The sequence below is a fragment of the Pecten maximus genome, chromosome 18, assembly GCF_902652985.1.
Source record: "Pecten maximus chromosome 18, xPecMax1.1, whole genome shotgun sequence".
Lineage (NCBI taxonomy): Eukaryota > Metazoa > Mollusca > Bivalvia > Pectinida > Pectinidae > Pecten > Pecten maximus.
In genome coordinates this window covers 2,931,546-3,219,903 of record NC_047032.1, presented here as the reverse complement: position 1 = coordinate 3,219,903, position 288,358 = coordinate 2,931,546, and the positions used below count along the sequence as shown (strand labels likewise).

At 39.6% G+C, this 288,358-nt stretch overlaps 11 protein-coding genes across 15 annotated transcripts in view; 5 read left to right on the top strand and 6 right to left on the bottom strand.

Moving 5' to 3' along the window:
* Positions 1 to 2,433, bottom strand: part of LOC117316823 — a 5,281-nt gene extending 2,848 nt beyond the window's left edge. The window contains exon 1 of one of the 3 annotated variants that reach the window (XM_033871599.1): positions 2,282 to 2,433. The gene's annotated coding sequence lies outside the window, so the exon portion shown is untranslated. Of the gene's footprint in view, positions 1 to 716; positions 1,944 to 1,985; positions 2,262 to 2,281 lie in introns of those variants that run through there. The other 2 variants (XM_033871601.1, XM_033871600.1) reach the window with 2 other exon arrangements.
* A 4,688-nt stretch (positions 2,434 to 7,121) lies between these two features.
* On the top strand, positions 7,122 to 51,545 carry LOC117316388 (vacuolar protein sorting-associated protein 11 homolog). 2 transcript variants are annotated; one of them, XM_033870929.1, is made up of 29 exons: positions 7,122 to 7,156; positions 7,761 to 7,835; positions 8,479 to 8,652; positions 9,804 to 9,854; positions 11,487 to 11,552; positions 12,296 to 12,393; positions 13,602 to 13,749; positions 16,057 to 16,146; positions 18,001 to 18,137; positions 23,451 to 23,592; positions 24,938 to 25,017; positions 33,539 to 33,692; positions 34,376 to 34,522; positions 35,159 to 35,350; positions 35,779 to 35,884; positions 36,686 to 36,715; positions 37,037 to 37,137; positions 37,936 to 38,019; positions 39,205 to 39,255; positions 39,709 to 39,797; positions 40,336 to 40,410; positions 42,983 to 43,074; positions 43,570 to 43,655; positions 45,007 to 45,128; positions 45,597 to 45,695; positions 46,643 to 46,702; positions 46,818 to 46,884; positions 47,616 to 47,681; positions 49,225 to 51,545. In XM_033870929.1, exons 1-29 carry the CDS (start codon positions 7,142 to 7,144, stop codon positions 49,297 to 49,299), a joined length of 2,772 nt encoding a protein of 923 aa, XP_033726820.1. In that variant the 5' UTR covers positions 7,122 to 7,141; the 3' UTR covers positions 49,300 to 51,545. The 2 variants fall into 2 exon arrangements, with proteins under 2 accessions (XP_033726820.1, XP_033726821.1); XM_033870930.1 differs by lacking the exons at positions 7,122 to 7,156; positions 7,761 to 7,835; positions 8,479 to 8,652; positions 9,804 to 9,854; positions 11,487 to 11,552 and adding an exon at positions 11,791 to 11,839.
* Positions 51,546 to 54,824: 3,279 nt separating this feature from the next.
* LOC117316794 lies at positions 54,825 to 62,975 on the bottom strand. Its single transcript, XM_033871567.1, has 4 exons — positions 62,756 to 62,975; positions 62,401 to 62,470; positions 59,350 to 59,425; positions 54,825 to 55,862 (listed from the first exon to the last, which is right to left on the bottom strand). The coding sequence occupies exons 2-4, from the start codon at positions 62,468 to 62,470 to the stop codon at positions 54,941 to 54,943; spliced, it is 1,068 nt and encodes a 355-aa protein (XP_033727458.1). The 5' UTR covers positions 62,756 to 62,975; the 3' UTR covers positions 54,825 to 54,940.
* A 25,273-nt stretch (positions 62,976 to 88,248) lies between these two features.
* On the top strand, positions 88,249 to 113,473 carry LOC117316424. Its single transcript, XM_033870987.1, has 3 exons — positions 88,249 to 88,758; positions 110,223 to 110,366; positions 112,563 to 113,473. The coding sequence occupies exons 1-3, from the start codon at positions 88,545 to 88,547 to the stop codon at positions 112,760 to 112,762; spliced, it is 558 nt and encodes a 185-aa protein (XP_033726878.1). The 5' UTR covers positions 88,249 to 88,544; the 3' UTR covers positions 112,763 to 113,473.
* Positions 113,474 to 126,207: 12,734 nt separating this feature from the next.
* On the top strand, positions 126,208 to 132,571 carry LOC117317025. Its single transcript, XM_033871808.1, has 3 exons — positions 126,208 to 126,602; positions 127,631 to 127,686; positions 130,587 to 132,571. Exons 1-3 carry the CDS (start codon positions 126,595 to 126,597, stop codon positions 131,177 to 131,179), a joined length of 657 nt encoding a protein of 218 aa, XP_033727699.1. The 5' UTR covers positions 126,208 to 126,594; the 3' UTR covers positions 131,180 to 132,571.
* A 238-nt stretch (positions 132,572 to 132,809) lies between these two features.
* Positions 132,810 to 174,748, bottom strand: LOC117316773 (NADPH oxidoreductase A-like). 2 transcript variants are annotated; one of them, XM_033871544.1, is made up of 13 exons: positions 174,578 to 174,748; positions 173,006 to 173,193; positions 170,825 to 170,912; positions 168,978 to 169,122; positions 162,525 to 162,729; positions 161,830 to 161,929; positions 158,278 to 158,400; positions 157,826 to 157,962; positions 144,135 to 144,296; positions 142,240 to 142,474; positions 139,102 to 139,185; positions 137,920 to 138,044; positions 132,810 to 136,392 (listed from the first exon to the last, which is right to left on the bottom strand). In XM_033871544.1, the coding sequence occupies exons 1-13, from the start codon at positions 174,729 to 174,731 to the stop codon at positions 136,219 to 136,221; spliced, it is 1,920 nt and encodes a 639-aa protein (XP_033727435.1). In that variant the 5' UTR covers positions 174,732 to 174,748; the 3' UTR covers positions 132,810 to 136,218. The 2 variants fall into 2 exon arrangements, with proteins under 2 accessions (XP_033727435.1, XP_033727434.1); XM_033871543.1 differs by having other exon boundaries at positions 170,825 to 170,956; positions 173,049 to 173,193.
* Positions 174,749 to 176,620: 1,872 nt separating this feature from the next.
* Positions 176,621 to 190,483, top strand: LOC117316708 (dnaJ homolog subfamily C member 27-like). The gene is made up of 7 exons (XM_033871459.1): positions 176,621 to 177,102; positions 181,931 to 182,013; positions 185,805 to 185,874; positions 186,338 to 186,502; positions 188,048 to 188,164; positions 188,785 to 188,945; positions 189,494 to 190,483. Exons 1-7 carry the CDS (start codon positions 177,022 to 177,024, stop codon positions 189,621 to 189,623), a joined length of 807 nt encoding a protein of 268 aa, XP_033727350.1. The 5' UTR covers positions 176,621 to 177,021; the 3' UTR covers positions 189,624 to 190,483.
* A 5,928-nt stretch (positions 190,484 to 196,411) lies between these two features.
* Positions 196,412 to 203,284, top strand: LOC117317048 (CD209 antigen-like). The gene is made up of 4 exons (XM_033871833.1): positions 196,412 to 196,875; positions 198,513 to 198,613; positions 199,490 to 199,580; positions 202,188 to 203,284. Exons 1-4 carry the CDS (start codon positions 196,476 to 196,478, stop codon positions 202,421 to 202,423), a joined length of 828 nt encoding a protein of 275 aa, XP_033727724.1. The 5' UTR covers positions 196,412 to 196,475; the 3' UTR covers positions 202,424 to 203,284.
* An 11,997-nt stretch (positions 203,285 to 215,281) lies between these two features.
* On the bottom strand, positions 215,282 to 241,863 carry LOC117316954 (sodium-dependent phosphate transporter 1-like). The gene is made up of 12 exons (XM_033871732.1): positions 241,653 to 241,863; positions 237,620 to 237,828; positions 236,246 to 236,350; positions 230,647 to 230,797; positions 230,209 to 230,224; positions 227,942 to 228,038; positions 226,814 to 226,933; positions 222,864 to 222,944; positions 221,513 to 221,541; positions 220,469 to 220,590; positions 219,952 to 220,137; positions 215,282 to 217,810 (listed from the first exon to the last, which is right to left on the bottom strand). Exons 2-12 carry the CDS (start codon positions 237,807 to 237,809, stop codon positions 217,573 to 217,575), a joined length of 1,335 nt encoding a protein of 444 aa, XP_033727623.1. The 5' UTR covers positions 237,810 to 237,828; positions 241,653 to 241,863; the 3' UTR covers positions 215,282 to 217,572.
* On the bottom strand, positions 237,942 to 259,084 carry LOC117316953. The gene is made up of 2 exons (XM_033871731.1): positions 257,812 to 259,084; positions 237,942 to 238,000 (listed from the first exon to the last, which is right to left on the bottom strand). The coding sequence occupies exons 1-2, from the start codon at positions 259,082 to 259,084 to the stop codon at positions 237,942 to 237,944; spliced, it is 1,332 nt and encodes a 443-aa protein (XP_033727622.1).
* A 28,967-nt stretch (positions 259,085 to 288,051) lies between these two features.
* LOC117316952 (collagen alpha-1(I) chain-like) overlaps positions 288,052 to 288,358 on the bottom strand; it is a 2,475-nt gene continuing 2,168 nt past the window's right edge. The window contains exon 2 of the mRNA XM_033871730.1: positions 288,052 to 288,358. This exon is cut by the window's right edge and continues 1,109 nt beyond it. Within this exon, the coding sequence (XP_033727621.1) occupies positions 288,052 to 288,358 (307 nt within the window).

Below are 288,358 nucleotides of genomic sequence, written 5' to 3'. Positions count from 1 at the left end.
AGCATATCAACACAGGGACCTGATAATTCGTTACAGTCTATATGTATTTGGACCTTCCCTAGTGTGTATCACAGGGACCTGAGAATTTGTTACAGTCTACGTGTACCTTCCCTAGTGTGTATCACAGGGACCTGAGAATTTGTTACAGTCTATGTGTATTTGGACCTTCCCTAGTGTGTAGCACAGGGACCTGGAAAATTGTTACAGTCTACGTGTATATGAACCTTCCCTAGTGTGTATCACAGGGACCTGGACAATATTGTTATAGTCAACGTGTATTTGGACCTTCCCTTGCATGTATCACAGGGACCTGGACAATTTATTAGTCAGCGTGTATTTAGACCTTCCCTTGTGTGTATCACAGGGACTTGAGCATTGTTTTACAGTCTTCTTGTATTTGGACCTTCTCTAGTGTGTTTAACACAGTTTTATAATGAACACCGGGAATGTCATTTCTACCGAATTTTAATAACCCCACCCAACCCCCACCTCCACCCCCACCTCCCAAACGTCTGAAAGTGCGCCAAATACACTGAGGAAGATCCAAATACACGTAGACTGTAACAAATTCTCAGGTCCCTGTGCTTATCAAATGATCATCTACCTAGCCATATATGTTCTTATTTCCCGGGACGTATGTAATTCTAAATACCTATTGAATGGGTCTTTACAATGAAAGTTGTAACCTGACTAAGGATAATTAGAAAATGTCTTACCTGTTCACGTACGTTGTTCAAAATAGGTACGAGATCAAACAAAAATCTACGGTGAGGCCATGTAAAGACAAACTTTACCTGTCTGTAGACGTGGATACTGCCCTTACCAGAGGTATATACGTGTACGGGTGACATTATCAGATTTTCAATAAAAAGAACGTCATATATAGGTACATATATTGCTATACAGGTGGTGTATGTATAGTACATTTCAGTAACTCTATTAGTCAGAGATCTGGTTATTATTATTACGTGATAATCAAGCCATTTATTACTGTCAGCACATTATGTCGGAATTAGTACAAACACACAATGGAATACATTATCGGAATAAATAATACACAACATAACTCACCAGGTCAATGGATCACGTGACCGAATTATTTACACAGTAGGTACCACTTATAACAGGTGCTAATTAAACCACGTCGCGGGATTCAAACTAATTACATGTAGATCGAAATATCACAATGGTAATCATACCTACATTATCCCGGATTTCATCAATTTTCCTTCACCCCAGAAAATTTCTTAATTTAAAATTTCCCACTGGTAAGCATAATTGGTGTTAAGAAAAATCTTAGTTAAGAAAAATCTTAGTTAAGAAAATATCTCTATATTCTTTAACAAGCAAGTAAAAGCGAAAAAAATGATGAATCCGGAACAGAGTGTACGGGAAGTTCGAGATAAAATGAGCGTTCTACCAGATATGCTGTATGTTGTTCGAGATATCATGGTGGCCATATATGTTTTATACGTAGTTGTTGTGTATGTAGTTCGAGATATCATGGTGGCCATATATGTTGTATACGTAGTTGTAGTGTATGTAGTTCGAGATATCAGGGTGGCCATATATGTCGTATACATAGTTGTTGTGTATGTTGTTCGATATATCAATGTCATCGACTAGTTTTGTATGTTGTTCGTGACATCCTAGTTATCCTACATGTTGTGCATGTAATTCGAGATTTGAAGTTCGAGATCAAAGTATCATGGCCACCCTACTTGTTGTATATGTAGTTCGAGATATCGATGTCTTCGACAAGTTGTGTATGTAGTTCGAGATATCAAGGCCATCTATCTGTTGTGTATTTCGTTCGAGATATGGTCAACTATCTGTTGCGTTTGTAGTTCAAGATATCATGGTCAACTACCTGATGCGTATTTCGTTCGAGATTTGTAAAGTTTGTATATCTTGGTAACACCACAGTGTGTAAATGTATATATTATAATGTAGTTCGATATATCAGTACCGGTTTGTCACCCTACCTGACATTAAATGTGTCGTTCGATATGTCGATTCCTCTCCTCGTAGTCCATATAAGTTACGTTTTCTCTCAAATAAATCTCCAAATGAACGACAGAGAATTATACAGAGTGATCTAGCTGGCTTTCTGATACCTATATCAGATCGGATCTTCCCGTCGTCAATACCGCCAGTCTCTATACAGATAGTTATACCTGGCTGGTATTGGCATATCGTGTCTTTGATCAGCTAACATCATAACACATGTCTACACTAGAGGAATGGTTTTAAAACGATATTTGGTCTGTGTCTATCTTACCTGGACATTTTCCATGGAGGGTGACTTCGCATTCCTACATCCCTTCAGACAAACGTAAATACTGATTTTATCCCAGCACACAATGTACAATACCGTCAATATAGGTGTATCGCCGACCACAAGTCAAGACTTTAAATCGCCCACGGTTAAATTACTTAGATCCTTTCAGGCCACGGCTTGTTGTTAAGGAAGCTTTTACGTATTTAAATATCAGCAAGGTCAAAGTTCATTCCCTTGTCAATTTTCGTCATGAACCAGAATCGATACACTGAGTAAATATAGCACATATGTACATTACATACACTGCATCACGGTAAAGGGAAGATCTGACTATCCATGAACTTTTTTCTTTTTGTAGTTTAGTTGACAAGTTTACCGATAATACAAAAATACCATTCGTAATGTGAGAGATCTATGATAGATACATGTAATATATTGTATATAGTGTATGTAGTTCTAGATAAATGCATCATGGTAGTTCGAGATATCAAGGTCCCCTATCTGTTGTGTATTTCGTTCGAGATATCATGGTCCCCAATCTGTTGTGTATGTAGTTCGAGATATCAAGGCCACCTACCTGTTGTGTATGTAGTTCGAGATATCAAGGTCCCCTATCTTGTGTATGTAGTTCGAGATATCATGGTCCCCTACCTGTTGTGTATGTAGTTCGAGATATCAAGGCCACCTACCTGTTGTGTATGTAGTTCGAGATATCAAGGTCCCCTATCTTGTGTATGTAGTTCGAGATATCATGGTCCCCTACCTGTTGTGTATGTAGTTCGAGATATCAAGGCCACCTACCTGTTGTGTATGTAGTTCGAGATATCAAGGTCCCCTATCTTGTGTATGGAGTTCGAGATATCAAGGCCACCTACCTGTTGTGTATGTAGTTCGAGATATCAAGGCCACCTACCTGTTGTGTATGTAGTTCGAGATATCATGGTCCCCTACCTGTTGTGTATGTAGTTCGAGATATCAAGGCCACCTACCTGTTGTGTATGTAGTTCGAGATATCATGGTCCCCTATCTGTTGTGTATGTAGTTCGAGATATCATGGTGACCTACCTGTTGTGTATGTAGTTCGAGATATCATGGTCCCCTACCTGTTGTGTATGTAGTTCGAGATATCATGGTCCCCTATCTGTTGTGTATGGAGTTCGAGATATCAAGGCCACCTACCTGTTGTGTATGTAGTTCGAGATATCAAGGCCACCTACCTGTTGTGTATGTAGTTCGAGATATCATGGTCCCCTACCTGTTGTGTATGTAGTTCGAGATATCAAGGTCCCCTATCTGTTGTGTATTTCGTTCGAGATATCATGGTCCCCTACCTGTTGTGTATGTAGTTCGAGATATCAAGGCCACCTACCTGTTGTGTATGTAGTTCGAGATATCAAGGTCCCCTATCTTGTGTATGTAGTTCGAGATATCATGGTCCCCTACCTGTTGTGTATGTAGTTCGAGATATCAAGGCCACCTACCTGTTGTGTATGTAGTTCGAGATATCAAGGTCCCCTATCTTGTGTATGTAGTTCGAGATATCATGGTCCCCTACCTGTTGTGTATGTAGTTCGAGATATCAAGGCCACCTACCTGTTGTGTATGTAGTTCGAGATATCAAGGTCCCCTATCTTGTGTATGGAGTTCGAGATATCAAGGCCACCTACCTGTTGTGTATGTAGTTCGAGATATCAAGGCCACCTACCTGTTGTGTATGTAGTTCGAGATATCATGGTCCCCTACCTGTTGTGTATGTAGTTCGAGATATCAAGGCCACCTACCTGTTGTGTATGTAGTTCGAGATATCATGGTCCCCTATCTGTTGTGTATGTAGTTCGAGATATCATGGTGACCTACCTGTTGTGTATGTAGTTCGAGATATCATGGTCCCCTACCTGTTGTGTATGTAGTTCGAGATATCATGGTCCCCTATCTGTTGTGTATGGAGTTCGAGATATCAAGGCCACCTACCTGTTGTGTATGTAGTTCGAGATATCAAGGCCACCTACCTGTTGTGTATGTAGTTCGAGATATCATGGTCCCCTACCTGTTGTGTATGTAGTTCGAGATATCAAGGCCACCTACCTGTTGTGTATGTAGTTCGAGATATCATGGTCCCCTATCTGTTGTGTATGTAGTTCGAGATATCATGGTCCCTTATCTGTTGTGTATGTAGTTCGAGATATCATGGTCCCCTACCTGTTGTGTATGTAGTTCGAGATATCAAGGCCACCTACCTGTTGTGTATGTAGTTCGAGATATCATGGTCCCCTATCTGTTGTGTATGTAGTTCGAGATATCATGGTCCCCTACCTGTTGTGTATGTAGTTCGAGATATCAAGGCCACCTACCTGTTGTGTATGTAGTTCGAGATATCAAGGTCCCCTACCTGTTGTGTATGTAGTTCGAGATATCAAGATCCCCTATCTGTTGTGTATGTAGTTCGAGATATCATGGTGACCTACCTGTTGTGTATGTAGTTCGAGATATCATGGTGACCTACCTGTTGTGTATGTAGTTCGAGATATCATGGTCCCCTACCTGTTGTGTATGTAGTTCGAGATATCAAGGGCACCTACCTGTTGTGTATGTAGTTCGAGATATCACGGTCCCCTACCTGTTGTGTATGTAGTTCGAGATATCAAGGCCACCTACCTGTTGTGTATGTAGTTCGAGATATCATGGTGACCTACCTGTTGTGTATGTAGTTCGAGATATCATGGTCCCCTATCTGTTGTGTATGTAGTTCGAGATATCATGGTCCCTTATCTGTTGTGTATGTAGTTCGAGATATCAAGGGCACCTACCTGTTGTGTATGTAGTTCGAGATATCACGGTCCCCTACCTGTTGTGTATGTAGTTCGAGATATCAAGGGCACCTACCTGTTGTGTATGTAGTTCGAGATATCATGGTCAACTATCTGTTGTGTATTTCGTTCGAGATATCATGGTCCCCAATCTGTTGTGTATGTAGTTCGAGATATCGTGGTCACCCATCTGTTGTGTATGTAGTTCGAGATATCAAGGTCCCCTATCTTGTGTATGGAGTTCGAGATATCATGGTCAACTATCTGTTGTGTATGGAGTTCGAGATATCATGGTGACCTACCTGTTGTGTATGTAGTTCGAGATATCACGGTCCCCTACCTGTTGTGTATGTAGTTCGAGATATCAAGGCCACCTACCTGTTGTGTATGTAGTTCGAGATATCATGGCCACCTACCTGTTGTGTATGTAGTTCGAGATATCATGGTCAACTATCTGTTGTGTATTTTGTTCGAGATATCATGGTGACCTACCTGTTATGTATGTAGTTCGAGATATCATGGTGACCTACCTGTTGTGTATGTAGTTCGAGATATCAAGGCCACCTACCTGTTGTGTATGTAGTTCGAGATATCAAGGCCACCTACCTGTTGTGTATGTAGTTCGAGATATCATGGTCCCCTATCTGTTGTGTATGTAGTTCGAGATATCATGGTCAACTACCTGTTGTGTATTTCGTTCGAGATATCAAGGCCACCTATCTATTGTGTATTTCGTTCGAGATATCAAGGCCACCTACCTGTTGTGTATGTAGTTCGAGATATCATGGTCCCCTATCTGTTGTGTATGTAGTTCGAGATATCAAGGCCATCTACCTGTTGTGTATGTAGTTCGAGATATCACGGTCCCCTATCTATTGTGTATGTAGTTCGAGATATCACGGTCCCCTATCTATTGTGTATGTAGTTCGAGATATCATGGTCCCCTATCTGTTGTGTATGTAGTTCGAGATATCATGGTCCCCTACCTGTTGTGTATGGAGTTCGAGATATCATGGCCACCTACCTGTTGTGTATGTAGTTCGAGATATCATGGTCAACTATCTGTTGTGTATGTAGTTCGAGATATCATGGCCACCTACCTGTTGTGTATGTAGTTCGAGATATCATGGTCAACTATCTGTTGTGTATGTAGTTCGAGATATCATGGTGACCTACCTGTTGTGTATGTAGTTCGAGATATCATGGTCAACTATCTGTTGTGTATGTAGTTCGAGATATCATGGTCCCCTACCTGTTGTGTATGTAGTTCGAGATATCATGGTGACCTACCTGTTGTGTATGTAGTTCGAGATATCAAGGCCACCTACCTGTTGTGTATGTAGTTCGAGATATCAAGGCCACCTACCTGTTGTGTATGTAGTTCGAGATATCATGGTCAACTATCTGTTGTGTATTTTGTTCGAGATATCTTGGTAATTAACCTACCTGTTATGAAGGAACTTATGTTGGCTCACAGATACAGCCTTCTAAGTAGACTGAAAAAAGTCAGTACATGAATAATCAGATGTGCATAAAAGTAATCAAATTATATTCAAATAGGATTTCACATTAAGTTTTGACCGCAATATACACTAACATTGTGACAAAGGATTTAGAACGTTTTCTGATGTGTGGCCCTGCGATATTCAAATAACTATAAAACTTAACGGTCACAACATCAATTAGTTTACTAGCCTAATCCTTTGTTTTATTGAGAATATTAGCGGTAACTGAGAATTTACATCAGGGCTAACCGGTTCGTCAGTTTTTAAATGTAACATTTCAAACATAGTTTCTCTATATCTTGGTGGACCTGCAAAATGTTATTGAATACAGGATGTGGGAGTCTTTGTCAAGGCTCGTCTGAAAACAATATAAAATCATCAGGTCCGTCTTAAACTGGTCCGTCCGTTTGGACTGCAAAATGAAACGGCCCAGCTAACCATTGACGCCGAAGTAAAGTTCGTTCGTTCCGTTTAAAACGATTTCGTTCCGTTCTTTTTAAATTGCGTATTTTATAAATACCAAAAAAGGTCAAGGCCAGTCGGCTGCAATGGCTCTTCTACAGGTAGGCGGTAGCAAAATATAAACATTTTGGTAATATGGCGGTATTTAAGATTGGTTGATTATCATTATCGATTGTTTAACGACCAAATTATATGTTACGAAAAGACAGGTAGATTGACACGTCAGTGATTTCGTTATGACAGTCCTAAATGATTATTTGCACTCTGTTCGATTTATTATCATCACGAGAGCTGCTGGAGAAAATGTCAATTTTGTCCGTACTGGGTATTTACCTCTAATGTGTACACCATTGTGTGACACGTCGTAGTTATTTATATCCTCGGTATTGAGAGGAAGGATTGGCGTTCCATTACATCCTCCAAAATCCAAGGATGTTATATTACCAACCTGGTTACCCAATCAGAAGTTTTTAACAGGTTGGGGAAAACCACCAACTCGCGTATATACTATATAATAAAACGCAAACATGCCTATTATACGGTAATTAAGGTATAGATTTGTTACTAAATAGAGCCCAAATCACTTAACACTGTTATGCTGCTTTTGCAGCTGCAGACTGACAGGCATTAAAGAAAACAGTATTATTACATTTCATTTACAGTATTATGATACATATATACTAAAGTACAGATTTCTGTTTTCAGTGGAGAAGATTTAATTTTTTTGATAAGGAAACTGTGAAGGACCCGGATACAGGTCAAGTGTTTGATAAACTCAAGGTAAGATGGACCGAGATATCCAGGTACAGACAAACTTAAGGTAAGATGGACAGAGATATCCAGGTACAAATGAACTTAAGGTAAGATGGACCTAGATATCCAGGTACAAATAAACTTAAGGTAAGATGGACCGAGATATCCAGGTACAAATAAACTTAAGGTAAGATGGACAGAGATATCCAGGTACAAATAAACTTAAGGTAAGATGGACCGAGATATCCAGGTAAAGATGAACGTTATATCTCGGGACACCTATAGGTGTAACTGTGCCAACATTAATATTGGAATATTCTTAATTCTGTAGAAAACTAAACTTACCATTGTCTCTTTGTACATTATATGATACGATGCAGTTTTCCCCTGACACAAACCTAGGGAAACAGATTCCTGTATAGTGTTGGCTCCTTAATTAAGCTATGGGAAACCAGGTGAAAATCTAAATATGATATGAATGTGATTCATGCCATTAACAATATACCAGATGAGTAAAATAAAAGTATGTCGAACAAAACACTACTATTATGATGTTAACTTGGAAAGAAAAATATCTCTGGATGTCCACATGAGAAATTTGACTTTGTATTTTGCTTTTAACTTAAAAGTTATTTTCAATCTTTGAAGTTTTATGCATTGTTTTTGTCAGGATGTGAATGTGTCAGCCTGTGTGAGCGGTCATGGCCAGTTGATTATCGGTGACCATGAGGGATTTCTGTACCTGGTCAGCAGGCAGCTCAAACTCAGTGTATTCAAGGCATACGAGATCAGAGTGTCGCACCTCTTCCAGCTCCGCCAACACAATCTTCTGGTGTCAGTCGGGGTAAGTATACATTACTGACAACCTTCTGGTGTCAGTCGGGGTACGTATACATTACTGACAACCTTCTGGTGTCAGTCGGGGTAAGTACGCATTGCTCTGTGGAGATATGATGATTAACTGATGTTTCCGTGAGTCGTAGGTTCAATGGCAGAATGCATTATTTGTTAGCCATTGTTGTCTTAGACTGTTTTCATTTTTGCGGTCCAAACGGTTAGACCACTTGGACCGGTGTTGTTCGTTTATGAAATAAAGACAGACCTGGTGATTTTAAATTGTTTTCAGACGAGCCTTGATAAAGACTTCCAAGGCCTGTTTTAACATTTGCAGGTCCGTCAAGATGTATATTTGAAATATTAAATTTAAAAACTGAAAAACTGGTTTGACCGCATAAAACGAACAGGCCCCTGATTCTGAGGAATCGAAGAAATATTTTGATTACCTCCCTTACTGATAAAACACATGGTCAGTAGCCAGCAGGGCCCAGCACACATGTTATGGTTCACCAAACAGGAAGTCGAGCTCATCAAAAGGTGCAGCACAACTTCTGTAGATTGTATTGAACAAATTATACACCGGTCCTGTCATAGAGTCATGTGTTGCTACATATACATGTAATTTAATATAATTGGAAATTTTTCTTGTGACCCTTGGGATAAATGATTAAGAAATTTTACCTTCAAAGTTCAAGTGGCTAAAGAAAAACTGCTTGTGCTTGGTATTCTGATGGTTTCACAATAATCCACTTTTTGACAAACTCCAGACTTCAATATGTCACAGCCTATACATAACCTAGGATGAAGATCCTAAGTGCGTGGTTTGACACTACATACCCGTGGCGGTTTGTGTCTCTTATGAAGTTCAGAAATGGGCCAGTCTGTGCTGTCGTGGCTGTGTCCTTGGGCAAGACACTTTACCCTTATTGCTCGGGATGGCATGTGACAGGCCTCCCGTATGTTGTTCAGTGAGGTAGTCACCAGCACCTACAAGACGACTTCGCCTCAAAATTACCCTGGCTGTTCACAGGGCAGTAAGCCCGACAAGTAAATTAATATCTCACAAGATTTTTATACCGCTGATACCATGATCTGTTTATTCTCTAGTGTTTTATTCCGATTCAGCTGCATATTTCTCACATTCGTCGTCTTTTCCAGGAAGATGAGCAAGGCGTCAACCCACTTATCAAGGTGTGGAATTTGGACAAGGTAAGATTTAATGAACACAAGCTTTTTAATCTGAAGAAGGAATCTGTCATTTACCAAATACATGTACTGGGTTTGAAAAATTTGAGGAATGATTGGGCCAGGTTTTCTCTAATTAATTGCGAGAGTCAGAAAGCCTGGACGTAATAGAAACCTACAACCTGTTTAACTTCCTTTATTTGATGTCGATTTTCATTATAAATGAACACAAAGCATATCACTCTGAGTCTCTCATAGACAAACAAAAACTTTTAGATATATCTCTACTCTACCTGTAATTAGCGAAAATAAATGCCAAAGACAATTCAAGGTCCAAAGATGAGGTTATATTAATACATCAGGTAAAAAGGGGTTAACACCAGAATTGACACGAGTCCCTCGGATTGAGAAGTGAAATTTGCCCCTTCTGTTTTTAGCCCACCATGTGATGATGATGGGGTATTCAAATCATCCCCTGTATGTGGTCCATTGTCTGCCCAATAACAACTCTTGTTGTTGCTTTTTCTTGATAAGTAATGGAGAAATACTTCCTAGTTGTGTCCATTTGATTTTGACCCTGCAGTGGATATTTTTACCAGGTGACCTTTTTGGCTACCAAGTCATAAAATCTAGACGCCAATTAGAAAAGTTAGTCACCAAAGAACCCAAGTTGTCTGAGCTTTAAAAAAATCTTTTTATTATTTTGTTCAGCATAATATCTCTCCGTAACTTTTTCAATTGTGAACATCATTTTAGCATTGACTGCAACTTTTGAAAGATTAACCAAATCGCAAATTTACACAATTTTTTAGTGGCCATGCAGGCGTCTTATAGGTCAATAACTGGTCGTCAGTGGTGAATTTAAGGCGCCATGGCCACTGAAATAGACACTACTTTGAACCTTGTCCTGATTCAGCAAAACAAAATGGCAGACAGTTGAAGTTTGGTATCGCTAATTTCTGATTCACAATTCTTCATGTCGGATATCTCTTAGTTTTCATATCTATATAGGGTCCCTTTGTTTTCATGGGGCCACAGCAGCCAAGTGGTTAAGGTGTCCAGACACTTTATCACTTGTCCTCCACCTCTGGGTTGCGAGTTCAAAAGTTAAACCCACGTGAGGCAGTTGCCTCCACCTCCAAAACCTGGCACGTCCTTAAATGTCCCTGGCTGTTATAATGGGACGTTAAACAGAAACAACCCACCCCTTTGTTTTCAAGTCGTTAAAGTAGTGAAAAGATATAGACCCAACCAAGAATTTTCAATGGTGGGTGGCAAGAATCCTCTGGTGTTTGGTTTGGTTTGGTTTATTTTGTTTAACGTCCTATTAACAGCTAAGGTCATTTAAGGACGGCCTCCCGTGCGTGCGACATGCATGCGTGTGGTGAGTGCGTATGTGTGTTTTGGGAGGCTGCGGTATGTTCGTGTTAAGTCTCCTTGTGATAGGCCGGAACTTTTGTCGATTTATAGTGCTACCTCACTGAAGCATACTGCCGAAGACACCCAGCAGCACACCCCTGCACACTCCTCTGGTGTCTCTTTGTAACATTTACTTACAGTTGTGGGAAATCATCATTGCTTTAATCTCTTACGATTTTCCCTATTATCTTTCGGAGTATTATTAGATGTTAAATTAACAATGTTGTTGACTTTCAGATTGAGAAAGGAACACCAGTTTGTACCAGGATAACAAGGGCTATTCCAGGAAATAAACCCACCCCTGTAAGTATATTTATTTATAAATTTACCAGGATAACAAGGGCTATTCCAGGAAATAAACCTACCCCAGTAAGTATATTTATTCATGTACATGTAAGTTTACCAGGATAACAAGGGCTATTACAGGAAATAAACCCACCCCTGTAAGTATATTTATTTATAAATTTACCAGGATAACGAGGGCTATTCCAGGAAATAAACCCACCCCTGTAAGACAGTAAGTATAGTTATTTATGTGCAGGTAAATTTACCAGGAAACAAGGGCTATTCCAGGAAATAAACCCACCCCTGTAAATATATTATATGACATTATTAGGTACAGAAGACAGATTAGCAAGTAATTTATAATATTTTCATACACAGGAAATTTACAATATATATTGATATGCATTGATATACAGGAAATTTATGTCAATCATGATAATTTACAATATTTTAATATTAAACAAACGATATTCAATGTAGTTATAATAGCAGGTTTTGAAATGTACAATATTTCAATATACATGAATTTTACAATATTTCAATATGCATGCAATTTTACAATATTTCAATATATATGAAATGTACAATTTTATTTTAATAAACATGAAATTTACAATATTTTTATACCCAGGGGATTTACTATCATTTTAAAGGAACTTACTACTACTACTATTACTTTAAAGGAACTTACAGTATGTTATATAAATATACTGAAAACTAACAGACTGGGGATCTGATGTTTATGTGTTCTGACTCTGTAGGTGACTTGTCTGGCTGTCCACGAGAACCTGGCCTGGATGGCAGTCGGATTTGAAAACGGTAGCGTGGTGCTTTTCAAGGGGGACGTCACTAAAGACAGGTATTTAACTGTTTATGTGACAGTTATCTGACAATGTCTATTTGGTTATTTTATGTGATGTTATTAAGCTCTGAAGCTGCTACAGGCAAACCTGCCAATTTTTCCGATTTAGTTGGGATTTTCCCGATTTCAGCCTCCCTGCCCCTTCTCCCGATCATATTGATCAGATATTAAATAATCTCCTGATTTTGGAAGCCTGTCTTAATAACCTGGTATGGAACCCTGTTCATCTTGTTAAGTTTCATTTAGGACTACACAACCAAATCAGCCAATCAGCTGGTGTTTTCACCTGAACCAAGTCCCCAAGGAAAATGTGTTTTCTTAGGTTTGTAGCTGTTTTCCTGAGTAAATAACATATGAAATGGGTACTTTCTATATACGAGAATAAAGTGTAGGGTCTTGAGGTTTGGAAAATCAAAAATATACACTCCTACTGAAAATAGAATGGCGTAGGATGATTCGAAGTGTAAAAAGGCGGGAATTCCCCAGGTGGGGGTTCCCCAATGTACTGTTAATGTCAGGGTTACTGTCTTTCGAGTACCCGTGTGCACTAATATGCCGTTAAACCTATACAATAACAACATTTATCAGATAGAAAAAACTTCAAACTTAATTTGATATAAATTTCACATCATTTGAACTTAAAACGAGCGAATAAAGGGATGGGGTCACTAGTAATAACATATAGTAAATTATTTAGTTGTGTGAGTCCTTTAGGCCTATGACAGGTAGCGCTTACCAGCTAGCTATAGGAATATGTGTGGGAGACGCATCATTTATGACCTACTCACAAACTGGAACGAAATTTGACGCTTCACTGACAGTATGTCAGTACCTCATGGTCAAAGGGAAGCAACTCCCGCAGGTTGATCGCTGAGACTGGTCATTATACATCGATTCTGGGGACCAAAATGTCCATTTTTGGTCACATTCCACAGGTGGTTGTTATACACAGTGTCATTATAAAGTGAGAATGCTTTGGACCATAACAAAATGGTCATTATAGACAGGTGGTCATTAGAGCAGGTTTGACTGTAATTGTCCTCAACCTGTCAATAGATTTGAATCACAATGTAGATGTAAGTTTGTTGATCAAACTCCAAAGGTAGAAGTAAAATTCTGACTTGAATACTGCGCCTTTACTACAGGAAGTGTAGTAATGTTACATAGGTGAGACTTTTAATGTCATTCGTTTTTACATTTCACAGACACACCAAAACCAGAATTGTCTATGAGAATCCGAAGCCTGTCACTGGATTAGCATTCAAGACATCGGGATCTAAAACAATATTCTTGTTCGTGGTTACAGAATCTCAGGTTGTTTCCATATCAATCTCCGGCAAACAAGACCAGAAGGTGAGTTTTATCAGACAAACGAGACCAGGTCCACAAGTCTGGTGTTTTACCCAAGAGGGGTTATAGTATTGTAAACATGGAAATTTACGCGAGGGGGAAATTTATGCTAATTATGCGGATCCCTTTTGATGGTGAAATTTCCACCACATGTATTATTTTGATATTAATTTGAGTATATCCGAACTACAAACGAAGGTGGGTCGATCGCGAAAATTACCCCCACAGGTATAGTGTACATATCGAAATCGCGAAATTAACCATCCGCGAAAATAACCACGTTTACAGTACATGTGTGGTACAAGTAAATCATGTTCCGTTTGACTGTATTTACAGTGTATACAATGTGAAACTGAAGATCTGACACAATCTATTAATAGAAGCATACGACATAAAAATGAAGAGTTGACACAATCCATTAATAGAAGTATACAAAATAAAAATGAAGATCTGATACAATCTATTAATAGAAGCATACGACATAAAAATGAAGATCTGATACAATCTATTAATAGAAGCATACGACATAAAAATGAAGATCTGATACAATCTATTAATAGAAGCATACGACATAAAAATGAAGATCTGATACAATCTATTAATAGAAGCATACGACATAAAAATGAAGATCTGACACAATCTATTAATGTAGCATAAAACATGAAAATGAAGAGTTGACACAATCTATTAAGTGTAGCATAAATCATAAAAATGAAGATCTGACACAATCGATGAACGTTTATCGGATCAAAGGTTTTAGGCCAAAAAACACCTAACTCAATGATACTCTGTATGGTAAAGTGGTTATAGGTGTCCCGATACGTTAACACTAGCCCTCCACCTCTGGGTTGCGAGTTTGAAACCTATGTGGGGCAGTTGCCAGGTACTGACCGTAGGCCGGTGGTTTTTCTCCGGGTACTACGGCTTTCCTCCACCTCCAAACCTGGCACGTCCTTAAATGACCCTGGCTGTTAATAGGACGTTAAACAAAAACAAACCAAACCAAAACTGTATGGTAATGACAATTGACCAAGGTATTATTTTGATGCTTACAGTGTAAAACTTGTGTTTAGAGAGAAGTAGTTCAGCTATGGTATGACTTTTGGTTACAGAACGGTGAGCCCAACACAGAGATTCATTCAATGGTCCGATTTATTGGTGAGCGTTGTTGACATGTTTCGGCTATAGGGTAGCCATCGTCAGAATATTTGTAGGCAGACCTCGTGTATTCATATGTATCTACGACAGATTCATCTAGATTGTTACAACTCTCTACCTTCTGGGCTGTTGTGTTTCCATCCCCTGTAATGTTTTGGTTACAGAGTATGGTTGAGCACTTCCAGCAACCGTAAACCACAGCTATTTATGACAAATATGACTTTTGGTCACAGAGTATGGTTGAGCACTTCGAGCGACCTTAAACCACAGCTATTTATGACAAATATGACTTTTGGTCACAGAGTATGGTTGAGCACTTCGAGCGACCGTAAACCACAGCTATTTATGACAAATATGACTTTTGGTTACAGAGTATGGTTGAGCACTTCGAGCGACCGTAAACCACAGCTATTTATGACAAATATGACTTTTGGTTACAGAGTATGGTTGAGCACTTCGAGCGACCGTAAACCACAGCTATTTATGACAAATATGACTTTTGGTTACAGAGTATGGTTGAGCACTTCGAGCGACCGTAAACCACAGCTATTTATGACAAATATGACTTTTGGTTACAGAGTATGGTTGAGCACTTCGAGCGTTGAGTAACTGTAAACCAGGGCTATTTATTACAAATATGACTTTTGGTTACAGAGTACAGTTGAACACTTCGAGCGACCGTAAACCACAGCTATTTATGACAAATATGACTTTTGGTTACAGAGTACAGTTGAGCATTTCGGGGCAACCGTAAACCACAGCTATTTATGACAAATATGACTTTTGGTTACAGAGTACGGTTGAGCACTTCGAGTGACCGTAAACCACAGCTATTTATTACAAATATGACTTTTGGTTACAGAGTACAGTTGAACACTTCCAGCGACCGTAAACCACAGCTATTTATGACAAATATGACTTTTGGTTACAGAGTACGGTTGAGCACTTCGAGCGACCGTAAACCACAGCTATTTATGACAAATATGACTTTTGGTTACAGAGTACAGTTGAGCACTTCGAGCGATGAGCGACCGTAAATCACTGTTATTTATGACAAATATGACTTTCGGTTACAGAGTACGGTTGAGCACTTCGAGCGATGAGCGACCATAAATCACAGTTATTTATGATAAATATGACTTTTGGTTACAGAGTACGGTTGAACATTTCGGGGCATCCCTTCATTGTACCGTGATGAGCGACCACACCCAGGATCACCAGCTAGTGATGGGCAGACAGGATGTGAGTATCGTAAATTCAACAAAAAAAATCCTATATTCATGATAAATAACATAAATCCTATATCTTGCTAAATTCTCGCATATTTTTTAAGCTGAAATATTGTACCTCGGCAAATCACCATTTTCTATGATATTTTGGGATTTTCTCGACTGTTTATTCAACACCAAGTTTGTTTACAAATTTTATTGAAGCTACTTTCTACATAAAATTTCTTGGCTATATTCAGGGATCACATGATTAAGCTCCCAGAATCAGAAATCTGAACCCTTAATCGGCATGGTCTTTAATTGTCACTAGAATATAGAAATGTATCAAACATATTACAGTAAACCTCCGGTTAGTTCGGACAAAATTAAATAAATATTGACGAACCTCAGAAAATAAGCTTGAGTTCGAACTATTTGAGTCAATATCGGCGAAAATCTCGGCAGAGTAAAATCATTAGACACAAACACATCGATCGTAAATCTGATACGTAACAATGGCGGCCTGAACAATGGCACATTTATAAGAAAGTAAAATGATTGTATTTTATTTAATTCAATGTTAATTGATTGTTAAACGTTCTTCATTTCGCGATAATTATGATGGTTATTGGGGGAAGCCGCTCGGGCTATGCGTAGAGCTCTACAGTAGGCCCCAAAACAGTACAGTACACGTTTCATTTGTGACACAAAAGTTAAACAGTATAATCTTTGCATGGTTATATTTTTTATCTGAATCAGAAACTATCGCTATATTATTGTAATAAATGGTCTCTTTAATACATCAAAAGCAGTCTACATAACCTGTTGCGTTTACGAAAGCACTACTGTAAAAATAGGCGATATATGTTGATAAAATTAGGTCAGAACATCAACATGTCTGCTTTTAAATATGCCCAGTCGTATTATCTACCAAACATAATTGATACCTGCAAAATTATCCATCACTAATTGGGACACCTGTGGATTGTTTTGACTGGATATGAATGCTTTTCACGTCACTCGGCACGATCGGGCAGCCGATCCTTTCAACTTTACTGCAAGCGACACCTCACGTGGCCTGCTTACCTAGCGTGAGGTCGCAGGTTTTCAGGTAATACCTTGATTGGCAATACTTAAGAGATGTCCAGTCGCAATTAAATAATCATAATGCTAAGTTAACACTAGTTATATATGTGAAAATGCACGGACGATTTCTTAGTTTGCTATACAGCGCCAATACAAATATCGCATGTTATTTATACATTGTCGGGGCCTAAAATTGCAATCAGCTGTCTCGTGCGTGGTGTATTTTCCAATGAAAAAACTGAATTAATGCTAAAATATGTCCAGCATATATTAAATCACAGACGCATTCTAATGATCACGCATACAATCTAATAACCTAAACGTGCCTGTTGATCAAATTTAGATCTTGGCATTTTTCTGGACCGGTCATCAGGGCCGGGCCGTCGCGAGCTTCCAATGGAGATTGCCGGGGAAAAAAAACTTACTTTACGTTCTTCATTTGCCAAGTTTGAACTATCCGAAATAGTGTCAGTTATAAATAGCCAGAGTTCGAACTATTACTAGCTAAAAAATTATTGTTTTTCGTGAAAAAAATGTGTGTTCGATACTATCCGCGTGTTCGAACTAATCAGAGGTTTACCATAACATGAATCAAAGTCAAGCTTCAAACTTACATGACTTTCTTATGAATTAAACTGTCCAGATATTCCATCTGAAGGCACCTAGGGGATTGGAATTTGATAGCATTTGTTACTGATTTATTGAATGCTGCCTGTGTTGACATGTGACAAGGTGAAACCTATAAATAGCAGTACAGTAGCTGGGTTCCACACAATCTGACACCTATATCTCTGTTTTGTAGGCAGTTTATTTTTACCAGCCAGACGGACGGGGGCCCTGCCTGGCTTTTGAGGGTGAAAAGCTACATCTCCAATGGTTTAGGGGCTACCTTATAGTAGTAGGCAAGGAAAACAAGGCACTCCTTCGTACTACTGTACTGTAAGTATTTAACTGTCTGTACTGTAAGTATTTAACTGTCGGTACTGTAAGTATTTAACTGTCTGTACTGTAAGTATTTAACTGTCGGTACTGTAAGTATTTAACTGTCTGTACTGCTGTACTGTAAGTATTTAACTGTCGGTACTGTAAGTATTTAACTGTCTGTACTGTAAGTATTTAACTGTCGGTACTGCTGTACTGTAAGTATTCAACTGTCGGTACTGTAAGTATTTAACTGTCAGTACTGTAAGTATTTAACTGTTGGTACTGTAAGTATTTAACTGTCTGTACTGCTGTACTGTAAGTATTTAACTGTCTGTACTGCTGTACTGTAAGTATTTAACTGTCGGTACTGTAAGTATTTAACTGTCGGTACTGTAGGTATTTAACTGTCGGTACTGTAAGTATTTAACTGTCTGTACTGTAAGTATTTAACTGTCTGTACTGTAAGTATTTAACTGTCTGTACTGTAAGTATTTAACTGTCGGTACTGTAAGTATTTAACTGTCGGTACTGTAAGTATTTAACTGTCGGTACTGTAAGTATTTAACTGTCGGTACTGTAAATATTTAACTGTCGGTACTGTAAGTATTTAACTGTCTGTACTGTAAGTATTTAACTGTCGGTACTGTAAGTATTTAACTGTCTGTACTGTAAATATTTAACTGTCGGTACTGTAAGTATTTAACTGTCTGTACTGTAAATATTTAACTGTAGGTACTGTAAGTATTTAACTGTCTGTACTGCTGTACTGTAAGTATTTAACTGTCGGTACTGTAAGTATTTAACTGTCGGTACTGTAAGTATTTAACTGTCGGTACTGTAAGTATTTAAATGTCGGTACTGTAAATATTTAACTGTCGGTACTGCTGTACTGTAAGTATTTAACTGTCGGTACTGTAAGTATTTAACTGTCGGTACTGTAAGTATTTAACTGTCGGTACTGTAAGTATTTAACTGTCTGTACTGTAAGTATTTAACTGTCGGTACTGTAAGTATTTAACTGTCGGTACTGTAAGTATTTAACTGTCTGTACTGTAAGTATTTAACTGTCTGTACTGTAAGTATTTAACTGTCGGTACTGTATGTATTTAACTGTCTGTACTGTAAGTATTTAACTGTCGGTACTGTAAGTATTTAACTGTCGGTACTGCTGTACTGTAAGTATTTAACTGTCGGTACTGTAAGTATTTAACTGTCAGTACTGTAAGTATTTAACTGTCGGTACTGTAGGTATTTAACTGTCGGTACTGCTGTACTGTAAGTATTTAACTGTCTGTACTGTAAGTATTTAACTGTCTGTACTGTAAGTATTTAACTGTCGGTACTGTAAGTATTTAACTGTCGGTACTGCTGTACTGTAAGTATTTAACTGTCTGTACTGTAAGTATTTAACTGTCGGTACTGTAAGTATTTAACTGTCGGTACTGCTGTACTGTAAGTATTTAACTGTCTGTACTGTAAGTATTTAACTGTCGGTACTGTAAGTATTTAACTGTCGGTACTGTAAGTATTTAACTGTCGGTACTGCTGTACTGTAAGTATTTAACTGTCGGTACTGTAAGTATTTAACTGTCAGTACTGTAAGTATTTAACTGTCGGTACTGTAGGTATTTAACAGTCTGTACTGTAAGTATTTAACTGTCAGTACTGTAAGTATTTAACTGTCGGTACTGTAAGTATTTAACTGTCGGTACTGTAAGTATTTAACTGTCGGTACTGTAAGTATTTAACTGTGTGTACTGTAAGTATTTAACTGTCAGTACTGTAAGTATTTAACTGTCAGTACTGTAAGTATTTAACTGTCTGTACTGTAAGTATTTAACTGTCGGTACTGTAAGTATTTAACTGTCTGTACTGTAAGTATTTAACTGTCGGTACTGTAAGTATTTAACGGTCGGTACTGTAAGTATTTATTAATAACTGTCTGTACTGTAAGTATTTAACTGTCTGTACTGTAAGTATTTAACTGTCTGTACTGTAAGTATTTAACTGTCGGTACTGTAAGTATTTATTAATAACTGTCTGTACTGTAAGTATTTAACTGTCTGTACTGTAAGTATTTAACTGTCGGTACTGTAAGTATTTAACTGTCTGTACTGTAAGTATTTAACTGTCAGTACTGTAAGTATTTAACTGTCGGTACTGTAAGTATTTAACTGTCAGTACTGTAAGTATTTAACTGTCTGTACTGTAAGTATTTATTAATAACTGTCTGTACTGTAAGTATTTAACTGTCAGTACTGTAAGTATTTAACTGTCTGTACTGTAAGTATTTAACTGTCAGTACTGTAAGTATTTAACGGTCGGTACTGTAAGTATTTATTAATAACTGTCTGTACTGTAAGTATTTAACTGTCAGTACTGTAAGTATTTAACTGTCTGTACTGTAAGTATTTAACTGTCAGTACTGTAAGTATTTAACGGTCGGTACTGTAAGTATTTATTAATAACTGTCTGTACTGTAAGTATTTAACGGTCGGTACTGTAAGTATTTATTAATAACTGTCTGTACTGTAAGTATTTAACTGTCAGTACTGTAAGTATTTAACTGTCTGTACTGTAAGTATTTAACTGTCAGTACTGTAAGTATTTAACGGTCGGTACTGTAAGTATTTATTAATAACTGTCTGTACTGTAAGTATTTAACTGTCTGTACTGTAAGTATTTAACTGTCTGTACTGTAAGTAATTAACTGTCGGTACTGTAAATATTTAACTGTCTGTACTGTAAGTATTTAACTGTCTGTACTGTAAGTATTTAACTGTCGGTACTGTAAGTATTTAACTGTCTGTACTGTAAGTATTTAACTGTCGGTACTGTAGGTATTTAACTGTCTGTACTGTAAGTATTTAACTGTCGGTACTGTAAGTATTTAACTGTCGGTACTGTAAGTATTTAACTGTCGGTACTTTAAGTATTTATTAATAACTGTCTGTACTGTAAGTATTTAACTGTCTGTACTGTAAGTATTTAACTGTCTGTACTGTAAGTATTTAACTGTCGGTACTGTAAGTATTTAACTGTCGGTACTGTAAGTATTTAACTGTCGGTACTTTAAGTATTTATTAATAACTGTCTGTACTGTAAGTATTTAACTGTCTGTACTGTAAGTATTTAACTGTCTGTACTGTAAGTATTTAACTGTCGGTACTGTAAGTATTTAACTGTCTGTACTGTAAGTATTTAACTGTCGGTACTGTAAGTATTTAACTGTCGGTACTGTAAGTATTTAACTGTCGGTACTGTAAGTATTTAACTGTCGGTACTGTAAGTATTTAACTGTCTGTACTGTAAGTATTTAACTGTCTGTACTGTAAGTATTTAACTGTCGGTACTGTAAGTATTTAACTGTCTGTACTGTAAGTATTTAACTGTCTGTACTGTAAGTATTTAACTGTCGGTACTGTAAATATTTAACTGTCTGTACTGTAAGTATTTAACTGTCTGTACTGTAAGTATTTAACTGTCGGTACTGCTGTACTGTAAGTATTTAACTGTCGGTACTGTAAGTATTTAACTGTCTGTACTGTAAGTATTTAACTGTCTGTACTGTAAGTATTTAACTGGCGGTACTTCTGTACTGTAAGTATTTAACTGTCGGTACTGTAAGTATTTATTAATAACTGTCTGTACTGTAAGTATTTAACTGTCTGTACTGTAAGTATTTAACTGTCGGTACTGTAAGTATTTAACTGTCTGTACTGTAAGTATTTAACTGTCTGTACTGTAAGTATTTAACTGTCGGTACTGTAAATATTTAACTGTCTGTACTGTAAGTATTTAACTGTCTGTACTGTAAGTATTTAACTGTCGGTACTGCTGTACTGTAAGTATTTAACTGTCTGTACTGTAAGTATTTAACTGTCGGTACTGTAAGTATTTAACTGTCGGTACTGTAGGTATTTAACTGTCGGTACTGTAAGTATTTAACTGTCTGTACTGTAAGTATTTAACTGTCTGTACTGTAAGTATTTAACTGTCTGTACTGTAAGTATTTAACTGTCTGTACTGTAAGTATTTAACTGTCTGTACTGTAAGTATTTAACTGTAAGTATTTAACTGTCTGTACTGTAAGTATTTAACTGTCTGTACTGTAAGTATTTAACTGTCTGTACTGTAAGTATTTAACTGTCGGTACTGTAAGTATTTAACTGTCGGTACTGTAAGTATTTAACTGTCTGTACTGTAAGTATTTAACTGTCTGTACTGTAAGTATTTAACTGTCGGTACTGTAAGTATTTAACTGTCTGTACTGTAAGTATTTAACTGTCTGTACTGTAAGTATTTAACTGTCGGTACTGTAAGTATTTAACTGTCGGTACTGCTGTACTGTAAGTATTTAACTGTCGGTACTGTAAGTATTTAACTGTCGGTACTGTAAGTATTTAACTGTCGGTACTGTAAGTATTTAACTGTCGGTACTGTAAGTATTTAACTGTCGGTACTGTAAGTATTTAACTGTCGGTACTGTAAGTATTTAACTCTCGGTACTGTAAGTATTTAACTGTCGGTACTGTAAGTATTTAACTCTCGGTACTGTAAGTATTTAACTGTCGGTACTGCTGTACTGTAAGTATTTAACTGTCTGTACTGTAAGTATTTAACTGTCGGTACTGTAAGTATTTAACTGTCGGTACTGTAAGTATTTAACTGTTGGTACTGCTGTACTGTAAGTATTTTTCCATCTGGCTTTCTATTTTCCATTTAAATGGCAATTTCTTTTCAGAAACCAAAAAGCCTAGAATAATATTTTGCTTGAACAGAATGCCTTTGGTCCATATTAAAGGTCACAGGGGTCAAATTTGTTAAAACAGTCAAAAAGACTTATTTAGATGAATGAAAAGCACTGTCTAGAATAATGATATGTGACTGAAAAAAACCCAGAATCTTGTACATGACTGATAGTTTGCTTGGATGACTTGCAACAAAGTTTGCGAAAGTAAATGACCTTGACTCATATTCAAGGCCACAGGAGTTAACTTTGTCAAAACCAGCAAATGACTTCTTCTGATTAGCTAAAAGGCCTATATTCAAGATGTTTGGCAGATCATGTTCGTATGATGAGGCCCGCCAAAGTTTGCAAACAGAAATGACCTTGAACCATCATATTCAAGGTCACATATGATAGGACTTGTGATTAACTGGGAGGCATAAAATCATCAAAAAAGTGAATACCAGTTAAGCTATGCAGGCCCATTAGGCCTCTTGTTATGTCTCTCACGAAAAAAACCACCCTCAAGTTTATAACATTGTTAATATCAGTGTTATTACAATCTATCACACAGGAAATGTTTGATTCTGTATTCACAGGGGAGGACAAAGCCTGGAGATGAACATTGTCACTGTGTATGATATCCAGAATAAATTTATAGCGTATTCCGCGCCGTATCCCGACGTGATAGGAGTCATGTGTGAATGGGGAAGTGTATACCTGCTGGGCGGGGATAGAAAGGTAAATATAGCCGTCTGAATCCTCCGGTATCCCATAGCAACATCAGTACCTGCTGGTCGGGGATAGGATGTTTAATATAGCCGTCTGAATCCTCCGGTATCCCATAACAACATTAGTACCTGCTGGGCGGGGATAGGATGTTTAATATAGCCGTCTGAATCCTCCGGTATCCCATAACAACATTAGTACCTGCTGGGCGGGGATAGGATGTTTAATATAGCCGTCTGAATCCTCCGGTATCCCATAACAACATTATTACCTGCTGGGCGGGGATAGGATGTTTAATATAGCCGTCTGAATCCTTCGGTATCCCATAACAACATTATTACCTGCTGAGCGGGGATAGGATGTTAAATATAGCCGTCTGAATCCTTCGGTATCCCATAACAACATTATTACCTGCTGGGCGGGGAAAGGATGTTTAATATAGCTGTCTGAATCCTTCGGTATCCCATAACAACATTAGTACCTGCTGGGCGGGGATAGGATGTTTAATATAGCCGTCTGAATCCTCCGGTATCCCATAACAACATTATTACCTGCTGGGCGGGGATAGGATGTTTAATATAGCCGTCTGAATCCTTCGGTATCCCATAACAACATTAGTACCTGCTGGGCGGGGATAGGATGTTTAATATAGCCGTCTGAATCCTTCGGTATCCCATAGCAACATTAATACCTGCTGGGCGGGGATAGGATGTTTAATATAGCCGTCTGAATCCTTCAGTATCCCATAACAACATTATTACCTGCCGGGCGGGGATAGTATGTTAAATATAGCCGTCTGAATCCTCCGGTATAACCATAGCAACATTATTATCGAGTAAGGACATTCATTGAGAGCTATCATATGGCTGATAAACTGTAAATCTTGTTTTCAATTACAGTTGTACATTAATATGATCATCAGAGCGACTCGCATGTCCAATTAAAATATACTTATTATAATAAATGACTACATAATTACATAGTTTTTGGTCAGTAGACTTCAACAAGATATACAGAGCATTATTGTCAAGAAGAAGTTGGAAACTTAAGAGGACTCGGGTGATAAAACTACAAATTAAAGAATGGTAAAATTATTTCATTTAGAGCTTAGACGCAGCAGGATATAAAATAAATATTAATGCATAAATTATGGAAGGTAGAAGTTAAAGAGAATAGTGCGGAAAATAAAGTTTTACGGTTGTCTGGAAACGTATTCCTTATAATACTATGATGAATAATATGCTGACAATTTGATGACCATAATTTAATCCCCTGTGAAACACCAGTCTTAGGTCTTTCTGCTAAATATATGTACAATATACATGTAATAGTGCTACGACATCTTTTTTACTTACAGCTCTACCAACTCCAGGAAAAAGACACACAGACCAAACTAGAAATGTTGTTTAAGAAAAACAATTATCAGTTGGCTATCAGGTGAGTGGGTCTATCAGGTGAGTGGGGGTGTCAGGTGAGTGGGTCTATCAGGTGAGTGGGGCTGTCAGGTGAGTGGGTCTGTCAGGTCAGTGGGGCTGTCAGGTGAGTGGGTCTATCAGGTAAGTGGGGGTGTCAGGTGAGTGGGTCTGTCAGGTGAGTGAGTCTATCAGGTGAGTGGGTTGATCAGGTGAGTGGGGGTGTCAGGTGAGTGGGGGCTGTCAGGTGAGTGGGTCTGTCAGGTGAGTGGGTCTGTCAGGTGAGTGGGTCTGTCAGGTGAGTGGGGCTGTCAGGTGAGTGGGTCTATCAGGTGAGTGGGTCTGTCAGGTGAGTGGGGCTGTCAGGTGAGTGGGTCTGTCAGGTGAGTGGGGCTGTCAGGTGAGTGGGTCTGTCAGGTGAGTGGGGCTGTCAGGTGAGTGGGGCTGTCAGGTGAGTGGGTCTGTCAGGTGAGTGGGGCTGTCAGGTGAGTGGGTCTATCAGGTAAGTGGGGGTGTCAGGTGAGTGGGTCTGTCAGGTGAGTGGGTCTATCAGGTGAGTGGGGGGTGTCAGGTGAGTGGGGGTGTCAGGTGAGTGGGGGTGTCAGGTGAGTGGGGGTGTCAGGTGAGTGGGTCTATCAGGTAAGTGGGGCTATCAGGTAAGTGGGGGTGTCAGGTGAGTGGGGCTGTCAGGTGAGTGGGGGTGTCAGGTGAGTGGGGGTGTCAGGTGAGTGGGGCTGTCAGGTGAGTGGGTTTATCAGGTGAGTGGGGGCTATCAGGTGAGTGGGTCTGTCAGGTGAGTGGGTCTGTCAGGTGAGTGGGTTGATCAGGTGAGTGGGTCTATTAGGTGAGTGGGGCTGTCAGGTGAGTGGGGGTGTCAGGTGAGTGGGGGTGTCAGGTGGGTGGGTCTATCAGGTGAGTGGGGCTGTCAGGTGAGTGGGGCTGTCAGGTGAGTGGGGGTGTCAGGTGAGTGGGGGGTGTCAGGTGAGTGGGGCTGTCAGGTGAGTGGGGGTGTCAGGTGAGTGGGGCTGTCAGGTGAGTGGGGGCTATCAGGTGAGTGGGTCTGTCAGGTGAGTGGGGCTGTCAGGTGAGTGGGTTGATCAGGTGAGTGGGTCTATTAGGTGAGTGGGGCTGTCAGGTGAGTGGGGGTGTCAGGTGAGTGGGGGTGTCAGGTGAGTGGGTCTATCAGGTGAGTGGGGCTGTCAGGTGAGTGGGGCTGTCAGGTGAGTGGGTCTATCAGGTGAGTGGGTCTATCAGGTGAGTGGGGCTGTCAGGTGAGTGGGTCTATCAGGTGAGGGGGTCTATCAGGTGAGTGGGGCTGTCAGGTGAGTGGGGCTGTCAGGTAAGTGGGGCTGTCAGGTGAGTGGGGCTGTCAGGTGGGTGGGTCTATCAGGTGAGTGGGGCTGTCAGGTGAGTGGGTCTATCAGGTGAGTGGGTCTATCAGGTGAGTGGGGGTGTCAGGTGAGTGGGGGTGTCAGGTGAGTGGGTCTATCAGGTAAGTGGGGCTATCAGGTAAGTGGGGGTGTCAGGTGAGTGGGGCTGTCAGGTGAGTGGGGGTGTCAGGTGAGTGGGGGTGTCAGGTGAGTGGGGCTGTCAGGTGAGTGGGTTTATCAGGTGAGTGGGGGCTATCAGGTGAGTGGGTCTGTCAGGTGAGTGGGGCTGTCAGGTGAGTGGGTTGATCAGGTGAGTGGGTCTATTAGGTGAGTGGGGGCTGTCAGGTGAGTGGGGGTGTCAGGTGGGTGGGTCTATCAGGTGAGTGGGGCTGTCAGGTGAGTGGGGGCTGTCAGGTGAGTGGGGGTGTCAGGTGAGTGGGGCTGTCAGGTGAGTGGGGGTGTCAGGTGAGTGGGGGTGTCAGGTGAGTGGGGCTGTCAGGTGAGTGGGTCTATCAGGTGAGTGGGGGCTATCAGGTGAGTGGGTCTGTCAGGTGAGTGGGTCTGTCAGGTGAGTGGGGCTGTCAGGTGAGTGGGTTGATCAGGTGAGTGGGTCTATTAGGTGAGTGGGGGTGTCAGGTGAGTGGGGGTGTCAGGTGAGTGGGGGGTGTCAGGTGAGTGGGTCTATCAGGTGAGTGGGGCTGTCAGGTGAGTGGGTCTATAAGGTGAGTGGGTCTATCAGGTGAGTGGGGCTGTCAGGTGAGTGGGTCTATCAGGTGAGGGGGTCTATCAGGTGAGTGGGGCTGTCAGGTGAGTGGGTCTGTCAGGTGAGTGGGGCTGTCAGGTGAGTGGGTTGATCAGGTGAGTGGGTCTATTAGGTGAGTGGGGCTGTCAGGTGAGTGGGGGTGTCAGGTGAGTGGGGGTGTCAGGTGGGTGGGTCTATCAGGTGAGTGGGGCTGTCAGGTGAGTGGGGCTGTCAGGTGAGTGGGGGTGTCAGGTGAGTGGGGGTGTCAGGTGAGTGGGGCTGTCAGGTGAGTGGGGGTGTCAGGTGAGTGGGGCTGTCAGGTGAGTGGGTCTATCAGGTGAGTGGGGGCTATCAGGTGAGTGGGTCTGTCAGGTGAGTGGGGCTGTCAGGTGAGTGGGTTGATCAGGTGAGTGGGTCTATTAGGTGAGTGGGGCTGTCAGGTGAGTGGGGGTGTCAGGTGAGTGGGTCTATCAGGTGAGTGGGGCTGTCAGGTCAGTGGGGCTGTCGGGTGATGGGTCTATCAGGGTGAGTGGGTCTATCAGGTGAGTGGGGCTGTCAGGTGAGTGGGTCTATCAGGTGAGTGGGGCTGTCAGGTGAGTGGGTCTATCAGGTGAGTGGGGGTGTCAGGTGAGTGGGTCTATCAGGTGAGTGGGGGCTGTCAGGTGAGTGGGTCTATCAGGTGAGTGGGGCTGTCAGGTGAGTGGGTCTATCAGGTGAGTGGGTCTATCAGGTGAGTGGGGGTGTCAGGTGAGTGGGGGTGTCAGGTGAGTGGGTCTATCAGGTAAGTGGGGGCTATCAGGTAAGTGGGGGTGTCAGGTGAGTGGGGCTGTCAGGTGAGTGGGGGTGTCAGGTGAGTGGGGGTGTCAGGTGAGTGGGGCTGGTCAGGTGAGTGGGTTTATCAGGTGAGTGGGGGCTATCAGGTGAGTGGGTCTGTCAGGTGAGTGGGGCTGTCAGGTGAGTGGGTTGATCAGGTGAGTGGGTCTATTAGGTGAGTGGGGCTGTCAGGTGAGTGGGGGGTGTCAGGTGAGTGGGGGTGTCAGGTGGGTGGGTCTATCAGGTGAGTGGGGGCTGTCAGGTGAGTGGGGCTGTCAGGTGAGTGGGGGTGTCAGGTGAGTGGGGGCTGTCAGGTGAGTGGGGGTGTCAGGTGAGTGGGGGTGTCAGGTGAGTGGGGCTGTCAGGTGAGTGGGTCTATCAGGTGAGTGGGGGCTATCAGGTGAGTGGGTCTGTCAGGTGAGTGGGTCTGTCAGGTGAGTGGGGCTGTCAGGTGAGTGGGTTGATCAGGTGAGTGGGTCTATTAGGTGAGTGGGGGTGTCAGGTGAGTGGGGGTGTCAGGTGAGTGGGGGTGTCAGGTGAGTGGGTCTATCAGGTGAGTGGGGCTGTCAGGTGAGTGGGTCTATAAGGTGAGTGGGGTCTATCAGGTGAGTGGGGCTGTCAGGTGAGTGGGGTCTATCAGGTGAGGGGGTCTATCAGGTGAGTGGGGCTGTCAGGTGAGTGGGTCTGTCAGGTGAGTGGGGCTGTCAGGTGAGTGGGTTGATCAGGTGAGTGGGTCTATTAGGTGAGTGGGGCTGTCAGGTGAGTGGGGGGTGTCAGTGAGTGGGGGGTGTCAGGTGGGTGGGTCTATCAGGTGAGGGGGGGCTGTCAGGTGAGTGGGACTGTCAGGTGAGTGGGGGGTGTCAGGTGAGTGGGGGTGTCAGGTGAGTGGGAGCTGTCAGGTGAGTGGGGGTGTCATGTGAGTGGGGGCTGTCAGGTGAGTGGGTCTATCAGGTGAGTGGGGGCTATCAGGTGAGTGGGTCTTTCAGGTGAGTGGGGCTGTCAGGTGAGTGGGTTGATCAGGTGAGTGGGTCTATTAGGTGAGTGGGGCTGTCAGGTGAGTGGGGGGTGGTCAGGTGAGTGGGTCTATCAGGTGAGTGGGGCTGTCAGGTCAGTGGGGCTGTCGGGTGATGGGTCTATCAGGTGAGTGGGTCTATCAGGTGAGTGGGGCTGTCAGGTGAGTGGGTCTATCAGGTGAGTGGGGCTGTCAGGTGAGTGGGTCTATCAGGTGAGTGGGGGTGTCAGGTGAGTGGGGGCTATCAGGTGAGTGGGGGCTGTCAGGTGAGTGGGTCTATCAGGTGAGTGGGGCTGTCAGGTGAGTGGGGGTGTCAGGTGAGTGGGGGTGTCAGGTGAGTGGGGCTGTCAGGTGAGTGGGTCTATCAGGTCAGTGGGGCTGTCAGGTCAGGTGGGGCTGTCGGGTGATGGGTCCTATCAGTGAGTTGGGCTGTCAGGTGAGTGGGGTCTATCAGGTGAGTGAGGCTATCAGGTGAGTGGGTCTATCCAGGTGAAGTGGGTCTATCAGGTGAGTGGGGGCTGTCAGGTGAGTGGGACTGTCAGGTGAGTGGGGCTATCAGGTGAGTGGGGCTATCAGGTGAGTGGGTCTGTCAGGTGAGTGGGTCTATCAGGTGAGTGGGGCTGTCAGGTGATGGGTCTATCAGGTGAGTGGGGGTGTCAGGTAAGTGGGTCTATCAGGTGAGTGGGGCTGTCAGGTGAGTGGGGGTGTCGGGTAAGTGGGTCTATCAGGTGAGTGGGGGTGTCAGGTGAGTGGGTCTGTCAGGTGAGTGGGTCTGTCAGGTGAGTGGGTTGATCAGGTGAGTGGGTCTATTAGGGAGGGGGCGTCAGGTGAGTGGGGGTTTTAGGTAGTGGGGGTGGGGGTGGGTGGGTTTTCATTTGATGGGGGGGGTCAGGTGATGGGGCTGTCGGGGTGGTGGGGGGTGTCAGGTGAGGGGGGGTTTGGGTCAATGAGGGGGCTGTGGTGAGGGGGGGGTGTCGGGTAGGGGGGGTTGTCAGGTGAGGGGGGGCTATAGGTGAGTGGGTTGTCAGGTGAGGGGGCTTTCAGGTGAGGGGTTGATAGGTGGGGGGGTTTTAGGTGAGTGGGCGTAGTGATGGGGGTGTCAGGTGAGTGGGGGTGTCAGGTGAGTGGGTCTATCAGGTGAGTGGGGCTGTCAGGTGAGTGGGTCTATAAGGTGAGTGGGTCTATCAGGTGAGTGGGGCTGTCAGGTGAGTGGGTCTATCAGGTGAGGGGGTCTATCAGGTGAGTTGGGGGCTGTCAGGTGAGTGGGTCTGTCAGGTGAGTGGGGCTGTCAGGTGAGTGGGTTGATCAGGTGAGTGGGTCTATTAGGGTGAGTGGGGCTGTCAGGTGAGTGGGGGTGTCAGGTGAGTGGGGGTGTCAGGTGGGTGGGTCTATCAGGTGAGTGGGGCTGTCAGGTGAGTGGGGCTGTCAGGTGAGTGGGGGTGTCAGGTGAGTGGGGGTGTCAGGTGAGTGGGGCTGTCAGGTGAGTGGGGGTGTCAGGTGAGTGGGGGTGTCAGGTGAGTGGGTCTATCAGGTGAGTGGGGGCTATCAGGTGAGTGGGTCTGTCAGGTGAGTGGGGCTGTCAGGTGAGTGGGTTGATCAGGTGAGTGGGTCTATTAGGTGAGTGGGGCTGTCAGGTGAGTGGGGGTGTCAGGTGAGTGGGGGTGTCAGGTGAGTGGGTCTATCAGGTGAGTGGGGCTGTCAGGTGAGTGGGGCTGTCAGGTGAGTGGGTCTATCAGGTGAGTGGGTCTATCAGGTGAGTGGGGGCTGTCAGGTGAGTGGGTCTATCAGGTGAGGGGGTCTATCAGGTGAGTGGGTCTGTCAGGTGAGTGGGGCTATCAGGTGAGTGGGTCTATCAGGTGAGTGGGGCTGTCAGGTGAGTGGGGCTGTCAGGTGAGTGGGTCTGTCAGGTGAGTGGGTCTATCAGGTGATTGGGTCTATCAGGTGAGTGGGGCTGTCAGGTGAGTGGGTCTATCAGGTGAGTGGGGGTGTCAGGTGAGTGGGTCTATCAGGTGAGTGGGGCTGTCAGGTGAGTGGGTCTATCAGGTGAGTGGGGCTGTCAGGTGAGTGGGTCTATCAGGTGAGTGGGGGTGTCAGGTGAGTGGGTCTATCAGGTGAGTGGGGCTGTCAGGTCAGTGGGGCTGTCGGGTGATGGGTCTATCAGGTGAGTGGGTCTATCAGGTGAGTGGGTCTATCAGGTGAGTGGGGCTGTCAGGTGAGTGGGTCTATCAGGTGAGTGGGGCTGTCAGGTGAGTGGGTCTATCAGGTGAGTGGGGGTGTCAGGTGAGTGGGTCTATCAGGTGAGTGGGGGCTGTCAGGTGAGTGGGTCTATCAGGTGAGTGGGGCTGTCAGGTGAGTGGGTCTATCAGGTGAGTGGGGGTGTCAGGTGAGTGGGGGTGTCAGGTGAGTGGGGCTGTCAGGTGAGTGGGGCTGTCAGGTGAGTGGGTCTATCAGGTCAGTGGGGCTGTCAGGTCAGTGGGGCTGTCGGGTGATGGGTCTATCAGGTGAGTTGGGCTGTCAGGTGAGTGGGTCTATCAGGTGAGTGGGGCTATCAGGTGAGTGGGTCTATCAGGTGAGTGGGTCTATCAGGTGAGTGGGTCTGTCAGGTGAGTGGGACTGTCAGGTGAGTGGGGCTATCAGGTGAGTGGGTCTATCAGGTGAGTGGGTCTATCAGGTGAGTGGGTCTATCAGGTGAGTGGGGCTGTCAGGTGATGGGTCTATCAGGTGAGTGGGGGTGTCAGGTAAGTGGGGTCTATCAGGTGAGTGGGGCTGTCAGGTGAGTGGGGGTGTCAGGTGTGTGGGTCTATCAGGTGAGTGGGGCTGTCAGGTGAGTGGGGGTGTCAGGTGAGTGGGTCTATCAGGTAAGTGGGGCTGTCAGGTGAGTGGGGGTGTCGGGTAAGTGGGTCTATCAGGTGAGTGGGGCTGTCAGGTGAGTGGGGGTGTCAGGTGAGTGGGTCTATCAGGTGAGTGGGGGTGTCAGGTGAGTGGGTCTATCAGGTGAGTGGGGCTGTCAGGTGAGTGGGGCTGTCAGGTGAGTGGGGCTGTCAGGTGAGTGGGGCTATCAGGTGAGTGGGTCTGTCAGGTGAGTGGGGCTGTCAGGTGAGTGGGTCTATCAGGTGAGTGGGTCTATCAGGTGAGTGGGTCTATCAGGTGAGTGGGTCTATCAGGTGAGTGGGTCTATCAGGTGAGTGGGTCTGTCAGGTGAGTGGTTCTATCAGGTGAGTGGGGCTGTCAGGTGAGTGGGTCTATCAGGTGAGGGAGGGAGTGTGAAATGTTTTTAGGTATACAAAGAAATGGTGTTCCAATATTACCAGCTTAAACAACAGAGAATACTGTCATTAAATCAAAATGGTAATTCTCACTCAGTATTGACAAAACAAGGGCAAAATACTAGCAAATCATATAGATTGGTATACCATTGGGGGCTGTTAAAAAAAGTACAAAAGAAAAAAGATCAGGTGTTTTGGAAGAGTGATCGCCTTTCGCTGGATTGACGACACCTGTCACACAAATCTGGGTCTAAAATTGAAATCTAGGATGATGAAACTGCACCACCAGGCATGAAAGTAGACTGCTGACCAGGTACTGAATATGTATACCTGATATCTATTGTGATACAGGGGAACTCAGTCCTAGTGTAGTATACCTGATATCTATTGTGATACAGGGGAACTCAGTCCTAGTGTAGTATACCTGATATCTATTGTGATACAGGGGAACTCAATCCTAGTGTAGTATACCTGATATCTATTGTGATACAGGGGAACTCAGTCCTAGTGTAGTATACCTGATATCTATTGTGATACAGGGGAACTCAATCCTAGTGTAGTATACCTGATATCTATTGTGATACAGGGGAACTCAATCCTAGTGTAGTATACCTGATATCTATTGTGATACAGGGGAACTCAAGTCCTAGTGTAGTATACCTGATATCTATTGTGATACAGGGGAACTCAATCCTAGTGTAGTATACCTGATATCTATTGTGATACAGGGGAACTCAATCCTAGTGTAGTATACCTGATATCTATTGTGATACAGGGGAACTCAATCCTAGTGTAGTATACCTGATATCTATTGTGATACAGGGGAACTCAATCCTAGTGTAGTATACCTGATATCTATTGTGATACAGGGTAACTCAGTCCTAGTGTAGTATACCTGATATCTATTGTGATACAGGGGAACTCAATCCTAGTGTAGTATACCTGATATCTATTGTGATACAGGGGAACTCAATCCTAGTGTAGTATACCTGATATCTATTGTGATACAGGGGAACTCAATCCTAGTGTAGTATACCTGATATCTATTGTGATACAGGGGAACTCAATCCTAGTGTAGTATACCTGATATCTATTGTGATACAGGGGAACTCAATCCTAGTGTAGTATTATATAATTAAATGATTGCCCCTTTGCCTTCAAACAGCTTCTCAACAACTTAGAGGCCCAGAGCCCTGATATTGGACCATGTTGGGGTGAAGGGCTTCCTGATATAAATCTAAACGAAACACCAAGATTGAAGCAATATCACTTTGAAGTAAAAATGCAGGTTTTTTTTTCTATTGACATTATAAAAGATAGCTTTTCATATAATTTGTTTTTAGCCTTGCTAAGAGCCAACAGTACGATGATGATGGTTTGATCGACATCTTTACTCAATATGGCGACCACTTATACAGCAAAGGCGACCATGACGGAGCAATCGACCAGTACATCCGGACAATCGGCAAGCTGGAGGCTTCCTATGTCATAAGAAAGGTAATAAAGACCTGAGGTCGTGTTACTGTTGTGGTGTTCCAGGTAGGAAGGATACCAGTTAGAATTCCCCTGTCTAACTATTGACACAGGGAGGTCGGACTTGTCTGTGATCAGATCTGTATTTATAGTAGTGTTAACGATGTGACTCGTGCAAGGGTTGACATTCTTTATATGTCACAATGGTTTTACTGAACTTGGGGCTTTTTACAGTTTACCAGTGGGGACTGGAGGTTCTCTCTCTGTGTTTTATTGTACGTATACATATGTAACTCTAAAGTTTGTAAGTGGGGACTAGAGGTTCTCTCTCCGTTTTCTTGTACGTATACATATGTAACCCTAAAGTTTGTTAGTGGGGACCCTCTGCTTTTATTGTACGTATACATATGTAACTCTAAAGTTTGTCAGTGGGGACCCTCTCCGTTTTCTTGTCCAAAGTTTATCAGCACTCCAGCAGCTTCAATCCATGAGGAATTCAATCAAACTTGACACAATGAGAAAGGACAATAATATCTCCGGTAAGTTTAAGTTTCAGGCTCAAAATCAAGGTCAAGGTCACTGTTACTATTTTTAGCGGGGGCTGGTAGGGGATATGTATTGCTTTAACAATACCCAGCATGCTTGTTGTATTGTGCTCGTTTTGTAGTAAACTGCCGCAGTAATAGATGTTATACTATTTTGTGCAGTTTCTAGACGCCCAGAGAATCCACAATCTGACCAAGTACCTTCAGGCATTACACAAGGCCCAGCGGGCTACTGAGGAACACACAACACTTCTCCTCAACTGTTACACCAAACTAAAGGATGTCAGTAAACTCGACGAGTTCATCATGGTACGTCAAACCAAGTCTGATAAAGATTTAGAGTTGTTAGTAAACTCGACGAGTTCATCATGGTACGTCAAACCAAGTCTGATAAAGATTTAGAGTTGTTAGTAAACTCGACGAGTTCATCATGGTACGTCAAACCAAGTCTGATAAAGATTTAGAGTTGTTAGTAAACTGTTACACCAAACTGAAGGATGTCAGTAAACTCGACGAGTTCATCATGGTAGGTCAAACCAAGTCTGATAAAGATGTAGAGTTGTTAGTAAACCTGACAAGTTTATCTTGGTAGGTCAAACCGAGTCTGAAGTTGTTAGTAAATTGACAAGTTTATCTTGGTAGGTCAAACCAAGTCTGATAAAGATTTAGACACTTGTTAGTAAATTTAACTTTATAAGTTTATCATCATTGAAGGTCAAACCAAGTCTGATTAAGATTTAGACACTTGTTAGTAAACTTGACAAGTTTATCTTGGTAGTTCAAACCAAGTCTGATAAAGATTTAGACACTTGTTAGTAAACTTGACAAGTTTATCATCATTGAAGGTCAAGCCAAGTCTAATAAAGATTTATATCATTTCCTGTTATCATCCTAGAGAGTTATTCTCTATAGTGTAATCTATCTCTTGTATAATGTTATACGAAGACGAAGGACAGGGAAGTGGACTTTGATGTAGAGACGGCCATTCGTGTGTGTAGACAGGCCAGCTACTACACCCATGCTCTGTTCCTGGCCGAGAAACACGCCAAACACCACTGGTACCTCCGAATACAGTTAGAGGACAGCAAAAACTACCAACAGGCCCTCGAGTACATCGGCAAACTCGAATTTGAGGAGGTAAGTCCCTCAACCATTTAATAACTTGATGATGTATATATCTGTTGAGAGTTTTAACATTGTGATACTGTAATATTTAGGATAATTTTAGTAAAATGTCATTATTTCCTATTACAATGGTGTGATATCATTGGTTAGTGGTAATCTACTGATGATATAACTGTACAAGTTCTATGTACGGTCTTGAGTAAAATAGACTGTAGACCTTGCCATGGCACGTAATGTCACATACTCACTTGATAGTTTACACATGGACAGGTTATATACAAGTTTGATCAGAAGTTTCTACTTGAAGTAATTCACTGTTGACATGACTGCCAATCAGATCTATCTAGAACTAACGCTGGTTAAATGTTTGTGCCCAGGTAGAATATGTAAGTTAAAATCCCATTGTTATATGTCCTCTCATTTCATCTGGAAACTTACAGGCTGAAGAAAACCTGAAGAAGTACGGAAAGGTGCTGATGTCAGAGGTTCCCCGCCAGACAACCGAACTCCTCAAACGTCTATGTACAGACTACAGACCAGCAGATAGTGAGTACCACTACACATGTAATCACAGAAGAAGGTACGCTGGCTGATTTGTGCCATTTCGTCCTGAAGTCTTTTCGCCCCAAAAAGACGAAAATCAAATATCTTAATTTTGTTTTGGGCAAAAAGACAAAAAATTAGCAAAACTTTGATTCCGTCTTTTCGCCCAGAATGTTGTTTTGTCTTTTCGGGGTGAAAAGACGAAATTTAAGTTTTATTAGTTTTCGTCTTTTCCGGGCGAAAGGACGAGAATTTAGATATTTGATTTGAACGAAATGACACGAATCGGCCACCATAAGAAGGTGCTTAGAATTGGCACAAAGACAAATTATGACAACAAATTCTACCCCAGTGTCCAGACTTTAGGCGGATGTTCTTCAATGTCTACATTATCACAAAACATTTTAAATTATAAGCACTGTCTAACTGAAGTTTAGCAGAAGATTATCTGATATAATCATGTATATTTTACATACCAAGAGATATTCCAGAATTATCTGTGAGGGTGAGGTGAGATCGAGGCACTTGCAATTTGATGGATGTTGACGGTAAAGTCCAATTTTTCTAGCCTATTGTTTATACTGAACACATTTTGATATATGGTGGTGTCTCCTCCCACCCTCCCACACCCATATTTTTGGATTCAGTACTTTATTCATCAAATGTAATGTTATCCTTTGTAATTAAATCTCATTAACACAAAATATATGAATTTTCCATTGATGCTGTATAGTATTGGTGATTATAAAGATAATTTGACTTAAACATCATGTATGTACAGGTTTGTGTTGTTGATTTCCACAGAGCCTCTGGTGGATCAGATGAATATAGATGGTAAGATCTTGTTATATTATTTTACATCTGATTTCGAAGTCATTCTGATATGCTGTACGGTTTAACGTTTCGGTCCTACAGTGAGTACTCCTGCTGTTTGTTAGTATAAATTATATGTATAGATAAAATGGTGCATAGTGTGGAGAACAGGGTTTTCTTTCTTGTTCTCTGTCAGGTGACATAAAGAAGGTGTGATATTTCAGTGTGATAACACTTTAAAACTTCCATCAGTCACTGTGGATACAATCATAATTAAAACCTGAAGGTCCTCATCATTGTAGGTACATTATGGATTTTAAATCAATGTGTTGTCGGTTGTAGGAGGGGTTGCTAGAATACAGAAAGCAAGCGCGGAGGAGTTTATCCATATTTTCGTCAATAACTCACCAAAGCTAACTGAATTCCTGGAGCACATGATTAAGGTAAAGATTCCCTCAGTAGTTCGGACTGGTAAGTACAGGAGATACACAGGCAAAAACAGGACATGTCTGTCATCACATTGCTCCGATATGTGATACAATTAGTAATTCATCATATTCATGATTAACACAATAGTAATGTAGCAGATATGTCTCTATAATACAGGCAATGTCCATTGTCTCATTGCTCTGACACGTAGAACACAATTCATCATATACATGCTTAACATGGAAATTAGATTCAATGTTCGGAATGGTATAAATCCTTTTCTACCACAATACGCTGTGTTATTCCACTCTCAAGCCATTGTATAAATGTGCTGACTGTTGGATAAATATATGTTATATACCACTAGTGGAATATGACCTTCCGGTCTTTTGATTGGTCAAGAATTCGAAATTTGACCCAAGCTGCAATTGTTATTGACGTCATCAATAATCAAATGACGTCACATCACCGGGTTCCGGATGTCACCAGTACACTTTATTTGCATATGAGAAATTATACTTGGCCACGTTTCCCTTTGATTCAAGCCGATATTATTGTGGTAGAAACAGGTCACACGACTCATGATTGTTGGATATGGAATCTATTTCACACTTGTAAGTTATTTTTTAAAAGTTGCAAAAGACACTGGCTAAAGCTCGTGTCTTTTGTAACTTTTAAAAAATAACTTACTCGTGTGAAATAAATTCCATATCCAACAATCATGAGTTGTGTGACCTTTATTGATTAAATAGGATACAACATTCAAAGCTAAATTTGTAAACCTCTGATGTTGATGACATTTTCTACTTCAGGTGAAGCCGAATTCTCCCAGTCTACTGTACAACACTTTACTGGAGCTGTACCTCCACGAATATGTGCACGAGAGGGATAGCTCTGTAAGTATAGATTTAGTAAACAACGGTTACGTAGACTCCCCAGCTTACACTTTACTGGAGCCGTACGTCCACGAATACGTATACGAGGGATAGCTCTGTAAGTACAGATTTAGTAAACAATGGTTACGTAGACTCCCCAGCTTACACTTTACTGGAGCCGTACGTCCACGAATACGTATACGAGGGATAGCTCTGTAAGTACAGATTTAGTAAACAATGGTTACGTAGACTCCCCAGCTTACACTTTACTGGAGCCGTACGTCCACGAATACGTATATGAGGGATAGCTCTGTAAGTAAAGAATATGATATAGTCTGATAAAGAACAGTCATTGTGTATGTCTTTTAAAGACATTGATGCTCTGCTCTGAGGATACAAGAAAATTTATTGAACCAAAGGAAGACTTACGTACATGTACCAGGCCTGGGGTTATTTCCAAGTACAAATAATTTGAAACTTTCATATAGAAAAGACAGGTGTCATTGCAAGTGCTCTTTACAAAAAAAAAATTGTTTCTTTATTTCACATTCTACATACTGTATTACATTGTAAACTACTGTATTTGTCTTACAGTTGTCTTTATTACACCTTAAATATTTTAAGTGTCACAATTTGTTGATCACTGCTCTGGGCTGTTTAAATACTTTCGGTATTAGTGACTTGTAAAGATACGAGAAAAGTAGGAAACAATTACCTGAGTTCCATTTCATCATGACAAATGTGGCTATTTGGGCACCGACTTAAATATGTATATAAGGCTTGTCCAGTAAAACATCTACCCAACACCAGGACTCCAGGTTTGGTTAAGGGGTACCACCTATAGAATTTGTTTTAATAAATTACATAGAAGTAATATGAAGGCAATCCAACCATCGATAGAAGTGGTTTTTCACAAGCATCCAGTTACTTCCTCAAACAATACACATTGTCTTAATAGTTATTCTTATTATATTCCTTATTGCGCCTTAAACATTTTAAAGTTTCATGTTTTGTTGATCACTACTCTGAGCTGTTGAAATTCTTATTAGAAGCTAGTGAAGGTACGAGAGAAGTAGAAAACATTTGCCTTATTTCCATTTCATCATGATAAATGCGGCCATTTGGACCTGACTTAAGTGTGTGTTGTCAAAGGCATGCTATAAAATTTGAGCACAATTAGAATGCACATTGTCCTCAATTTTCTAGGTGAAAACAGAGAAGGTGAGAAGGACTGAGGACCTCCTAAAGAATCCAGACGTAAGATATAAAATTTTATCATCGTCCGTCAACTTTTCCTTTAATAATCGCTACTAGTCATGAACGACTGAAATGACTTTGACCAAAGGTCAGAAGCATCCTTTGGGGAAGGGGAACAAATGTAGCATATATGGTGACTGAGAAAGAGTCCAATAGGGGAAATAGAAATAATTTCTTTTAATGGCTAATAATGTTTTCTTATGATCATTGAAATATCCAGGTTTAATGATGCAGGCCCCTTGGGACTCTTGTTTTGTATAATTGATCTTTATTTTGTGATTTTAACTATCAGGTACATTAAATTTTGTACTTGATTATCAGAAGTCCTGTGCTATCAAATCATTCAAGTTATATCCAATTCTGTTTCCTTACCGTAATGTTAAAGCCTTGGCTATTGTTTATTATTCCTTCTTGCAGTATTCTTCATTTTATTCATGACTTTGACCTTTGTAGGCCCGTTACGACCTTGACCAGGCTCTGGTTCTATGTCAGATGAACAATTTCAAGGCTGGCATACTTTACCTGTATGAGAAGGCCCATCTGTAAGTTTATATGAACTATTTTTAGTACATTTTATTCGCTGTTAGATCCTATTATATAAAAGTCAATCAGTTTTTACCCTTCTATGAATTGAAACACCAGCTTTTTAAATAGAATTTGTCTGATAAATGCTGTTATGAATACAGAAAATGGGTTACACTTTTTTTATTATTTATTTTTAATTAGAACAAAGAAAATGTAGTAGTAAGTGTAGCACTTTTAACACAGTAAAACAATTTGAAAACCTGTGATTAATTTTCTCTAATGTTATAATCTAACAACCATAAACTTCAAAAACATTTTAATATTTGATGTTAAGGTTCTTAGTACAAATGTACAAACTGAAGAGAACAATAGATAGGGATTGAACAGTGTTTTTATTGCATTTACGGTAGTATGAATGCAATAGGATACAGAGATATTCTATGTAATGTGTTATGCTAAATGTTAATGCAGTTTACTAAGCTAAAGTAGAGAGAGGTGTAAATATAAGGTTTTGATGTGATGTAGTGTTTTATATTTCTATTATATTTTACACAGCTATCAGCAGATTCTACAGTACCATATGGAGCATGATGATTATGTACATGTAATAGATACATGTAAGAAGTTTGGGTAAGTAGCAGTGTGTTGGGGGGGGGGGGGGGGGGGGGGCTGTTGTTTATTAGTACCGTCACATCAGGATAACATTACCCTAATATTGGAGCCGCGGTGGCCGAGTGGTTAAGGTGTCCCAACACTCTATCACTAGCCCTCCACCTCTGGGTTGCGAGTTCGAAACCTACGTGGGGCAGTTGCCAGGTACTGACCGTAGGCCGGTGGTTTTTCTCCGGGTACTCCGGCTTTCCTCCACCTCCAAAACCTGGCATGTCCTTAAATGACCCTGGCTGTTAATAGGACGTTAAACAAAAACAAACCAAAAAAACCCTAATATTGGACATACAAGGTAAAAAGAAATTTGAATTTTCCTCTGATAATGTACATGTTCTGGAAATTCATTATGCTGCAGATATCCAGTGGGAGATTTACTGTCGTTGATGAAGTAGAACTCCCGGAGATTTACTGTCGTTGATGAAGTAGAACTCCTGGAGATTTACTGTCGTTGATGGAGTAGATCTCCCGGAGATTTACTGTCGTTGATGGAGTAGATCCCCCGGAGATTTACTGTCGTTGATGAAGTAGAACTCCCGGAGATTTACTGTCGTTGATGGAGTAGAACTCCTGTAGATTTACTGTCGTTGATGAAGTAGAACTCCAGGAGATTTACTGTCGTTGATGAAGTAGAACTCCTGGAGATTTACTGTCGTTGATGAAGTAGAACTCCTGGAGATTTACTCTCGTTGATGGAGTAGAACTCGCGGAGATTTACTGTCGTTGATGGAGTAGAACTCGCGGAGATTTACTGTCGTTGATGGAGTAGAACTCCTGGAGATTTACTGTCGTTGATGGAGTAGAACTCCGGGAGATTTACTGTCGTTGATGAAGTAGAACTCCTGGAGATTTACTGTCGTTGATGGAGTAGAACTCGCGGAGATTTACTGTCGTTGATGGAGTAGAACTCCTAGAGATTTACTGTCGTTGATGGAGTAGAACTCCTGGAGATTTACTGTCGTTGATGGAGTAGAACTCCGGGAGATTTACTGTCGTTGATGAAGTAGAACTCCGGGAGATTTACTGTCGTTGATGAAGTAGAACTCCTGGAGATTTACTGTCGTTGATGGAGTAGAACTCCTAGAGATTTACTGTCGTTGATGGAGTAGAACTCCGGGAGATTTACTGTCGTTTATGAAGTAGAACTCCTGGACATTTACTCTCAGTGATATATAAACTCTATAAGATCATTTGTTGTATTACTGTAACTCTATAAGATCATTTGATGTATTACTGTAACTCTATAAGATCATTTGATGTATTACTGTAACTCTATATTTTGTCTCAGTGATATATAAACTCTATAAGATCATTTGTTGTATAACTGTAACTCTATAAGATCATTTAATGTATTACTGTAACTCTATAAGATCATTTGATGTATTACTGTAACTCTATATTTTGGGTTGTATTACTGTAACTCTATATTTTGGGTTGTATTACTGTAACTCTATATTTTGGGTTGTATTACTGTAACTCTATAAGATCATTTGATGTATTACTGTAACTCTATATTTTGGGTTGTATTACTGTAACTCTATATTTTGGGTTGTATTACTGTAACTCTATATTTTGGGTTGTATTACTGTAACTCTATATTTTGGGTTGTATTACTGTAACTCTATAAGATCATTTGATGTATTACTGTAACTCTATAAGATCATTTGATGTATTACTGTAACTCTATAAGATCATTTGATGTATTACTGTAACTCTATATTTTGGGTTGTATTACTGTAACTCTATATTTTGGGTTGTATTACTGTAACTCTATATTTTGGGTTGTATTACTGTAACTCTATATTTTGGGTTGTATTACTGTAACTCTATATTTTGGGATGTATTACTGTAACTCTATATTTTGGGTTGTATTACTGTAACTCTATATTTTGGGATGTATTACTGTAACTTTATATTTTGGGTTGTATTACTGTAACTCTATATTTTGGATTACAGGGGACAGGATTCTAACTCTATATTTTGGGTTGTATTACTGTAACTCTAAGATCATTTAATGTATTACTGTAACTCTATAAGATCATTTGATGTATTACTGTAACTCTATAAGATCATTTGATGTATTACTGTAACTCTATATTTTGGGTTGTATTACTGTAACTCTATATTTTGGGTTGTATTACTGTAACTCTATATTTTGGGTTGTATTACTGTAACTCTATAAGATCATTTGATGTATTACTGTAACTCTATAAGATCATTTGATGTATTACTGTAACTCTATATTTTGGGTTGTATTACTGTAACTCTATATTTTGGGTTGTATTACTGTAACTCTATATTTTGGGATGTATTACTGTAACTCTATATTTTGGGATGTATTACTGTAACTCTATATTTTGGGTTGTATTACTGTAACTCTATATTTTGGGTTGTATTACTGTAACTCTATATTTTGGGATGTATTACTGTAACTCTCTATTTTGGGTTGTATTACTGTAACTCTATATTTTGGGATGTATTACTGTAACTTTATATTTTGGGTTGTATTACTGTAACTCTATATTTTGGATTACAGGGGACAGGATTCTAACTTGTGGGTACAGGCGCTGTCGTATTTTGCCAGGAAAGAAGACAACTGTAAATCCCAGCTGATGGAGGTTCTCTCACGTATCCTTGTCAAATATTTATACATGGCAGCTGTTATACAACACTTAAACAAGCTACCTCACAGACAAAAGATTAATACAAGAAACAGCTGTGGTATACTTTAATACAATACCACAAATTACCTTCTTTAAGAGCCATGTATTTGCAAAGGTTTGAGGATCTATTTGTTTGCCTTAAATTTTAAAGGGATAAAGAATGCATTGACAGTATCGCTTTGAAAAAAAAATGTGTTCCCTGTCCCTATATGTCTTATGTATGTAACCTTTGGTCTGATAAACAGTTGTGGCCAAGTTATACATTTTTGTGACAAGCAGTACATATGCTGTCAATGCTGTAGCATCTTTTATTAACTTTCTGTATTTTGTGTGAGTTTAGTGGTGTTTGTTATAAACTTTCTTTGTATTTTGTGTGACTTTGATGATGACCATGATGACCATTGATGACAATGATGACCATTATGACCATTACAACACTGTATCCTTAACCAGGGACCAGATATTGACAAAAAGAATCTATTACCTCCCTTGTTGGTAATTCAAAGTCTGGCACATAACTCTACAGCAACCCTGTCTGTGGTCAAGGTAAGACACAACCCTGTCTGTGGTCAAGGTAAGACACACCCCTGTCTGTGGTCAAGGTAAGACACGACCCTGTCTGTGGTCAAGGTAAGACACAACCCTGTCAGTGGTCAAGGTATGCCACAATCCTGTCAGTGGTCAAGGTAAGACACAACATTGTCTGAGATCAAGGTAAGACAACCCTGTCTGAGGTCAATGTAAGACACAGCCCTGTCTGTGGTCAAGGTAAGACACAACCCTGAATGTGGTCAAGGTAGTACACAATACTGTCTGAGGTCAATGTAAGACACAACCCTGTCTGTGGTCAAGGTAAGACACAACCCTGACTGTGGTCAAGGTAAGACACAACCCTGTCAGTGGTCAAGGTAAGACACAATCCTGTCAGTGGTCAAGGTATGACACAATCATGTCAGTGGTCAAGGTAAGACACAACATTGTCTGAGGTCAAGGTAAGACAACCCTGTCTGAGGTCAAGGTAAGACACAACCCTGTCAGTGGTCAAGGTAAGACACAACATTGTCTGAGGTCAAGGTAAGACAACCCTGTCTGAGGTCAAGGTAAGACACAACTCTGTCAGTGGTCAAGGTAAGACACAACCCTGTCAGTGGTCAAGGTAAGACACAACATTGTCTGAGGTCAAGGTAAGACAACCCTGTCTGAGGTCAAGGTAAGACACAACTCTGTCAGTGGTCAAGGTAAGACACAATCCTGTCAGTGGTCAAGGTAAGACACAATCCTGTCAGTGGTCAAGGTATGACACAATCCTGTCAGTGGTCAAGGTAAGACACAACATTGTCTGAGGTCAAGGTAAGACACAACCCTGTCAGTGGTCAAGGTAAGACACAACATTGTCTGAGGTCAAGGTAAGACAACCCTGTCTGAGGTCAAGGTAAGACACAACTCTGTCAGTGGTCAAGGTAAGACACAACCCTGTCAGTGGTCAAGGTAAGACACAACATTGTCTGAGGTCAAGGTAAGACAACCCTGTCTGAGGTCAAGGTAAGACACAACCCTGTCAGTGGTCAAGGTAAGACACAACATTGTCTGAGGTCAAGGTAAGACAACCCTGTCTGAGGTCAAGGTAAGACACAACTCTGTCAGTGGTCAAGGTAAGACACAACCCTGTCAGTGGTCAAGGTAAGACAAAACATTGTCTGAGGTCAAGGTAAGACAACCCTGTCTGAGGTCAAGGTAAGACACAACTCTGTCAGTGGTCAAGGTAAGACATTTACAAGTTAAATCATATTTACATGTTGTCTGTTTTATGATTATATATAGGATATAGATATAGTAAGTAGGTGTTGTATATCTGTGGGGGAGGAAACAGTAGTTATTTACATCTTGTCTGTTACAGGATTACATTATCAGACGACTGCAGTTGGAAAATGATCAAATCGCCGAGGATGAACGTCTTATTAAACAGTACAGGGAGGACACAGAGAAAAAACGTGCACAGATCGAGGAAATGAAAACTACGTAAGTTTGGAATATGATGTATTTAAGATTCGTTCTAATTAACATTAAATAATGGTAAGATATTTTCACCTGGTCCTTCCAAGCTCGAATAAGGTCAGTGATAGCTGATTATGGTTCTTGATCGACAGACACATACAAGGAAGTCTAGTCCAGCAGTAAATGTTGTATGACAGTGTGCAATAAAGTTGTAACAAGTCATGTTTAGTAAACGCTTCAATAATATAATGACATCAGGCCTGATTTATCATTAATTGATGTAAGTGTCTGCATGCCAGAGTTAACAGAGGTTTGAACAAGGCAGGTGTCTATTAAATACATGATGTACATATTAATGAAACTCTTTGCAGAAATTACATGGTCATTCTGTTTGTTTGACTTGAAGGAATATTTAAATTATTATATTATAAGATTATATTCCAAGAAATCTAATTTAAATGTATAATTTTGTGTTGAATTGGAATTTTTCAGAGCAAAAATATTCCAGGCCTCCAAATGTAATATATGTAATCATCCACTGGAACTGCCGTCTGTACATTTCCTGTGTGAACCTCACTCCTACCATCAACAGTGAGTAGACATGGTCTTATTAGGTAAAGGGGAAGTAACCCAGTGTAAGTGGCGTTAGATAAAGAGGTAACCCAGCGTTTGTCTTGTTAAGTAAAGGGGAGATAACCCAGTGTTTGCCTCGTTAGGTAAAGGGGAGGTAACCCAGTGTTGGTGTCATTAGATCAAGGGGAGATAACCCAGTGTTGGTGTCGTTAGGTAAAGGGGAGATAACAAAGTGTTTGTCTCGTTAGGTCAAGGGGAGGTAACCCAGCGTTTGTCTTGTTAGGTCAAGGGGAGATAACCCAGTGTTGGTGTCGTTAGGTAAAGGGGAGATAACCCAGTGTTGGTGTCGTTAGGTAAAGGGGAGATAACCCAGTGTTGGTGTCGTTAGGTCAAGGGGAGATAACCCAGTGTTGGTGTCGTTAGGTAAAGGGGAGATAACCCAGTGTTGGTGTCGTTAGGTAAAGGGGAGATAACCCAGTGTTGGTGTCGTTAGGTAAAGGGGAGATAACCCAGTGTTGGTGTCGTTAGGTAAAGGGGAGATAACCAAATGTTTGTCTCGTTAGGTGAAAAGGAGATAACCCAGTGTTGGATAACTGGACTTGAATTATGAAATTTTAAGGAAAAGAGAGAGGGAGAGAGAAAGGAGAATTTTTTCTTAAATCATAGACTGTCTGTCACCAAGTGTTCCTGAAGCAGAGTTAAAGATTTGAATTTCTTGCCATAATACTGAGTATAAGATGTACTTATGTCTGATTTTAAGATGAATAATGAGTTTATTAGTTAATCCTCTAAATTGTGGGATGTCACAAATAATTTCCCAAGTCTGCAAATATCAAATTGAGAATAAGTTGTTACAGAATTGGTAAAAAAAAAAGTTGTTTGAAATAGCTATATTTAGATTGGATATTCTTTAATATGAAATGTGTGTACAAAAAATGTATTAATGATAAAATTTCAAATTTCAGCTGTTTTGAGAATTATGCGGAGAATGACTCTGAATGCCCAGTTTGTGCACCAGAAAACAGGTAACTGTCCTCTTTCTTATGTGAATATAAACATAATTATAATTGCTAATTAAATAGTCAGAAAATATAAAAATTTGTAGAAATAAAGATGTGATGATTTTTCATTGCATTCCAGAAAGATCATGGATATCATAAGAGCACAAGAACAGAGCAAAGACCTACACGAGTTCTTTCATAATCAGGTAAGTCCCCATAACACTAATCACTTACGTCCCCATAACACTAATCAGGTACGTCCCCATAACACTAATCACTTACGTCCCCATAACACTAATCACTTACGTCCCCATAACACTAATCACTTACGTCCCCATAACACTAATCACTTACGTCCCCATAACACTAATCAGGTACGTCCCCATAACACTAATCACTTACGTCCCCATAACACTAATCACTTACGTCCCCATAACACTAATCAGGTACGTCCCCATAACACTAATCAGGTACGTCCCCATAACACTAATCAGGTACGTCCCCATAACACTAATCAGGTACGTCCCCATAACACTAATCACTTACGTCCCCATAACACTAATCACTTACGTCCCCATAACGCTAATCAGGTACGTCCCCATAAGGTACGTCCGCATAACGTAATTTTGGTGATTTTCTTAAAACCACATTAGGTTGAAACTGAATTATGATATCATATTGTTGTGAACATTTTTGTCCAAATCCATGTCAGTAATATAATGAATCTAGCAAGATGCAATATTTTTTTGTACTGCTGTTTTTATGTCACCTTTCAAAACATTAAGACTGATTTTAACAGATTGTTCATGATGTAATTGTTGAAATTTAAATTTTACATGGTTGACATTGATTTGGCAATCTTTACAATCTTAAAAATTTAATGTGCAATAAATAATCTTTTGTTTGAAATGTTTTTGTTTTAATTACGTTATTACAGTTGGAAAGATCCCAAGATGGCTTTTCTGTAGTGGCGGATTACTTTGGACGAGGAGTTTTCAACAAGGTAAATAAGAATGTCAAATAAGTGTAATATTAGTTTGAAATTAAAATATCTTACAATATAGTTATTCCATGATAGGAAACAAGGCTTTTAGTAAGATTAATAAAAAGGAACTTGATAAACTTTATTATTATATTTCTTATTTTGCTTGTAGATTCAATATTAAATTTTTCATCATTATTCTGCTTTCAAAGATTGAATTTTGCTAACCAGAGATTTACATCAGTGTATTAAGGAGATCGTCATTAGATGGTAGCCTATTTAAATCACCCTTGTATACGTCTGTGGTCCGTCAATCATGAGTAGGCAATTCCTGCTATCACTACTTCTTTAGAAGTACTGGAAGAATATTTCTCAAACTTCACAAGTAGGTTTCTCTTGGACCCTTAGTTGTGTCCATTAAATTTCACATGAGTCTGATCACACAAACAAAATGGCAGACAGGCAACCATTTTGAATTTTAATGGTTTAAGTTAGTTTCTTGAGAAGAACGGGAAGAATATTTCTCATACTTCACATGTAAGTTCTCCTTGGCCCCTAGCTGTGCCCATTTAATTTTGAGTCCGATAGGTAAAATAAAATGGATAAGCTGCCAACTTGGAATTTGACTGTGCCAAATCTTGAAAAATACTAGGAGGATTTTTCTCAGACTTCACATGTACATATCCCTTGGACCCTTATTGTGTCCATTAAATTTTATATGAGTCTGATCACACAATCAAAATGGCCGACAGGCATCCATTTTGAATTTTGATGGTTTAAGTTTGTTATTGTTGTCGAAGAACGGGAAGAATCTTCTCAAACTTCAGCAGTAGGTTCCCCTTGGTCCCTTATTGTGCCCATTTAGTTTTCAGTATGATCGGAAAACAAAAACAGCCGATAGGCAGCCATCTTATGTTTTGACAGTTGAAGTTTGACATCACTATTTCTTAAATTCTTCTTAGATATTTCTAAGATTTCATATGAACGTTTTCCTTGTTATTAAACTCAAAAGAGGAAAGAATGAAAAGTAGAGAAAAGATCAGTCCTACATAGAACAAATAAAGACCATTGAATGATGGGTAACGAGATCACTATGGGAGAACAAATAAAGACCATTGAATGATGGGTAACAAAATCACTATGGGAGAACAAATAAAGACCATTGAATGATGGGTAACGAGATCACTATGGGAGAACAAATAAAGACCATTGAATGATGGGTAACAAAATCACTATGGGAGAACAAATAAAGACCATTGAATGATGGGTAACAAGATCACTATGGGAGAACAAATAAAGACCATTGAATGATGGGTAACGAGATCACTATGGGAGAACAAATAAAGACCATTGAATGATGGGTAACGAGATCACTCTGGGAGAACAAATAAAGACCATTGAATGATGGGTAACGAGATCACTATGGGAGAACAAATAAAGACCATTGAATGATGGGTAACGAGATCACTATGGGATCTCTTGTTATTATTACTCTATACCCGTCACCTTTAATTTGAAATGTGGATCCATATTTGATTGTGTTTATGTTTGATTTTTTTGACAGGTGACAATTATTACAGACTCCCCTACCAGGCAAAGAGGAGCAGCAACAGCTAACTATCCCTCGAAACACTTGTAAGGACAGGTTCTGTGGTACCAGCTAACTATCCCTCGAAACACTTGTAAGGACAGGTTCTGTGGTACCAGCTAACTATCCCTCGAAACACTTGTAAGGACAGGTTCTGTGGTACCAGCTAACTATCCCTCGAAACACTTGTAAGGACAGGTTCTGTCGTACCAGCTAACTATCCCTCGAAACACTTGTAAGGACAGGTTCTGTGGTACCAGCTAACTATCCCTCGAAACACTTGTAAGGACAGGTTCTGTGGTACCAGCTAACTATCCCTCGAAACACTTGTAAGGACAGGTTCTGTGGTACCAGCTAACTATCCCTCGAAACACTTGTAAGGACAGGTTCTGTGGTACCAGCTAACTATCCCTCGAAACACTTGTAAGGACAGGTTCTGTGGTACCAGCTAACTATCCCTCGAAACACTTGTAAGGACAGGTTCTGTGGTACCAGCTAACTATCCCTCGAAACACTTGTAAGGACAGGTTCTTTGGTACCAGCTAACTATCCCTCGAAACATTTGTACGGACAGATTCTGTGTTACCAACAAGACTCGATACATCATTATGTCATTAGGGCTTGTAATTACAGATTCTGTGTTACCAACTAGACTCGATACATGATGTCATCATTATGTCATCAGGGCTGTGATCCAGTACTCCATGTGGTCTGTTCCCATAGAATGTATCATTACATTGAGAATAAATCTTTGCTGCTTTCTATTTCCTGTAAGTTCGTCGTGGCTACAGTGTGATGCAGACAAGATAATTCATTATGATGGCTACATCATTAACAGGGTATTATGTTGGGAAACATTCTACCACCAGCCATCAATGTTTCCGAGAAAAACATCATTGTACAGGAGATTAGTGAAAGGCCTTGGAGACACAAGTCACAAAAAAAATCTTGTACCTTCATTTTGAAGTGAGTCTGAGAATAATGACCATTGAATAATTATAGCTCTTTTATAGATAATGGTGAATATTATAATGGTGAATATGATGATGGTGAATATGATAATGTGAATATGATAATGGTGAATATTATAATGGTGAATATGATAATGGTGAATATGATTATGGTGAATATGATTATGGTGAACAAATTCTTGCCATGTTTTCATGTGTTTCCACAATGTACAAGTGAGTCAATATTGTGATTGAAAATGTGTGATTCTGATTAAAAATCAGGTGCTAAGGTAGGAAGTTATTTTCAAAGATTAGTGCCGATAGTTAAGTGCAATATGTGTGTTCAGATGCGCTCTAATAGTGATATCCCACCTGTGTCAGACCATTGTTTGTGGGAAAAGTCCTGTTAGACAGGTAGTTGATTATGTAAAAAACAAGTGTTTAAATCAGATTAAAGGAGAGTCAAACTTCATGGAGTGAGAGTTGCATAGTTAATAATATATAATGTGAAAACCGCTTCAGAATGGTTTTTTAAGATGTGTATGTTTTGTTTACAGTAAAAGGGAGATACTTCTAATAGTGGAAGATTTTGTTTTCAGTAATGTTTGAGAGAATTTATGTGAGATATCAAATAGATTGTATCCCTCTAATTACAAAGTGAGAAGTCCTGCTACTCTGATTTACCCTCCGCAACGAATCTAAGAGTATTAATGGAATCCGTTTGTTGGTCTCTGTCTGTTGTGTCTCTGTCTTTCTGTCTGTCTGTCTGTCATTAGAAAAAAATTGTCGTGGCAACTCCTTACCTTGTGAACCAATTTCAATAAAACTGTACGAGAATGTTGGGGTCCACGAGTAGAATTACTGATGTACATGAAATTTTGTTTTGGTTATTTTTATGAAATTTTGGTTGCCATGGTAACCAGGTCACTATACACAGGTGTTGTGTAGCTCATCAGTCTCTTACATCAATTTTACTCAAACTAGATCATGTGTTGTAACTTACGAATGCCTGTAATATGACCCATCAGGTGTTTCCAGATCCGTTACTTGGGAACCATAAAGAAGCCTTTTCATTGGTCAAAATTGAGATATTGTCCTATTAAAGTGAAAATTGGTTTTGGTATTGAGTAATGACAATGATACAATAGTATATGTACAATTTTTCAAGCTATTGGTTGTCAATTGGTTGCTTTAGTATCAAAAAGAAGTTTGGGTTCCAGTGTTACAAGATTCTGTTGTTAGTGTCAATGTCCTTATTTATACAATATATAAATATTTCTTCTGTGATATGCTGTAATATGTCAACTTGTTTGATCAAGATTGTCTGAATAAAAATTCAAGATCAAACTGGACTTTTTTTTACATTATATAGTTACTAATATAAGAATTGCAGTTATTTTTTGTAGTTTTTGCTGAGGTACTGGTCAAAGACCAATCTAGTTTATGTCATGATCATCCGTCCGTCCCTTCGTCCGTCCGTCCGTCCATAAACAATTCTTGTTATTGCTATTTCTCAGATGTTACTGAAGGTATCGTTCTCAAATTTCATACTTCATATGCAAGTTCCCCTAGTTGTGCATATTGCATTTTGGGACCAATCGAAAAACAACATGGCAGACAGGCAGCCATCTTGGATTTTGACAATTTAAGTTTGTTATCACTATTTATCAGAGAGCACTGACGGAATCTTTCTCCATATGCAGGTTCCCCTTGGTCTCTAGTTGTGTATATTGCATTTTGAGACCGATCGAAAAACAACATGGCCGACAGGCGGCCATCTTGGATTTTGACAATTGAAGTTTGTTATCCATTTGTCAGAAAGCACTACAGGGATTTTCCTCAAATTTCATATGTAGGTTTCCCTTGGTCTCTAGTCGCACATAATGCATTTTGGGACTTATCGGAAAACAACATGGCTGACAGGCGGCCATCTTGGATTTTGACAATTGAAGTTTGTTACATCTAGTTCTCAAAGTCCATGTGTAGGTTGATCCCTAGTTATACATATTCCTGTCTAGGACCGACCTGACAACAGTGGACACCATGGCCAACTGAGGTCAAACCTTGGCTATGCAGTACTTGTACAAAAAGATGTTCTTCACGAACCCTGTCCTGTATAAATTGGTCGGCTATGTTTTGTCGATTTGTGAACTGTCCGTTTGTCTTTCTTTCACTTTATTAGTCCGTTACTTGTCTCTGCCCGGAGCCCCACTCGATTTGCACTCTTCTCAGAAGAGAATCGCACTCCGTTATATGTAAATCGAGTAAACCGGTAAAATATAACCCAAAATAAAGAAGTTTTTAAGTTTTCTCAAACACTATGACACAAACATGTGCATGTATGTGGCATAAATCACTCATCACTCGTACACTTAAAACATGGTTGCCGCCATCTTGGAAAATAAATCTTCCAGCTTCGAGACGGAAGAAGTAGAAGATCTTCCAGAAGCAGAAGAGCTACAAATCGAGTGACCGGAAGTTATATTATAGACGGAGAAGAGTGCAAATCGAGTGGGGCTCCGACTTACTTCATCCCGTCGTCCTATCTAAGATTCAGTTTTCTGTTGACGTCGAGCGTTAACACGAAGACTCATAGTACCCCCATATTTCGCGATTGAGAAATTTACGTACCGACCGACTGGGCAAACCCACTTTGAAAATGGTATTGGCAACAGAAGCAGTAGACGAATCCTTCATCCACATTTGAGGAAACGACATCGAGTCACTCTCCTGTCGAAGAAGTATTGCAGAGACTTAATGCGGTTCCCGGATATTACGTATTCAGGAGACTTCCACCCAGGTCTTTATATATATATATGGAGACCATGGAAGCTGCACCCAGAGATGAGGAAATATCGTCAGCATTCCGCCCATGTCTCACTTGTATATTTAAAAATAGCCAGAAATCTTTATATATAGGTATTTCTGGCTATTGTTTGATATAAAACTAGACATGCCCCTGTGATCTAAGTGACGGTCAAGCTTAGGCAAAACAAATGTAACCAAGCACATGGTAGATTAAATTTGAAATTTAAAAGTCCTGTTTAAAAAATTAAAAATCACTGTCTCCGCCAAGGATCGAGCTCATGACGTCTGGCTTACTAGTCTTGCACGGAACCGATCGAACTAAAGAAATCTCTCTAGCCCGGCGATATCTTGCGAATGCTTCACAAATGTACCTCGATTTACAGACATGCAACGTAAGTTTGGTATACTTATGTTAAAAGCAAAAATTATCAAAAATAACGATACATTTTTTTTCTCGAAAATTCTCGTTTTTTACGCAAATTTTCACGTTTTTCGCTATTTTTCGTGATTTAGAGGAGTTTGCGTCGGTTACAACTATTGCTAAACCTGTCGGAAGCATTATAAAACCGAAAAATACAAAAAAACAAAAAAAAAACAAAAAAAAAACGGAAGCTTGGTATACTTGTAAGTAGAGCATCCGTTCCATAAAAACACAGGGGCGAGAGATTCCATTAATAACTTCTTAAGTGAAAACGGAAGTATTAACATGGTATATATATTGTTAGCTCGATTGATACAACGTTCTACACGAAACCTTCCTTCTTGACAGAGAAATAGTTCTATTGGACCACACGATATATGTTACCGTCTCCCCGGACGATACCGGAAGTACGGTCTGTCAACTAGACACCATGTATGGAGCCCAACAGAACCATTTATATACAATCATAACTGGTGCCTTTTACACCTAACTCTCAAAGAACCAAATTATAACTGAGTCTACATGAAGCAGCTGAAAAATTAGGTATGGCCATCAACGTATACTTGCCTCTTATCTCTGAACTTGGAAGGTAACAATTCAAAGAGAAAGCCGTATTACCAACTTTCCAAATTCAGGGCTTTTCAGATAATTTTGTTTTTACTAATTATTGCAATCAGATGGCAAATACAACCAACTTACAAGATACTTTTTTCATATTTGCAAGATATCCAGGTGAGCGATGCAGGCCCCATGGGTCTCTTGTATACAATCATAGTCTTTTGATAAGGTCGGTACATGGTTTTACTAACCGGGAAAAAATATCAACCGAGGACGAAGTTTGGACTTGTACATTCTAGGCTAATAAAACCACGTATTAACAACAGGGGCATGTCTAGTCTTATTAAAAAAAATAGTCAGAAATACCTATATATTAAGACTTAATATATAGGTATTATGGCTATTTTTCGGCATAGCCGTATAATTTTCTTTTTGCCCAGGATATGACGCGACAGGTGGCGTTTCTAGTCAAGATGAAGTATGTGATTGGTCAATGTAGCGGTCAATGCAAAATGCAGATATGCAGTTAAAAACGAAACAAAGTGAAGATTGAATGCAAGCTGAATAAGCGGATGAATCTTTTCAAATGACATATTGATAAAATTACATTCCTGATTCAAAAATGATTCAAACTGATACAGTTTTGTTATCCGTGCTGAAACGCATTAGATCGTTAATTTATTTCACCAGCAGTTTTACATTATAACCACCAGCATTAAAACTATGCCGTTTATCTTTTTTAAAGATATTTTTTGTTTAATACAAGACTAGACATGTCCCTATATATTAACCGAAATCAAAAGGCTATAATATTTTTATCATAAAATGACTGTTTTGATTTTTAATAATCATAGAGACTGATTTGTGAAGCATTTGTAAATATTTCATTATATCTTTTAAACACTACACAATTAAACGTGAACTAATACATTAATAAGGTACACCGGTACCGAAGTCACAGCTGGCCACTACCGTCCTCCTCAAGGCTGTCCTGTACGGAATCGTCTGAAGACGTCCTGGCCACAGGTATATCATTTTGAAGTAGTTCATCCGAGTTTCCAGGCTCGCCCGTCTCTCCTTCGCCGGGTTGGCTGTCCGCTCTGCTATCGTCAAACGTACCTGTTGAGTTAAATTCGCCGTCCTCTCCGGAGAAATTTGTCATATTGCTTGTCTGGTTTGTACTATTGTAAGTTTCGTCTTTGTTTTCTTTTGTTTCTGAAGAACTGCTGTGTTGGTTTGTTATGCGGTTTGCTTTGTCTGACAAGTTTCTCTCATGTTGATTCAACTCACTGGTTTTGTTAATGGCGTCTTGTGTGACATTTTCGGTTTGACTATCTTCTCCCGTCTCGACGTTTTTAACAAAAGAAGAATAGTTCAATTCATCACTTGAAACATTTAAAAAGTTAAATTCCTGCGTGATATTTTGAATGTTTTCACCTTCGTTTCTCGCTAATTCTCCAACAGTCTCCGATAAATTTTCTCCGTTAGTACCACTTTCACTTTCATTCGACGTTCGCTCCTTGTAAAGTTTATTAGTTACGTTTCCGTTTGGAATCCTGTTACTTTGCCAAGTGTTATTTCGTCCTGCCTGCTCAACCCCGTTCGTATTTCTGAAATATTCCTTCTGTGGAATTTGGTTCACAAAACTAGGATCCAGACCTCCATATCGGTTTGGGATTTTCCGGCCGGGACGAAAACACTCCGGTTCCCGTCTGCAGTCCGGCCCACACCACCATCCATAGTCACAACATTGACATATGACGTCATGCGCGTAACAGATGACGGACGCCCACGTGCAGCAGCCGTCATAGTTACCACAACAGCCCCAGTCTGATCCGTACAGATGCCAGCCGTCTATATTTGAGCAGGCGATGTTGCTACAACATAAATTACATTTCCTATGAGTTAAAAATCTGATCTGAGTGACTGCAGAACATCAACAATTTTTTGTACGAGTCAAAATACCTACTCTGATATTAAAATAGTCTACCGCTATCAATCGCACATTCTGTTAAATGTCAAATACTTGGCACAGTATATTTCGCTCAATATTTTGCAATTAAATAATTTTCAGTAAATATGTATTATGAAAGGCCGTAGATGTCAAAAACGAGATAGATTAAACAGCGTTAGCATTTAACGCGTAAAATTTTACTTAGCATTAGTAACACGAAATATCTTTAAAAAAGATAAACGGCATAGTTTTACTGTTGGTGGTTATAATATAAAACTGCGGGTGAAATAAATGAACGAACTAATGTGTTTCAGCACAGATAACAAAATTATATCAGTTTGAATCATTTTTGGTGATAATAGGACTGCATTTGAATCAGGAATATAATTTTATTAATGTGTCATTTGAAAAGATACATCCACTTATTCAGCTTGCATTCAATCTTAACTTTGTTTCGTTTTTAACTGCATATTTGCATTTTGCATTGACCGCTACATTGACCAATCACATACTTCATCTTGACCAGTAACGCCACCTGTCGCGTCATATCCGGGCCAACAGAATATTATACGGCTATGCCGAAACATTTACTTTCCCTACTGGCAGAGTTTACGACTTAGTAGTTAATTCTAGAGCATGTTGTGAGCCCGATATGGATACGCCCTTCCCTTGATGAATAATTAGATACATCAGTTTCCGGTGGGTGGAGTGGTTGAGACATAACTAGACTTGTATTCCAAGGAATAATAACTACTTGGCCTGGCTGGTCTTCTGTTTCTATAGTTACCTAGGTTTGGACTTATACATTTAAAATGTTGCTGCGAGTTCTCTCATCATCTTTGTGTACAGATGAAATTTCAATGAAAATTTGTTGAAAACTTCTATTGCCAAATAAAATAGAATCAAATACTCTTCGTGGACGGAAGGAAGGTGATTTATACCAAATTTTTAAATTTCAAGACCCTGGGGTCTCACATTTGCCCCTCGGTATCGGGTAAAATTTACTATTAAAAAAAAAAGAAAAAGAAAAAACAGGTAGTTTATGTTGGGAAATCGCATTTTTGGGAATCATTTGTTGATTTGTCATTAGAAATATTTCAAACTTGGTTAAAACTGTCGGTATGGATGCCAGTTTGGTGGTTTGCACATATTGGCCCTGACTGACCCCAATAGGCTGATAGGCGGGGCCAAAATGGGTCAAATAGACTGTAATATATTAGAACTCGGATGACTGTAAAGACCCGCGGGCCTTTTGTGTATAGACGGTAAAATCTATTTTGTATTCTGGCTTACTTAACTTGGTGACCGAAGGTTGCTAGGGGGATGTATTGACAACATGATTATTTTGTTCCCGTGTACTGACGATATGGTTATTTTGTCCCTGTGTATTGACGATATGGTTATTTTGTCCCTGTGTAATGACGATATAGTTATTTTGTCCCTGTGTAATGACGATATGGTTATTTTGTCCCCGTGTAATGACAATATGGTTATTTTGTCCCTGTGTAATGACGATATGGTTATTTTGTCCCCGTGTAATGACGATATGGTTATTTTGTCCCCGTGTATTGACGATATGGTTATTTTGTCCCTGTGTATTGACGATATGGTTATTTTGTCCCCGTGTATTGACGATATGGTTATTTTGTCCCTGTGTGTTGACGATATGGTTATTTTGTCCCCGTGTGTTGACGATATGGTTATTTTGTCCCCGTGTAATGACGATATGGTTATTTTGTCCCTGTGTAATGACGATATGGTTATTTTGTCCCTGTGTACTGACGACATGGTTGTTTTGTCCCTGTGTAATGACGATATAGTTATTTTGTCCCCGTGTAATGACGATATGGTTATTTTGTCCCCGTGTAATGACGATATGGTTATTTTGTCCCCGTGTATTGACGATATGGTTATTTTGTCCCTGTGTATTGACGATATGGTTATTTTGTCCCCGTGTATTGACGATATGGTTATTTTGTCCCTGTGTATTGACGATATGGTTATTTTGTCCCCGTGTATTGACGATATGGTTATTTTGTCCCTGTGTGTTGACGATATGGTTATTTTGTCCCCGTGTGTTGACGATATGGTTATTTTGTCCCCTTGTAATGACGATATGGTTATTTTGTCCCTGTGTAATGACGATATGGTTATTTTGTCCCTGTGTACTGACGACATGGTTGTTTTGTCCCTGTGTAATGACGATATAGTTATTTTGTCCCCGTGTAATGACGATATGGTTATTTTGTCCCCGTGTAATGACGATATGGTTATTTTGTCCCTGTGTATTGACGATATGGTTATTTTGTCCCTGTGTATTGACGATATGGTTATTTTGTACCCGTGTAATGACGATATGGTTATTTTGTCCCTGTGTACTGACGATATGGTTATTTTGTCCCAGTGTAATGACGATATAGTTATTTTGTCCCCGTGTAATGACGACATGGTTATTTTGTCCCTGTGTTATGACGATATGGGTTTTTTTTGTCCCTGTGTAATGACGACATGGTTATTTTGTCCCTGTGTATTGACGATATGGTTATTTTGTCCCCGTGTATTGACGATATGGTTATTTTGTCCCTGTGTAATGACGATGTGGTTATTTTGTCCCCGTGTAATGACGATATGGTTATTTTGTCCCTGTGTAATGACGATATGGTTATTTTGTCCCCGTGTAATGACGATATGGTTATTTTGTCCCTGTGTAATGACGATATGGTTATTTTGTCCCTGTGTACTGACGACATGGTTATTTTGTCCCCGTGTAATGGCGATATGGTTATTTTGTCCCTGTGTAATGACGATATGGTTATTTTGTCCCTGTGTATTGACGATATGGTTATTTTGTCCCCGTGTATTGACGATATGGTTATTTTGTCCCCGTGTAATGACGATATGGTTATTTTGTCCCTGTGTACTGACGATATGGTTATTTTGTCCCTGTGTAATGACGATATAGTTATTTTGTCCCTGTGTATTGACGATATGGTTATTTTGTCCCAGTGTAATGACGATATAGTTATTTTGTCCCCGTGTAATGACGACATGGTTATTTTGTCCCTGTGTAATGACGATATAGTTATTTTGTCCCTGTGTTATGACGATATGGTTTTTTTTTGTCCCTGTGTAATGACGACATGGTTATTTTGTCCCTGTGTATTGACGATATGGTTATTTTGTCCCGGTGTGTTGACGATATGGTTATTTTGTCCCCGTGTAATGACGATATGTTTTTTTTTGTCCCTGTGTAATGACGATATGGTTATTTTGTCCCGGTGTGTTGACGATATGGTTATTTTGTCCACGTGTAATAACGATATGGTTATTTTGTCCCCTTGTAATGACGATATGGTTATTTTGTCCCTTTGTTGGGTATCAGAGTTTGTCTTTGGAAGCTTGGGTCTTACCTACAGTTGTGTCGCGCGCATGATCGGAGCTCAGCACGGCTCTTAACGTTCCTCTTGTTTCTTGATAAAACTAGCCCTGAAAAAGATCGATATATTGACACGAATAGATAATAAATTGTTAACATAACGTGGACAACATATTCCTGCCAAGGCCCAGACCGGAATCGAACCCGGGTCTACAGCGTGATAATCCATGACTCTCTCCTTAGCCAAAGAAGCATGCTCCATAAGCTGAGTGACAGAGACCGTATTTAACACTATGTACAAGTCACACCGACACGGTCCCTCAGCTGAGTGACAGAGACCGTATTTAACACTATGTACAAGTCACACCGACCCGGTCCCTCAGCTGAGTGACATAGACCGTATTTAACACTATGTACAAGTCACACCGACCCGGTCCCTCAGCTGAGTGACAGAGGCCGTATTTAACACTATGTACAAGTCACACCGACCCGGTCCCTCACCTGAGTGACATAGACCGTATTTAACACTATGTACAAGTCACACCGACCCGGTCCCTCAGCTGAGTGACAGAGACCGTATTTAACACTATGTACAAGTCACACCGATCCGGTCCCTCAGCTGAGTGACAGAGACCGTTTTTAACACTATGTACAAGTCACACCGACACGGTCCCTCAGCTGAGTGACAGAGACCGTATTTAACACTATGTACAAGTCACACCGACCCGGTCCCTCAGCTGAGAGACAGAGACCGTATTTAACATTATGTATAAGCCACACCGACCCGGTCCCTCAGCTGAGTGACATAGACCGTATTTAACACTATGTTCATGTCACACCGACACGGTCCCTCAGCTGAGTGACAGAGACCGTATTTAACACTATGTACAAGTCACACCGACCCGGTCCCTCAGCTGAGTGACAGAGACCGTATTTAACACTATGTACAAGTCACACCGACCCGGTCCCTCAGCTGAGTGACAGAGACCGTATTTAACACTATGTACAAGTCACACCGACCCGGTCCCTCAGCTGAGTGACAGAGACCGTATTTAACACTATGTACAAGTCACACCGACCCGGTCCCTCAGCTGAGTGACAGAGACCATATTTAACACTATATACAAGTCACACCGACCCGGTCCCTCAGCTGAGTGACAGACACCATATTTAACACTATGTACAAGTCACACCAACGCGGTCCCTCAGCTGAGTGACACATACCGTATTTAACACTATGTACAAGTCACACCGACCCGGTCCCTCAGCTGAGTGACACATACCGTATTTAACACTATGTACAAGTCACACCGACCAGGTCCCTCAGCTGAGTGACACATACCGTATTTAACACTATGTACAAGTCACACCGACCCGGTCCCTCAGCTGAGAGACAGAGACTGTATTTAACACTATGTACAAGTCACACCGACCCGGTCCCTCAGCTGAGTGACAGAGACCGTATTTAACACTATGTACAAGTCACACCGACTCGGGTCCCTCAGCTGAGTGACACATACCGTATTTAACACTATGTACAAGTCACACCGACCCGGTCCCTCAGCTGAGAGACAGAGACCGTATTTAACACTATGTACAAGTCACACCGACTCGGGTCCCTCAGCTGAGTGACAGAGACAGTATTTAACACTATGCACAAGTCACACCGACCCGGTCCCTATATATACCGTATCAGGACTTTTATAACGAAAATGATTATTTTGTAACTGGATTTTTGATAATGTGTAACGAAGAGGGAGAGGACATTACCAATTAACATTAAATCCTTATAATTTGATGAAATAGTTGGCCCATCACAATATGTACGATATAAGGGACATGTTTTAACAATAAAAATTACACGCTTCGACATATAAATCCTAGGATTAAAGAAGAATAGTCGAAACATCAGTTAATGTTGGGTTGAAAGTCCAACCAACTCTCGGCGAGGTGTATGACAAACCAAGTTATTATTTAACTAGGAGCAATGTTGATCCAGCAATTAACCAATAAATAAACGACATCTAATATAATAAATAAGATATCTTATATAATAAATGAGATATCTTATATAATAAATAAGATATCTTATATAATAAATAAGATATCTTTTATATATAGTCAAACCCCGTTAACTCGAAATCGTCGAGATCGTGAAAAAAAACTTCGAGTTATCCGAGTCTTCGAGTTAACCGAGTTTCAGTGAGGACGTTTTGGTATACATGTATATACTGTACATGTATGTTTAAAAACATACACCTGTATCAAAGACAACTTGGCTTGTCATAACAGTCGTACAACTCTTGTTTGACCATACTTTTAAAATAGGCAAAACAGACACAAGCAGGAATTTGTATATACATGTAGCTGTGTATATCCAGTTACACACAAGAGCCATAGCCGGGAGAACGGAAACTTCGCTAAACTGGACAATCGAGTTTTCATAACGGGATAGACAATGGGCGTCTTCTTCCTGTGTGACGTCAGTTTTCTTAATTCAAACAATACTCACAGGTTTAGTAAATAAATTATTCTTGTGAATAACCAAATAATATTATCTTACCAACTTTATGTTGAAAGATTATTATGAAATTTTTCAAATTCGTTTAATTTTCAATAAACATTGACAACATGAAGAGGCGAATAAAGCTTACCCGATCCGATAGACGGCGCCTCTGAATAGAAGCGAATAAACATTTACCCGATCCGGTAGACGGCGCCTCTGTATAGAGGCGACTGAGCATACATGTACGTACCTATCCGGTAGACGGCGACCCTGTATAGAGGCGAGTAAATACTTTCCCGATCCGGTAGACGGCGTTTCTGTATAGAGGTAAGTCAGTACCAACCTATCCGGCAGAGGGCGCCTCTGTATAAAGGCGTGTAAATATTTATCCGATCCGGTAGACGGCGCTTCTGTATAGAGGTAAGTGAATATATACCTACCTATCCGGTAGACGGCGCCTCTGTATAGAGGTGAGTAAATACTTACCCGATCCGGTAGACGGCGCTTCTGTATAGAGGTAAGTGAGTACCTACCTATCCGGTAGAGGGCGCCTCTGTATAGAGGCGAGGTAGCACTTACCCGATCTGGTAGACGGCGCCCCTGCATAACACATTAACACTGACAGCAGGAAGATGTGAGCCGTCCCCATCTATAGGAAAATATAAAAAAATTATTCGTTATATTTTCTGTAAATAATGAAATAAGAAATCTAATAACTAAAGTATACATCCACGAAATCAAACAAAGATATAGATAAAGATGTACATACATTTTGGCACTTATCTATACATTTTTTTGGTAAATATTTGATATTTGATGTATTTGGATACCCCACCCCCATACACACATACATGTACACGTGCATATGTCGATATTTGATGAAAGTGATTAGCTACGAAGATGTTATTACTCTGCTGAGAATCTTTACACTTACCTAATTCACTCCATCGCTGATACAGAAACTCAGTTACAAATTCTTCTTTAAAATCATTGATTTCCAACCAGGAGAAGGATTCAGTGAATCACAAATAGAACACGATATATTTCTGTGTTTCGGCGCCATCAAATTTAGTAGAAAAATAAAAGTTTCCCTATGTAAACTCTTTAGTCCACGTGCACCAATCTTCGATGTGCCCTTCTATCTGTATGTCAACAATTTCAGGCCATACCGTTTGAATGATCCAGTCACGAGTTACGTATAAAACAGTTACCAGTCGTGTTATGATGTCTGGCTGAGCATCTGCTTGTTGTGCGCGTGAAGTAATCCATATGGCGTTGTTCTTTACATTTTGATTAATTTCATTATTTTTCCAAACGGAAGCTTTATTTATAAAGGTTATACAGGTCATGTGGGCTGACCTCTGACCCAGAATGAGGTGATAATGTTTCGCTATAACAAGTTTTAGGCATTTTCTTTGAATAGGAGATTTGAAGCATTTCTAAAACGCATTATTGGACCAGCATATTCAGGCCACATCGCAAAGATTTTGACGTTTGTTTTCGAGTATATCATCTAGCAATGATTGGACAACTCAAACAACAACACAACCGATTTATTCTATCTCTTGAGGAATTTAATAGGAAATTAATTCTTTAAAATGTATAACATACACAAGTCATTCCCCCCCTCTCGCCCCCTTAATCTAACGTTCGAAATTTAGCTTAAAGTGACCCGGGGTTTTAGATTAGATAGTTTTATGAATGTCCAGTACAAATAAACTTAAATGTAATAAAAGAACATCTCTGTCTCGTTAAACGAACGATAAAAAAATGAAAAATCGTGCCACGGAGAAAAAATCACACAACACTCACACAGCTACAGTTATATAGTACATGTTCCCCGACAGTGAGGTCGATCACACAACACTCACACAACTACAGTTATATAGTACATGTTCCCCGACAGTGAGACAGATCACACAACACTAACACAACTACAGTTATATAGTACATGTTCCCCGACAGTGAGACAGATCACACAACACTCACACAACTACAGTTATATAGTACATGTTCCCCGACAGTGAGGCCGATCACACAACTACAGTTATATAGTACATGTTCCCCAGCAGTGAGGTCGATCACACAACACTCACACAACTACAGTTATATAGTACATGTTCCCCGACAGTGAGGTCGATCACACAACACTCACACAACTACAGTTATATAGTACATGTTCCCCGACAGTGAGGCCGATCACACAACACTCACACAACTACAGTTATATAGTACATGTTCCCCGGCAGTGAGGCCGATCACACAACACTAACACAACAACAGTTATATAGTACATGTTCCCCGGCAGTGAGGCCGATCACACAACACTAACACAACAACAGTTATATAGTACATGTTCCCCGACAGTGAGGCCGATCACACAACACTCACACAACAACAGTTATATAGTACATGTTCCCCGGCAGTGAGGTCGATCACACAACACTAACACAGCTACAGTTATATAGTACATGATCCCCGGCAGTGAGGCCGATCACATAACACTCACACAGCTACAGTTATATAGTACATGTTCCCCGACAGTGAGACAGATCACATAACACTCACACAACTACAGTTATATAGTACATGTTCCCCGACAGTGAGACAGATCACATAACACTCACACAACTACAGTTATATAGTACATGTTCCCCGACAGTGAGGCCGATCACACAACACTCACACAACTACAGTTATATAGTACATGTTCCCCGACAGTGAGGTCGATCACACAACTACAGTTATATAGTACATGTTTCCCGGCAGTGAGGCCGATCACATAACACTCACACAACTACAGTTATATAGTACATGTTCCCCGACAGTGAGACAGATCACATAACACTCACACAACTACAGTTATATAGTACATGTTCCCCGACAGTGAGGCCGATCACATAACACTCACACAACTACAGTTATATAGTACATGTTCCCCGACAGTGAGGCCGATCACATAACACTCACACAACTACAGTTATATAGTACATGTTTCCCGGCAGTGAGGCCGATCACATAACACTCACACAACTACAGTTATATAGTACATGTTCCCCGACAGTGAGGTCGATCACACAACACTCACACAACTACAGTTATATAGTACATGTTCCCCGACAGTGAGGTCGATCACACAACACTCACACAACTACAGTTATATAGTACATGTTCCCCGACAGTGAGGTCGATCACACAACACTCACACAACTACAGTTATATAGTACATGTTCCCCGACAGTGAGACAGATCACACAACACTCACACAACTACAGTTATATAGTACATGTTCCCCGACAGTGAGACAGATCACACAACACTAACACAACAACAGTTATATAGTACATGTTCCCCGACAGTGAGGTCGATCACACTCACACAACTACAGTTATATAGTACATGTTCCCCGAAAGTGAGGCCGATCACACAACACTCACACAACTACAGTTATATAGTACATGTTCCCCGACAGTGAGACAGATCACACAACACTAACACAACAACAGTTATATAGTACATGTTCCCCGACAGTGAGGTCGATCACACTCACACAACTACAGTTATATAGTACATGTTCCCCGACAGTGAGGTCGATCACACAACTACAGTTATATAGTACATGTTCCCCGACAGTGAGACAGATCACACAACACTCACACAGCTACAGTTATATAGTACATGTTCCCCGACAGTGAGACAGATCACACAACACTCACACAACTATAGTTATATAGTACATGTTCCCCGACAGTGAGACAGATCACACAACACTCACACAGCTACAGTTATATAGTACATGTTCCCCGGCAGTGAGGCCGATCACACAACACAGGTAATTAACCGGTAAACAGAGGATGATGGTTATTTATGCAAATCAGCGACACAAATAGCTGCCAAAACTCTGAGTTAGATGTTAAAAGAAGCTGTTTTACTTATCTATGTAACATGCTGAGTGCGCTGAGGAGTGGAGCACGTGTTTGTAACGAAACGCCTGTTTCTCTATCTCATAGACGGTTACTTGTAGTGGTTGATTACCGTAAAATCTCTATGCCACAAGTGTTAAGTTCTCTAGTAGAGAACACCAGCATACTAAAGTCTTCATACAGTTAACATACATCTACGATAAATCACTACTTTGATAAACCAATCCATTGTAGTGATTTTACCAATTCGTTATAGTGATTTCACCAATTCGTTATAGTGATTTCACCAATTCGTTATAGTAATTTCACCAGTTCTTTATAGTGATTTCACCAATTCGCTATAGTGATTTCACCAATTCGTTATAGTGATTTCACCAATTCGTTATAGTGATTTCACCAATTCGTTATAGTGATTTCACCAAACCTTTATAGTGATATCACCAATCCATTATAGTGATACACGGTGTATAGGATATTAAAGGCTTGCAAAATTAATAAAATCTGAGAAAACTTCATAAAATCTCAAATGAAATGAAAACAAATTCAAGATCATTTTCATCATGTAACTCAGAAAACTAACATTTTGACAGATTTTAAAGTCAAAATGTATAGAACAGCAGCCATTGTGTTATATCATTTTAAATTCATGACGTAACGTCATTGTCCATATCATGACGTCATTATTGATTTCTGATCGGCGCTAAAAAAACTAAAAAAAACTACACTATGCAAAAATATGACATGGGTGAATTTTCTGTATAAAGGCCGGTTATGTAATAAACATATTTCCTGAATCATATATAATTTAAAATTAATATAGCTAGCCAATTGACACCTGTCACATAAGTCACGAAGTTTTAACAATGGAGTTAGTGTAATTACCGGTAACAAGTGTTATATTGTAAAATCATAACTATACACATGTATCTCGGTCTGTGTATCATGTACTCGCCATGTTTGTATATTACTGATTAGCAAAAAAGTAATGATTGAATTTAATTCAAAACAAAATAACCAGTTTCTGTAGGAATATTGATGTCATGTCGAGAAAGGTTTGCTGTATCGATCGACAAAATAGTGTCCATTATATTTCCATGGTTTATTGGTAAACTACAAGAATATTCTACCATAGGTAAACAAATAACTGGAAACTACATTTCCTTTCTCAGTCAATCTGTGACAACATCGGTGTACTAAAAACATACGTATATATCTTTTAACTTGTTTTTAGTTTTCAAGGAAGAGACATTCCTTCGTTTGAATAAAGCTTAGGTCGTCAAAATCAAACTTGCCGAACAAATAAGGCAATTTTACTCTCAAAATAAAGCAATGTTCCTCGAATATTAAGTCCTGAAAATTCTTAATTCGATCCGAAGTATCACTAATTACCGAAAAAACGTACGATATTTGTTTCCGATACGCCCCTGTACATTTCAGTGTTAATTTCAGTACGTGTAGGCACAAACACTCGTATAATCATCGTTCTGATATATATTCCATCAATAGAAAGTGTGCATGCTCCTTTAAAGTGACGGACGACGGATGACGGACGTCGCACCACGGCATAAGTTCGGACCACAGGGACAGGAAAATTTGTTACGGTTTATATGTATTTGGACATTCACTAGCGTATATAGTACAGGGACCTGGGATTTGGTTAGTCAGTGTATATTTGGACCTTCACTAGCGTGTATAGTACAGGGACCTGAAATTTGGTTAGTCAGTGTATATTTGGACCTTCACTAGCGTGTATAGTACAGGGACCGGAAATTTGGTTAGTCAGTGTATATTTGGACCTTCACTAGCGTGTATAGCACAGGGACCTGAGATTTGGTTAGTCAGTGTATATTTGGACCTTCCCTAGCGTGTATAGTACAGGGACCTGGGATTTGGTTAGTCAGTGTATATTTGGACCTTCACTAGCGTGTATAGTACAGGGACCTGAAATTTGGTTAGTCAGTGTATATTTGGACCTTCACTAGCGTGTATAGTACATGGACCTGGGATTTGGTTAGTCAGTGTATATTTGGACCTTCCCTAGCGTGTATAGTACAGGGACCTGAGATTCGGTTAGTCAGTGTATATTTGGACCTTCACTAGCGTGTATAGCACAGGGACCTGAGATTTGGTCAGTCAGTGTATATTTGGACCTTCACTAGCGTGTATAGTACAGGGACCTGAGATTCGGTTAGTCAGTGTATATTTGGACCTTCACTAGCGTGTATAGCACAGGGACCTGATATTTGGTTAGTCAGTGTGTATTTGGACCTTCCCTAGCGTGTATAGTACAGGGACCTGAGAATTTGTTAGTCAGTGTATATTTGGACCTTCACTAGCGTGTATAGCACAGGGACCTGAGATTTGGTTAGTCAGTGTATATTTGGACCTTCACTAGCGTGTATAGCACAGGGACCTGAGATTCGGTTAGTCAGTGTATATTTGGACCTTCCCTAGCGTGTATAGTACAGGGACCTGAGATTTGGTTAGTCAATGTATATTTGGATTCGGTTAGTCAGTGTATATTTGGACCTTCCCTAGCGTGTATAGTACAGGGACCTGAGATTCGGTTAGTCAGTGTATATTTGGACCTTCACTAGCGTGTATAGCACAGGGACCTGGGATTTGGTTAGTCAGTGTATATTTGGACCTTCCCTAGCGTGTATAGTACAGGGACCTGAGATTTGGTTAGTCAGTGTATATTTGGACCTTCCCTAGCGTGTATAGTACAGGGACCTGAGATTTGGTTAGTCAGTGTATATTTGGACCTTCACTAGCGTGTATAGCACAGGGACCTGATATTTGGTTAGTCAGTGTATTTTTGGACCTTCACTAGCGTGTATAGCACAGGGACCTGAGATATTTGTTAGTCAGTGTGTATTTGGACCTTCCCTTGTGTGTATCACAGGGACCTGAGATTCGGTTAGTCAGTGTATATTTAGACCTTCCCTAGCGTGTATAGTACAGGGACCTGAGATTTGGTTAGTCAGTGTATATTTAGATCTTCACTAGCGTGTATAGTACAGGGACCTGAGATTTGGTTAGTCAGTGTATATTTGGACCTTCACTAGTTTGTATAGTACAGGGACCTGGGATTTGGTTAGTCAGTGTATATTTGGACCTTCCCTAGCGTGTATAGCACAGGGACCTGAGATTTGGTTAGTCAGTGTGTATTTGGACCTTCACTAGCGTGTATAGTACAGGGACCTGAGATTTGGTTAGTCAGTGTATATTTGGACCTTCCCTAGGGTGTATAGTACAGGGACCTGATATTTGGTTAGTCAGTGTATATTTGGACCTTCCCTAGTTTGTATAGTACAGGGACCTGAGATTTGGTTAGTCAGTGTATATTTGGACCTTCACTAGTTTGTATAGTACAGGGACCTGAGATTTGGTTAGTCAGTGTATATTTGGACCTTCACTAGCGTGTATAGTACAGGGACCTGAGAATTTGTTACAGTCTACGTGTATTTGGACCTTCCCTAGTGTGTGACACAGGGGCCTGATATTTGGTTATCTCTGTACATTTGGATATTCCCTTGTGTGTATCACAGGGACCTGAGAAGTTGTTAGTCAGTGTATATTTGGACCTTCCCTAGCGTGTATAGTACAGGGACATGAGATTTGGCTAGTCAGTGTATTTTTGGACCTTCCCTAGCGTGTATAGCACAGAGACCTGATATTTGGTTAGTCAGTGTGTATTTGGACCTTCCCTATAGCGTGTATAGTACAGGGACCTGATATTTGGTTAGTCAGTGTATATTTGAACCTTCACTGGTTTGTATAGCACAGGGACCTGAGAATTTCTACGTGTATTTGGACCTTCCCTAGTGTGTGACACAGGGGCCTGATATTTGGTTATCTGTGTATATTTGGACATTCCCTTGTGTGTATCACAGGGACCTGAGAAGTTGTTACAGTCTATATGTATTTTGACATTTTCCTAGTGTGTTAAGCACATTTTCAGACGTTTTAGGGGCTACATCAAAATTAGGTAAAAATGACACCTCAACCCTCGGTGTCCAAAATAATAGATTTGGTAAAAATGATAGCCATCAGTGTCCAAAATAATAAATTTGGTAAAAATGACAGCCATCAGTGTCCAAAATAGTAAATTTGGTAAAAATGACAGCCATCAGTGTCCAAAATAGTAAATTTGGTAAAAATGATAGCCATCAGTGTCCAAAATAGTAAATTTGGTAAAAATGACAGCCATCAGTGTCCAAAATAATAAATTTGGTAAAAATGACAGCCCATAGTGTCCAAAATTGTAAATTTGGTAAAAATGACAGCTCCCAGTGTCCAAAATAGTAAATTTGGTAAAAATGACAGCCATAGTGTCCAAAATTATAAATTTGGTAAAAATGACAGCTCCCAGTGTCCAAAATAATAATTTTGGTAAAAATGACAATCCTCAGTGTTTAATATAAGGAAATGAGCCGGGAGGGGGTGGGGGTGTCCATCGTTGGAAATCCAGGGTGGATATTGTCATGCCTAGTAGCGATTTAAACACTATCCTGTATTTCCCAAATGTTGGACCCTGTCCCTCCTCCCAAGGGGGAACAGAGTCGCTATTTATGTAAATTTCGTTCCTCTTCTCCCAAATATTCTTCTAAACAAATTTGGTCAAAATCCGTCCAGTTGTTCTTGGCTGGCAGCGATTTATAGGAAAAGTTGACGGACGACGGATGAAGGACGGGCGAAGGACGAACGAAGGACGGACGAAGGACGGACTCCGCGCCACGGCATAAGCTCAACTATGGCAAGTCAAGTTGTCATTTATTCACGCAGCAACGTTGATCCAGGATTTTACCAAATTATATAAGACATCGTATATAATTTAATATTGGTAAAAATACATAATAATGTTGGTAAAATCCTGGACGTTTATTTACGGAGCAACGTTGATCGAGGATTTTACCAAATTAAAATCCTGGATCCACGTTGCTCCGTGAATAAATGTCAACCTTGCCATACTATAAGAGGTTGTTTGGCAGTGGTGAACTAAAACGCCATACCATCACGCTATGAACCGAGTTAGGGGTTTTAATACATCTGTACTAATGACCTCTTGTTACACACATAAAATGTTCTCAAGTCAAGAGAGAAACTTGATACTTCAAACTTTTATTATAAAAATAACTATATACAATTACGTTGATTGTGTGAGGCGTTCTACCACTACGTTATTAACTGTGAAAGTCGTGGGATTTTATCTGATATCGCAATCTAATTAAAATTAGACTTGTAATTTCCATTCCTCTACGATACTCTACAATACACTGCAAGTCTAATTTTAATTATATATATATATATCGTCTGTTATCGGTGATTATTACTCATAAAATCTGTCTCTCTCCCGGTTCAGGTACTTTAATTTTTGATAGAAGTTATACATTTTATTTTTTTTTTTTTTTTTTAAATATCAACATTCCAGTGAAACAAATCATGCATCTCGGGACGTAATAGACGTCCTGAAGTGGGTGATAATGTTAAACATATTTAATGGCGGAAATCGTTCTTTAGTAGCACTAACTTAATACTGTTGCCAAGTAAGAGTTGAAAACGTCGGTAATCCGTATGTAGGTCAGACATAAGTAATTGTTTGATATGTTTTGATGTATAAAGTAGTTTATAGGGTAACTACGGTAAAACAATTAGGATGCTAGTCTTAACTATCATTCAAATCTTCATCTACTGAGGGTCAAAGGTCACACGCAGCTTGATAGCTTCTCTCGGTCTGTATAGTAACTACATAGATGTTTGCTAAGGGTTCAAAGGTCAAATAGAACATTAGGTGTGTGTTTTTGATGTTTTCTGCTGATGCTGGTTTCAGTGTGTACGTTTGGGACTGTTACATAAGTGTTTACTTTTACAGAATTTAAGGTAAGTACTCTATTTGTCTGTGTTTACTGAATATATATACTTGTATGCATGATATGTTTTAACATCCATTTTTATTTAAAAGCCGTCGGCACATGTATACAATTGAGTGAGGAACGGTTGTGTATGAACAGTGTAGCTGTCGAAATGTTTCCGATAATGAGTTACCGCCTTCGTCTTATCTTGATCTGCTCGAGTCCGAGTTTCCTCTGGCCCTGACACCTTACAAGAGACATTTAATATTATATTTTCATAATTAGGCAAATACCATTTTAAGAAGTCTATAGAATATCGGAGTTTCGTACTTTAGGCCCGTGTCTTAATCGGGAGGTGTGCGTTTGAACGTACAGTGTCTGTATCGTACAGAAACCATGTAAAATGTCCCCGGATACTACAAACGATACACCTCAATGTTATAATGTACAGAAACCATGTAAACTGTCCCCGGATACTACAAACGATACACCTCAATGTTATAGTGTACAGAAACCATGTAAAATGTCCCCGGATACTACAAACGATACACCTCAATGTTATAGTGTACAGAAACCATGTAAAATGTCCCCGGATACTACAAACGATACACCTCAATGTTATAGTGTACAGAAACCATGTAAAATGTCCCCGGATACTACAAACGATACACCTCAATGTTATAGTGTACAGAAACCATGTAAAATGTCCCCGGATACTACAAACGATACACCTCAATGTTATAATGTACAGAAACCAGGTAAACTGTCCCCGGATACTACAAACGATACACCTCAATGTTATAGTGTACAGAAACCATGTAAAATGTCCCCGGATACTACAAACGATACACCTCAATGTTATAATGTACAGAAACCATGTAAAATGTCCCGGATACTACAAACGATACACCTCAATGTTATAGTGTACAGAAACCAGGTAAAATGTCCCCGGATACTACAAACGATACACCTCAATATTATAGTGTACAGAAACCATGTAAAATGTCCCCGGATACTACAAACGATACACCTCAATGTTATAGTGTACAGAAACCATGTAAAATGTCCCCGGATACTACAAACGATACACCTCAATGTTATAGTGTACAGAAACCATGTAAAATGTCCCCGGATACTACAAACGATACAACTCAATGATATAGTGTACAGAAACCATTTAAAATGTCCCCGGATACTACAAACGATACACCTCAATGTTATAGTGTACAGAAACCATGTAAAATGTCCCCGGATACTACAAACGATACACCTCAATGTTATAGTGTACAGAAACCATGTAAAATGTCCCGGATACTACAAACGATACACCTCAATGTTATAGTGTACAGAAACCATGTAAAATGTCCCCGGATACTACAAACGATACACCTCAATGTTATAATGTACAGAAACCATGTAAACTGTCCCGGATACTACAAACGATACACCTCAATGTTATAGTGTACAGAAACCATGTAAAATGTCCCCGGATACTACAAACGATACACCTCAATGTTATAGTGTACAGAAACCATGTAAAATGTCCCCGGATACTACAAACGATACACCTCAATGTTATAGTGTACAGAAATCATGTAAAATGTCCCCGGATACTACAAACGATACACCTCAATGTTATAGTGTACAGAAACCATGTAAAATGTCCCCGGATACTACAAACGATACACCTCAATGTTATAGTGTACAGAAACCATGTAAAATGTCCCCGGATACTACAAACGATACACCTCAATGTTATAGTGTACAGAAACCATGTAAAATGTCCCCGGATACTACAAACGATACACCTCAATGTTATAGTAACAGAAACCATGTAAAATGTCCCCGGATACTACAAACGATACACCTCAATGTTATAGTGTACAGAAACCATGTAAAATGTCCCCGGATACTACAAACGATACACCTCAATGTTATAGTGTACAGAAACCATGTAAAATGTCCCCGGATACTACAAACGATACACCTCAATGTTATAGTGTACAGAAACCATGTAAAATGTCCCCGGATACTACAAACGATACACCTCAATGTTATAGTGTACAGAAACCATGTAAAATGTCCCCGGATACTACAAACGATACACCTCAATGTTATAGTGTACAGAAACCATGTAAAATGTCCCCGGATACTACAAACGATACACCTCAATGTTATAGTGTACAGAAACCATGTAAACTGTCCCCGGATACTACAAACGATACACCTCAATGTTATAGTGTACAGAAACCATGTAAAATGTCCCGGATACTACAAACGATACACCTCAATGTTATAGTGTACAGAAACCATGTAAACTGTCCCCGGATACTACAAACGATACACCTCAATGTTATAGTGTACAGAAACCATGTAAACTGTCCCCGGATACTACAAACGATACACCTCAATGTTATAGTGTACACACGCAATGCAACTGATAGTAATTGACGGCTGCAGCACCATAAAAAAGCAACAACAACAAAAAAAAACCCCCAAAAACCCCAAAAATAACGGAATGTATCTAGAAAACAGTCCACCATGCATATAATATGTAAGTGCTGCACTCTCGTAATCCGACACGACACTAGTATTTATTATGTCACGTGATCCGCCAATTTAACATGAATGTTTGAGTGGTGCATACCAGGCTTGGAAAAAAACATGATATTTCCACTTAATAAACAAACGGCTGCTGGAATGTATGAATACAAATGTGCTGTTTGATAACGAGGTTAATTCTGTACGGAATCCATCCTAGTCACATTGTAGTGTACAGTACGTGGTGTGACTGGAGTGTGATATGTACGAGGTTAATTCTGTACGGAATCCATCCTAGTCACATTGTAGTGTACAGTACGTGGTGTGACTGGAGTGTGATATGTACGAGGTTAATTCTGTACGGAATCCATCCTAGTCACATTGTATTGTACAGTACGTGGTGTGACTGGTGTGTGATATGTACGAGGTTAACTCTGTACGGAATCCATCCTAGTCACATTGTAGTGTACAGTACGTGGTGTGACTGGTGTGTGATATGTACGAGGTTAATTCTGTACGGAATCCATCCTAGTCACATTGTAGTGTACAGTACGTGGTGTGACTGGAGTGTGATATGTACGAGGTTAATTCTGTACGGAATCCATCCTAGTCACAGTGTAGTGTACAGTACGTGGTGTGACTGGAGTGTGATATGTACGAGGTTAATTCTGTACGGAATCCATCCTAGTCACATTGTAGTGTACAGTACGTGGTGTGACTGGAGTGTGATATGTACGAGGTTAATTCTGTACGGAATCCATCCTAGTCACATTGTAGTGTACAGTACGTGGTGTGACTGGAGTGTGATATGTACGAGGTTAATTCTGTACGGAATCCATCCTAGTCACATTGTAGTGTACAGTACGTGGTGTAACTGGTGTGTGATATGTACGAGGTTAATTCTGTACGGAATCCATCCTAGTCACATTGTAGTGTACAGTACGTGGTGTGACTGGAGTGTGATATGTACGAGGTTAATTCTGTACGGAATCCATCCTAGTCACATTGTAGTGTACAGTACGTGGTGTGACTGGAGTGTGATATGTACGAGGTTAATTCTGTACAGAATCCATCCTAGTCACATTGTAGTGTACAGTACGTGGTGTGACTGGTGTGTGATATGTACGAGGTTAATTCTGTACGGAATCCATCCTAGTCACATTGTAGTGTACAGTACGTGGTGTGACTGGAGTGTGATATGTACGAGGTTAATTCTGTACGGAATCCATCCTAGTCACATTGTAGTGTACAGTACGTGGTGTGACTGGAGTGTGATATGTACGAGGTTAATTCTGTACGGAATCCATCCTAGTCACATTGTAGTGTACAGTACGTGGTGTGACTGGTGTGTGATATGTACGAGGTTAATTCTGTACGGAATCCATCCTAGTCACATTGTAGTGTACAGTACGTGGTGTGACTGGTGTGTGATATGTACGAGGTTAATTCTGTACGGAATCCATCCTAGTCACATTGTAGTGTACAGTACGTGGTGTGACTGGAGTGTGATATGTACGATAACGAGGTTAACTCTGTACAGAATCCATCCTAGTCACATTGTAGTGTACAGTACGTGGTGTGACTGGAGTGTGATATGTACGAGGTTAATTCTGTACGGAATCCATCCTAGTCACATTGTAGTGTACAGTACGTGGTGTAACTGGTGTGTGATATGTACGAGGTTAACTTTGTACGGAATCCATCCTAGTCACATTGTAGTGTACAGTACGTGGTGTGACTGGAGTGTGATATGTACGAGGTTAATTCTGTACGGAATCCATCCTAGTCACAGTGTAGTGTACAGTACGTGGTGTGACTGGAGTGTGATATGTACGAGGTTAATTCTGTACGGAATCCATCCTAGTCACAGTGTAGTGTACAGTACGTGGTGTGACTGGAGTGTGATATGTACGAGGTTAATTCTGTACGGAATCCATCCTAGTCACATTGTAGTGTACAGTACGTGGTGTGACTGGAGTGTGATATGTACGAGGTTAATTTTGTACGGAATCCATCCTAGTCACATTGTAGCGTACAGTACGTGGTGTGACTGGTGTGTGATATGTACGAGGTTAATTCTGTACGGAATCCATCCTAGTCACATTGTAGCGTACAGTACGTGGTGTGACTGGTGTGTGATATGTACGAGGTTAATTCTGTACGGAATCCATCCTAGTCACAGTGTAGTGTACAGTACGTGGTGTGACTGGTGTGTGATATGTACGAGGTTAATTCTGTACGGAATCCATCCTAGTCACATTGTAGTGTACAGTACGTGGTGTGACTGGTGTGTGATATGTACGATAACGAGGTTAATTCTGTACGGAATCCATCCTAGTCACATTGTAGTGTACAGTACGTGGTGTGACTGGAGTGTGATATGTACGAGGTTAATTCTGTACGGAATCCATCCTAGTCACATTGTAGTGTACAGTACGTGGTGTGACTGGAGTGTGATATGTACGAGGTTAATTTTGTACGGAATCCATCCTAGTCACATTGTAGTGTACAGTACGTGGTGTGACTGGTGTGTGATATGTACGAGGTTAATTCTGTACGGAATCCATCCTAGTCACATTGCAGTGTACCGTACGTGAGAATTATATACGTTATACTTTAGTATTGTTTATCCGAACTTGACGTACGTATTTGATCAAAGAAACACATTTACCTGCCAGGTAATTTTCATGACGTGTCCATTTTTGTCAAACTGAAGCTACCATAGTTTTGTAATGTTGTACCATGATGAAGATGCTGTATATATATATATATATATAAGAAGTTTCATTGTTACTATGTCCGAATTAATCTACATTTCGGTAAAATCCTCCTCTATGGTTTCTAGAGCTATCATTCGGGCAATTACAAGAAGCCGTTGTGGAGGTCCCACCCCGCTTTCCAACACACTACCAGAAGCCGCACTTAACATTCCAACAACTGAATTCTCAGCCGCTCCAACACAATCTTCATATTGAAAGTTCCATTGTATATAATCAATATATCATAGTGCTTTTGCTACATATAACATTTTCTGTTGTCAAGCTAAAGAACATCTGTACTAAAATATAACATTTTCTGTTGTCAAGTCAAAGGACATCTGTACTACAATGTAACATTTTCTGTTGTCAAGTCAAAAGACAACTGTACTATAATGTAATATTTTCTGTTGTCAAGTCAAATGACATCTGAACTACAATGTAACATTTTCTGTTGTCAAGTCAAAGGACATCTGTACTACAATGTAACATTTTCTGTTGTCAAGTCCAAAGGACAACTGTACTATAATGTAATATTTTCTGTTGTCAAGTCAAATGACATCTGAACTACAATGTAACATTTTCTGTTGTCAAGTCAAAGGACATCTGTACTACAATGTAACATTTTCTGTTGTCAAGTCAAAGGACATCTGTACTACAATGTAACATTTTCTGTTGTCAAGTCAAAAGACAACTGTACTATAATGTAATATTTTCTGTTGTCAAGTCAAATGACATCTGAACTACAATGTAACATTTTCTGTTGTCAAGCCAAAGGACAACTGTACTACAATGTAATATTTTATGTTGTCAAGTCAAATGACATCTGAACTACAATGTAACATTTTCTGTTGTCAAGTCAAAGGGCATCTGTACTAAGTACATGTATAATAACTACATAGTTTGTTTATGATACTTTCTTCCGGGAAATATAATTTGGTCGCTTTAAGGTTTGATCGTGGTTCGAATCTGTCAAGTTTATTTGTATAATACTTTTTTTTATTTTCAGACATTTTGCCTGTGACTAAGCCGTGACGGACCAATCGTCTACGGTACCTACTACTCCCATGTAGTCACGTGGTCAGGGAGCAGGGCTACATCTGGACCCTTTGGTAGTCGGAACACGTGTGGTAGATCCTAAGATCCTTTGGTAATCGGAACCCGTGTGGTAGATACAAGGACCCTTTGGTAGTCGGAACACGTGTGGTAGATACTAGGACCCTTTGGTAGTCGGAACACGTGTGGTAGATACTAGGACCCTTTGAGAGTCGGAACACGTGTGGTAGATACTAGGACCCTTTGAGAGTCGGAACACGTGTGGTAGATACTAGGACCCTTTGAGAGTCGGAACACGTGTGGTAGATACTAGGACCCTTTGGTAGTCGGAACACATCCGGTAGATGTTGCTGAGGCTGTGCAGTCTTATCTTACTATTGGTGCCGGTTTTTGACATTTTTGTCTCAAGAGTTGATGCGTAAACACATCCGGGGAATGTTTACAATACACAAGCCAGTGCAGCTGTAGACTGTTGGATACCTAACATGACCGACCTGTGAGGATTCCGCGACTTTAAATATTACACAATAGTGACGTCATAGGTGTGGAGATTACGTCATATTGGCTAATCATAATTATAAATTGCAATTAGAATTCATTAAATAAGTTGTTGTTTTACGTTACAACAACAATTATTACTTTATCATCAGTTCTACTGAATCAAAAATAGTTCAGTATTAATATAAACTAAAGTTCCTGGATTGTTACGTCATCAATACGTTATCATGAGGAGAAGCACATTTAACGTAATTGGAATATCGTGTACGTCACTGAACGTGCTACTGACGATCCTAGCGTTCGCGCCACCCTACTGGCTGGTAAGCGCGTACGGCCAGACGGCCAGGCTGGGATTGTGGGCACGCTGTAATGATGTCTTCAACCATGGAGAATGTGTCTGGTCAATGGACAGTCGGTTCGGATACCAAGAAATTCTCCCACGTAAGTACCATTTTTACACATAAACAAATCAAAGAGAGAAATTAAAGAGACAAATTATAGAGACAAATTATAGAGACAAATTAAAGACAAATTAAAGAGATAAATTAAAGACACAAATTAAAGAGAAATAATACAGAGAGACAATCAATCAGAGACAAATAACACAAATTCTCCCACGTAAGTACCATTTTTACACATAAACAAATCAAAGAGAGAAATTAAAGAGACAAATTAAAGAGACAAATTATAGAGACAAATTATAGAGACGAATTATAGAGACAAATTAAAGACAAATTAAAGAGATCAATTAATGACACAAATTAAAGAGAAATAATACAGAGAGACAAACAATCAGAGACATATAACACAGAGACAAATAACACAGAGACAAATAACACCGAGACAAATAACACAGAGACAAGTAACACAGAGACAAGTAACACAGAGACAAGTAACACAGACAAGTAACACGGACAAATAACACAGAGACAAGTAACACAGAGACAAGTAACACATAGACAAATAACACAGAGACAAGTAACACAGAGACAAGTAACACAGAGACAAATAACACAAAGACAAGTAACACAGACAAATAACACAGAGACAAGTAACACAGACAAATAACACAGAGACAAATAACACAGAGACAAGTAACACAGACAAGTAACACAGAGACAAGTAACACAGAGACAAATAACACAGAGACAAGTAACACAGAGACAAGTAACACAGACAAGTAACACAGAGACAAGTAACACAGAGACAAATAACACAGAGACAAGTAACACAGAGACAAGTAACACAGAGACAAATAACACAAAGACAAGTAACACAGACAAGTAACACAGAGACAAGTAACACAGAGACAAATAACACAGAGACAAGTAACACAGAGACAAATAACACAGACAAGTAACACAGACAAATAACACACAGACAAGTAACACAGAGACAAATAACACAGAGACAAGTAACACAGAGACAAGTAACACAGAGACAAATAACACAGAGACAAATAACACAGAGACAAATAAAACAGTGACAAGTAACACAGAGACAAGTAACATAGAGACAAATAACACAGAGACAAGTAACACAGACAAGTAACACAGAGACAAGTAACATAGAGACAAATAACACAGAGACAAGTAACATAGAGACAAATAACACAGAGACAAATAACACAGAGACAAGTAACACAGAGACAAATAACACAGAGACAAGTAACACAGAGACAAGTAACACAGACAAATAACACAGAGACAAGTAACACAGAGACAAATAACACAGAGACAAGTAACACAGAGACAAATAACACAGAGACAAATAACACAGACAAGTAACACAGACAAGTAACACAGAGACAAATAATACAGAGACAAGTAACACAGAGACAAATAACACAGAGACAAGTAACACAGAGACAAATAACACAGTGACAAGTAACACACAGACAAATAACACAGAGACAAATAACACCGAGACAAATAACACAGAGACAAATAACACCGAGACAAATAACACAGAGACAAGTAACACAGACAAATAACACAGAGACAAGTAACACAGAGACAAATTACACAGAGACAAATAACACAGAGACAAGTAACACAGACAAGTAACACAGAGACAAGTAACACCGAGACAAATAACACAGTGACAAATAACACAGACAAGTAACACAGACAAATAACACAGAGACAAGTAGCACAGAGACAAGTAACACAGAGACAAGTAACACAGACAATTAACACAGAGACAAGTAACACAGACATATTACACAGAGACAAGTAACACAGAGACAAGTAACACAGAGACAAATAACACAGACAAGTAACACAGACAAATAACACAGAGACAAGTAACACAGACAAATAACACAGAGACAAGTAACACAGAGACAAATAACACAGAGACAAATAACACAGAGACAAATAACACAGAGACAAATAACACAGAGACAAATAACACAGACAAGTAACACAGAGACAAATAACACAGAGACAAGTAACACAGAGACAAGTAACACAGAGACAAATAACACAGAGACAAATAACACAGAGACAAGTAACACAGAGACAAATAACACAGAGACAAATAACACAGAGACAAGTAACACAGAGACAAATAACACAGAGACAAATAACACAGAGACAAGTAACACAGACAAGTAACACAGAGACAAGTAACACAGAGACAAATAACACAGAGACAAATAACACAGAGACAAGTAACACAGACAAGTAACACAGAGACAAATAATACAGACAAGTAACACAGAGACAAATAACACAGAGACAAGTAACACAGAGACAAATAACACAGTGACAAGTAACACACAGACAAGTAACACAGACAAATAACACAGAGACAAGTAACACAGAGACAAGTAACACAGAGACAAATAACACAGACAAGTAACACAGACAAATAACACAGAGACAAGTAACACAGAGACAAGTAACACCGAGACAAATAACACAGTGACAAATAACACAGACAAGTAACACAGACAAATAACACAGAGACAAGTAGCACAGAGACAAGTAACATAGAGACAAATAACACAGAGACAAGTAACACAGACAAATAACACAGAGACAAGTAACACAGAGACAAATAACACAGAGACAAGTAACACAGAGACAAATAACACAGAGACAAATAACACAGAGACAAGTAACACAGACAAGTAACACAGAGACAAGTAACACAGAGACAAGTAACACAGAGACAAGTAACACCGAGACAAATAACACCGACAAGTAACACAAAGACAAGTAACACAGAGACAAATAACACAGAGACAAATAACACAGAGACAAGTAACACAGACAAGTAACACAGAGACAAGTAACACAGAGACAAGTAACACAGAGACAAGTAACACAGAGACAAATAACACAGAGACAAGTAACACAGACAAGTAACACAGAGACAAATAACACAGAGACAAGTAACACAGACAAGTAACACAGAGACAAGTAACACAGAGACAAGTAACACAGAGACAAGTAACACACAGACAAGTAACACAGACAAATAACACAGAGACAAGTAACACAGAGACAAATAACACAGAGACAAATAACACAGAGACAAGTAACACCGAGACAAAAAACACCGACAAGTAACACAAAGACAAGTAACACAGAGACAAATAACACAGAGACAAATAACACAGAGACAAATAACACAGAGACAAGTAACACAGAGACAAGTAACACAGACAAGTAACACAGAGACAAGTAACACAGAGACAAATAACACAGAGACAAGTAACACAGACAAGTAACACAGAGACAAATAACACCGACAAGTAACACAGACAAGTAACACAGAGACAAGTAACACAGAGACAAATAACACAGAGACAAATAACACAGAGACAAATAACACAGAGACAAGTAACACAGAGACAAGTAACACACAGACAAATAACACAGACAAATAACACAGAGACAAATAACACAGAGACAAGTAACACAGAGACAAGTAACACAGAGACAAATAACACAGAGACAGATAACACAGACAAATAACACAGAGACAAATAACACAGAGACAAATAACACCGACAAGTAACACAGAGACAAGTAACACAGAGACAGGTAACACACAAATAACACAGAGACAAATAACACAGAGACAAATAACACAGAGACAAGTAACACAGAGACAAATAACACAGTGACAAATAACACAGACAAATAACACACAGACAAATAACACAGAGACAAATAACACAGTGACAAGTAACACACAAATAACATAGAGACAAATAACACAGAGACAAATAACACCGAGACAAATAACACAAAGACAAATAACACAGAGACAAATAACACAGAGACAAATAACACAGACAAGTAACACAGAGACAAATAACACAAAGACAAATAACACAAAGACAAATAACACAGAGACAAATAACACAGAGACAAATAACACAGAGACAAATAACACAGAGACAAATAACACAGAGACAAGTAACACAGACAAGTAACACAGAGACAAGTAACACAGAGACAAGTAACACAGACAAGTATCACAGAGACAAATAACACCGACAAGTAACACAGACAAGTAACACAGAGACAAGTAACACAGAGACAAATAACACAGAGACAAGTAACACAGAGACAAGTAACACAGACAAGTAACACAGAGACAAGTAACACAGAGACAAATAACACAGAGACAAGTAACACAGACAAGTAACACAGAGACAAATAACACCGACAAGTAACACAGACAAGTAACACAGAGACAAGTAACACAGAGACAAATAACACAGAGACAAATAACACAGAGACAAATAACACAGAGACAAGTAACACAGAGACAAGTAACACAGAGACAAATAACACAGACAAATAACACAGAGACAAATAACACAGAGACAAGTAACACAGAGACAAGTAACACAGAGACAAATAACACAGAGACAGATAACACAGACAAATAACACAGAGACAAATAACACAGAGACAAATAACACCGACAAGTAACACAGAGACAAGTAACACAGAGACAGGTAACACACAAATAACACAGAGACAAATAACACAGAGACAAATAACACAGAGACAAGTAACACAGAGACAAATAACACAGTGACAAATAACACAGACAAATAACACACAGACAAATAACACAGAGACAAATAACACAGTGACAAGTAACACACAAATAACATAGAGACAAATAACACAGAGACAAATAACACCGAGACAAATAACACAAAGACAAATAACACAGAGACAATAACACAGAGACAAGTAACACAGACAAGTAACACAGAGACAAATAACACAAAGACAAATAACACAGAGACAAATAACACAGAGACAAATAACACAGAGACAAATAACACAGACAAGTAACACAGACAAATAACACAGAGACAAGTAGCACAGAGACAAGTAACATAGAGACAAATAACACAGAGACAAGTAACACAGACAAATAACACAGAGACAAGTAACACAGAGACAAATAACACAGAGACAAGTAACACAGAGACAAATAACACAGAGACAAATAACACAGAGACAAGTAACACAGACAAGTAACACAGAGACAAGTAACACAGAGACAAGTAACACAGAGACAAGTAACACCGAGACAAATAACACAGAGACAAGTAACACAGAGACAAGTAACACACAGACAAGTAACACAGAGACAAGTAACACCGAGACAAAAAACACCGACAAGTAACACAAAGACAAGTAACACAGAGACAAATAACACAGAGACAAATAACACAGAGACAAGTAACACAGACAAGTAACACAGAGACAAGTAACACAGAGACAAGTAACACAGAGACAAGTAACACAGACAAGTAACACAGAGACAAATAACACAGAGACAAATAACACAGAGACAAATAACACCGACAAGTAACACAGACAAGTAACACAGAGACAAGTAACACAGAGACAAATAACACAGAGACAAGTAACACAGAGACAAGTAACACAGACAAGTAACACAGAGACAAGTAACACAGAGACAAATAACACAGAGACAAGTAACACAGACAAGTAACACAGAGACAAATAACACCGACAAGTAACACAGACAAGTAACACAGAGACAAGTAACACAGAGACAAATAACACAGAGACAAATAACACAGAGACAAATAACACAGAGACAAGTAACACAGAGACAAGTAACACAGAGACAAATAACACAGACAAATAACACAGAGACAAATAACACAGAGACAAGTAACACAGAGACAAGTAACACAGAGACAAATAACACAGAGACAGATAACACAGACAAATAACACAGAGACAAATAACACAGAGACAAATAACACCGACAAGTAACACAGAGACAAGTAACACAGAGACAGGTAACACACAAATAACACAGAGACAAATAACACAGAGACAAATAACACAGAGACAAGTAACACAGAGACAAATAACACAGTGACAAATAACACAGACAAATAACACACAGACAAATAACACAGAGACAAATAACACAGTGACAAGTAACACACAAATAACATAGAGACAAATAACACAGAGACAAATAACACCGAGACAAATAACACAAAGACAAATAACACAGAGACAAATAACACAGAGACAAATAACACAGACAAGTAACACAGAGACAAATAACACAAAGACAAATAACACAAAGACAAATAACACAGAGACAAATAACACAGAGACAAATAACACAGAGACAAATAACACAGAGACAAGTAACACAGAGACAAATAACACAAAGACAAATAACACAGAGACAAGTAACACAGACAAATAACACAGAGACAAGTAACATAGAGACAAGTAACACAGAGACAAGTAACACAGAGACAAATAACACAGAGACAAGTAACACAGAGACAAATAACACAGAGACAAGTAACACAGACAAGTAACACAGAGACAAGTAACACAGACAAATAACACAGAGACAAGTAACACAGACAAATAACACAGAGACAAGTAACACAGACAAATAACACAGAGACAAGTAACACAGACAAATAACACAGAGACAAGTAACACAGACAAGTAACACAGAGACAAGTAACACAGACAAATAACACAGAGACAGTTTCTGATATTGTATTACGATCATGCTCACATTTGATACTAACGTCATTTGTGAGGAAGAGCTGCAATGGATTGCTGTTCATGTTCAAAGGTCAAATTTCACAGGAAATGTTACTTACAATGTATAGCCACAATATCTTTACTTGGCCTTATACATTATGATAACCGTATCATCAAATTCTACCACAAATCTGTTTTATCATTTAACTAGACTACCGGCAAGTGTTTGTAATGAATAGGCAAGCTGGATGATAATACTACCTCCCCATCCCTCCCTGTGCAAAACGAAGAGAACTCCGACATATCAAAGAAATCCATTTTGTTTTTACAATTTTTTTAACCTGTAGACAGAGGTCGGTCAACCTTTCTTCGGAACTGATGTTCCAGTATTCCAGCAGCCATGTTTCTACAGTAGATTATTGTTAAGCTAAACTGTTTTCTTTGTTATGAATCGTAAAAAGATTATTATATTCGTCATTTGACGACCGAAGGGAGATAACACATTTTGACTGACATGTTGAGAAATGGACCTAAAGCCTTTTTGGAGGCCTATATTTATGAATATTGATTATGTTAACTTGATTAGATTAGTTGGATCGGATTTCGTCGGAGTTTTTTTTTATGTCAGGATTACCCATTGACAAATTATGTAACTATGATTATTTGTATTGATCCGAATGTAACTTCGCCGCAAATATTATTAGCGGTATTTTACTAAGAGCCACAACTGACATTTCATGTATTGCTCGCGTGATTTATCTAAGTAATCATCTCGATAATATGTCGAACACAGTCGAGAATAGGGGTTGTATACGGAGACGGAGAGGGGCTGTTATTGACAGAGGATATAGAGATGGGGGGGTGGGAGGAGGTGGGAGAGGGGGGAGAGGGGAGAGGGGGAGAGGGGGAGGGGGGGAAGAGAGGGGGAGGGGATGGCGGGGTAAGAGGAGGAGCAGGGATCTAGGGTAGGGGAGGATGAGTAGATCAAGGGGCGGGGATAATTGAGGGGGATTACAGGGGAATATGTTGAGTAAGGAAGGGCTATTTTGGCAGTGAACGTTTAAGGACATATATACTGTAATATTATGTATAGATATAAAAAATTCTTTTCTGATAGTAAAGCTAAAATCAAGAACGCAGAGAAAGCTAAAATCAGGATCGCAGAGAAAGCTAAAATCAGGATCGCAGAGAAAGCTAAAATCAGAAACGCAGAGAAAGCTAAAATCAGGATCACAGAGAAAGCTAAATTCAGGATCGCAGAGAAAGCTAAAATCAGGATCGCAGAGAAAGCTAAAATCAGGATCGCAGAGAAAGCTAAAATCAGGATCACAGAGAAAGCTAAAATCAGGATCGCAGAGAAAGCTAAAATCAGGATCGCAGAGAAAGCTAAAATCAGAAACGCAGAGAAAGCTAAAATCAGGATCACAGAGAAAGCTAAAATCAGGATCGCAGAGAAAGCTAAAATCAGGATCGCAGAGAAAGCTAAAATCAGGATCGCAGAGAAAGCTAAAATCAGGAACGGAGAGAAAGCTAAAATCAGGATCGCAGAGAAAGCTAAAATCAGGATCACAGAGAAAGCTAAATTCAGGATCGCAGAGAAAGCTAAAATCAGGATCGCAGAGAAAGCTAAAATCAGGAACGGAGAGAAAGATAAATTCAGGATCGCAGAGAAAGCTAAAATCAGGATCACAGAGAAAGCTAAATTCAGGATCGCAGAGAAAGCTAAAATCAGGATCACAGAGAAAGCTAAATTCAGGATCGCAGAGAAAGCTAAAATCAGGATCACAGAGAAAGCTAAAGTCAGAAACGCAGAGGCTTCCTCATCTAACAAAAAACTGATTTGGGGATTCACTCTAATTAAATCACCAAAAAATAATACCCCCCGCCCCCAACCCCCGCGATTGTGAAAATTAGGCTCTAGAGATGGAATTGTACATATCAGTACGATTTCCCTGTTCAAGATGAGAAGAGCTAGGTTTACACATATAAGTTAACATGACCGGTTTACACAGGGAAGTTCACATGACCAGTTTATACAGGGAAGTTTACATGACCGGTTTACACAGGGAAGTTAACATAACCGGTTTACACAGGGAATTTTACATGACAGGTTTACACAGGGAAGATTACATGACCGGTTTACACAGGGAAGATTACATGACCGGTTTATACAGGGAAGATTGCATGACCGGTTTACACAGGGAAGATTACATGACCGGTTTACACAGGGAAGTTTAAATGACCGGTTTACACAGGGAAGATTACATGACCGGTTTACACAGGGAAGATTACATGACCGGTTTATACAGGGAAGATTGCATGACTGGTTTACACAGGGAAGATTACATGACCGGTTTACACAGGGAAGTTTGAATGACCGGTTTACACAGTGAAGTTAAAATGACCGGTTTACACAGGGAAGACAAGTAGAGATGGGCCGTATACACAAGGAGAATGTAGATGACCTGTCTATACTGGGAAGTTTAGATGGTCGGTATACACAGGTAAATTAAATGACCGGTTTACACAGGGAAGACAAGTAGAGATGGGCGGTATACACAGGAAAGTGTTGCTATAATGATGAAAACGGGCAGCTCCATATCAGATTAACCACCGGGCGATGAATTGAGAGGGGAACAGGCGAATTGCTCAAATCACGTTCTGAAAATCGCGCGTTGCCATGGAAACTAAAATGAATTATGCACACTGGTTGGTTCTGTGTATGAAATACACCAGTACACAGTATAGGTCAGAGTTTTACTGTAAACGTGTTTTGATGCGGGCCTTTCTGAATCCCAGTTTAAGGCTGTAGTGCTGTATCACACACACGTACCAAATACCACAACCCATATCTATGTAAATATATAAGTTAACACTTGGTGATACGACAGTGTTTTTTTCCGAACGTATACTTAAGTGATTTCCTGCTGAATATTTCGTCTTAATCACGTGTACCCACATGCAGAATCCGCCTGTTGGAGGTTCACAATCAATAACAACACTGTGATATTAGTCTACATTCGGATTCTTCCCGGAGTTACCAGTGAGCCTACCATTATGAGGAGTTGTGCGGCGGTTTTCGGACTGACGTTCCTCGTTATTACGGATTTAGCTACTATTATAAGTTTCGCTACACCATACTGGCTCGAACTTAACATTGGATTGTTTGGTTTGTCCGGACAATGGAAATTTCATGGGCTTTGGGCCACTTGCGACCGGGACCAGTGTTCATGGGTGTTTGAGGATGGAGCTCGAGTTCTGTCCAGCGCAGGTATATCAAGTTTATGTACGGGGGATGGGGAGGAGAGGGGGAGGAGAGGGGGGAGGGGGTGTGTGGATAGGGATAACAACAGCCCGGGCCGGAGGGGAGAGGGGAGTAGGGGAGGGGGTGTGGACAGGGATAACAACAGCCCGGGCCGGAGGGGAGGGGAGGAGAGGGGGAGGGGTATGTGGATAGGGGATAACAACAGTCCGGGCCGGAGGGGAGAGGGAGTAGGGGAGGGTGTGTGGACAGGGATAACAGTAGTCCGGGCCGGAGGGGAGGGGGAGGGCGGGGGAGGGTGTGTGGACAGGGATAACAGTAGTCCGGGGCACCGGTAGGGGAGGGGAAGGGCGGGGGGAAGGGTGTGTGGACAGGGCTAACAGTAGTCCGGACGGAGGGATGGGGGAGAGGGGGAAGGCGGGGGGAGGGTGTGGTGGACAGGGGGACTAACAGTAGCCCGGTGCCGGAGGGGAGGAGGAGGCGGGGGGTAGGGAGTGTGGGACAGGGATAACAACAGCCCGGGCCGGGAGGGGAGGGGAGGGGGAGAAGAGGGGGAGGGGTGTGTGGATAGGGGATAACAACAGTCCGGGCCGGAGGGGAGAGGGAGTAGGGGAGGGGGTGTGGACAGGGATTACAACAGCCCGGGCCGGAGGGGAGGGGGAGTAGGGGAGGGGGGTGTGGACAGGGATAACAGTAGTCCGGGCCGGAGGGGAGGGGGGTAGGGGGGGGAGGGAGGGGGTGTGGACAGGGATAACAACAGCCCGGGCCGGAGGGGAGAGGGAGTAGGGGAGGGGGTGTGGACAGGGATAACAACAGCCCGGGCCGGAGGGGAGGGGGAGGGGTGTGTGGATAGGGGATAACAACAGTCCGGGCCGGAGGGGAGAGGAGTAGGGGAGGGGGTGTGGACAGGGATTACAACAGCCCGGGCCGGAGGGGAGGGGGAGTAGGGGAGGGGGTGTGGACAGGGATTACAACAGCCCGGGCCGGAGGGGGGGGGGGAGTAGGGGAGGGGGTGTGGACAGGGGATAACAGTAGTCCGGGCGGACGGGGAGGGCGGAGGGGGAGGGGGGGGGACGGGGAGTGGGGGGGGGGGGGGGGAGGGGGGTGTGGACAGGGATTACAACAGTCCGGGCCGGAGGGGAGGGGAGTAGGGGAGGGGGTGTGGACAGTGATAACAGTAGTCCGGGCTGGAGGGGAGGGGGAGGCGGGGGAGGGTGTGTGGACAGGGATAACGGTAGTCCGAGCCGGAGGGGAGGGGGAGTAGGGGAGGGTGTGTGGACAGGGATAACGGTAGTCCGAGCCGGAGGGGAGGGGGAGTAGGGGGGGGGGGGGGGGGCAGGGATAACGGTAGTCCGAGCCGGAGGGGAGAGGGAGTAGGGGAGGGGGTGTGGACAGGGATAACAACAGCCCGGGCCGGAGGGGAGGCGGGGGAGGATGTGTGGACAGGGATAACAGTAGTCCGGGCCGGAGGGGAGGGGGTCGGGGAGAGGTCGGGTGTGGACTGGGAGTACGTCAGCCTAAGGAACGAAGGAAGGGAGAGTGGGGAAGGGGGTTGGGTGTGATTAGGGACTAAGGCAGCCCTGGGACCGGAGGGGGGGGGGGGGGGGTATTGATAGGGAATATAGCAGCCCTTATACCGAAGGGAAGGGGAGTGGGGAAGGAGTCGGGTGTGGACAGGGATTACATCAGCCCTGACCGGAGGGGAGATGGGAAGGGGGTCGGCTGTGGACAAAGGACTACATCAACCCTGACCAACGGAAAGGAGAGTGGGGAAGGGGGTCGGGTATGAATAGGGACTAATGCAGCCCTGACGGAGGGGAGTGGGGGAGGGGTCAGTTGTGGACAGGGAGTACATCAGCCCTGACCAAAGGGAGGGAGAGTGGGGAAGGGGTCGGGTGTGATCAGGGACCAAGACAGCCCTGGGACCGGAGGGAAGATGAGTAGGGGAGCGGGTGTTGATAGGGAATACGTCAGCCCTGACCGGAGGGGAAGATGAAGATACAAATGTACTACATTAATCACGGAGTCGTACCTGATGTTATTGGTAAACTGAGGGTGGGTGGGGTGGGGGACGGGAGGGTTCACTGAAGTTGGAGGTTGAGACGAGTACCTGTAATAGTCGTCAACGAGTACATGATGTGTTCCTGAACAAAGTCCATTGTATATAGAAATAAGCCTGGATTAACTAGGTTACATTGTTAACCAGGTTACATGTATAATGTTAACCAAGTTATAATGCAGTTAGAGGTTAATACCCCCCCCCCCCCCCCCCCCCGGTATTGTCTCGGACAGTGAATGTTTTGTAAAGTTTTTTTCTCTCTGTACTAATGAGGGTTTACATTTATAAAGTACAAATATTTACACCATACGGTCCATGTACGGACTAACAGGTGACATACATTGATTACAGAATGTACGGACTAACAGGTGACATTGATCGTTATTACAGAATGTACGGACTAACAGGTGACGGACATTGATCGTTATTACAGAATGTACGGACTAACAGGTGAAATTGATCGTTATCACAGAATGTACGGACTAACAGGTGACGGACATTGATCGTTATTACAGAATGTACGGACTTACAGGTGCCATTGATCGTTATTACAGAATGTACGGACTAACAGGTGACAGACATTGATCGTTATTACAGAATGTACGGACTAACAGGTGACATTGATCGTTATTACAGAATGTACGGACTAACAGGTGACGGACATTGATCGTTATTACAGAATGTACGGACTAACAGGTGACGGACATTGATCGTTATTACAGAATGTACGGACTAACAGGTGACGGACATTGATCGTTATTACAGAATGTACGGACTAACAGGTGACGGACATTGATCGTTATTACAGAATGTACGGACTAACAGGTGACATTGATAGTTATTACAGAATGTACGGACTAACAGGTGACGGACATTGATCGTTATTACAGAATGTACGGACTAACAGGTGACAGACATTGATTACAGAATGTACGGACTAACAGGTGACAGACATTGATTACAGAATGTACGGACTAACAGGTGACATTGATCGTTATTACAGAATGTACGGACTAACAGGTGACAGACATTGATCGTTATTACAGAATGTACGGACTAACAGGTGACGGACATTGATCGTTATTACAGAATGTACGGACTAACAGGTGACAGACATTGATCGTTATTACAGAATGTACGGACTAACAGGTGACGGACATTGATTACATAATGTACGGACTAACAGGTGACAGACATTGATCGTTATTACAGAATGTACGGACTAACAGGTGACATTGATCGTTATTACAGAATGTACGGACTGACAGGTCACAGACATTGATTACAGAATGTACGGACTAACAGGTGACGGACATTGATCGTTATTACAGAATGTACGGACTAACAGGTGACAGACATTGATCGTTATTACAGAATGTACGGACTAACAGGTGACATTGATCGTTATTACAGAATGTACGGACTAACAGGTGACGGACATTGATCGTTATTACAGAATGTACGGACTAACAGGTGACGGACATTGATCGTTATTACAGAATGTACGGACTAACAGGTGACGGACATTGATCGTTATTACAGAATGTACGGACTAACAGGTGACGGACATTGATCGTTATTACAGAATGTACGGACTAACAGGTGACGGACATTGATCGTTATTACAGAATGTACGGACTAACAGGTGACAGACATTGATCGTTATTACAGAATGTACGGACTAACAGGTGACAGACATTGATCGTTATTACAGAATGTACGGACTAACAGGTGACATTGATCGTTATTACAGAATGTACGGACTAACAGGTGACAGACATTGATCGTTATTACAGAATGTACGGACTAACAGGTGACAGACATTGATCGTTATTACAGAATGTACGGACTAACAGGTGACGGACATTGATCGTTATTACAGAATGTACGGACTAACAGGTGACAGACATTGATCGTTATTACAGAATGTACGGACTAACAGGTGACGGACATTGATCGTTATTACAGAATGTACGGACTAACAGGTGCCATTGATCGTTATTACAGAATGTACGGACTAACAGGTGACATTGATCGTTATTACAGAATGTACGGACTAACAGGTGACAGACATTGATCGTTATTACAGAATGTACGGACTAACAGGTGACGGACATTGATCGTTATTACAGAATGTACGGACTTACAGGTGACATTGATCGTTATTACAGAATGTACGGACTAACAGGTGACATTGATCGTTATTACAGAATGTACGGACTAACAGGTGACATTGATCGTTATTACAGAATGTACGGACTAACAGGTGACGGACATTGATCGTTATTACAGAATGTACGGACTAACAGGTGACATTGATCGTTATTACAGAATGTACGGACTAACAGGTGACAGACATTGATCGTCATTACAGAATGTACGGACTAACAGGTGACAGACATTGATCGTTATTACAGAATGTACGGACTAACAGGTGACGGATATTGATCGTTATTACAGAATGTACGGACTAACAGGTGACAGACATTGATCGTTATTACAGAATGTACGGACTAACAGGTGACGGACATTGATCGTTATTACAGAATGTACGGACTGACAGATGACGGACATTGATCGTTATTACAGAATGTACGGACTAACAGGTGACGGACATTGATCGTTATTACAGAATGTACGGACTAACAGGTGACAGACATTGATTACAGAATGTACGGACTAACAGGTGACAGACATTGATCGTTATTACAGAATGTACGGACTGACAGGTCAAAGACATTGATTACAGAATGTACGGACTAACAGGTGACAGACATTGATCGTTATTACAGAATGTACGGACTAACAGGTGACAGACATTGATCGTTATTACAGAATGTACGGACTAACAGGTGACATTCATCGTTATTACAGAATGTTCGGACTAACAGGTGACAGACATTGATCGTTATTACAGAATGTACGGACTAACAGGTGACGGACATTGATCGTTATTACAGAATGTACGGACTAACAGGTGACAGACATTGATCGTTATTACAGAATGTACGGACTTACAGGTGACATTGATCGTTATAACAGAATGTACGGACTAACAGGTGACATTGATCGTTATTACAGAATGTACGGACTAACAGGTGACGGACATTGATCGTTATTACAGAATGTACGGACTAACAGGTGACATTGATAGTTATTACAGAATGTACGGACTAACTAGTGACAGACATTGATCGTTATTACAGAATGTACGGACTAACAGGTGACAGACATTGATCGTTATTACAGAATGTACGGACTAACTAGTGACAGACATTGATCGTTATTACAGAATGTACGGACTAACAGGTGACAGACATTGATCGTTATTACAGAATGTACGGACTAACAGGTGACGGACATTGATCGTTATTACAGAATATACGGACTAACAGGTCACAGACATTGATTACAGAATGTACGGACTAACAGGTGAAATTGATCGTTATTACAGAATGTACGGACTAACTAGTGACATTGATCGTTATTACAGAATGTACGGACTAACAGGTGACGGACATTGATCGTTATTACAGAATGTACGGACTAACAGGTGACAGACATTGATCGTTATTACAGAATGTACGGACTAACAGGTGACGGACATTGATCGTTATTACAGAATGTACGGACTAACAGGTGCCATTGATCGTTATTACAGAATGTACGGACTAACAGGTGACACACATTGATTACAGAATGTACGGACTAACAGGTGACAGACATTGATCGTTATTACAGAATGTACGGACTAACAGGTGAAATTGATCGTTATTACAGAATGTACGGACTAACAGGTGACGGACATTGATCGTTATTACAGAATGTACGGACTAACAGGTGACGGACATTGATCGTTATTACAGAATGTACGGACTAACAGGTGACAGACATTGATTACAGAATGTACGGACTAACAGGTGACAGACATTGATTACAGAATGTACGGACTAACAGGTGACATTGATCGTTATTACAGAATGTACGGACTAACAGGTGACAGACATTGATCGTTATTACAGAATGTACGGACTAACAGGTGACGGACATTGATCGTTATTACAGAATGTACGGACTAACAGGTGACAGACATTGATCGTTATTACAGAATGTACGGACTAACAGGTGACGGACATTGATTACATAATGTACGGACTAACAGGTGACAGACATTGATCGTTATACAGAATGTACGGACTAACAGGTGACATTGATCGTTATTACAGAATGTACGGACTGACAGGTCACAGACATTGATTACAGAATGTACGGACTAACAGGTGACGGACATTGATCGTTATTACAGAATGTACGGACTAACAGGTGACAGACATTGATCGTTATTACAGAATGTACGGACTAACAGGTGACATTGATCGTTATTACAGAATGTACGGACTAACAGGTGACGGACATTGATCGTTATTACAGAATGTACGGACTAACAGGTGACAGACATTGATCGTTATTACAGAATGTACGGACTAACAGGTGACGGACATTGATCGTTATTACAGAATGTACGGACTAACAGGTGACGGACATTGATCGTTATTACAGAATGTACGGACTAACAGGTGACGGACATTGATCGTTATTACAGAATGTACGGACTAACAGGTGACAGACATTGATCGTTATTACAGAATGTACGGACTAACAGGTGACAGACATTGATCGTTATTACAGAATGTACGGACTAACAGGTGACATTGATCGTTATTACAGAATGTACGGACTAACAGGTGACAGACATTGATCGTTATTACAGAATGTACGGACTAACAGGTGACAGACATTGATCGTTATTACAGAATGTACGGACTAACAGGTGACGGACATTGATCGTTATTACAGAATGTACGGACTAACAGGTGACAGACATTGATCGTTATTACAGAATGTACGGACTAACAGGTGACGGACATTGATCGTTATTACAGAATGTACGGACTAACAGGTGCCATTGATCGTTATTACAGAATGTACGGACTAACAGGTGACATTGATCGTTATTACAGAATGTACGGACTAACAGGTGACAGACATTGATCGTTATTACAGAATGTACGGACTAACAGGTGACGGACATTGATCGTTATTACAGAATGTACGGACTTACAGGTGACATTGATCGTTATTACAGAATGTACGGACTAACAGGTGACATTGATCGTTATTACAGAATGTACGGACTAACAGGTGACATTGATCGTTATTACAGAATGTACGGACTAACAGGTGACGGACATTGATCGTTATTACAGAATGTACGGACTAACAGGTGACATTGATCGTTATTACAGAATGTACGGACTAACAGGTGACAGACATTGATCGTCATTACAGAATGTACGGACTAACAGGTGACAGACATTGATCGTTATTACAGAATGTACGGACTAACAGGTGACGGACATTGATCGTTATTACAGAATGTACGGACTAACAGGTGACAGACATTGATCGTTATTACAGAATGTACGGACTAACAGGTGACGGACATTGATCGTTATTACAGAATGTACGGACTGACAGATGACGGACATTGATCGTTATTACAGAATGTACGGACTAACAGGTGACGGACATTGATCGTTATTACAGAATGTACGGACTAACAGGTGACAGACATTGATTACAGAATGTACGGACTAACAGGTGACAGACATTGATCGTTATTACAGAATGTACGGACTGACAGGTCAAAGACATTGATTACAGAATGTACGGACTAACAGGTGACAGACATTGATCGTTATTACAGAATGTACGGACTAACAGGTGACAGACATTGATCGTTATTACAGAATGTACGGACTAACAGGTGACATTCATCGTTATTACAGAATGTTCGGACTAACAGGTGACAGACATTGATCGTTATTACAGAATGTACGGACTAACAGGTGACGGACATTGATCGTTATTACAGAATGTACGGACTAACAGGTGACAGACATTGATCGTTATTACAGAATGTACGGACTTACAGGTGACATTGATCGTTATAACAGAATGTACGGACTAACAGGTGACATTGATCGTTATTACAGAATGTACGGACTAACAGGTGACGGACATTGATCGTTATTACAGAATGTACGGACTAACAGGTGACATTGATAGTTATTACAGAATGTACGGACTAACTAGTGACAGACATTGATCGTTATTACAGAATGTACGGACTAACAGGTGACAGACATTGATCGTTATTACAGAATGTACGGACTAACTAGTGACAGACATTGATCGTTATTACAGAATGTACGGACTAACAGGTGACAGACATTGATCGTTATTACAGAATGTACGGACTAACAGGTGACGGACATTGATCGTTATTACAGAATATACGGACTAACAGGTCACAGACATTGATTACAGAATGTACGGACTAACAGGTGAAATTGATCGTTATTACAGAATGTACGGACTAACTAGTGACATTGATCGTTATTACAGAATGTACGGACTAACAGATGACGGACATTGATCGTTATTACAGAATGTACGGACTAACAGGTGACAGACATTGATCGTTATTACAGAATGTATGGACTAACAGGTGACGGACATTGATCGTTATTACAGAATGTACGGACTAACAGGTGCCATTGATCGTTATTACAGAATGTACGGACTAACAGGTGACACACATTGATTACAGAATGTACGGACTAACAGGTGACAGACATTGATCGTTATTACAGAATGTACGGACTAACAGGTGAAATTGATCGTTATTACAGAATGTACGGACTAACAGGTGACGGACATTGATCGTTATTACAGAATGTACGGACTAACAGGTGACGGACATTGATCGTTATTACAGAATGTACGGACTAACAGGTGACAGACATTGATTACAGAATGTACGGACTAACAGGTGACAGACATTGATTACAGAATGTACGGACTAACAGGTGACATTGATCGTTATTACAGAATGTACGGACTAACAGGTGACAGACATTGATCGTTATTACAGAATGTACGGACTAACAGGTGACGGACATTGATCGTTATTACAGAATGTACGGACTAACAGGTGACAGACATTGATCGTTATTACAGAATGTACGGACTAACAGGTGACGGACATTGATTACATAATGTACGGACTAACAGGTGACAGACATTGATCGTTATTACAGAATGTACGGACTAACAGGTGACATTGATCGTTATTACAGAATGTACGGACTGACAGGTCACAGACATTGATTACAGAATGTACGGACTAACAGGTGACGGACATTGATCGTTATACAGAATGTACGGACTAACAGGTGACAGACATTGATCGTTATTACAGAATGTACGGACTAACAGGTGACATTGATCGTTATTACAGAATGTACGGACTAACAGGTGACGGACATTGATCGTTATTACAGAATGTACGGACTAACAGGTGACAGACATTGATCGTTATTACAGAATGTACGGACTAACAGGTGACGGACATTGATCGTTATTACAGAATGTACGGACTAACAGGTGACGGACATTGATCGTTATTACAGAATGTACGGACTAACAGGTGACGGACATTGATCGTTATTACAGAATGTACGGACTAACAGGTGACAGACATTGATCGTTATTACAGAATGTACGGACTAACAGGTGACAGGCATTGATCGTTATTACAGAATGTACGGACTAACAGGTGACATTGATCGTTATTACAGAATGTACGGACTAACAGGTGACAGACATTGATCGTTATTACAGAATGTACGGACTAACAGGTGACAGACATTGATCGTTATTACAGAATGTACGGACTAACAGGTGACGGACATTGATCGTTATTACAGATTGTACGGACTAACAGGTGACAGACATTGATCGTTATTACAGAATGTACGGACTAACAGGTGACGGACATTGATCGTTATTACAGAATGTACGGACTAACAGGTGCCATTGATCGTTATTACAGAATGTACGGACTAACAGGTGACATTGATCGTTATTACAGAATGTACGGACTAACAGGTGACAGACATTGATCGTTATTACAGAATGTACGGACTAACAGGTGACGGACATTGATCGTTATTACAGAATGTACGGACTTACAGGTGACATTGATCGTTATTACAGAATGTACGGACTAACAGGTGACATTGATCGTTATTACAGAATGTACGGACTAACAGGTGACATTGATCGTTATTACAGAATGTACGGACTAACAGGTGACGGACATTGATCGTTATTACAGAATGTACGGACTAACAGGTGACAGACATTGATCGTTATTACAGAATGTACGGACTAACAGGTGACATTCATCGTTATTACAGAATGTTCGGACTAACAGGTGACAGACATTGATCGTTATTACAGAATGTACGGACTAACAGGTGACGGACATTGATCGTTATTACAGAATGTACGGACTAACAGGTGACAGACATTGATCGTTATTACAGAATGTACGGACTTACAGGTGACATTGATCGTTATAACAGAATGTACGGACTAACAGGTGACATTGATCGTTATTACAGAATGTACGGACTAACAGGTGACGGACATTGATCGTTATTACAGAATGTACGGACTAACAGGTGACATTGATAGTTATTACAGAATGTACGGACTAACTAGTGACAGACATTGATCGTTATTACAGAATGTACGGACTAACAGGTGACAGACATTGATCGTTATTACAGAATGTACGGACTAACTAGTGACAGACATTGATCGTTATTACAGAATGTACGGACTAACAGGTGACAGACATTGATCGTTATTACAGAATGTACGGACTAACAGGTGACGGACATTGATCGTTATTACAGAATATACGGACTAACAGGTCACAGACATTGATTACAGAATGTACGGACTAACAGGTGAAATTGATCGTTATTACAGAATGTACGGACTAACTAGTGACATTGATCGTTATTACAGAATGTACGGACTAACAGGTGACGGACATTGATCGTTATTACAGAATGTACGGACTAACAGGTGACAGACATTGATCGTTATTACAGAATGTATGGACTAACAGGTGACGGACATTGATCGTTATTACAGAATGTACGGACTAACAGGTGCCATTGATCGTTATTACAGAATGTACGGACTAACAGGTGACACACATTGATTACAGAATGTACGGACTAACAGGTGACAGACATTGATCGTTATTACAGAATGTACGGACTAACAGGTGAAATTGATCGTTATTACAGAATGTACGGACTAACAGGTGACGGACATTGATCGTTATTACAGAATGTACGGACTAACAGGTGACGGACATTGATCGTTATTACAGAATGTACGGACTAACAGGTGACAGACATTGATTACAGAATGTACGGACTAACAGGTGACAGACATTGATTACAGAATGTACGGACTAACAGGTGACATTGATCGTTATTACAGAATGTACGGACTAACAGGTGACAGACATTGATCGTTATTACAGAATGTACGGACTAACAGGTGACGGACATTGATCGTTATTACAGAATGTACGGACTAACAGGTGACAGACATTGATCGTTATTACAGAATGTACGGACTAACAGGTGACGGACATTGATTACATAATGTACGGACTAACAGGTGACAGACATTGATCGTTATTACAGAATGTACGGACTAACAGGTGACATTGATCGTTATTACAGAATGTACGGACTGACAGGTCACAGACATTGATTACAGAATGTACGGACTAACAGGTGACGGACATTGATCGTTATTACAGAATGTACGGACTAACAGGTGACAGACATTGATCGTTATTACAGAATGTACGGACTAACAGGTGACATTGATCGTTATTACAGAATGTACGGACTAACAGGTGACGGACATTGATCGTTATTACAGAATGTACGGACTAACAGGTGACGGACATTGATCGTTATTACAGAATGTACGGACTAACAGGTGACGGACATTGATCGTTATTACAGAATGTACGGACTAACAGGTGACGGACATTGATCGTTATTACAGAATGTACGGACTAACAGGTGACGGACATTGATCGTTATTACAGAATGTACGGACTAACAGGTGACAGACATTGATCGTTATTACAGAATGTACGGACTAACAGGTGACAGACATTGATCGTTATTACAGAATGTACGGACTAACAGGTGACATTGATCGTTATTACAGAATGTACGGACTAACAGGTGACAGACATTGATCGTTATTACAGAATGTACGGACTAACAGGTGACAGACATTGATCGTTATTACAGAATGTACGGACTAACAGGTGACGGACATTGATCGTTATTACAGAATGTACGGACTAACAGGTGACAGACATTGATCGTTATTACAGAATGTACGGACTAACAGGTGACGGACATTGATCGTTATTACAGAATGTACGGACTAACAGGTGCCATTGATCGTTATTACAGAATGTACGGACTAACAGGTGACATTGATCGTTATTACAGAATGTACGGACTAACAGGTGACAGACATTGATCGTTATTACAGAATGTACGGACTAACAGGTGACGGACATTGATCGTTATTACAGAATGTACGGACTTACAGGTGACATTGATCGTTATTACAGAATGTACGGACTAACAGGTGACATTGATCGTTATTACAGAATGTACGGACTAACAGGTGACATTGATCGTTATTACAGAATGTACGGACTAACAGGTGACGGACATTGATCGTTATTACAGAATGTACGGACTAACAGGTGACATTGATCGTTATTACAGAATGTACGGACTAACAGGTGACAGACATTGATCGTCATTACAGAATGTACGGACTAACAGGTGACAGACATTGATCGTTATTACAGAATGTACGGACTAACAGGTGACGGATATTGATCGTTATTACAGAATGTACGGACTAACAGGTGACAGACATTGATCGTTATTACAGAATGTACGGACTAACAGGTGACGGACATTGATCGTTATTACAGAATGTACGGACTGACAGGTGACGGACATTGATCGTTATTACAGAATGTACGGACTAACAGGTGACGGACATTGATCGTTATTACAGAATGTACGGACTAACAGGTGACAGACATTGATTACAGAATGTACGGACTAACAGGTGACAGACATTGATCGTTATTACAGAATGTACGGACTGACAGGTCAGAGACATTGATTACAGAATGTACGGACTAACAGGTGACAGACATTGATCGTTATTACAGAATGTACGGACTAACAGGTGACAGACATTGATCGTTATTACAGAATGTACGGACTAACAGGTGACATTCATCGTTATTACAGAATGTTCGGACTAACAGGTGACAGACATTGATCGTTATTACAGAATGTACGGACTAACAGGTGACGGACATTGATCGTTATTACAGAATGTACGGACTAACAGGTGACAGACATTGATCGTTATTACAGAATGTACGGACTTACAGGTGACATTGATCGTTATAACAGAATGTACGGACTAACAGGTGACATTGATCGTTATTACAGAATGTACGGACTAACAGGTGACGGACATTGATCGTTATTACAGAATGTACGGACTAACAGGTGACATTGATAGTTATTACAGAATGTACGGACTAACTAGTGACAGACATTGATCGTTATTACAGAATGTACGGACTAACAGGTGACAGACATTGATCGTTATTACAGAATGTACGGACTAACTAGTGACAGACATTGATCGTTATTACAGAATGTACGGACTAACAGGTGACAGACATTGATCGTTATTACAGAATGTACGGACTAACAGGTGACGGACATTGATCGTTATTACAGAATATACGGACTAACAGGTCACAGACATTGATTACAGAATGTACGGACTAACAGGTGAAATTGATCGTTATTACAGAATGTACGGACTAACTAGTGACATTGATCGTTATTACAGAATGTACGGACTAACAGGTGACGGACATTGATCGTTATTACAGAATGTACGGACTAACAGGTGACAGACATTGATCGTTATTACAGAATGTATGGACTAACAGGTGACGGACATTGATCGTTATTACAGAATGTACGGACTAACAGGTGCCATTGATCGTTATTACAGAATGTACGGACTAACAGGTGACACACATTGATTACAGAATGTACGGACTAACAGGTGACAGACATTGATCGTTATTACAGAATGTACGGACTAACAGGTGAAATTGATCGTTATTACAGAATGTACGGACTAACAGGTGACGGACATTGATCGTTATTACAGAATGTACGGACTAACAGGTGACGGACATTGATCGTTATTACAGAATGTACGGACTAACAGGTGACAGACATTGATCGTTATTACAGAATGTACGGACATGTACGGTCTTTAACAGGAACCTGAAGTCTAGACTGACTATGACATGTGATATCCGGTAACTTGACCCTGGAGTCTAGACTGACCACGACAGGTGATATCCGGTAACTTGACCATGGAGTCTAGACTGACCACGACAGGTGATATCCGGTAACTGGACCCTGGAGTCTAGACTGGCCACAACAGGTATATCCGGTTACTTGACCCTGGAGTCTAGACTGACCACGACAGGTGATATCCGGTAACTGGACCCTGAAGTCCAGACTGACCATGGTAGGTGATATCCGGTTACTTGACCCTGGAGTCTAGACTGACCACGACAGGTGATATCCGGTAACTGGACCCAGGAGTCCAGACTGACCATGGTAGGCGATGACCGATAACCGGACCCTGAAGTCCAGACTGACCACGACAGGTGATATCCGGTAACTTGACCCTGGAGTCTAGACTGACCACGACATGTGATATCCGGTTAGTTGACCCTGGAGTCCAGACTGACTATGACATGTGATATCCGGTAACTTGACCCTGGAGTCTAGACTGACCACGACAGGTGATATCCGGTAACTTGACCCTGGAGTCTAGACTGACCACGACAGGTGATATCCGGTAACTGGACCCTGGAGTCTAGACTGGCCACAACAGGTATATCCGGTTACTTGACCCTGGAGTCTAGACTGACCACGACAGGTGATATCCGGTAACTGGACCCTGGAGTCTAGACTGGCCACAACAGGTATATCCGGTTACTTGACCCTGGAGTCTAGACTGACCACGACAGGTGATATCCGGTAACTGGACCCAGGAGTCCAGACTGACCATGGTAGGCGATGACCGATAACCGGACCCTGAAGTCCAGACTGACCACGACAGGTGATATCCGGTAACTTGACCCTGGAGTCCAGACTGACCAATACAGGTGATATCCGGTAACTGGACCCTGAAGTCCAGACTGACCATGGTAGGTGATATCCCGTAACTGGACCCTGAAGTCCAGACTGACCATGGTAGGTGATGACCGATAACCGGACCCTTAAGTCCAGAATGACCATGGTAGGTGATGACCGATAACCGGACCCTAAAGTCCAGACTGACTACGACAGGTGATATCCGGTAACTTGACCCTGGAGTCCAGACTGACCAGTACAGGTGATATCCAGTAACTGAACCCTGAAGTCCAGACTGACCATGGTAGGTGATATCCCGTAACTGGACCCTTAAGTCCAGAATGACCATGGTAGGTGATGACCGATAACCGGACCCTAAAGTCCAGACTGACCATGGTAGGTGATGTCCGATAACTAGATCCTAAAGTCCAGACTGACCACAAGACAACCCTTCATCGTCGCAATAGAAACCGATGTTGGCGTCTCGAAAACTTGACTTTACACTGTTTTTTGTCCCGTTTTAGTAAACGGCCGCCAAGTCTCCATTAAACAGACATTTTCTATAGCTCACAAACACAGAAAACACTTGGTGTGCGTGTTGGGATATACGATATAGGTTATAACATTGTTTCAAATGAAACTAAAAGTAAATCGTACATTAATTTTATTATTACATGAACTCTTGTGTCAAAGCCTTTAAATATTACTCTCTATAAATGTGTTTCACTTTCCTGGTAGGGACAAAGAAATTCACTTTCCTGGTAGGGACAAAGAAAGCCACAAGGCCCTCGCATCCTGTAGCCCTCTAAACACGACATTTTCGTATAACTGGATGATGTAGACTTATTCAACTGAAGAGGTTTACTTCAACGACTGCTGGCATTAGGCCGACCACTCCCCGAGTAACGACGGACAAAGTCAGTAGATCTGGTCCAGTGCCAAAACGAAACGATTCAAATCGCAGGGAAGCCGTCATGTTTTGAAGGACCCTTTAAGTAGATTACTCATTTGTTTTAAGATTTCGTTAGATTTTATCACATTCTTTTAAACGTGATCTACTGAGTTATAGAGACAGTATTATTCATTTGACAGGCCTTAGTCTGGCTTTATCATATTAGTAGGCGAACTAGGCATTCACTGGGAGTAAATCTATACGCCTGCATGGTCTATCATTCCCACTAAAACGTTCATTAATAGAGCTTGTCACGTTTTTATGACCCAGAATGAAAAACTGAACTGTATTATTACATACCATTGACCCCTGACGTCATCATCATAACGACATCAGAACTGTATTATTGAATACCATTGACCCCTGACGTCATCATCATAACGACATCAGAACTGTATTATTACACACCATTGACCCCTGACGTCATCATCATAACGTCATCAGAACTGTATTATTACATACCATTGACCCGTGACGTCATCATCATAACGACATCAGAACTGTATTATTACATACCATTGACCCCTGTCGTCATCATCATAACGTCATCAGAACTGTATTATTACATACCATTGACCCGTGACGTCATCATCATAACGTCATCAGAACTGTATCATTACATACCATTGACCCGTGACGTCATCATCATAACGACAACAGAACTGTATAATTACATACCATTGATCTATGACGTCATCATCATAACGACATCAGAACTGTATTATTACATACCATTGATCTATGACGTCATCATCATAACGACATCAGAACTGTATTATTACATACCATTGACCCCTGACGTCATCATCATAACGACATCAGAACTGTATTATTACATACCATTGATCTATGACGTCATCATCATAACGACATCAGAACTGTATAATTACACACCATTGACCCCTGACGTCATCATCATAACGACATCAGAACTGTATTATTACATACCATTGACCCCTGTCGTCATCAGCATAACGACATCAGAACTGTATTATTACATACCATTGACCCCTGACGTCATCATCATAACGTCATCAGAACTGTATTATTACATACCATTGACCCCTGTCGTCATCAGCATAACGACATCAGAACTGTATTATTACATACCATTGACCTATGACGCCATCATCATAACGACATCAGAACTGTATTATTACATTCCATTGACCCCTGACGTCATCATCATAACGACATCAGAACTGTATTATTACACACCATTGACCCCTGACGTCATCATCATTACGACATCAGAACTGTATTATTACATACCATTGACCCCCTGACGTCATCATCATAACGACATCAGAACTATATTATTACATACCATTGATCCCTGACGTCATCATCATAACGACATCAGAAATGTATTATTACATACCATTGACCCCTGACGTCATCATCATAACGACATCAGAACTGTATTATTACACACCATTGACCCCTGACGTCATCATCATAACGACATCAGAACTGTATTATTACATACCATTGACCCGTGACGTCATCATCATAACGACATCAGAACTGTATTATTACATACCATTGATCTATGACGTCATCATCATAACGACATCAGAACTGTATTATTACATACCATTGACCCCTGACGTCATCATCATAACGACATCAGAACTGTATTATTACATACCATTGATCTATGACGTCATCATCATAACGACATCAGAACTGTATTATTACATACCATTGATCTATGACGTCATCATCATAACGACATCAGAACTGTATTATTACATACCATTGACCCGTGACGTCATCATCATAACGACATCAGAACTGTATTATTACATACCATTGACCCCTGACGTCATCATCATAACGACATCAGAACTGTATTATTACATACCATTGATCTATGACGTCATCATCATAACGACATCAGAACTGTATTATTACAAACCATTGACCACTGACGTCATCATCATCATAACGACATCAGAACTGTATTATTACATACCATTGACCCGTGACGTCATCATCATAACGACATCAGAACTGTATTATTACATACCATTGACCCCTGACGTCATCATCATAACGACATCAGAACTGTATTATTGAATACCATTGACCCCTGACGTCATCATCATAACGACATCAGAACTGTATTATTACATACCATTGACCACTGACGTCATCATCATCATAACGACATCAGAACTGTATTATTACATATCATTGACCACTGACGTCATCATCATAACGACATCAGAAATGAGTTATTACATACCATTGACCACTGACGTCATCATCATAACGACATCAGAACTGTATTATTACATACCATTGATCTATGACGTCATCATCATAAAAACATCAGAACTGTATTATTACATACCATTGACCACTGACGTCATCATCATAACGACATCAGAACTGTATTATTACATACCATTGATATATGACGTCATCATCATAACGACATCAGAACTGTATTATTACATACCATTGATCTATGACGTCATCATCATAACGACATCAGAACTGTATTATTACATACCATTGACCACTGACGTCATCATCATAACGTCATCAGAACTGTATTATTACATACCATTGATATATGACGTCATCATCATAACGACATCAGAACTGTATTATTACATACCATTGACCACTGACGTCATCATCATAACGACATCAGAACTGTATTATTACATACCATTGATCTATGACGTCATCATCATAACGACATCAGAACTGTATTATTACATTGACCCCTGACGTCATCATCATAACGACATCAGAACTGTATTATTACATACCATTGATCTATGACGTCATCATCATAACGACATCAGAACTGTATAATTACACACCATTGACCCCTGACGTCATCATCATAACGACATCAGAACTGTATTATTACATACCATTGACCCCTGTCGTCATCAGCATAACGACATCAGAACTGTATTATTACATACCATTGACCCCTGACGTCATCATCATAACGACATCAGAACTGTATTATTACATACCATTGACCTATGACGCCATCATCATAACGACATCAGAACTGTATTATTACATACCATTGACCCGTGACGTCATCATCATAACGTCATCAGAACTGTATCATTACATACCATTGACCCCTGTCGTCATCAGCATAACGACATCAGAACTGTATTATTACATACCATTGACCTATGACGCCATCATCATAACGACATCAGAACTGTATTATTACATTCCATTGACCCCTGACGTCATCATCATAACGACATCAGAACTGTATTATTACATTCCATTGACCCCTGACGTCATCATCATAACGACATCAGAACTGTATTATTACATACCATTGACCTATGACGCCATCATCATAACGACATCAGAACTGTATTATTACATACCATTGACCCCTGACGTCATCATCATAACGTCATCAGAACTGTATCATTACATACCATTGACCCCTGTCGTCATCAGCATAACGACATCAGAACTGTATTATTACATACCATTGACCTATGACGCCATCATCATAACGACATCAGAACTGTATTATTACATACCATTGACCCCTGACGTCATCATCATAACGACATCAGAACTGTATTATTACACACCATTGACCCCTGACGTCATCATCATAACGACATCAGAACTGTATTATTACATACCATTGATCTATGACGTCATCATCATAACGACATCAGAACTGTATCATTACATACCATTGACCCCTGTCGTCATCATCATAACGACATCAGAACTGTATTATTACATACCATTGACCCCTGACGTCATCATCATAACGACATCAGAACTGTATTATTACATACCATTGACCACTGACGTCATCATCATAACGACATCAGAAATGAGTTATTACATACCATTGACCACTGACGTCATCATCATAACGACATCAGAACTGTATTATTACATACCATTGACCTATGACGTCATCATCATAACGACATCAGAACTGTATTATTACATACCACTGACCCCTGACGTCATCATCATAACGACATCAGAACTGTATTATTACATACCATTGATCTATGACGTCATCATCATAACGACATCAGAACTGTATCATTACATACCATTGACCCGTGACGTCATCATCATAACGACATCAGAACTGTATTATTACATACCATTGACCCCTGACGTCATCATCATAACGACATCAGAACTGTATTATTACATACCACTGACCCCTGACGTCATCATCATAACGACATCAGAACTGTATTATTACATACCATTGATCTATGACGTCATCATCATAACGACATCAGAACTGTATCATTACATACCATTGACCCGTGACGTCATCATCATAACGACATCAGAACTGTATTATTACATACCATTGACCCCTGACGTCATCATCATAACGACATCAGAACTGTATTATTACATACCATTGACCCGTGGCGTCATCATCATAACGACATCAGAACTGTATCATTACATACCATTGACCCTACCTGGACGATGCCTATATCTACATTACACATGTATCTTTTCGAACTAAATTGTTTTTTCTTGAGATTAAACAATTGGAAAGGTTTATTAGAAAGCTTAATATAATAAGTTTGTATTACAATTTAGTATGAATGGCAACATGACGTATACGAATTCAAAATTTTGTTCTTGAAACCCAGCTGAAAGCGACCAAATTCTTAAATTGCAGGCGATGACATATTTATTTCTCCGTTGGTTTAAGGTGATTACATCAATTTATATTTCAACTGCCTAAAATACAAATAGCCGTACTGATGTTGTGTATACTAATCAGAAGATGACATTTTTTGTTCTAGTCCCTTATTGCAATGCTCCAGAGGTACCTGCCCCGCTTCGTTTGTGATGGAAATGTGTCCGTTGTTGAACGAGTCTATATATTTTGATAGTTGTAGTGCGATGCACACGATCAGGATAAGACTGTCCTTCCAGCTTTAAGGCCACACAGGGCCTGATGTCAGTTGGACTGGGATTGACCTCTGACCTCTTAATTCTGTTACAGAGTGGTTTAAGGCCACATAGGGCCTGATGTCGGTCGGACTGGGATTGACCTCTGACCTCTTAATTCTGTTACAGAGTGGTTTAATGCCACGCAGGGCCTGATGTCAGTTGGACTAGGATTGACCTCTGACCTCTTAATTCTGTTACAGAGTGGTTTAAGGCCACTCAGGTCCTGATGTCGGTCGTACTGGGATTGACCTCTGACCTCTTAATTCTGTTACAGAGTGGTTTAAGGCCACACAGGGCCTGATGTCAGTTGGACTAGGATTGGCTCTCCTGGCTCTGATTGTGGCAACCCTTGCACTGTGTTGTCAGTGTCACGGCTGTAACTATGCAAGCACTGTGGCGGGTCTGCTTCTCATATGTTGTAAGTATTGCAAATATTAGGATGTGTTGTAAGTATCGCAAATATTAGGATGTGTTGTAAGTATCGCAAATATTAGGATGTGTTGTAAGTATCGCAAATATTAGGATGTGTTGTAAGTATCGCAAATATTAGGATGTGTTGTAAGTATCGCAAATATTAGGATGTGTTGTAAGTATCGCAAATATTAGGATTTGTTGTAAGTATATTATTAGGATGTTTTGTACAATGTAAGTATCGCAAATATAAGGTTTTATTGTTAGTATCGCAAATATAAGGTTTTATTGTTAGTATCGCAAATATTAGGATGTGTTGTAAGTATCGCAAATATTAGGTTTTGTTTTAAGTATCGCAAACATTTGGTTTTCTTGTAAGCATCGCAATTATAAGGTTTTGTTGAAAGTATCGTGAATATCAGAGTTTATTATAAGTATAGTACATATTAGGTTTTGTTGTAAGCTTAGAAAATATTTGGTTTTGTTTTAAGTATCGCAAGTATTTGGTTTTGTTGTAAGCTTAGAAAAAATTATACTTTGTTTTAAGTATAGCAAATATAGTGATCTTGTTTTATTTTGTAGTCCCGTGTATCGGTGTGGCCGTGGTGTTATATAGTGACCTTGTAGTCCCGTGTATCGGTGGTGTTATATAGTGACCTTGTAGTCCCGTGTATCGGTGTGGCCGTGGTGTTGTATAGTGACCTTGTAGTCCCGTGTATCGGTGTGGCCGTGGTATTATATAGTGACCTTGTAGTCCCGTGTATCGGTGTGGCCGTGGTGTTATATAGTGACCTTGTAGTCCCGTGTATCGGTGTGGCCGTGGTGTTATATAGTGACCTTGTAGTCCCGTGTATCGGTGTGGCCGTGGTGTTATATAGTGACCTTGTAGTCCCGTGTATCGGTGTGGCCGTGGTATTATATAGTGACCTTGTAGTCCCGTGTATCGGTGTGGCCGTGGTATTATATAGTGACCTTGTAGTCCCGTGTATCGGTGTGACCGTGGTATTATATAGTGACCTTGTAGTCCTGTGTATCGGTGTGGCCGTGGTATTATATAGTGACCTTGTAGTCCCGTGTATCGGTGTGGCCGTGGTGTTGTATAGTGACCTTGTTGTCCCGTGTATCGGTGTGGCCGTGGTGTTATATAGTGACCTTGTAGTCCCGTGTATCGGTGTGGCCGTGGTGTTGTATAGTGACCTTGTAGTCCCGTGTATCGGTGTGGCCGTGGTATTATATAGTGACCTTGTAGTCCCGTGTATCGGTGTGGCCGTGGTGTTATATAGTGACCTTGTAGTCCCGTGTATCGGTGTGGCCGTGGTATTATATAGTGACCTTGTAGTCCCGTGTATCGGTGTGGCCGTGTATTATATAGTGACCTTGTAGTCCCGTGTATCGGTGTGGCCGTGGTGTTATATAGTGACCTTGTAGTCCCGTGTATCGGTGTGGCCCTGGTATTATATAGTGACCTTGTAGTCCCGTGTATCGGTGTGGCCGTGGTATTATAGAGTGACCTTGTAGTCCCGTGTATCGTTGTCGCCGTGGTATTATATAGTGACCTTGTTGTCCCGTGTATCAGTGTGGCCGTGGTGTTATATAGTGACCTTGTAGTCCCGTGTATCGGTGTGGCCGTGGTATTATATAGTGACCTTGTAGTCCCGTGTATCGGTGTGGCCGTGGTGTTATATAGTGACCTTGTAGTCCCGTGTATCGGTGTGGCCGTGGTGTTATATAGTGACCTTGTAGTCCCGTGTATCGGTGTGGCCGTGGTATTATATAGTGACCTTGTAGTCCCGTGTATCGGTGTGGCCGTGGTATTATATAGTGACCTTGTAGTCCCGTGTATCGGTGTGGCCGTGGTATTATATAGTGACCTTGTAGTCCTGTGTATCGGTGTGGCCGTGGTATTATATAGTGACCTTGTAGTCCCGTGTATCGGTGTGGCCGTGGTGTTATATAGTGACCTTGTTGTCCCGTGTATCGGTGTGGCCGTGGTGTTATATAGTGACCTTGTAGTCCCGTGTATCGGTGTGGCCGTGGTATTATATAGTGACCTTGTAGTCCCGTGTATCGGTGTGGCCGTGGTGTTATATAGTGACCTTGTAGTCCCGTGTATCGGTGTGGCCGTGGTATTATATAGTGACCTTGTAGTCCCGTGTATCGGTGTGGCCGTGGTATTATATAGTGACCTTGTTTTATTTTGTAGTCCTGTGTATCGGTGTGGCCGTGGCGTTGTTTGGGATCAAAGCGAGCCAGGATTTCAACGCCGTGGTAGCGTCGGAGAATCTCGCCTTAGGGCAGGAATACAAATATGCCTGGTCGTTCTGGCTAGCGGCTGGGGCGGCCGGAATGGCCCTCATTACGTCTATAGTGTATGGATGTGCCGGCCTGAACACACAATATTGAACCATTAGAGGATATCACAGGACCTTAAAACGGTATTACCCGTTACGAAAAGTACTGACAGTTAGTGTATCGTCAGAAGAAAATGATCCACCATCTGTGTGGGCGTGGTCAATGTAACTGGGTACTCAGTATCCACCAATCAGGGTCTAAGTTATTGGGTCGGGTGGGTAGTAGGTGGGGTTCATCCTTATTTTGTGTGAACTCCGGAGTCTCGTGTCGGACTATAAACGTCAGCCTATATATGGTATCAAAACAAACGTGTGGAAGTCACGTGATGATTTTCAGAATCGTGCCTTTTTACTTGTTATTTTGGCCTTTACTGTACATTTAATCAATGCTCTGGTGAACAGCACCGCATCCCTGTCATTGGTTCCATTTGTTTATTTCATATCATGTTTATTCTGAATACTCATGAATGTTAAAACTCACTTAACAGATTTTTTTTTTTTATAACTTCGCGCCGGTCTTTTTGAAATGAAACTTTATAATTGTTCCGGGTCAGATAACATAAACAATCGTGTTTCGTCCTGTGTCGTGCGTCGTGCGTCGTGCGTAAACTTTTACTTTAAACCGTCTCCTCTCATATGCCTAAACAGATTTCAACCAACTACGGTCTGAAACATTATTGAGGGAGGGCAGTCATAACTTACATAAAAGAGGCTGGTTCGACGACTTGGAACAGAGGGGTGTGCCCCCCCCCCCCCCCCCCCCCCCCCCCCCCCCTAAAAACAGAGAAAATAGGCAAAATTCTCTCTTAAACGCTACTCCTCCTAAAGAATGTCCAAGAGGATTACAACCAAATTAAGTTTAAAATGTCAATGGGAAGGGCAATCAAAATTTAGATTTTATTCAAATGAGGCTGGTTCGACCACGAGGGACAGAGGGGCGGGGCCTCAAAAGAGGAGCTTAGCTGAAGTCTTCCTTTAAAACGCTCACCCTCCGTAATGCCTTTTGAGATGGGGCGGGGCCTCAAAAGAGGAGCTTAGCTGAAGTCTTCCTTTAAAACGCTCACCCTCCGTAATGCCTTTTGAGATATCTACCATAATGGAAAATATGTTCTTCGTGGGATTTTATTGAAAGTAGAAAAGTTATCACTCACCATGCTGTAAATAGTCTGATGACCGTTTAGGCCCCGTGGGCCTCTTGTTGTGTTTTTATATGTAAGGTTCTGATAAAGCAGTCTTCATTCGGTTTTTAATACTGATTTATAAAGTTGAAATACATGTTACACATATTTTGATATTTTCTACTAAAGCAAACAAGACAAGGGCAGTAACTCTTTGGTTGTGTAAAGAAGAGAAATGATTTTTAGCCAGTGTTTATTTTTTTAAATTGTTCTTAAAAATTTATTAATTGTTTCTTCATTTTGAAATATTCGTTTTATTATTTACCAAACTAACCGTCTACGTTGTTATACAAAAGTATTGTGCATTACATATAAGTATCAGTCTCAAATGATTCTCGTTAAAGGCCAATGGGTGACATTGATTAGCTCACGTGACACAGAGTGAGCTTATGGTATGGGGCAGGAATGAGCGGCCGGCCATCTGCAACTTTAAACTTCTTCCAGAAAATTATAAGCAACTGAGAACTGATATTTGGCCAGGCGGTACATGGGGAAGAGTTCATTTACGTCTCCTCGTATGAATGACCTTTACCTTTCACAAGGTCACAGGAGTAAAATATGTTAAATCTTGAAGAATCTTCCAGGAAGTACCAGGGGCCTGGTATTTTGTCAGCATGTACATAAGACAGGGTGGTATGAAATTTCCTCATATACATGGCATATTTACAAGGTCAGAGTGGTCAATTATCTTTTTGGATAATCTTCTGATCAAATTCTAAAAGACCCAGGGTTCTGATTGTTGGCAAGTAGATACCTGTTATGGAGAGCTATACAGTTTCCTCATACCAATGACCTTGACCTGTTTTCAAAGTCACTGGGGTCATATTTGTTTAAAACTTCAATGATATTACTTCCAAGTTCCAGAAGATTCATATACTTGATATTTTCCATCAGTTAACTTAAGGATTGAGTGCTATCAAGATTCAGCATACAGATAACCTTGGCGAAGGTCACTACAGTGAAATATGTAACCACGTACACTATGCATGCTAAGCAGGTTCACATTACTACAGGTATAGTCCGACCAGAATGACCTGTCGTGTTGAACTTTGATCAGCATATCGATTCTTGTCTATATATAGTCATTTAGAAGAAATAGGTGCTTTGTATATATACATGTATATCTGTTAATTGTTTATAATGAAACAAGCCTTATCATCAGCTGTCTCATTTGTATTTATACTGGTCTAGATTTAGCGAAAAAACTGTTAACACGTGATCAATTGATCACATAGTTACTTGAATATGTGTAAACCATGCATCAAAAATAAATGATACAATCCCATTGTCGTCAATATAAAATTGTAACAAAAACGAATGGTCCAAAACAGCACCCTGCTGGACACAGTAGTATTCCTAATCAATATGTTTTGTTAACACACCTGTGCACAAATGGAACTACCCACTTTGAATATTCTACGAGGTCTACTCGATTTACACTCTTCTCCTTCTAGAATATATGTTCCGGTCACTCGATTTGTAGCTCTTCTGATACTGGAAGATCTTCTACCTCTTCCGTCTCGAAGCTGGAAGATTAATCTTCCAAGATGGCGGCGACCATGATTTAAGTGTGCGAGTGATGAGTTTCATTAGAGAAGGATTTATGACACATACATACACATGTTTGTGTCATAGTGTTTGAGAAAACTTCAAAACTTTTTTGTTTTGGGTTATGTTCTTCCGGTTTACTCGATTTACATACTAGTATAACGGAATGCGATCTTCTGAGAAGGCTTCTCTTCCGAGAAGAGTGCAAATCGAGTTTGGCTACGAAAAGGTCAACGCGACAGGTCATTCTGGTTTGACTATTATGGGTTTTACATTGATTATATTTGGTCTAATACTGAACATCAAGAGACGTGATTGTTGGTATTTTACTACCATTAACAGACACGAACAATGCATCTATGCAAAACCCTTCCTTATAATTCACCGAGGCATCTGTGAATCATATCATCTCTGTGAGAAATTTTGCTGTTATTTCTTACTGGCAATGGAATCCATTCAGGCCCTATGGGTTAGATCTAGGCCTTTTGGGTTAGGGTCTATCCGATTTAGGCCCTCTGGGTTAGGGTTAGGGTCTATACGATCTAGGCCTTTTGGGTTAGGGTCTATCCGATTTAGGCCCTCTGGGTTAGGGTTAGGGTCTATACGATCTAGGCCTTTTGGGTTAGGGTCTATCCGATTTAGGCCCTCTGGGTTAGGGTTAGGGTCTATACGATCTAGGCCTTTTGGGTTAGGGTCTATCCGATTTAGGCCCTCTGGGTTAGGGTTAGGGTCTATACGATCTAGGCCTTTTGGGTTAGGGTCTATCCGATTTAGGCCCTCTGGGTTAGGGTTAGGGTCTATACGATCTAGGCCTTTTGGGTTAGGGTCTATCCGATTTAGGCCCTCTGGGTTAGGGTTAGGGTCTATACGATCTAGGCCTTTTGGGTTAGGGTCTATCCGATTTAGGCCCTATGGGTAAGGATTAGGGTCTAAACGATTTAGGCCCTCTGGGTTAGGTCTATACGATTTAGTCCTAGGTTAGGGTCTATCCGATTTAGGCCTTTTGGGTTAGGGTCTACACGATTTAGGCCATCTGGGTTTGGGTCTTTAGTCTATACGCAGCAAAATAGAAAATAGTTATCTTATACTGCTGTGTTTCCATACAATGGCCCACGATTAAGTTCAGATATGCATATAACATATATATATATATATGTATATATTTAATTTCTCATTAGGATCGACATCTTAAATTACATAGCGTTTACACCACATTACATTTGTTTTTTCTATGCAAGTTTCTATCGTCAGATCCCGGTTTCATCAACATTCTTTAAATTAAAGACATTCCTTAAAGGGATATTCTTTCGTTCGGACATCAGAAACTTTCGAAATTTCTATTGATAAAATCTATACCCGAATGAGGCTGATGAGTGCCTACCAGTAATGAAAGTAACGCCGAAATGTACAGAAAAATGACGCTTCGTACACAAATACCGACTGTCTTTGCGAGAATTAGTGATACTTAGGGTCGAATTGAGAATTTTGAGTACTTAATACTTGAAGCACTTTGGTTTTCCTTGAAAGTAAAACTGCCGTATTAATAGAAAGAATACAATTTTACTACTTAGGGAAAATATACATTTCCTATTAAGTTTCATTTCGGCGAAATACACTTGATTTAAACGAAGGCATGTCCCTTTACAATGTTTTCTACTTTAATCCGATAATGCTTTCCTGTGGTAAAAATGAAGTTAAGGTATTTAAGTTTAGGAACGTTGATGAAAACCGTCCCTATGTAACAGATGTCGGATTGGAGGGGAGTCTTAAATAATAGTACATGTATTTAGTTAATAAGGTTGTATCGCCGACAACATATATATAATGCTTCTCACAAAAACTCATAACATAACATCCAAGGTTTAGAGAAATATCTTATTAACACAAACAAATGAAAAAAAAAAAAATGATTACAACGTCCTAATACTGATAAATAAAGTTTATAAGTCACATTCTTACACCGAGACGGAGTATTAGCATTCATTATTTTTCCACTTCAATTTGAAATATTGATTAAGAAGCTCAAACATTTAGATGGTGATATGTAACTTTTGATATTTTTGTTTTGTTTTCAATCGATCATGAAATCCTTTCTGTCGGAGATGTAAACTGCATTTGATTGCGGTAGTGTTACTAGAGACTGGTTACCTCCCTTGGTTTTCTACTTTACGCTAGGGCGGCGCTCCGCTTCGCTCACAAAGGCTTTCTCATCCGGCTAACCTCGGCCGATTCCGGTACCCTTCGTCAGTTGTAGATACGGAATCGGCCGAGATGTGACGAGTGAGCATACTCAAGGGAGATAACTTAGAAGGCTACCAGTCTATTGTTACAGTGCACTAATTCTGAATATATGACGTCATAATTTGGCAATTGAGAATTGTTTCATTTTTATCAACATTATAACCACCGACGATTGTAGCACTTTTATAAGAATAATACTGTACAGTTTATGGTGTAATGGGCTCAACATTTAGTTACAAGTTTCATCATTTGTTCAATAGTTGTAGATTTGCAAAACATTACGAAATATAGAGTGGGTGTTTACAAAGGGAACATATTTAAACCTTGATACCAAAACCAGTGAGCATCCATGTCGTATCAAGTGTCCATGTGGTTGGTCCATACGGTCAATTTACAGGACTTTTCAGTATGATTACCATTCTGAGACGAAACCGCCTTTAACCACGACAGTATTATTATTGGTAAGATGTAGATTTGGTATATACACATGTTTTATAATGACAGTATTATTGTTTATAAGATGTAGATTTGATATATAACCATGTTTTATAATTAATATCATACATACTGCTGTATATATCTCTTTAATTAAAACAATATCTATATAACATGCTTTGGTCTTGTTTTTATTTACTGATGTTGGATATATACTTTGATTGTTAAGAGGAACAAGGACGTATCTCCAACATGGCGTGCTTAGAAGTAAAGGGCCGTATCTCAAATTTATCAATTTTTAGATTTTGATTAATTACAAATCCGACTGAGCTTTTCTTATAGAATATGCACTTGATATCAATGGAAATTGTCCAATTCTTTTAAATAACAATATTTTAACAGAATTAGACCATTTCAATGGATAAATGAGATACGGCCCTTTAATTCTAAGCACTCCAGTCAATGTTGGAGATACGTCCTTGTTCCTCTAAACAATCGACTTGTCTGTTTTAATCTTTTCTGCATTCCGTTTGTATGTCACACTTTACTACATTCCGTTTGTGTGTCACACTTTACTACATTCCGTTTGTGTGTCACACTTTACTACATTCCGTTTCAGTGTCGCACTTTACTACATTCCGTTTGTATGTCCACACTTTACTACATTCCGTTTGTATGTCCACACTTTACTACATTCCGTTTGTGTGTCCACACTTTACTACATTCCGTTTGTATGTCACACTTTACTACATTCCGTTTGTATGTCCACACTTTACTACATTCCGTTTGTATGTCACACTTTACTAAATTCTGTTTGTATGTCCACACTTTACTACATTCCGTTTGTATGTCACACTTTACTACATTTCGTTTGTATGTCACACTTTACTACATTCCGTTTGTATGTCAAACTTTACTACATTCCGTTTGTGTGTCACACTTTACTACATTCCGTTTGTATGTCACACTTTACTACATTCCGTTTGTATGTCCACACTTTACTACATTCCGTTTGTGTGTCCACACTTTACTACATTCCGTTTGTATGTCACACTTTACTACATTCCGTTTGTATGTCCACACTTTACTACATTCCGTTTGTATGTCACACTTTACTAAATTCTGTTTGTATGTCCACACTTTACTACATTCCGTTTGTATGTCACACTTTACTACATTTCGTTTGTATGTCACACTTTACTACATTCCGTTTGTATGTCAAACTTTACTACATTCCGTTTGTGTGTCACACTTTACTACATTCCGTTTGTATGTCACACTTTACTACATTCCGTTTGTATGTCCACACTTTACTACATTCCGTTTGTGTGTCACACTTTACTACATTCCGTTTGTATGTCACACTTTACTACATTCCGTTTGTATGTCACACTTTACTACATTCCGTTTGTATGTCCACACTTTACTACATTCCGTTTGTATGTCATACTTTACTACATTCCGTTTGTGTGTCACACTTTACTACATTCCGTTTGTGTGTCACACTTTACTACATTCTGTTTGTATGTCACACTTTACTACATTCCGTTTGTATGTCACACTTTACTACATTCCGTTTGTGTGTCCACACTTTACAACATTCCGTTTGTATGTCCACACTTTACTACATTCCGTTTGTATGTCCACACTTTACTACATTCCGTTTGTGTGTCCACACTTTACTACATTCCGTTTGTATGTCCACACTTTACTACATTCCGTTTGTATGTCCACACTTTACTACATTCCGTTTGTGTGTTAACACTTTACTACATTTCGTTTGTATGTCAAACTTTACTACATTCCGTTTGTGTGTCACACTTTACTACATTCCGTTTGTATGTCCACACTTTACTACATTCCGTTTGTGTGTTAACACTTTACTACATTTCGTTTGTATGTCAAACTTTACTACATTCCGTTTGTATGTCACACTTTACTACATTCCGTTTGTGTGTCACACTTTACTACATTCCGTTTGTATGTCACACTTTACTACATTCCGTTTGTATGTCCACACTTTACTACATTCCGTTTGTGTGTTAACACTTTACTACATTCCGTTCGTATGTCACACTTTACTACATTCCGTTTGTATGTCACACTTTACTACATTCCGTTTGTATGTCCACACTTTACTACATTCCGTTTGTATGTCATACTTTACTACATTCCGTTTGTGTGTCACACTTTACTACATTCCGTTTGTGTGTCACACTTTACTACATTCCGTTTGTATGTCCACACTTTACTACATTCCGTTTGTATGTCACACTTTACTACATTCCGTTTGTGTGTCACACTTTACTACATTCCGTTTGTATGTCACACTTTACTACATTCCGTTTGTGTGTCACACTTTACTACATTCCGTTTGTGTGTTAACACTTTACTACATTCCGTTTGTATGTCACACTTTACTACATTCCGTTTGTATGTCACACTTTACTACATTCCGTTTGTATGTCACACTTTACTACATTCCGTTTGTGTGTCACACTTTACTACATTCCGTTTGTGTGTCACACTTTACTACATTCCGTTTGTATGTCACACTTTACTACATTCCGTTTGTATGTCACACTTTACTACATTCCGTTTGTATGTCACACTTTACTACATTCCGTTTGTGTGTCACACTTTACTACATTCCGTTTTTGTGTCCACACTATTACATTCCGTTTGTATGTCACACTTTACTACATTCCGTTTGTATGTCACACTTTACTACATTCCGTTTGTGTGTCACACTTTACTACATTCCGTTTGTATGTCACACTTTACTACATTCCATTTGTATGTCACACTTTACTACATTCCGTTTGTATGTCACACTTTACTACATTCTATTTGTATGTCACACTTTACTACATTCCATTTGTATGTCACACTTTACTACATTCCGTTTGTATGTCACACTTTACTACATTCCGTTTGTATGTCACACTTTACTACATTCCGTTTGTATGTCACACTTTACTACATTCCGTTTGTATGTCACACTTTACTACATTCCGTTTGTATGTCACACTTTACTACATTCCGTTTGTATGTCACACTTTACTACATTCCGTTTGTATGTCACACTTTACTACATTTCGTTTGTATGTCCACACTTTACTACATTCCGTTTGTATGTCCACACTTTACTACATTCCGTTTGTGTGTCCACACTTTACTACATTCCGTTTGTATGTCACACTTTACTACATTCCGTTTGTATGTCACACTTTACTACATTCCATTTATATGTCACACTTAACTACATTCCGTTTGTATGTCACACTTTACTACATTCCGTTTGTATGTCACACTTTACTACATTCCGTTTGTATGTCACACTTTACTACATTCCGTTTGTATGTCACACTTTACTACATTCCGTTTGTATGTCCACACTTTACTACATTCCGTTTGTATGTCACACTTTACTACATTCCGTTTGTATGTCACACTTTACTACATTTCGTTTGTATGTCCACACTTTACTACATTCCGTTTGTATGTCCACACTTTACTACATTCCGTTTGTGTGTCCACACTTTACTACATTCCGTTTGTATGTCACACTTTACTACATTCCATTTGTATGTCACACTTTACTACATTCCGTTTGTATGTCACACTTTACTACATTCCGTTTGTATGTCACACTTTACTACATTCCGTTTGTATGTCACACTTTACTACATTCCGTTTGTATGTCACACTTTACTACATTCCGTTTGTATGTCACACTTTACTACATTCCGTTTGTATGTCACACTTTACTACATTCCGTTTGTATGTCACACTTTACTACATTCCGTTTGTATGTCACACTTTACTACATTTCGTTTGTATGTCCACACTTTACTACATTCCGTTTGTGTGTCCACACTTTACTACATTCCGTTTGTATGTCACACTTTACTACATTCCGTTTGTATGTCACACTTTACTACATTCCATTTATATGTCACACTTAACTACATTCCGTTTGTATGTCACACTTTACTACATTCCATTTGTATGTCACACTTTACTACATTCCGTTTGTATGTCACACTTTACTACATTCCGTTTGTATGTCACACTTTACTACATTCCGTTTGTATGTCACACTTTACTACATTCCGTTTGTATGTCACACTTTACTACATTCCGTTTGTATGTCACACTTTACTACATTCCGTTTGTATGTCCACACTTTACTACATTCCGTTTGTATGTCACACTTTACTACATTCCGTTTGTATGTCACACTTTACTACATTCCGTTTGTATGTCCACACTTTACTACATTCCGTTTGTATGTCCACACTTTACTACATTCCGTTTGTGTGTCCACACTTTACTACATTCCGTTTGTATGTCACACTTTACTACATTCCGTTTGTATGTCACACTTTACTACATTCCGTTTGTATGTCACACTTTACTACATTCCGTTTGTATGTCACACTTTACTACATTCCGTTTGTATGTCACACTTTACTACATTCCGTTTGTATGTCACACTTTACTACATTCCGTTTGTGTGTCCACACTTTACTACATTCCGTTTGTGTGTCACAGTTTACTACATTCTGTTTGTATGTCACACTTTACTACATTCCGTTTGTATGTCACACTTTACTACATTCCGTTTGTATGTCCACACTTTACTACATTCCGTTTGTGTGTCACACTTTACTACATTCCGTTTGTGTGTTAACACTTTACTACATTCCGTTTTTTCTGTCACACTTTACTACATTCCGTTTGTGTGTCACACTTTACTACATTCCGTTTTTGTGTCCACACTTTACTACATTCCGTTTGTATGTCACACTTTACTACATTCCGTTTGTATGTCACACTTTACTACATTCCGTTTGTATGTCCACACTTTACTACATTCCGTTTGTGTCACACTTTACTACATTCCGTTTGTGTCACACTTTACTACATTCCGTTTGTGTGTCACACTTTACTACATTCCGTTTGTATGTCACACTTTACTACATTCCGTTTGTGTGTCCACACTTTACTACATTCCGTTTGTGTGTCACACTTTACTACATTCCGTTTGTGTGTCACACTTTACTACATTCCGTTTGTGTGTCCACACTTTACTACATTCACTTTGTATGTCACACTTTACTACATTCCGTTTGTATGTCACACTTTACTACATTCCGTTTGTATGTCCACACTTTACTACATTCCGTTTGTATGTCACACTTTACTACATTCCGTTTGTATGTCACACTTTACTACATTTCGTTTGTATGTCCACACTTTACTACATTCCGTTTGTATGTCCACACTTTACTACATTCCGTTTGTGTGTCCACACTTTACTACATTCCGTTTGTATGTCACACTTTACTACATTCCATTTGTATGTCACACTTTACTACATTCCGTTTGTATGTCACACTTTACTACATTCCGTTTGTATGTCACACTTTACTACATTCCGTTTGTATGTCACACTTTACTACATTCCGTTTGTATGTCACACTTTACTACATTCCGTTTGTATGTCACACTTTACTACATTCCGTTTGTATGTCACACTTTACTACATTCCGTTTGTATGTCACACTTTACTACATTCCGTTTGTATGTCACACTTTACTACATTCCGTTTGTATGTCACACTTTACTACATTTCGTTTGTATGTCCACACTTTACTACATTCCGTTTGTATGTCCACACTTTACTACATTCCGTTTGTGTGTCCACACTTTACTACATTCCGTTTGTATGTCACACTTTACTACATTCCGTTTGTATGTCACACTTTACTACATTCCATTTATATGTCACACTTAACTACATTCCGTTTGTATGTCACACTTTACTACATTCCATTTGTATGTCACACTTTACTACATTCCGTTTGTATGTCACACTTTACTACATTCCGTTTGTATGTCACACTTTACTACATTCCGTTTGTATGTCACACTTTACTACATTCCGTTTGTATGTCACACTTTACTACATTCCGTTTGTATGTCCACACTTTACTACATTCCGTTTGTATGTCACACTTTACTACATTCCGTTTGTATGTCACACTTTACTACATTTCGTTTGTATGTCCACACTTTACTACATTCCGTTTGTATGTCCACACTTTACTACATTCCGTTTGTGTGTCCACACTTTACTACATTCCGTTTGTATGTCACACTTTACTACATTCCGTTTGTATGTCACACTTTACTACATTCCGTTTGTATGTCACACTTTACTACATTCCGTTTGTATGTCACACTTTACTACATTCCGTTTGTATGTCACACTTTACTACATTCCGTTTGTATGTCACACTTTACTACATTCCGTTTGTATGTCACACTTTACTACATTCCGTTTGTATGTCACACTTTACTACATTCCGTTTGTGTGTCCACACTTTACTACATTCCGTTTGTGTGTCACAGTTTACTACATTCTGTTTGTATGTCACACTTTACTACATTCCGTTTGTATGTCACACTTTACTACATTCCGTTTGTATGTCCACACTTTACTACATTCCGTTTGTGTGTCACACTTTACTACATTCCGTTTGTGTGTTAACACTTTACTACATTCCGTTTTTTCTGTCACACTTTACTACATTCCGTTTGTGTGTCACACTTTACTACATTCCGTTTTTGTGTCCACACTTTACTACATTCCGTTTGTATGTCACACTTTACTACATTCCGTTTGTATGTCACACTTTACTACATTCCGTTTGTATGTCCACACTTTACTACATTCCGTTTGTGTCACACTTTACTACATTCCGTTTGTGTCACACTTTACTACATTCCGTTTGTGTGTCACACTTTACTACATTCCGTTTGTATGTCACACTTTACTACATTCCGTTTGTGTGTCCACACTTTACTACATTCCGTTTGTGTGTCACACTTTACTACATTCCGTTTGTGTGTCACACTTTACTACATTCCGTTTGTGTGTCCACACTTTACTACATTCACTTTGTATGTCACACTTTACTACATTCCGTTTGTATGTCACACTTTACTACATTCCGTTTGTGTGTCCACACTTTACTACATTCCGTTTGTGTGTTCACACTTTACTACATTCCGTTTGTATGTCAAACTTTATTACATTCCGTTTGTATGTCACACTTTACTACATTCCGTTTGTGTGTCCACACTTTACTACATTCCGTTTGTGTGTCACACTTTACTACATTCCGTTTGTATGTCACACTTTACTACATTCCGTTTGTATGTCAAACTTTACTACATTCCGTTTGTGTGTCCACACTTTACTACATTCCGTTTGTGTGTCCACACTTTACTACATTCCGTTTGTATGTCAAACTTTACTACATTCCGTTTGTATGTCAAACTTTACTACATTCCGTTTGTATGTCACACTTTACTACATTCCGTTTGTGTGTCCACACTTTACTACATTCCGTTTGTGTCCACACTTTACTACATTCCGTTTGTATGTCACACTTTACTACATTCCGTTTGTATGTCACACTTTACTACATTCCGTTTGTATGTCACACTTTACTACATTCCGTTTGTATGTCACACTTTACTACATTCCGTTTGTATTTATTGGCCTGCAGGGTTCCGTTTGTTTGATTAACGACAAGAGATATAGTTTTGGACAGGCTTTTACTTTATTAAACAGATATTAGACAGACAACAAATAAGTTTAACAAAAACAACACACAAGGATGGAAACACGCTCAGAACTGCCACACATAACCCTACGTAGCTTCGCAATGATATCAGTAGACATGTTCTAGCGCACCTGACGTGCTTTCCCTATGAAACTATCATATTGAAACAACCTGAATATAGACGCTGCTCTCCCCACGAGGTTACCACGACAGGTATAATGACAACATAAAACTAAGTGCACTGTAAGCCTGTCGCATTTATGTGCAACGCGCACAGGTAAATACCTGAGCCCCGTTCGATTTGCATTCTTCTCATTCTAGAATATATCTTCCGGTCACTCGATTTGAAGCTCTTCTGCTTCTGGAAGATCTTCTACCTCTTCCGTCTCGAAGCTGGAAGATTTATCTTCCAAGATGGCGGCGACCATGTTTTAAGTGTGCGAGTGATGAGTTTCACTAGGGAAGGATTTAAAACACATACATGTGTAGTCGAGTCGAGTAATATATGTGTTTATACGTAGCTAGGTCGGGGGATTTATTACATCAGAATAGCGGCAATATGATGGTTTGATATAACTACCAGCTTTAGAAGCGTTGTATGCAGTTGGTACGACGGCGTTCGCTGTTACAGGATAGATATAGCGCCTCTGTTATTCCGTTAGGTCGTATTTTCGCTCTCAGGCAGCCATGTTGGAACGTGTGTCGGGATGTAAACATAGTGCAGATTTCTCATTGGCTGAGCTCAACACCAGTAGCCAATCAAAATGGACCGCGGCTTATATAAGCCGGTGTTCCCGTATAGACGAGGCAGACAGGGCTGGACAGCTCGTCAACAGTAACCTATGTCCAGGTAAGGATGGGTTAGCTGCCACTTTAGTATAGGGCCGGATGGCTCGAGAGACCCAGTATAGGCGTATGGATAGAGTTAGCACGTGCCGGCACGGGTTTATGGCTTGGTAGCCAACTTACAGTACCAAAGATATTTACAGCAGAACAGCTGATTGAGGGGTGTTTACATGTTATAAACAATAGGTCTATAGTTACCATAGTATTGAGAGAGCACAGGACTGGGTACAGTTCATATATTTCCCCTGTGTAGAAATGTAATAGACCGTTTAACACTAGAGACAGCAGTCTCACTGTGGCAAGGTGGTAGTTTTATGAGCTTATGGGAGAAATATATGAATATTGTCAGTGTTAGGTTGAAATATAATTGCTAAGGTGAATATAATGAAGATAGGGGAGTAATAGCTAGATAAATTTCTAGAGTAGAATTATGTATAGCTCTGGATGCAGCTATTCGGGGAAGTTATTATATAGGAACTATTTAGGTAGTATTTACTGGTTTACTATCACATTATGTCTATAATTACAAGTTAAACTTAAGGACACTAGTCTCTGTGATAAAGTTTTTGATACTACTGCTGTCCATATTTTACAATGGCAACAACCTTTACAATTGTTATGTTTTCAGATGATGATTTGTTATGTTATTAAATACTGGAACTGTTATTTCTGACTCAAGTTTTCATTTCTCTTATCTCCCGCCTGATATAAAAGAACATTGTGGACGAGGGATATTGAGGAATGGGTGTCCGACATATGAGATCACAAAATTAAACACAACGCGAAGTACAAAATCATACCCGCTATATCCGGGATTGACACCTATTCGCCAGAAATCCCTTTTCTACTACATTTGGTGCCGTGACCAGGATCAGGTTGTGCAGAGATAGAGAAATTGAAAATTCAAATTTGGGAATTTGATTTTATTTCATTTTGGAGAAATACAGTAATAAATAATTCTCAATTAAATATATGGCTGTATAGACATGAAAAGTACCAGAAATTATAATAATTCTTTTTTATCTCCTACAGAGTCTTAGATACTCATAACTTTGCTGGGAAAAGACAAGGCAGCCAAGGAGCAGAGGGTATGGATAGCTCTATCTATGTTCCTGATACAAGGGTGATGAGAGAGGGAAACCCCAGGGATAGTGGCAAGCATGTCACATTTTCTAGTGATGACTTATTTATCAATTTAGACAGGACCAGTGATAGAAATATCACATTTTCTCAAAGTGAGGGGTATATGGAGCCTCCTAGGTGTAATCAGTTAGGCGATACAACCAACTTGTCTAAGGGACGGGAAAGGTCCGGTGGGACCAATGACTTGGAGGAAAGGGGTAATTTGAATATCATTGAAGATGAACAGAATGATATGACCAGAGATACTAGGTTAGCAGGGATAGGTCGTTACCGGCTAGAGGCATGGGGGGGAGCAGCAGGTGACCCCACGGTAGTCGACTCTTTGGCCTTCGCCAGGGACAGTTTGGAGTCAGGGAGGGGGGGTGGATATGAGGTCCAATGGGATGGACGGGGATGGACACGACTCATGGACAGATAGTGGGTATACGACAGTAGGGCGAGACTCAAGGGGACATAACTCTGACTATAGGACCTCACATATAAGGGATACTGAGGACGACCCCAGAGCCATGCCCACGTTGGACAGAAGTAGTCTGGTTACCAGAGGGGAAATGAGGCCAGAGCCCCATGATGTATCTAGTCCGGGGGGTAAGATGACTTGCAAGTCTTATACAGGTGACTGGGATATATATAGGAAAAAAGAAACAGTACCTGAATTTGGCGCTCTTAGGGAAGCTTCGCCCTATAGAGAACCTAGTAGTAACGGTCGTGAAACTAGTTTCAGAGAACATACCTCAGGGTTTGACCAAGGGATGCATAGGAGGTTAAGGAAACCAAGTATACCAGAACCTTTATACAATAGTACACCCCGAGATTTCATGACAGAAAGAGAGACTATTACCAACAGGTGGAATAATTTCAGGGGAAATAGTCCTGTCAGGCATACGAGGGGAGTAGAATATGGTGTTAGGGAAGCTGTTCCTATGGGAGATGGTAGGCCTTTACCAATCCAAGCAACTCCAGTAGCCAGGAGAAAGGAGAAAAAACCCGAGCCTTATGATGGGAAAAGTATAGACTGGGTTAGTTACATAACTCACTTCGAACAAGTGTCTAGATGGAACGGGTGGGGAAATTCAGAAAAAGCAGCCCAGCTGGCCATGAGCTTGAGGGGTGCCGCACAGGAATTACTAGCCACATTGACCCTCCATCAGTTATCTGACTACTCAACACTTAAGGATGCACTTGAACAACGCTTTAACCCCAGGGAGTTAGAAGTAGCATACAGGTGTCAATATAGAAATAGAAGAAGGGGACCTGAAGAGAGTGTACTAGATTTTGGGTATGCCATACGTAAGTTAGCACAGCAAGCTTACCCTTCTTCACCATTTAGAACCTACGAAACACATGTTATAGATCAGTACATAGAGGGGCTTAACAATCACAAGTTAAAGAAGCATGTTCTGCTGAACAAACCTTCTACACTTGATAGAGCTATAGCACTTGCTACAGAGATAGAGGCTATAGAAAAAACTAGTACCAAGGTCACGAAACCTAAGAATGGAGATATTTGCGCGATAACAGGGAAACACAAAGGGGGAGTAACTCCAAAAGGGAGAGGGAAAGAACCGTGTAAAAACTTCTCTGAGTTTGCACAGAAAGACGATAGCCAAAGACAGTTATGGATACAGTGGTGTAGAGAGCAACAACTCTGTTTTACTTGTGGGTCAGCCGATCATAGGTCAGGGCAATGTCCAGATCGGACAAACCGGGACTCATTGAGACCATGGGCAGGGAATTTAATTGAGAATGACAGCCAGTTGCCGTTAAACTAGGAGAGACTGAGTCTAGGGCCATAGGTTCAGTCGTTGACACACCCTTAGGAGACAGAAAGGGGAAAGAAGGGCCAAAATATAAAACACTAGGGGAATCCCCAGGTGATGAAAGTCAAGCAGCACTTCATTCGGAGAGCTGTGAACCTTCTGAGGGGGCAAGAGTGTTACACAAACCGGAAATAGGTCAGAATGAAAGCGAGAATTGTCAGGAGGAAGTAGAGCAAACAGGGGATTTGGGTTTATTGAGGTTAGACAACAATAGCACCAAAGTGTACCTAGATGCTATAAACCTGTCCTGCTTATATGCCAAGACGCGAATAGACGGGGCCTATTATTACATGCTGATAGATTCAGGATCATCAGTATCCATCATGTCTATAGGGATGTACCACAGGTTAGGTATGCAACGGAGTGACATCTCCGATACACGGTTGTCCTTATTCACTGCGGGTGGTAAAAAACTAGACATCCTGGGAGAGGTAGCTGTAGCTATCAACATTGATAACAAACAGTTTATACAAACGTTTGTAGTAGCTGATATACATGGGTTGACTCCAGACGAAATTGAGTCTGGGGGAGGGGGAAATGGGGAAGAGTCGGACGACTCAATTCCAGATGACGCAGAACAAGACCCCCATGACTATGATATGATAGATCTAGAGGTAGATCAAACAGTACAGGGACAGGGATCCCCAAAAACGACACGTACGGGGAGAGTTGTTAAACCCAGGGATATATACTCCCCATAGTTGGAATGAGAAGGGAAATACATGGACATGTAATGAGGTAGACAGTAAAGGTTAAATAAATTAACCAATCTCATTTGTTGGGTTAGGGAATGAAAACCTCTCTCATCACACCTTGGTAACTGGGGGGAATGTGTAACATAGTGTACATAGTAATTTAAGGTTCCAGAATGTATATATTTTGTTAATTTTTGTATTAATAAGCAACGAGCCATAAAATTCTGCATAGTAATAACTTAGTTCCTCTATTATAATAATTTGATATCATTAGGGGAGATGCCCAGAAAGGGTGCAGGGTGAAATATAAAGTTGTAAATTTGGTTGTAGAAATGGACCTACAGATTGAGGTAGAGTCAGAGGAAATGAGGGACTTCCTTAAACAGGAGGAGTGGAAAAGCGGGGACCGCTGCATGGTTTCAGGGTGCCCTGTCTCCAAGTCCTTTGTACGGGGGATGGCATATGTGGACCACTGGGCCAAGGTACATCTGCCCCAGACATATTTATACCAGTGTGTCAGGTGCGGGCAGAAGTGGGCATTGCGGACCAGGGCCACCCGACACAGCCGGACAGTACATAGGACGGAGGATCTGCCCAGGAGGTTGACTGTGCCTAATCGACACTACGTCGACCCTGGCGCAGTGTCACCACCCCCAGGTCTACAACCACCAAACAACCAGGCACCACCAAGCCCCAGGACGCCGGAACCCGTGCAGGAGGCAGTGCAGAGACCTAATGTGGAGACCAGGCCATGGAGATTGGTGGAGATGGGACCGAGGCAACCATCAACCCTATGGGCGCTGGCCCTTAGATGCTCCAGGAGAATACTGAAGGCCAACAGGGAGAAGAGAGCCAAGGAGAGGGGACTTATGGTGGAAACCAGCCTGGTGGACTATCTCCACCTCATCCATGAGGAAAACTAAATTAATAGTGTAATTGTTTATTTATTCAATGCCAATATTGTAAGTGCTTATGGTAGGACGTGTCGCGGGATCGCGCCCGATATTACTTTATATTGTATAACAGGAAGTTATAGATATGTGGCATATTATTTATATAAATTGTTGAAGCCACTTATAATTTACATTATGGAAATACTCTGTAGAAGAAAGGAAATGTTGCCAAATTTATTTTTTGTTTGTTAAAAGGTTTTTTGATATATATATATATATACATTTATTATTTATACCATGACTCTAATGGCGTACCAGGTATATATGGAGTAGTGGTGAGTATGGGTAGTAGTCAATGCTGTACTTGATCGTAAGTATTGACTGGAGGGAGGTATGTAGTCGAGTCGAGTAATATATGTGTTTATACGTAGCTAGGTCGGGGGATTTATTACATCAGAATAGCGGCAATATGATGGTTTGATATAACTACCAGCTTTAGAAGCGTTGTATGCAGTTGGTACGACGGCGTTCGCTGTTACAGGATAGATATAGCGCCTCTGTTATTCCGTTAGGTCGTATTTTCGCTCTCAGGCAGCCATGTTGGAACGTGTGTCGGGATGTAAACATAGTGCAGATTTCTCATTGGCTGAGCTCAACACCAGTAGCCAATCAAAATGGACCGCGGCTTATATAAGCCGGTGTTCCCGTATAGACGAGGCAGACAGGGCTGGACAGCTCGTCAACAGTAACCTATGTCCAGGTAAGGATGGGTTAGCTGCCACTTTAGTATAGGGCCGGATGGCTCGAGAGACCCAGTATAGGCGTATGGATAGAGTTAGCACGTGCCGGCACGGGTTTATGGCTTGGTAGCCAACTTACAGTACCAAAGATATTTACAGCAGAACAGCTGATTGAGGGGTGTTTACATGTTATAAACAATAGGTCTATAGTTACCATAGTATTGAGAGAGCACAGGACTGGGTACAGTTCATATATTTCCCCTGTGTAGAAATGTAATAGACCGTTTAACACTAGAGACAGCAGTCTCACTGTGGCAAGGTGGTAGTTTTATGAGCTTATGGGAGAAATATATGAATATTGTCAGTGTTAGGTTGAAATATAATTGCTAAGGTGAATATAATGAAGATAGGGGAGTAATAGCTAGATAAATTTCTAGAGTAGAATTATGTATAGCTCTGGATGCAGCTATTCGGGGAAGTTATTATATAGGAACTATTTAGGTAGTATTTACTGGTTTACTATCACATTATGTCTATAATTACAAGTTAAACTTAAGGACACTAGTCTCTGTGATAAAGTTTTTGATACTACTGCTGTCCATATTTTACAATGGCAACAACCTTTACAATTGTTATGTTTTCAGATGATGATTTGTTATGTTATTAAATACTGGAACTGTTATTTCTGACTCAAGTTTTCATTTCTCTTATCTCCCGCCTGATATAAAAGAACATTGTGGACGAGGGATATTGAGGAATGGGTGTCTGACATATGAGATCACAAAATTAAACACAACGCGAAGTACAAAATCATACCCGCTATATCCGGGATTGACACCTATTCGCCAGAAATCCCTTTTCTACTACACATGCACATGTTTGTGTCATCGTGTTTGAGAAAACTTAAAAACTTGCTTATTTTTTGTTTTAGTCTCCCCGTTTACTCGATTTACATATAACGGAATACGATCTTCTTAGAAGGCTTCTCTTCTTAGAAGAGTGCAAATCGAACGGGGCTCTGCTTTGTAAAGCCTGCACGTGTAGATCAGTTTGATCATCAACCAATCGGCTGCCCTGACACAAAACGCTTTTAGAACGGGGTCGGGTGAAGCCCGCGCTAATTTAAACGGTACTTGATCCTACACAGCTGTCAATATATTAACTGTAATAGATTAATATAAAATTCAATAATAGTAATTCATACCACTTGCATTCATTTAGACAACATATCACTCATTCATGCAATCTCCCATTACTCGCACAATCTGACATTCTTTCAACCTCAGCCAGGCCAGGACACACTCAAATCCACATCTGCCACATATGTCCACACTATACTATATTCCGACTAAAAGACCCATACATCTCTCTGATAACGTCCTTCTGTCTCCCTCAGACTAAGTGACTCATACATCTCTCTGATAACGTCCTTCCGTCTCCCTCAGACTAAGTGACCCATACATCTCTCTGATAACGTCCCTCTGTCTCCCTCAGACTAAGTGACCCATACATCTCTCTGATAACGTCCTTCTGTCTCCCTCAGACTAAGTGACCCATACATCTCTCTGATAACGTCCCTCTGTCTCCCTCAGACTAAGTGACCCATACATCTCTCTGATAACGTCCCTCTGTCTCCCTCAGACTAAGTGACCAACACATCTCTCTGATAACGTCCTTCCGTCTCCCTCAGACTAAGTGACCCATACATCTCTCTGATAACGTCCTTCTGTCTCCCTCAGACTAAGTGACCCATACATCTCTCTGATAACGTCCTTCTGTCTCCCTCAGACTAAGTGACCCATACATCTCTCTGATAACGTCCTTCTGTCTCCCTCAGACTAAGTGACCCATACATCTCTCTGATAACGTCCTTCTGTCTCCCTCAGACTAAGTGACCCATACATCTCTCTGATAACGTCCCTCTGTCTCCCTCAGACTAAGTGACCCATACATCTCTCTGATAACGTCCTTCTGTCTCCCTCAGACTAAGTGACCCACACATCTCTCTGATAACGTCCTTCTGTCTCCCTCAGACTAAGTGACCCATACATCTCTCTGATAACGTCCCTCTGTCTCCCTCAGACTAAGTGACCCACACATCTCTCTGATAACGTCCTTCTGTCTCCCTCAGACTAAGTGACCCATACATCTCTCTGATAACGTCCTTCTGTCTCCCTCAGACTAAGTGACCCATACATCTCTCTGATAACGTCCCTCTGTCTCCCTCAGACTAAGTGACCCATACATCTCTCTGATAACGTCCTTCTGTCTCCCTCAGACTAAGTGACCCATACATCTCTCTGATAACGTCCTTCTGTCTCCCTCAGACTAAGTGACCCACACATCTCTCTGATAACGTCCTTCTGTCTCCCTCAGACTAAGTGACCCATACATCTCTCTGATAACGTCCCTCTGTCTCCCTCAGACTAAGTGACCCATACATCTCTCTGATAACGTCCTTCTGTCTCCCTCAGACTAAGTGACCCATACATCTCTCTGATAACGTCCTTCTGTCTCCCTCAGACTAAGTGACCCATACATCTCTCTGATAACGTCCTTCTGTCTCCCTCAGACTAAGTGACCCATACATCTCTCTGATAACGTCCTTCTGTCTCCCTCAGACTAAGTGACCCATACATCTCTCTGATAACGTCCTTCTGTCTCCCTCAGACTAAGTGACCCATACATCTCTCTGATAACGTCCTTCTGTCTCCCTCAGACTAAGTGACCCATACATCTCTCTGATAACGTCCTTCTGTCTCCCTCAGACTAAGTGACCCACACATCTCTCTGATAACGTCCTTCTGTCTCCCTCAGACTAAGTGACCCATACATCTCTCTGATAACGTCCCTCTGTCTCCCTCAGACTAAGTGACTCATACATCTCTGATAACGTCCTTCTGTCTCCCTCAGACTAAGTGACCCATACATCTCTCTGATAACGTCCTTCTGTCTCCCTCAGACTAAGTGACCCATACATCTCTCTGATAACGTCCTTCTGTCTCCCTGAGACTAAGTGACCCATACATCTCTCTGATAACGTCCTTCTGTCTCCCTCAGACTAAGTGACCCATACATCTCTCTGATAACGTCCTTCTGTCTCTCTCAGACTAAGTGACCCATACATCTCTGTGATAACGTCCTTCTGTCTCCCTTAGACTAAGTGACCCATACATCTCTCTGATAACGTCCTTCTGTCTCCCTCAGACTCAGTGACCCATACATCTCTGTGATAACGTCCTTCTGTCTCTCTCAGACTAAGTGACCCATACATCTCTCTGATAACGTCCTTCTGTCTCCCTCAGACTAAGTGACCCATACATCTCTCTGATAACGTCCCTCTGTCTCCCTCAGACTAAGTGACCCACACATCTCTCTGATAACGTCCTTCTGTCTCCCTCAGACTAAGTGACCCATACATCTCTCTGATAACGTCCTTCTGTCTCCCTCAGACTAAGTGACCCATACATCTCTCTGATAACGTCCTTCTGTCTCCCTCAGACTAAGTGACCCACACATCTCTGATAACGTCCTTCTGTCTCCCTCAGACTAAGTGACCCATACATCTCTCTGATAACGTCCTTCTGTCTCCCTCAGACTAAGTGACCCAAACATCTCTGATAACGTCCTTCTGTCTCTCTCAGACTAAGTGACCCACACATCTCTCTGATAACGTCCTTCTGTCTCCCTCAGACTAAGTGACCCATACATCTCTCTGATAACGTCCTTCTGTCTCCCTCAGACTAAGTGACCCATACATCTCTCTGATAACGTCCTTCTGTCTCCCTGAGACTAAGTGACCCATACATCTCTCTGATAACGTCCTTCTGTCTCCCTCAGACTAAGTGACCCATACATCTCTCTGATAACGTCCTTCTGTCTCCCTCAGACTAAGTGACCCATACATCTCTGATAACGTCCTTCTGTCTCTCTCAGACTAAGTGACCCACACATCTCTCTGATAACGTCCTTCTGTCTCCCTGAGACTAAGTGACCCATACATCTCTCTGATAACGTCCTTCCGTCTCCCTCAGACTAAGTGACCCATACATCTCTCTGATAACGTCCTTCTGTCTCCCTCAGACTAAGTGACCCATACATCTCTCTGATAACGTCCTTCTGTCTCCCTCAGACTAAGTGACCCACACATCTCTCTGATAACGTCCTTCTGTCTCCCTCAGACTAAGTGACCCATACATCTCTCTGATAACGTCCTTCTGTCTCCCTCAGACTAAGTGACCCATACATCTCTCTGATAACGTCCTTCTGTCTCCCTCAGACTAAGTGACCCATACATCTCTCTGATAATGTCCCTCTGTCTCCCTCAGACTAAGTGACCCACACATCTCTCTGATAACGTCCTTCCGTCTCTAGTTGCCTGAGAAAGTCTGTTGCATCACGTTTCTCCAACTGACCACATGACTGGACAATATCGGTCAAGGCTAGGTGGACATCTTTAGCCATATTTCTGGCATCCCCACATATATAAACGTGACCGTTTTCCTGTGTAAATGAGACAAAATTTTCACAGAATAACAGGATTTTTTTTTTTAAAAGGCACAAAATAACATGCAATATTTTACTTCAAATCAATCTTGAATAAAACAAGACGTCCATGAGACATGGTTATATATTAACAGCATTTTGCGATCATCATGCAGATATATTCACTTTGAAAGCTTTATAATAATACCATATAGCTGGTTATTTTTGCAGGGGTGATATTTTCGCTTATTCGAGGGTCATATAGACGTGATCGCAAAAATTTGATCCGTACGATAATACATATGTATGACAAGCGTAAATATTTTCCACGATATAAATGACAATATTAATTGGCATCGTCATAATCTACATTTGAATGTAAGGAAATTGATGCTGTCCATTTATAAATATAAACACATAAACTTCACAGCTAGCTCATTTTGGTTATAAAAAAGTAATTATCATTTATTTTAATGACAAATGTTTACCACAATAAAATTGATGATCATACAAAAAAAAAAAAAAAAAAAATTAGTGACATTAATCTACATATTAACAAAAAGATGGCGTTAAGAATCTAAAGGCAAGAAAACAGTATGTACAATGTACAAGAAGCATGCTGGGTATTGATAAACCCTACTGGCCCCCGCTTAAAATAGTAACAGTGACCTTGACCCAAAAACCCTGATACTCGAGCTTGATCTGTAGCTATTCATACTGAAGTTACATATCAACTTTCACAAACATACCTTGAAGTATGGCTAAAGAAAGTGAGGAAAACTGAGTGGGCCGAATGACAAACGGACATACAGACAAAGATTGACTTATGGGGTGTAGTTTTTTGTCTGTGAACTTGCGGGGTACAACACACAAGTTTTAATTAGCTATGGACATCACATTTAACTTCCGTTTATTCCGTCGCTTAAAAGCACATGCGCAATGAGGTTTAATGATGAATTATGGGGAAAAACACAAAATTACATTAAATTTCATCTCCTATAGGCGACTGAGATATTTGCGCAGAATGAATTGTTAATTCACCCCACAAGTATATCTGAGTGAGTATGGATAGACAGACGGACAGACGGACGGACGGACGGACGGAGAGGAAACCGATAGTCCCCCTAGTTTCTCTGGTAGGTGACTAACAAATAGCTAAACATGCCGGAGGTCAGGATTAGGGTTAAAGGAACGACCAAAATTAAATCAAATTTGAAGAAATTATATCTAATTAAAATCTAAATATTTATTCTCACTCTGTTACATGAACATCTAACGACATCGCATAAGGGGTCACGTTCTGGTGACCTTTGTTATCTCAACATTCACTTTCAGGTCGAATTGTCAATTTTTTTATGTCATCGCGATCTCACCCATCACATCATGCATCTGAAGCTTACCATTTCGGTACCGCATGTATATAGCTATATGCTTCGTGGGACGGAATGACTTGAAACAGATTAACAGATAATGCAAGCTAATGCACTCTAGTCATGCTTTTTCACACCAACAAAATTCTAGATTTTCAGGTGACTTCCGTAATACCTTGGTTAGCAGTTCCCAGATCAGGCCGCAATCCTCTCTTAGAAGATCTTGGACATAAACCTTCCTGTCTTGATCCCGGGAAAAAGCCACTCTCATGGAAAGGACCTGTTCTCTGCTGAATTTCTCTGTAACCATAAAATGTACCAGTATATAAATTATGTATTTCATTCTGATGAATTATTTTGATATGGCATTTATGTCAAAATGAATACCACAGGATTTTTGTCTGGCTAACAAAAAGAAATATAATTAGCAACCATTTGAACATAAAGAACAGCTGGCCCAGTGTTTATAATATTTTGTCTCTGGGTCTCTTTGTTACAGATAGGAAGTTGTTTATATATGTTTTAATATATTTGGTCATTGTGGCCTTGAAAGTAGCGTCATGCAGTTCGACCAATTTTGATAACACTCCATCAATCCATCAAGACCATCTTTTGCAGTTATCTTTGACTTCTGACTGACAAAAAAAAAAGACCACTTGGTCACGAAGATCTCAAAATCACTGCAGGCAAGTTAGAGCTGAATCCCACTGGTGAAACATGAAAAGAAGTTGTTCAAGAAGGCCAAGGCGGCCATCTTGGATTTCAGACATATCAGAAATATAACAACACTTGGCCAGGACCATTTAAGGTAATTCACCAAGAACTTAAAGTAAAGGGAGATAACTACCAATAAGTAGCGCACTTATCAAAGGTCTCACACAGCTAATTATTTCACTATATGTTATTACCAATGACACCATCCCCTCAATCGCTCATTTGAAGTTCAAATATTGGAAAATTTATATCAAATTAAAGTTTGAAAATTTCTCTACCAGAAAAATGATGTTATTGGATAAGTTTAATAGCATATAAGAGCTCACCAGTACTTGGAAGACAGTAACCCTGATATCTACAGTGGACAGGGGAACCCCCACCTGGGGAATTCCCGACTTTTTACACCTAGAATCCTACACGTTTCTATTTATACCAGGAGTGTATATTTTTGATTTTTAGAATCTCAAGACCCTACTCATTATTCTCGTATATAGAAAGTACCCATTGCGTGTGTTATATACTCAGAAAATAGCTACAAACCCAAGAAACACATTATCTTCAGGGACTTAGTTCAGGTGAAACACTAGCTGATTGGCTGAATTAGTCGTGTGAGACCTCAAAGCATGATTACAGAATGACTCACCCAACTCCTCTCTGTACAGGAAATCCCCAAGCTTGTGTCTGCAGCCATAATACACATGGATTTTCCCTTTTTCTTCACTGACCTCTGTAATAAAGAAATCTTCAGGATTAATTGTGCTCTATAATCTCTGATGTCAAATTTAACAGAGGAATACATCGAGGTAATGTTACAGTAAGACCTATGTTCTCTAGTTCTCCTAGTCACATTGGCTCCAAAATTATAATCCTCTCAGATTTGTTTAAAAAAATGTTGTGAAAGTGGAAAAGAATAGGTCGCCTAACTACTAGCTCGTGCAGGCTAAGGGAATTTCCCTTTAGCATAATGGTAGGATGCCAGAGCAAGGTAAAAGTGGCTAGTATAGGTCACATTACTAGCTCAGGCTTGGAGGAATTACCCTTTAGCCTTAGTGGTAGAATGCATAACTTGACAACCAATGGTAACTGGTTGAACTTGAGAGTCTATACTGTATAAAGTTTGATGACGTACCTCTATCCTGTATAAAGTTTAATGACGTACCTCTATCCTGTATAAAGTGTGATGACGTACTTCTATCCTATATAAAGTTTGATGACGTACCTCTATCCTATATAAAGTTTGATGACGTACCTCTATCCTGTATAAAGTTTGGTGACGTACCTCTATCCTATATAAAGTGTGATGACGTACCTCTATCCTATATAAAGTTTGATGACGTACCTCTATCCTATATAAAGTTTGATGACGTACCTCTATCCTGTATAAAGTTTGGTGACGTACCTCTATCCTATATAAAGTGTGATGACGTACCTCTATCCTATATAAAGTTTGATGACGTACCTCTATCCTATATAAAGTTTGATGATGTACCTCTATCCTGTATAAAGTTTGATGACGTACCTCTATCCTGTATAAAGTTTGACGACGTACCTCTATCTTTCCTGTAAAAAGTTTGATGACGTACCTCTATCCTATATAAAGTTTGATGACGTACCTCTATCCTATATAAAGTTTGATGACATACCTCTATCCTATATAAAGTTTGATGACGTACCTCTATCCTATATAAAGTGTGATGACGTACCTCTATCCTGTATAAAGTTTGATGAAGTACCTCTATCCTGTATAAAGTTTGATGACATACCTCTATCCTGTATAAAGTTTGATGACGTACCTCTATCCTATTTAAAGTTTGATGACGTACCTCTATCCTATATAAAGTTTGATGACGTACCTCTATCCTGTATAAAGTTTGATGACGTACCTCTATCCTATATAAAGTGTGATGACGTACCTCTATCCTGTATAAAGTTTGATGAAGTACCTCTATCCTGTATAAAGTTTGATGACATACCTCTATCCTATATAAAGTTTGATGACGTACCTCTATCCTGTATCAAGTTTGATGACGTACCTCTATCCTGTATAAAGTTTGATGACATACCTCTATCCTATATAAAGTTTGATGATGTACCTCTATCCTGTATAAAGTTTGATGATGTACCTCTATCCTATATAAAGTTTGATGACGTACCTCTATCCTGTATAAAGTTTGATGACGTACCTCTATCCTATATAAAGTGTGATGACGTACCTCTATCCTGTATAAAGTTTGATGAAGTACCTCTATCCTGTATAAAGTTTGATGACATACCTCTATCCTATATAAAGTTTGATGACGTACCTCTATCCTGTATCAAGTTTGATGACGTACCTCTATCCTGTATAAAGTTTGATGACATACCTCTATCCTATATAAAGTTTGATGATGTACCTCTATCCTGTATAAAGTTTGATGATGTACCTCTATCCTATATAAAGTTTGATGACGTACCTCTATCCTATATAAAGTTTGATGACGTACCTCTATCCTATATAAAGTTTGATGACGTACCTCTATCCTGTATAAAGTTTGATGACGTACCTCTATCCTGTATAAAGTTTGATGACGTACCTCTATCCTGTACACAGTTTGATGACGTACCTCTATCCTGTACACAGTTTGATGATGTACCTCTATCCTGTATAAAGTTTGATGGCGTACCTCTATCCTATATAAAGTTTGATGACGTACCTCTATCCTGTATAAAGTTTGATGACGTACCTCTATCCTGTACACAGTTTGATGACGTACCTCTATCCTGTACACAGTTTGATGATGTACCTCTATCCTGTATAAAGTTTGATGGCGTACCTCTATCCTATATAAAGTTTGATGACGTACCTCTATCCTGTATAAAGTTTGATGACGTACCTCTATCCTGTACACAGTTTGATGACGTACCTCTATCCTATATAAAGTTTGATGACGTACCTCTATCCTGTACACAGTTTGATGACGTACCTCTATCCTGTACACAGTTTGATGACGTACCTCTATCCTGTATAAAGTTTGATGGCGTACCTCTATCCTATATAAAGTTTGATGACGTACCTCTATCCTGTATAAAGTTTGATGACGTACCTCTATCCTGTATAAAGTTTGATGACGTACCTCTATCCTGTATAAAGTTTGAAGACGTACCTCTATCCTGTACACAGTTTGATGACGTACCTCTATCCTGTACACAGTTTGATGATGTACCTCTATCCTATATAAAGTTTGATGACGTACCTCTATCCTATATAAAGTTTGATGACGTACCTCTATCCTGTATAAAGTTTGATGACGTACCTCTATCCTGTACACAGTTTGATGACGTACCTCTATCCTGTACACAGTTTGATGATGTACCTCTATCCTGTATAAAGTTTGATGACGTACCTCTATCCTATATAAAGTTTGATGACGTACCTCTATCCTATATAAAGTTTGATGACGTACCTCTATCCTGTATAAAGTTTGATGACGTACCTCTATCCTGTATAAAGTTTGATGACATACCTCTATCCTGCATAAAGTTTGATGACGTACCTCTATCCTGTATAAAGTTTGATGACGTACCTCTATCCTGTATAAAGTTTGATGACGTACCTCTATCTATCCTATATAAAGCTTGATGACATACCTCTATCCTGTATAAAGTTTGATGACGTACCTCTATCCTGTATAAAGTGTGATGACGTACCTCTATCCTGTATAAAGTTTGATGACGTACCTCTATCCTGTATAAAGTTTGATGACGTACCTCTATCTTTCCTGTATAAAGTTTGATGACGTACCTCTTTCCTGTATAAAGGCCCTAAAGGGAGCGATTCCTGTTCCTGGCCCTATCAGAATCACTGGCTTGCTGTGGTTGTCAGGGAGACGGAAGTCTGGGTTACGACTTACAAACACGGGGCATGACTGACCGACCTTGACACGATCTTGTAGGTGTGTGGTGGTAACGCCCTCGCGACCTAAAGAGAGTGTCTTGTAACGTAGAACTGCCATACATACACAGACAGTCGCAGAATCCTGGAAAGACATACCGTGGAACTTCGTTAACTCGAAACTCGGAAAACTCGAATACTCCGCTTAACTCGAAGTAGTTCGTCAGTACTGGCCGAATTCTCTCTTTATCCTATTAAAAAAACTCGGAAAACTCGAATTCGGAAAACTGAAAAACTCGGATAATACGAATTGAAATTTGGTCCCAACAATAAAAATCCTACTTGAAATGGCAAAACTACACCAAACTACGAGTGGCAGAATGAAATATTACATATACATTTACATGAATTCACCAATCTTTACACTGAACTGATGAGCGACAGAGCGGAGTTATAATGATTATATAATGTTGACAAATATTGACCAAACTTTGTACCAAAAATAATGACAACTCGCTTAATTCGAACACTCTGATAACTTGAAGTTTTTTCATGGTCCCGTCGAGTTCGAGTTAACAAAGTTCCACTGTATTTGTAACAAGCAGATTTAAAACAAAACATTTTACAGGTACAATGTATGTTTGAAATTTTTAGTGTCTACTAAAGGGATATATCTTATCTAAGCTTTTCAAAGTTTTGTTTTGCATTCATCACACTGTGAACGGCCAGTGTAATTTGGAGTTTAGATTTCCTGGCGGTAGCAGGTGGCAACCTCAATTTTCCACATACGAGATACCCGTGTCATGCTTACTAGAACCATTTTGATGGTACAAGATCTATAAATAACACAAAATTTTATAAAATTCATAATATATCAAAATTTGGAAAAATAATCATACAGCAGTGAAGTTGTTAATCTGAAGGTTTCTACTACTTTCTCGGAAAGTCAGAGTTAGATTTTAAAATGATTGGCCTGCTCTGGTAACATCTTGTATGGTAAAAGAAATGATTGATATTTCGATATAATTTTTGTTATGTGTGTTTTCTTTCCACAACGTATTGAATAGTTGAATAGTAGAAAACACACTTGAGAGTGGGTTCTCCCCCCCCCCCCCCCCCCCCCCCCCCCCCCCCCCCCCCTTTCATTATGGCAGGAATTCTTATGTTAGTCGTCCCAAATCGGATCTTTTTTAAAGGCCCATAAAGCATCATAGAAACCTTTGGATTATGAAGTTAAATGCCAGAACTGTATCATGCAAATGACCAGAATCTCATGATCATCTCTATATCATTAGTAAATGAATGACAAGTTTGTTTGTTTGTTTTTGTTTAACGTCCTATTAACAGCCAGGGTCATTTAAGGACGTGCCAGGTTTAGAGGTGGAGGAAAGCCGGAGTACCCGGAGAAAAACCACCGACCTATGGTCAGTACCTGGCAACTGTCCCACGTAGGCTTCAAATTCGCAACCCAGAGGTGGAGGGCTAGTGTTAAAGTGTTGGGACACCTTTTACCACTCGGCCACCGCGGCCCCCACGAGTAACCCTGTGGATCAATCATTTTCTGGTAGGGTTCGCAGCTTGCTTTTACGTAAATTAATATTTCATGAAAAAAAATTTGAATAGAAAACTGAACACTTAATTAAACAAAATTAATATTACAGTATACCAAGTCACTCAAGGTTACAGCACACTAAAGGGAATGTTGATCAGTATCAATCAAACTGACAACAAATTTATAGAAATAAAATTTGTTGAAATTGAACATCAAACTGACACCAGGACATGGGTATTGAATTTAACCTAACCTTTACGGGAGAAGAGGATATAGAGTAATATCTTGGTTGAAGTGGTTTCAGACAGGGCAGTAGTTGATGAGGAGTCAAGGTCGCTGGCCAGAAATCCTGAAAGACATCTCTTACTTCTCTCACTGTCAGGTAGTGCTGGAGGGCATGATTAGACCTTCCTGTCTGAAAGGTCAAGGTCAGTGGTGTAAACAAGGGCAAAGATGTGTTACAATTATAGCTATCCACCAATATTCCAAAACTCGGAAAAATACATGGTCCTATATACCACCTACCCCTGTCTGTAGTAACCATACCACCTACCTCTGTCTGTAGTAACCATACCACCTACCCTGTCTGTAGTAACTCTACCACCTACCCCTGTCTGTAGTAACCATACCACCTACCCCTGTCTGTAGTAACCATACCACCTACCCTCTGTCTGTAGTAACCATACCACCTACCCCTGTCTGTAGTAACCATACCACCTACCTCTGTCTGTAGTAACCATACCACCTACCTCTGTCTGTAGTAACCATACCACCTACCTCTGTCTGTAGTAACCATACCACCTACCTCTGTCTGTAGTAACCATACCACCTACCCCTGTCTGTAGTAACCATACCACCTACCTCTGTCTGTAGTAACCATACCACCTACCTCTGTCTGTAGTAACAATGATACCACCTACCTCTGTCTGTAGTAACCATACCACCTACCACATTTCTGTAGTAACCATGATACCACCTACCTCATGGTCCTGTAGTAACCATGATCCAACCTATACCTCTGTCTGTAGTAACCATACCACCTACCCCTGTCTGTAGTAACCCATCCCACCTACCCCTGTCTGTAGTAACCATACCACCTACCCCTGTCTGTAGTAACTCTACCACCTACCCCTGTCTGTAGTAACCATACCACCTACTTCTGTCTGTAGTAACCATACCACCTACCCCTATCTGTAGTAACCATACCACTTACCCCTGTCTGTAGTAACCATACAACCTACCTTCTGTCTGTAGTAACCATACCACCTACCCCTATCTGTAGTAACCATACCACTTACCCCTATCTGTAGTAACCATACCACTTACCTCTGTCTGTAGTAACCATACCACCTACCCCTGTCTGTAGTAACCATGATACCACCTACCTCTGTCTGTAGTAACCATACCACCTACCCCTGTCTGTAGTAACCATACCACCTACCTCTGTCTGTAGTAACCATACCACCTACCCTCTGTCTGTAGTAACCATACCACCTACCCCTGTCTGTAGTAACAATGATACCACCTACCTCTGTCTGTAGTAACAATGTTACCACCTACCCCTGTCTGTAGTAACAATACCACCTACCTCTGTCTGTAGTAACCATACCACCTACCTCTGTCTGTAGTAACCATACCACCTACCCCTGTCTGTAGTAACCATACCACCTACCTCTGTCTGTAGTAACCATACCACCTATCTCTGTCTGTAGTAACCATACCACCTACCCTCTGTCTGTAGTAACCATACCACCTACCCCTGTCTGTAGTAACCATACCACCTACCTCTGTCGTAGTAACCATACCACCTACCTCTGTCTGTAGTAACAATGATACCACCCTACCTCTGTCTGTAGTAACCATACCACCTACCCGCTGTTCTGTTATTAACCATACCACCTCCCCCTTGTCTGTAGAACCATACCAACCTAACACCGGTGCTGTAGGTAACCTACCACCTACCTCGTCGTGTTAGTAACCATACCCACAACCTTAATACCACTACTCTGTTCTGTAGTAACCATACCACCTACCATCCTGTCTATAGTTAACCATACCAACTACCTCTGTCTCGTAGTAACCACTACCACCTACCACTGTCTGTAGTAACCGATACCACCTACCCTTCTGTCTGTAGTAACCATACCACCTACCCTCTGTCCGTAGTAACCCATGATACCCCTACCTCTGTCTGTAGTAACCATACCACCTACCTCTGTCTGTAGTAACCATACCACCTACCCCTGTCTGTAGTAACCATACCACCTACCCCTGTCTGTAGTAACCATACCACCTACCTCTGTCTGTAGTAACCATACCACCTACCCCTGTCTGTAGTAACCATACCACCTACCCCTGTCTGTAGTAACCATGATACCACCTACCTCTGTCTGTAGTAACAATACCACCTACCTCTGTCTGTAGTAACCATACCACCTACCTCTGTCTGTAGTAACCATACCACCTACCCTGTCTGTAGTAACCATACCACCTACCCCTGTCTGTAGTAACCAAACCACCTACCTCTGTCTGTAGTAACCATACCACCTACCTCTGTCTGTAGTAACCATATCACCTACCCTCTGTCTGTAGTAACCATACCACCTACCTCTGTCTGTAGTAACCATACCACCTACCCCTGTCTGTAGTAACCATACCACCTACCTCTGTCTGTAGTAATAATGATACCACCTACCTCTGTCTGTAGTAACCATACCACCTACCTCTGTCTGTAGTAACCATACCACCTACCCTGTCTGTAGTAACCATACCACCTACCCCTGTCTGTAGTAACCATACCACCTACCTCTGTCTGTAGTAACCATACCACCTACCCTGTCTGTAGTAACCATACCACCTACCCTCTGTCTGTAGTAACCATACCACCTACCCCTGTCTGTAGTAACCATACCACCTACCTCTGTCTGTAGTAACCATACCACCTACCCCTGTCTGTAGTAACCATACCACCTACCTCTGTCTGTAGTAACCATACCACCTACCTCTGTCTGTAGTAACCATACCACCTACCCCTGTCTGTAGTAACCATACCACCTACCCTCTGTCTGTAGTAACCATACCACCTACCTCTGTCTGTAGTAACCATACCACCTACCCGTCTGTAGTAACCATACCACCTACCTCTGTCTGTAGTAACCATACCACCTACCTCTGTCTGTAGTAACCATACCACCTACCTCTGTCTAGTAACCATACCACCTTACCCTCTGTCTGTAGTAACCATACCCCTACCCCTGTTGTCTGTAGTAACCATACACCTATACCCTCTGTCTGTAGTAACCATACCACCTACCTCTGTCCTGTAGTAACTATACCACCCTACCCCTCTTTGTCTGTAGTAACCTCTACCACCTCCCCTTTGTCTGTAGTAACCATCACCACCTACCCCTGTCTTAGTTGTAGCTAACAATACCACCTACCTCTGTTCTTGTAGTAACTCATACCACCTACTCATGTCTGTAGTAACCATACCAACTACCCTCTGTCTGTAGTAACCTATACCACCTATCCCTTGTCTGTTATGTAACCATAACACCTTACCTCAGTCTGTCGTAACCATACCACCTTACTTCTGTCTGTAGTAACCATACCACCTACCTCTGTCTTGTAGATAACAATACCACCTTACCTCTGTCTGTAGTAACACATACCACCCTACCCCTGTCTGTAGTAACCATACCACCTACCTCTGTCTGTAGTAACCATACCACCTACCTCTGTCTGTAGTAACCATACCACCTACCCTGTCTGTAGTAACCATACCACCTACCCCTGTCTGTAGTAACCATACCACCTACCCCTGTCTGTAGTAACCATACCACCTACCTCTGTCTGTAGTAACCATACCACCTACCCCTGTCTGTAGTAACCATACCACCTACCCCTGTCTGTAGTAACCATACCACCTACCCCTGTCTGTAGTAACCATACCACCTACCCCTGTCTGTAGTAACCATACCACCTACCCTCTGTCTGTAGTAACCATACCACCTACCCTCTGTCTGTAGTAACCATACCACCTACCTCTGTCTGTAGTAACCATACCACCTACCCCTGTCTGTAGTAACCCATACCACCTACTCCTGTCTGTAGTAACCATACCACCTACCTCTGTCTGTAGTAACCATACCACCTACCTCTGTCTGTAGTAAACCATACCACCTACCTCTGTCTGTAGTAACCATACCACCTACCCCTGTCTGTAGTAACCATACCACCTACCTCTGTCTGTAGTAACCATACCACCTACCCTGTCTGTAGTACCATACCACCTACCTCTGTCTGTAGTAACATACCACCTACCTCTGTCTGTAGTAACCATACCACCTACCCCTGTCTGTAGTAAACCATACCACCTACCTCTGTCCTGTAGTAACCATATACCACCTACCCTCTGTCTGTAGTAACCATACCACCTACCTCTGTCTGTAGTAACCATACCACCTACCTCTGTCTGTAGTAACCATACCACCTACCCCTGTCTGTAGTAACCATACCACCTACCCCTGTCTGTAGTAACCATACCACCTACCTCTGTCTGTAGTAACCATACCACCTACCCTGTCTGTAGTAACCATACCACCTACCCCTGTCTGTAGTAACCATACCACCTACCTCTGTCTGTAGTAACTCTACCACCTACCCTGTCTGTAGTAACCATACCACCTACCTCTGTCTGTAGTAACCATACCACCTACCCCTGTCTGTAGTAACCATACCACCTACCTCTGTCTGTAGTAACCATACCACCTACCCTAACCTACCCCTGTCTGTAGTAACAAACCACCTACCTCTGTCTGTAGTAACCATACCACCTACCCCTGTCTGTAGTAACCATACCACCTACCCTCTGTCTGTAGTAACCATACCACCTACCCTGTCTGTAGTAACCATACACATACCCTCTGTCTGTAGTAACCATACCACCTACCCCTGTCTGTAGTAACCATACCACCTACCCTCGTCTGTAGTTAACCATACCACCTACCCTCTGTCTGTAGTAACCATACCACCTACCTCTGTCTGTAGTAATCATACCACCTACCCTCTGTCTGTAGTAACCTATACCACCTACCCTGTCTGTAGTAACCATACCACCTACCTCTGTCTGTAGTAACCATACCACCTACCCTCGTCTGTAGTAACCATTACCACCTACCCTCTGTCTGTAGTAACCATATACCACCTACCTCTGTCTGTAGTAACCATACCACCTACCCTCTGTCTAGTAGTAACCATACCACCTACCCCTGTCTGTAGTAAACCATACCACCACCTACCTCTGTCTGTAGTAACCATACCACCTACCTCTGTCTGTAGTAAATGATACCACCTACCCCTGTCTGTAGTAACATACCACCTACCCCTGTCTGTAGTAACCATACCACCTACCCCTGTCTGTAGTAACCATACCACCTACCTCTGTCTGTAGTAACCATACCACCTACCCCTGTCTGTAGTAACCATACCACCTACCCTGTCTGTAGTAACCATACCACATACCTCTGTCTGTAGTAACTCTACCACCTACCCCTGTCTGTAGTAATCATACCACCTACCTCTGTCTGTAGTAACCATACCACCTACCTCTGTCTGTAGTAACCATACCACCTACCCCTGTCTGTAGTAACCATACCACCTACCCCTGTCTGTAGTAACCATACCATCTACCTCTGTCTGTAGTAACTCTACCACCTACCCCTGTCTGTAGTAACCATGATACCACCTACCCCTGTCTGTAGTAACCATACCACCTACCCCTGTCTGTAGTAACCATACCACCTACCTCTGTCTGTAGTAACCATACCACCTACCCCTGTCTGTAGTAACCATACCACCTACCCCTGTCTGTAGTAACCATACCACCTACCTCTGTCTGTAGTAACCATACCACCTACCCTCTGTCTGTAGTAACCATACCACCTACCTCTGTCTGTAGTAACCATACCACCTACCCGTCTGTAGTAACCATACCACCTACCCTCTGTCTGTAGTAACCATACCACCTACCCCTGTCTGTAGTAACCATACCACCTACCTCTGTCTGTAGTAACCATACCACCTACCCCTGTCTGTAGTAACCATACCACCTACCCCTGTCTGTAGTAACCATACCACCTACCTCTGTCTGTAGTAACCATACCACCTACCCCTGTCTGTAGTAACCATACCACCTACCTCTGTCTGTAGTAACCATACCACCTACCCTGTCTGTAGTAACCATACCACCTACCCCTGTCTGTAGTAACCATACCACCTACCCCTGTCTGTAGTAACCATACCACCTACCCCTGTCTGTAGTAACCATACCACCTACCCGTCTGTAGTAACCATACCACCTACCTCTGTCTGTAGTAACCATACCACCTACCCCTGTCTGTAGTAACCATACCACCTACCCCTGTCTGTAGTAACATACCACCTACCCCTGTCTGTAGTAACCATACCACCTACCCCTGTCTGTAGTAACATACCACCTACCCCTGTCTGTAGTAACCATACCACCTACCCTCTGTCTGTAGTAACAATGATACCACCTACCTCTGTCTGTAGTAATAATGATACCACCTACCTCTGTCTGTAGTAACCATACCACCTACCCCTGTCTGTAGTAACCATACCACCTACCCCTGTCTGTAGTAACCATACCACATACCTCTGTCTGTAGTAACTCTACCACCTACCCCCGTCTGTAGTAATCATACCACCTACCTCTGTCTGTAGTAACCATACCACCTACCTCTGTCTGTAGTAACCATACCACCTACCTCTGTCTGTAGTAACCATACCACCTACCCCTGTCTGTAGTAACCATACCACCTACCCCTGTCTGTAGTAACCATACCACCTACCCCTGTCTGTAGTAACCATACCACCTACCTCTGTCTGTAGTAACCATACCACCTACCTCTGTCTGTAGTAACCATACCACCTACCCCTGTCTGTAGTAACCATACCACCTACCTCTGTCTGTAGTAACCATACCACCTACCCTCTGTCTGTAGTAACCATACCACCTACCCCTGTCTGTAGTAACCAATACCACCTACCCCTGTCTGTAGTAACCATACCACCTACCCCTGTCTGTAGTAACCATACCACCTACCCCTGTCTGTAGTAACCATACCACCTACCTCTGTCTGTAGTAACCATACCACCTACCCCTGTCTGTAGTAACCAAACCACCTACCTCTGTCTGTAGTAACCATACCACCTACCCCTGTCTGTAGTAACCATACCACCTACCCCTGTCTGTAGTAACCATACCACCTACCTCTGTCTGTAGTAACCATACCACCTACCCCTGTCTGTAGTAACCCCCCATCTACCCGTCTTAGAAACAATCCACCTACTCGTCTGTGAAAACTAAAACCCCCCTTCTGAGACCATACCACCTACCCTGCTGTAGAAACCCAAAACCACCTACCTTGTCTGTAGAAACAACCCACCCCCCTTTTCTGTCTGTAAACCACCTTTTCCCCCTGTTGTAGTAACATACCATTCCCCCTCTGAGAACCAATTACCACCTCCCCTCGTCTTTTAGAAACTTACCCCCCTACCCCGTCTTTAGTACCAAACCTCTACCCCGTCTGTAGTAACCAACCACCACCCCGTCGGTAGTAAAATCCCCCTCCCCGTTTATAACCATACCATTCCCCCTGTCTGTATAAAAATACCACCTCCCTCTGTTGTGTAACTTACCCCTCCCTGTCTGTAGTAACCATACCACCCCCCCCGTCTGTAGTAACCTACCACCTACCCCTTTTGAGAACCTACCACTCCTGTCTGTGTCCATCCACCTCCTCTGCTGTAGTAACCATACCACCTACCCCTGTCTGTAGTAACCATACCACCTACCCCTGTCTGTAGTAACCATACCACCTACCCTGTCTGTAGTAACCATACCACCTACCCCTGTCTGTAGTAACCATACCACCTACCCCTGTCTGTAGTAACCATACCACCTACCCCTGTCTGTAGTAACCATACCACCTACCTCTGTCTGTAGTAACCATACCACTACCCCTGTCTGTAGTAACCATACCACCTACCCTGTCTGTAGTAACCATACCACCTACCTCTGTCTGTAGTAACCATACCACCTACCTCTGTCTGTAGTAACCATACCACCTACCTCTGTCTGTAGTAACCATACCACCTACCCCTGTCTGTAGTAACCATACCACCTACCCTCTGTCTGTAGTAACCATACCACCTACCCTCTGTCTGTAGTAACCACTACCACCTACCCCTGTCTGTAGTAAACCCATAACCAACCTACCTCTGTCTGTAGTAACCATACCACCTACCTCTGTCTGTAGTAACCATACCACCTACCCCTGTCTGTAGTAACCATACCACCTACCTCTGTCTGTAGTAACCATACCACCTACCTCTGTCTGTAGTAACCATACCACCTACCCCTGTCTGTAGTAACCATACCATCTACCTCTGTCTGTAGTAACTCTACCACCTACCCCTGTCTGTAGTAACCATGATACCACCTACCTCTGTCTGTAGTAACCATACCACCTACCTCTGTCTGTAGTAACCATACCACCTACCCCCGTCTGTAGTACCCATACCACCCTACCTCTGTCTGTAGTAACCATACCACCTACCCCTGTCTGTAGTAACCATACCACCTACCTCTGTCTGTAGTAACCATACCACCTACCTCTGTCTGTAGTAACCATACCACCTACCTCTGTCTGTAGTAACCATACCACCTACCTCTGTCTGTAGTAACCATACCACCTACCCCTGTCTGTAGTAACCATACCACCTACCTCTGTCTGTAGTAACCATACCACCTACCCCTGTCTGTAGTAACCATACCACCTACCCGTCTGTAGTAACCATACCACCTACCTCTGTCTGTAGTAACCATACCACCTACCCGTCTGTAGTAACCATACCACATACCTCTGTCTGTAGTAACGATACACCTACCTCCTGTCGTAGAACAATGAACCACCTACCTCTGTCTGTAGTAACCATACCACCTACCCTGTTCTGTAGTAACCATACCACACTACCTCCTGTCTGTAGTAACCATACCACCTACCTCTGTCTGTAGTAACCATACCACCCTACCTCTGTCTGTAGTAACCATACCAACCTACCCCTGTCTGTAGTAACCATACCACCTATCCCTGTCTGTAGTAACCATACCACCTACCCCTGTCTGTAGTAACCATACCACCTACCTCTGTCTGTAGTAACCATAACCACCTACCTCTGTCTGTAGTAACCATACCCACCTACCTCTGTCTGTAGTAACCATCCCACGCTACCCCTGTCTTTAGTAACCATACCACCTACCTCTGTCTGTAGTAACAATGATACCATCTACCTCTGTCTGTAGTAACCATACCACCTACCCCTGTCTGTAGTAACCATACCACCTACCTCTGTCTGTAGTAACCATACCACCTACCTCTGTCTGTATTAACCATACCACCTAACCCTGTCTGTAGTAACCATACCACCTACCTCTGTCTGTAGTACCGATACCACCTACCCCTGTCTGTAGAAACCATACCACCTACCTCTGTCTGTAGTAACCATACCACCTAACCCTGTCTATAGTAACCATACCACCTACCTCTGTCTGTAGTAACCATACCACCTACCTCTGTCTGTAGTAACCATACCACCTACCTCTGTCTGTAGTAACCATACCACCTACCCCTGTCTGTAGTAACCATACCACCTATTTCTGTCTGTAGTAACGATACCACCTACCCCTGTCTGTAGTAACCATACCACCTACCTCTGTCTGTAGTAACCATACCACCTACCTCTGTCTGTAGTAACCATACCACCTACCTCTGTCTGTAGTAACCATACCACCTACCCCTGTCTGTAGTAACCATACCACCTAACCCGGTCTGTAGTAACCATACCACTTACCTCTGTCTGTAGTAACCATACCACTTACCTCTGTCTGTAGTAACCATACCACTTACCTCTGTCTGTAGTAACCATACCACCTACCTCTGTCTGTAGTAACTCTACCACCTACCCCTGTCTGTAGTAACCATACCACCTACCCCTGTCTGTAGTAACCATACCACCTACCTCTGTCTGTAGTAACCATACCACTTACCTCTGTCTGTAGTAACAATGATACCACCTACCTCTGTCTGTAGTAACCATACCACATACCCCTGTCTGTAGTAACCATACCACCTACCTCTGTCTGTAGTAACAATGATAAAACCTACCCCTGTCTGTAGTAACAATGATACCACCTACGTCTGTCTGTAGTAATCATACCACCTACCCCTGTCTGTAGTAATCATACCACCTACCCCTGTCTGTAGTAACCATACCACCTAACCCTGTCTGTAGTAACCATACCACCTACCTCTGTCTGTAGTAACCATACCACCTACCTCTGTCTGTAGTAACCATACCACCTACCTCTGTCTGTAGTAACCATACCACCTACCTCTGTCTGCAGTAACCATACCACATACCCCTGTCTGTAGTAACCATACCACCTAACCCGGTCTGTAGTAACCATACCACCTACTTCTGTCTGTAGTAACAATGATACCACCTACCCCTGTCTGTAGTAACAATACCATCTACCTCTGTCTGTAGTAACCATACCACCTACCCCTGTCTGTAGTAACCATACCACCTACCCCAGTCTGTAGTAACAATACCACCTACCTCTGTCTGTAGTAACCATACCATCTACCCCTGTCTGTAGTAACCATACCACCTACCCCTGTCTGTAGTAACAATACCACCTACCTCTGTCTGTAGTAACTCTACCACCTACCCCTGTCTGTAGTAACCATACCATCTACCCCTGTCTGTAGTAACCATACCACCTACCCCTGTCTGTAGTAACCATACCACCTACCCCTGTCTGTAGTAACCATACCATCTACCCCTGTCTGTAGTAACAATACCACCTACCTCTGTCTGTAGTAACTCTACCACCTACCCCTGTCTGTAGTAACCATACCACCTACCCCTGTCTGTAGTAACCATACCACCTACCCCTGTCTGTAGTAACCATACCACCTTCCTCTGTCTGTAGTAACCATACCACCTACCTCTGTCTGTAGTAACCATACCACCTACCCCTGTCTGTAGTAACCATACCACCTACCTCTGTCTGTAGTAACCATACCACCTACCCCTGTCTGTAGTAATCATACCACCTACCCCTGTTTGTAGTAACCATACCACCTTCCCCTGTCTGTAGTAACCATACCACCTACCTCTGTCTGTAGTAACCATACCACCTACCCCTGTCTGTAGTAACCATACCACCTACCCCTGTCTGTAGTAACCATACCACCTATACCTCTGTCTGTAGTAACCATACCACCTACCCCTGTCTGTAGTAATCATACCACCTACCTCTGTCTGTAGTAACCATACCACCTACCTTTGTCTGTAGTAACCATACCACCTACCCCTGTCTGTAGTAACCATACCACCTACCCCTGTCTGTAGTAACCATACCACTTACCTCTGTCTGTAGTAACCATACCACCTACCTCTGTCTGTAGTAACCATACCACCTACCCCTGTCTGTAGTAACAATGATACCACCTACCCCTGTCTGTAGTAACCATACCACCTACCTCTGTCTGTAGTAACCATACCACCTACCTCTGTCTGTAGTAACCATACCACCTACCTCTGTCTGTAGTAACTATACCACCTACCCCTGTCTGTAGTAACCATACCACCTACCTCTGTCTGTAGTAACCATACCACCTACCCCTGTCTGTAGTAACAATGATACCACCTACCCCTGTCTGTAGTAACCATACCACCTACCTCTGTCTGTAGTAACCATACCACCTACCTCTGTCTGTAGTAACTATACCACCTACCCCTGTCTGTAGTAACCATACCACCTACCTCTGTCTGTAGTAACCATACCACCTACCCCTGTCTGTAGTAACCATACCACCTACCTCTGTCTGTAGTAACAATGATACCATCTACCCCTGTCTGTAGTAACCATACCACCTACCCCTGTCTGTAGTAACCATACCACCTACCCGTCTGTAGTAACCATACCACCTACCTCTGTCTGTAGTAACCATACCACCTACCTCTGTCTGTAGTAACCATACCACCTACCTCTGTCTGTAGTAACCATACCACCTACCTCTGTCTGTAGTAACCATACCACCTACCCCTGTCTGTAGTAACCATACCACCTACCCCTGTCTGTAGTAACCATACCACCTACCTGTCTGTAGTAACCATACCATCTACCCCTGTCTGTAGTAACAATACCACCTACCTCTGTCTGTAGTAACTCTACCACCTACCCCTGTCTGTAGTAACCATACCACCTACCCCTGTCTGTAGTAACCATACCACCTACCCCTGTCTGTAGTAACAATACCACCTACCTCTGTCTGTAGTAACCATACCATCTACCCCTGTCTGTAGTAACCATACCATCTACCCCTGTCTGTAGTAACAATACCACCTACCTCTGTCTGTAGTAACTCTACCACCTACACCTGTCTGTAGTAACCATACCATCTACCCCTGTCTGTAGTAACCATACCACCTACCCCTGTCTGTAGTAACAATACCACCTACCCCTGTCTGTAGTAACCATACCATCTACCCCTGTCTGTAGTAACAATACCACCTACCTCTGTCTGTAGTAACTCTACCACCTACCCCTGTCTGTAGTAACCATACCACCTACCCCTGTCTGTAGTAACCATACCACCTACCCCTGTCTGTAGTAACCATACCACCTTCCTCTGTCTGTAGTAACCATACCACCTACCTCTGTCTGTAGTAACCATACCACCTACCCCTGTCTGTAGTAACCATACCACCTACCTCTGTCTGTAGTAACTCTACCACCTACCCCTGTCTGTAGTAACTCTACCACCTACCCCTGTCTGTAGTAACCATACCACCTACCCCTGTCTGTAGTAACCATACCACCTACCTCTGTCTGTAGTAACTCTACCACCTACCTCTGTCTGTAGTAACCATACCACCTACCTCTGTCTGTAGTAACTATACCACCTACCCCTGTCTGTAGTAACCATACCACTTACCTCTGTCTGTAGTAACCATACCACCTACCTCTGTCTGTAGTAACCATACCACCTACCTCTGTCTGTAGTAACCATACCACTTACCTCTGTCTGTAGTAACCATACCACTTACCTCTGTCTGTAGTAACCATACCACTTACCTCTGTCTGTAGTAACCATACCACCTACCTCTGTCTGTAGTAACTCTACCACCTACCCCTGTCTGTAGTAACCATACCACCTACCCCTGTCTGTAGTAACCATACCACCTACCTCTGTCTGTAGTAACCATACCACTTACCTCTGTCTGTAGTAACAATGATACCACCTACCTCTGTCTGTAGTAACCATACCACATACCCCTGTCTGTAGTAACCATACCACCTACCTCTGTCTGTAGTAACAATGATAAAACCTACCCCTGTCTGTAGTAACAATGATACCACCTACCTGTCTGTAGTAACCATACCACCTACCCCTGTCTGTAGTAATCATACCACCTACCCCTGTCTGTAGTAACCATACCACCTAACCCTGTCTGTAGTAACCATACCACCTACCTCTGTCTGTAGTAACCATACCACCTACCTCTGTCTGTAGTAACCATACCACCTACCTCTGTCTGCAGTAACCATACCACCTACCCCTGTCTGTAGTAACCATACCACCTAACCCGGTCTGTAGTAACCATACCACCTACTTCTGTCTGTAGTAACAATGATACCACCTACCCCTGTCTGTAGTAACAATGATACCATCTACCTCTGTCTGTAGTAACCATACCACCTACCCCTGTCTGTAGTAACCATACCACCTACCTCTGTCTGTAGTAACCATACCACCTACCCCAGTCTGTAGTAACCATACCACCTACCCCTGTCTGTAGTAACCCTGCCAAGGTCTTCTTCTGGTTGTTGTTGACTGTCACTCTCAGAAACTCCTGCAGAATTTCTGGCTTAACAGTTTTGATGTCATAATATTTGAGTAGCAATGTTCTCAAATGAGCTGTGTCTGAAAAACAAAATTCATGCTTAGTAAAATACAACTGATAATTGGACTGTTTCTTTCCACAAATTCCCTATGATAAAAAACATCTTTTACAATATGCGTGATTAATTTTCTTGAATTTGTTTTTGCTCCATTTGAAGATTGCAAAATTTTGGAATAGCAGAAGTTTAACTAGGGGTAAAAGAATAAAGATCTTACAAGTTTTATCTTCGCTACAATACTTTGATAAAGAGGAATTTATAAATGAGAATATTATCAGAGGGATCTGTAAGTATATGACAGGGAGCACTAATTTAGAGGTGTACATATGTAGAGTACCTGGATGAGGATAATAAGCCCAGTGTGGTACTGGAAACATCTCCGTGTCTGTACAGGTCAGCATACCCAACACATCAGTAACGTGGTCGGGATTATTTTCTGGGTATATCCCTAAGGCATCACCTGGAAATATTATTGTTATTATATCATTCTTAATGGCCTGACCTGACAAGGCCCTTCAATACTATAAAGGTCATGGCCCGTCAACACTGTAAAGGTCATGGCCCGTCAACACTGTAAAGGTCACACCGCCCATCAACACTGTAAAGGTCACACCGCCCGTCAACACTGTAAAGGTCACACCGCCCGTCAACACTGTAAAGGTCATGGCCCGTCAACACTGTAAAGGTCACACCGCCAGTCAACACTGTAAAGGTCATGGCCCGTCAACACTGTAAAGGTCACACCGCCCGTCAACACTGTAAAGGTCATGGCCCGTCAACACTATAAAGGTCATGGCCCATCAACACTGTAAAGGTCACACCGCCCATCAACACTGTAAAGGTGATGGCCCATCAACACTATAAAGGTCATGGCCCATCAACACTATAAAGGTCATGGCCCATCAACACTATAAAGGTCATGGCCCATCAACACTGTAAAGGTCACACCGCCCATCAACACTATAAAGGTCATGGCCCGTCAACACTGTAAAGGTCATGGCCCGTCAACACTATAAAGGTCATGGCTCGTCAATACTATAAAGGTCATGGCCCATCAACACTATAAAGGTCATGGCCCGTCAACACTGTAAAGGTCATGGCCAGTCAATACTATAAAGGTCATGGCCAGTCAATACTATAAAGGTCATGGCCAGTCAATACTATAAAGGTCACGGCCCGTCAACACTTTAAAGGTCACACCGCCCGTCAACACTGTTAAGGTCACAGCCCGTCAACACTGTAAAGGTCATGGCCCGTCAACACTATAAAGGTCATGGCCCGTCAATACTATAAAGGTCATGGCCCGTCAATACTATAAAGGTCACACCGCCCATCAACACTGTAAAGGTCACACCGCCAGTCAACACTGTAAAGGTCATGGCCCGTCAACACTGTAAAGGTCACACCGCCCGTCAACACTGTAAAGGTCATGGCCCGTCAACACTATAAAGGTCATGGCCCATCAACACTGTAAAGGTCACACCGCCCATCAACACTGTAAAGGTGATGGCCCATCAACACTGTAAAGGTCACACCGCCCGTCAACACTATAAAGGTCATGGCCCATCAACACTATAAAGGTCATGGCCCATCAACACTATAAAGGTCATGGCCCATCAACACTGTAAAGGTCACACCGCCCATCAACACTATAAAGGTCATGGCCCGTCAACACTGTAAAGGTCATGGCCCATCAACACTATAAAGGTCATGGCTCGTCAATACTATAAAGGTCATGGCCCATCAACACTATAAAGGTCATGGCCCGTCAACACTGTAAAGGTCATGGCCAGTCAATACTATAAAGGTCATGGCCAGTCAATACTATAAAGGTCATGGCCAGTCAATACTATAAAGGTCACGGCCCGTCAACACTTTAAAGGTCACACCGCCCGTCAACACTGTTAAGGTCACAGCCCGTCAACACTGTAAAGGTCATGGCCCGTCAACACTATAAAGGTCATGGCCCGTCAATACTATAAAGGTCATGGCCCGTCAATACTATAAAGGTCACACCGCCCATCAACACTGTAAAGGTCACACCGCCTGTCAACACTGTAAAGGTCACACCGCCCGTCAACACTATAAAGGTCACACCGCCCATCAACACTGTAAATTAAAGGTCACACCACCTGCCACACTGTAAAGGTCACAGCCCATCAACAAGTTAATAAGTAAAAATGTATTCTAATCACCCATCCCTGATTCACTTACTTTTGCCACTGTGATATTAAGAATTTAGTTACAAATGGTTAAAAATTGGTAAAATGTTTCAAACCAGTGGGTGGAAAATGATAATGCAGAGGCAGGTACAATCTGCCTTTTCCTTACCAGTATTTCCATATTTCCAGGAACCCAACAAATTATTGATCACAATTACCATTCTACCCACAGTTATATCAAACTAGAACTGTCGCCAGGATGGCTGACTAATACCCCCGCAATCTGCTAATGGTGAATTGGAACTGTTAATTAGAGGCTAACTTAGATAACCCAGTAATATAGTGACCAGTTGCTATAACAACCATAATTTTGAGAAAAAGAAAGTAGCATGCACATCTACCCATGGTCCTCTATATTTGTGTGAAGTTTCATTGAAATCGGCCCTTCGGTTTAGGAGGAGTTGTCTGGACAAGCATAAAGTTTATGGTTCTTATCGGAAAACATGTTTATAGTGACCAGTTGCCATAGCAACCATAATTTTGAAAAAAAAGAAAGTGGCATGCACATCTACACATGGTCCTCTATATTTGTGTTAAGTTTCATTGAAATCGGCCCGTCGGTTTAGGAGGAATTGTCCGGACAATCTTAAAGTTATGGTTCTTATCAGAAAACCTGTTTATAGTGACCAGTTGCCATAGCAACCATAATTTTGAAAAAAAAGAAAGTGGCATGCACATCTACACATGGTCCTCTATATCTGTGTGAAGTTTCATTGAAATTGGCCATTTAGTTTAGGAGGAGTTGTCCGGACAAACTTAAAGTTATGGTTCTTATCTGAAAACCTATTTATAGTGACCAGTTGCCATAGCAACCATAATTTTGAGAAAAAGAAAGTGGCATGCACATCTACACATGATCATTAATATCTGTGTGAAGTTTCATCGGAATTGGCCCATCGGTTTAGGAGGAGTTGTCCGGACAAAATGCGTCTACAGACAGACGGTTGGACGGATGGACGGACAACCTGATTCCAGTATACCCCCCTAACTTCGTTGCGGGGGTATAATTAATCTAGAAATTAAATTACTGAGGAATATGATAATGAGGATCTTACAAGGCGTTTCTATGTTACATGGAAGTTATTAAACAAGTTCAATAATTTGATATGCCACAAGCCATCAGAAGACTGGCATGTCAAATGATCTGAAGATCAAGTTTAATAAATTCCATATTTTATACACTGTAGCTAGTACAAGTGTAAGATTACTTGCAGAGGCAATTGTATGACGTCATATATTCAAAGTGATGTCAAAGTATTTGTGACGTCATATTTTCACTGTGATTTCATAATGTATTTGTGACATCATATATTCATAGTGATGTCATAAAGTATTTGTGACATCATATATTCATTGTGATGTCAAAGTATTTGTGACGTCATATATTCATTGTGATGTCATAAAGTATTTGTGATGTCATATATGCACTGTGATGTCATAAAGTATTGTGATGTCATATATTCATTGTGATGTCATAAAGTATTTGTGACGTCATATATTCATAGTTATATCATAAAGTATTTGTGACGTCATATATTCATAGTGATGTCATAAAGTTTGTGATGTCATATATTCATAGTGATGTCATAAAGTATTTGTGATGTAATGTATATACACACGTACCAATGATTGTGTCCGTGTGTTGTTTACGGGGGGCGGGTACTCACCTGAAGTCCAGGTCATGTGACTTCCTGTGATGTCAAACTCACAGTGTACGACCTCCTTATCCTCCTCACATTGTGAGGCGTCTGTCAACAGATTCTTCACCTTGAAGTGGGAATTTAGTATTCAGAAGTGATGTAATTAACGGTTGCAGAATTAACATTCTAATTTGATTTATATTGACTTTTGACTCTTAAATGAAAATTCAAAAACATAAACAGACAACACAGATACAAGTATTTTATATCTTGTGACACTAAATCAATGGTGCAGTTTAAATAACTCAGATTTGATATAATTTTCCATTGTTTGTATGCAAAATGGGGATTTCTGATTGGTTGAGATTTTTTTTTTCATACCTCTAGCTATGAGAAAAAAAAATCCGAAAATGCAGGCGCAATAAATGTGATGTCACAATACGGTTATTGACGTTGGGTATGGATTTGTGAAAAAGAATCAGTTAAATTGTACAAAAATCAATTAAAAAAATAAATTATAACCGTTGATGTCAACTTTTTTTTTTATTTCATAGGGGTATGAAACAAAAAATATGTTTGCAAACTTTTATAAAAATTTGCTATGCGGATCGATTCATACAGTTTGCAAACAAAATTTATTTCATACCCCCAAGAAACTAAAAAAAAATCATTTTTAATCTGAGAATAATATCACAAGACCCAATAATGACAAACATCCAAACCTTCAAAGTAGCCATATATGGTCTGTTCCTATCATGGCTGTCATCTGATTGGTCAGCAATGATTTGTAAATAGTCCATACACACACCAAGATCACAAGACTTCAAGTATTCTTCAATGTCATCCATCCACTGTGTGATAACGGCCCAGTCCTCCATGTCTACATCCTCCGACTTTATGACTGGGGTCCCACAGCGTTGGGACAGTCTAGTGACAATAAAAATAGTGTAAGTTGTAAAAATGTGGAAAAAACACAGAAATGAAGCTGTTTGTTTTATGTCATCATAAAATACATTTTATTTCCATGCATATGTCCCTAGGTTGCAAATCTGACTATCTGGTAATCTATTTTACGATCGAACCCAACATTACTTTGGAAATCTAAGAAACCTGCATCAAATAAGATCCTCACAATTATGAATTAGTACTGTGAAAAATAAGGGAATCCACGCACAGCTGCCGGGAATTTCCCTATACACCTAATTAGGTCATGAATATGTATAACATGCGATCAGTACAAGATGCTGATGTTGCATGAAATGACATAAGGCCCCAACTATGTACAAGATGCGATCAGTACAAGATGCTGATGTTGATGTGGAATGACATAAGGCCCCAACTATGTATAACATGCGATCAGTACGAGATGCTGATGTTACGTGGAATTACATTAGGCCCCAACTATGTATAACATGCGATCAGTACAAGATGCTGATGTTGTGTGGAATGACATAAGGCCCCAACTATGTACAACATGCGATCAGTATGAGAAGCTGATGTTACGTGGAATGACATAAGGCCCCAACAATGTACAACATGCGATCAGTACAAGATGCTGATGTTGTGTGGAATGACATAAGGCCCCAACTATGTATAACATGCGATCAGTACGAGATGCTGATGTTACGTGGAATTACATTAGGCCCCAACTATGTATAACATGCGATCAGTACAAGATGCTGATGTTACGTGGAATGACATAAGGCCCCAACAATGTACAACATGCGATCAGTAGGAGATGCTGATGTTGCTTGGAATGACATAAGGCCCCAACTATGTACAACATGCAATCAGCACGAGATGCTGATGTTGATTGGAATGACATAAGGCCCCAACTATGTACAACATGCGATCAGAACGAGATGCTGATGTTGATTGGAATGACATAAAGCCCCAACTATGTACAACATGCGATCAGTACAAGATGCTGATGTCCCGTGGAATGACATTAGGCCCCGAAATTTGACAGACAGGGCAGGCCATTTTATGGCGGTAACTTGAAATGAACTCATCCAACAGAGGCCGTTGTGAGTGACATGCTTTATACAGGTCCAGTCAAAAACTATCAAAGCATGTCCAAATTAGCAATGACTGGGAGATATTTAATTACGAATTAAATAAATAATAACATAATCTAGGCCATATTACTGTTACAAGCGTTAAGGCAATGTACGTATTCTAATATTATAAGCCGACTGTCGTATTTTTTCAAATTATTAAATTCATTATGAAATTATATACCTGTATATGTTACAGGAGAGGGAAATACAAAGATCAAATTTGAACTTACGAACTTTTGAAGGCACTCTAACCATTTGAGCTACCTGACTACTAGCGTTCAGTGCAGCCAAGTTCCGCTACATTTCCCCCCTTCATGAAAGTCTTTGACCCTGCAAAGATACACACGAGACCCTATACTGCCTCCATGGGTATTAAATTGGCGCCATATGTACATGTACATCATACCACACCTACCGTGGTATACATCATACCACACCTACCGTGGTATACATCATACCCCACCTACCGTGGTATATCATACCACACCTACCATGGTATATATCATACCACACCTACCGTGGTATATATCATACCACACCTACCGTGGTATATATCATACCACACCTACCGTGGTATATGTCATACCAAACCTACCGTGGTGTATATCATACCACACCTACCGTGGTATATATCATACCACACCTACCGTGGTATATATATCATACCACACCTACCGTGGTATACATCATACCACACCTACCGTGGTATAAATCATACCACACCTACCGTGGTATATATCATACCACACCTACCGTGGTATATATCATACCACACCTACCGTGGTATATCATACCACACCTACCGTGGTATATATCATACCAAACCTACCGTGGTATATATCATACCACACCTACCGTGGTATATATCATACCAAACCTACCGTGGTGTATATCATACCAAACCTACCGTGGTATACATCATACCACACCTACCGTGGTATACATCATACCACACCTACCGTGGTATACATCATACCACACCTACCGTGGTATATATCATACCACACCTACCGTGGTATATATCATACCACACCTACCGTGGTATACATCATACCAAACCTACGGTGGTATACATCATACCAAACCTACCGTGGTATACATCATACCACACCTACCGTGGTATATATCATACCACACCTACCGTGGTATATATCATACCACACCTACCGTGGTATATATATCATACCACACCTACCGTGGTATACATCATACCACACCTACCGTGGTGTATATCATACCACACCTACCGTGGTATACATCATACCAAACCTACCGTGGTATACATCATACCACACCTACCGTGGTATACATCATACCACACCTACCGTGGTATATATCATACCAAACCTACCGTGGTGTATATCATACCAAACCTACCGTGGTGTATATCATACCACACCTACCGTGGTATACATCATACCAAACCTACCATGGTATACATCATACCAAACCTACCGTGGTATACATCATACCACACCTACCGTGGTATATCATTCATGTACCACACCTACCGTGGTATATATCATACCAAACATACCGTGGTATACATCATACCACACCTACCGTGGTGTATATCATACCAAACCTACCGTGGTATATCATACCACACCTACCATGGTATATATCATACCACACCTACCGTGGTATATATCATACCACACCTACCGTGGTATATGTCATACCAAACCTACCGTGGTGTATATCATACCACACCTACCGTGGTATATATCATACCACACCTACCGTGGTATATATATCATACCACACCTACCGTGGTATACATCATACCACACCTACCGTGGTATAAATCATACCACACCTACCGTGGTATATATCATACCACACCTACCGTGGTATATATCATACCACACCTACCCTGGTATATCATACCACACCTACCGTGGTATATATCATACCAAACCTACCGTGGTATATATCATACCACACCTACCGTGGTATATATCATACCAAACCTACCGTGGTGTATATCATACCAAACCTACCGTGGTGTATATCATACCAAACCTACCGTGGTATACATCATACCACACCTACCGTGGTATACATCATACCACACCTACCGTGGTATACATCATACCACACCTACCGTGGTATATATCATACCACACCTACCGTGGTATATATCATACCACACCTACCGTGGTATACATCATACCAAACCTACGGTGGTATACATCATACCAAACCTACCGTGGTATACATCATACCACACCTACCGTGGTATATATCATACCACACCTACCGTGGTATATATCATACCACACCTACCCTGGTATATATATCATACCACACCTACCGTGGTATACATCATACCAAACCTACCGTGGTGTATATCATACCACACCTACCGTGGTATACATCATACCAAACCTACCGTGGTATACATCATACCACACCTACCGTGGTATACATCATACCACACCTACCGTGGTATATATCATACCAAACCTACCGTGGTGTATATCATACCAAACCTACCGTGGTGTATATCATACCACACCTACCGTGGTATACATCATACCAAACCTACCGTGGTATACATCATACCAAACCTACCGTGGTATACATCATACCACACCTACCGTGGTATATCATTCATGTACCACACCTACCGTGGTATATATCATACCAAACCTACCGTGGTATACATCATACCACACCTACCGTGGTGTATATCATACCAAACCTACCGTGGTATATCATACCACACCTACCGTGGTATATATCATACCACACCTACCGTGGTATATATCATACCACACCTACCGTGGTATATATCATACCAAACCTACCGTGGTGTATATCATACCACACCTACCGTGGTATATATCATACCACACCTACCGTGGTATATATATCATACCACACCTACCGTGGTATACATCATACCACACCTACCGTGGTATAAATCATACCACACCTACCGTGGTATATATCATACCACACCTACCGTGGTATATATCATACCACACCTACCCTGGTATATCATACCACACCTACCGTGGTATATCATACCAAACCTACCGTGGTATATATCATACCACACCTACCGTGGTATATATCATACCAAACCTACCGTGGTGTATATCATACCAAACCTACCGTGGTATACATCATACCACACCTACCGTGGTATACATCATACCACACCTACCGTGGTATACATCATACCACACCTACCGTGGTATATATCATACCACACCTACCGTGGTATATATCATACCACACCTACCGTGGTATACATCATACCAAACCTACCGTGGTATACATCATACCACACCTACCGTGGTATACATCATACCACACCTACCGTGGTATATATCATACCAAACCTACCGTGGTGTATATCATACCAAACCTACCGTGGTGTATATCATACCACACCTACCGTGGTATACATCATACCAAACCTACCATGGTATACATCATACCAAACCTACCGTGGTATACATCATACCACACCTACCGTGGTATATCATTCATGTACCACACCTACCGTGGTATATATCATACCAAACATACCGTGGTATACATCATACCACACCTACCGTGGTGTATATCATACCAAACCTACCGTGGTATATCATACCACACCTACCGTGGTATATATCATACCAAACCTACCGTGGTATACATTATACCACACCTACCTTGGTATATATCATACCACACCTACCGTGGTATATATATCATACCACACCTACCGTGGTATATATCATACCAAACCTACCGTGGTATACATCATACCACACCTACCGTGGTATATATCATACTACACCTACCGTGGTATATATCATACCACACCTACAGTGGTATACATCATACCACACCTACCGTGGTATACATCATACCACACCTACGTATATATCATACCAAACCTACCGTGGTATACATCATACCACACCTACCGTGGTATACATCATACCACACCTACCGTGGTGTATATCATACCACACCTACCGTGGTATATATCATACTACACCTACCATGGTATATATCATACCAAACCTACCGTGGTATACATCATACCACACCTACCGTGGTATATATCATACCAAACCTACCGTGGTATACATCATACCAAACCTACCGTGGTATACATCATACCAAACCTACCGTGGTATATATCATACCAAACCTACCGTGGTATACATCATACCACACCTACCGTGGTGTATATCATACCACACCTACCGTGGTGTATATCATACCACACCTACCGTGGTATACATCATACCAAACCTACCGTGGTATACATCATACCAAACCTACCGTGGAATACATCATACCACACCTACCGTGGTATATCATACCACACCTACCGTGGTGTATATCATACCACACCTACCGTGGTATATATATCATACCATACCTATACCGTGGTGTATATCATACCATACCTACCGTGGTATATATCATACCACACCTACCGTGGTACATACCAAACCTACCGTGGTATATATCATACCACACCTACCGTGGTATACATCATACCACACCTACCGTGGTATATCATTCATGTACCACACCTACTGTGGTATATATCATACCACACCTACCATGGTATACATCATACCACACCTACCGTGGTACATACCAAACCTACCGTGGTATATATCATACCACACCTACCTTGGTATATATCATACCAAACCTACCGTGGTATATATCATACCACACCTACCTTGGTATATATCATACCACACCTACCGTGGTATATATCATACCAAACCTACCGTGGTATATATCATACCACACCTACCTTGGTATATATCATACCACACCTACCGTGGTATATATCATACCAAACCTACCTTGGTATATATCATACCACACCTACCGTGGTATATATCATACCACACCTACCTTGGTATATATCATACCACACCTATCGTGGTATATATCATACCACACGTACCGTGGTATATATCATACCACACGTACCGTGGTATATATCATACCACACCTACCGTGGTATATATCATACCAAACCTACCGTGGTATATACCACACCTACCGTGGTATACATCATACCACACCTACCGTGGTATACATCATACCACACCTACCGTGGTATATATTATAAACTGTTACCTTGTGTTAATATCATGTCCAGCCTTACAGAAATGCGGATAGTTGGAGTCGCCCAGGGCCAGAACAGAATATCTAAGGTGAGACAACTCCTGGTCACATGACATCAGGTTGTCGTAGAAACCACGTGAATCCGTGGGAGGGACACCTATAATAAATGACTTTTATTAAAAACCAGGTAAAGTACATTAAACAGTTAATGATAAATCGACTACTGTCATGTTGCAGCCTTCGTCAGGCGCGGTTTGAACAGGGGGGGGGGGGGGGGGGGGGGGGGTCCAGTAATCTAGTGGTAATGCGAGCGCCATAGGTTCGAGCTGAATTTTTTTTGGCGAGGGGTCGTGGGGCCAAAATTTCGAAAAATGAAATTATTATTGCAATCTTTCGGGGATAAGATTTTCGAGCTGGGGGGGGGGGGGGGGGGGGGGGGGGGGTTGGCATATGCGTCCTCATCCGAAAAGGGGGGGGGGTCCTGTTAATTATGTGTATATATATATAACAATGGCATAGCTAAGTATATATAAATATTAATAATGCTGGGGGAATAAAGTATTTGAAACTGAAAAAAAAAAAAAATCATTAAGGACTAAAAACGGGAACTTGATGAAAAAGTCAGATGTACACATGTTATAGTAAACTTATTTTTATCTAACCCAGGCAGGGGTCATCACAGCATTCCTTTATGATATACCTTAAAATCTCACAGTATATCAAAGATTTCCCATCAAATTTATCCGATAGCTTTAGGCAAAATTTGGCACAAAGTATGTGAATCATAATTAAAGTTATCAAATCTGATTGTCTTTCTGATGCAGATCGCTCTGAAATCCCAGATGGCCATCATGGTAAATACATTGCCATCTTCCAAATTCAAATATGATGCTAAGAGTACATTCATAACATGATTACACAATTAAAATTTGTAAAGAACACACATTTTTAACTTCTTTCATTAGTTCTATCAATTACGTACTTTAAATTGTTTTAACAGTCAGATGACCATTGGCCTTTTGTGAGGATAATGTGGTTTCTTTTAAATTTAATGTTGCTTTTAAGATTCATATCAAAATAAAATTTGCTTTTATATTAAATTCATTTAAGCATTGATATCGTTTTTTTCAGTTTCATTGGGGTATGAAAAAACAGTTGTTTGCAATCTGCATGAATTTTTTTTCATACCCCTATGAAACTAAAAAATAATTGACATCAATGCTTATAATTGATTTTTGTTTTATGTACAATTGAACTGATCTTATACAGGATTCTTTTTCACAAATCAATACACAATGTCAATGGCCGTATTGTGACGTCACATATTTTGCGCCATTTTCAGATTTTTTTTTTCATAGAGGTATAATTAATTTTTCTTTGTTTTCATGGTAAATACTCAAATGTGATTGGTCGAAAAATTCTTTTCATTCTTCTATGAAAGAAATTCCGAGAATGGCGCGAAAAATGTGACGTCACAATACGACAATTGACGTTGCGTGTTGATTTGAGAAAAAGAATCCCATTTAAAACCAGTAAAATTGTACATAAACATGTTTAAATTAGAAAATCATTTTCAAAATTAATTATAAGCGTTGATGTCATTTTTTTTAGTTTCATCGGGGTATGAAACATACCCCGATGAAACTAAAAAAAATGACATCAATGCTTAAATGAAAAAATTTCTCAACCAATCAGAAAGCCTCATTCTGTGTACAAACACTGGACAATTAATCATATAAAAATGATATGAACTTTGCTTCCAAATTTTTTGTTGGCCTCACCTGGAACAATACTTTGTTACAGAACACCCTAACTTGACCGAGATGAACAAATCTCGGACACAAAGAGAATACACGAACCATCACCGCTTGTAGAAATGACCACAAAACATATCTGTTCCCTGGATAGGTCAACAAACTTATGATGTTTCATGTTGACTAGTCTCGGCTGAAGAGGATCATCATCATCAGGCTGGACTAATGGAGACAATCCTGTTAATTACAAAATAAAAAAAAAATTAGATCACAGGGATCTGACACAGCTAGCTAGGGGACAAGAAATTTTCCCATCACATAGTACATATCACAGGGATTTGGTACAGGGGAAAAGAAATTTCCCATTTCTTATTACAAGTCACAGGGATTTGGTACAGGTGACAGGAAATTTCCCACGCCACTTAACACATTCTGTAATTGAATTCATTTCGGTATTTGATACAGAGGACAGACGATTTCCCACGCCACTTAACACATTCTGTAATTGAATTCATTTTGGTATTTGGTACAGGGGACAGACGATTTCCCACGCCACTTAACACATTCTGTAAATGAATTCATTTTGGTATTTGGTACAGGGAACAGACGATTTCCCACGCCACTAAATAACACATTCTGTAATTGAATTCATTTTGGTATTTGGTACAGGGAACAGACGATTTCCCACGCCACTTAACACATTCTGTAAATGAATTCATTTTGGTTAACTCATATTGAGCACACAAACTGAATTTATACAAATGCAGTGTCAGGATGAATTGCAATGGATGAGATTCCGGAGGAATCTGGCACCTGCCATCAAATGACCTTTATTGGATCTTGATCTGTAAGACCAATCTTTTCTCTACTTATTTTTCGTCCTCTTTAAGATTTAAAATCAAGAGGAACCTACAAGATAGATTTGAGAAAGATCCATAAAGATCTCTCTGAGAAATAGGTTTAACAAACTTCAACTAATTCAAGAGGAATCAAAATGTAGTTCATGAAATAATTTCCATGATGAAAAGCGCAACTAAGGACCATGGAGAACCTACAGGTGAAACTTGAGAAAAATTTATGAAGATCTTTCTGAGAAATAACAATAACAAACTTCAACTTTCAAAATTCAAAATGGCCTCCTGTCAGCTATTCGGTTTTCTTATAAGCCTCAAAATGGGTTATACTCAAATACAGATCAAGGGGAACCTACAAATGAAATGTGAACAAGATTCACCAAGAAATTTCTGAGAAATATTGAAAACAAGAAATGTTAAGAGATGGGCGGGCGTTTGACAAAGAGCGATTTGATTAGCCCACCATTTAATGACGATGTGAGCTAAACACATTATAATGTGGACAATTCAATAAGAGCAATCATAATTTAGAGGATGTTTTCAACACGAAAAGAAGACTACCACTAAAATGCGTCCATTTGAAGTACCGGTAATTAGCATTACAATGTCCAAATGTTGTTAGTAAGAGTCTTAATTACAACATGTATATTATATTATACTGTAAAATAAAAGATTTCTATGCTCAAAAATTAAAAAAAAAAAGTTGAGATTTTCCTCTACCTGCAGTATAAACAAGTTGAGTACCAAGAGATACCCGGACCAGCGGTAGATTTTCCATGGAAATATAAATAGTCAATTAATGTTCCATGGAATTCCATGGAAAATCTACAGCCGGGTATAATCTCTTGGGTACTCCACTTATTTATGCTACAGGTAGAGGAGAATCTAAACTTAATTTAAAAAAAATTTGTGCATGTATCTTTCATTTAAACTGCACGTTTCCTCAACATGCAATGAATATTCTACTAAATGACAACAAGCTATATCAGAAACAATGGAATTTTCCCATGGATTCCATGGACAGTAGTATCTCCTTGGAATTTTCCCATGGATTCCATGGAATATCTACATGGAATTTTGCCATGGAGCATTTAAACTATTTTCCATGGAACTTTTCCATGGATTCCATAGAATATCTCCATGGAATTTTCCATGGAGTATTGAAACCATTTTCCATGGATTCCCTGGAAAATATCCATGGACATTTTTATAACTTCTTTTCATATTTGTTGTTCTAATACTCCATGGATGTTTTCCATGGATTTCTATGGAAAAAATCCATGGAATTCCATGGATTCCATGGAGAATCTACAGCCAGGGACTCTAAGTTTGAATGATTCTGGCAAATATCGACAATACTATTATTGCTAATATAATAATAAATTCATATATTTTTCAAATTGTCCAAACTTCATTGCATATTATACCATGCACATCTTATCATTGAAGGAAAAATTAAAGTTTGGTTAGCATACCTGTCAAACAATTTGGTGGCAACTTCTTCACTGAAGCCATACTCTGTTCCATACAAAATCAGTACTTGTTTCCCTTCCGCATCATACGACCACTTCTGACGATTGTCTGTCAAGTCAACATTCTTCTGCTTCTTACTTACCGTCTCTGAAAACATCACTTTCATTATACACCAGTCCAGGTTTCCTCTGACCCTACCACCAGACTTAGACATTCTGACATTATATAGATGTGTGGTGTTGAAGGTTGTTTATATACACCACGCACGTCTTCCTGTCAAAATATCCGAGTCTGGTGACAGGGTCTATATGGATACAGAATATCGTAACTAATAATAATAAATTTTTCTTCCATTATTCCATTAATTAATCTCATGTTAAATTGAAATTAAACCTGAAATAAACATTCAAATTTAAACAAACCTTACATGCAGCCAACATTTCATCATTTGAAAATTAACAACATATAAGTTAAATGTCTTTACTGTTCCGAGTTTAAAAGTTCAAGTGTAGCAGTTCAAAATAAAAGGTCTGCACTTTAAATAATAATACAGTAGGTACAGTGAGTTTATATTGACAGGATTGTTCAAAATATAAATATTCAAATGCGATTTTCTTTCATTTGAAAATATGAAAAAGCAGATCTCTTCCTCCCCCCTCCCCCCTCCCACCCCAGGAAAGTTAAAAAAGGCTGGCAAATAAAAGAACCTGTCAAAAATGTTTATTAAAAAAAAGAGAATTCATGGGGATATAAATGTCGATCTCTTTCAACTCTAAATAGGAAGGAGTAACGAAAGACACCCTGCCCCACCAGTCCACTTGGTGCCGAGTCTCCATTTAGCGACCTCTTGCTCTCCAATTTTTAAGCAGACAAAAATGTCCTACCACTAGGCTATATAGGAAATTCATGCTAGCCTGGGGTAGTCAGGTGACTTACATGTACATGTACTTTAGACAACAAAGTTAAGCATAGGCAGCATAACTGAAATAGTGATTATGATAGAAGTTATATGACACAACCAATATGATATTTAAGATTGTGACATTTCGATGACTACATTGACGTCACCTTCATCAGACTAATGCCCAATGTGAAGCATACTAGCACTGTCTTATGTAGTGTCTGAGATGGTTAAAGACATCATAGGTAATTATCATATTGATTCTGTCATATACAACTTCTTCTATTACTATTTACTTTACCAACCCGAAGAAAATGTTCCAGAATATGAAATAGTGATATATCTTTTTCGAACCTTCAAATGTTATAGCTGTCAGGATAACAGGATGGTCATCCAAATGTTTGTATATAAAATCATAAGTCTTTGATGTAGATTTATCATTCAGTAGATAAAAAATATTTCAAAATATCAAAGTAGGTCACACATAGCAGTAGCATGCACAGGGGCTTGGCACGATTTTCCAAAAGATGGACATTATTATATAATAATACATATATATATGGACCATCATTTGGAAAATCGTGCCAAGCCCCTGTGGTAGCATGCACCCTCTTGTTGAACAGAAACTACCTTCTTGTATGATGAATGCCTCTATACTGTTGTCCTCAAACTCTGAGCCTGATCCTTTGAGAGTACAGAAGATGTATCCCATAATAATTCCCACCATAGATGTCAGAACCCCTGTCCATATTCCATCCAGTAACCATGGCAACATCATCCACATGCAACTCTCTGTTCGCCCTCATCCTGTTTTTAAAATGAAGATCTTTTTAGCCATAATTCTTCAAACTGGATTTTTTTGTATACAAATAAGACAATTTTGAGTTTACTCTGGCCCCAACACTAGATTGTAGATATTTTGACAGAGAGATGCCTGGTGTGTGATTTATCTTATTCCTTTAAATGTCATTCCCTTCAGGGCCAGAAAATTCAAGGTGGAACATGTTTTGAACCTTTATTAAACACCATTTATAGAAAAAAGAAACTTTGCAGCTAATTTCCTGCATGTTTGCCTCAAATTTGCTGCAAACTATTCTGTTTGCAAGAACTAGTCGCAAGAACTTTGCATGTTTGCCGCTAGCCGCAAACACTTGTAAAATTGCTGCAAACTTGCCGCGAACCATTTCTGTTTGCGACAACTTTGCAGCAATTTGCGGCAAATTTGCAAGAACATAATTTCACTTTGCCAAAATCTTCTAATTTATCAATTTACCAATTCATATATCACACTGAAGATAGATTACTTTATAACTCATACAATAGCAATAGCAATAGCAGTTATCAGTCTTCTTATAAGCGTGTCCGCTTCTTGACCACCTGTTTATATAATTTTACAGTGCGCATGTTTAATTATGTATCAAGTATAGTAGATTCCTCATTAAAAATAAAAAAAATAAAAAATATTGTACAATGTAGTTCTAATTTCCTCAATATGGTCATCAACTTTCATTCACAAAAGACGAATTGGTGTTCAGTTTCATATTTGGACTATTAACAGTTGACACACCATCTGTATCTAGGGTCACTATCTTTATATACATGTATAGACTGTATAGGTGGTAGGTGTTATACAGAATATTGGCGGGTCGTTGTTTAACTAGTACGTGTAGCAGGATGGGTGGAACTTGATCTCCTTGTTAGTCCAGTACTTGTTTTAACAAGAAGCAAAGAAGTGTGGCATTATAGAAAACACTAATATTTTATCAGATTATATTTATTAATTATATTATGTAACTCTATAAGTTCTGTATCTGTAGTAATAGAAGAATTTAAGTCACAGGAAATTGAAAAAAAAAATAAAGGGGGGGGGGGGGGGCGTGGTGGTACAAGTGGTTAATGTGTTAGGTGTCCCAACACTTTATCACTATATACAAATGTAACATGCACATGTAGCGTTCTATCTCTGGAGTTCAAAACCATGCACATCAAGCAGTTGTCTGGTACTGACCGTAGGCCGGTAGTTTTTCTCCAGGTTCTCCGGCTTTCCTCTACCTCCAAAACCTGGCACGTCCTTAAAATGACCCTGGCTGTTAATAAAACGTTAAACAAAATAAACCACAAACATTTCATTTGATAATTTCGTTTATTAAATGTGGATACAAATTCTATGAATGTTAATGAAATCATTTCATTATTGCTGTTTTTCATGACAAAATACATACTTCATGTAAATTCTATGACAATCTAGCATTAGGCTTAAGATATAATATTCATAATTACAATGTACAGCTCTGATGTACACTGTACGTGGTTCAGAGTCCAGTCACCTCTGCCCAGCGAGTCCTGTAATGTTACATGTACATAAATATCTGATATAGGTATTATCTGTAGTTTTCGTTTTAATCATATACATATGAATGTAATATGATATAAATATCGACATAATTATCAATGAATGCTTTAAGACATACCTTTTAGCGAGATTCTTACAAGGCAAACAATACGTAATTCAGAAGTGACACCGGCTACTTAGCCCTACTTTCATTTTACGAAATTCGAAACATATCTAGAGTTATCCATCTTTAGTGAAAAGTCTAGACGACTTCCGATAAGGATATTTTAAACCAATGAGAATGCAGTATTTTCTTCTGTGCCGTACAAAAATACCGTGATGGCGAGTTGCTACAGACGCGTTTTTATACACTGGCGATATGTTATGTTATTTTGAGTGTTTACGCAGGAAATTGAGGAGGATAAATATGGCGTGTATGTACAAAACTATTAATAGAAACGATACATGTTCACATCAGGATAAATAAGGAGTGTGTTCCAACGAATTAACGTTTTTTTTCTTCACTTTCAATGAATCATGAACTGCTTACAGTAGAACTCAACAAAACAGTAATTATCACATAGCCAGCTTAATATTCTACTTACAAACATATCTCATATCAATTTTACTCAGAGCCGTTCAATGTACATTGTATTGTTCAAGTATTTCATGTGAAGTTTAATGTGAGCATTGTGTTGCAAAACAACCCCAAACAACTTTGTCAGACACTGGAAAACGCCAAATGCCTACCGCAATGGATAAAAACAAAAAGCGGTCTCTACGCATCAAAATCATCAGCATGGGGAACGCAGAGGCCGGAAAGGTAAACAGACTGTGACAATGTTTAATATAAATTGTATATGTTGGTTGGGAATAATTTTAATTTGATATATGATTATATTATGATACATGTATGTTGATGAGCGTATGACTGAACCCAGCACCTCTGGATTACAAGTCTTACGCTCAACCGGTCGAGCTAAAAAGAAGAGCTCTCTAGCCAAGCGGTATTATAATTGCGGCAAGTATTTACAATGGTTACCCTCCAGGAAAAAACTTGTCCTCGAGTTTCCATCGGTTACAGTGATGCTTTCGCAGGCAGTATATTGTGCCTAGTGTTTACCAGGGTTTACCAGTGTTTACCGGGCTTACCAGTGTTTACCGGGGTTTACCAGAGTTTACTGGGGTTTACCAGTGTTTACCGGGGTTTACCAGTGGTTTACCAGTGTTTAACAGGGTTTACCAGGGTTTACCAGTGTTAACCAGTGTTTACCGGGGTTTACCAGGGTTTACCAGTGTTTACTAGGGTTTATCAGTGTTTACCAGTGCTTTACCAGTGTTTACCAGTGTTTTTACCAGTGTTTACCAGGGTTTACCAGGGTTTACCAGGGTTTACCAGTGTTTACTAGGGTTTATCAGTGTTTACCAGTGGTTTACCAGTGTTTACCAGTGTTTTTACCAGTGTTTACCAGTGGTTTACCAGTGTTTACCAGGGTTTACCAGTGTTTACCAGGGTTTACCAGTGTTTACCAGTGGTTTACCAGTGGTTTACCAGGGTTTACCAACACATATAGTCACTCCCTCAGACTCCCGAACGAGACTGGCATACCTTGATTCATACAAACACATAGCTGTTACAAAGGACACCTACAGATATTCGTTCCACACACAGTACACAATGGAATCTCCTTCTAACAGCAGCAGTACAATACACAACACTAGGACGTCAAGGCACCCATACCCTATACAGCCATTGAAGCCTTCATCACACACTAAAACATATGGCTGTTTTTACCTTTTATTTATACCCTGCACGAGAAAATTTAAAAAAAGTCATTGTAAATACACCTACCCCCTCCCCCTTCATGTCTGCGATAGGACCCACGAGGGCATAAGCATCAACGATGATGGAGCCCCATAAACTAAAGAAGGGCTACATTTATTATCCCTCTCCAGTAAAGAACTTGTCCTCAAGTTCCAAGGGGAGAAAAAAGCAAAGCTTTCACAAGTATAATTCCTGAGTCCCAACAAGGGCATCAATGTAACAAAGTGCTTGTTTAATTGAATTTGTTTCCGCTAGTGGTGGAGCCCGAGATCTCTAGATTACTTGTTTTATGCTGAACCGATTGAGCTAATAATTTAGATCCTTAGCTTCTAGCCGAGCGGTATATTGTGGCTAGTATTTACCAGGTACTAGTATATATACAAATGTATATACAATTGTATATAAGGGTCTAGTAAGTAATAACGACGTTATGGTCCAATAAAGGTACTGGATCCTAACATAGTGTTGTATAGGGTCTAGTAAGTAATAACGACAGTATAATCCAATATAGGTACTGGATCCTAACATAGTGTTGTATAGGGTCTAGTAAGTAATAACGACAATATACAGACAAGTAAATTGTCAAATTTTCGAGGCAATCTGCCCCTTAATTAGTGACCACTTTCCTAAAGACAATCAACTGCTAATTAAATATCTTCACATGTTGTCAGCAGGCTGAATACCATGTGTAGTTTGACCTATTAAATATCACTGGTATTTAAGGGTATGATAAAGTCTTACTCGGCTATTTGTATAGCTCTGGGAAGTTCTCCTATTCTGAAAATATTCCCTTTCTGAATGTATATGTATATTGATCTATTGATCAATATATAATGTCTTACCTTTAGTTTGGTGATTTTTTTTTGGTGTATATCGTGGTCCTAGTATTAGATCAATATACATGTACTGAGGCCTTTCCATGATATTTTTAACTTTGTGTAGCATTTACCAATGTATAGGTATTCTGATTATTAATTGATTGATATATATATCCATGGTGGGTTGATGGGTATTCCTGTATTAATTAATGGTGGGTAATAATCCCTGTATTAATTTATGATGGGTTGATGGGTATCCCTGTATTAATTAATGGTGGGTTGATGGGTATCCCTGTATTAATTGATGGTGGGTTGATGGGTATCCCTGTATTAATTAATGGTGGGTTGATGGGTATCTCTGTATTAATTGATGGTGGGTTGATGGGTATCCCTGTATTAATTAATGGTGGGTTGATGGGTATCCCTGTATTAATTGATGGTGGGTTGATGGGTATCCCTGTATTAATTGATGGTGGGTTGATGGGTATCCCTGTATTAATTTATGGTGGGTTGATGGGTATCCCTGTATTAATTAATGGTGGGTTAATGGGTATCCCTGAATTAATTAATGGTGGGTTGATGGGTATCCCTGAATTAATTAATGGTGGGTTGATGGGTATCCCTGTATTAATTTATGGTGGGTTGATGGGTATCCCTGTATTAATTGATGGTGGGTTGATGGGTATCCCTGTATTAATTTATGGGGGTTGATGGGTATCCCTGTATTAATTAATGGTGGGTTGATGAGTATCCCTGTATTAATTTATGGTGGGTTGATGGGTATCCCTGTATTAATTGATGGTGGGTTGATGGGTATCCCTGTATTAATTGATGGTGGGTTGATGGGTATCCCTGTATTAATTTATGATGGGTTATGGGTATCCCTGTATTAATTGATGGTGGGTTGATGGGTATCCCTGTATTATTTTATGGTGGGTTGATGGGTATCCCTGAATTAATTTATGGTGGGTTGATGGGTATCCCTGTATTAATTTATGGTGGGTTGATGGGTATCCCTGTATTAATTTATGATGGGTTGATGGGTATCACGGCCGGTATTAATTTATGATGGGTTGATGGGTATCCCTGTATTATTTTATGGTGGGTTGATGGGTATCCCTGTATTAATTAATGGTGGGTTGATGGGTATCCCTGTATTAATTTATGGTGGGTTGATGGGTATCCCTGTATTAATTAATGGTGGGTTGATGGGTATCCCTGTATTAATTTATGGTGGGTTGATGGGTATTCCTGTATTAATTTATGGTGGGTTGATGGGTATCCCTGTATTAATTTATAGTGGGTTGATGGGTATCCCTGTATTAATTTATGATGGGTTGATGGGTATTCCTGTATTAATTAATGGTGGGTTGATGGGTATCCCTGTATTAATTAATGGTGGGTAATAATCCCTGAATTGATTGATGGTGGGTTGATGGATATTCCCGAATTAATTTATGGTGGGTTGATGGGTATCCCTGTATTAATTTATGGTGGGTTGATGGGTATCCCTGTATTAATTTATGGTGGGTTGATGGGTATCCCTGTATTAATTTATGGTGGGTTGATGGGTATCCCTGAATTAATTTATGTTGGGTTGATGGGTATCCCTGTATTAATTCATGATGGGTTGATGGGTATCCCTGTATTAATTTATGGTGAGTTGATGGGTATCCCTGTATTAATTTATCGGGCGGGAGGGGTGGGGGGGGGGTTGATGGGTCTGAAGGGCCTGTTTTAAGCTATGCCATGGCGTGTCGTCCATTTATAATCCGTCTGTTCGTTGTCCTTCAACGTTTGTTTTAAATCACTACTTAAATCAAAAGTCCTAATACGTATTGAACCAAATTTAGTCAAAAAGAGTCATAAAGGAAGGGGAAAAGATTTTGTGTAAATGGTTTCTCTTACCCCCACTCCAGGGTAAGAGGGGCAGGGGCCAATAGGGGAAAAGGGGATTAGTCCTTTAAATCACTATTTGTCATAAAGTACTGAATAGATCAGAACCAAATTTGGTCAGAAACATGCTTTTGGGAAAGGGAACAAATTTGGCATAAATGGTGCCTCTGACTCCCTTCGGCCAGAGGGGCAGGGCCCAATAGTGGAAATAGAAGCAAATCCTTTAAATCGCTACTTGGCATAAAGTACTGAATGGATTTGAACCAAATTTAGTAAGAAACATTCTTAGCTATAGGAGTCAAGGCCGGGAAACAGATTTTGCATAATTGGTGACTGATCCCCCCCAGGGGCCAGAGGGTTGGGGGCCAATAGGAGAAATGGCTTTAAATGGCTACTTGTATTTTTGAAACCATTAAGATTCCCTACCCGTATTGGGCATCAAGTAAGAGACAAACATAATGCTAATGTAAAAAAAAGGCCCTGGGGTCTTTCCACACCCCAAGGGACTTAGTTTCTTTTAACACAATCATGTTATGAAAACATTCTCTGTGGTCTTTTCACACCCCTGTCGTGTCTGGACTTTGTTTTTTGGGTTATATATTTAAAGCAGTTAAGATCCCCACTCCATAACCATATATTAGCATTGTTCGATATCAACAAATAAAGCTGTTAATGAATTGAACATAAATATCATTTTAATGTTCGGTCAAATCCAACCAGGTGAGCAATACAAGCCCTCTGGGCCTCTTGTATAAAGCTGAAAATTAAGTAATTTAATATAACCTCAAGGAAACTGGGTGGCACATTGAAAAATGAATTGTTTGTTTGTTTGTTTATTTTTTTTTGTTTAACGTCCTATTAACAGCCAGGGTCATTTAAGGACGTGCCAGGTTTGGAGGTGGAGGAAAAATGAATTAATTAAATCTTTACAGTACTTTTTACTAATACTAAAATGATATACATGTATTGTACAGACTATATATATCTTTAGAATTATCTTAGCAGATTACGAGTCTATTCTTTTATAATCAATTACATAGCTGGTTTATGTGATTTTAGTATCTATTTACAAAAGAGTTACAAGTAAACATGCATTCTTTGTGTTATTTCAGAGTTGTGTGATAAAACGGTTTTGTGAGAAGCGATTCGTCCACAAATACCTGGCCACAATAGGAATAGACTATGGTGTCACAAGGTAGGTATATATAATACATGGTTAAGTGTAGTGATCGAAAGTTGTACAGTATACTACACATACCTATATTCGTAATTTGTGTTTAAATACAGAGAAACAACAAATGTCTAGCTGTGTAATTGTCATGAATCCTTGAAATCATAGCAGTGTAAATGATGGAACCCTTGGTTTTTGAATGTATAGGCCATGTCAGGTGACACATGGAATCTGCTATCTTCATTTTTCCTGTATGACATGTGACACTCCAACTATTTTTCTAGCAATACATTTGCTAACTGTTCTACTATCCTACATATACCAACTACATTATTTGTTTGAGACATACCATAATTATCAGCTTATTTTCATTTGGTACAATTTCTACAAAAGTCAATTAAATATACAGTTTGCAATTTTCATGATCTTATTATTTTGTTATTTTAAATTAATGTTTCAAAAGATTAAAAAAAAATTACACACCAGAAAATGTAGCTTTATTCTTTATTTCAAAGTACTTCACACACTTCTCTATCAAGTTGTGTCTGAAAGATTAATTTTAAGAAGGAACATCAGTATTATTGTTACTATAATTTATAGGAACATCAGTTTTAGTGTTACTTTACTCTATAGGAACATCAGTATTATTGTTACTTTACTCTATAGGAACATTATTATTATTGTTACTATAATTTATAGGAACATCAGTATTATTGTTACTTTACTCTATAGGAACATCATTATTATTGTTACTTTACTCTATATGAACATCAGTTTTAGTGTTACTTTACTCTATAGAAACATCATTATTATTGTTACTTTAATCTATAGGAACATCAGTTTTAGTGTTACTTTACTCTATAGAAACATCAGTATGATTGTTACTTTAATCTATAGGAACATCAGTATTGGGCTTATTAATTGTTACTTTAATTTTTAGGCACAAATATTTTGTTACTTAAATTTCTAAGAACATCAGTATTATATTGTTACTTTAGTTTTAAGGAACATCAATATCATTGTTACTTTAATTTCTAGAAACAAATGTTTTGTTACTTTAATTCATAGGACCATCAGTATTATTGTTACTTTAATTCATAGGACCATCAGTATTATTGTTACTTTAATCTATAGGAACATCAGTATTGGGCCTATTAATTGTTACTTTAATTTCTAGGAACATCAGTATTATTATTACTTTAATTTCTAGGAACAAATGTTTTGTTACTTTAGTTTCTAGGAACATCAGTATTGGGCCTATTAATTGTTACTTTAATTTTTAGGAACAAATATTTTGTTACTTTAAATTCTACAAAAGGAACATAGTATAATCGTTTCTCAAATTCATAGAAACATCAATATCATTGTTACTTTAGTTTCTAGGAACATCAGCATTGTTATTACTTTAATTTCTAGGAACACCAGTATTATTGTTACTTTGATTTATAGGAACATCATTATTATTATTACTTTAATTTATAGGAACATCAGTATGATTGTTACTTTGATTTATAGGAACATCAGTATAGTTACTTTAATTTCTAGAAACGTAAGTATTTTGTTACTTTAATTTATAGGAACATCAGTTTTATTGTAAATTAACAGTGTTACTTTAATTTCTAGGAACATCAATATTATTGTTACTTTCATTTATAGGATCAGTATTACTGCTGCCGTCAGTTTTGCTCATTACATACTTTCCCCAAGGTTAATATCTTGCATATTGCCTTATTCTGCTAAACTCCTGAGTCATTTATAATTTATAGATAATTATTGTACAGTATCCAAACTTAAGGTTATTGAAAGCTTCAAGTCTTAAACTAGGTTAAAGTATTAACATAATGTGGTACGTTGAGATTCATCAATAATAAATGTCTCAAGGTCTGTTGACTTATAACTGCCTTGGCAACCACATCAATAATGTATTGGGGATGAACACATGACTTTTATTACTTTGTGTGTGTAAAATGACATATTGTGTGACACTGATCACAGGTAGGTTAATATATTAAAGATGAATGTTTCTAGATGACGGTAGTATATACAATAGGGGCCGCGGTGGCCGAGTGGTTACAGTGTCCCGACACTTTATCACTTAGCCCTCCACCTCTGGGTTGCGAGTTTGAAACCTATGTGGGGCAGTTGCCAGGTACTGACCGTTGGTTTTTCTCCGGGTACTCCGGCTTTCCTCCACATTTAAAATCTGGCACGTCCTTAAATGACCCTGGCTGTTAATAGGACGTTAAACAAAAACAAACCAAAGTATATAAATATGTAGTATGCGCCGTGTCAGTTGGAATAAATGTGTTTTTTAGTCGATTGAAGTGTGGTGGGGTGCGGTTTCGCTCGTGATGGAGTTGCCAGCCTTATAATTTCCACAGTACAAATACAATAGTACTACGTCATATCAAATTTTTTTTTAAATTAACATTTTCTATGCAAGCGCCTGTGACACTGATCTCTCTTGAAATTTAACAATTCGTCAAGTTCCTACAGATGTACAATAAACATTTTTTGTAGTATTTACCTATACAGTCTTTCAGACATGCGAATGTTAATTGACTACTAATGTGACAACTAATTCATGACAATCATAATTGGCTTGTAATTATATGAATCATTGTGATAGTTTTAACAGAAATGAAACTTTGAGAATAATCATTTCTGACTTTAACAATATCTTGACATCCATCTATATTATAATAGACAGTACAATATAAGTCCAGCTATGTAGGAACATTCCTTCCATAGCAAATTCGAAGGAAGCTTTTAATGAATTTCGCCTTGTGAAATATATATTAAAAAATGTCTATTATATTAATTGTAAATGATATGTGCATGTTTGGTTTTAGTGATTAGAGCATGGCTGTTCTCCTTTTGTTATTACCGAATTAATGTACAGTGGCTCCGACCTAGATACAACTACTCCAGATCAAATATCGGGTTACACATAAGTTAAATTATCTACCGTATATGTCACAATGAATTGTGCCTTGGTCAGAGCAAGGACTCGCTCATGCATACAGCGATCTATATATAGTCATTATTTTTTTGTGAAATTTAGGTATAAACAAATTGAGTTTAATCAATGCATATATAAATTAAATACTTAATATAAAGTAGCATTTTCAGAGATAACAATAGATGACATCATAGCATTGTTATAACTGACTCTTATGACCATATCAGAACTACAGTGAAACACAATTTATATAATGGAACATTTTACCATAAATAAGTTTCTAACTATTTTTTAGTGAAATTGATAGGAAGGTCACATGATGGTGGTATTATCTTTAAATGACCTTGATGGCAAGGTCACATGGTGGTGGTATTTTCAGAAAGTGACCTTGATGGACACATGATTATGGTGTTTTCAGTAAGTGACCTTGGTAAGAATGTCACATGATGGTGGTGTTTTCAGTAAATGACCTTGGTAAGAATGTCACATGATGGTGGTATTATCTTTAAATGACCTTGATGGCAAGATCACATGATTGTGGTATTTTCAGAAAGTGACCTTGATGGTCACATGATTATGGTGTTTTCAGTAAGTGACCTTGATGGTCACATGATTATGGTGTTTTCAGTAAGTGACCTTGATGGTCACATGATTGTAGTATTTTCAAAAAGTGACCTTGATGACAAGGTCACATGATTGTGGTATTTTCTGTAAGTGACCTTGATCGCAAGGTCACATAACTGTCAGACTTATAGAAGGTACATTTTATGTATGAAGCAACTGTTGTAATACATTAATATTCCTCATAGACAAACTATTCTTACATGACGTGTTCTTTTTTTTCTGTTACCAGGGTAACTGTTAAGGACCGTGATGTCAAAGTCAATATCTTTGACATGGCTGGGCATCCCATATTTTATGAAGTAAGTATCTTCATACTATTGTATTTTTGTCATATTAAGTTTTGAAATGACATACCTGATCTGATTAGCTCTGGTTACTGTTGTTTTTAAGATAAATTATGATAAAATGGTTACACATCCAGGGATCAATCTAGGGATTTTTACCACCGTTTATGGGTAGTTTCCCCTCAGGAGTTTTTCCATTTTCTCCCTCAGACTTCTGTTAAATTCACTGAAATATTGTATTTTCCCTCATTTTTATGGCAATAATAATCCCAAATACTCCAGATTTGCTTTCCTTATTAACCATTTGCTGTTTTTACTTGGAAAATGGGGTTTTAAAGCAAAAAAAACTGAAACTTTGTGATGTTTAAATTTCCCCTTTTCAGAACTGATTTTCCCCTATAGTCCAAAAAGGGTAGTTTCCCCTAAATTCTAGATTAATCCCTGACATCTGATCTACTATCAATCATAAAATCAACAGGTTCGGAACGAGTTCTACAAGGATACACAAGGTGCTATCATCGTGTATGATATCTCGGACAGATCAAGCTTCGAGGCTCTAGACTCATGGGTCCAGGAAATGCAAAATGAAACTGGCAACCAGACAGACGTAGAAAATGTGGTTGTTTGTGTCTGTGGTAACAAGGTAAGTCTTGCAACTAATTAGGTTTCTTAGGACAGAGAATAGAAAGTACAATCAAAGCAGGTTTCTATAGGTATAACATGTCTTAAACAAGAAAGTACGTTTCTAGAGGTATAAAATGTCTTTGATAACAAAGTAGGTTTCTGTACTCACTAGGTATAAAATGTCTTAAACAGCAAAGTAGGTTTCTAGAGGTATGAATTAAATGTCTTTAATAACAAAGTACGTTTCTAGAGGCATGAAATGTCTTAAACAACAAAGAAGGTTTCTGTAGGTATGAAATGTCTTAAACAACAAAGTAGGTTTCTAGAGGTACGAAATGTTTTAAGCAACAAAGTGGGTTTCTGTAGGTATAAAATGTCTCAAACAACAAAGTGGGTTTCTAGAGGTATGAAATGTCTTAAACAACAAAGTGGGTTTCTGTAGGTATGAAATGTCTTAAACAACAAAGTGGGTTTCTGTAGGTACGAAATGTTTTAAACAACACAGTACGTTTCTATAGGTATAAAATGTCTTTGATAACAAAGTAGGTTTCTAGAGGTATAAAATGTCTTAAACAACAAAGTATATTTCTATAGGTATAAAATGTCTTTAACAACAAAGTAGGTTTCTGTAGGTACGAAATGTTTTAAACAACACAGTACGTTTCTATAGGTGTTTGATAACAAAATAGGTTTCTAGATTTTAAAATGTTTTTTTTTAATAACAAACAGGTTTCTAGAGATAGAAAGTGCCGTTACAAATTGAAGCATCCCTAGGGGGACTCGGTGTTATATAATTTATAAATAGACATGCGGCCCCAAAAGGCAGAGTGAAATTAGAGTCTAATATACATGTAGTGTGACAGTGGATAATATCTAATCACAGGAATTTTAATTATAGTGTGTGATTCCCCTTGTTAGAGTATGTGAGGTAAAATCCTGAATGAGGGAATATATTTGATATAAATTGGAATGTTATGGAATGATTGCTGAAATAGCAAGGTAAGCGATTCAGACGAACACAATATTGGGAAGAAACTTAATGTATTCAATGCAAAAATAGAAAAATAAAAAAACGAATAAATGTCTGATTTTTCTACCCCCTTTATGAACAGGGGGGGGGGGGGGGGGGGTATATAGAGGGCATATAGTACTAGTGTTACCCATGTCCGTTGCCTTCCGTCCTGATGCATTATGCATCATCGGAACTAAATAAACACTTGTATAATCTAAAAGAAAAATGTCGCCTCACTCACTATTCAGCTTGTGACTATACACACATAATTTTGGCTTCTTTTCCTCAACTAGTGTACTTGCTTTTCACTAATTAAGACTGTCATTTGAATGTTTTCACTAATTAAGACTGTCAATTGAATGTTTTCACTAATTAAGACTTTCAATTGAATGTTTTCACTAATTAAGACTGTCAATTGAATGTTTTCACTAATTAAGACTGTCAATTGAATGTTTTCACTAATTAAGACTGTCAATTGAATTTTTTCACTAATTAAGACTGTCAATTGAATGTTTTCATTGATTGAGACTGTTGTCGTGTGAATATTTGTAGACAGACAAGAAGCGGTCAGTGGATGAAGTTGAGGGCCGTCTCTGGTCAGAGACAAAAGGTTACTTGTTCTTTGAAACGTCCGCCCAGACAGGGGAAGGTGTGACAGAAATGTTTCAGGTGAATATCTAACTTCTGATGCTGTAACTTCTGATGCTGTGGTTTCAGGCGCGGATCCAGGAATTTGAAATGGGGGGGGGGGGGGGGGGGGGGGGGCAGTAATTTAGTGGTAATGGGAGCGCCATTTGCGAGTCAAATTTTTTGATGGCGAGGTCTGGGGGCCAAATGAAATGATTATAGCAAATTTTGCAATCATTTTTCGGGGATAAAATTTTAGACAAGCGGGGGCACCAGGGGGGGGTGTTGGCATATAAAAAAAAGTTTCTCAAGTTTCAAAAGTTTTCTGACCCCCAGGACCCCCCCTGGATCTGCTAATGGATTTCTGTCTGTGATAACAAGAATATCAAGGCTGTATAAATATCAAATAAAAATGGGGGCCAATACATGTACATCTACCATTTTGATATTATCTTTCTGAAGGAATTTACATACAGAAACCATAATTATCAGTTTAATGTCTCTCCGCTATGTTGAATGATGTTGGTGTAAACCCAAGCTGGGTTAAAACAATAGACGGAAGTTTTGGTTTAAAGCGGAGCTGGTTATTGCTTTACCTTCATCTGTTAAAAAGATACAACCACGCTCCCATTGAAAAAAATAATTTTATTAAACTTTTGCAGGCACTATTTGATGCAGTGGTGGTAGCCGCAGAAAATGGCGGTAAAAAGGCCCCTATACAGACGCAGCTGGGCTACTCGAAGGAACAAGCAGATGCCATACAGAAACTGAAGTCTGCGAAATCAGACTATGAACGCCTGGGCCTGATACCTGGGGCCACAAAGTAAGAATTTCATGGCATTTCTTTAACCATTAGGGAAATATATATGATCTACAGTCAAGAATGGAAACTGATTAAATCTTTTCTCATAATTTTTATGCACATGTAGATTAGTGTTCATCCAGTCATACTTAGTGTAGAAGGTGTTTCTAGGCAAAACTATATGGGTCATCATTTTTTGTCTAGTATACTTGTCCGGTTCTTTCTTCTAGGTGTTGTATATGATAATGGGCTGAATTTTAAAAAATTATTGTCAAAACTTAACTGGATAATATAGCATCATTTTCTTTTCATATACAAGACACAATGTCTTTCTTTTCAGTTGTACCTAGTATTTTACAGCCCGCCCCCCCCCCCCCCCCCCAAAAAAAACAAAAAACAAAACAAAACAAACAAACAAAACACAAAACAAACAAACAAACAAACAACAAGAACAATTATAAAAAAAAAAAACCAAACAAACAAAAAAATAAACAAAAAATAAACAAAAATAAATAAATAAATAAATAAAAAACATTCGTTTATGTTTTTAATTTATTTGACTTTTCCAGGGAGGATGTTAATCGAGCCTACCGGAAGTTGGCAGTCTTACTCCACCCAGACAAGAGTGTGGCGCCGGGAAGTGAAGAGGCTTTCAAACTACTAGTAGCATCGCGCACTGCTCTACTAAAACGCTGCTAACAGGATTTTAGGACATATATATATAGTCATCTTTGTTAAGTTTGTTAAAACAATTATGCTAGCAGTGGATAAGATTTGGAATTACACAGATTATAGTTGAAGGCGACAAAATTGTCAAATTATCTAATTAAAAATATCATCAAATCGTTATCAAATTAGTAGTGAAACCACCTGTATGTTCTCGTATCTAATTTGATATAATTGTTGCCCGGACGAGTTTTACGATCTTATAAAAATCTGTCCATTTCTGTAGTTCAGTAAAGGAGATTTATAAATTCATAAAAGGAAGAAACTTGACAGCTTATTATCATATTTGCACAGAAATCAAACATATCACTAATAGTATTTATTGCTGTCTGATTATTTTTACATTTTTTTTTTTTGCTCAGAACGAAAACTACAAGGTTGTCAAATGATAGTGATCATTTATTATTCAATCAGACCTTGCTTAATTTGAGGTCGAAATTGTGATGTGTAGAATTCCTGATAAGGCCTGGATGGATAGGCCTGATCAGCTGATTTTAGGAGAGTCTACATGGAAAAAAATACACAAATAGCCTTAAATTAAAATTTGATGTAAAATATGTAAAAACACACACAAGAAGTTCGTTGTTCTACTGTTTTACACGTGAGAAAATGTAATAGGATCAAATTTTGAGTGCTTCTTGACGAACGACAGTCGACTGCTACTTGATTTTGTCCAAAGGACATACAGACACTTCCGTTTGTGATGCTCGCGCATAACTCAGTTCCGGTATCAGACATATGGTTTAGTTATCTTTTTTTATCAAGTTGTCTGATATTCTTCCAAAATAAAATAGGCATGCGTACACAGAGACTGAAAACATATCGCCTCGGCGCATGCGCATAGGTGTCAACCATCCCGGATTACGCGGGAAGTGCCCGGAAAATCATTAAAATTTCCCCTACATCCCGATTTGGTACACTTCCCGAATCGGGGTTAAATTTCTCCCGGATTTGAGCAGTCTTCCCTCATAAAACCCCGGAAATCTCAGACACTTCGACCCTAAACTGATTATGTAAACAAAACACCCCCACCACCTGTGTAGCTGCCCTAGCCTGGGGCTTGGTGAGAGAGGGGAGTCGGTCACCGGTCACCATGCATGCGTGCCTGCCGACTGGTGTATACATTATAACCCATGTGGCTTCATTTGGCATGGTCAGTTAATTTTGTGATTACAACTAGGATACATCACTTCAAGAACAAACACTGATACTATCTGTCAACAAGATTTACTCACATGAAAGCCAATAATGCCTTTCTTAATCGTAGCTGTCAGTACCAGCGTTTGTACTGCCGCCATCTTTAATTGGTCAATACTAATATAAAGTCGTAAACTGCCACAAAAATCCGGATTTCAATTTGGGTCAGAAAAAAATAAAAACACTTTTTAAGAAGTTTGTTTTTATTGTCATAATAGAACTACTAGTAAAACAAAAATTAATAAAATTACTGTGTAATTTTTATTTGAGAAAGGAAGGGAGATAATTTGATAAATACATTTAGAAATATTTCAGAACAAAATAATAAAAAAAAATTCAGGAGATAAGTAGTTGCTTTGTATACTGGGTGACTACATCATTAATAATGTAATTCACTAAATACAGTTTTTAAATGGATTAATCATTTTTTTTTCTATTTTTTTTTTAATTATTATTATTCTTTAAAATTAACCATTGTTGTCAAATTTAAATATCAAAATGTATAGCCCGTGGTAATTTACACCTGCGCAAGCCCATGAGGAACATCACCTAAAGTAACAAAAATGTCGCGATTTTTTTCGCGCACTTTCTCCCTCATTTTGGATGTGGAATGAGGGAGATCTCCCTCATTGGAGGTTTCAGAGGTTGACATGTATGCATGCGTGCTTTGTCTGTTGGGGGCGCGCGATTTAACAGAACCAATGAGATCAGAGGTGTGATTTGCAAGCTCTGGCAACCGCAAAATTGAAGAAGAAAAAGTTTTTTCGAAATTCTGATAGAGGTACAAAATGTCACAGGAATATCATTTGTTATCTCTGCTCATTGATCACCAGGAGTTAGGTTAAGCGTCCACGTGATTATTCCATTGGAATCGCGTTAAGATGGAACACATTAATATTGTACCCGTGGTCCGAAAGTGTAGATTTCTTTAATGCGTTTATATCGTTTCCTGTTTTTAAAATGTATTAATTTAAAGAAATAATGATACAATAATTCACGATGTGATACAATATCCATTACGGTCCACGGACGATAACTCCAACGTTGGTTGAAACCACTATAAGTTGCCCATAGTTTTTGTGGAGATTTCAGTAAATATTTTGTATAACATCGGAGTAAATATATGTATGTTGAATGCAGCTTTCTGATTGGTTGAGATTTTCTTTTCATACCTCTATGAAAAGTAATTGGCGCGAAAAACGTGACGTCACCATACGATCATTGAGGTTGCCTATTGATTTGTTGATATAGTACATAAAACGTGTTTTAAATTTGAAATACAGTTTCAGAAGTTAATTATAAGCATTGATGTCAATATTTCTTTAGTTTCATTGGGGTAGAAAGAAAAAGATTTGCAAACTTTTATAAGAATCCGCTACTAAAACAACTGACATCAGTGCTTAAATATATCAATTAAAATGCAACATTGTATGTATTCTCGATTATAATTACCTTTGGGCATATTTCCTTTCTACTCATAAAACTGGAGTTGAATGTAGTCAGAAGTTAACTTACTTATTCGCGCACACCGCAGTCTTCCGTCGGTCCGTATTGGCTTCGATGCACTATTAATCTAATTCTGGATCGATAAAGAAATTCGATAATTTTGCGATATGTATTTATTTTTATCAAACTGTGTACCTTTGGCAAGATTAATATTTTTGTGTGTTAGAGGCCAGTTGTGTTTTATGATGAGCACATGTAATATGAATGAATGTTTTTGTAAGGATTGAGCGTGAGAAACATATATCTAAATTGTGTGCGAGAAGTTGCGCGTGACCACATGTTAGAGCATCATGATCAAGATTGAGATCGTTTGTGTGTTAAAGTGCACGTGGCGTTAAACGAATGCCGAGAGACATAGCAATGGATCTACTTCTATACCATTCAAAACTCTGAGAAAGAAGATCATAATTATTAATTTAATAAATGTAGTGTTTTAATTAATGTCTTTGTTTTGTATGATCTGGGAAGGCCAATCGGGAACCGTCGGTACAAATACATTCTAATGTATTTTCTCGTTCACGGAAAGTGCCGAGGGTTCCCGATTGGGCCAAGACTGAGCACGATGTCACGCCCTGTATCGTCAAGTCACGCCCTGTAACGTCAAATCACGCCCTGTAAGCCAAGTCACGCCCTGTATCGTCAAGTCACGCCCAGTATGTGATGTCACGCCATGTACGTCAAGTCACGCCCTATACGTCAAATCACGCCCTGTAAGCCAAGTCACGCCCTGTATCGTCAAGTCACGCCCAGTATGTGAAGTCACGCCCTGTAACGTCAAGTCACGCCCTGTAACGTCAAGTCACGCCCTGTAACGTCAAGTCACGCCCTGTTAGACTAGACCTTGATGCCTCGGCCAAGATATCCTGGGTGTGTTTTTCGTTGATCCACGACCTCATTTGAACTGGTGCCAGCTGGAATATAATAAACAGCTCGTCAAATTACACAAAGCAATTTCATGTATTAGCCAATTATTACTATCTGCGAATTGAGTATCGTAGTAGACTCGCATTTCCCTTTTAATTAGTTTTCACTAATTAAAGATTAGATTATGCTACACCCGAGGCTTTGTAAGTTGATATAGCTATTCATAGAGAACCATTATACTCTCTGATAAACCGTGAAGACGTTTGCGAGTGTTAAACTGTTATTATAATGACATAGATAAAACGAGGAAGAAACACTCAATAATGGGGATGAGACCACGAAGGCCTTAAGTGTTCTACCTGATCGAGATACTCGTCGTATGAATATATACGTTTAATTTTGATGATTTTGGTTTGATGTATTTTGTTTAACGTCATATTAACAGCCAGGGTAATTTACATAAGGACGTGCCAGGATTTGGAGGTGGAGGAAAGCCGGAGTACCCGGAGAAAAACCATCGGCCTACGGTCAGTACCAGGCAACTGCCCCCACGTAGGTTTCGAACTCGTAACCCAGAGGTGGAGGGCTAGTGATAAAGTGTCGGGACACCTTAACCACTAGGCCACCGTGATACCACGTGACAACCGGAATAGTGACGAAGGAACATCGAATGGATAATTCTCAAATCTGGATGAAAAGGCAAAATTGAATCATTAACGATAATTGGTTCTATTCACCATCTAGAAATGATTAAACATTTAAGATTTAAAAAGCTACACATGCGCATTTACTGTCTCCTACGTACTAATGTATTTCGGTCATTTTGACCCTTTTTGACCCAGCACATCAGCCCCACGGGACAGAGTCGGGGCATGCAGGTATGTGCGTACCATCTAGCACCATCCCATAATGATAATCTAACAGAAGAATTATTTCCAATGTCAAAAAAAAATGTGATTTACCTATTAAAAGTACAAACTTTAGAAAAGATGACTCCCTCCTCAATTTGGGAACGGGATATTCCAGGGTCATGAAATTCTGAATTTTCTTTAAACACATCAAGACGGTTAGACCCTACCATCTGTGAAGAGTATTTGATTCTATCATATCTGGGTCTTTGAAGAAGATTTTGGAAATTTCAGCCAATTTGACCAATTCTGACCTACCCCTTATAGAACCTTATAGAAGTTAAATTGGTGCTTTCTGATATTTTCACCTATCGAAGTTATCACAAACAAACGCCTAACATAACAATCTACTTCCATTAAACTGTAAAGATAATTTACCCAATAAAATCTGTGAGCTACAACTGCACGTTCATTCCAGTTCTAATATACTGTGAATCACATAACGGTCCAACCGTGTCATACTTTATTACATTTTTACCAGTGAAATGTCGAAAAATGTTCATTCTATAAAATTTATATTTTTCACTAGTGAAACTAGTTTTTACCAGTGAACTATCGAAAATTATTCATTCTATGAAAGTGATATTTTTCAATATAACTTTTTTCTGATTTGACCAATCAGAACATTGCTTACAAAGGAAAATTAAGATTTGCATATTGCTCTCCGTCATGTTATATGACGTCATAATGCAATATAGAATACATAACATCAAGACTAATTTTGTCGACATTTGTGAGCCGTTGACAGCGGACCGCAATGCATTCTGGGAGAGATTGAGCTGCCTCGGTATATTTTGCTATAACATGTAAGAAACAGAATATCTAACAGTATATTCTGTAATATCAAATATATTTCACTTGTGTGGCTATTATTTTGATATTTTTCCCTCGCGCTGCGCAAAATATTAGCACCACTTATAATATTGTGACGTCATTAATGATTAATGACGTCACAACAACTATGACGTCGCACGATTAATTTGAGAGTTATTTTCGCTTACTTTCTCTTAAATATGATTTTAGTGATAAACAGAATCTTTTAAAGTGTAAATAAGTCATATGGTTTATATTTTTCTCGTTAAGATCCTCCATAGCTAACATAAAATTCAAGTGTGCTGTACGTGTGAAGAAACTGATTATTGTCTACAAAACATGTTTTATCTCCTCAATTATTTAAAGTTGGTTCCCGCGTTATAACGCTCCATTTTTGTTCCTGTGAGAAATATCTATTTTTCCTGGATAGTCTAACTTTTGCGTTGATACCAGATTTGTAAAGTAACTCGCAATGAGAGTAAAGAATTGAAGATTCTTTTTCTCGGATTCAAACGGTACCGCTTTATATATATACCAAAATTGTATACTTGTACTCGGCGCGTTCGTCAGGAAAAACACTATATTTAGAGGTAACCGGAACGTATACACGGACATCATGTAAGTACGTATGTACTATACACAAGCACGTGCTTTGCGCAGATTTGGATTTATTCATGATGTATCTGACTAGCTGCACTAGTTTTTATAGATCTGCAACCAAATGATGTTAAAACAATGTCAAAATTCAGCAGAGTAACATTTCGTTCTGCCACCTTCTAAGGAACTGTCCAAAATATATTAGGCACTGCATTTGGAAATTACGTTTTCTTTTATAATATGTAGTGTTATAACTTCCGGCACATGCAAGACATAGATTCGTGAACTCTTGATGTTCCAACTTTTTTTTTTTTTTTTTGGTTTGTTTTGTTATGAACGGGTATTCACGTTATGACCCCGAGTTTTAAGTAAGATTTAACTTGGACAAACATGCACGTATATTATATCTGGATCTTATTTAGTGTAATGTTGGTGTGAGGGTCGTTTTAACCGTGCAGTATAATGAATAATCGTTGCCTTTTCATGTTATCACTTTCCATTTAGCTACCAGGCAGCATGTTATAAGCTTAAACAGACACGTTTTGAAAGAAAATGTAACATGCGGAGGTTCTATGGCATGCATACATACTAGACTTGACATAGAAACAATTTATACGCCGTGTGAAAATATCTAATTATGGGAACATTGAAAATGACCGCGTCAACCCAGCACTTTCGGTTCGCTGATAGCAATTTCCGGTGTACAGGTATACACAGTGATCCAGCGTTGGACCAACACATAGAAACTATTTGTTTGTAAAGTCGGACCAACGTATGTCCTCTAGCTGGGTATAAAGTGCTTTGTCAGCTGTGTGCATACGATAGGGTATATTTGAACGGAGAAGTCAGCCTTACGCATTCGATAATTATATAAGGTACACGTGAACAGAGAAGTCAGCTGGGCGCATTCGATAAGGTCCATGTGAACGAAGCAGGAACTATGAACTTTATAATTTTAACAGTGTTAGCTTTTATCTTACCGTACACTGCCATTGCCACGGGAGAGAATAAATACGAAAGTACGGATAAAAATGATTTGGCTGACGAAATAATGTTTCTGTTAAATGGGACGTTTTACCATCTAAAAGACCAATTGTGTAGTCTGCAGGGTAAAGTTGATGTTTTAGAAACCATGGTTGATCAGGTCGCCCCGCTGCCTGATGTCAGTAATAATACCCTGTTCACAGAATTCAAACAAATGGTTTCCAGAGAGCTTCTGGCTTTTGCAAAGATACAGAGTGGATTTGAAAATTCGATCCGCCTTCTTCAGAAGGAACAGGCAGAGATCCGAGCTTTTCTCAACAGCACCTGTAGACACAATGGTACTGACCAGAAAAAAGGTGAGATATAGCTGACCTCAACACTTACATGTACATTATAACATGACTAACCTGGTTTATTTAACTTTCATGAATAACCGTATACTATTCTTTTGGCCCGGGATATGACGCGACAGGTGGCGTTACTGGTCAAGATGAAGTATATGTGATTGGTCAACGTAGCGGTAAATGCAAAATGCAGATATGAAGTTAAAAACGAAACAAAATTAATATTGAATGCAAGCTGAATCAGTGGATGTATCTTTTCAAATGACACATTAATAAGATTTTATTCCTGATTCAAAAGCAGTCTTATTATCACCAACAATGTTTCAAACCGATATAATTTTGTTATCCGTGCTGCAACGCATTAGTTCGTTGATTTATTTCACCAGCAGTTTTGCATTATAACCACCAGCATTAAAACTATGCCGGTTATCCTTTTTTTAAAGGTATTTCTTGTTTAAAGGTATTTCTTGTTACGTTACTGTTACGGCTTTTACACGGACATGTTTGCATGATGTCCGGTTTTGACGTATTGTGCAATCATAACGAATGGGATACGTCCTCCTGGGATCAAACAATTTTGAAAAGTTTAGCTTCATATAATTTCTGAATTTTTGGGTTTGATACATTTTACCTGAGATTATAATGAAGATTTATTAATATGAGAAACAGTGTTTCCTTTGACATTGACTGAATATAATTGTATGAAGCGCACTCTCTAAAAATTGACCCAATGGGGGGAAACACGTGACCTTTAACTGATATGGGAACACTAAAAGCCAGATAATGGCGGACAAAGGTGCCAGCTCGTGGTAAGTTTGATGCTTTTAAACTCATTTACTGTATCGATATCATAAATTCAATAAGTGCACGGGATTCGTAGCGCTTAATACTCAATGGATATACACAAAAGACATCACTATATGCTGTAGTTATTCCAAACACTTCTACACCATTTTGCTACGCCAATTCTCAGGAAATGGTGTAGAAGTGTTTGGAATAACTACAGCATATAGTGATGTCTTTTGTGTAGATCCATATCTGTTAAAGATCACGTGTTTCCCCCATTGAGACCAGCGTTCTTGTCCGGCATGATATTTTAAGCAATATCTAGCAGACTGCGGTAGGATAGCCAAGCCAAGGGGTGATTTTTTTTTCTTAAGCAATAACTCCTGTATACAACTATTATCAATGTACAATTTAATTGGTATATGCATTATGGAGTAGTAAAAAATTGGTTCGAGATTAGAAATTTATAGATTTTCCGAAAGTGTATTTACGCCGGAAATTTAGTTGTGCCTACAGCGAAAAATGAAGGCTCATAATCAAGGTAAGATTGCGGGAAAACTTAATGTACAACATGTGTCAAAACAAGATTAATTCTGTCTTTGGGATGGATTTATTCAATTTCAAATAAGTTTCAGAAAAAAAAGGTATCTATAGATCGAATTGTGTCATTTTGGGTAAAAAAGTCATGATATTTGGCAATTTTTCAGTGGTTTTACTAACTAGTGCTTCACATGTTTAACACCAATGCTGACCAGATCTCGCTGCCAGGTCTTATAAAGTTCGTCAGCAAGATAAATGCGTGTTTTAGGATCTAAACACATTGCTTGAACAATCACTTTTGAAATTACGTGCACTGTTTTCAGACAATAACTATGGGAACTGTACGGCTGGATGGATAGCCTTACACAAGAAATGTTATTATATCTCCTCTGAAACTGAAAAGACAAACTGGGAATCGGCAGTTGTAAGTATTGAGAATGTATTTTTAGCCCGTCATCATCAAATGCTATCCAAACTGTGGGTAATTCTGGCTAGACGATTGGGTGCCGTAGATCGTGAGTTCGAGGCCCGGTCAGGGCACGAGTCAAAAAGTTGTCTTCCTTCGTCATTTGTGTTACTATGTTATATATCTACTTATTAGCAGACTGTATCATATACACTGTGTTGGTGATGGCGAAGATATAGATTTGAATTTCCTGTCGTAGTTGTACCGAGAAAAATATTTATAATATGCATGTATGTACAATTCGTATCCATGTATGTAAATACATTGCGATCCAGGTATTCATATCATCTTATAGACGACTTCCACAATGATCATGTCAGGGTATCGGGCCGACCATCACTGCGCCATTGAAACGTTCTTTTTTTCAGAACGCCGATGTGGCGCAGCGGTATAAGCTGCGGGTATTTCTGGCTAGGCGATTGCGTGCCGTAGATCGTGAGTTCGAGGCCCGGTCAGGGCACGAGTCAAAAAGTTGTCTTTCTTTGTCAATTGTGTTACTATGTCATATAATATATATATATATATACATCTTATAGGTAGAAGTTACCACCATCCTTATATAACTCAGGTAACAGGTGAAAACACAGGTAAATCTAGGTTAACTACTCTGAAATAGACTTTAATCTTGTCGCATCACTCCACTCATTACAGGATTTTAGAATGTGGGTAAATTGCGATACAGCCACACCTACAAATGCTTTCGATACTTGACTAATATTTTAACGACAGGGGAGTCCTGTCCGTTTTGCGAGACCTAATATAAATAAAACTGACAGAATTCATTATATTTAATACTCTTGAATGTTTGAAATAGTCTGAATTCTCTTGTTATAGACACATTGTAAAAACATTGGCAGTAAGCTGGTCGAACTGAAGAATGACAAGGAAGCTAGCCATCTGTTCCAGTTGATGCCGGAACGAGTCGGTAAGTTTTCTGCGTCATAGAGAAATGAAAAACACAATTTGGGTGACATGATTTTTTCATTATTATTTTTCCATGTATGTGGTAAATTAGATATTTAAAGTCCTGGAAGTTTGCCTTGACTGTTTGTCAATAGGGTTTGAAATCTTCCTATTCGTACAATCCTGGGGACAACGTGCATGTACATGTAGCTAGACCGTACTTACCAAAAGAAAGCAAAAAGCGTCGTCACAAACCTTTCAATACAATAATAATAAAAAAGTAATAATAAAAATAATAATAAAAAAATAACGATAAAAAAACAACCCCCCCCCCCCCCCCAACCCCCAACCCCACAACAAACCCCCCACAAAAAACCCAGTTATAATACAAATGATTTTAAATAAATTATGACGGATGATTTATGAAATGATATACACATGTATCTGTGTAGTGTTTGAATCTTCTAGACTTAAAACAGTATCTGACACGCGATTAAATGATTGATATCAAATGCTAGGTATCAATGTTGCATGAAGGGTGATTTCACTATATTAACTTATGATATTTCACATTATGTAAATACTATATAAACTGTTTAACTTTATTTATATTCGGCGAAAAAACAATACATAAATGGAATATACAAAACTCCTCATTGTTTTACACCCTTAGAATTTACAAACCTGTACCGTGTTTACCGAATCGTTAATGTCAATCATGTTTCTATGTCTCGTCAATGTCAATCATGTTTCTATGTCTCGTCAATGTCAATCATGTTTCTTTGACTCGTCAATGTCAATCATGTTTCTCTGTCTCGTCAATCATGTTTCTATGTCTCGTCAATGTCAATCATGTTTCTATGTCTCGTCAATGTCAATCATGTTTATATGTCTCGTCAATGTCAATCATGTTTATATGTCTCGTCAATGTCAATCATTTGTCTATGTCTCGTCAATCATGTTTCTATGTCTCGTCAATGTCAATCATATTTCTTTGTCTCGTCAATCATGTTTCTATGTCTCGTCAATGTCAATCATGTTTATATGTCTCGTCAATGTCAATCATGTTTCTATGTCTCGTCAATGTCAATCATGTTTCTTTGACCCGTCAATGTTTCTGTCTCGTCAATCATGTTTCTATGACTCGTCAATGACAATCATGTTTCAATGTCTCGTCAATGTCAATCATGTTTCTATGTCTCGTCAATGTCAATCATGTTTCTATGACTCGTCAATGTCAATCATGTTTCTATCTCTCGTCAATGTCAATCATGTTTCTATGACTCGTCAATGTCAATCATATTTCTATGTCTCGTCAATGTCAATCATGTTTCTATGTCTCGTCAATGTCAATCATGTTTCTATGACTCGTCAATGTCAATCATGTTTCTATCTCTCGTCAATGTCAATCATGTTTCTATGACTCGTCAATGTCAATCATGTTTCTATGTCTCGTCAATGTCAATCATGTTTCTATGACTCGTCAATGTTTCTGTCTCGTCAATCATGTTTCTATGTCTCGTCAATGTCAATCATGTTTCTATGACTCGTCAATGTTTCTGTCTCGTCAATCATGTTTCTATGACTCGTCAATCATGTTTCTATGTCTCGTCAATCATGTTTCTATGTCTCTTCAATGTTAATCATGTTTCTATGTCTCGTCAATCATGTTTCTATGTCTCGTCAATGTCAATCATGTTTCTATGACTCGTCAATGTCAATCATGTTTCAATGTCTCGTCAATGACAATCATGTTTCAATGTCTCGTCAATGTCAATCATGTTTCTATGTCTCGTCAATGTCAATCATGTTTCTATGTCTCGTCAATGACAATCATGTTTCAATGTCTCGTCAATGTCAATCATGTTTCAATGTCTCGTCAATGACAATCATGTTTCAATGTCTCGTCAATGACAATCATGTTTCAATGTCTCGTCAATGTCAATCATGTTTCTATGTCTCGTCAATGTCAATCATGTTTCTATGACTCGTCAATGTTTCTGTCTCGTCAATCATATTTCTATGACTCGTCAATGACAATCATGTTTCTATGACTCGTCAATGTTTCTGTCTCGTCAATCATGTTTCTATGACTCGTCAATGACAATCATGTTTCAATGTCTCGTCAATGTCAATCATGTTTCTATGTCTCGTCAATGTCAATCATGTTTCTATGTCTCGTCAATGTCAATCATGTTTCTATGACTCGTCAATGTTAATCATGTTTCTATGTCTCGTCAATGTCAATCATGTTTCTATGTCTCGTCAATGTCAATCATATTTCTTTGTCTCGTCAATCATGTTTCTATGTCTCGTCAATGTCAATCATGTTTCTTTGTCTCGTCAATGTTAATCATGTTTCTATGTCTCGTCAATCATGTTTCTATGTCTCGTCAATGTCAATCATGTTTCTGTGACTCTTTAATAATGATAGGGACCCGAAAGTAAAAATTCAGAAGGGAAGCAGGAAAATCACAATGACCCTAAATATATATCAACGACTACAATAGGACTTCATACATCGTATCTCCTACAGTATTCTGCATGCTTCATATTCATCCGGATATTTCTTCAAAGGTTTTTATCAGCCAATCAAAATTGTCGTTACATCATCGACTGTTTCTTTCAGGACACCGTGATTACATCTACACCGGGGAGAAAAGAGATGACGATGAAAACTGGGTGTATTTAACAGATTCAGAACTAGTTAACGAGGGAACCCGAACCTGGTCTCCAGATGAGCCGGGGGGACCCCCAGAGAATTGCGGATGTGTCAGCAAAGAGGATTCGCTTAAAATGACTGACTGTCACTGTACGGGGTTTGAATTACTGTTTATTTGTGAAAAAGCGCGTGCAACCAAATAAACAAACTTTTCAAAGCAAACATGTAGGGAAGGAACATAATAGTCTTGATGTATTTTAACATTGATGTGATATTCAATCATTGATGCTTTATTATATTGATGTAATGATTTACTATTATTGTAATATTCTTGATGTAATATTATATTATTGATGTAATATTCTGATATAAATGTAATATCATATTGATGAAGTATTGTATTATTGATGTAATCTATTTTTGATGTTATATCATATCATTGATGTAATAGTCTATCATTGATGTAATATTCTATCATTGATGTAATATTCTATCATTGATTTAATATTCTATCATTGATGTAATATTCTATCATTGATGTAATATTCTATCATTGATTTGATATTCTATCATTGATGTAATATTCTATCATTGATGTAATATTCTATCATTGATGTAATAATCTATCATTGATGTAATATTCTATCATTGATGTAATATTCTATCATTGATGTAATATTCTATCATTGATTTAATATTCTATCATTGATGTAATATTCTATCATTGATGTAATAGTCTATCATTGGTTTAATATTCTATTATTGATGTAATATTAATGATTATTATTCTGTCATCATGTAATTGTCTTTTATGTAGAATGAAAGAATTGTTTACCATGCGTCCAAAACATAGATATACATTGTATGTGTGTGTAATTTACTTCGGATTATTGTGTAAATAAAATCAACATGTCGGAAGTTAATATCGTAAAAAATGTAAATACAAACAAAAATCAACGATATTAATATATAGTCAAACCAGAATGACCTGTATCGTTGACCTTTTCGTAAAATGTTCAAAGTGGGCCGCAGGCCTGAGTTATTAATTAAAATTGCAAAATATCCGAGTCCTAGTTGTATATCCTGCAACAGCAAACGAGTCAAAGTTGATTATTTCTATTCTACCATGTACTGTTTAGTTCTGAGATCTATCTCTTCCTAATAGAAAAACGACAAAGAAACCCCGGGAAATGTGTCGCTTCATGGCTGTTACAATTCACAGGAAACGACAGGTGCGCGTGCTGATGAATATTCAAAAGCTGACGTCAATCCCAAGCGACGTCGTCTGCTGAAAACGTTGTCGTTTTGACGGCAACGTTATGAGAACTTTCGGGGATGTCGGCCAGCAATTCATTTAGAAATGCTCTCCAAACGTTGCCTGTGGAAATTGACCTTACAACATATTGTTAAGCAAAGTCTGTTCTGGGTGGATAGAAATTAACAATCTGGCAAATTTATCCGTTGTAAAATACACGGTCTCCGACGTTCAAACGTTTTGGTGCCGCCATGTTTGTTTACAAATGCACGATTTTGGAGGGGGAGATTAAACAACCATGACTTACGAGCGTGTATTATTGACTCGAGAGTGGATTACTGGCAAATCATACACGGTTTTAAACCAATCAAAACTGGCGTTGCATAGCGTGGTAGAATACATTATAAATACAAAGCACCTATTTCCCCTAAATGACTACAGACTCGTCTGTAATCAATATACAGTGTACTAATCCAAGTTCAGCACGACAGGTCATTCGGACTATACAAACGGTGTAATAATATTCGTCTAGCTATGCTTGAATACCAAAGCTCAAGAAACCGGCTGAAAAGAGAGAAAAGAGAATTAAAAGTAAAGAAAAAATAATCGTTGCTTTAAAATAACATTCGCGAAACAGATTAGTCGATTTATTTTTATCCTATTTACAACCGGGTCATTTAAGGACGTGCCAGGTTTTGGAGGTGGAGGAAAGCCGGAGTGCCCGGAGAAAACCCACCGACCTACGGTCAGTAAAAGGCAATTAATTGTCCCACGTAGGTTTCGAACTTGCAACCCAGAGGTGGGAGGCTATTGACAAAGTGTCGGTATAGCTTGACCACTCGGCCACCGCGGCCTCTCGCGAAACAGATCACAATGGTCTAGTCTCAAACGAGGCTACGTTATCATGTAATTATGAAACACCATGGTAACGTTCGGTGTGTACGGTTTAATTCTAACCCCATGTAGAGCCCCATGTCCAATTCAGGCTACGACAGGTGACATCGCCGTATTAAGGACAGGTGACATCGCCGTATTGAGGACAGGTGGCATCGCCGTATTGAGGACAGGTGACATCGCCGTATTGAGACCAGTTGACCTCGCCGTATTGAGGACAGGTGACCTTGCCGTATTGAGGACAGTTGACCTCGCCTTATTGAGGACAGGTGACCTTGCCGTATTGAGGACAGGTGATCTTGCCGTATTGAGGACAGTTGACCTCGCCGTATTGAGGACAGGTGACCTTGCCGTATTGAGGACAGTTGACCTCGCCGTATTGAGGACAGGTGACCTCGCCGTATTGAGGACAATTGACCTCGCCGTATTGAGGACAGGTGACCTTGCCGTATTGAGGACAGGTGACCTTGCCGTTTTGAGGACAGGTGACCTCGCCGTATTAAGGACAGTTGACCTCGCCGTATTGAGGACAGTTGACCTAGCCGTATTGAGGACAGGTAACATCGCCGTTTTGAGGACAGGTGACCTCGCCGTATTAAGGACAGGTGACCTTGCCGTTTTGAGGACAGGTGACCTCGCCGTATTGAGGACAGGTAACATCGCCGTATTGAGGACGGATGACCTTGCCGTATTGAGGACAGATGACCTTGCCGTATTGAGGACAGGTGACCTCGCCGTATTGAGGACAGATGACCTTGCCGTATTGAGACATTTCTCATTTTGAGATAGCCCTATCAAGAGGCACGGAGACAGAATTTCTTAGTCAGTAGCTTCGGTATAGACGTTAATTTTCCAACATTATGGATGCCAAATTATCGCGTTATTGGGATTCTTTAGCGCCAGCCAAGTTGGTGTATATCTTTAATAGTTGAGGTGTGAGGTGTGTGGCACGCTCGATAGAGACTTTTCCAGTAATCTGAATGTCGTGTGCCGATAAGTGTCTCCGTGGTAAGTTTTCTGTTATTTACCTGTATCTTTGGAGTTCCGTTAAGGCCGAATTCCCAATATCGCTCCTCCGCGTAAAAACACGATGGCGAAGGAGAAAAAACACAATGGCGAAGGAGCGAAAACCGATGGCGAAGGAGAAAAACACGATGGCGAAGGAGCAAAAACTAGATGGCGAAGGAGCAAAAACTAGATGGTGAAGGAGCGAAAACACGATGGCGAAGGAGCGAAAACACGATGGCGAAGGAGAAAAAACACGATGGCGAAGGAGCAAAAAGTAGATGGCGAAGGAGCAAAAACTAGATCGTGAAGGAGCGAAGGAGCCAAAATACGATGGCGGCGAAGGAGCGAAAACTAGATGGTGAAGGAGCGAAGGAGCCAAAATACGATGACAGAGTGAAAATACGATGGCGAAGGAGCGGTGGAACTTCGCTCCTCCTTCGCCATCTTGTTTACGCTCCTTCGCGATTGAGCGATAAGGAGCGATATTGGAAATTTGGCCCTACCGGAACTCCATACGTATGTAGTTTGTTGTTATAGGAAAAAATATCACCCCTTTTTCCTACTATATCAACAAGGTGGAACACTTGAAGATCGGACGATGTAACGACTGTGGAACGGACGTAGGCAATCTATCTTAGAGCTGTTTTAAAACGAGCAGTCTTATTGGTCGACAAGATACAAGATACAAAAAGATTTATTTAAAGTTGTATATGTTAAACAAAGAACATAAGCTCTGTTGAGCTATTTCTACGACTAAACATAAGTGAAATACAGAAAAAATTATAACAAAAACACAGTAATATCACAGCATACAAGTTATATCAAATGACTAGGGGAAACGAAAAACAACAAGAGACAATGAAGGATACATACTAAAAGTACATACATTCCATTTTTCTTTAATGTAAGCGTGCAGAGATTGCAAGTTTTATAGCCTGACCAATTATCCCGAGAGGCCAGTCTTAGTGGAGGTCATATCAACTCTAGCCACATCAACTGAGCTATCGATTTGATTGACCAGTCTCCCTGCCAGACACAGTATAAAGCTCAAAAACTAAACATATCTACGTACAATCATGCATGGCAATCATGACAATCATAACAATCACGACAATCACGGTAATCATGACAATCACAACAATCATGACAATCATGACAAGCATGACAATCATGACAATAACGACAATCACATATAGCCTACTTTCATTCCGCAGTTGATGCATCGTCGGCTATCACGATCGCGATAGGTCCTCTCATCTTTAATTTATCGTCACACGACAAAAAATAGCATGCGCTGATATTTAAGGATTCTAAATGTCAAAAAAACATTTTTGATATGACCTCTACGCATTAGACGTTATAGGGATCTGCAGTACGTACGTCTACATCATAATGGGAAATGTCTACCACGACAGATGACGGAGTAATGGTCAGTTGGTCAGTTATAACTAATGACCTGCTCTTAGTCTCGAACAACATAGGTCACTTCGATTTCCACAAGAAAACATAAACCAATACCTACTTACAAATTAACCCGGGAGTTTTCATTTTACGGGAAATCTTAACCAAACGTAGTTAATCAAAAAATCGACATCAATCGTCCTCACAATATTGTAAAACAAGTAAAGAATAAATCTCACCTTACTTGATATAGGTCACGGTTAATCCAGGTACCACCATGATATAGGTCACGGTTAATCCAGGTACCACCATGATATAGGTCACGGTTAATCCAAGTACCACTACGGATTACCATGATATAGGTCACGGTTAATCCAAGTACCACTACGGATTACCATGATATAGGTCACGGTTAATCCAGGTAGAACTACGGATTACCATGATATAGGTCACGATTAATCCAGGTACCACTACGGATTACCATGATATAGGTCACGGTTAATCCAGGTAGAACTACGGATTACCATGATATAGGTCACGATTAATCCAGGTACCACTACGGATTACCATGATATAGGTCACGGTTAATCAAGGTTGAACTACGAATTACCATGATATAGTTCACGGTTAATCCAGGTAGAACTACGGATTACCATGATATAGGTCACGATTAATCCGAGTACAACTACGGATTACCATGATATAGGTCACGGTTAATCCAGGTACCACTACGGATTAACACGATATAGGTCACGGTTAATCCAAGTACAACTACGGATTACCATAATACAGGTCAGGGTTAATCCAGGTACCCCTACGGATTACCATGATATAGGTCACGGTTAATCCAAGTACAACTACGGATTACCACGATATAGGTCACGGTTAATCCAGATACCATCATGATATAGGTCACGGTTAATCCAGGTACAACTACGGATTACCACGATATAGGTCACGGTTAATCCAGATACCACTACGGATTACCATGATATAGGTCACGGTTAATCCAGGTAGAACTACGGATTACCATGATATAGGTCACGATTAATCCAGGTACCACTACGGATTACCATGATATAGGTCACGGTTAATCCAGGTAGAACTACGGATTACCATGATATAGGTCACGATTAATCCAGGTACCACTACGGATAACCATGATATAGGTCACGGTTAATCCAGGTTGAACTACGGATTACCATGATATAGGTCACGGTTAATCCAGGTACCAGTACGGATTACCATGATATAGGTCACGGTTAATCCAAGTACCACTACGGATTACCATGATATAGTTCACGGTTTATCCAAGTACCACTACGGATTACCATGATATAGGTCACGGTTAATCCAGGTACCACTACGGATTAACACGATATAGGTCACGGTTAATCCAAGTACAACTACGGATTACCATGATACAGGTCAGGGTTAATCCAGGTACCCCTACGGATTACCATGATATAGGTCACGGTTAATCCAAGTACCACTACGGATTACCATGATATAGGTCACGATTAATCCAGGTACCACTACGGATTACCATGATATAGGTCACGGTTAATCCAGGTTGAACTACGGATTACCATGATATAGGTCACGGTTAATCCAGGTACCAGTACGGATTACCATGATATAGGTCACGGTTAATCCAAGTACCACTACGGATTACCATGATATAGGTCACGGTTTATCCAAGTACCACTACGGATTACCATGATATAGGTCACGGTTAATCTAGGTACCACTACGGATTAACACGATATAGGTCACGGTTAATCCAAGTACAACTACGGATTACCATGATACAGGTCAGGGTTAATCAAGGTACCCCTACGGATTACCATGATATAGGTCACGGTTAATCCAGATACCATCATGATATAGGTCACGGTTAATCCAGGTACAACTACGGATTACCACGATATAGGTCACGGTTAATCCAGATACCACTACGGATTACCATGATATAGGTCACGGTTTATCCAGGTACCACCATGATATAGGTCACGGTTAATCCAGGTACCATCATGATATAGGTCCCGGTTAATCCAAGTACCACTACGGATTACCATAATATAGGTCACGGTTAATCAAAGTACCACTACGGATTACCACGATATAGGTCACGGTTAATCCAGGTACCACTACGGATTACCATGATATAGGTCACGGTTTATCCAGTTACCACCATGATATAGGTCACGGTTAATTCAGGTACCACTACGGATTACCACGATATATGTCACGGTTAATCCAGGTACAACTGCAGATTACCACGATATAGGTCACGGTTAATCCAGATACCATCATGATATAGGTCACGGTTAATCAAAGTACCACTACGGATTACCACGATATAGGTCACGGTTAATCCAGGTACCACTACGGATTACCATGATATAGGTCACGGTTAATCCAGGTACAACTACGGATTACCATGATATAGGTCACGGTTAATCCAGGTACCACTACGGATTACCATGATATAGATCACGGTTAATCCAGGTACCAGTACGGATTACCACGATATAGGTCACGGTTAATCGAAGTACCACTACGGATTACCATGATATAGGTCAGGGTTAATCCAGGTACAACTGCGGATTACCACGATATAGGTCACGGTTAATCCAAATACCACTACGGATTACCACGATATAGGTCACGGTTAATCCAGGTACAACTACGGATTACCATGATATAGGTCACGGTTAATCCAGGTACCACTACGGATTACCATGATATAGATCACGTTTAATCCAGGTACCAGTACGGATTACCACGATATAGGTCACGGTTAATCGAAGTACCACTACGGATTACCATGATATAGATCAGGGTTAATCCAGGTACAACTGCGGATTACCACGATATAGGTCACGGTTAATCCAAATACCACTACGGATTACCACGATATAGGTCACGGTTAATCCAGGTACCAGTACGGATTACCACGATATAGGTCACGGTTAATCGAAGTACCACTACGGATTACCATGATATAGGTCAGGGTTAATCGAAGTACCACTACGGATTACCATGATATAGGTCACGGTTAATCCAGGTAACACTACGGATTACCATGATATATGTCACGGTTAATCTAGGTACCGCTACGGTATTTTGGCTGACGGTACTGATTTGTCATACTTTACCCTAGTTGATGGTAATGCGGTGCGGTTAAGTGCCGGATCGTCACGGATGACCCTGACTCTGGCTGTAAATGGGACGTTAACCCCCCCCCCCCCCCCCCCCCCCCCCCCCAAGTAAATCAACGACCTATCAGACTATTTTAGAGCAGTTTCCTGACTGTAACATATATCTTGCTAATAAATGTTCCTGTGGTTTTATGCATTACAGTTCAGCCTGCTGCTAGCAACCTACAAAGCCAGGTCGTTTCCTCCCGGTCTGTCCAGTTCTGGCGGGGTCCTTCCAGGTCTGTCGGGGCCCCTACCGGTCTGACGGGGTTCCTACCGGTCTATCCAGTTCTTGCGGGGTCCCTCCCGGTCTGTCCAGTTCTGACGGGGTCCCTACTGGTCTGACGGGGTCCATACCGGTCTGACGGGGTCCCTCCCGGTCTGTCCAGTTCTGACGGGGTCCCTACCGGTCTGTCCAGTTCTGACGGGGTCCCTACCGGTCTGTCCAGTTCTGACGGGGTCCCTACCGGTCTGTCCAGTTCTGACGGGGTCCCTACCGGTCTGTCCAGTTCTACCGGGGTCCCTACTGGTCTGTCCAGTTCTGCCGGGGTACCTACCGGTCTGTCCAGTTCTGACGGTGTCCCTACCGGTCTGTCCAGTTCTGACGGGGTCCCTTCTGGTCTGTCCAGTTCTGACGGGGTCCCTTCCGGTGTGCCAGTTCTGACGGGGTCCCTCCCGGTCTGTCTTGTTCTGGCGGGGTTCCTACCGGTCTGTCCAGTTCTGACGGTGTCCCTACCGGTCTGTCCAGTTCTGACGGGGTCCCTTCCGGTTTGCCAGTTCTGACGGGGTCCCTCCCGGTCTGTCTTGTTCTGGCGGGGTCCCTACCGGTCTGTCCAGTTCTGGCGGGGTCCCTACCGGTCTGTCCAGTTCTGACGGGGTCCCTCCCGGTCTGTCCAGTTCTGACGGGGTCCCTACCGGTCTGTCCAGTTCTGACGGGGTCCCTGTCGGTCTGTCCAGTTCGCACGGGGTCCCTACCGGTCTGTCCAGTTCTGCTGGGGTCCCTACCGGTCTGTCCAGCTCTGAAGGGGTCCCTTCCGGTCTGACAAGTTCTGCCGGGGTCCCTACCGGTCTGTCCAGTTCTGACGGTGTCCCTACCGGTCTGTCCAGTTCTGACGGGGTCCCTTCTGGTCTGTCCAGTTCTGACGGGGTCCCTCCCGGTCTGACGGGGTTCCTACCGGTCTGTCCAGTTCTGACGGGGTCCCTCACGCGTCTCATGTTCCTATCATTGTCTGTCACATTTTCCACGTTCTGACAGGGCTTTCCACGGATGAAACATGGTTACAAACTGGTTTGACAAGCTCACCAACAAAATGTCTGGTACCCGGGAAATGACTCTGTGTGATCAATGTGGGTACCGTGTATTGTTAGTAAGCCAGAAATTACAAGTGTGTTATTATATCGTGTTGTGAGAGCTATGTGCTCATTGTAAGATAAATGTAAATGTGCTTGTTATGTCTGTGTTTATTAAACCAATTTGTCATACAAGTATATGGGCTATCTATCTTTTATTTAAAGATTCACATCTCTCGATCAATTGAACCAATAATTGATCGACAATGCCATTAAATTACAATCAAAGCTTTCACACTGTACTGATGGCACACATGTACAAATGTCACACACGTACAAATGTCACACACGTACAAATGTCACACACGTACAAATGTCACAAACGTTCAAATGTCACACACGTACAAATGTCACAAACGCACAAATGTCAAACACGTACAAATGTCACACACGTACAAATGTCACACACGCACAAATGTCACACGTACAAATGTCACATACGTACACATGGCACTCATGTACAAATGTCACACATGTACAAATGCCACACACATGTACAAATGTCACACACGTACAAATGTCACACATGTACAAATGTCATACATGTACAAATGTCATACATGTACAAATGTCACACACGTACAAATGTCACACATGTACAAATGTCACACATGTACAAATGTCACACATGTACACATGTCACACACGTACAAATGTCACATACGTACAAATGGCACTCATGTACAAATGTCACACATGTACAAATGCCACACACATGTACAAATGCCATACACGTACAAATGTCACACATGTACAAATGTCATACACGTACAAATGTCACACACGTACAATGTCACACAAACATGTACAAATGTCACATACATACAAATGTCACACACGTACAAATGTCACACACACATACAAATGTCACACACGTACAAATGTCACACACACGTACAAATGTCACACATGTACAAATGTCACACACACGTACAAATGTCACACATGTACAAATGTCACACACGTACAAATGTCACACACGTACAAATGTCACAAACGTTCAAATGTCACACACGTACAAATTCTACACACGTACAAATGTCACACACGTACAAATGTCACACACGTACAAATGTCACACACGTACAAATGTCACACACGTACAAATGTCACAAACGTTCAAATGTCACACACGTACAAATGCCACACACGTACAAATGTCACAAACGTTCAAATGTCACACACGTACAAATGTCACAAACGTTCAAATGTCACACACGTAGAAATGTCACACACGTACAAATGTTACACACATACAAATGTCACACACGTACAAATGTCACACACGTACAAATGTCACAAACGTTCAAATGTCACACACGTACAAATGTCACACACGCACAAATGTCACACACGTACAAATGTCACACACGTACAAATGTCACAAACGTTCAAATGTCACACACGTACAAATGTCACACACGCACAAATGTCAAACACGTACAAATGTCACACATGTACAAATGTCATACATGTACAAATGTCACACACGTACAAATGTCACACACGTTCAAATGTCACTCACGTACAAATGTCACACACGTACAAATGTCACACACGTACAAATGTCACACACGTACAAATGTCACACACGTACAAATGTCACAAACGTTCAAATGTCACACACGTACAAATGTCAAACACGTACAAATGTCACAAACGTTCAAATGTCACACACGTACAAATGTTACACACATACAAATGTCACACACGTACAAATGTCACACACGTACAAATGTCACAAACGTTCAAATGTCACACACGTACAAATGTCACACACGCACAAATGTCACACACGTACAAATGTCACACACGTACAAATGTCACAAACGTTCAAATGTCACACACGTAGAAATGTCACACACGTACAAATGTTACACACATACAAATGTCACACACGTACAAATGTCACACACGTACAAATGTCACAAACGTTCAAATGTCACACACGTACAAATGTCACACACGCACAAATGTCACACACGTACAAATGTCACACACGTACAAATGTCACAAACGTTCAAATGTCACACACGTACAAATGTCACACACGCACAAATGTCAAACACGTACAAATGTCACACATGTACAAATGTCATACATGTACAAATGTCACACACGTACAAATGTCACACACGTTCAAATGTCACTCACGTACAAATGTCACACACGTACAAATGTCACACACGTACAAATGTCACACACGTACAAATGTCACACACGTACAAATGTCACAAACGTTCAAATGTCACACACGTACAAATGTCACAAACGCACAAATGTCAAACACGTACAAATGTCACACACGTACAAATGTCACACACGCACAAATGTCACACACGTACAAATGTCACACCCGTACAAATGTCACACATGTACAAATGTCATACATGTACAAATGTCACACCCGTACAAATGTCACACCCGTACAAATGTCACACACGTACAAATGCCACTCACGTACAAATGTCACACACGTACAAATGTCACACACATGTACAAATGTCACACAAGTACAAATGTCACACACGTACAACTGTTACACACGTACAAATGTCACACACGTACAAATGTCACACACGTACAAATGTCACACACGTACAAATGTAACGCATGTACAAATGTCACGCACGTACAACTGTTACACACGTACAAATGTCACACACGTACAAATGTCACACACGTACAAATGTAACGCATGTACAAATGTCACACACGTACAACTGTTACACACGTACAAATGTCACACACGTACAAATGTAACGCATGTACAAATGTCACACACGCACAAATGTCAAACACGTACAAATGTCACACACGTACAAATGTCACATGCGTACAAATGCCACTCACGTACAAATGTCACACACGTACAAATGTCACACATATGTACAAATGTCACACACGAACAAATGTCACACACGAACAAATGTCACATACGTACAAATGTCACACACGTACAAATGTCACATACGTACAAATGTCACACACGTACAAATGTCACACACGTACAAATGTCACATACGTACAAATGTCACACACGTACAAATGGCACACATGTACAAATGTCACACACGTACAAATGTCACATACGTACAAATGTCACACACATGTACAAATGTCACACACGTACAAATGTCACACATGTACAAATGTAACGCATGTACAAATGTCACACACGCACAAATGTCAAACACGTACAAATGTAACGCATGTACAAATGTCACACACGTACAAATGTCACACATGTACAAATGTCACTCACGTACAAATGTCACATACGTACAAATGTCACACACGTACAAATGTCACAAACGTTCAAATGTCACACACGTACAAATGTCACACACGCACAAATGTCAGACATATACAAATGTCACACACGTACAAATGTAACGCATGTACAAATGTAACGCATGTACAAATGTCAGATATTTACAAATGTAATCCGTTCCAATTATGTTGTTTTAGTAGTCGATGTGTTTTACCGCTGTGTTCCTCCAGAATCATAAAGTTGTGATGTTCCTGGTCCACCTCGGTGCTCTGTTGATTGGCGGGTTTCGAACTCTCATCAGATTATACATAATGTCAACACTTTATCTACACTGGTCATTTGTCTGCGGAATGTGACGTCACCGAAACGTCACGATTAAAACTCTGGGTGTGACATAGGAAACTCGACATTCAGGTATACCAACTTAACGAAAATTTGTCAGAACCTACATATTGTACGTAATATACTAAACTCGACATTCAGGTATACCAACTTAAAGAAAATTTGTCAGAACCTACATATTGTACGTAATATACGAAACTCGACATTCAGGTATACCAACTTAAAGAAAATATGTCAGAACCTACATATTGTACGTAATATACGAAACTCGACATTCAGGTATATCAAAATTACTCTTATGCTTGTGTAATTTTAAAAAAGTAACATGGACGTCTTTAAAATATATTTGTCCTTTATTTATGATAATCATGATCGCATGTAAATTCATCATCAAAATATACAACAAAGATCAAACAAATCTGAAGCTTGTCCTGCGTAACTACTGTGTATATACTGACAAATAGTTTTCTTCTTCTTCACATCAATTTATTTATTGGATTCAATTAAACTGAACCTGATTGGCTAACGATAGTGTATAATGAGAGCTACAAAAGATGATTATAACAATTAAATATATAACAATAACAAAGACTGGCAGTGCAGAGTTAAAACAATAGAATTAAAACAATAGAATTAAAACAATAGAACAAGTATTGTTGGATTGTCTTTAAAAGTTAAACAAACCTAGTATACATGTGACCTGGTTTAATGATAGATGTTTTGTATATATATTAATAATATACACTGTAGAACAATGAAATTAGAATTTAGTATACATGTAAGTGTGGACGAGGAGATTCTTCCTTCAACAAATTTATATGATGAAAAGGTTCAAACGGAAGACAACATGTTTTGCTTATATTTAGATAACCATATTTAGATATATGAAATTAACATATTTAGAAATTTTCTATGTGTTTGTTATTGTTCAATAGATCATGAGACAAAATTCCATTTAAAATGAATTACAACTTTAACTTAAATTGATGTAAACCTTATATTGAAAGACATGAAACTAGATCTTCGAAGTTAGTCTGTGATTGGTGAACGCTAAGGGGAGATAACTCCACTGTGTTAAAATTAGCGGCGGTTTATCGTCATTTAAAATCGAGTTTTACACGCGATAGTTAGTAAAGAAATACTTACAGATCTCAGGTATCTGAAATTTTTTCCCTTCGAATTTTGTTTAAGGTAACTAAAGTAAAACAATATTTTGATTATTTCAGTTTTTTTCAGAAAAGCCTTTAGTGTAGTCCCTATGGGAATCACGTGGGCATTTTTTTATGGAAGCTAGAGGTGATGATATTCTGAAAGAGTGTTGACACCTAAATAAATAATAAAAAAAAAGTTTGTTGTCATTCTGACAACCGCGTCTGGTCAATTTATTGACGTCATCAAAATGGCGGCCATAGCAACAAGGTTTCGACATAAAGGTGTGGCATAACAAATGCATTTAAGCAGATTCAGATTCAGATTCTTTTATTTCCTTGTGTTACAAGACACATTGGAGAGTATCAGGAATCTCGACTCCAGTAACATTCGCTGACCTTCATTGACATCCCGGTTCATTTATTATTCATGACGTCATTTAAATGAGGTTTTGGTGATTAGTTTAGGTCATTGATGTCGTTAGCAATTCACATACATTAAATACAAATGAGAACATATAAGAACTCATATTGTAAGATTTATGACGTCAATCAATTTGATTGACCAATCAAACGCCGTGTTACATCTTGAATTAGATTTTGAAATGTTACATTGATCACATAAAAGCAGCTTTATAAAAGGCTGTTTTACTCTGAGTATGGTATAAACAATAAAAGCGTGCAGTAACATACAATAGGATTTCAAAAATATTATATATAGCCATATTTCAGTCATTATATTCATTTATTGATACAAAATATGATAACAAACCCCAGGGTTATGATTTTAAGGGTAAGATATTTTAAAGGGGCATTCCTTCGTTCGCACATCAGAAACGTACACAATTTCTATTGATGAAAGCTATGTCCGAACGATGATAATATGAGTGCATGTGCCTTCATGTAATGAAATTAACGCCGAAATGTACAAAAAAAGGCGTATCGTATATATACCATATGTCTTTGCGGTATGTTTTAATACTTCGGGTCGAATTAAGAATTTTCAGGACTTAAAGCTGACAGTGCAAAAACTTATCTTGAGAGTAAAACTGAATTATTAATGTAAAGATTTTAACTTTTACTACTTGGAAAAAATACATTATTTTCTAGCAAGTTTAATTTTGACGACCTAATTTTTATTCAAACGAAGACATGCCCCTTTAACACACATTTAGCTTAAGTTTATTTGATTGATATACAACGCACATTGTCTACCGAAACGAGGTTCACATACTAATCTCGTTTACATGTACCTACCAGCGAGAAATGCATGGCGTAAATGTTGCATGATTCAATAAACTACAAAACTAGGTGAAACAATTACCCCAATACGCGGTCTCGTCAGGAACTAAGTTGGGGAATGGAAATGGTAATATTTACATGAGTCTTACATTCGGGACAACAGAACAGTATTTACATTCAATTCATTTCATTCAATGCATGATCAAAGCTTCCAACTAAACAGATGTCAAACATCTCAAATCAGTTCTTGTAAGCCCAACATGGCCAGCGCGCTGATAGCCCCACTGATCGGAAGTGTCACCACCCAGGCGAGGATGATGTTCCTGAACAGCTTCCAGTCGACGTTTGTCTTGGAGCGCACCCTGCCGACGAATACTACGGAACCCACCTTACAGTGCGTGGTGCTGACAGGGATACCAATATTGGAGGCAACTAAGACTGTGAGGGCGGCTCCTAGCTCAATACAGAAACCACTGGAAACAAACGTAGAACACTTTAATTATACTGACGAGTTGGATATCACACAATACTTCAATTACAATATAATTAAAATCTAGATGGTCATTCTCACTACGATACATGAACATCTAAAGACTTCGCATAAGGGGTCACGTTCTGATGACCTTTGAGATATGTGTATTTCACTTTCAGGGCAAATTATCAATTTGTCGATGTCATCGAAGCAACCATTTCGTCACAGCATACATATGAAGCAAACCATTTCGACACAGCATATAGAAACATGCTTTGTGGGACGAACTGTCTGAAACAAATTAACATATGAAAGCAATACACTCTAGTCGTGCTAAATTCACTTCCAAGATTCTGGAAATAGGCATATGATTGGCTAATCCAAATGATCACCCCGACGTGACCCCTATGGGATGGTGTTAGATGTTCATGTAACGTAGTGAGAATGACCATCTAGATTTTAATTATATTGCTTCAATTAACATATACTAGAAATTATTGCATATAACGTTATTGAGTTATTGACCTAGATAACGTTATTGAGTTATTGACCTAGATAACGTTATTGAGTTATTGACCTAGATAGCGTTATTGAGTTATTGACCTAGATAACGTTATTGAGTTATTGACCTAGATAACGTTATTGAGTTATTGACCTAGATAACGTTATTGATCTATATATATAATTAAGTGATGTTTCTACTTGGTCTACCTCGTACAAGGAGGACGAAATTATTATTTTGTTGTGGTTTATTTACTGAGTGTTTAGAACAAACAAGTACATTTGTACCAAGCGACAGTGTGTTCAGTTGTTGTCGAATTTAATGACAGTGGGTGCTGAAGATACCCCCTGCGACGTGATTTTGGCAAGGTCATCTACGTGAGACTTTGGTAAGGTCATCTAAGCGAAACTTTTGGAAGGTCATCTGAACCAGGTTTTGTAAGGTCATTTGGGCGAGACTTTAGTAAAGTCATCTGGGCGAGACTTTTGTAAGGTCATCTGGACGAGACTTTGGTAAGGTCATCTGGACGAGACTTTGGTAAGGTCATCTAAGCGACACTTTTGTAAGGTCATGTGGGCGAGACTTTTGTAAGGTCATCTGGACGAGACTTTGGTAAGGTCATCTAAGCGACACTTCTGTAAGGTCATCTGGGCGAGACTTTGGTGAGGTCATCTGGGCGAGACCTTGGTAAGATCATCTGGGCGAGACCTTGGCAAGGTCATCCGAGCTAGACTCACCTTGACGGCGAGACTTTGATAAGATCAACCGAGCTAGACTCACCTTGACGGCGAGACTTGGGTAAGATCAACCGAGCTAGACTCACCTTGACGGCGAGACTTTGGTAAGATCAACCGAGCTAGATTACCTTGACGGCGAGACTTTGATAAGATCAACCGAGCTAGACTCACCTTGACGGCGAGACTTGGGTAAGATCAACCGAGCTAGACTCACCTTGACGGCGAGACTTGGGTAAGATCAACCGAGCTAGACTCACCTTGACGGCGAGACTTTGATAAGATCAACCGAGCTAGACTCACCTTGACGGCGAGACTTGGGTAAGATCAACCGAGCTAGACTCACCTTGACGGCGAGACTTTGATAAGATCAACCGAGCTAGACTCACCTTGACGGCGAAACTTTGATAAGATCAACCGAGCTAGACTCACCTTGACGGCGAGACTTGGGTAAGATCAACCGAGCTAGACTCACCTTGACGGCGAGACTTGGGTAAGATCAACCGAGCTAGACTCACCTTGACGGCGAGACTTTGATAAGATCAACCGAGCTAGACTCACCTTGACGGCGAGACTTGGGTAAGATCAACCGAGCTAGACTCACCTTGACGGCAAGACTTTGATAAGATCAACCGAGCTAGACTCACCTTGACGGCGAGACTTTGATAAGATCAACCGAGCTAGACTCACCTTGACGAACAGACTTGGGTAAGATCAACCGAGCTAGACTCACCTTGACGGCGAGACTTGGGTAAGATCAACCGAGCCTAGACTCACCTTGACGGCGAGACTTTGATAAGATCAACCGAGCTAGACTCACCTTGACGGCGAGACTTTGATAAGATCAACCGAGCTAGACTCACCTTGACGGCGAGACTTTGATAAGATCAACCGAGCTAGACTCACCTTGACGGCGTGATTTTCGTAAGATCATCACCGACAGTTTTGATGACTCGTCTTCCCCAGACCCAGAGCCCTATGATGATTCCTGCTCCACCATATACCAATATCCAAACAGGTGTCGATGACGTCTGGAGGGCTGTTCCTTCTTTAGCTATCATCCATATGGCGATCAGTGGTCCAATGGAGTTACTGTTGGTTATCAACAATTAATGATAATTACTTCACTCTTCATCGCCCTACATGATTTAACATCTTATTCATATAAAAAAAATCTGTACTTAGTCTATGTTATACGTTTTTGTGTTGAAGAAAGATACGTCAAATCGACGATAATCCATCTATATTGTTCCAAAACATTGTGGAATTTAGTTTTTTTGCTGTAGTGGTATAGCATAAAGTTCAATCAAAATATTGCTTGAGGTACAGGACAGCCTTGTCCATGTTACGTGTTTCTGACAGAAATAGATATCTTCTTGTCGCTTTCTTCACTTTAGATTTGTTTATTAAGAAATCTAAATACCTGACGTCATTTCCGCCGTGTGCAAATGAACCACACACGGCTGTGAGGATTTGGAGGAAGGAGAAGAGTTTGATGGTCTCTGGCTTGTCTGCTATGCTCTCCCGACTTTTAACCCGTGGTATCTAGTGTATAGAAATACAAACAGGTAGTCATGCCTCTTATGCTGGCAATGTTTACATATCTTTAAAGGGGCAATCCTTCGTTTGAATAAAAGTTTAGGTCGTCAAAACTAAACTTACTGGAAAATATGTATTTTTTCCAAGTAGTAAAAGTTAAAATCTTTACATTAATAAGGCAGTTTTACTCGAAAGATAAACCAAAGTTCTTCGAGTATTAAGTCCTGAAAACTCTTAATTCGACCCGAAGTAACTACTAATTACCGCATACGGTATTTGTATACGATACGCCTTTAACGTGTACATTTCGGCGTTAATTTCATTACATGTAGGCACAGACACTTATATAATCATCGTTCGGACATAGATTTTATCAAAAGAAAGTGTGCATGTTTCTGATGTGCGAACGAAGGAATGTTCCTTTGAATATCACTCGCGAGAATTATCATACTAGAATCCTATGTTACTATGCGTTAAAACAGGTCAACTGTTTAACCAGAGGTCAAGGTTAAGTTTCAACAAGACTTGTCTTAGACCACAGTCGAGGAAACTACGAGGAATGAAAGATTCGCCGTCTTGTGTTGAATATTCCTTTCCTACCCACGATCCTGGAGAAAGTCATGTTCTAGCGTCCTAGGGCTCATATCCATGCAAACATTCTCCGTTTTAACATGTAACCAGCCTATCGCACGAGACATTTTACTGAGTTGCCAACAGTGGATGTCATTTTACAAATTTAATAGATATTTATATCAATATGGTATAGATTTGTTTCGGAATTATCATTAATAAAGAATTCATTACTAGTATAACCGAATGTTAATTTAGGGTAACACCATTGACATAAATGACGATAGAGTGTCATCAATAAGCAGAATCAAGCTTTTAACGGCACCAAGACTGTGATTCAGTGATGAAAAAATCTTACCTCGGATTCGAAGGCAACCTCGGGAATATCTGTAAAATTAGAAATCAGAATTGTCATTGATTAGCATTATTCTCTAGAAATACTTTTCAAAATAAGTGTGCAATGTAATACTGGACATTAAAATTAATACAATATCATAGTTTAAAATAATAGCGATTAAAACAATATCAAAGTTTAAAAAATTGAAAACAAAATTCTAATCGATAACAGAGTATAAAAAATAGCAGAGATTTAAAAACAATAGCAAAGGTTATAAACAATAGCAAAATTTAAAAAACAATAGCAAAGGTTATAAACAATAGCAAAAGTTTAAATCAATAGTTAAGTTTAAAAACAATAGCATATATCAAAAACAATAGCAAAAGTTAAAAACAATAGTAAAGGTTAAAAACAATAGCAAAGATTAAAAACAATAGCAACGGCTAAAAACAATAGCAAAAGTTAAAAACAATGGCAAAGGTTAAAAATAATAGCAAAGGTTTAAATCGATAGTAGAGTTTAAAGTTCATGTAAACAGCAAATCCAGTGATATTTTATAAGCCTATAAATCACTACTCTGTTACAATTAAACAGAAGTAATTTAATCAATTGTTAGTATGTATCATAGCTAACCATGGAAGATGTCTGTTAATTTTGGCAACGTATGCGTAGAATGCAAGTTTCAGGGGAACACAATAAGCTCATGTGGATCACATATATTGCACAAAACAGCCATGTTGTCATGTTCACAAGTGTCTATAGCAGGTAGAGCCTTAGCCCGAGTTTCCTCTGACCCTGATACCATGTCTGGTGTAGGGCCAGAGCGAACAAAACGTGGGATTCTCCGACACCGTTTGGAGTCGTTAAGATTTTGTTGCAAACAAAATAAAATCGGGCTTGTAGAGCCTTAAAGCAAAATCAGAGTTTAATACAAAAGTAGTGTCCATAAAATCGAACTCAGTGTCCCTGTATTGCTATGCAACGCCAGTTTTGATTGGTTTAAAACCGTGTATTATTTGCCAGTAATCCACTCTCGTGTCAATACAACACGCTCGTGAGTCACGGCTGTTACAATCCCCCCCCCCCCCCCCCCCCCCCTCCAAAATCGTGCATTTGTAAACAAACATGGCGGTGCTAAAACGTTTGAACGTCGGAGACCGTGTATTTTACAATCGGACTCGGATATTTTGCAATTTTGATTAATAGCTCAGGCCTGCGGCCTTCGTTATTAAATTAATTGCAAAATATCCTCGACCTCGTTGTATATCCTGCAACAATACACGGATCATCGTTAATTATTTCTTAAATATATACAGTGTTTTCTTTATAAAACATGTGTTCCATATCAAGTATTGATAATTATATTACTTACCGTCATATACATCGAGTTGCTCCAGTTCTGTCACAGGTCCAGACTCTTGGTGTCCATTGTCCACATCTAGATTGCATTCCTCTGCGAGAAAAAATAAACATATTGATAAGAGAGAGGAAATCCCCATTCTCTGATTGGCTAGGTCTTCCAGAGGTTTCGACAAAATGAAATATTAGCCTGATATTGGCGAATTCCTGCACAAAGGTAAACAAAACGGAAAGAGAGATTTGTGTTGTGATGGACGATTGCGAATTTATAATGACTTAACTCCCTTTAACTTCTTTTTTCATAATTTCAAAACGGACGTAAAGATTTAATTCAAAAATTCAAATGTCCTTTCAGACACGATTAATTTACGTTTTTCCTGTGATTTCATGCGTCTGACTTATACCAACTTTGTCAGTAAAATTTTGAAATTAATATTTCCTACAGATAACATTCATAGCTGATATCTCTGTGGCTGACGTTAAAATGGTTAAGACACATTGAAGGAAGAGATTTTAATATAAATTCTCTCGAATTTCTCGCTTGAAGCTCAAAATTAGCGACTAAACATACAAACACGGTGATTAACTACTGAGGGGATATACTTGATTGGGAGTTTTAGCCCCTGAAAACACTTTATCCATTATGCTGTAGTTGATTGTAGAAGGTAATGCTACCATATTTCTAGTTTACACACATCATAACATTCAGAACAGGGTCCCACTAGCCCGAAGCCCGACGTAAATGGCTTTTATATTGGAATTCAAAGTATTCATAAAAGAAATATTAAGCTGGTACGATATTGCAATAAATAAGTAGTTTATTTTTCAGTTTTCCTGGTGCTGAGATTTATCAAGGCTTGTTCTGGTAGAAGTTCATGTTCAAGCGGACAGACATTCCCTCTGGCCCTAGCACCGGACGTTAGACAGACATTCCCTCTGGCCCTAGCACCGGACGTTAGACAGACATTCCCTCTGGCCCTAACACCGGACGTTAGACAGACATTCCCTCTGGCCCTAACACCGGACGTTAAACAGACATTCCCTCTGGCCCTAACACCGGACGTTAGACAGACATTCCCTCTGGCCCTAACACCGGACGTTAGACAGACATTCCCTCTGGCCCTAACACCGGACGTTAGACAGACATTCCCTCTGGCCCTAACACCGGACGTTAAACAGACATTCCCTCTGGCCCTAACACCGGACGTTAGACAGACATTCCCTCTGGCCCTAACACCGGACGTTAGACAGACATTCCATCTGGCCCTAACACCGGACGTTAGACAGACATTCCATCTGGCCCTAACACCGGACGTTAGACAGACATTCCCTCTGGCCCTAACACCGGACGTTAGACAGACATTCCCTCTGGCACTAACACCGGACGTTGACAGACATCCCTCTGCCCTAACACCGGGCGTTTGACGACATTCCTCTGGCCTAACACCGGCGTTAGACAGACATTCCCTCTGGCCCTAACACCGGACGTTAGACAGACATTCCCTCTGGCCCTAACACCGGACGTTAGACAGACATTCCCTCTGGCCCTAACACCGGACGTTAGACAGACATTCCCTCTGGCCCTAACACCGGACGTTAGACAGACATTCCCTCTGGCCCTAACACCGGACGTTAGACAGACATTCCCTCTGGCCCTAACACCGGGTGTTAGACAGACATTCCCTCTGGCCCTAACACCGGACGTTAGACAGACATTCCCTCTGGCCCTGCACCGGACGTTAGACAGACATTCCCTCTGGCCCTAACACCGGACGTTAGACATTTTGGCAGACAAACCTGGCTTCAGGTGTTGGAGTCAAAAGAATTCACACTGATGCTCTGGTATTTTGGACTGCCCTTTGTCGTTAACTACCCAACGAGAATTTATTTGTTATATTCAACAATTCAACTTGCAAAAATATTGTGTAGAGTGGTTCTACATGTACCTCATTAAAAGTATTCCTATAAGCTTATAATGTTTTTATTCACTATCGTTTTAACATAAAAACCCCAGTGTTTAGGTACGTGAAGGCACAGGTACATGTTTGACATATCGGTCAAAATGATATTCGTCTTGAGACAACAGGTGACTTCCGATGCGTGTGTTTGTTTGTGAGAGAAAGGCAGTATAACAGAAAAAAAGTATTAATAAATAACAATTGAGACAGCGTAAATGTGTAGTCACATCTAAACTCCATGCTATGCATATCTTAACTTAATTACTATTTCCGGAGAGTGCCAACCAGGTTGACTTCATCCACCTTGTTGATAACTTAACGTCGTACCAGTTCATCACATATCTGCATTTTTTTGTTTTTTTGTTTAGTTTATTCAATTTGAAGCTTTACGGCTTATTAGTATGCACATATAAACATCAATTTCAACAACAAAAGAATGTAAACATCTTCATGTTTATACCCCCCGTAACGAAGTTAGGGGCGGTTTACTGGAATCGGCCCGTCCGTCCGTCCGTCCGTCTGTCCTCCCATACTCTTGTCCGGACAACTCCTACTAAAGTACTCTTCCGATTTCAACAAAACTTGGCATGTATAATCAGTACAACTGTGACATGTAGTTGTGCATCCCGACTTTTTTTTTTTACGATAATGCATTTTTCAAAATGGCCGCCGACTTCTGCTTGGTTGAGGCTTACCCGGACTACCCCTTCTAAAGTACCGTTCCAATTCAAACAAAACTTGGCATGTATAATCAGTACAACATTTGGTTGTGCAACCCGACTTTTTTTTACGCCCATGGGGGTAATATTTATACCTTGTTTTATTATTGATGAAACAATTCATCTCCACATACCCAGACATACATAACACAGGTTTTTAGGGTCATGGGAAATTAGCTCGCTTGCAATCTCTTCTCACAAACAGAAGCAAGACAAATTCGGGGGTTTCAGGACTATGATAAAGAATTAGAATAAAACTGTTAACTACTCAGAATTGATCTGATGATTGTTTATAAATGTTTCACTTTTCTTCATCGTGACCTATTTTAGAGTTTTGAAGGAGTTTTACAGCCTAGACATAACCTTATCAGGGTGACCCTTGATGACCCCAGCCTGGCCATAAACTTCTACCAGTCAGGGTGACCCTTGATAACATCAGCCTGGTCATAAACTTCTACCAGTCAGGGTGACCCTTGATAACATCAGCCTGGTCATAAACTTCTACCAGTCATGGTGACCCTTGATGACCCCAGCCTGGACATAAACTTCTACCAGTCAGGGTGACACTTGATGACCTCAGCCTGGTCATAAACTTCTACCAGTCAGGGTGACCCTTGATAACATCAGCCTGGGCATAAACTTCTACCAGTCAGGGTGACCCTTAATGAACCTTATCCTGGTCATAAACTTCTACCAGTCAGGGTGACCCTTGATGACCCCAGCCTGGACATAAACATCTACCAGTCAGGGTGACCATTGATGACCCCAGCCTGGCCATAAACTTCTACCAGTCAGGGTGACCCTTGATAACATCAGCCTGGTCATAAACTTCTACCAGTCAGGATGACCCTTGATAACTTCAGCCTGGTCATAAGTATCGCGGAAAACTCACTAAAAGTGTGTTATTCCATCAGGACAATGCTCCTGTTCACAAGTCTGTCATTACCAATTCACGATTATAAATTGATTAAGTATACGCCTTATTCACCTGATCTCGCTTCATCAGACTTTCATTTATTTCAAAAACTGAAAACAGCTATTTCAGGCACCCATTTTCAGTCCGATGATGATGTCATACATTCAGTGGATGACTTTCTGAACATCCAAGAAAAGGAATTATATAAAATTGGCATTTAGACCCTTAAACACCGCTGGCAAAAGTGTATAGATACTGAAGGGGATTATGTTGAAAAATAATACAATATGTTTGGCAAAATTCAAATCCTTCAATATGAGGGTTACAACATATCAATCAGCCCTCATATTTCAATAATAGAATTCTTTACTTGTTATCTTCTTCCTGTACCACGGGACGATGAATATCCGGACTACGATCCCCACCAAAGCGGATATACCAAACGTGATTATAAACACTCCGTACAGCGGGATTTTGTCGAAGTGGAGCACTGTAGAAGTAGAATAAATAATAGTATTATAACATGACTATTCCAAGTTGATTAGCTTTATCTAAAAATACAATGTATTGCCATAATTTGCGAACTCATCTGTGGTAAAGAAACGTAATCAACATAAAAAAAACCGGGCAGACACAGTGATTGACTGATGGTATCACAATACATGAACAACGTGTACTCCGGACAAAATATTTCTGGTAAAAGATTACCTTAATCCGGACAAAATATATCTGGTAAAAGATTACCTTAATCCGGACAAAACATATCTGGTAAAAATACCTTAATCCGGACAAAACATATCTGGTAAAAAAATACCTTAATCCGGACAAACATATCTGGTAAACAATTACCTTAATCCGGACAAAACATATCTGGTAAAAGATTACCTTAATCCGGACAAAACATATCTGGTAAAAATACCTTAATCCGGACAAAACATATCTGGTAAAAATACCTTAATCCGGACAAAACATATCTGGTAAAAAAATACCTTAATCCGGACAAACATATCTGGTAAACAATTACCTTAATCCGGACAAAACATATCTGGTGAAAGATTACCTTAATCCGGACAAAACATATCTGGTAATAAGTTACCTACTAGTAATCTGAACAATACATATCTGGTAATAAGTTACCTACTAGTAATCTGAACAATACATATCTGGTAATAAGTTACCTACTAGTAATCTGAACAATACATATCTGGTAATAAGTTATCTACTAGTAATCTGAACAATACATATCTGGTAATAAGTTACCTACTAGTAATCTGAACAAAATATATTTTCTGGTGATAAGTCACCTTGATCTTGACAAAACAGGGGTTCTGGGTTCAATCCTTAACAGAGCCAGTAAATGGATGAAAGTTAACGACGTGTTACTGTTATATTAAAATGAAACGAAACGAAACAGTTGGCGTCAGTCAACAAAGTTATGATGAAAATGTGTGATTCTGTCATTATAATCAAACGTGTATTTTTTTAAAAACAAACTTACACGTAGATCCCTCGTAGAAAATGGAAAACAGATTGACAGCAGTTGTCAGACAATAAAAGAAAGGCAGCAACATCAGGCCTGAATCAAGGGCTCTTTCCTTTAAACATAAAGAAAGTAGATTCATTAATTCATTGATGTTTTTCTTCAGTCACTAAGTATTGGAGGTAGTAATGGTAAATGGTATCACCCTCTGAAGGTAAAGGAGGTAGTAATGGTAAATGGTATCAACCTCTGAAGGTAAGGGAGGTAGTAATGGTAAATGGTATCACCTTCTGAAGGTAAGGGAGGTTATAATGGTAAATGGTATCACCCTCTGAAGGTTAGGGGGGTAGTAATGGTAAATGGTTTCACCCTCCGAAGGTAAGGGAGCTAGTAATGGTAAATGTATCACCCTATGAAGGTAAGGGAGCTAGTAATGGTAAATGGTAGCACCCTCTGAAGGTAAAGGAGGTAGTAATGGTAAATGGTATCACCTTCTGAAGGTAAGGGAGGTAGTAATGGTAAATGGTATCACCCTCTGAAGGTAAGGGAGGTAGTAATGGTAAATGGTATCACCCTCTGAAGGTAAGGGGAGTAGTAATGGTAAATGGTATCACCCTCTGAAGGTAAGGGAGGTAGTAATGGTAAATGGTATCACCCTCTGAAGGTAAGGGAGGTAGTAATGGTAAATGGTATCACCCTCTGAAGGTAAGGGAGGTAGTAATGGTAAATGGTATCACCCTCTGAAGGTAAGGGAGGTAGTAATGGTAAATGGTATCACCCTCTGAAGGTAAGGGAGGTAGTAATGGTAAATGGTATCACCCTCTGAAGGTAAGGGAGGTAGTAATGGTAAATGGTATCACCCTCTGAAGGTAAGGGAGGTAGTAATGGTAAATGGTATCACCCTCTGAAGGTAAGGGAGGTAGTAATGGTAAATGGTATCACCCTCTGAAGGTAAGGGAGGTAGTAATGGTAAATGGTATCACCCTCTGAAGGTAAGGGAGGTAGTAATGGTAAATGGTATCACCCTCTGAAGGTAAGGGAGGTAGTAATGGTAAATGGTATCACCCTCTGAAGGTAAGGAGGTAGTAATGGTAAATGGTATCACCCTCTGAAGGTAAGGGAGGTAGTAATGGTAAATGGTATCACCCTCTGAAGGTAAGGGAGGTAGTAATGGTAAATGGTATCACCCTCTGAAGGTAAGGGAGGTAGTAATGGTAAATGGTATCACCCTCTGAAGGTAAGGGAGGTAGTAATGGTAAATGGTATCACCTCTCTGAAGGTAAGGGAGGTAGTAATGGTAAATGGTATCACTCTCTGAAGGTAAGGGAGGTAGTAATGGTAAATGGTATCACCCTCTGAAGGTAAGGGAGGTAGTAATGGTAAATGGTATCACCCTCTGAAGGTAAGGGAGGTAGTAATGGTAAATGGTATCACCCTCTGAAGGTAAGGGAGGTAGTAATGGTAAATGGTATCACCCTCTGAAGGTAAGGGAGGTAGTAATGGTAAATGGTATCACCCTCTGAAGGTAAGGGAGGTAGTAATGGTAAATGGTATCACCCTCTGAAGGTAAGGGAGGTAGTAATGGTAAATGGTATCACCCTCTGAAGGTAAGGGGAGGTAGATAATGGTAAATGGTATCACCCTCTGAAGGTAAGGGAGGTAGATATGGTAAATGGTATCAACTCTGAAGGTAAGGGAGGTAGACTGGTAAATGGTATCACCTTCTGAAGGTAAGGGAGGCTAGTAATGGTAAATGGTATCACCCTGCTGAAGGTAAGGAGGTATAATGGTAAATGGTATCACCCTCTGAAGGGTAAGGGAGGCTGAAGGTAAATAGGTAAATGGTAATCACCTTCTGAAGGTAAGGGGAGCTAGTAAATTGGTAAATGGGTATCGACCCTCCTGAAAGGTTAAGGGAGGATAGTAATGGGAAAGGGGTGATCACCCTCTGAAGGTAAAGGAGCTAGTAATGGTAAATGGTATCAAAACCTTCTGAAAGGTAAGGGAGGCTAGATAATGGTAAATGTATCACCCTGCTGAAGGTAGGAGGCTAGTAAATGGTAAATGGTATCACCCTTCTGAAGGGAAGGGAGCTAGATAAGGGAAATGGTAATCATCCTCTGAAGGTAAGGGAGGTAGATAATGGTAAATGGTAATCACCCTCTGAAGGTAAGGGAGGGAGATAATGGTAAATGGTATCACCCTCTGAAGGTAAGGGGAGCTAGTAATGGTAAATGGTATCACCCTCCTGAAGGTAAAGGGGGTAGTAATGGTAAATGTTTCACCTTCTGAGGTAAGGGGCTAGTAAGGGTATGTATCACCCTCATGAAAAAAGGGGTAAAGAGGTAGTAATGGTAATGGTATCACATTTCTGAGGAAGGGAGCTAAATAATATTTATGTTCATCATGTATTTGTACCAGTAACATGGTTTGTTTTGTTTAACGTTCTATTAACAGCCAGGGTCATTAAAGAACATTCCAGGTTTTGGAGGTGGAGGGAAGCTGGAGTACCCGGAGAAAAAAACACCGGCCTACGGTCAGTACCTGGCAATTACCCCACGTAGGTTTCGAACTCGCAACCCAGAGGTTGAGGGCTAGTGATAAAGTGTCGGGACACCTTAACCACTCGGCCACCGCGGCCGCAGTTTTTTTTCTCTGTTGTTACATTTATAGGTTAATAAGCCGTTATGGATGTGAATAGGATGCTGTATGAGGTAGAACACTAGTATCTACCTATGAAGCCAACTTTGATCCACTTAATTCCTGCAGTTCCTCTGGCGACCAGAGAAAATCCTATAGCGGCACCCACGACACTGTGAGTTGTTGATACAGGCAGGCATAGTACTGTCGCAACTATCAGCCAAACACATGATCCTGGAATAAATAAATAGATAAATAAATAAACAAATACATAAATAAATAGATAAACAAATCTATAAATATAATCACAGTCGCAACTATCAGCCAAACACACGATTCTGGAATAAATAAATAGACAAATAAAAATGTAATGAATGAATAAGTTAATAGATAGATAAATGATGGGTAAAAAGATGAATAAATGAATAGATATAATCACTACGCAGCTATCAGCTAAACACATGATCCTTGAATGAATGATCGGTCTTGCTACAGGTCTCTTTCGTTTTATTTGATTTTCAAATTTTAGATAGTTTCTGAAGATCTTACAGAAATTTCTAGAGCCAAACTTTAACCTAGCTAGGAAGAAATGCTTTTTCAAATAGCACCAGGCTACATCTAGATGGCAAATACGCTTGATTATCAAGTTGTAAAGACTGTTTTCGTCAACTCTGTTGGGTGAAATGTCGTTTAAATAGGATGGAGCTATATAATGGTGCTTTTATGGAATAATAACATTTTTCGGCATAGCCGTATAATAATCTTTTTGGCTCCGGATATGACGCGACAGGTGGCGTTACTGGTCAAGATGAATTATGTGATTGGTCGATGTAGCGGTAAATGCAAAATATACAGTTAAAACGAAACAAAGTTAAGATTGAATGCAAGCTGAATAAGTGGATGTACCTTTTCAAATGACACATTAATAAAATTAAATTCCTGATTCAAATGCGATATTATTATCATCAAAAATGATTCAAACTTATATTATTTTTTATCAATGCTGAAACGCATTAATTCATTAAATAATTTCACCAGCAGTTTTACATTATTACCACCAGCATTAGAACTATGCCGTTTATCATTTCTGAAGATATTTCTTGTTTTTCTGTTCTCTTCTTTCAGACAATGTTTTCCATCCAGTCTCTTTATATAACGACTGTCTGTTTGCGGAGAAGATTAAACCTGTTATTATTCTTGCCGCTTCTATTTGTATTTTTTCTAATTTCTCTGAATCTGCATTGCTACATCCACCCCATACTTCACTTTCACATACCAACTATGGTCTTATAAATACAATGTATAATTTAGAGAAAGTCTCATTGTTCAATGTAAATTTCAACTTGTGTACGGCTGTCAAATATCGTGAAGCGGAGATAATGATGATTTAAACAATTTAATTTTCTCATTTCCCATTTTCATTCAATGGTTTGTGTAGATTACTGCTCGTCAAAATTGTAATATCGAATTGTAAATCAGTATTAATTTTTTTTATAGTGAACCATCAAACAGGACAACGTCAGTTTTATTTGGGTTGAAATTAACCTTTCATTGTTTTGCCCATTGTTCTATAACTATTAAATCATGATTCATACGGTTTTCAATTCAAACCGAACACACGAGGGAAAAAAAATGCGAAAAGATAAAAAAAAAACCAAGCAAACGCGAAAAGAACAAAAACAAACAAACGCGAAAGAAGAGAATATGAAAAAGAAGTTAAACATAATGAGTAATCTAGAACATGAACCTACACTTCTTTTGAACAAAGTGATATAAAACAAGAGGCCCAGAGGGCCTGTATCGCTCACCTGGTTTTCATGAGATATGAAACAATAATGATGCCCCAATTGTTCTTTAAAATACACAATAATATTACTCCTGAATATCTAAATACTCTACTCCCGCCCATTGTTGCTGATCATTCTGAACATAATCTTCGCAATGTAGAAAACTATATCTTGCCTAAGAACAGATTGGAATCTTCTAACCTATTTTTTCCCCCTCAACAATTAGACAGTGGAATCAATTACCCTTAGATATTCGGCACATTGTTTCATTTTTAACCTTTAAAATTAATTCTGACCTACCACAGGTACCAAATTTGTTTTTATATGGTAAACGTAAAACTAATATCTTACATACACGGTTAAGAAATCGGGCTAGTACATTAAGAAATCATTTATTAAGAGCCAACCTTATTACTGATCAACGTTGTCATTGTGGCTTTCCTATTGAAAATACCCACCACTTCTTCTTTGATTGTAATACTTATGCGGAACAAAGAATTACACTATTCCGCCATCTAAACCGCTATATTCCTCTCAACGTAAATCTACTTCTTTTGGAGACACGACTCTTTCTGAGCAAGAAAACGAATTGATCTTTATGCACACTCAGCAATTTATCAATGACTCTAACAGATTCTAATTCCTAACATCTCTCTCTGTCTCTCTCTCTCTCTGTCTGTCTCTCTCTCTGTCTCTCTCTCTGTCTCTCTCTCTCTCTCTCTCTCTCTCTCTCTCTCTCTCTCTCTCTCTCTCTCTGTCTATGTCTCTGTCTCTCTGTCTCTCTCTCTCTCTCTCTCTCTCTCTCTTTGATAAGTTTAAAGAAACCTCTGAAAGTATTATAAGTTTACTTGTATTTGGTCTTTTCCGACGTCGGCGGCAAGGCAACAGAGAAACGAATATACAAGAAAGTACGGAATGACCAGGAGGATAGCTAACCAAGGCACGGAAAGTGATGGACATAAGTAAAAGTTGTGAGCATTGAATAGTGTTAGAATTAACTTTTGCCGTCGGTGTCGGAAAGGATTACTCACATTATATATGTATATAATATTGAATAATAAATAAGATGCTCCCTTTCTCCCCCCTCTCTCTCTCTCTTCCCCTCTCTCTCTCTTCCCCTCTCTCTCTCTCCCTCTCTCGCTCTCATGATGTTTCTCCACGTGTGACTGTATGATAGTGTGAGATAATGTATTTTAAAATAAGCCATCTTGAATTTTGTAAATATATACAGTTTTATTGTAAGGAAAGGGCTTTGTATAAGTTGAAAAACTTGTGCCCGATCCAATTGTTTAAAGGCAATAAAATATGTTTAAATCAATGATGCTTAAGTATATTTGTCACTGGTATTGCTATGCCAATATATCATAGGCATTTTATATGGGTACGTGAGGTTTTTATGCCAAAAAAATGCATTAATCCATGAAATGTAATTGGCTTTTGGCGTAACCCGACAGGGATGCTACCACACAAATATAAGTGATATCCATTACTTAGTTTCAGAAAAGAAGTTGTTTAAACCAACTGACCCTTTTTGACACCCAATCTGCCCTCCGCGGGGTCAGTTCATTCCTTCATAAAATTTTGAATCCTCGCCTCTTAGTTCACCGGGGTCAGCCCTGATATTTGTACTATTTTGAATCCCTAACCCATGGGGATGCTACCAGGACAAATATGAGCTATATCCATAGCTTAGTTTCAGAGAAGAAGTTGTTTGAATCAATTTATCCAAATTGACCCCTTTGGCCCCGCCCCTCGCCCCCAAGGGGTGGGGGGTGGGGGTCAACCCCAACATTTGTACAATTTTGAATTCCGTCCGAAAAGAGGTTCTCACAGTCAAATATGAGCAATTTATATTGCTTGATTCAGAGAAGTTTTTCATATCAATTTAGCAAAATTGACCCCTGTTGGCCCCACCCCTCAGACTCCATGGGGGGAGCCTCACCAGTTGTACAATTTGAATCCCGCCCCATACTGATGCTACCAGGCAAATATGAGCTATATCCATTGCTCGGTTTCAGAGAAGAAGTCGTTTACATCAATATAGCCAAATTGACCACATTTGGCCCCGCCCCTGAGGCCCCTGGGGGATCAACCAAATCATTTGTACAATGTTGAATCCCCACCCCATAGTGATGTTACTAGGCAAATATGAGCGAAATCCATTATTCGGTTTCAGATATGAGGTCGTTTATATCAAGAGAGCCAAATTGACCCCTTTGATCCCTCCCCTCAGGCCCCTGGGGTCAACCCCATCATTTAAACAATTTTGAATCTCCAACCAATACTGATGCTACCAGGCAAATATGAGCGAAATCAATTTTTCGGTTTCAGATAAGAAGTCGTTTATATCAATAGAGCCAAATTTACCCCTTTGATCCCGCCCCTCAGGCCCCTGGGGTTCAATCCCATCATTTAAACAATTTTGAATCTCCAACCAATACTGATGCTACCAGGCAAATATGAGCGAAATCCATATTCAGTTTCAGATAAAAAGTCGTTTATATCAATAGAGCCAAATTGACACCTTTTGGCCCCGCCCCTCAGACCCCTGGGGGGTCAGTCCCATCATTTGTACAATTTTGAATCCCCACCACATAGTGATGCTACCAGGCAAATGTGAGCAATATACAATGCTCGGTTTCATAGAAGAAGTCGTTTACATTAATATAGCCCAACAGACCACATTTGGCCCCGCCCCTCAGGCCCCCAGGTGGTCAGCACCACCATTTGAACAATTTTGAGTCCTCATCCCAAAGGGATGCTTCTGACCAAATTTGGTAAAATTCTTATCTGTGGTTATGAAGAAGAAGTTTATTATTGACCAACGGACGACGGACGTACAGAGACAGACGCTACGGTATGTCCTTCGGACAAGGTGAGCTAAAAATTAAACAGGTTATCATTCAACACTAGCTGTCTGGAGACGGACACATACGCGTCCTGCAAAGACAAGACTAGCCTTGACATACAGGAAACAAAACATTAGTGGCATGGAAAGCAACTGTACATCTCCGTCACTAAAAAAGGGAAAAAACTTATGTTTTATATCATATTTCATTTGACAAATGCATAAGCTGTGGTAGCGGCCAGCAGAGGGATGTGTTTTGAATTGTATACTTGCTCGCACCTAATTCTACCGAGGAAGATAGCCATGTCATTGAAGCGCATGCTCATAACTAGGGAAATACGGTATTCAGCATTCAGGATTGCAGTAAATATCGCTTTTTATTTACCGAATGTTTATCTGATATGATCACTGCTGTAGCCATATCATCTCTTATTACAGCGATGTACAATGCAAATCGTCAAACGAGATGTAATATTATTATACAGAAACTGGTTTGGCCGGTTTACCAGTGTTTATAACATCGTTCACATCATTTTATGCGGATACCTGTTTCTAAATATCTCAAAAGCATTCTGAAAAGCGGAATATCGTGTTCCAATTTGTATATTATATTAACGTGTTTAAATTGGCAGTGTCAGCTTTAACGAAGACAAAGGAGACGAAAGCACATACAATGTAGTTTTATGAGAAGATACTTGATTCTGAATCCGTTCATTTTCTGTATACTGTATGTACAATTGTAATTTACAGCAATGAAATAAAGTTTTAACTAATAAGGTTCTGTAATGGCGTGTATGTATATAGCGTGTATCAATATCATTAGTAATATAGCTTTATTTAATCATGAAATACAGATACAACATTGAACAACTTTCCCGTGTCTGTTTAAATTTCATTTCGTTCAAGACAAAAAACCTTCAAACATTTCACCAAAATCTGAAGTGATAGGTTGGAGAGATAAAATAAGTTCCCGCTTAGCCATTGTAATATCATCATGGTAGGTGACAACAGACAACAGGAGTTAAACTGTCAGCATAGCGACGTTACCTGTCAATGTGGCGATGTTTCCAACGATAAGGACCTTCTCGGATCCATTGTTGTACATTTCCACATCAATGAGTCCTTTCCTGATCGTATCCGACACTCTGTAACCTAAAATGATACAATAAACTACATTGTAAAAACAACAATGGCACTGTCGTGAGAGAGATACAAACATCTACACTCATGTACAGCTTCGTGAAAATAAACTATTTGTCTAGTGCGCCTATACAAAGGATAAAAACGGACAGTTTGTCTAATCTGAGTGAAGCCATGATGTTTACTGTTCCTACAGCACTATGGTGATTCGTGATAGAGAATATGATGATGACGTAGGAAAAAAAGTCAGAAAGATAATACTACCATTTGTATATGATCAGCAATACCTATTAAATGATAAATTAAACCATACATATCCACGCAAGCTTTCAAATACTGTAAATCTGAAGATCGGATACCGTAACTTCAACATGATGAGAAGGACTAGTTTGCAAGCATTAATTCAACCAGGCGAAGCGCCATTCAGGACAGGATTCTTCAAAATTAAAAATCTCTCATAGGAAGGCAATATTTGATTTAAGGAAAGTCTTAGTTAAGTTTTTTTTGAAATTTTAATACTTTCCTCAGAAAAGATAATGAGTTTCCTTAAGTGAGGGACCATGGCTAAACCAGGGGCTGAAGTCTCAGAGGTACTTTAAAATCACGTAATTGGACGAGTCCTTCATATCGTCATTTTCTTTATCATCTCCATATGTATCATATGACTAGATTAATACTAATGATGTACAGTCTCCATAATATTTATAAACAAGATATTTTACGTTCTCTCCTCATCAAGGGTTTACCTGATCTCAAGAGACGAGTGGGCTCTTTTTATGTTTACTAATATCCAAAATTATCTTTTACTTCTTCCATTCATATCAACTTGTCCGATAGTGAGCTTTTATCAAGTTTTAGTTTATTTGTACCTTTGAATGGCCACCATCTCTATGTAATTTGAGTACGTACTTTATCCATCACCCTTCGTCCGCAGAGCTCACCACATTGCCACGGAAGGGTGCTCCTGTTCAAGGAGGGAAGTTCAACAACAACAACAACAACAACAACAACAACAACAACAACAACAACAACAACAACAACAACAACAACACCATTAACAGCAACAACAACAACAACCACAACAACAACAACAACAACAACAACAACAACAACAACAACAACAACAACAACAACATTAACAACAACAACAACAACAACAACATTAACAGCAACAACAACGACAACAACAACAATAACAACATAGCTCTCTCGAGGGCGTTAAACATAGAATTGTCTTCAGAATTTTTAAGATAAAAATGACCTCGAGTGGAATTTACATACCGATTAGTATGGCTCCCATCATTTCGAATATCGTCCCCAGTATACAAGCCTGGCGAAGGGTCAAGACCCGTGAGCCCACAGAAGTTCCAAAAGAGTTGGCTACGTCATTAGCTCCAATACCGAACGAGAGAATGAAGGCAATGATGAATCCGACAATCACCATCCAGAGATATTCTTCTGGGAACTCCATGATAACGGTTTAAATAACTCTGAAATTAATAAATGTCTTATAAATCATACAATAACCACATCCAGTGATATTCTTCTGGGAACTCCATGATAACTGTTTAAATAACTCTGACATTAACAAATGTCTTATAAATCATACAAGTAACATGAAGAGAAATTCTTCTGGGAGTTCCATGATAACGTTAAATAACTCTGTAATTAATAAAGGTCTTAATAGATAATCTTATACTATTTAGAGTCACGTTGAAAGTTGTCTTTGGTACAGTATGACATTATTTCTTTCTTTTGTTTGAGCATGTTTTTTTTCTTCACTTAAAGTACATCTTTAGATAAATATAAGTGTATGGATACTATCAGTAACCGCAGAAGTCGCTAATGCCTGACCTAACATTTCCATTTTCTTTGCTCTTGTGCTGGCTAAATTGCTAATGTCTTTGCTCTAGTAGTGACTAAATTGATATTGTCTTTTCTCTAGTAGTGACTAAATTGATATTGTCTTTTCTCTAGTAGTGACTAAATTGATATTGTCTCAGCTCTAGTAGTGACTAAATTGATATTGTCTTTGCTCTAGTAGTGACTAAATTGATAATGTCTTTTCTCTAGTAGTGACTAAATTGATATTGTCTGAGCTCTAGAAATGACTAGATTGATATTGTTTGAGCTCTAGTAGTGACTAAATTGATATTGTCTTTTCTCTAGTAGTGACTAAATTGATATTGTCTGAGCTCTTGTAGTAACTAAATTGATATTATCTGAGCTCTAGTAGTGACTAAATTGATATTGTCTTTTCTCTAGTAGTGACTAAATTGATATTGTCTTTTCTCTAGTAGTGACTAAATTACTATTGTCTTAGCTCTAGTAGTGACTAAATTGATATTGTCTTTTCTCTAGTAGTGACTAAATTGATATTGTCTGAGCTCTAGTAGTGACTAAATTGATATTGTCTTTTCTCTAATAGTGACTAAATTGATATTGTCTTTTCTCTAGTAGTGACTAAATAGATATTGTCTGAGCTCTAGAAATGACTAAATTGATATTGCTTGAGCTCTAGTAGTGACTAAATTGATATTGTCTTTTCTCTAGTAGTGACTAAATTACTATTGTCTTAGCTCTAGTAGTGACTAAATTGATATTGTCTTTTCTCTAGTAGTGACTAAATTGATATTGCTTGAGCTCTAGTAGTGACTAAATATATATTGTCTTTTCTCTAGTAGTGACTAATTTGATATTGTTTGAGCTCTAGTAGTGACTAAATTGATATTGTCTTTTCTCTAGTAGTGACTAAATTGATATTGTTTGAGCTCTAGTAGTGACTAAATTGATATTGTCTTTGCTCTAGTAGTGACTAAATTGATATTGTTTGAGCTCTAGTAGTGACTAAATTGATATTGTCTTTGCTCTAGTAGTGACTAAATTGATATTGTCTTTGCTCTAGTAGTGACTAAATTGATATTGTCTTTTCTCTAGTAGTGACTAAATTGATATTGTCTGAGCTCTTGTAGTAACTAAATTGATATTATCTGAGCTCTAGTAGTGACTAAATTGATATTGTCTTTTCTCTAGTAGTGACTAAATAGATATTGTCTTTTCTCTAGTAGTGACTAAATTACTATTGTCTTTGCTCTAGTAGTGACTAAATTGATATTGTCTTTGCTCTAGTAGTGACTAAATTGATATTGTCTGAGCTCTAGTAGTGACTAAATTGATATTGTCTTTTCTCTAGTAGTGACTAAATTGATATTGTCTTTTCTCTAGTAGTGACTAAATTGATTTTGTCTCAGCTCTAGTAGTGACTAAATTGATATTGTCTTTGCTCTAGTAGTGACTAAATAGATAGTCTTTTCTCTAGTAGTGACTAAATTGATATTGTCCTTTCTCTAGTAGTGACTAAATTGATATTGTCTTTGCTCTAGTAGTGACTAAATTGATTTTGTCTCAGCTCTAGTAGTGACTAAATTGATATTGTCTTTGCTCTAGTAGTGACTAAATAGATATTGTCTTTTCTCTAGTAGTGACTAAATTGATATTGTCTTTGCTCTATTAGTGACTAAATTGATATTTTCTGAGCTCTAGTAGTGACTAAATTGATATTTTCTGAGCTCTAGTAGTGACTAAATTGATATTGTCTTTTCTCTAGTAGTGACTAAATTGATATTGTCTTTTCTCTAGTAGTGACTAAATTGATCTTGTCTTTGCTCTAGTAGTGACTAAATAGATATTGTCTTTTCTCTAGTAGTGACTAAATTGATTTTGTCTCAGCTCTAGTAGTGACTAAATTGATATTGTCTTTGCTCTAGTAGTGACTAAATAGATATTGTCTTTTCTCTAGTAGTGACTAAATTGATATTGTCTTTTCTCTAGTAGTGACTAAATTGATATTGTCTTTGCTCTAGTAGTGACTAAATTGATATTGTCTTTGCTCTAGTAGTGACTAAATTGATATTGTCTTTGCTCTAGTAGTGACTAAATAGATATTGTCTTTTCTCTAGTAGTGACTAAATTGATATTGTCTTTTCTCTAGTAGTGACTAAATAGATATTGTCTGAGCTCTAGAAATGACTAAATTGATATTGTTTGAGCTCTAGTAGTGACTAAATTGATAATGTCTTTGCTCTAGTAGTGACTAAATTGATATTGTCTTTTCTCTAGTAGTGACTAAATTGATATTGTCTTTGCTCTAGTAGTGACTAAATTGATATTGTTTGAGCTCTAGTAGTGACTAAATTGATATTGTCTTTGCTCTAGTGGTGACTAAATAGATATTGTCTGAGCTCTTGTAGTGACTAAATTGATATTGTCTTTGCTCTAGTAGTGACTAAATTGATATTGTTTGAGCTCTAGTAGTGACTACATTGATATTGTCTTTGCTCTAGTAGTGACTAAATTGATATTGTCTTTTCTCTAGTAGTGACTAAATTGATATTGTCTTTTCTCTAGTAGTGACTAAATTGATATTGTCTTTTCTCTAGTAGTGACTAAATTGATATTGTCTTTTCTCTAGTAGTGACTAAATTGATATTGTCTTTTCTCTAGTAGTGACTAAATTGATATTGTATTTTCTCTAGTAGTGACTTAATTGATATTGTCTTTTCTCTAGTAGTGACTAAATTGATATTGTCTTTTCTCTAGTAGTGACTAAATTGATATTGTCTTTTCTTTAGTAGTGACTAAATTGATCTTGTCTTTGCTCTAGTAGTGACTAAATTGATATTGTCTTTGCTCTAGTAGTGACTAAATTGGTATTGTCTGAGCTCTAGTAGTGACTAAATTGATATTGTCTTTTCTCTAGTAGTGACTAAATTGATATTGTCTTTTCTCTAGTAGTGACTAAATTGATATCGTCTTTGCTCTAGTAGTGACTAAATTGGTATTGTCTGAGCTCTAGTAGTGACCAAATTGATATTGTCTTTTCACTAGTAGTGACTATATTACTATTGTCTGTGCTGTAGCAGCTGAGGAAATTACTTTCACACTTTTTGTATCACTTAAAGGAAAGATTGCCAGAACCATTCCTTAAATTAGCTTTAACAGAGAGAAATATCAAAATTACATATCTATGACCGAGAAGACAATTATAACTCTGATTTACCCAATCTCTGAGAATAATGACATTTCCCTTATTGTGACAAATCAAATCAGGTAATCACTTAATTCTCTATGATAAAACAAACTACGTTTTTATGGCTTTTCGTAATTAATGTCTCTATGGAAACGCCTGCGAGGACGTACTGAGTAAATGATAATAATGATAATAAAAAATAAAAAGAAAGTCATTTTTATCTAGTGTAAAACCTTACTATCTATCCGGCTGTGTAATTCACTACGACACAAACTATTCTCTTACCTTGATTTGGTTGTACTGAGTAATTGTCTTTTTGTGAGGCACGCTACAATTTATAGATACCCAACAGCACACGTCCTTTTTCTCTCACTAGCAGGGGAGCCTTTGGTTTCGTCAGTGACCAGCTGTAGTGTTGATTTCGTGTGAAGAATGTTGTTTTGACAGTACGGTGTCAGGTAACAAATCCCTGACATTTTAACTGGGTGGCGTTTGTGTATAATGGGTTTTCTTGTCAATTGTTAAGGTAGGATTGTAGGTCATAAACATTGTTTTTTACGATGTTTACCTGGCATGTTAACTTAGCCGTGACAGTTAATTAATATGAGGTTTTTCCTATCCATATAACCATTTTCATATTTGTATGTATGCCTCATATTTTCTCTCAAGGTATGGAGAGGATATTAATTTCAGCAGAAATAATTTTTACATGCAAGCTAGATATTATCCTACAAACAGAAAAAAATATTTTGAATTGAAAAATGACAACAACCAGGTGATAAGTTTATTCCTCCTACCCAACCCTCAAAAATACCTCCCCCCCCCCCCCCCCCCCCCCCCCCCAAAAAAAAACAAACTTAACAAGCAAAACACAAACAAAAAAACAACACAAGAATTAGATTTTGGATGTTGAATTAAATCTTAAAGTGACTTATAGTACAGATTTGAAAGTACTTGTGTATCATGCACACCTAGAGTTCCAAATGCTGTAGACTTATCATTAGAGTAATGTAGACATTAAAATATCTATATAGAAATTGAAATAAATAAATAAAGTCAACAAAGATATGTTTCAGTGTTCCGTTAAAGGTGATGCCAGCCAATGGTTCCAGAGAAGGCACCAGTAATTTTCAATGTCTGGACCCTGGAAGATTGTTTCGGCGGCCTGCAACATAGATAGCTCTAAAATTCAAATTGAGTTTGACATTTCAAAACACCTGACATATTAAACATTTTTTTGTTGTTGTTTTTTGTGGGTTTTTTTTGGGGGGGGGGGGGGGGGGGGGGTGCTCGAAGGAGGGTTGGAGTTTTTTTCTCTTTTTTTTTGGTGGAGGGATGGGGGAGGGGTAGGAGGGGATTGTCTAAACTAGGAATAACCACCTCCCGTGTACCGCAAGTAAAGAATCCTAGTTGTATATAATATCCTTTACCCTGACTTGATTACATAGGGATACACACTAAAGCAGTGCTAATTGTCTATAAAATTACCGGATGTTAAGAAGCCCCTTGATACATATGTGACATAATAATATATGCATATCTGGTGTCGGGTTTACCTAGACAATATCCTGACTCATGTTGAAATTTCATCTTAAATACCCGCGATTCGGCACTCCGGAGGAATACCACCCTCAACCACACTAAAACTAGCTAATTTGGTATAAAATATTCAGATCAGGGTTTGTATAACTTACATGCCCATAACTTGGTGATTATAAACCCTTCAGATATATAATCATTGTCAAGTAGTAATAACGACAGTACAGACAAGTAAAGTGTCGAATTTTCGAGGCCCCCTCGTGTGTACCGCTGAACCGCCAGTAAATCATCCAAGTTATGTATAATATTCTAACACACATACTAAACCCCACGAGACCCCAGAAACACACTTTCCTTCAGGGACTTGGTTCACAATGAATTGGCTGAATAAGTTGTGTGAGTACATGTTGTCGGTTTGTGACGAGTCGTCCTGATACCTGCCACCCGGTTTTCGTTACGCTAATAGGATCTTTCGACCACCTTTCTGTTTGGTGGTTTTTAATGTCTAAATTATACCTTTCTACACAATTACATTTATATGATTTTAATATTTTTTCAATTTCCTTAAAACGAACTAATTTTAATATGGGATTTGCCCCCCCCCCCCCCCGATATTGTCACTGCTACCCGCTGTTTGGGTCGAGATTGCGGGAAGAAATGTACATACCGCGTAAAAAAAATACAAAAACATTTCACGACATAGTACGCGCTGCCATCACATCGAATCAACCCGCGATGTTATTTAGTTTATAATATTTATTTATTTAATTATTGATTTATTCATTTATTTTTACCATCGGTTCACCACCTAAGATGTTTCCTAATTAATCATAATAGGCCCTCGGCGAATTACATGTAATTATCGGCCGAGGTGGGTCGTTTTACAACATTACGATATCTATTGTTGTTTATACCTACTATATTTGTGTAACTGTTCCATATTCTATGTCTATATGTGATCGTATGTAATTTACCTGTGTCTTGATAAAGGGGCAGATTGCTTCGAAAATTCGACAATTTACTTGTCTGTACTGTCGTTATCTGATGCGATAATTAAAATGTGAAATATGGGTTTTCCATAAAGCAGACATTGAAAAGTTACATATCAGGTTTTTTTTTCAAACGATTACTAATTATACTGTAGGTGTGAAGAAAAACACAACAAATGTTATGGTTACTGAAATCGGGAGAGTATCTTTGGTTTATACTGAAATCGGGAGAGTATCTATGGTTAATACTGAAATCGGGAGAGTATCTTTGGTTTATACTGAAATCGGGAGAGTATCTTTGGTTTATACTGAAATCGGGAGAGTATCTTTGGTTTATACTGAAATCGGGAGAGTATCTTTGGTTTATACTGAAATCGGGGGAGTATCTTTGGTTTATACTGAAATCGGGAGAGTATCTTTGGTTTATACTGAAATCGGGAGAGTATCTTTATCAGTTATTAGGAAAATTAGAATATCAAAGTACTGGATGAAGCTGAAAAATACCAATAATTGAATTTTAAAAGAATGACTTATAGAGTTGGAAGAAAACAACCATACTTGGATTGTACAGTTGAAATAGGAATTAAACAATTGTGGGATAGGTATTATATATAATTTGGAATTTGTACAAAATTTTGATGTTGAGTTATTCAAGATAAAAATAAAGGATACTTTCCGTCAGGAGTGTATAACTCTGATAAACAATTCATCTAAAGGAGATTTATATAAACATCTTATCACTTCCTCTTACTGTCAGTCATATTTGAATAAGCCATTAGACACTAACATACAGAGAAATGTAACTATGATTCGGTTATCTGCACATGACTTAAATGTAGAAAGAGGAAGATACAGGAATTTAGATAAAAACCAAAGGATATGTAAATTTTGTAATGATAATCATTAGGTTAATACAGTATTGTAACACGTAGGGTAACACTGTATTGTAACTCGTTCGGTAATACAGCATTGTAACACGTTAGGTAATACAGTATTGTAACACGTAGGGTAATACAGTATTGTAACACGTAGGGTAATACAGTATTGTAACATGTAGGGTAATACAGTATTGTAACACGTAGGGTAATACAGTATTGTAACATGTAGGGTAATACAGTATTGTAACACCTAGGGTAATACAGTATTGTAACACGTAGGGTAATACAGTATTGTAACACGTAGGGTAATACAGTATTGTAACACGTAGGGTAATACAGTATTGTAACACGTAGGGTAATACAGTATTGTAACACGTAGGGTAATACAGTATTGTAACATGTAGGGTAATACAGTATTGTAACACCTAGGGAAATACAGTATTGTAACACGTAGGGTAATACAGTATTGTAACACGTAGGGTAATACAGTATTGTAACACTAGGGTAATACAGTATTGTAACACGTAGGGTAATACAGTATTGTAACACGTAGGGTAATAGAGTATTGTAACACGTAGGGTAATACAGTATTGTAACACGTAGGGTAATACAGTATTGTAACACGTAGGGTAATACAGTATTGTAACACGTACGGTAATACAGTATTGTAACATGTAGAGTAATACAGTATTGTAACACGTAGGGTAATACAGTATTGTAACACGTAGGGTAATACAGTATTGTAACACGTACGGTAATACAGTATTGTAACATGTAGAGTAATACAATATTGTAACACGTAGGGTAATACAGTATTGTAACACGTAGGGTAATACAGTATTGTAACACGTAGGGTAATAAAGTATTGTAACACATGGGGTAATACAGTAGTGTAACACGTAGGGTAATACAGTATTGTAACACGTAGCTATAGGGTAATAGAGTATTGTAACACGTTAGGTAATACAGTATTGTAACACGTAGGGTAATACAGTATTATAACACGTAGGGTAATAAAGTATTGTAACACGTAGGGTAATACTGTATTGTAACACGTAGGGTAATACAGTATTGTAACAAGGAGGGTAATACAGTATTGTAACACGTAGGGTAATACAGTATTGTAACACGAGGGGTTAATACAGTATTGTAACACGTACGGTAATAAAGTATTGTAACACATGGGGTAATACAGTAGTGTAACACGTAGGGTAATACAGTGTTGTAACACATAGGGTAATACAGTATTGTTACACGTAGGGTAATAAAGTATTGTAACATGTATGGTAATACAGTATTGTAACACGTAGGGTAATACAGTATTGTAACACGTAAGGTAATACAGTATTGTAACACGTAGGGTAATACAGTATTGTAACACGTAGGGTAATACAGTATTGTAACACTAGGATGATACAGTATTGTAACACGTAGGGTAATACAGTATTGTAACACGTAGGGTAATACAGTATTGTAACATGTAGGGTAATACAGTATTGTAACATGTAGAGTAATACAGTATTGTAACACGTACGGTAATACAGTATTGTAACATGTAGAGTAATACAGTATTGTAACACGTACGGTAATACAGTATTGTAACACGTTAGGTAATACAGTAGTGTAACACTTGGGTAATACAGTATGGTAATACAGTATTGTAACACGAAGGGTAATACAGTATTGTAACACTAGGGCAATACAGTATTGTAACACTAGGGTAATACAGTATTGTTACACGTAGGATAATACAGTATTGTAACAGGTAGGGTATTACTCTATTGTAACACGTAGGGTAATACTGTATTGTTACACGTAGGGTAATACAGTATTGCAACACGTTGGGTAATACAGTATTATAACACGTAGAGTAATACAGTATTATTACACGTAGGGTAATACAGTATTGTAACACGTAGGGTAATACTGTATTGTAACACGTAGGGTAATACTGTATTGTAACACGTAGGGTAGTACAGTATTGTAACATGTAGAGTAATACAGTATTGTAACACGTACGGTAATACAGTATTGTAACATGTAGAGTAATACAGTATTTTAACACGTACGGTAATACAGTATTGTAACACGTAGGGAAATACAGTATTGTAACATGTAGAGTAATACAGTATTGTAACACGTAGGGTAATACAGTATTGTAACACGTAGGGTAATAAAGTATTGTAACACATGGGGTAATACAGTAGTGTAACACGTAGGGTAATACAGTATTGTAACACGTATCTATAGGGTAATACAGTATTGTAACACGTTAGGTAATACAGTATTGTAACACGTGGGGTAATACAGTATTGTAACACGTAGGGTAATACTGTATTGTAACACGTAGGGTAATACAGTATTGTAACACGTACGGTAATGCAGTATTGTAACACGTAGGGTAATACTGTATTGTAACACGTAGGGTAATACAGTATTGTAACACGTAGGGTAATACTGTATTGTAACACGTAGGGTAATACAGTATTGTAACACCTAGGGTAATACAGTATTGTAACACGTAGAGTAATACAGTATTGTAACACGAAGGGCAATACAGTATTGTAACACTAGGGCAATACAGTATTGTAACACTAGGGTAATACATTATTGTTACACGTAGGATAATACAGTATTGTAACACGTTAGGGTAATACAGTATTATAACACGTAGAGTAATACAGTATTGTTACACGTAGAATAATACAGTATTGTAACACGTAGGGTAATACAAGATTATAATATGTAGGTTAATACAGTATTGTAACACGTAGGGTAATACAGTATTGTAACACGTAAGGTAATACAGTATTGTAACACGTAGGGTAATACAGTATTGTAACACGTAGGGTAATACAGTATTGTAACACTAGGGTAATACAGTATTGTAACACCTAGGGTAATATAGTATTGTAACACGTAGGGTAATACAGTATTGTAACACGTTAGGTAATACAGTATTGTAACACGTAGGGTAATACAGTATTGTAACATGTAGGGTAATACAGTATTGTAACATGTAGGGTAATACAGTATTGTAACACGTTAGGTAATACAGTATTGTAACACGTAGGGTAATACAGTATTGTAACACGTTAGGTAATACAGTATTGTAACACTAGGGTAATACAGTATTGTAACACGTAAGGTAATACAGTATTGTAACACGTAGGGTAATACAGTATTGTAACACGTAGGGTAATACAGTATTGTAACACATGGGGTAATACAGTAGTGTAACACGTAGGGTAATACAGTATTGTAACACATGGGGTAATACAGTATTGTTACACGTAAGGTAATACAGTATTGTAACTCGTAGGGTAATACAGTATTGTAACACTAGGGTAATACAGTATTGTAACACGTAGGGTAATACAGTATTGTAACACGTATGGTAATACAGTATTGTAACATGTAGGGTAATACAGTATTGTAACATGTAGGGTAATACAGTATTGTAACATGTAGGGTAATACAGTATTGTAACACGTAAGGTAATACAGTATTGTAACACTAGGGTAATACAGTATTGTAACACGTAAGGTAATACAGTATTGTAACACGTAGGGTAATACAGTATTGTAACACGTAGGGTAATACAGTATTGTAACACGTAGGGTAATACTGTATTGTAAATTGTAGGGTAATATAGTATTGTAAAACGTAGGGTAATACAGTATTGTAACATGGAGGGTAATTCAGTATTGTAACACGTTAGGTAATACAGTATTGCAACAGGTAGGGTAATTCAGTATTGTAACACGTAGGGTAATATAGTGTTGTAACACGTAGGGTAATACTGTATTGTAACACGTAGGGTAATACAGTATTGTAACACGTAGGGTAATACAGTATTGTACCACTAGGGTAATACAGTATTGTAACACTAGGGTAATACAGTATTGTTACACGTAGGATAATACAGTATTGTAACACGTACGGTAATACTGTATTGTAACACGTAGGATAATACTGTATTGTAACACGTAGGGTAATACTGTATTGTAACTTGTGGGGTAATACAGTATTGTAACACCAGGGTTATAAAGTATTGTAACACGTAGGGTAATACAGTATTGTAACACGTAGGGTAATAAAGTATTGTAACACGTAGGGTAATACAGTATTGTAACAGGTAGGGTAATACAGTATTGTAACACGTAGGGTAATACAGTATTGTAACACGTAGGGTAATACAGTATTGTAACACGTAGGGTAATACAGTATTGTAACACTAGGATGATACAGTATTGTAACACGTAGGGTAATACAGTATTGTTACGCGTAGGGTAATACAGTATTGTAACACGTACGGTAATACAGTATTGTAACACGTACGGTAATACAGTATTGTAACATGTAGAGTAATACAGTATTGTAACACGTACGGTAATACAAGATTGTAACATGTAGGGTAATACAGTATTGTAATACGTAGGGTAATACAGTATTGTAACACGTAGGGTAATACAGTATTGTAACATGTAGAGTAATACAGTATTGTAACACGTAGGGTAATACAGTATTGTTACACGTAGGGTAATACAGTATTGTAATACGTAGGGTAATAAAGTATTGTAACACATGGGGTAATACAGTAGTGTAACACGTAGGGTAATACAGTATTGTAACACATGGGGTAATACAGTATTGTTACACGTAAGGTAATACAGTATTGTAACACTAGGGTAATACAGTATTGTAACACGTAGGGTAATACAGTATTGTAACACCTAGGGTAATACAGTATTGTAACACGTAGGGTAATACTGTATTGTAACTTGTAGGGTAATATAGTATTGTAACACGTAGGGTAATACAGTATTGTAACATGGAGGGTAATTCAGTATTGTAACACGTTAGGTAATACAGTATTGCAACAGGTAGGGTAATTCAGTATTGTAACACGTAGGGTAATATAGTGTTGTAACACGTAGGGTAATACTGCATTGTAACACGTAGGGTAATACAGTATTGTAACACGTAGGGTAATACAGTATTGTACCACTAGGGTAATACAGTATTGTAACACTAGGGTAATAAAGTATTGTTACACGTAGGATAATACAGTATTGTAACACGTAGGGTAATACTGTATTGTAACACGTAGGGTAATACTGTATTGTAACACGTAGGGTAATACTTTTTTGTAACTTGTGGGGTAATACAGTATTGTAACACCAGGGTTATAAAGTATTGTAACACGTAGGGTAATACAGTATTGTAACACGTAGGGTAATAAAGTATTGTTACACGTAGGATAATACAGTATTGTAACACGTACGGTAATACAGTATTGTAACATGTAGAGTAATACAGTATTGTAACACGTACGGTAATACAAGATTGTAACATGTAGGGTAATACAGTATTGTAACACGTAGGGTAATACAGTATTGTAACACGTAGGGTAATACAGTATTGTAACATGTAGAGTAATACAGTATTTTAACACGTAGGGTAATACAGTATTGTAACACGTAGGGTAATACAGTATTGTAACATGTAGGGTAATACAGTATTGTACCACTAGGGTAATACAGTATTGTAACACTAGGGTAATACAGTATTGTTACACGTAGGATAATACGGTATTGTAACACGGAGGGTAATACTGTTTTGTAACACGTAGGGTAATACTGTATTGTAACACGTAGGGTAATACTGTATTGTAACTTGTGGGGTAATACAGTATTGTAACACCAGGGTTATAAAGTATTGTAACACGTAGGGTAATACAGTATTGTAACACGTAGGATAATACAGTATTGTAACACGTAGGGTAATACTGTATTGTAACACGTAGGGTAATACAGTATTGTAACACCTAGGGTAATACAGTATTGTAACACGTAGGGTAATATTGTATTGTAACACGTAGGGTAATACAGTATTGTAACACGTAGAGTAATACAGTATTGTAACACGTTAGTTTATACAGTATTGCAACACGTAGGGAAATACAGTATTGTAACACGTAGGGTAATACAGTATGGTAACACGTAGGGCAATACAGTATTGTAACACGTAGGGTAATACAGTATTGTAACACGTTGGGTAATACAGTATTGTAACACGTAGGGTAATACAGTATTGTAACATGTAGGGTAATACAGTATTGTAACACGTAGGGTAATACAGTATTGTAACACGTAGGGTAATACAGTATTGTAACACCTAGGGTAATACAGTATTGTAACACGTAGGGTAATACAGTATTGTAACACGTAGGGTAATAGAGTATTGTAACACGTAGGGTAATACAGTATTGTAACATGTAGGGTAATACAGTATTGTAACACGTAGGGTAATACTGTATTGTAACACGTAGGGTAATACAGTATTGTAACACGTAGGGTAATACTGTATTGTAACACGTAGGGTAATACAGTATTGTAACACGTAGGGTAATACAGTATTGTAACACGTAGGGTAATACTGTATTGTAACACGTAGGGTAATACAGTATTGTAACACCTAGGGTAATACAGTATTGTAACATGTAGGGTAATACAGTATTGTAACATGTAGGGTAATATAGTATTGTAACACGTAGGGTAATATTGTATTGTAACACGTAGGGTAATATTGTATTGTAACACGTAGGGTAATACAGTATTGTAACACGTAGGGTAATACAGTATTGTAACACGTTAGGTAATACAGTATTGTAACACTAGGGTAATACAGTATTGTAACACGTGGGGCAATACAGTATTGTAACACGTAGGGTAATACAGTATTGTAACATGTAGGGTAATACAGTATTGTAACACGTAGGGTAATACAGTATTGTAACACTAGGGTAATACAGTATTGTAACACCTAGGGTAATATAGTATTGTAACACCTAGGGTAATACTGTATTATAACACCTAGGGTAATATAGTATTGTAACATGTAGGGTAATACAGTATTGTAACACGTAGGGTAATACAGTATTGTAACACGTGGGGTAATACAGTATTGTAACACGTAGGGTAATACAGTATTGTAACACGTAGGGTAATAAAGTATTGTAACATGTAGAGTAATACAGTATTGTAACACTAGGGTAATACAGTATTGTAACACGTGGGGCAATACAGTATTGTAACACGTAGGGTAATACAGTATTGTAACATGTAGGGTAATACAGTATTGTAACACGTAGGGTAATACAGTATTGTAACACTAGGGTAATACAGTATTGTAACACCTAGGGTAATATAGTATTGTAACACCTAGGGTAATACTGTATTATAACACCTAGGGTAATATAGTATTGTAACATGTAGGGTAATACAGTATTGTAACACGTAGGGTAATACAGTATTGTAACACGTGGGGTAATACAGTATTGTAACACGTAGGGTAATACTGTATTGTAACATGTAGGGTAATACAGTATTGTAACACTAGGGTAATACAGTATTTTAACATGTAGGGTAATACAGTATTGTAACATGTAGGGTAATACAGTATTGTAACATGTAGGGTAATACAGTATTTTAACATGTAGGGTAATACAGTATTGTAACATGTAGGGTAATACAGTATTGTAACACGTAGGGTAATACAGTATTGTAACACGTAGGGTAATACAGTATTGTAACATGTAGGGTAATACTGTATTGTAACACTAGGGTAATACAGTATTGTAACACGTAGGGTAATACAGTATTGTAACACGTAGGGTAATACAGTATTGTAACACGTAGGGTAATACAGTATTGTAACACGTAGGGTAATACAGTATTGTAACACGTAGGGTAATACAGTATTGTAACAGATAGGATAATAGTTTTTCATGTAGGAAAGACTCTTGACAGATGAAGAATTCTGCCAGGTTTCTTTCTTTAAAAAAATATCTCCACAGGGGTCAGTTTTTAGGAGATTTTTTTTCAGAGACATAAAAAATAGCTTTAGTATTTAAATGACTCGCTCTTTTGTACAGCTTGTAATGGAAACCTGGAGTCTTTTAAAGTATTGAAGGGGGTTAGACAGCGAAAAAGATTTATAAAACGTGTAATTAATGTGAAATTCTGTGACTGGTATCTAGACCAGTATGTCGTATATATTCTGGAGAATATCAGTCAAGCATGGCGTTAGACGATCTCAGGTATAAACACCTTGAGAATACAACAGACTTTTGAAAAACCTTCGTAAAATTGTTCTGAACTTTAAAAATATGTTATCGGTCTCTAATCGTATGAGGCAGAAAGGGTCGTACAGTCGTACTTCTAACGTGGATTCAATAAAAGTGTATTTTAAAACAGTTTGTTGCGTATGGACGGAATGATAACTGATAGAGTATGACGTTAGAACCGGTGAAGTTTCTAAACCAGGAAGTGTGTTCATTAGATGGATAAAGAGGGGAATACAACCATTTATCTTTGTATTTTAATAATATGAACTACAGTGTATCTGTGATATTAAACTGAACAAATAATGGTAAATGTGAAGTCAAAACATGATATATTTAGATAGAATTTGGAAATACTCATAAGGTGACTACGAATTTGAATTAGTAAGCCCAATTACTCATAGAATGACTACGAATTCGAATTAGTATCCACAATTACTCATATAGTGACTACGAAATTGAATTAATACGCCCAAAGCTGTGATTGGATTTATAACTAACATTTATATACAAAAACAGCCGTATATCAGAGGAACTACATGTATACGGGTCACCAGCAGTTTTCCTTTCATAATGTTTCCTGTATGTAGACTACGGCATCATTAAATGGATTCCCATGTGCCATATTAGACATCTGTCTTTGTCAGGATATGTCTTTGAACACGATGGAATGTAAGAAACCATATGGTGAATTGGAATAAAACTGAGAATGTCAGTTATCACATTTGTACAAAATGGCCGCCATTTCCTGGTCTCTGATTGGTCGAAATTTTCGTTGAAAATTCAAATATAGGGTATTAGAAGATTGCGAATGAACTACATGAGTTTCGTTCCAAAAGCAAAATCATTGAGACTTTTGATTGGTCGAAATTTTGATATTGTTTGATTTTGATGAATTTGTATATACAAACCGTCTCTAATGGTTTCCCGTTACAATTGATATTTGTTTTAATCATTATACGATTAGATTTTGTCGACACAATGTAGCACTTACATTTCGTTCTATTTTACCAGTCATTATCTTATACTATAGAAAACTGCTCACAACGCAAAGAGAAATTAATACCAAATTATGTTTAGGATAAGGTCTGTGTCGGTCAATATTCCGTACTCTTAACCGAAAACGGAACACAATGGCCTTGGGAGAAATAGCACAGCTAAGAAGTAAAATGAAATTTAGAGAAAATATAGTTCAGAAATGACATCATGACAGCAGTAGATTTGTCGCACGTGATGATCAGGTATAGCACCACCTCACTGAAATATCGTGATGACAGCAGTAGATTTGTCTACGTGGTGATCATGTATAGCGCCACCTCACTGAAATATCGTGATGACAGCAGTAGATTTGTCTACGTGGTGATCATGTATAGCACCACCTCACTGAAATATCGTGATGACAGCAGTAGATTTGTCTACGTGGTGATCTGGTATAGCGTAATCTCACTGAAATATCGTGATGACCAACAGTAGATTTATCGCACGTGATGATCACGTATAGCGTAATCTCACTGAAATATCGTAATGACAGCAGTAGATTTGTCTACGTGATGATCATGTATAGGGCCACCTGACTGAAATATCGTGATAACAGCAGTAGATTTGTCTACGTGATGGTCAGGTATAGCGTAATCTCACCGAAATGTCGTAATCTTGGTGTGAAGCATCACGATCCACTTGACCACATTATACTGAACAAATGGCATCTGGATACGGAGATCTTGACAACCAATTGTATTATATCATAAATTATCATATTCTAAAGAGATAGGTAATATATTGCGGGAAACATATGAAAGATTATATACAATAAATATTTGAATACTTTCATCATATCCCCACGCGATCTTCTATGTGTTAACGTTGACCATTCCAGTTTCAACGTTCCGTATAGGAGGAAAGTCCTGGTACTCGATTTGTTGCTCGACGTTGAACATTTTCAAAAGCCGTTACACGTTTTTCCAAATGTAGGCGTCAAACTTGATTTGCATATTCAAATGAAGTCTGACAAATGCTATATATAAACGTTTATGACTCAATGTATCCATGTATTCCATTGTTTTCCCTAATACTCCTATAATATAATTTCCCTTATTAACTTTTTCGCATTTGGGTTTATCAAACGTTAATAGAGTATCTATGGTAGTTTCAATATTTTTTCTGAGGCGACAAATTGTAAAAATTGTGTTCCTAACTCGATTGTTTAGTTAAATATATCATTTTTTGCTTCCCACGCGCATCATTTTACACTTATTCGCATGAAAATGTAGCTGCCAGATTTCCAACCATTGCTTAAATGCAAAAATATCCTTCTCTAGCATTGCACAATCTTGTTCATTTTTTTCTTATTTTTATCATGGGAGATATCTTTAGAGTTAGGTAATAAATCATGGGATGCCTAAGTCAACGACAATATATAACTTGACACGTTGTATGTTAATGAATAGCAGTTGTTGACAGCATGGATATTAACACGATTAAATTTATTAAGAGAAAGGCGTAGTTCTTGGTACCCATAACCCTGTGTAGTATGTCATTCTTTTCAGAAACTGATGTTTGTGACGAGGAAAAAATTGTTGCAAACTCATGGAAGCTTATTCCAATTTTTAGGAATACATACTGATGTACTGGTCATTCAAGCATATTTACATTCAGTAAGCTTGGAAACATTGGCGAAAATTGTATTTATTTTTCATATCAATATTAGCCTCATCACAGTGTGTAGTAATACCGGAGACCGCATTACCGCGGGTGGTACTCTCCGCCATCATATTTTTGTATATTCTCGTGTACTTATATAACCACATTTTGTTTGTTGTTGTTATGACGTTTGCTAAGACCGTGCCAAGAACTGTCTGACACCTTCCCGCGAAAACGGCTGTTCTCGCTCCGACGTTACTCTCGGGTAAAAACATGAAAGAACGCCTTATCATCAATGAGGGCTTTAACAGATAAATTTAAAAAAAAAAAAATCATATTGTAAATATAAGGAATGAGAATTATTTTTTCAATATTCATGAAATCATAACAACATTAGCTGTCTAGACATATTTAACGCGATTCATGGAATATTTCCAGAAGCCAATGTTGTTATGACCTTATGAATGTTGAAAAAAATAAATGCCATTCCTTAAATGCAACTGAATATGTTAGTGCATTATATGGTAAATCATATGAAATAATACAAATATACAGTATTGTCTCTCAAAATCAGTATACATGTATTTTTGTTACTAGGACAAAGAGAGAATTCGGCCGGGACTGACGAAGTACTTCGAGTTAAGCGGGGTATTCGCGTTTTCCGAGTTCGAGTTAGTGAGGTTCTATTGTATATTACCGGTCCAAGATTTTCGTTTATATCAGTTGAATAAGAAATTAAATCACCGAATCGAGATTGAAGATGTGATGCCCAAATAGTTTCGGATGAATCTCACGTGATAAAATCACACAACAATAGACTAATGAATATCATTACCAGCAGTACCAAGAAGCCATTATACATGATACTCCGTAATTTTGTATTGTACTGTATATACCTAGTCAGCAGACACCTGTCGCATGCCTGTGTGTTATCAATCATATTCTTGGCTGTGAACAGGACGTATACATTTTCATGGTTAGTACATTCTTGACTGTTGATACCCCTCGCGGCGGCTGATATGTGTATATATATATATGGGGCAAAGAAGTAATTCAAACAGTGTAAACAATAAGGTTTGTTAAATTTTCGAGGCAATCCGCCCCTTTATCAAAACACAAAAAATTACAAATACAATCACATAATATATATAAGAAGTACTGGAAATACAATAAAATACAATAAGAATAATGTTTTAGTAACTGGAGAAACCACAATGAACCCTTCGGCAAACGTGGGCCGAAGGCGGATACTAGCGTGACTGCATCATGTTCAACACTAGAACGCTATGCGACCAACGGCAGAGATATTTTGAATTCCCCCGCACGTGAAAGTATATCGAAGAGTTCAAAGACGATTCGTCCCTAAATACTGCTAGTGGACGACATTGCATTCATATAAAATATGTTGCATTATCGTCTCTACAGTGATTGATTAAATATCGTGTACAAAGTCTGAAAAACTTTAGAAAAATATGTTTTAGATCATTAGAATTATAGAGAGTGGTGTAAAAAAACTACTACAAATATTTATCAAGACTGAAAATATAAGAAATACGAATGCCGAAGTGTCCCTACAGGACGCTACGGGAAAGAGACGATTCGGACCAACTCGGACCAAGATGATGTTGCATGATGGCGGGAGGCGACTAAATGTGAGTCTCAAAGAGCAACAATGAATAGATGCCCCAAAAAGTACAGCAATTATGAAAATTTTAACAAATTGAATAATTAACTACATGAATAGTCAAATATAATGGTCAGATGGAGAGTACATCCAGAAGACGTCTTTAACGTTCGTTCATACCCCGAGGGTAGCAGGTTTGGAGATTGGTAATCCAGTATCTTTCTCTGGAACGACGTTTCGTTTCAGGTAGAACAGTGATCAATGGCGACCACCTGCATATCCTTCCAACTGTGACTAGGTAAATTGAAATGCCTTGCCACAGGAAAGTCTAGTCTGTTTTGCTTGATGGAGCAACGGTGATTGTTGATTCTGATGTTGAGCTTTGTGCTGGTTTCTCCAACATACTGCATTTTGCATTTTTTGCAGGAGAGGAGATATACAACATTGGCTGATGTGCATGTCAGTGTTTGTAAAATGTGACAAACACGGTTGTTTATTACACATTTAAACGTGTCTGTGGACTCAGTGTATGGGCACAATTTGCACGTTTTTTTGCTGCATGTGTTGAAGAAGCCTGTTGTAACAACAGAGGCAGATGAATGTAATTTGCTGCTCACCACCAGATCTCTTACATATTTTGGTCTACGATAGGCCAATAACGGTGGTTCTGGAAAGATCCGTTTGAGTGCAGCTGACGACTCAATGATGCGCCAATGATTATGTAAAATGGAAGAAATAGACGGCAAGTTAGGATGGAACGTGACAACACAAGGGACCCTTTGTGTCGGAGTTCTGACTTTGTATTCTAGAAGGCTGGCTCTGTCAAGTACCCTGACTTTGTCTAGTTCCCGATCTATCAAAGTAGATTTATATCCTCTAGCAAGAAGGTGTGATTTAAGTTCTGAGCATCGACGTTCGAAGACTGTATCATCGGACACTATCCGTCGGATACGTAGAGCTTGGGAATAGGGAATGCTCTTCGTGGTGTGTGAGGGATGACAGCTGGACGGGCGGAGATACTGGTGCGTGTCAGTTGGTTTGGAATAGAGGTCTGTGTTTATTTTTCCGTCAAGTAAGGTTGAACTGGTGTCTAGAAATGTGTTAGTTTCCGTGGAGACCTCTGCAGTGAATTTGATTGTTGGATGGAACGTGTTTGCGTGATCTATAAATTCATCGAGTGATGTCCGGTTCGAAGTCCATTTGATTTCAATATCATCGATGAATCTGAGCCAGCTGAATGGCTTAATTGAAGCAGATGCTAAAAGTTGGGATTCAAGATGTCCCATGAATACATTAGCATATGAAGGAGCCATCTTAGTGCCCATAGCTGTACCACTGACCTGCAAGTAGTTTTCATTGTTAAACTGGAAGTTGTTGAGTGTGAAGACAAGTGTAAGTAATTCTACTAGACTATCAGTCGATGGGTGCTTATACCCACGGCGTTCCCATGCCTCCCGACAGGCATTAATGCCGTCCGCATGAGGGATGTTTGTGTAAAGAGAGACGACGTCCATTGTAACTAGCAGAGTACCTTCTGGTATGTTGCTGGATGGTGTTTTATTAGGATAATCGGTGGTGTCTTTTATGTAAGATGGTAGATTTTCAACAATTGGTCGAAGATGGAAATCGACGAATTTAGAAATTTTCTCCGTCGGATGGCTTATAGAGTTGATAATAGGTCTACCCGGGTTTCCAGGTTTATGGATCTTAGGAAGGAGATAGAATTTCCCTGATAGAGCATTTACGGGACGCAGGAAACTAGCGGTATCTGCGTCTATATCCCCCTTGTTGAGTATTCTATCGATGGCCTCATTGATTAGTTTGGCGTATTCTTGCGTCGGGTCCCTATCAAGTTTGCGATAGAACGTCTCGTTGGTAAGCTGACGGTTAGCCTCATTGATGTAGTCACCCCTGTTCATAATAACCACTGCAGAACCCTTATCTGCTGGCTTGATAACAATCTCCGCATTATGCTTGAGTGCTATGAGTGCCTGGCGACAGGTTGTCCTTAATTTGTTGAGTGCGATTGGAGTGTGTGGGTATTTCCTTTTTTACTGCATTAATGTACGCTTCAAGAGCGGGTATTCTACTGGGTGGGGGGTTCCATGTACTTTTTTTCTTGAATGGATTAACCGGATGTACAACTGCAGGTGCTATTGATAGAGTATCCTCAACATCATCTGGGTCGTCGTCGCTTGCAAAGTGCACGCGCAGCCGGAGTAACCTATAGAATTTGTCCATGTCTTCAAAAAGTTCAGAATTGTTCATTTCTTTAGGGATTGGGCAAAAATTGAGGCCTTTGGACAAGAGGGCACTTTCTGATACTGTGAGAGGATGGTTAGATAGGTAGAAGACTGTATTGTTAGTAGCTACAGACCTGGATATGGTCTTTCTACGTCGTAGTCTTCTGTTTATATATATATATATATATAAATATAATTAAAAATATATAATGTCCTTGTGATGGATATACATAGTAATAATAATAAAAAACACAAACCAGAAATTCACACTAGCGCTTTCAACATGCTTTGAGAGCAAGCTCTTCAGGTGTAATGAAAGGATTTATTTGTGACGTCATCACTGTGTGTCATGGTTACGTCAAAACAACATAGATTGATGACGTCATAAAAGACAATGAACAAAATATACATAAATACAAAATTGATGACGTCAAAATAAAAAGATACACAATTAGAAATTATGTAATGGAAAACAACTGCTTTTGCAGTAACATTGATTTGGAATTACAAAGAACTACATGAATTAAGACTTGGTTTTAATAGATTAATAAACATATTTTCTTTTGATTCTCTTTCTATAGCATCTGAGCAAGACATTTGGTATATAGGTAAAACATAAAACTCACTTTTAGAACATTGGTACATATGTTTACTAACTGTTACAAATCTTAGATTGTCTGTTCTTATTTGCTGTCTATGTACTGTCATACATTTTCTAATTTCGTTGCCCTTCTGGCCAATGTAAAATTCTGAAAATTTTTTGCAAATCATAGCATAGATAATATTTTTAGATATACAATTCATATTTGCTTTGATTTGAAATTTAAATCCATTTTTGAACATAAAATTGGAACATTCTATGATACTTTCACATGTACCACATCTAGGTCTACCACATTTAGATATACATGCAATTTGCTGTTCAGAATCAAACTTTGAACGGCATAATAAACGTTTCAAATTTCTTGGTTGTCGCACAGTGATGACGTCACAAATAAATCCTTTCATTACACCTGAAGAGCTTGCTCTCAAAGCATGTTGAAAGCGCTAGTGTGAATTTCTGGTTTGTGTTTTTTTTTATTATTATTACTATGTATATCCATCACAAGGACATTATATATTTTTAATTACTTATTTACTTGTGACACGGACAAACCAGAAGAAAGGATATGGAAAACATATTGAAGGACATAGCAAGTAAGTTGTCGAAAATTACTTATACACTAAAGGACATTTCTGACCAACTTAGAAATGTAACCAATATTGATGTTACTAGTATCAATGACATCATTACTGATGTCCAAGATGAAATAGAGACACTTTCGAGCAGTAGTATGTCTAATACTCCACACAGGAATTCGACTTTTACTCCAGACAACACTTCAAACGTCTTGGAAACAAGAAGAGTCAAGAAATCCATGATTGCAGATTGGAAAAAGTCACTGAACGAAAGAAAACAATCATACTGGAATTACATCAAACTAATCAACACCGTTGTATTCTATGAAACATGGCTTGGTAAAGAGGAACCTGTGCTTCCACGAAAATTTAGGATAAAAGAAATCCCGAGAGGACCAATTAAATGAAGACAAGAAAATCAGGACAGAGACAGCAATACTACGCTTTGAAGCGGAAATCAAAATTATGAAGAACAAAACATGGCGACAAGAATGCAAATACTTGAAGATAGATACATACATGGCTGACGTTATAAAGAAGAAATCTTCTTCAGTTGAGATTGAAAAATTACTAACTGAGCAGTGGATAATGGAAGTAGAGAAGGAAGCAGAGCACTCACAACATATATGGCTACCAAAGCGCCAGTGGTTGCTGAACTATGCCAACACATACGGCACAGAGAATACAAAACCATCACTACAACGTACAAGAAAGTCTTCAGTAAAGCAAACAAAAAACAAAGCACATGAGGACCGGGTCACATCGCCTACAAACAACGACACACCGAAACCCCTGTACACAGAAGTAGTGAAAACATGGTCACCGTCATTAGGTACAACGCCTGTGAAGTCTACTTATCCACATCAAGCAAGAAGATATCAACCTGAAAATAAGGTCAATGCTACAAAAAATAAGATATCACCAAGCAACATCAGACTACCATTTAAAGATCACACCACTACTTTTTTAGCGACCAGTCAACAAAGAAGTCTTTTTTAGAACAACGCCAGCTCAAAAACAAAGGCGGGGGAAGAAATGTATTAAAGGTAAAAACATTGATGTAAAACATTTAGGAAATTCCAATGTTTTACCTAAAGTAATAAATGTATCAAGCAAAATTTTAAATAATGATGAAATTGATATTTTAAAGAAAGGGTTGAAATGTTGTCCAACATCTAATTCAAATAGTAAAGAATTAAAATATGATATTGCGCAATTTTGTAGAAAATTGCGTTTAAGTGAAAGATTTTTTTCAGATAATGATGATTGTAAAAATGATGCTGAACCGTTAGTTCGTAACAAGTCTAATTGGAACCTACCAAAAAGTGGCGATATTTGTTTGGAAGATGTTTCAAATCTAAAATGTACCCGCTTACGAATCCGAGAAGTAGTAGTAATATTTCATTTAAACAAAGAAAGGCGATTGAATCGTTATCTAATGATAGATCGATTGTTATCAAAGAGGCAGACAAAGGCAGTATGGTGGTGGTTATGGATAGTAGTTATTATTGTAAAAAAATGTCTGAAATGGTGTCAGATGAAGAATTTTATAATACCATAAATGAAGGTGCCGATGACGAAACACGTAAAATGATTGATAAATTAGTTAGTGAACAAGATAAGGACCTGTTTAATAAGAAAAGAATTATCTTACAATTTTTACAAATTATCCTAGTTTTCTGTATGGTTTACCAAAAGTACACAAGAGTTCTGTTATAAATGAGGCTATTAAGGTAGACCGACCCTTCGGGTTTCCTCTGATAGATCTCCTTAATTTTATTTTTATTTCAATGTTAATTATGCTCTTATCACAAAAAGCACATAAAAAACATATGTCACCACGTTCGTTTTACTACCAGGGCCACATAAAGATACGTATTAATTAATAGCTGAACCATATTCTTAAAGGATTTTGGTAGATTTTATCTTTCCCCGATAATATTCACCTCAAGCATAAAATGAAGTTTATATCCTATTTATATCATCAGTATGAGCAATATCATTCATAATTATCAAAAAAAGAGAAGATTCTTTGGGTGGTTAACAAATATGGCTATTTTTATACGAAAAACCTGTTATTTTAGTGAAAAATTGATTTAAAAAAATACACGTTTATTTTTTTCCTGAAAAAATGAACAGAAAAATGACCCCCTTTTTTTTGCTTAATTAAAAATTTCATATGTATGCACTGCATTAAGAAGAAAAAAAAAATAACACCTCACCATTTTACTTTTCACACTATGGCCGTTTACTTTGCTGGTACCCCAAAACTTTTGCTTCAAGTATGGCTCAGATTACCAAATTAGAGCAGTTATTTTGGAATCTGAGATTGATGAATTTTTTTGTTAAATCTTTACCATTTTCTTTCATAAATTATATTGTAGTTTATGTTACTGGTGCTTTCTTTTTTTCTAAAAGAATTTTATTTTTGTTTGATTTCCCAAACGCAATTAACATTTTCCGGATATTTTCCTCTTTTCCGGATGAAAATTAGAACATTACACTAACGGTCCTTCAGACGCTTGCTTCAAATACGCAATGTCAAACGAAGCGTATCGGTGATACAGAATGCCAGAACATGCATAATATGAGCTTCATTTGCAGCGCTAAACAATGTTGTTCGAGTGTCGAGTGTCGAGCGTTCCAATCTATGCGATAATGTAATTTGAATGAAGGCAAAGTCTTAGAAGAGCGCAGCTATGACACTTATCACTCACCGTAACATGTATATACTACCACATTTTCAGATTTTAGACTTATTTTTTTTTTTTTTGGGGGGGGGGGGGGGGGGGGGGGGGGGTGTTAATATAAAAGAATGACACACAAAAAATATAATAGGTGATTATAGCCCCCTTTTTAAAAAATCTAAATCTAAACATGTAAACACATTGTGACATAAACTATGTATTACATCTAAACATCTATACATGAAAGTATATATGAAAATTCCTTAGACAGTATGTCTACAGAAAATTGAAATCCCATAGCCCAAGTCATTTTTCCATAGACCCATTTTGTAAACATATTGTTGAAAAGTAGCATTACTGTCACGCAAACGCTTGCATCATCCAGTAATAACACGCTATTATGGGTTAAAAAAACTCTATTTTAAGTTCTGATTTCATATCATCATTTGTCAGAAAATATTGGAATGTTGTTTACATGAATTGTAATGTATGTCAGGACTCAAACTTTTCATAGCCATTGGGGCCAACACTAAGAAATTTTACATAGACCGACCAGGTTTTCTATAGCCTCTGGCCATCGGACCACCTTTACTTTTGAACACTGTGACAGAATTGTTTATTGTTTGTCCTGATGTGAATTTCATTGTCTTTACTTTGCATTGTTGGATTCCAAATGATCGTGCACTTAATAATGGCATCAGTATTCTACTGCCATATTTCTTTGCTACTAACAGCGTAAAAGGACAGACGATACAACAATATTTTCATGATATATATAACAGGAAAGCGAATTTAGTGCCTCCACAAGGGGTTGAACCCGCGACCCTCTGCTTACTGCTCCGTCGCTCTACCGACTGACTTAATGGGAATTCCCCCACCTGAAATCACTATGTACCCTATTTACAATTAAAACCTGCCTCACTATTCCTCACTTTTCAAACGTGTTCGCCCCGAACACACATTAACCCAGGTTTTATCCCCAACGAAGCCTCTCATTTTCATATAGCTTGCACTTGGAGTGGTCAACCGATGTAACAGAAAAGCAAGTAGTGTGCCTCCACCGTCATCGAACCGCGACCCCAGGCTTTACTCACCGGGTTCAATCGTACTGACCGGGCGCCGGTGCTTACACCTGGGCATCGATGAATTTTACACCCGGGCAACGATAATTTCTATAGAAAATGAACGCCGAAGACGGGATCGGAAGAACGGTTGGGATATTTTTTCTCTTTTTTTGAAGTGATAATGATGTCCTTCAAGGAAAATAACCCGACCACGGAACAAAATGATAAATTGGCTATAACTTGCAAGGATAACTGACAGGAAAAACACCTCTCATTTCTTGCTAATTCGCCCACATTGTAGGCGGGTATGACCAAATTATGCCGCAATCCACGAATTATGCAACATATACAGCAAAATCCGCGATCGAAATGACTGTATATTTCACAGTTTATCGGAATTATATATTTTGACATTGTCAAGTCTTATTGGATTGATTGGTAATAGTTAAATAGGAAAATTAAACGTTTCCGTATTTTACACCTGTGGCAACGAAGACGCTCTTGAGCTTTACACCCGGGCGCCGCAATTTGCTGACATGGTAGTGATGTAGAAATTACCAGAGTTGGTCTTTTGATTGTTTTTGTTTATGTATTTTTTGCATTTATGCAACTCGTTACAATTCATTCACGGACATGCCTCTTTAAAGGGTCCGAATTTGTGCTTGTACCCGTTTTTGTTATGATCTATTTATAAAACTGCTCGAACCTGGTAGAGAGCTCCCCATGGAGTGAAATCTCCAGCCTAGACCGATCACAAGAAACGTGTTTTATAGGCCTACAGTTAATTAAATACAATATTTTTAATATATCCAGAATATGAGTAACAAGAAATATCTTTAAACAAGAAATATCTTTAAAAAAGATAAACGGCATAGTTTTAATGCTGGTGAGCTTGTGCGAAAAATATGAGGAAAGGCTGGACGATATTGAACGGAGACTACAACAAGTAGAAACGTCTGCTAAGGATACTATCAAGGACGAAATGAAGCATACAAAGGATGAGATTGTCCAAGACCTCAAAAGCAACATCTTTGACCTTGTAGACGAACGAACCAAGGAGCTACAAGACCGGAAATTGAAAGAACTAAATATCATTCTATTCCACGTTCCGGAGAGCACTACACCAGGCAGTAAAGAAATAAAGGCGAATGATACGAGTGCATTCTCTGACCTCTGCAAGGCCTTATGTGACAGCATCCCTGAAACTGCGGCAAGTTATAGGATTGGGAGATATAACAAAGACTCCATTAGACCCCTAGTGTTCGTATTGAAGAACAAACAAGATCGTAAGCAGCTCTTGGAGAATGCTCGATACATTAAGGAGAAGGTGCCTGACCGACTCAAGAAAGTAATTTTGACAAAAGACCTTACAAAACTACAGAGAGAGGAGAGGAAGACTAAATATGTAGCCAAAACAAAACATGCGACTAATAACCAAAACCAGGAGAACACCCCAAGCTGTATCTCGTAGGAGCGACCTGCTGTTTGGGGATCGCCCCACCACAGGTCCCCCTGTCAAGCCATCAGATATTACACCGCAGGACAAGGCACTAAGGATAAATACCACAGCAAACAAATGACAACATATACGACAAATTTTATAAGTCCTATTAAGAGCCAATCGCCCAGAATAATGACGGTCAAAGCAGACGTGTATAACAACACTACGCTTCACTCTTTCCATACATTGCTAGACCAGAGCAATGAAGATACCATGGCCTACGCCATCGACTCCGATGATGACCAATGTAACGGGACGTTCGTTGAAAATAATTCATCTAGATAGGACTCTAGTTTTAATATTTTTAATTCAACAGCCAAAAGTGATGAAGTTGGGAGTAATAACAAAATATCAGTTGCCTATACAAACTGTGATGTATTAACACCTACAAAGAAAGTTGAACTAGAAGAATTCATAGACAGAAACAACCCTGATGTTATATGTCTAACAGAAGTCCTACCAAAGATACCTTCCTACCAGTACGACGACCGAATATATCAACTGGACAATTACCATCTAATTAGGGCAAAAAATATGAGGAGAGGGTCAATTATATTTACAAAAAATGAAATCAATGCTGAGTATGTCGAAATTGATCCTCTTGCCGACCAAGTAGCCTGCAAAATAAGTCTCAAAAACCGTGACCAACTACTAATATGTAATATTTATAGGAGCCCACACAATTCCGAGCCTGATAACAATAGGATAGTAGAGATGTTGGAGAAGATAGAACAATCCAACTTTTCACATGTTCTCATTGTCGGAGACCTAAATTAAAAAGAAATTGACTGGAAAACAGGAACGACTAATGTTGGACATATACACCCTGCACATAAATTCCTATCGAAGATCAAAGACTGCTATTTCACCCAACATGTACTACAACCAACACGCCACAGAGAAGGACAGAATAGCAATGTACTGGATCTCATCATAACCAATGAGGAGGGAATGATTGAAAATTTAATCTTTAACCCTAGTCTTGGACTCAGCGACGATGTTGTATTATCTTTCGACTTTATCGCCTACACAGAAACAATCCAAAATGATACAAACTCTCCTAGACTTAATTTCTTCAAAGGTGATTATATAGCTATCTCCAACAACCTAAAGAACATTGATATTGCCGAAATTGAGAACTCGCCCAATATTACAGAAGCCTGGGAGATCTTCGATAATTGGCTGAAAAGATCAAAACAAACCCGAAGTTATTCTGAAAGTACGTCCGCTCAAAAACAAAAACGGCCTCCACTATTGCCAACATCGAAAAGCCTACTGGAGACCTAACAACAACACCAGAGGAAATAGCTAATACAATGAACAATTATTTTGCCAGTGTATTTGTCACCAATGCCCCTATGAATGCCACTCCAACCCTTACGGAGAGGACATACAACAGACCATTAGAAGACATAACAATAACAGAAGAAAATGTTCTCAAGGCCATCTCAAAAGTAAATCCCAAAAAATCACCGGGACCTGACAATATACATCCGATGCTGATGGTGAAGACTGCCCAAGAAACCAAACACTTCCTTACCCCCATCTTCAATAAGTCAATCCAAGAAGGGAAACTCCCGAATGATTGGAAAAAAGCAAATGTTTGCCTAATATTTAAAAAAGGCTCGAGGAAGGATCCTTCCAACTACAGACCTATAAGTTTAACTTCCGTCCCTTGTAAGATCCTCCAGCGAATAGTCAGGGACGAGATAGTCAAACACATTGATGAAAATAACCTCTTCTCCAAAGAACAGCACGGCTTTCGTCTGGGCCGCTCATGTGCTACCCAACTCCTTGAATCTATTGAAGATTGGATCTCGGCTATGGATGAGGGATGTAATACCGACGTAGACTTCAGCAAAGCTTTTGACAAGGTATCCCACAGCCTCTTGCTATACAAGATTGAGAGATATGGTATCAAAGGAAATGCCCTCAATTGGATTAGGGACTTCCTAACAGGAATGGAACAGAGAGTCATAATACACGGACATTGCTCAAATAGTCTACCAGTAACAAGTGGGGTCCCCCAGGGAAGTGTCCTTGGACCCATTCTCTTCCTCATTTATGTAAATGACATTCCAGAAATTTTAACCTGCCTAGTAAAACTATTTGCAGATGATACCAAGATCTACCTGAAAAACAACACTCAAGAAAAAAGACAGGAACTCCAAAACAACATAGACAAAATTGTGCATTGGACAGACAACTGGATGATGAAACTTAATTTTGATAAGTGTAAACATATGGAAATAGGCAACAATCCAAAAACATCAATATATAGAATCAAAAACACCAATGAGGAAGTCCATATCCAAAAAGTCCAATACGAAACAGACCTTGGAGTAAAAATAGACGATAAACTAAGCTTTTCAGGACAATCCAACTCATCAGCAGCAAAGGCTAACCAGATAATGGGAGTAATTTTCAGGACCTTCACTCACATGGACCTAGTAATATTTACCACACTATATAAAACATTGGTGAGACCTCACCTGGAGTATGCGACTTCTGTTGGTCTCCATTCTTCCAAAAGGATAAAAATACGCTAGAAAATGTTCAAAGAAGGGCTACAAAACGGGTACCAGCCCTTAAGGATCTACATTATGAGCGTCGTCTGAGGACATTAGGATTACCTACGCTGGAGTACAGGCGCAAACGTTCTGACCTGATTCAACTCTATACAATTATAAATACTATTGATCATATAGATTCAAGCAGAATGTTTTGTCAACGCAATTACACAGCTACATGTACCAGAGGTAATGTCAACAAACTGTTCAAAAAGCAGTTCCGCCTTAATACAAGCAAAAACACATTTTCAAACCGTGTTGTCAACCTTTGGAACGGACTACCAGATGATGTGGTGACCGCAAGAACTGTCAATAGCTTCAAGACCAAGCTCAATAGTCATTGGAAGAATAGCAATGATAAGTTCTCCTAAATGGAAACAGTAGTGTTATCCCAGTATCCCATTTTTGGCTGCCTGTACTGTGCATCTTGGTTACCCTAAGAACATTCTATAGATCTAGTAGCCAAGTGCAGCCTATAGTACAAGCACAAGTACAGTGTTTTTTTGTTTTTAAACAAAATCGTTGTGTAAATAAACTAATTATTGATTCCTTGTCCCAGTTGTGTGGGGATTGCTCCGCCACTTGACAAATAATCAGAAATCAACTATCAATTTAACATTCACAAGTCAACAAACGTTAATGTGTATGTATATCACTTACACTATGAGACACCCTCTATGTATATGTACCTATTAATAATGTCAAATTATTGATCTTTTAAATGTAAATAACATTTAGTAAACCGTGCGCGCGCAACCGGGACTCAAAGTCGGTGTAGGGGGAAAAAAGTTCCCAATCTCAACGCCAACATGATATTTAGAAAAAACAATTGATGCCTCTATACAAGTTGGAAAACTTACTTCGAGGCCCTTATACCAGCGAATTACCAGCGAAAAGAGGCAGACAAAGGCAGTATGGTGGTGGTTATGGATAGTAGTTATTATTGTAAAAAAATGTCTGAAATGGTGTCAGATGAAGAATTTTATAATACCATAAATGAAGGTGCCGATGACGAAACACGTAAAATGATTGATAAATTAGTTAGTGAACAAGATAAGGACCTGTTTAAACAAGAAAAGGATTATCTTACAATTTTTACAAATTATCCTAGTTTTCTGTATGGTTTACCAAAAGTACACAAGAGTTCTGTTATAAATGAGGCTATTAAAGATCAAAATAATGAATATATTTCTTTGTTAAGCCCCAATGATCTTAAAGTTAGACCCAATGTTGGAGGACAACAAAGCGCAACACAACGCTTGAGTCTTTTTTTGGATATGATTTTAAAACCATTATGCTCGTCTGTAAAAAGGTTCATTAAGGACGATTATGATTTTCTTTCACATTTACCAAGGACAGTTAAACCTGGTTCTAAGCTTGTCTCCTTTGATGTAGTAAGCTTGTATACCAATATACCCCATGATTTGGGAATTGAGGCAATTAAGTATTGGCTTAGAAAATATCCAGACAAAGTTGACACTAGATTTTCAGAAAAAATCATTATTGAATCTCTCAAAATTGTATTCGAAAGAAACATATTTTATTTTGATGCAAAGTATTATCAGCAAATAAACGAAATAAAAAAAAAGAACTATGCCAACACATACGGCACAGAGAATACAAAACCATCACTACAACGTACAAGAAAGTCTTCAGTAAAGCAAACAAAAAACAAAGCACATGAGGACCGGGTCACATCGCCTACAAACAACGACACACCGAAACCCCTGTACACAGAAGTAGTGAAAACATGGTCACCGTCATTAGGTACAACACCTGTGAAGTCTACTTATCCACATCAAGCAAGAAGATATCAACCTGAAAATATGGTCAATGCTACAAAAAATAAGATATCACCAAGCAACATCAGACTACCATTTAAAGATCACAACACTACTTTTATCGGCCAGTCAACAAAGAAGTCTTTTTTTAGAACAACGCCAGCTCAAAAACAAAGGCGGGGGAAGAAATGCCAACTGAAAGAGTTTCATGCTGGAATTCAAGTTTTCCCGCCATTCCCGGCTGTTGGCTTGTTAAGAGCTGTGCCATTTTATTCCGCGTAAGAAAATAGTGCGTAAGATAATAAACAACTACACAAAATAATCAATGTAATATAAATACTTAATGTTAATTGATATTATTAAAATGGAAAATATAAACTGGAAAAATCTCGTACATCATGATCTTTAAAGCTCTCCCTGTCTTATGTTTGTCTACCGAGACGTAACATTCATCATGATCAGGTTCCAAGGGTCTGGCTTTTACCTACATCACCACCTTTTCTTAGGGTCATTGTTCGGTTGAATCACTTCGGTTATGGTATCTTGTACGATTACGTCAGGTTCCTCGTATATATTGGGTGTTTCCTCATTCGAGGCTCTTGGAGACTTGTTTCTGGCAGCTCAAAGCCTCGTGAGAGTTTAACATTAAATATGGTGGTACTTTGGGGTTTTAAGACATTTTTTAGAGGCCCTCAGGACAGACGAAACATGTGTGTCGGACTGCTACCAAGTTTTTGCCCAGGGTTCGACTGCCGCTTTCGCTTGCAGATTCCAAATACAAATGAATTTTCAAGTAATAGACAATATTAAGTAAACTGGTGAGAAGGAAAATAGACTCGTCATATAAAGTTCAAAAATTTATTAACATGTGTAAAAATAACAAAGTACCAAAATAATACCCGTGAGACACAGTGAGGAGTTTACAGTTATATACGTCTAGCCTAAAACATATGCCAACCATCGTTTAATCACAACTAACCATATAAATGAAATAAATGTAGTTTACCCCGAGTCTCAAGCACGTGGCATGTCCGGTCAGAATACAACATTTGCTAACCACCCGTCTTTTCTCCCGTATCTACTAACGAGGTTTCCAACAACCATCCCTCGCCTTACCGGTACAGAAACAGCCCGAGCTAATATTCTCTAGCCACTCCGCGAGTGCTCTCCAAATGGAATAATTCCTTCAAGCAACAACCTGACTTCCGACATGACACCGACACACGAGACTCAAATTAAACAAAGTTCTATACATCAAAAATACATCAAAATACTACACGTGAAAATAAAAAATACATGTACGATAGTGGCAAATAATATCCAGCAGACAAATTAATATGAGATTTAGGAAAGAATGGGCGACGGTTATCTAATTAATTTCACAGATTAAAAGTCAACACCACTCACCCTGCTGACACCCGGACGAAAAGTGATTGACCCCACAGCAGCACGGGTATCTTACGTAACCGGATGTTACAATTCCGGAATGAGTCCAAAAATAAACGAGCGGAACGCAATTGCGTTACATTCCCCCCAACCACCTGAATAGGCTACGACCCGTAGCCGGTAACAGTCAAAGGGGAGATAATTTACAAACAGCCAAAGGGGAGATAATCTAGGTGAAAAAACTGGACATCAGTTGCCACATCAACATGTTACCTATTTACTGCTTACCAGAAAAAAAATTAAGTTCACAAGAGAAGAAGTTCCTCACTGGCCCACGATACATTTCATTTTTCACAAAAATTCACCAGGTAACAACTGGTACAACATATTGAAAAAAAATGGACGGACTCCCTGCAATCAGGTTTTACAATCACACAATTTTAGTTATATCAACACATATACATTTGTATCATTTAAATTAGATTCTTATGCATTGTAGTTAACACAATATCAATTCATGATCAATAATTATACCTATATTTCCTTGGTATTGTCAATCTACAAGGACAAAGTTAGTTTTACAGGCAATTAGTTCAGGGGTGATCATAGCACCCTAAGCCATGATCATCAGAAATTATATACAAAATGACAAACTTTCCATAAAATGTCTATTCAGAGAATGTTAAATTTTAAAGGTTCAACTACTTCTTATACAGAGTGTTTCTTTCTTTCAAGCTCCTAGGAATAATCTAGTTCAAGGTGTCATTTCGGATTACACAATTCTGTATTATGGACATACTCAACATCCTTGTATGTTTTCACATAAATTTTCCTCCAAATTATGATTTTACATCCAATGTGCTCGCCCATTATAGTTGCCAGTTTACATGATTCAGCATTTCTTATGCCTAATATAAAACATGCTCGCCCATTATATTTGCCAGTTTACATGATTCAGCACCTCTTATGCCTAATATAAAACAATATTTTTTTTCCTGGCAGCATTTCTTAGGCCCAGTATAAAACAATGCATAAATGTGCTTAGCATTGATAGTTAAGCCTCAAGCACTCTGAGCATGGAATATTTAGACCTTGAGCATTTCTATACAATATCTGGATCTCAAGCATATTGAGCTAAGTATAAACAAAGTATATGTTTAGCATTTAAGCCTTGAGCATTGACATTTGACTTTCAGCATTTTGAGATTCAATGTTTGGGCCTTGAGCATTTTGAGCATTGCATATTTGACCCTTGAGCATTTTGATTCACTCCTGAGCACATACTGACATAGTTATAAGTATTTCAAATTCCAAAAATGAACATTGACATTTTCTTTTCTTTTCTATTTTCAAGCCTGTTCTTCAATAGGGATATAGTAACCATATAACATCTAGTCACATATAAAAATAATAAGTTACACATTACATCAACAAATTGCACATGTTACTTTCCACTGTGCAACCAAACTTAACACAATAAAAAACCCTAGACTTTCACAGTTGATGCTTGGTTATACTCAATAATATGTAGACAAGTGCCTTATTTCATTAGCGGAGATCAAATTCTAGGTATAACTGGTAACTTCTTTATCTTACAGGAACCCTGCGGCCAAATATCAATTTTAGGAGAACTAGGGGTTCCTTATAGAACATTTAATGACATTAAATTTAACTGGAGAGAAACCTCAAGGATGTAATTTATTTATAAATTTCGCACATGTAGAGTAAGCACATTTGTCATGGGTCCAGCAACAACTGTTAGTTTGCAGGGATTTAACTGTTTTCACCTCCATAACTAAATATTACACCAAAAAAATAACATTACACACTACAATACAAACATAAAAACCCAAAAATGAAAAAAAACATGGACTTTTGTCCGGTGTCAGAACTTAACCCCCACCCTGACTAAATTTGGGGAAGCCACTCCCATTATATATAATTAACCACTATATAGACATTCTAAAACAATCTTAACTTCCTCCTTGAACTAAACATCTTTTTTTTTTTTTTTTTTTAGGGTTCATAAACAATGTACACAATATATATCTTTAAATACACCTAATTAAAACTAATTAAAAACGAATGCATGGCACATTCTAGCTACACAGCCAATACACGTCACTTATCCATTGTCCACATAAAGGCATTCCTTAAATCCTTCATCGGGTCATTCCTGAACTAATAATGAAACATGTCTCCCTGATTAGCTTTTCTTGATCGATCCACTCCAGGTGACATCATTTTTTTTTTTTTTTTTCGGTTCAAAATAATTTTATTTATCAAAAGCAGGCATGGAATAAAGTATACATTTGTGTCCTCACGCAGGAGAAGATTCATTCGACACACATCTCTCTATTTTCCTTTTTTGTTTATTTACTGCTTACTTGTAAATATAGATGACAAATTTTACATACGTGTACCTCTCAGCTGTAGTTAGAACCAGACAGTATATGTGGTTGATGAGGTTGCCTCACCTAACCGTATTGCTTTCATCTTCCTGTAGTGACAGGTAATTACGCTAAAGTGACAAATATTTGTATGACAATAATTTATGTAACCACACATACATACCATACATGTACATACATACATACATATATACATACATACATACAGTTCATGATAGTTTGATGGTTCAATCATGATCACCAGCTGTGAGCCAGTCGTGTTATGGTCTAGCGTGGAAATCCACACTTACCATGACTGACTCACAACTTGTAATAGTACTTGATTGACCCATATAACACATACATACACAATACATGCATACATACATACATCATACAAATGTACCTACATAAGTATACAATAAACATACGTGTTGAGTATATTCACCAAATATATCACAACTTTCAATCTCCTTTACTTTCGACACCGCTCTAATTTTCACACCAATATATTTTCCTTACACCCTAATTACATTCACTCGCATGCATCATCTTATATTATTCATTCGCATGCATCATATTATTTTCTATATTCTATACTAAATATTTTCTATATTCTATACTAAATATCTTGCCCGATCAGAGTTGACGCAGTAGCAGACTATACCCACCCAACCTATCTATAACCATGCAGTCGCCCATACCCTGTGTTGGTCATATGAACTCTAGCCACAAGGACCAGAGCTCCTGCAACGGTTACACTAACCTATGTGCCAAAGAAAACCCACCCGAACAATTTAGGGGAGGGAGTGTCTTGGTTGAGTTTGCCTCTCAGTGTTGGTCATATCAACTCTAGTCACCGAAGGGACAACCCCAAACCGGTGACCTCCCAGCTAAGAAAAAAACCCTTACTGAACACCCCCCCCCCCCCCCCCTGTCATCTCTGATTGAGCCCCAATATCTAGATATCTAAATAATACATTTAGTGATCACTTACACAATACTACAAATAAAGTGACTCCATACACCAACTATTGAAAAATTCCCCCCTCCAGTATCCAGTTTATGTCTACCCCCCACTCCCCCCAAGCTAAATCTTCCTCAACTCCCTGATGGCCACGTGCTGTAACTCATGAAAATACCTTCGCATCCCGGTTGGGTTCAGGTGAACCCCATCGGCCAGCAACCGAGGGGACATGAGGCGCCTCCGGGCGACCCAACTTTGCCCACGGTCCCTGAGCTCTAGGGACATGGCAAAGTTGAGACGCGCCCGGCGCGCCCCATATTCCACCCCAGTCACTGCCCGAAACCGGGTGCGAGGGAATACCCTCATGACCGCAACACGGGCCACCCCCCACCTATCCAACTTATCTAAAACCATTCGCAGTACCCCCATAAACTGCTTCCACCCCTCCCCCCCGTGAATCTAGGTCGTTCCCCCCAATTTGTGGAATAACCACCCCTGGCCGAAATCCCTCCCCAATCATTGTGTCCACTAACCCGACTACGTCCCATATCCTCCCCCCGGACCTGCCATACATCCTTACCTCCACTCCCCTCAATCCCAAATTCTCCCTATAACGCCCACCCCTGTTAGTCTTTATCAACCCCCCCACCCGGTTGACAAAACTATGCCCCACAAGGGCCACCTTGCCTGTTACCTGTCTATCCATGTTTACTTGTACCTACAATAAAAAAGAGAAGAAAAGAATTGCTACAATTCACCTCAATACATTACCATACTCCTCACATCCAGATTACTGAAGTAATACAACTATAATTACTGTCCATGGTACTACTGTCACTAAAGTGTCACTGACACACCTCCTGGGGAAGGGAAGGAATTCCAGGGGTCGACTCCAGTGTCCTCCAGGCCCCTGCCCATGTTGCCTGCCCGTGCGGACAACTTCACTCAACCACCACATGTATTAGAACAACTGTACCTGTTAAATTTTATAACGAAAGTTACTCCGGACATCTTCGGATGGACCTTCCAGTCACACATATATATATAAAGCACTGCGCGGTTGGGGGTTACGGTCAACCAGGGGGCAAAGTTGACTACCCCAATGTCCTGTGTTCACATCCACCACCATACAGCTCAACCCCGGCGGCCGCACAAGGTATTCTGCAAAAGTTTGTATGCAATTCCTATGTGGTTTTGTTTCACATGCACCATCAGTTGATCAAACGCCATGTGCTATCTAAGGTCATGATCATGGTACCTCTGGAAGCTGAGTGTTTATGTCTGGGCAGGTCTACTGCATGCAGTCGTGTTGGAGCTCCATATGATCACAGATGCCTGGGTCCTCTTCCGTGGTTCCCTCCTCCAGGTCAGAGGGGGTGCCAGCAACACAGGATTTTACACGAAAGTAAATAACAAATAATCTATTAGTTATATAATTATGACTTAAAACATTCTCTCACATGATAAATATCCTACACTACAGGAAGCAAAAATTGTAATTAGGTGAGGTCATAGGCCCCAGACCTCATCCAGTCGGGCGGACGCCTCCGACGTCCCCCGGCCCGAGGGACTGGGTATCCCACTGAACTCATTTCCGGTTCGTCCGGATCCAACTCTAAAGGATTATCTGTCCCCAATTCCCTCAGTTCAGTGGGCGACAACCCACCTGGGTCACTCCCTGGAGGTTCCCAAGGTGGGGCCTCGTCCGGCAGACAGAGGGGGTCATAGAAACCCACATTACCATTCCCCCCTTCATCAGGCAATACTCCCTCAGGCTCACCCAGAGGAGGGTCAATTCCCGCCAACTCCGCACTATTATCTCTCTCATAAAAGGGCTTAAGGCGGTTAAAATGGACCACTTGTTGATTCCTGCTACCCGGTTTACAGATGACAAAGTTTATATCAGAAAGTTTTTTTTGATGAGGAAAGGGTCCTGCCAATAATTAATCAATTTAGGGCTTAATCCCCTTTTTCCCCGCGGGGTATGAAGCCAGACTTTCTCACTCTCTCTTCGAATGCAGCCCCATGGACCTTTCTATAATAATTTAATTTTTGTCTACGCTGTTGCTTTTGGACATGGGCTCTCACAATGTCAAAGGCCTGACTACTATTGGTCTGTAATTTTCCCACGAAAATGTTTTGAGGGGCGGGGGTACTAGGTGGAGGTTCAACCATCAGAGTTAGCGGGATGTTTATTTCCCTCCCCAGCATAAGCCTGTTTGGAGTGAAGCCTGTAGTTTCCTGCACACTAGAACGATAGGCCATAGTAACTAAGGGTAACCTTAGATCCCAATCTGTTTGGTCTGTAGCAACATAGGCACGCAACACCCCTATCAGCGTCCGATTGAATCTTTCCACCATTCCATCGCCACTGGGGTGATAGGGAGAGGTTCTGGTTTTTCTCATCCCCAGCACCCTACATATTTCCTGGAATAGTTTGGATTCAAAGTTCGGACCCTGATCAGAATGCAACACTCTGAGCACACCAAACCTACTGAAAAACTTGCTAATAAGTACTTCAGCAACCGTCCTAGCTTCCTGATTAGGCAGGGGGTAGGCCTCTTTCCATTTAGAATAGTAATCCCCTGCTACCAAGATATATCGGTTGTCCCGTTCTGTAAGGGGGAAAGGCCCTAGCAAATCTATCCCCACCCTCTCCATGGGTTCACATGCCCCCCTGTTTACTAGCGGAGCCCTACGTGTCTGAACAGGATTTTTCCCTGCCCCACAAACCCGACAGGACCGGACCCAGCGAGAGACATCCCGACGCATTCCGTTCCAATAAAATTTTTGTAGTAATTTATTCAAGGTTTTTTTTGTTCCAAAATGCCCACCAGTCGGCGCGTCATGCGCGTTTTGTAGGACTTCATACACCCATTGCTGCGGTATTACCAAAAGTGAAGACGACTCATGGGTCCGGGTATTATACCATTTCCGGTACAGAAGGTCATCTTTGAGCTCTAGCTGTTCCCACTGTCCCATGTACAGTTTAACCGGAGAACTCAGACTCTCCAGTCCGACGCCCCCAGGTTTCCCTGTACCCTCTTGCTTTAATTCAATCACTTTACTTAATGTAGGGTCTTCGCTCTGAGCTTGTTTGACCTCTGTCCGTGTCCAGTGACCCTCAAAAACAAGGCTACTACATGTACCTGGCCTTCTACTCAAGGCATCCGCATTGGCGTGTTTGTTACCACTTCTATATTCAATTTTGTACTGGAATGTGTCAAGATACTCTATCCACCGGGCTACCTGTCCCTCTGGCTGTTTAAATGAGGCCAACCATTTTAAAGAGGCATGCTCAGTTCTGATGGTAAATTCCCGCCCATAAAGGTAGTGCCGAAAGTGTTTAACTGCCTTGATAACTGCGAGCAATTCCTTACGGGTTGTACTATATTTACTCTCAGCCGGGGCATGAGTGGTACTGAAATATGCCAAAACTTTTTCTTGACCATTTTGAATTTGGGATAAAACTGCCCCACAGCTATGCTCACTGGCATCAGTGTCTAAAATAAAAGGCTGATCAAAATTTGGGTACGCCAACACTGCCGACTCATGTAGAGCCCGTTTTAGCTTTTCGAAGGACTCCTGACACTCATGACCCCAGCTGAACCTAACATCTTTCTTAGTAAGATTGAACAAGGGGACAGCTACATCAGAGAAATTAGATACAAACTTCCTGTAGTACGAGCACAGTCCTAAGAAACTCCTCACCTCGGTCACACTGGAAGGTACGGGCCAGTCCCTAACTTTTTGAATTTTCTCAGGGTCTGATTTCACCCCCTCGGCACAAACAATGAACCCGAGGTACAATACTTCTGATCTAAAAAATTTGCAATTTCTGCGGTTTCAACTTTAATCCTGCCTGGTTTAAACAGTCCAACACTTGTTGTAACCGTTCCATATGTTGGTCAAAACTACTGGAGTAAACAATAATATCGTCTAGGTAAACAAGGCATATCTTCCAGTGTAAACCAGTGAGGACCCTCTCCATCAAACGCTCGAAGGACGCGGGGGCGTTACAGAGGCCAAAAGGGAGCACGTTAAAGTGATACAATCCGGAGCCTGTTGTAAAAGCGGTTTTTTCCTTCGCGTTTTTGGCAAGCCCTAGCTGCCAATAACCGGACGCCAAGTCTAAGGTAGTAAAGTAGGAGGACCCGTTCAGGGCGTCTAGGCTATCATCTATGCGCGGCAGGGGGTACGCGTCTTTACGAGTGACAAAGTTAAGTTTACGGTTATCAATGCAGAAGCGCATTGATCCGTCTCGTTTCTGCACCAATACTAGTGGGGACGCCCACGGACTATCAGACGGTTCTATAATCCCCTGTGCTAACATTTCTTTAACCTGTCTATCAACCTCCTCTCGTTTGTGTATGGGCAGACGGTACGCCCTTTGTTTAATTGGGAGCGCATCCCCTGTATCTATATCATGGAGGTATCTTTCACAACGACCTAACTTTTTGTCCTCCCTCATAAACACCTCACTGTTGGAACGCAAAAATGTGTCCACCATTTCCTGTTTATCCTCCGCTACCGACGCCTTGGTATCCTCAATCAGTTGCTCCAAAAGAGGATCGGTACCTGGAGTCGCGGTGTCGCCTATACCCGTGACGCTACACGTAACCGGATGGAGTAATCCTAGCACTGTACCCTTTTGTACCACGACAGTTTCCTCACCTGGATTCATTATCCTTACAGGCACCTTTCTATTAGAGTCGCATTTTACTAGAGTTTTTGCTAGAATAAAATCCGGCCACTTCTCATGCCCCTCAGGGAGGTATCTCGGTTCCACAAGCCCCTCAGTAACCCCATAGTTTCCATTACACACTACACCCGTTACCACTACCTCCTGCCCTGACGCTAGCGTGTAATCATTGACGGCGGTGACCTTGCACACCCTAGCTCTAGCGCCGGATGTGGCGACCTGCTGCATTGTACCGAAAGTGACCGTTCTGTCTACAGCGTTAATACTAGCCCTAAACTTGGTAAGGAAGTCCATGCCGAGTAGACCTTCCTCTGATGTCTCCGCGACCAATACAGTATGAGGATAGGCCTCATTCCCTATATTAATAAGTACCCTACAACACCCTGCTATATTTAATCTCTCTCCATTAGCGGTGAGATAAGCTCGCTGAACAGGTTCCAACTTTGGTAGATTGCCTTCAAATACATGTTGAAATGTTTTAATATCTAGCGTGGTAATGTCCGACCCGGTATCTACTAGAAATTTAACCTCGCGTGTTGTACCGCCGACCTCCTGACTCCCGACTCGCGCGCTAAAAAAACATTACCCCTTGCTGGGCCTCCGCGTCCCTCGGCCAAGATGGGACCCTCATCTTGACCTTGTCTAAAGGACACTCCCTCTGCATGTGTCCCGATTCCCTACACCTAAAACATTGGGGCACCCCAAGAGCCTGGCCATAGGTAGGGTAGGGTCCTGACACAGGGGCAGGTGGGTCCCTCCGTGAACCCCTAGGATTTTTACGTAACTGGAGCTCTAATTCCTCCACCTTTTTATCAGCCTAGCTATTTCTAACTCGGGTTCCGTGCTCCCTCCAGCACTAGTATTCTCAGTCAAACTACTTGCCCCCATACTAGCCCGTGCCTTAGTGGCACCATCTAGTTTCTCACAACTCTCCTCATCTAATGTCATACGTACAGCATCTCCCAAACTGGCGGGCTTGTTCCTACGAATCTGTTTCTGTATCTTCAGGGCATCTATGAAATGCTGTATCTCGATCGTCCCCCGGGTGGACGAATCGCTATCAGGGTAGGCTCGAGTGGCCAGCCTCTGTATACTACCTGCTAGCTCTCCCAATGACTCCCCTTTCTTCCTAACTCGGCCCCTCAGCTGAGCCCAATACACACCTGTATCCCTTTCAGGATCAAACCTATCCTTCAGGGTAGTAGTTACCGTTTCATAGTCCTGACGCTCATATGGAGATAAATCAGTGTACACCCTAAGGGCTGACCCTTTAAGTTTCACGACCAAAAATTGACAAGCCTGTTCATCAGTCCAATTATTTATGGCCGTGCAAACCAGTCCCTGTAACTTCCCTGGCCGTTATAAGTCTCTGGGGCAACTATAGGTTTAACTAAAGGTGTGCTATTATTAGTTTGGCGTGGGGATCCCCCTACAGCAATATGGCCAAGACCCCGAGAGGTCCCCCCCCCCCCCCCCCCCCCCCCCCCCCCACTGACGAGTGGCCTCCCCTGGTGACCTGTCGCCCATCCTTTCCTCCCCCCCCCTGCTGTGTCACGCCTCCTCTGTGCCTCCCTGGTAATTTGAGCAATTCGCTCGTTTAGCGCCTCTATCTCCAAATCAAAGTCTGGTATGATATACCCCTCCATTCTCACCAGTTTTTTTTTTAAACCTAAAATTATCCCTGCAAGCTCGATATTAAGAAATAACTTCCGAATTTATGACTTAAAAAAAACTACCGCTCTACTTTACAAAACGGACACCGCAATATCACAAAAATAAACCGGTCCCGCCGGAGGTTCCAATTGTAACGCGCAGCACGTGTACCGCAGGGGTGCCACCCCAGCAGGCACACGACGTTGATTCAACGTCGAAATTTAGTTGATGTTTGGTCGTGACGTCGATAAACGTTGATTCAACGTTGATACAACGTCGATTTCTAAATGTTGAAAATTTGTTGAAATATGACGTTGAAACAACATCGATTTTGTTGCACTTTATCAACATTGATAAAAGTTTACGTTGAGAAAAAGTTGACTCAACGACCAATTTTCAACATAGATGCTAAATCAAATATTCTTTTTATTATGTTATTTTTGTCGATATTTTCACAATTCTGTAATGCTAACCAAAAAAACCCGCAGCCGTTACGCAGCTAAAATGTACTGTAGCCACAAACGTTAAAAAAAACCTCTATAAATTCTATATAAAAATTGTTTTACAATAAACTAAAGAGAAATGATATATGCAATTAGAAGATAAATTACGTAGAACTCATCGTCGATAATTTTCTGACCTTATTTCCCAATTTAAACCTCGATCGTTAACAAAAATAATACGTACTCGTGAACTGACGAGGTTACGACGACGAATCTGTGTTAGCTCCCTTCGTATTGCAAATTATGTCCGCTAGGGGCAACACATCACTTTTTTTAATGAAATTTAATACAAGCAACAAAATTCTCTTATAAATTACAGAAACATACTTTTTAATTTTTCATGAGTCTCTGCATAATTTTAGGAGAATTAAGGGTTACAGAAGAATGCCGTGTTTAATGTTTTGCGCGGTTTTTTCCACTTCCGGTTCTTTGTTAACGGACGAGACTGACCACCGGTCACTTTACACATTTCTTGACTTCAACATATTGATTCGCATACCGCCCTGCTTTCCAATTTCGACACAACATATCTGAATATCAATCATTCAAGGTAAGTAATCATATTTAGTTTAAATATTGAGTTTGCCTTGGACAGAGTTGTACGTGTGTTTGTTTACAAAAAGGGCATGTCGCGATGTTATGACCGAGCAACTGCACAAACTTGAATAAGGACCCTTTTTAATTTCTCGATTCATTTCTTATCTGCATGCAATGTTAATAAGATATCCCGTTAACAATTAATGGCTTAGATTTGCACAAACAGCAGGATAACATCTTCTTAATGTGTTTAATGGATTAAAATGTTTTTGTTTAACCGTCACGTGTGCATGCACACTAACATAACAAAACAATCAAAAGCGTACGATCATAATTTCAATTCATGTTAGCTGTGATCGCGGCTAATATATACCAGTTTTAATATGTAAGCCGTATACTTTGGAAAACTCGAATATGAACTATTAATATAAAGTGAAAAAAGGGTGAATGCACAGGGGCATGTCTAGACAATATACTGTATATCTTATACAAAAAATAGCCAGAAATACTTATACATAAAAATATCGAATGTAGAAAAGAAAATCTATGTATTTTCTGGGTATTTTTTATATAATACTAGACAATCCTCTGTAGTGAATGCAGTACATTATTTGCAAGGTACTATAACTTTGTTAATTTTTGCCTAAATCCATAATTATAATCTATGTAGATGTACACAGCATTCATAATAAGTTACAGATCTATATATATGTGATGCCAAAAATCATTTAAAGCTCTCTGTCCCTTCATTCCTGTGCAAAAAATCTTGTAGAATGGAAAAATTAAATGAAGTCAAGTAATGACATCTTATAATTTTGGATTAATTTATAGAATTAATATAGAACATTAAGACAAACCATTTGATAATATAAGGCTTTTCAACCGAATGCAGGCAGCTGTACATGTATACATATATATATATAACAAATAAAAAAAGTCATATCGCATTAGTTGATCATGATTATTTCACTGAGTAATCGTGCATTTTAATGCGTTCACACTCATTTAAAGGCTTCAGTCACAATATTATAACTTGTAACTTATAAATCATATTATTTGCAACGAAATACTCTCCAGCTACATTCTGTTTCTTCATCAACCTAGATTTCAATATTGGTGAAATGTGCAAATGTAATTTACAGGTACCATATTTCTAATAAGTACTTGATTAAATTTTGATGATATTTTGAGTGCAATAAAATTTAACTTCACTAACTTGACCCCATGTTATTTCATTTACCAGTTTGGTTTGCTAATTGCATCTGAAGAACTGCACTAAATTATATTATTTGCAATTTTATACACATTGATTTGTGTTTTCTGGCTATAGTCTGTTTCAGATATATATATATATATTACTTGTCTGTTCTGTCGTTATTACTACTTGACATATATATATATATTTCACAAACATCCGTGAACTAGCTATATATATATATAGCTAGAGCCTAAAATTTTGTGCTCTATCAAATACATCCTTTTTAAAAAAATCATGTACCTGGGTATTAATTTGAATAGATAGGTAATTATAAGTTAATACCTTTTACACTTTTATTACTTCTTTGGATTTATACATAAATTAATGTAAATATCAATTTTTTACGAAGATTACATTTAAAATTTCATAATGCATTGCATGAGACACACTTAATTATAGCTGGTTTGCTTTACTGTAATGAATGCAATTCAACTTTTCTATCTAACAGTGGGAAGCATGTCCTACCTTCAACGATGGAGGAAATATAATGCAGAAGCCTGTGCCATGGCACAGGACAGTTCAAGTGGGTCTGACAAAAATATAAATCATCCATCATCACCATTACGTATACCAGATGAGTTGGAACATAATTTGACTGATACAGATCCTGGCTCTGGTACAACACTAGACTCTATCTCTTCCGACAATGAAAGTAGTGTTTTTCATTTTGATACAACCTCAGATGAAACTACTAGTAGTGAGATAAATGAACCTTCAAATTCAGCAGAAAGTAATACAATTGAGGAAAAGGACTTTGAGCTTCGAAGAAAACTATCAGAATGGTCTGCTAGAAATGGACAGTCCCGTTCTTCGGTTGATGAACTGTTGGCAATTTTACGTGAGTCTGGGCATCAACTACCAAAAGATTCTAGAACGCTCCTAAGAACACCTCGACATATCGATCATAGTGATCTTTGTGGTGGAAAGTACTTATATTTAGGTATTGAATGTGGAATCCTGAAAGTTATGTCACAATTTCCAAATAATTTCCGGGATAGGGAGGAAATTCTTCTGAACTTCAATATTGATGGCGTACCATTGTTCAAGTCATCAAATGTACAGTTTTGGCCAATACTTTGCAGCATCCAGAAATTTGACCCTTTCATTGTAGCGTTATTTTGTGGAACAAGTAAGCCAAATTCTGTTGAAGACTTCCTCATGGATTTCCTAGCAGAAATACAGAAAATTCAAGGAACTGGTATTCAATTTGGAAACAAGGAGATCCTTGTCAAAGTAAATGCCTTTGTATGTGATGCGCCAGCAAGAGCTTTCCTGAAGTGCATCAAAGGTCATAATGCCTACTTCAGTTGCGAGAGGTGTACAATAAGAGGGCAATGGGATGGGAGAGTTGTCTTCAACTTGAGAAATACAGCAGAATCACCCCGTACTGAAGACGAGTTCAACAGATTTGAATATCGGGACCACCAGTTAAAGGAGACTCCATTGATTGCTGCTGGGTTGTCCTGTATACACTCGTTTGCATTGGACTACATGCATTTAGTGTGTCTTGGAGTTGTAAAGCGTCTTCTCACCTTCTTAAAGCAAGGCCCTAGACAATGCAAATTATCGCAGAGACAGATATCTGAAATATCTGAAAAGATGCTGTCACTGAATGGAAAAATGCCTCAAGAGTTTGCACGTCAACCAAGGTCTCTCTATGAAATGGACAAATGGAAAGCAACAGAATATCGCCAGTTTGTGTTATATACTGGCCCATTGGTATTGCGATCCATTTTGCCTGATGCCCTTTATAGTCATTTTCTGTCCCTTACAGTAGCAATGTCAATCCTTCTGGATTCCAACACGGAAACAAGAACTCCTTACCTTGACTATTCGGAAGAACTACTTCGCTATTTTGTGCAACTTGCTAGCAATCTGTACACCCCAACATTTGTCTCCTATAATGTGCATGCATTAACACACCTTACAGAAGATGCTAGACATTTCAAATCCTCATTGAACGATGTAAGTGCATTTCAGTTTGAAAACTTTTTGCATAAACTGAAGAAAAGTGTACGGAATTCAAAGAATCCCATTGCTCAGTTGGCTAAACGGATTTCAGAAATCGATAGCTGCAAAGTTAAACTGACACCAAGACGTCCCTGCATTTCCTCAAGAAAGAAAGACAGCTGTTTCCTCTTAGACAATGAGTCATTTGCATTTGTGCGGGAAAAACAAGAAGACTCGAAGTATCTGTGTGATGTCTATAGCATGAGTAAATTAGAAAGTTTCTTCACAACACCATGCAATTCAAAACTAATCAACATTGCTGTCGTGAACGAGAGGTCCATGCAGAGAGATGTCCGACGGCTTGTTGTGGAACAGGAGGCATTGACAAGAAAAGTTGTGTGTCTTCCCTATAGGAATGGATTTCTCTTAATGCCAATGCTTCATGGCATTGAAAGACGGTAATCGGATCAGTAAGTAGCCATTGCATGTATTTAAATCTGTTTCAAGTAACCTGCATGAATTTGTTATGGTAAGATGTGGTTTTTCAAATTTTCAGTGTCAATCTGTACTCAGAATTCTGATTTGATTATTGGGTATCTACACTCTTTTCTCTGTTAATACAATGAATATGATCCATTCAACATTTTTTTTTTGAATATTTATCTTGGTCTGTCTATATATAGCTAAAAGGTGTTTGCTGTAATTTTATCTATATTTTTTTAATGTTCCAGTGAATATGAACATTCAATTCATTGCATTTTTAGATATATCTAAACATACTTTTTTGCACTTGTATCAAATTTATTGAGAACACTGAAAATTCAACACAATTTATTTTCACAACATACAGATATATTCCATTTATACATGTTTTATATATCAATCACACATTCCAGATGTCACAGAAACTTTGGGCAAGGGCAGCCTGGGTGGAAGGCAATCAGGAGGAGGAAGGAATTATACCGGCGTGCTGGATTCAGGGGGAAAAAGTTATGTGGCCAAATCTAAATGCCAGCAGAGCAATGTCATTAATGGCGGAACCGGGGCCAAATTGGTGGGAGTTTGTGCTGCTCAAAGTTAAAATTAAATCAGGTAATTTTGTTTCTTTGTTAGATGCATGGTAATATATCTACAGATACTAACAGGTTACTGATCATAAAATGTTCATCTCCATATGCATAACTGCTCTTATATGTAATTTGTGATGCCAGATAGATTATATATATATATATATTATCTTATTATAAAAAGACCTGATTATTGAAAAACCCATTTTATGGAACATGTCCATAGCATCATTAATTGTAGCCATAGTGTATAGAAACAGCGATTCCCAGTCGAAATGGGCTTTGACCATTCAATATAAATGATCATGTTATGAATCCTTTTGTTCTAAAATTAAATAAAATTGATATTTGCAGCCGAACAGAGATGCACCAGTCAATGTCAAAGAATTTAAATGCATTCCTACTGTATGTATATAGCTGTTTAAAATGAATTAGCTTATCAAGCCTGTTCAGGGGCAAGAAAATGTGTAGTGCTGTACTAATTATCTTTATGAATTGCAGTGAACAAAACGGAATGTGAGGCCTATGATCAGACCACAACGGTGGAGAGCTCGTCAGAGGAAGACACTTTGCCGGAGAAGCGAGTGCCTAAGAGGAAACATTTTCCAGACTTTGATGTTGGTATGTAATAAAAGATATATAGTATTCCGCAAAAAATATGCTAAAAGTCAAACCACTTAAGAGAGTACTGTTTTAAACCTATAGTTAACTTAAGTTAAAATGTGAATTCTTTGTTGTGAAGAGAACTATAAAAATAAAAAAATGTAAAAAATAAAGTTTCTATATTTAAAATTAATTTTTCCTTTCACATGTTGCATTTTAAAAGGTGGACATTCTGATCATCAATCAAGAGCAGGATCAAGCTTAAGTACTCCACAGGGAACCTCTGTTGAAGGTACATAGATGCAAAAATTCTTTTGTTATTTGTTTTGAGTGTTGAATGATATAATGTGGTGAGATGCAATATTACATGTTACTTGCTTTGTTTAAATACAAATACCATAAAAAACACAATGCATAGATCTTGATTTTAATGGCTCTTTACTTCCAGAAATACCTCCGCTTCCAACTCTTCCCAAAGTTCCGTCAAAGGTACCAGCTGAAGGACTTCAGTGTAGAGGAGGAAGTACTGCAGATAGTCCGAGTAGTAGTGTCAGGTCACTGGAGCGTGGGAGCAACAGGGAGAGATATTTGAGGAGACAAAGAGGTGGAAGTTCAAGTAGTGAAAAGGAGTTATAGAGGGAGAAGTGATGAAAGGGAGAAAAGGAGTTATAGAGGGAGAAGTGATGAAAGGGAGAAAAGGAGTTATAGAGAGAGAAGTGATGAAAGGGAGAAAAGGAGTTATAGAGGGAGAAGTGCTGCCAGGGCGCCCCAGGCGTTCTCGCGCGCCGTGCTGCCCGGGCGCCCCGGCGTTCTCGCGCGCGCCGTGCTGCCCGTGCGACCCGGCGTTATCGCGAGCGCCGTGCTGCCAGTGCGCCCCGGCGTTCTCGCGCGCCACGTGCTGCCAGGGCGCCACCGGCGTCCTCGCGGGCGCCGTGCTGCCCGGGCGCCCCGGCGTTCTCCGCGCGACGTGCTGCCCGGGCGCCCCGGCGTTCATCGCGCGCCGTGCTGCCCGGGCGCCCCGGCGTTCTCGCGCGCGCCGTGCTGCCCGGGCGCCCCGGCGTTCTCGCGCGCCGTGCTGCCCGGGCGCCCCCGGCGTTCTCGCGGCGCCGTGCTGCCCGGGCGCCCCGGCGTTCTCGCGCGCCGTGCTGCCCG

Coding starts and splice junctions, on each gene's coding strand:
- LOC117316953 (XM_033871731.1), bottom strand. CDS start 259,084: ATGAACAGGGGTGACTACATCAATGAGGCTAACCGTCAGCTTACCAAC. Junction 238,001..257,811: donor ACCACCGTTATTGGCCTATC/GTAGACCAAAAT, acceptor TATTAATTACAG/AGTTATTTAACGTTATCATG.
- LOC117316794 (XM_033871567.1), bottom strand. CDS start 62,470: ATGGGGACGGCTCACATCTTCCTGCTGTCAGTGTTAATGTGTTATGCA. Junction 59,426..62,400: donor GGCGCCGTCTACCAGATCGG/GTAAGTGCTACC, acceptor GATCTTTTTCAG/GGCTAGTTTTATCAAGAAAC. Junction 55,863..59,349: donor TGCGCGCGACACAACTGTAG/GTAAGACCCAAG, acceptor TTTATGTTGTAG/CAACATCGCCTGCTCAAATA.
- LOC117316388 (XM_033870929.1), top strand. Junction 37,138..37,935: donor TCCTGGAGCACATGATTAAG/GTAAAGATTCCC, acceptor TTTCTACTTCAG/GTGAAGCCGAATTCTCCCAG. Junction 40,411..42,982: donor GATACATGTAAGAAGTTTGG/GTAAGTAGCAGT, acceptor TTTGGATTACAG/GGGACAGGATTCTAACTTGT.
- LOC117316773 (XM_033871544.1), bottom strand. CDS start 174,731: ATGTGGATGATGTTGCCATGGTTACTGGATGGAATATGGACAGGGGTT. Junction 158,401..161,829: donor TCACATGACCTGGACTTCAG/GTGAGTACCCGC, acceptor TAATATTTCCAG/GTGATGCCTTAGGGATATAC. Junction 138,045..139,101: donor CCTGTACAGAGAGGAGTTGG/GTGAGTCATTCT, acceptor TTATGGTTACAG/AGAAATTCAGCAGAGAACAG.
- LOC117317048 (XM_033871833.1), top strand. CDS start 196,476: ATGAACTTTATAATTTTAACAGTGTTAGCTTTTATCTTACCGTACACT. Junction 198,614..199,489: donor CAAACTGGGAATCGGCAGTT/GTAAGTATTGAG, acceptor CTCTTGTTATAG/ACACATTGTAAAAACATTGG. Junction 199,581..202,187: donor GTTGATGCCGGAACGAGTCG/GTAAGTTTTCTG, acceptor TGTTTCTTTCAG/GACACCGTGATTACATCTAC.
- LOC117316424 (XM_033870987.1), top strand. CDS start 88,545: ATGAGGAGTTGTGCGGCGGTTTTCGGACTGACGTTCCTCGTTATTACG. Junction 88,759..110,222: donor TCGAGTTCTGTCCAGCGCAG/GTATATCAAGTT, acceptor ATTCTGTTACAG/AGTGGTTTAAGGCCACACAG. Junction 110,367..112,562: donor GGGTCTGCTTCTCATATGTT/GTAAGTATTGCA, acceptor TTTATTTTGTAG/TCCTGTGTATCGGTGTGGCC.
- LOC117316708 (XM_033871459.1), top strand. CDS start 177,022: ATGCCTACCGCAATGGATAAAAACAAAAAGCGGTCTCTACGCATCAAA. Junction 182,014..185,804: donor ATAGACTATGGTGTCACAAG/GTAGGTATATAT, acceptor TTCTGTTACCAG/GGTAACTGTTAAGGACCGTG. Junction 186,503..188,047: donor TTTGTGTCTGTGGTAACAAG/GTAAGTCTTGCA, acceptor GAATATTTGTAG/ACAGACAAGAAGCGGTCAGT.
- LOC117317025 (XM_033871808.1), top strand. Junction 127,687..130,586: donor AGGCAGCCAAGGAGCAGAGG/GTATGGATAGCT, acceptor ATTTGGTTGTAG/AAATGGACCTACAGATTGAG.
- LOC117316954 (XM_033871732.1), bottom strand. CDS start 237,809: ATGGAGTTCCCAGAAGAATATCTCTGGATGGTGATTGTCGGATTCATC. Junction 221,542..222,863: donor GCAACTCGATGTATATGACG/GTAAGTAATATA, acceptor CTAATTTTACAG/ATATTCCCGAGGTTGCCTTC. Junction 220,591..221,512: donor AGGTTGCCTTCGAATCCGAG/GTAAGATTTTTT, acceptor TCTATACACTAG/ATACCACGGGTTAAAAGTCG.